The sequence below is a fragment of the Ursus americanus genome, chromosome 22 (assembly GCF_024610735.1).
Source record: "Ursus americanus isolate L20-20 chromosome 22, mUrsAme1.1.p, whole genome shotgun sequence".
NCBI lineage: Eukaryota > Metazoa > Chordata > Mammalia > Carnivora > Ursidae > Ursus > Ursus americanus.
Window position 1 is genome coordinate 50,212,117 of NC_142148.1, and position 203,031 is coordinate 50,415,147.

Consider the following 203,031-nt stretch of genomic DNA (forward strand, 5'->3'; position numbering starts at 1 on the left):
GTTTCGGCTCAGGTCGTGATCTCAGGGTCGTGGGATCGAGGCCCGAGTCGGGCTCCCTGCTCAGCGGAGAGTCTGCTTGTCCCTCTCCCTCCGCCCCGCCCCCGATCCGTGCTCTCTTGCGAGCTCTCTCTCTCTCAAACAAATTAATTAATTAATTAAATCTTTAAAAAACAAGTTCTCAAACCACAAGTTTAGATTATCTATGGTTAGAGACCACAGTGAGGGCTAGAGAAGACAAGACAGGCAGATGTCCTGAGGAGTGAGGACAACGTAGGCCAGGCGGGCGTGGCTGATGTCACGTCAGGGGCGGACTCTCCCCATCCTCTGTGGCTGTGTCCCAGCCCTCAGAACTCGTCACTGTGCTGCTGGGCTCACGGATTCTGGGGGCATGAGTTTGGACAGGGCTCAGGGGAACAGCTTGTCTCTGCTCCATGACACCCAGGGCCCCAGCTGTGACGGAGCTCATTCAGCAGCTGGAGGCTGCAGCCACCTGCAGGCTTCTTCACTCCCATGCCAGGGTGACGGGGCTCAGCTGGGACAGGCTGCGGGAGCCCGCCGTGCGGCCTCACCGTGGGGCCTTGCTTCCTCACCACGTGGCGGCCATGTCTGAGCATCCCAAGGGGAAACATCTGGAGACGAGTTGTCCGAGGAAACCAGACAGACGGTCCAAGGGCTTTCGTGACCCAGCCTCGGGAGGCCGTGCTGCGTGACCTCGGCTGCACAGTGCTAGAGCGCTCACCAAACCGGAGACTCGAGGGGCCAGGACACACAGCCCTGCTCTCAGCGGGATGAGTGCCCAAGATTTTGCAGTCATTGTTTTAAAAACCACCACACTGACAGTTACTGAGCACGTCCTCCGTGCTAGGTACCGTGTAAAGGCACGAACAGCCCAAACCATCTGAAGTTGTTGGCAGTGTGGGTGCCATTCTACAGAAGGGGAAACTGAGGCACAGACAGGGTAAGGAGAGCCTGGTGCAGAGCTAGTAAGTGGCAGAGGCCATGTCAGACCCACGTCCCTCCCCTGGTTGAAAACCACCTATTTCTGCCAAGTGCACTTAGAATAAACTCAGCCTCCCCACCCTGACTAGGAAGACCTTGGCTCATCTGGCCCTGCCTCGTTACTGCCTCCTCTCCTGTCCCATTCTTCCCGCTCAGCACACTCTCCAGCCACACCGGACATGACATGTGGGCCCGTTGGGGGCTCTGCCCCAGTCTGCCTCTCTCATCATTAGATTCCAGCTCCCTCGGTCTCTTCTCCCGCATCCTGGCTTCTGATACAGACTGAAAGGCTTTCATTGTTGTATTTGTTTTATGTCCCCCGCCTGCTGGAGTGTAAGATCCAAGAGAGGACACTATGCCCTTCTCGTGGGTGGTGGCACCTTCAGCCCCTGCCACGGCCTGGCACATAGTAGGCACTCAGCGGACACAGTGGGGGGTGGTTGGTGAGTGTGTGCGTGTCTGACCCGGCGCCTGCTTCTCCACCACTGTGTAATCGCGCACGGTTGTCCGGCACGCTCATTCACTGGTGCCTGCTGCGTGCACAGAGTGGAGGCGTATGTGATCATGGTAGACTCAGCGAGAGCCTGCTCCGTTGTGGGGGGCCTTTCAAGTCCGTGCTGCCCAGTTTTCTCTCTGGCCTGAACTGCTTCGAGCTGCATTTGACAGATGAAGAGATCAAGGCCTTGACCTGCCCAGGGCTGCGTAGCTGGCCAGCGGTGCCGGGATCCACACGGGGCCCTCGGGGTCATCCGGTTTCCACCTTCCTGGGGAGAAGCGCGGTTACTAGATGCAAGTGACTTGCCCAGGGTCACCTGGCTCCTACATGCAAAGCTGGGGCTGGAACCTGTCCCGTCTGTGGTTCCTGGGCCCTCCGAGGCCTCCCAGACTCACCTGCAGGACCCTCCAGCTGGCCTCCTCCCCTGCACTGAGGGCCACCCCCGTGGGATGTGCTGGTGAACAGGACCTGACTGACCTCAAGGAGCCGTCCTCCCCTAAGGAGACCAGAAAACCCTCTGAACGGATCTCCAGCCCCACACCAGCATTTCCTGTTTCCAGGAGAGCTGGCCCAGGGCTGTGTATGTGCCCTTCCGGAACAGCAACTGAGTGAGGTGCTCCCAGGGGACGGGCGGGCCGCAGACCTGTAGGTTCTGCACAAAGCAAGGAAGCATGATGTCACCAGAGGGAGGTAGACACAAGGACACTTCCTCTTTCACTTCCACAGGGCTCCTGCCTGATTCAGAAGGTTCTCGAACCACAGAAAAGTTTCCCTCCCAGCCTGGGCAGGGGCTCAGTGAGCTTCTCTGGGGCTGCCCCCTTTGTGGGACAGGGAGGGTTAGAAACAGACAAAGCAGGCAGAAGTCTTCGAGCGCACAGCACCAGAATCCCAGAGCCGGGAGGGGTTTCCATGGCTGACAGCAGCCCCACCCATCCCGCCCCCTTCAAGGGTGGGGAGACTCAGTCCCCAAGGGTTCAAGCCACCGCTGCACAGATGACTTATTACCGCCATGAACAGACAAGGCCTCAATCCTGTGGTTTGGGGCTCAGGATACTCGACTTACCCAAGTCGCTTTCTCACTGTGTGTCCAGAAGCCCACATCTCCGGCATCACGTGTTTACTCCCTGGGGTGTCTCGGCTGGAGCAGGAGGGACACCCCGATTAGGGGGACTTCAGTTCTGCCGTGGCAAGTCCTCTGTTCTCTCTGGTCTCAGTCTCCTCCCCGATATCAGGGGCCCTGGCAGCTGCCTCACAGAGCCACAGTGAGGACTACTGAGGCAGAGTGTGTGCAGATCTCAGCTTGGGGACCAGCCCAGAGTGGGTGCATGATGCTGCTTTCTGTACAACGGAGATCAGGATTATACCTTCTGTAGCCATTAAGACTAGGCAACAAGTGACAGAAAACCTCTAATAGTGGCAGTTTATGCAAGATAAAAGTTTGTTTTTTCTCATGTTAGAAAAATCTGGAACTACAGTCACCAGAGACCCAGGGGCCTCCGATCTTTCTGCACTGCCATCCTATCATCTTGTGGTACAAAATGGCTGCTAGAGATCCAGCCATCACATCCTACCTCTGGGGAACAGGAAGGAGGAATGAGGAAGAGGGTCATGCATTTAAACTTTCCTAGAAGCCTCACATAATGGCTCCTCACTCCTATTTTGAAGAAAGGATGGGAAATGTCATTTTTCAGTTGGGCACATTGCCATCCCCAGCAATATAAAAGTTCTGTTAGAAAGGGAGAAGGGGATAATGGATATTGGGAGACCAACAGTCTCCTACACACCCTCCTCAACCTCATGGTTAAGGAGCTCTATTAACTGTAATCGTTAATCAAATATAAGGAACTGAATGTCAGAAAAAAAAAGAACTAAAATAGATTTTTTTAAAATGACCCTCTTTTCACAAGGATGGCACCAAAAGCAAAGAAGGAAGGCCCTGGGGCCCCTGGGTGGCTCAGTTGGTTCAGTGACTGCCTTCAGCTCAGGTCATGATCCTGGAGTCCCGGGATCAAGTCCTACATCGGGCTTGCTCAGCAGGGAGTCTGCTTCTCCCTCTGACCCTGCCCCCGTTCATGCTCTCTCTCTCTCATTCTCTCTCTCAAATAATAAAATCTTTAAAAAAAATGAAAGAAAGAAAGAAAGAAAGAAAGAAAGAAAGAAAGAAAGAAAGAATAAAGAAAGAAAGAAAGAAAGAAAGAAAGAAAGAAAGAAAGAAAGAAAGAAAGAAAGCCCCTGCACACACTGGACCCTGAGCCAAAGCGAACATGGAGGAGGCCAGAAGGCAGTGCAGAGGGGACATGGGGAAGAGGAGGGGCTGCATGTCACCACCTTCGGCAGCCCAGATGCCCTGAGAGGGAGCCCCCAGGAGCAGCGAGCTAGAGCCCTACTCCCAGGCCACGGAGTGGGCCATGAAGAGAGAAGAGTACCCCATGTCCTTTCTGGGTGCTCGGGCTGGGAAGGCGCTCCGTGGCATCGTGTGGCCAAGGCCAGCTCCCTGTGGTCAGCTGGCTCCAGCCTGTGACGCTTTGGAGGTTCTGAGCCCAGAACGGCTCTCATCCCATGTCCTCCGTGACCTCTGCCCTGGCTGCTCGCCCCTGGCTGCTCGCCCCTCGCTCCCCTGCATCAGCTACCCTGGCTTTGCCACAATTTATCCCAGGCCACCCGCCGCACTTCCGGTAGGGCCTTTCTTCTTCATGGTGAAAAATAGATACGTGTAGAATTAACCAGCTGGATGCGGTTTCGATGACACCAATGTTGGGAACACTGGGAGTTCTGGGCCAGAGCGCTGCCTTAGGCTTCCCAGAGCAGCTCTGGCTGCTGTCCCGAGAGGGGAGGCAGGGCAAGGACAGGGTCCGATTAAGGGCTGCTTCTGTCAGGGGAGGGGCGGGGGCGAGGCAGGAGTGACCTGGGCTCAGTCCTTGATTTGCAAAGCAGCTTTAAAGAGAAGGGGAGGCCCCATACTCACTCGTTCATGTAAGACCACCACCCAGGCCCAAACCTGCTGTCTCACGTGACTCACACCGAAGCCCACCCAGTGGGGCTCTCACTGTCCGATGGGGCCCACGTGTACAGGGTCTGGGAGGGTGTGTAGAATTGGGTGGGGAGCACCCAGCTCTGAGCTCACTGGGAGTTTTCAGTGACCTGGTCAATAACAAGGGCCCATGGCAAGGTCCCCAGCCTGTTCGCCTGATGGTCCTGCCTCTGAGCCACGAAGGGGCCTCCACGAGGACCTTTTAGATGGAGGGGATCCTGGGGAGTGGGGCTGTCAGTGCAGGAACAGTCCTGGGTAAGCCAGGCGGCAGGCAGCCCAGCTTCTGCTCACATGCCCCCCCCACCCCGTCCACTCCAGGGGGCCCCTCCCTGCCTGGCAACACGCTGGCGACCTCACTTAGCATCTTGTTTTGGGTGAACTGCTTCTGCGTCCGTTTGCTGGGCCAGCAGTTAAGCTGTCTCCCCTTGGTGCCTCCGTGATCTGGCTCCGTCCGTGTCTGAGTGCCTGCCATCCCTAGACCCCGACTTAGCACCCTGTTCTCAGAGTCACTCCTTCTAATTACAAAGTGAGATAGGACACGGGCCGGGGTGCACCTGCTGGGTAAGCCAGGGCACTTCCAAGGAGGAGGCTTGCTGCCTGGGGACGTGGGGAAGGCAAAATGGCATGGACGGGTCTGGAAGGGCCTGGAGAATTAGACGCTGCCGAGCCTCTTCTAGTTGGGAGGCAGTTGGGTGTGTGGGGAGCAGGAGTTGAGACCGCACAGGCCAGCCTTGCATGGGCCACGCCGAGGGCTGCAGGTCATCTTGACGGCACCAGGGAGCCATGGAGCACCCTAGGCGGGGAGGTATAGGACAATCCGATCGTGGGCAGAGCAGCTGGACAGCCTTGCCAGACTCTGGGTGCCACCCCCCAGCCTTCTGCTCAGCTCGGCCTGCACCAAGGGCCACGTCCCATGGCAGGCAGCAGTGAGGACTGGACCCCTCTGCCAGCAAGCAGCTGTCCAGCAGGGCAACTGCTATTAGGGGGCCTGGCAGGCTCCCTATGGCCATAGCGTCCGCTGAGGAGGGCAGTCAAGGTCAAGCCAAGGCCCCAGCTGGGAGCAAAGGGGGCTCCACCAGGCCAGGCTGGGGACCTGAGTGCCAGGCTGGACAAGGAGGGCAGCCCTGTGGCCACCAGTAGCCCTGGCTAGGACGCAGGTGGGGGACGTGCCGGAAGTCCAGGATAACAAAGATGCCCTGAGTTAAGGTGCTGGTGCGTGATGGGGATCAGATTTGGTGGCAAAGGATCGATGCTCCACTCCGCTGTGCCCCGAGGGCTCACCGGGCCTCTGGGGATGGACAGACACGTGGGCCTGGCTCCCATCTCCAGAGCTGCCTCGGGACGCCTCCACGCCTGACTTTTCTGAAGTAGGTCTAACGGGAGTCCTGGCCCAGAGCGTGCTGTGGGGTGGGGGTCAGTGGGAGAGGCTTGACCAGAGACCCTCGAAGAGAGCAGGCATCCAGGAACCCTCGGCTCCAATAATCACCAGCTGTAAGACGCTGGGCAGCTCTAGCCCCCAACGTTCTGTGGTGTGAAATGGGATACTCGTTCTTATCTCAAGAAATGTGGTGAAGATCCGATAATAAAGTCCGTAGATAACGCTACGATTTGACAGATGGCACTATCGTCACCCTGCGGGTCTCTCTGCAAATGCCGAGATTTTAGGAAGAGCTCTGCTAAGGTTTGCAAGCGTAAAGGATCTGAGAGCGTCGCGGCACGTGTCTTTCATGTGTTTCTCTGGGTGGATTTTTTCCCACAGAATCATCAGCTGAGCATTCGTCCAACACGTCAAACACAGATAAACCAGGAAGTTAAGCCAGGGCGCCGATGCGGTGAGGGCAGGTGCTTAGCCTTCGTGCTACGCTGGCAAAACTCAGGGTGAGAACAAACTGCTTTCGGGAAGACTGGACCCCGGAGCCGGCTGCCGCCAGCACGGGGAAGTGGTGAGGCGGCCTCCTGACCCGTCTGGGGGTTGGGAAGACGGATGCAGAGATCAGGGCAGCACTTGGTCTGTTGGAGGAGAGGTTATTTTACATCGATGCACTTTTGACTAAAGAAAGGTTTCACAGTAAGGGAAAGAGCAGAATTACGGGTCGACTCAGCACTTCCATTTATGATTCTTTAAAAAGCATTTCATTAGAACCGGTTCCAAATGGCTGTAGGAAAACCCCCACAGTACCCACGAATCCAGAGTCCTCTTTCTGTTTGGGGCAGGGTGCCATGGCGTTGGGGAGGGTCGCCCCTTTGACTTAGATCCCTGCAGTGGCACGAGACGGTCACTCGGTCACTCAGCTGGGGAGCAGTGCAGGGGGGGGCCACGCCCTGCTGCTTCCAAGCTCTGTGCTTCTCTGTGCCTGGCACGGGCTGAATGGCTGTCTCTGAGAAGGAAGGACTGACACCAGGCTTAGCAAGCCTCCTAGCACCCCTGGGGGCAAGCATGCAGAGCAGGGGCCCTAGACCCGGGCCTGAGGCCTGCCTCCCCACCGCCTTGGAGCGTGGCCTGGAGCAGGGCCCTGGCACTGTGGGGAGGTCTGGGGGTGCGGGCACCTGCTGACTTGTCTCTGCATCCCTGACACACACAGTGGACGCTCAGTGAACACCATTGTAGGTGCATTGGGGAATCTGTCTCTAGATCCCCTTTCAGAGACTCATTAAATACGGGCCAACACTGTGCACGAAAAACAGAAGGGCAGCTGTCCTCAGGTCAGGTTTAGGGCCTGCCCTAATCCAGGATGACCTCGTCCGAACGTGCTTCACATCTGCAAAGATGCTATTTCCGAGTAAGGTCACGTTCCAAGACTCAGGGGATGTGGATTCCGAGGGACCCTTTTCCCTCCGGCCGAGGGTCTGATGGGCGCCCCTGCTTCTTCCCTGTATTATCGCACAGTTGTCCCCTGATACAGTCCCATGTGAGGTCTGCTTCTCAGGGGCACAGGGCTGGCGCACAGAGCTGTGGGGCGAGAGGCTGGGGCTTGTCCCGGGGTGGGGCGGGTGAGTGGCATCCAGAGTGGCTCCCACAGGCCCAAGACTGGCTGCCAGCTGGACAGGCGTCGGGGGGGGGGGGCTCTGTGGGGGCAGGTTTGGAGGAAGGAGAGACACCGGGTGGTACTGAGAATGCTCAAGGACAAGTCCTGGGGCCCAGAGGTCATTGCAGGAGGCTGGCCTGGCCCCTGACCTCCTCAGTCCCCAATCTGGTTGCTAGGGTGAGGGACACAGAGGGGCCCTGAGGGTGTGCCACGCCCCCACATGCAGGGGCTGCCTGGGAGGGCAGACCTGGTTCCGTTGTCCAGGGAACCCAGGTCATGGTGCTGACCTGAGGCTGGGCATTGAGGCCCAGGTCAGAACCAAGAATGGTCAGTCCAGGAGGGGATGCGGCTAGAGAGGAGTAGAGGAGGGGTGGGGGTCAGTGTGGGATGCTGCAGGTGAAGGCTGCGGGCAAGTTCTGGGTGGGGGGGCGAGGTGCAAGATGCCCCTAGGTTCCTGTGCCCCCTCTCCTGGGTTTCCAGTCCCTGATTGAAAGGGGAGCAGGTGGACACCATCCTGCCTGCAGCCCCCTGTCTGGCGGGGGAGGAGCTGTCTCCTTCTCCAGGGTCTGATCCCCAGTAGGAGCGGGAACGAGCTCTTAAACCCACTCGCAGGTCAAGGGCTGTGTTTCAGGTAATGAAAATGCCTGGGACCCAAAGCCTGTGTTGCTTTTAACAAAATGCACCTTGGCTGACTCTCCCGGCCAGGCCCTTCCAGACCATTTGATGTCAGCGTCCCCAGTCCTCCCATGCAGGGTGGGGTGTCTCTCCCATGGAGCCCCTGCTCAGTGCCTGCGGCCTCCACCCTCTTAGCAGGAATGTTCCTAGATGCGTGGGGGGAAGTGGAAGGGGCACCTTCCTTCCGTAAAGCCCCGAGCTGAGCTGAGCGTAGGCCTTGGAAGGGCTCCAGTGCTTGATAAGGACTAAGGACGTCTCTGGGTCGGGGTGAACGGAGGAGGGGGTGACCCGGGTCCCAGGGATAGCTGTCCACCAGCTAGCTCTTGGTCTCCCTCCTCCCAGGTGTGCACGTGCAGAGGCAAACACACAGGTGTAAGTACACACCTGGAAAGGAGGGTTGGGGCTAGGCAGCAGGGGGGCCTCCAGGCCTCTGCCCCTCCCTGACCCTGGGGTCAGCCTGGCTTTGGCTTTGGAGGTGAAGAGGGACAGAGATGGGACAAGAGAGCCCCACTGCCACTCTGACCTGAGCTGGCCCAAGGGACCCAGCTCCTGGCCGGGGCCCAGGCAAGCCCAGCACTTCCGAGCCTTCTCTGTGGGTGGGAGAAGGACCACCCTCCTGGGCTGGTGAGAGAGAGTGTGACCTGCATGGATTGGCCTCCACAGGCTCCCTCAAGAGCCCTGAGAGAATGAATCCCCTCTCTTTTGGGAAGGTGGTATTTCCAGTCTGGCCTTGGAGGCCCTGCTCTGGGTTCCTGAGGCCCTGTTCTGTCCTCTCTGAGCTTCGTTCAGGACCCAGCTGAAAACACTGCCCTGGGTCGTGGGGAGACAGGGAAGCCACCAGGCCACCCCAGTGTCTATGCCAACATGCACTGTGTGTGCGGAGACAGGTCCCAGTGGATTTACAGAGCACTGTGAGGTGATGGCCTTGAACTCTCACGGTCCTGGAGCTATAGATTTGATCGACTTTGGCCAAATGGTCTGAAAATCCCTACTAATACAGTATTCCAGTGAGGGAGCTATTGTTAACTGCCAAGCGAATGCTAGAACCCCCTGAAAAGGAGCCGAAGGGCCCACAGGGTGAGCCTGTCCAGCCGGGAAAGGCTCCAACCATGCACAGAGAAGCAGGTCGGCCTCAGGCAGGGGCCTGGGCTTTGGGGGCAGACTGACCCAGGTGCGTATCCTCACACTGACCACCGTACGTTCCTGGGTCAACAGCTGACCAGATGAGCCTCGGTCCTGATCTACCAGATGGGGTGGCACATTTTCGTCGCGTTGCAGGGACAATCGATAAGAGAAGGCCTGTGTATGCATCAGGCACTGAGCAGCGATTGGGCGAGCAGTCCGCAGACTTTGCCGTCATTACCATAGCCTGCCCCTCACCTCCGTCGAACCCGGACAGGCTGGGTAGCACTGCAGACGGTCCCAAGGAGGGGTGAGTCCAGGGCAGGGTGGAGCAGGAGTGTCTGACTTTTCCTGAGGGCCCACCTATCACTCATGCCAGCCTCGTGGGGTCTGCCTGGCTCTCCCCCCTTGCAGCTGGTGAAGGGTTGAGGGTGGGCTTGTAGGGGTCATTCTGCCTCTAATGCCCATGCTCTTTGCACCGGATGGGATGTAGGGCAGCACCCTGTCTTCTGAAAAGTGCCGTGTGAGAGGGGCTGAACCGAGGCTCCGGAGCCAGGAGCCAGTGAGGGGGAGGCTGGCCAGTAGGTCGGAAGCCCAGGGGCAGGCACAGAGGACATGAGCCTCATGGTCAGAGGGACGTGACGAGGGACTGAGGGGTGTGTTGGGGTGCAGAGGGTCGCCCTAACTTGGGAATCAGGGAGGCAGGTTCAGGGGGCTTCCTGGAGGAGGTGGTATCTGAACGAATGAAAGGTAGGTCAGAGTTATCAGGGAGGGAAGGGGAAAGAGCGTTCTAGGGCAACAGGAACAGCAGGTGCAGAGAAATTTACCTTGAGTCACCTTGGGCCTCTCTCAAGTGCAGGTTAGCGCCTGACTTCCTCTTTTCTCCCCATTTACTGTTAGCTGTCTATTTTTACTTGTCTTAATTCCTGGTCTGGATGGGTTAAGATAGTTCTCGCATCTGTCCCCTCCTCCCGCCTGAGCACCCGGCAGCAGCCGACCACAGTGGCAGCCAACGACCCGTTGGGCAGGGCTGGCTTCCCTGTTTCCTGTGGAAGTCACCTTTTGTCCCCATTCTCTCAGCCTGCCCGCTGTCTCGGGGCGTCTGGGACAGGTGCACGGTGTCTGAAGTGGGGAAGTACCCTCCATGCAACTGCATCGTTTCAAACACAATGGTGCTCCAGAAATAGACGAGACCGTTGGCTTTCTCTTCATATATACAAAGTATTTTTTATTTACAAAGAATATGTCTAATTGTCACTTTTCCAATGAAAACATACAAATGGCTAACAGACACATGAAAAAATGTTCAAAATCATTAGCCATCAAAGAAATTCAAATCAAAACCACACTGAGATACCACCTTGTGACAGTTAGAATGGCAAAAATTGACAAGGCAAGAGACAACAATTGTTGGAGAGGATGTGGAGAAAGGGGATCCCTCCTACATTGCTGGTGGGAATGCAAGTTGGTACAGCCACTCTGGAAAACAGTGTGGAGGTCCCTTAAAAAGTTAAAAATTGAGCAACCCTATGATCCAGCCATTGCACTACTGGGTGTTTACCCCAAAGATACAGACGTAGTGAAGAGAAGGGCCATATGCACCCCAATGTTCATAGCAGCATTGTCCACAATAGCTAAATCGTGGAAGGAACCGAGATGCCCTTCAACAGAGGATTGGATTAAGAAGTTGTGGTCCATATATACAATGGAATATTACTCAGCTATCAGAAAGAACGAATTCTCAACATTTGCTGCAACATGGACGGCACTGGAGGAGATAATGCTAAGTGAAATAAGTCAAGCAGCGAAAGACAACTATCATATGATTTCTCTCATCTATGGAACATAAGAACTAGGATGATCAGTAGGGGAAGAAAGGGATAAAGAAAGGGGGGTAATCAGAAGGGGGAATGAAACATGAGAGACTATGGACTATGAGAAACAAACTGAGGGCCTCAGAGGGGAGGGGGGTGGGGGAATGGGATAGACCGGTGATGGGTAGTAAGGAGGGCACGTATTGCATGGTGCACTGGGTGTTATACGCAACTAATGAATCATCGAGCCTTACATCGGAAACCGGGGATGTACTGTATGGTGACTAACATAATATAATAAAAAATCATTAAAAAAAAAAAGAATATGTCTAATTGTAACACGGGCACCGCTGGCCCACCCGCTGAACCCTCAGACGGCCACTGCGCCCGGCCCGCACTCAGCGTCAGCACCCCGCTCTGCCTCATACTCTTACCAAGGTGTGTCCTGTCCACGCTTGGACTTTGTTAAATGATGCCATAGCGGGGGTTCTCCTGTGACTTTATCCTTTTACTCAGTATTAGGCCGGGGAAAATCCCTGCTGAAGGGCAGGCACCCTGCAGCCCAGCTGGACCCTAACCAGTGGACAGGGGGACTTTGATCTTCTTTTCATCAAATACTCCTTGAACCCCTATTACTCTGTGCCCGACGCAGAGCCGGGACCCGGGAAGTAACGTGCCCGGAGCACAGAGAGCCTGCCTGGGGGCCCCTAGCCTGCTGGAGCCGGGCTGGGTCCATGTCGGGACAGGTCCGATTTCAACCCCACTACGCCCCAGAACAGCCAGGCACAATGGCGGCCCGCACACACTAGACACTCAATAAATGTTTGTTGTGCAGACCGAATGTTGCTCTTTAGGGGAGGGAAGTACTCTCACTTCATTTCACCACTGACGACATAGAGCATTGACCCTGTGCTCGTGAGGCCTGGCTGGACCCAGGCATGGCCTCGATCCCTGCAGGACGACAGGGCCCGGCCCGACACATGGCCCTCCACCGCTCGCGGGGGTGCCTGGCGGAGGGCTTGTTGGACCTGACGCCAGGGTGAAGGGCCGCCCTTTGGACCCGTGCAAACCCTGTGAGATGCTGAGCTCAGAGATTACGCAGTCTCCGAGTGAACCGGCGGTAAGCATTTACCAACACATGGCTTCCTCTCATTTACGAATATTTGAAAGAGAAAACTACTTTCGACAGCGGGGCTCTAGCTGCTTAGGGTGGGCTGTCTGGGCAGGTCGGAGGCATTTGGCAAGGCGGCCCCCCTGAGGCGTGGCGGCCCCGTGGCTTTGCTGCGACCCCATCTCTCCGGAGGGCGCTCGGGCTTCATCGGCTGTGCAGCCGTTCCGCGTCCCCTCTGCTGGAGCTGCGCCCTGGCTCTCTCGCAATCCCTGTCCTTCTGCACCGTGGGAGCGGACGAAAGAGGCCCAGCCCGAGGCACAGGAGTACACGAGTTGCTCACCACGCGTGCACACACATGCACACACACACCCAGCCCCCAGGATGCCCCATTTAGATGCTCACAAGTCCGTCAAGGTCATCAGTCCCTCTGAGGCTCCTCTGCCCCGCTCACCCGCCTGGTCCCGACAAGAGAGATCTTCCTGTGCGATCACTGTGCTGGGCTCCAAGGCATCTCAGCCACAGTCCCTGCCCTGGGAGCGGACGGACCAGCACGAGGGCAGAACATCAGGCCTCTAGAGGACGGTGTTGTCCACGCTGGGGAGGTGGCACGGGGGCCCGTCATCTGTGGGGCCACAGAGGAGAAGCCTGGACTCACACCTCCCCCCCAGCCCCGTCCCTGTCCTGCCATCCTGCCTCCCAAGGGTTCCTCACTCTGGGCCCTCCCCACTCTGCACCCACTGCTCACTCGGACCCCTCGCTCACCAGCCTGATGACTGTAGAGCTCAGATCCCACTTCCGGCCTCTGCCCTGCAGCCTGGGTCAGTCTCCTCAAATACCTCACTGGCTCCATGTCTTCCTGGGCCAAGTCCTCAGCCTCTTGCCACCATCCCCAGGACAGATGCCAGCCTCCCAAGCATGGCGCCTGAGCCTTCCCAACCTGGCCCCCGCCCCCTCTCCCGCTGTCTTCATCCCTCCCCAATGTGCGCTGGAGCCCATGCACTGGACCCTGTTCCGGGGCCAGGGCAGAGCCAACGGCAGGACAGACCTCCCCACCAGCTCCTCAGCTGCGGGACCCAAGGACTTGCTTGTGGGGCTCTGCACACGTCACACCGTCCCCACTGCCTTGCCTGCCGTGCTCTCCAGGCCTTTTCTCCCTGGAAAATGCCTCTTCACCTTCCTGGCTGGTCTCAGGGCTTTCTCCTCTTGCCCGAGCCCCCCGCCGGAGCCCTGCTCTGATTCCTTAGCGCCTCTGCCCCCCTCTCTTCCCTGGTATGCACTTGCTGCCCAGGGAGCTCCGGGGGGAGGGCCGGGGAGGGCTTGTATTTTATTCTTTGCGGGCCCAGCTATTATCACAGGACCAGACGTATAGTAGGTGCTCAGTAAACATCCCAATAGAACTGAGCACGCGAAGGCTCAGGAGGGGAAGCGGCTTCCCAGCGAGCGCCTTCGGACAGCTTGGGTCTGGGAGCGGTCACGTCTGACTTCTTCATAGCGAACATTTTCTCCTGATGTGCTGGTCCTCTCGTTCCCCGGAGAAAACTCTTTATTCAGACTCATGTTTTTCTTTGTTTATGGATATGTAAACTTTACCAAGAAAAGTCAAAGCCTGGCTTATATTTTCACGTGGAAAACCAGCTAGCCCTCAGCTCAGGACTTTTGTGAGGAATAAATAATTTAACTGTTTTAGCTGTAGTGCAGTTCCGTGTTGCTGGAGAAGGAAAGAAGTGCCCCGATCCTTCCAGAACACTTGTTCTCCTGGGCCCTGGGGGAGGAAAATGCTCTGGATCCCTGCAGGATTAATTTATTCCAAAGAAATAGAAGAATGCTCGATAGGCGAACATCGGATGAAGTGCCAAAGGCCAAGACAGCCTGTCCTCCGGAAGCTATGCCCTGGGAGCAGAAGGAGGTCACACAGAAAACCTCCGGGGAGGGCGGACCCAGCCTGGCCACGGGTGGAAAGAGGACACGCCCCTGGGGCATTTGGACCCTGGAGAAAGGACCAGAGGAGTAGCTGAGCCCGAAAGGCTTAGGGAAGAGAGAAGAAGAGTCAGAAACAAGTTTGTGTTGGTGCCTCGTAGGCCAAGACACTCCCTCAGCTGTCCTCACCGTGTGTGCTCTAGGCCTTGAGTTCCTGCTTTGCCTCATGTGAAAATCTGGCCCCTGATTTCTTTCTGTTAGCGTTTCTGGGGTACCCCTGACCTTTGTTTTACTTTTAATCATCTGGTGGAATTTCGTGTTAGGTCCTTTCCTTGTTACCAGCATCGCACTGGATTTTGTATTTTGACCTGTTCTCCAGGTCTGTTTTTCAACTGGAAGATTTCACACATCTGCGCGAAAGTATATTCATTCTAGACTGTAAAGCAAAACACAACAGATTACACAGCAGTCTGTTTAGTATCAGCTCACAAATGTAGGACTAAGTCCCAAACTGTGTGGGCGGAGCATGTGTGTGTATGGACGTACATCAAAAACTTAACTGCTTATCCTGGGTGGTGTGAGCTTTTTCTTTTTGCTTAAATGTATTTTCTCATGAACACGTGTCACACATACACAAAGGATTAAAGTTTCATAGGTTAAGAGTCAAATAATTTGCAACCAGGTTTAAGGGCAATGGGGCACCTCAACTCTTGATGGAAGAAACTCACATTACCTCTGGAGCTCTCGGCCAGAGGTGTAAAAAGGGCAATGATTTGAGGACAATAAACACCGGCTGGAACATGGTGACGAGCACCCGAACGCTGCAGTGGGCATTTCGGCTCTGTCGTGTGTGGACGCTTACGGTTATACATGTCAACATGACCCAGTGTCCACTTACCATTAAGTCAGAGGACTGGCCCTGTAGATGATTCCTATAAACCATGAGAGCAGAAGGTCATGCCGATCGCACCTGACCATCGACTGTGGTGTATGTGACGCTGGACCCTCAGAACAACCCTGCAAAGTAGGTAGTACTATTCCATCTTACAGACAAGAAACCGAGGCCCAGAGAGAGAAAGTCACTTGCCCAAGGTCAAAGACAGCACATATTGGAATCAGGATTTGCAGCAGGGGTATGAGAATGAGGAGGCCGGAACCCTGAGTTCAGGGTTGTAGCTTGGAGGGAAATAGCCCCTCCCACTGGGGGAGGAGGTAGGAGAACACAGGTGCAGCCCTCAGCCGAGGTGTGTTCTGGGCAGCCCTGCAGGGAGGCGGAAAGCACCATGCATTTGGTGGGGGGGCCCTGACCAAGTCTGGGTAGTGCAGGACAGGCTCAGGGAGGGGTGGGGCTGGCAACATGGGGGCCCAGACTTCGAAAGGCCCATATGCCTCCTGGGTCGGACTTGTAAATATTCAAATGTCCCCGCTCTCTACACGAGGCTCTTCCACAGTCACCGGTAGGTTCAGTTTTTCCAACAGCCGGTGAGGTGGGGGTCATCCCTGTTTTACAGATAAGGGAACAGGCAAATATTTGTCCCCTTCGGTGGATTGCCTTTTCATGCTCTTAATAGAATCCTTTGATGCACAAAAAGGTTTTAATTTTGATGAAGTCAGTTTCTCTCTCTTTCATTGGCTGTGTTTTTTCTGTCATATGCAAGAAATCATTGCCAAATCCAACGTCATGAAGCTTCCCTCTATTCCCTATATTTAAAAGAATTTTAACACCTAAACCACTGCTAAAACGCACAAGGCGTGCTGCTATATAGCACAGTTTGAGACCGGGTCCTCCTAAACTCCGTTAGAGGGATGCCTGGGTGGTGCAGTCGGTCGGCGTCAGACTCTTGGTTTTGGCTCAGGTGGGGGTCTTGGGGTTGTGCGATCCAGCCCTACCGGAAATCTGCTGGAGAGTCTCTCCTTCTTTTTGCCCCTCCCCCACACTGCACGCGCTAAGTAATAAACCTTTAAAAAAAAATAAACTCCATTAAAAAAAATTTATTGAGATGAAACTCCATAGCGTAAAAGTAACCTTTTCGAAGTCGACAGTTCGGTGTTGTTCAGCATTACTCACAACGGTGTGCCCATCCCCCTATTTTGCCTCTGTCCTTTACGGTTTACAAACAATTTTCATGTCTATTTTCTCCTTTGCTCTTCACAGTAATCCTGAGAGTGAGACAGAGCAGCAAGGCTGCTCCTCGGGATGGGGGTGCCCGCAGCAAGAGCCCCTGTAACAGCGAGCTCTGCAGCCAGTCCGACCTGTCCCTTCCCTGGCTCCAGCGTGGGGCGGTGTTACGCCCTTGCAGGTGGCCCCGTTAGCCAGGCTCTGCGTGCTCCCGCTTCTCCCTTGCCTGCATCGTCTGCCTCTAGATGGCCGTTATGTGGCTTTTCCACCTGTGCCTTTGGTGGCTGGTTATCTGCACTTCTGTGTCCAATCCCATCAGCACTCAAGGACAGGGCAGGCGTCTGCAGCACGAGCACTGGGGACTCACCGAAAAGCACAGGGTAAAGAAGGAGCCCTGTGGAGGACCTGTGGCCTTCTCGGGTGTTAAGGGTGAAGCCCAGAGAAGCAGAACCTCGCAGGCCCCGTGCACGGCGGGAGCCAGGCCCGGACCCGTTCCTACCCGGAGCTCCCTTCCTCAAACCCACCCTTGCACCTCTTGGAGGAAAAGGGACACTGCTCTCGCCCGAGCCTCACTTAGGTCTTCTTGACAGCCGCCAAGTGTTTACCTCCCCGAGTCCTGACCACACCCAGCAACATTTGAACAAACAGGAAGCCGCCGAGGCTTAGGGCCAGTGAAGAGCTTGGCTGTCCCACAGCTCGCACAAGAGCCAGGCTCCAGCCCAGGTCCCTAGAGCCCAGGGCTTTGCTGCCTTCCTGGAGTGGCTCATGCCTCCAAGCCGCATCAGTGAGCCTTTCCTGGGCACTGGGGGTTCATGGGTATCTCCACTCTGCCCTGTGCTGAGGCCACCAACAACGAAAACACCACGGAGAGAGCCAGACAAGTATGAGCAAAATCTGTCCTGCTTTGGAAGTCAGTGAGTGTAACTACTTGGCTCATTGGTAACTACCAATGAGATCGCGGATGCCAGACCTAAGTGAGAACCAGCAGTGACCCACAGCCAATAAATAGGTGACTTAGTGAGTGAAACTCAGAACCCATGAGTCAGGCTGCGGGCAGTGAGGGCCTCACCAGGCTGGGAAGGTTGGAGGAATACTGCACTCCCAGGTCCAGGCCCACCCATCCCCCTTGTGATTCTGACATTGCTTTGTTCCTTTTCATCTTAGGCTGATGACAGATGTTTGACATTATCATTAAACATTTGTGGTTTTTAAAAAATGAATCATGGATTATTAGAACTAGAAAAGTTCCTTTCATATCATTTCCCGCTTTTTCTTTTTTAAAGATTTTATTTATTTATGTATTTGAGAGAGCTAGAGTGAGAGAGCACAAGCAGGGGGAGCAGTAGAGGGAGAAGCAGGCTCACCTATGAGCAGAGCTCTCAATGTGGGGCTCAATCCCAGGACCCCAGGATCATGACCTGAGCCCAAGGCACACACTTAACCCACTGAGCCACCGAAGTGCCCTACCCGCTCGGTTTTATAGATGCTTATGCTGGCCTGCAGAGAGGGATAGGGATGTGCCAAGGTTGGCGGGCAGGCAGAGCTGGGACTGGGACCAGCCACGAAAGCCAGCCTCCTGGCCCCAGTCTGTGGCTGGGGGAGGCCCACGGTCCCTCCCCCCCCCCGGAACAGGCCAGTCTGGAGCTGGCCAGATAGGGGCCCTGTCTCCTCTCAGACCCTCCTCATCTCTGTGCTCCCAGGCTCCATCCATTCCAGCGGTGCCCACCCCGCGGGGTTTCCTGCCGAATGTTGCTCAACCTCTCACTAGACAGAGCCAGCAAGGTTAACCGGGTTAACCAGGAATGGATCTTTCTACCCCTTCCCCGTCAGCCTTTTCTGCGTCCACGCCCGACCAACTCCGCAGTCCAGGGCACAGGAGGGCTTCCAGGAGGCAGCGAGAGCCGGGATCACGCCCGGCCTAGGTCTCTCCTCGCCCTGTAGAGCCGACCCAGGGCTCGCCAGAGCAGGTGACTTTCATGCCCTCCGCCCCGGGGGCTGGGCGCCCTCGCCTGCCACCTGGGGACTCCGCCCACTTTCCTCCGTTCCCCGGGAAGGGGGCTGCCGGTGAGGCGGGGCCAATGGGAGGGAATGCGCGCGCACAGACACGGCGCACGCGCCAGGATCCGCGAGCCGGTAAGGAAATGACGACCTGGCGCGGGGCCCCGCGGCCGCGCCTGCCAGACCCCGCCCCTCTGGGGGCGCCGCCGCGGGGAGGCCCCGCCCCGCCAGGCCCAGTTAGGGCTCCGCCGGCCCCGCCCCCACAGAGGCCCCGCCCCCACCGGACCCCGCGCGCCGCAGCCGGCCACGTCACCATGGAGGCCCCGCCCCCAGGAGGCCCCTCCCCGGGGGAGGTACCGCTCCACAGACTGCTCATTGCGCGAACCCGGCGGCTGGCTGTGGGCCGCCTGGGTGCTGTGCAGGCGGCGCTGCGCGGGGCGCCAGGCTGGGGTCGGGGTCGGCGGCCCCAGGCGCCCGAGTGGGGTGCGCCCAGCGGGGCGCAGCCGCCAAGCAGCCATGGCGGAGGCCGCACCGCAGCACCTGACGCTGCCCTCAGGGCTGCTGGAGTCGTGCGCGCTGCTGGGGCCCTCCCGGGACAGCCCCCGCGGCCCCGAGCAGGTAGGGGCCGGTGGGGAAACGGAGGCGGGGCGCGGCCGGGCGGCGGCTACGATCGGAGCGCTGGTCTGGCCCCGGCATCCCGGGCGTCTGCGGGGTGGGGGCGGTGCTCGGGGCTCCGGCCAGACCCCCCCCTCCACCGCAGCCCGCCCGGTGCGGGGACCTTGGCTGTCCTGGCCGCGGAGGAGTCGCGGGGGTCTGCGGACTGGGGAGCCCTCGCCGGAGAGGAGCGCGGGCTCGGAGGACGCCCCTCCGGGTGCTCCGCCTTCGGCCGCTCGGTCTTCGGGAAGCACACGTGGGCAGGGTGAAGGCGGCTGATGGGGGGAGGCGGGGGTGCGCCGGGGCGCCTGGGGTTACGTGGCGGAAGAAAGGATTTCATTCGTTATCCCGGACTTACTGTCTCCTCGGTGGTGGGTGCTGTGCCAGGCACAGCATCGTGAGGTTTGGGGTTTTAGATGTAAGGGGCACTTTCAAATGTTCTGCATTTAGTCATTTTGCGATGAAACCTTCCTGTTTTTCTCGCTTGCAGAAAAGGCTGCCTACTCCCCCCCCCCCCCCCCCCCCGCCGCGGGGCCTTTTCTCTTTCTCTGTGTGCTAGCAGCCAGAGTGACAAACCCTTTTCCCGGAAAGCAGCAGTTTTGGACACTCTCATTCTCTGTGTTTCTTTACTGTGCCCCTGCTTTTTCTTGGTTGTGTAACCCAGGCTTTCTTTTGAATTGGTTTGTGGCCCTCTTTTTCTCTTGGTCCAGGATGTCCATATGACCCTATCTGTGGCATTTTTCTCTGGTTTGTGGTGATGCCCAGAGTACTCCGAGATTCCGGCTCTACCGCCCAGTTACCTGGGCAAGTCCTCATCTCATTCTGGACAACAGCAGTGAGAGGCACAGGAAGGCACCCGAGTATTTAGGGGTGCAGCGGAAAGGGTCGAGGTCATCAGGAGAAGCTAGATGTTGCTCAAATTAACTGGATAAATGTCTCTTAATGTCTTGGGAGTCTCCTTAGCTTTTTTTTTTTTTTTAAGATTTTATTCATTTGAGTGAGGGAGAGAGAGATAGAGCAGGAGAGGGGCTAGGGGCAGAGGGAGAAGGAGAAGCAGACTCCCCGCTGAGCAGGGACCCAGGACCCCGGGATCATGACCTGAGCAGAAGGCAGATGCTTAACTGACTGAGCCACCCAGGCGACCTGTCTCCCTTAATACAGAGCCAACTTCGATGGTTTCTGCATTTCCCTCCTCCTTTCTTACTCCCCAAATCCCGGTGATGTCTGCATCCCCTTTTGACCTCTGTCTCCTCTGACCCTCATTGACTGAGTTATCTCCCTGCCTCTAATTTGCCAATGGCATTGCCTCCTTTTTCTTCTGATAGGAAATGACCTGGTTTCAGTTGCTTCTTGGGTGATTTCGGCATGCATGTTGGTTGCCCCAGGGTGAGACGTGTCTCGAGAGCAGGGTGAATGGCACGGTGGTGCTTTCCTGCCCCAAACAGGCCACGGCTTTCCCAGGCAAGTGGCAGTTTGCTACTCTGCATTTTAGCTATTACCCTTTTTATCCTACACGCTGATTCTGTTAGGGGTTCAGCAAGAGGTGGAGCGCAAATATTTGGAGTAGGAAAAAGGCAGCCTTTCGGGACGGATCCAACTTCCTGGGCTGAGCCTCCTTTAAGGCCGATGTTGACGTTACAGTTACCTAAACATGTGACTTCACTTGGCCACTCTGCTGTTATAGCAGTTCTATTTCTAACGTCTGAGGCTTTTTTTATAACTCTGAAAATCACCATTTCTCTGTCGTTGACGCATTCCTGCTCGGTGACAGATGAAAACAAGCCTGGAGGTATGAGAAACATTCCACTTCCTGGTAGGGTAGTAAGGAGTCCTAACTTTCCATTTCATTTCTTAGATGGGTGGTGTTTTGTGAGGGTAGTGACAAAGACTTGGAGAATACGTCCACCCCATGGGAGGTTCTGGCTTGGTTACATCTCTCTCTACTCCGTGGTTGCCGTGGAGACGAGGCGTGGGGTGTGGAAGGATCCACCACTAACCCTCCGAGTGGGCCGAGAGCTCCGAGCCTCGAGTAGCTCACTGGCGTAATTCTTGGTGTGAAGGCAACATTGTAGTGGTTCTTGGTGGAGAGCGTCCCAGCTTTCGGTTTCTAGAGCAGCGCTGTCCACCAGAACTTTCTGAGTGATGACGCCAGTGTTCCTCATCTGTGCCATCCGTGTGTCGGCCACTAGCCACACATGGCTACCAGGTGCTTGAGGCATGGCTAGTGCCACTGAGGAACTGGATTTTACACTTCATTGAATTTTAATTTCAATTTCAATAGCCACGTGGCTATTAACGGTGGTGGACAGCAAGTTCTAGAGTGCTAAACAAATCTGTTTTCTGCTTTATTTCACAGATTATGGCCCATCCTGTGTGAAGATCAGTGCCGTTCTATAATCTAACAGAAATAAATCTGTGGGGGTGCCTGGGTGGCTCAGTCATTAAACGTGTGCCTTCGGCTCAGGGCGTGATCCCGGCGTTCTGGGATCGAGCCCCACATCAGGCTTCTCCGCTGGGAGCCTGCTTCTTCCTCTCCCAGTCCCCCTGCCTGTGTTCCCTCTCTCACGGGCTGTCTCTCTCTCTTTCAAATGAATAAATAAAATTAAAAAAAAAAGGAATAAGAAATAAATCTGTGATGCTATCAATTAGGGTGTGTGTGTCTCATTTTTTTTAATTAGCTCTGGTTTTTTGGACTGAAATGGTTGTTCCCGGGGAGGGGTTAGTAAATCAGTGTGGGCGAGAGAAGAGCAGGAGTGACTGTCCCCAGGCTGTGAGAACAGACCTTGTCTCGCCCGTAGGGGAGGGGCCGTTGCAATGCTCTGGGATCCAGGACTGTGCATTCAGGAACTTACTCTGATGACCCAGTCGGACACGTGCACATATGTATGGCAGACACTGTTCACCGCTGCCTTTGCTCAGGTTGTGCGTGTGACGAAGAAGAGAGCATGCCAGCTGTCCCTCGGTAGGGCTGTTACTGCGTCGTCCCCGTGTGGCACCATACAGCTGTGACAGGGAATCAGCCACCCCATATGCTGAAGTGGAGAAAAAAGCTAGTGGAACCAGTAAAAGGAGATGATTGTATGTAGGGGGACAAATCATATTGATATATACGCACATAAGAAACGGGAAGGCTGTAATCTCCGCTGTGCATAGTATTACCCACCCTTTCGTGGAATTAGGGGGAAGGCCTTTCCTTTCTGTTCTTATGTATTTTATTCTTCCTGTATTGTCGTTAGCTTTTAACATGAGACTGTATTGCTTATCCAACCAGAAAAGACGCAAGGACATACGTTCAGTGGAAAAACAGATGTGAGATGTATGGCCAAATGCCAAGTTGGCTGAATTTAGGCCATCTTACTTTAAGGGACTAGATAAATGGCGGGGCGAGAGGTAGTCTCCTGCCGTTAGCATGGTGACCGCATTCCCTTCAGCATCCGGACTGCTGCGCTCTAAGAGGTCGCGGAGCGCGAGGATGTGAATGGATGAGCAACCTCCGCTGAGAGCCGTCGGCTGGCTGAATGTGGGGACACAGAGAGACCACACAGTCCCCGGCCCAGCCCACCAACAGCTCTGAAGGTGATAGAGTACAACGTGGAGGGCATCAGTGCTCTAGGTGCTGAGCCAGGGCAGGGGGAGGCGGAAGGAGGTGCTCTAGGAGGTGAGGAGGGAGGAGGTGCAGGGGAGGTGGAAGGAGGTGCTGTAGGAGGTGAGGAGGGGAGGTGGAGGTGATGGAAGGAGGTGCTGTAGGAGGTGAGGAGGGAGGAGGTGCAGGGGAGGTGGAAGGAGGTGCTGAAGGAGGTGAGGAGGGGAGGTGGAGGTGGTGGAACGAGGTCCTGTAGGAGGTGAGGAGGGAGGAGGTGCAGGAGAGGTGGAAGGAGGTGCTGTAGGTGGTGAGGAGGGGAGGTGGAGGTGATGGAAGGAGGTGCTGTAGGAGGTGAGGAGGGGAGGTGGAGGTGATGGAAGGAGGTGCTGTAGGAGGTGAGGACGGGAGGTGAAGGTGATGGAAGGAGGTCCTGTAGGAGGTGAGGAGGGGAGGTGGAGGTGGTGGAAGAAGGTGAGGAGCCAGGGGCTTGATGGTCTAGAAGAGGCGCCTTGTCCTGGCTGCAGGTGAGGAAAGTCTCCCTCCAGTGGGGGTGGAGGGGGCATCCCTGGTGAAGAGGAGGAGCGGGGAGGGGGTGAGCACGAGTCCGGCGGAGTGGAGAGCAGGGAAAAAGCACAGCGTTGGACCATGGGCGCTTGTTTCTGGAGACCGAGAGGTTCAGCGGGGCACGGCTTTGGGGGCACCCTGGCTTTGGAAGCAGGCTGGCCTGCTGCTCAGGCGTACGATGCAGGTCGTCGTCCTGCCCTGTGATGTAGCACACATGTGCCACATACATGGAATACGTGGTAATAACGGTAATGTATGGAAACAGATTCCATTTTCATTCTGGTGGAGGGACAGAGATGGTGTGTGAGGCTGGTTTGGACCCATCGAAGGGTCTGCAGGGGTAAAAAGCTGGTGCCAGTGGCAGGAGCCACCGCCCGTTGGGGCAGGTGATGAGGTCACATGTGTTCTGCTTTTTAAGATTTTTATTTATTTATTTATTTATTTATTTATTTATTTATTTATTTATTTATTTGAGAGAGAGTGAACACAGCGGGGAGGGGAGAGGCACAGAGGGAGAGGGAGAAGCAGGCTCCCCGCTGAGCAGGGAGCCGGACCTGGGGCTCCATCCCAGGACCCTGAGATCATGACCTGAGCCGAAGGCAGACACTTCACCGACTGAGCCACCCAGGTGCCCCCCCTTTGTGAGAGTGGACAGTGCGGGTCGGGCGCCCTGGGCCGGGCGGGAGGAGGCAATGCCATTCTCATGGCAGAACCCTTGAAGGATTAGTTTGTGGAGTCTGTAGCTGCTCTAAGTCCCAGGGTTGGTGGCTGCTTGGTCTGCAGGTGCTCAGCTGGGCTGGCACTGGGGCTGCTTTCAGAGACCTTTCTGCGGTTGGTGGCTCCGAAGACCCGAGGGTCACTGTCTTTATCACAGGCAAGCATATGGGCGGAAGCTTGGGTTTTAGGGAAATCAGCAGGAGCTTAATTTTTGAAGCTGTGAGTTTAAGGGACCCGCCAGGTATGTCTGGAGGCAGCTGGGTGCGGTCTGGGACTGGCAAGAGGTCTGAGCTGGCAGTGGGACTCTGGGCGCCGTCCCTAGGTGAGGACACCATGTGAGTGTGGAGACTGCCAGCCAGGCGGGGCACTTGAGGAGGGGCAAGGAGTCAGCCCTGGGGGGGTCACAGCCTGGAAGGAGGGGTCTGCCGGGGCCCTACCCAGGAGTGTCAGGGCAGAGGGGAAGAGCAGAGGGGGGTTTGCAGGCAAGGGGCCGGCTCCACACTGTGCTCACCGATGTGATGTTTGACGTGAGGAAGGAGCGGACGTGCATACTTTCATAGTTAAGTAGGTCCGAACTGCTGGATGGTGATAAAGAAAGTTTTAGAAAGGTTTTATAGAACTCAAGACGTGGTTTCCTTTCATGCCTGATACACAAAGATGTAAAAATTATCCAGTACTATGGATTTCCCATGTTTGGTCTTTGTTCCCACTGGTACTAAACTTTTTTCCAAATATAAAGAAATTATTGCCTGAATTTAAATTATACAGAATAAAAATAAGCTTTTTGAGTTTAGAGAGTGTATTTACTGATGGGAGTTCCTTGTATGAATCCTCTCAAGGGTAAGAGTTCCCCTTTGGCTCCACGATTCTTACTGAAACGGTGATGCTGGCTGTCCCTTCCCTGCCGGTGACAATTCCATTTCTCCTGGTGACAACGATGTCCTTCCTGATGCCCTCTCTGAGTCCCTCAGAGATCCTTGATTCCGCGCAGCCCACCCCACCCCGGCGTCCTCCCACCTTCCCACATGCTTGCCACCCAGCAAATCCTGCCCCTGACTTCTGTTTCTCCACTAGCTTGGAGCTGACCTGCCCGTTTCTCTGTCACGGCCTGTTGACCTCTTCTGGGAGCTCGGGGAGCAGCCTGGCAACTGCCTCTGCGGAGTGGCCCGTCTCAGGCATCGTAGCTAGACAGAACGGAGGTCGGAGGCAGAGCCCGTGCTCTTCATATTATCTGGGGGAAGACAGAAAAGACAAAAGGTTTTGTAAAAATCGGGTACCAAGTTAAAGTTCGAAAGTGTTCAGGCTGAATGACCCTGTTGTGTAGACCTGGGGTGACCGTTTGGTTGCTGGAGGAAGGGTGTGTCTCTTCTCTCTGAGGCCGGCAGTCCTTCTTCTCACCCCTCGGTCCGTGTCCCCAGGTCAGTGGCAACAGGACCACTGGCATGGGGCATGACGCCGGCACCCCATCTGTACTGGGCTGGACAGTACGCGGCCCCCCTCAACCTGGGAGGGCACTGGGGCCTCTGGTGCGGGGGCTGGGGTTGAGCCTTTGACCTGCGACCTTGCCCCCTTGAGAGGGAAGCTCAGGGATGCGGCGTTCGCTGCTGCAGTCCAAGCAGAGCTGGATGTGAACTGAGGTCGGCCTGTCAGTCCTGGGCTGGCAACTGCCGGGCTGTGTGCCCAGGGGCAGCCGGAGAGCCAGACCCTGTGCTGTGGGTGACTTGCCTGAACGCATGGCCTGATGGGTCCCTAAAAGCAGCTTCTGTACGGTCCTTCCTGTCCTGGGCCACTGGTGGGTGAGGCCACACACACACGTGGGTGAGGAACCGGCACTCTGGCGGGTCGAAGGGGAACAGAGCGACAGTGGGTGCTTGGACAGAAGGTGCACAGCGGAGCAAGGGTGAGCGCTGTTGGCTTACTCGTATTACTCCCTTTAGGTGTCCCTGAAGCAGGGGGCCAGCAGCCCCTCTTCTCTCGATCTGGAGGTCCTGTCGGTTTTTGTGCCTCCTTTCGTCAGTAAGGATGACAGTCAGATGGCTGGCGCCCCCTCCGCGACTCTGAGCAAGACCAGAAGGCGCTCCTTCAGAAAGAAGAGGGACAAGCCCAAAACGGAGCCCTGGAAGGGCCTCCCTCCTGAAGACATTAGTGTCCCCAACGGTGTGGACCTGCTTGGCCTGCCTCAGCTCTGCTTCCCAGGTATCCCCCGCCCTGCTTTCCCAACTCCCCCACGGTGCTTTCTAGAAACCAAGTCAAGAAAGGGTGACAGACGGGGGACTGGTTACCCCTGGCAGCCCCGAGGCCAAACTGCAGGTCTCAGTTCTCTTAATCTTGGGGGTTTGGGAGCTGAAGGACGTGTAGCCCAATAGTGCAGCCCCCATGTTTTGGAGAGCGAATCCCAGACGAAGGGCTGTCGGGATCGCCAGCACGGTTGGTAGAGGTGCTTTCCAAGGATTTTCACTTCTGATTGACAGGCCCGTCTTCCAGAGGTCCGGCCGGTGGGTCAGGATGAGTCCAGTTAGCCTGCAGCATCTCCCCCCAGAGTACACTTCCGCCGGGCTCCCTGACCCCTGTTTTCTGGGGACCCTGGGGCCTGTAGCCCGGGCTCACATGCTTTCCCCACCTGGCCTGTTCCCGGCAGTGGGTGGCCCTCATGTTTTCCACTGGTCTTTGAGAAACGCTGAGTGGCTGGTGTAGAAGACTCAGACTAGGGACTTCCCGTCCGTCATTCCCTGTCTGGGATGTTCCATCGGGAATGGCTGCTGTCTCCCGGTCTCAGGGATTACAACCCGGGGACAGCTGGGACAACCCCTGCACCTGCCATGCTCAGAAATGGTCGCCTCCCCCAGGCACACCCCAGAGGGTTTGTCTGCGGTTGTTCTTATGTTCCTTCGCTAAATTCTGCAGAGCACAGAGGGTGGCTGAGAAATGGGCACCCACGGAGGGACGGAGGGGGCCACGGCTGGCTGGCGGCCCGACCCCCCAAGTGCCACAGCTGGCAGGGCGAGGACAGGTTCTGTAGGCCGCAAAGTGGGCTCACGGAGAGCCCAGCCTCGGAGGTGGATGCCACGGGGCCGTGCCGAGATTTCCTCTTCTTTCTCTACCCGCAGGGGGCGTGTACGTGGCCTCCGAACCGAAGGAGGACTGTGTCCACTTCCTGGTGCTGACCGATGTCTGTGGGAACAGAAGTATGCCGTGGTTGCCCAGTACTCCCGACCCCTGCACGTACGTGACTGCCGTGAATTCCCTCTGAAATCTGCTGGTGTTTATTTTTGCTGAAACACACTTCCCGCAATCACCACGATTGTAATCATTTTAGCGTGTGTGGGTCAGTGGCACTAAGTACACTCCCGCTGGCGGGCAGCCCCTGCCACGTCTGGTTGCAAAAGACATTCATCACCCCGGAAGTCCCGCCCCCGGCCCCCGGCCCCCGTTCTGCCCACATGGGTTTGCCTGCTTCGGACACCTGGTGTCAGTGGACTCAGGCTGCATGTGGCTTCTGTGTCTGGCTTCGTGCACTCAGTGAATGGGGTCAGAGTTCATCCACGTTGGGGCAGCAGCGCCTCTGTCTTACGGCCGAGTCCTACCGCCCAGTGTATGTGAGCCACAGCTTGTTTCCCACATGTCCGTGGAGGGACATTTGTGTTCTTGTATGCGGGGTGACGGCTTTGGGCCTCCAGAGCATGACTTGGCCCTCCCCCGCCCGGCAGGGCCACGAGTGCGAGCCAGCCGGCCCCTGGAGGTCGCAGGGGCCGCCGTGCACCTGAAGAGGCAGGGTGACCCACGGCCTGTGTCCAGAGGGTTTCCAGAAGCAGCAGTGCTTTACCCCGGGGAAGTCCAGGAATCCCACACCGAGGGGGCGGTGGCTGCCCGGTTGTTCCTCCCCACTCTGCCGTCAGAGGCTGGGCCAGGTGTGCTGGGAGAATTATCCCTAAGTGTCACGGCATAAGGCTCAACTCGATGGGCTCTGTCCCTTCACGCCTGTGGATGTGCCTCGGAAACCTGTGGGAGTCCAGCATTCTGCTGATGTCTGAGTGCGCAACCTCCGTGTCTGGACTAGGTGTCCCCTGGACCCCTGGACTAGGGTGGGCAGTGGGCAGCGCGGGGAGGCCACCCCTCATGGCCGTGTGTGCGGGCTGCTGGGCCTGCGGCGTTGGCGGCCTGCCTGCTTGCCTGGGTTAGGTAGGGGTGGGAGACGAGCCGGGGGCCGAGTTCCTGCCCCTCCCTGGCCAGCGCTTCCGGCAGAGACAGGATGGGAGGCTGGATTATTCAGGAAGGTGCTTGGGAGCCTGTCTGTGAAGTGATCGCTATGAGAAGTACATGTTATTTCTCTTATCCTTAAATACATTTTAAAAAGGTCACAGCCTCTGCTTTGCCTGTGACTCCCCCACTACACCTGGCTGCTGGGGTGTGCGTGACCCCTCGCCCATCCTCTCAGTGCCTGCGTGGTTTCGGGGTGACTCTGGGCCCTACATGCTGGCCTCCCCACCTCCCCTCGTGCCCAGTGACCAGCCACGCCCTGTCCTGCGCTCCTGTCTTTCCGTGGACTGCACGCGCAGCCCTGCCCGGAGTGCAGACGGCACTGTGGTCCTCATATGCCAGCTGCCCGTGTGCTCAGCCCGGTGCCGACGACCCTCCTGCACGGTCGTTCATTTAATCCACAGCGAACGGGGCTGGGAACTCTCAGCATCATCCCCGTTTTACCGCTGAGGGAGCAGGCAGTCGCACAGGGAGGTGAGGGGACTTGCCTGGGGGCCCAGCACACTGACTTGAGGGCCTTGGTTCAATGTTGGTGGGTAGACGAATGGCGTGCCCACTGCTTTCCGGGCTCTCCCCCTGTCTTGCAAGACCCTCGCGTTCACACCATCCCCAGGTGGAGCTGTTATCATGGTCCGCCGTCCCTACTGAAAAACCCCAAACAACCCTCCACGGGGGCCAGACTGTGGCCCTCAGTGATGCGCCACTCGTAAGCTCTGCAGTGGTCTGTGCCTTCTGGAATCTCGGTGCCGGTACTTTTCTCCAGCTGAGAACCCCCCTTCTCCCCCACCGACACACACACATATGGCCCAGTGCTGGAGCTTTTTTCCTGTGTAAACAGAGCCCATGGCCCCTTCTGTGTCTTCCTGTGTTCTCACTGTGTTCCCATCTGGGGTCGGGACGTGTCATTGTCTCTGCCACCTCAGCACATCACACACTGGGGGAGGGGGGCATCTGTGAGGACTGGGACTCCCAGTGACACAGGGGGGGCATCCACGCTGACTGGGACTTGCGGTGACACCGGAGGGGGCGCCAGCCAGGTGGCGGGGGAGCAGGATGCTGTCTGGGCCCCTGCCCTCTCGCTTCTGTCTGCAGAGGCCCACACTGCTGAGGATAGAAGCTGGGACCAGCTGGATCGGAGGGTGACACGGGCCTGTTGCTTTCTCTCCAGGACGAGTCGTGTTTCTACAATGGCAAGGCGCACTGGGAGCCATCCTGGCCGACCGCGGGCGTGGCTGGCTGCTTCGGACCGTTCTCGGTGTGCGTGGTCTCCAAGCTCCCCTACTACAACGCCCTCAAGGACTGCCTGTCCTGGTGAGCCCGTGCGGTGCCCGCGTGTCTGCGAGGCCACGCCTGGCGCTGGCGGTGGTGGGCGGGCTCTGGTTTGGTGACGGGAGCTCCCGTGAAGGCCCAGAGGCTTCCCGAGGCGGTAGCCTGTGGGGAAGGTCTGCCAGACAAGGGAAGATGAAACCAAACTGTGGGAAGTAAAATTAGTATGGAGGATTTTATGTTGTTTGGTTTTTTAAAAAAGACGTCCATCAGAAATAGCTCTTCTCCTGTTATCTGAGAAAATCAGGCTGCCGCTGCTGTCAGTCCTGTTAAGTTCATGACAGTTAACGAATTATCTTTTCTTGGGGTGGAATCTTGAAGTGCCTTAATGCTGATGATATTGAGTAGAAAGCCTGAGGACGTAGAGAAGTTTTGAAAACTCTAGAGAGAATCGCGTCGGGCGCACTTGCCGCCTGTCGTCGGGGGATGATTGTGGCGTGTGGACACGGTCCATCCCCCGGCCACACACGCCCTGGCCGCCTGGTTTTCGTTCTCACAAAGTTCTAGTCTTGGAATTCTCAGTGGTTTGGTTAACGACAGAGGCAGCCATTAAGGAGGTTTGCCTTAATGCTGTAATACCCACCCTCCACCCCTGGCAAGTTGCAGACTTCTGGAAAGACCATCATTTTGGTTCTCACACTGTGGTCAGAGGGATGAGCAGGAATCCTTCCTGACCAAACTCACCACCTTCGGAGCTCAAGTTCCAGCGCCTTAATGTTTTAGTTTTCAAAATGTGGCTGGTGTTTGCCCATAGTTTGGATCTAGCCCATGTTTTATTGCCCCCGACACAGAACAGAGCGCTCGCCGGGTCTCCCTCCGGGACTGCGTGCTCAGTAGGGCATGTCTGCCCGGGCGTGGGCAGTGATAGGATGATAAATTAGGACAGGGTCCCTTTTCGTTAATTAACTGGTAATCTTCAGCACCTGAGGGTAGGTGGCTTGTGCACCCATCTCGTTTCCTCTTCTGTGAATTGGGGGTGGTGTTGCCACCCTTTCTCGAACGGAACGGGTTCGGGCCTGCAGGGAGGACAGCACCTGCTTCACTTTCTCGGCCTTTGTACGCGTGATCATTCACGTGTGACTGGCAACAAATACCATCCTGCTAGACGTTAATGCAAAGGAACATTTAACTCGAAAAACGTGTTCAGTTTCCCTGCTCCTCGAGTTTTCTGTCTCCTGATGGTCGTTGCTAAATGACCCGAACTAGAAAACAGAAAAACAGATGACAGAAATGCAAAAGGCAGTTTATAAATACAGATTTATAGATTTTTAAAATCTGTTTTTCTGCTATAATGGTGGCGTGTAAACTAGGCCTCTGTGTGGACAGAAATTGGGAGAGAATGCTTAGTTGTATTTGGGGAATTAGATTATGGAGAGTCTGGGTTTTTTTTTTTTAACTCGATACTATTCTTTGACAATAATTAAAATATGGAAGAATATTGAATTATCTCCATTTCCTGACACTAACTTCAGGAAGAGCTATTATTATTTTTAAAGATTTATTCATTTATTATTTTTAGAGAGAGAGAGAGAGCAGGGAGGAGGGACAGAGGGAGAGAGAGAGAGAATCCCAAGCAGGATCCATGCTGAGTGCAGAGCCTGACACGGGCTTGATCTCATGACCCTAAGATCGTGACCTGAGCTCCAATCAAGAGTCAGATGCTTAACCGACTGCGCCACCTAGGCGCCCTGACTGACCCCAGGCGGACTTATGATTTGTTACTTAAAGTAACAGCGTAAGCGCTTGGCTTGCGGGACACGCGTGGGCCCTGCTGTGGCCCTGCTGTGGCGAGTGAGGCCGGGGACCGCCCCAGGGCACAGAGGTGGGGTTTCCAGGGCAGTTGGCTGAATTTTGCCTAATGTAGACACCATGTCACCACCACTGCCATTAAGACAGAGAACATTTTCACCACGCCCCAAAGTTCCCTTACACCCTGTGGTCGCTTCCCAGCCGCCTGCCCCCAGGCACCTGCTGGTCCGTCATGCGTTTCAGTCACTTGCCGCTGTGCCTTGAACAACGCGGTTTGAACTGTGCGCGTCCACGTACACCTGGATTTTTTTCAACAAATACAGTACAGTCCTGTATATGTATTTTCTCTTCCTCAGGATTTTCTTAAAAACATTTCCTCTTTTCTAGCTTACTTTATTCTAAGAATACAGGATATAATGCATATTACATGCAGAATACCTGTTAATCGATCGTTCGTGCCGTCGGTAAGGCTTTAGGTCAGCAGCGGGCTATCAGCAATTAAGTTTTTTGGGGGGTTGAGAAGTTCTATGCAGGTTTTCAACTGCGTGGGGGAGAGCACCTTTAACCCCTCACATTGTTCAAGGGCCAACCGTACTTCAAAAGTCAGAATGCATTTGGGAAACAAACGTGGCCAAGCACTTTCCTTTGAGATGTTTACTCGCTGCTGAAGTATGACCCAGACAGAAAATTGCATGAATTCCAGCTGTGTAACCAGCACCCACAGCAAGAAACAGAACATGACCAGCCCCCATCCCCCCACGCCCCACCTCTCCTGTGCCCCCTGCAGGCAGGTCCTGACCCTGGGCAGCCTCACCTTGCTGTCTGAGGCCTAGGGTTGTCGTCAGTGTCCTCCCGCCACCTCCCCCGCCCCCAGCCTGGAAGGCCCTGGGGCTGCCGGCACTGGCAGACAGGTCAGCGCTGATTAGAAATGCTAAGATGTCCTCCAGTCCCCTTCATGTCACTGCAATGTTGTGTAATCGTTCTTTCTGATGGCTGAGTAATATTCCATTGTGACGGGTAGTAAGGAGGGCACGTATTGCATGGAGCACTGGGTGTTACACGCAAGTAATGAATCATGGAACTTTACATCAAAAACTAAGGATATACTGTATGGTGACTAACATAATAAAAAATTATTATAAAAAAAGAAATGCTAAGATGACAATTGGATACTCATACTTATTTTGTGATTTGATTTTTTTTTATTTTAGTTTATTGACTCATCTGAAGCTCTGTAAAGATTTTGAAGTTGACAATCACATAAAAGATTTTGCTGCAAAACTGTCTTTGACACCTAGCCCGCCGCCTGGACCGCTTCATTTGGTCATTAAATCTGGAATTTTGTCTTTTCTTTATGAATAGTAAAAGTCCTATGTCGACGATGGTTTTAATGTTTTAAACTGTTTCTTACGTTCCAGGGTGTTTAAATTACGCTTCTCAGGTTCCTTACAGAATCATCTAATTACGCTGTTTCTAGAGATGCGTTTGCCGGGCGGCCCGTGATACGTGGTGTGGAGCTGGTGATGGGCCCCCTTAGTGCTTAATACACCGGCTCATTTGGTTTATTTGTCTGGAATATTGGGTATTGTATTAAACTGATTCATGTTTTCTCCTGTCCGGGGTGTTTAATGAAAAGTACCTGGCTTCCTATTTTTTGGTTTTTCCCAGTGCCACCGTGTTGTTGAATAAGTGGCCAAGCGTTTCCGTGGGTCTGGGTTCCCTGGCACGCTCGTCCTGAGATGTTGTTGGCTCTTTCACCACTTGAGGGTTTCGGGCTAAGGACAGTTGCAGAAAGGCAGCCCACGTTCCCCCTTTGCCGAGTAATGGGCCAAGACGGCTGAGCTGTGATGACACCTGTCTGGCCTGGCATCTTCCAGACTGACGCAACCACCGGGCATTTCCTCGTTCTCAAACAAGCACCTGCCAGATTAGTGTCTGGAAGAAAGTCATAGATGTCGACTCTGCTTCACTCAGTCCTTTCTGGAAGCTTAGACATAGAGATCTCGGTTCTCTACGTATTGATTATTATTCACAGTTGAAAAATTAATTTTATTTCGCAGGAGACATGTGATCATGAACTTAAAATGTATATTTTTAATATCACACTACAGTGTGTGGGATGGGGGAGGGAACCCTGCCAGATGCATTCCAGGCCCAGAGACAGAGCAAGTTGCCCCAGGACCTTGGTTCCGCTCCCAGAAACCTTTGTAGGGACGTTTATTGGGTTCTTGTTTTGTGCAAGGCTCTCATCTTTATTATGTGGATAATTGGTATTTTTTTATGGTTCAGTGAAGTCATCAAAGTTTCTGTTCTTGCTCTAATCACTCAACAAGTGTTCCCTGAGGACCGGCTAAGCAGTGAACAAAGCCGAGTTCAGGGCAGTTTGAGGGTTAACCGTATGTACTATGTTCCGCCTTTGAGCATGAGTAATGCACGAACCGCACCCATACCCATCTTCTGTACCTCGGAGTCTTGGATGAGCTCACATTTGGTTCTCCGACTTTTACCACCCCCGTGAGAAAGTTTCCTGGGGGTCATTCTTGATGCCTCTTCTCTTCACCCCTGCATTCCATCCATGGCTCATCCCTGACCGGCCAGCTCCCGGCGTTTGCCTCTAGTTGGCCACGGCCACCACCCCACGCAGGGCCACTGGGTCCCACCTGCGTGACTTGGGGAGCCATTGGTCTGGCCACGTCCATTCTTGACCCTTCATTCAGTTCATCCTTTGCATAGTGGCTGCAGGGACTGTTAACATCTATCCATTGGACTCTCCTCTTGTGCGTAAAAGCCCACAATGGCTTCTCGCTGCGTAGCTGCCGCAGTCCTGCATCCCTAGCCCCTGTATCAGTGTCCTGCTCTGTCTCATGTCCTCACTCCCTTGCTGACTGTTGTCCAGCCACACTGGATTTCCTTCAGTCCCTCGCAGGTGCTGCCCCCAGGCCCTTGCATATGCTGTTCCTGGAAGTCAGGTTCTTCGGGATGGCCTCTGTGTGACCTCCCACCCGTCTCTCTGTGCCCTGCTCCCTTCCTGCAGAGCCCAGCATGGTCTGCAGTTAGGGCCCGCACACGTGTGTGTTTTGTTCAATGTCCATCTTCTCCATCGGCCTCCAAGCTGCATGAGGAAAAGGCCCCGTTCAGAGCTGTGTTTGCGACGCTGTTACCATGCCTGCTGCTCCCACAGCTGTCGAGTGAATGAATGAACGGATGGGTCGTGTTTCGGCGTTAGCCTGTCCTGTTCACAGAGCAGGGCCTGCGTCTTGGTTCTTGCGCATTTGTCCAAATGAGCCGAGTCTGGCTCAGACTAGCCGCTGTGATCCCCCTCGTGCGGCCTCACCAGCTCTGGGGTCCTCATTGATACGTGGCCCTGACCCATCTTTGGGAGTGTTGAACCACTGTGGCTGTTCCTTGTTTTGGAAAAACGCAAGGCCAAGGTTCTTCTCTAACCCCGGAGCCGATTCAGCATGGAATTCCAGAACCCACTACAAGCAAACATTGATGGAGAGGCTGTGTAGCTAGTGGTCAGGAGCTGTGGTTCCCGTGAATCAAGCGTGTGGGCGCCGGGTGGGGCATCTCCTGTCTGCGTCAGGGGCGGTGGCGCCCAGCCTCCACCAGGCCTGGCTCGGTGCCCTTTCGCGGACGGCGCCTGGACCACCGGCCCGAGAGCAGCAGACACCCGCGTCCCTGGGCCCGCTCTGCCGCTTCTCTGCCCACCAGCGGGTCTGATTTTACGTGCTTTCAGAGCACGGCCAAGTCGCTGGGTGTGCACGTGAAATGCGCCTTTTCCGTCTCACTCTACCGGACTCACTTCCTGTGTTGCTTTGTGCGTGGATCCTATTGTCTGCGTGGGGCTACAGTCAAAGCTGAACTTTGGAAAGTGTTTCCCCGAAATCTCTCTCCCTCCTCAGTCTCTTCACCTGAGAGGTGGGGTGGACAGCAGAGCCCAGCTCAGAGGGTGTGGGTCTCACGCACGTGAGGTCGCTGGCATCCCGGGGGCCCAACAGCGTCCCTGGTAGAATGACTGGTGTTTGTATTAGTTTCTACCTGTAGTTGGGAAGCTGGTCAATACGTTTATTTTTTGAAATATTGAGGGGAATTTTTCATATAAACTTTACAATGATTCATAGTTCATCACCGCTGGGAGCATGTAACTCTGCTCTACCGTGTTTTGTTTTAAATAAAAAGGATGTTACTGTCCACACAGCGCGTCCGCCTTGATTCTGATGTGTCTTGCTTCTGTGGGCCAGTGGGTGACAAGACGGTGCCGTCGGGGGGCCCTTGCAGAAAGAAGGCTTCTCCTGCCCTCAGGTTCTTTGCACGAGCGTTCACGCAGAGCCGTGGTGATGCAGGTGTGAGCACGTGTGGAACGCGAACATTTGTTCTCCAGCCAGTGCTCCGCATCTCTCCGTGTGTCCTCCTTCCACACTTTTCCTGGCGGGAGCTTCTCTGTGCTCAGATTCGAATCTTCTCTGTGCTTGTGGCCCGGTGCTCCTCACACTTGGGTCACTCCGTTCTGCTGGTCCCCAGGGCTCCAGGGACGCTCCTGGGTGCCCCCCAAAAGGCTGACACCCACAGTCAGGAACGAACTTGCCAATGAGCTGGAAGGCTTCTCGGTGGAGGGGCCCCTACCGTCCCCCTCCGTCTACCGCGTCCTTTTACACAGAAGGGGCATTCTGCAGATACTGAATTTGAATCAAAGTGTAATTTTGAGATACCATCATTGAGAAAAATAAAGTCTTTCTCAGCGATTTCTTAAAGTGCATGTCTTTAAAGAGCTTTGACAATTACGTTGAAAATACTAAGAGAATTTGTAATATGCAGTAAGTGTTCTCAGAGTAACCCGATCATGTTTGACTTAGAACCTGTGCTAATCAGGACAGATGTCCAGGTGTCAGTTTATCTTTGCCGATGGGCAGTCTGCTAATGAAGTAAAGAGTTTAGGGAAGTTTGGCCGAAAAAGACATTCAGTACTTGATTCACGTCTGAGCCTTGCTCAGCAATTCTGTGTGTCTCTGGACTGTTTGGTTCTGTGACATATACGGGGATAGTGTGAGTCTTCAAACACGTATCCTAGGTCAGACACCCTCGGTGCCAGAACGGAGAGTCTCAGTGCATTTCGGCCTCTGCTGGGAGCGGCTCTCTGAACTAATTACGGAACTTGGTCGTCACAGATATTTAACATGAAGCCACTACAGATCGTGTTTCCCTCCCGCGTGGACCCTGAGAGCCCGGTCATCGACTTGGACCTTCACCTGCCCTTGCTGTGCTTCAGGCCCGAGAAAGTGCGGCAGGTAAGCGTCCCTCCGGACCTGGGGCATCCGTGCTGGTTGGCTTGGTGGGGCATCTAAGCTGTCATCGTCTGGAGGGTGATTCCAGGGCACGTGTCTTCCAGAACATTCCAGAATGTTCCGAATGTTCCACAACACACTGGGAATAGTTGCTTTTTGGCTTCAAGCAGACATTCAGGACTGTGCACACCATTTACAAGCAGTGCTTTTGGGGGTTAAAGGGGCTTTCGTTTTGGCAAACAGCAGGGAAACCGGGTGAGACCTAGGCTCCACGTGGTTTTGGTGGCGCATTCACACACATGTTCAGTGCATGGCGCGTGGTCAGAGGTGTGTACACGGTGTCGTTGATCTCCCCCAGATCCTAACGTGCCTCCTCATGGAGCAGCGGATGGTGTTCTTCTCCTCCAGCTGGGCGCTGCTACCGCTGGTCACCGAGTGCTTCCTGGCCTACCTGCACCCCCTGCAGTGGCAGCACACGTTCGTGCCCATCTTGTCGCGCCAGATGCTAGACTTCATCATGGCACCGACGTCCTTCCTCATGGGCTGCCACCTCGACTACTTTGAAGAAGTCAGCAAGGTTAGGCCTTGGCCATTTGCTGTAGAATGTCAGATCCTTGTGACCCCTGCGGGGACTGGCGGAGAGGGGCTTCCAAAGGGCCCTGCAGGGAGGGCCACGTGCCCTGGCCACAGGGAGAGGGTGGGCACTCCTGTCCCTGGGGCTCGTGCTCTGGGCTCCACGCACGCGGGGTGCTGTCGCGGGTCTGCACCATCCTCCTGCAGTCCTCCGGGTGTTTTCGAGGCTGGGGGGTTCTGGGCGCCGGGACCCCGTGTCACGTGCCAGTCCCCTTAAATTCCCGGGGCTCCAGCGAGGAGAGTGTGGGTGTCGGCACTGATGGAGCCTGCTAACCGGCCTGGCCGTGGCTGCTTTCTAGTTTTGTGGCCTTGAGTGAGGTGCCAGCCCTTACTGAGCCTCAGCCTCCTTGGCTCTAAAGTGGGCATGTCCTCCTGGGCCGGGCTCTGTGTGGGGACCACCCCGCACCCGCCAGCACAGGGGAAGGGCTTGGCAGACCCCAGCAGCCAGTGTCCCGGTCCAGATCTTGTGTTTCTCTGGTTAAGCTTCTGTTGTTCAGTAATGCTGTGGACCATCCTACTGGAAGACGCCCCGTCTATGGATTTCCCTCCTCCTCCTCCTTCCTCTCTCCCCGCTTTTGTTTTTGAGGCAATCCGCTGGCTCCCAAGAAAGCCAGCTGGCCTCCCCAAGCTCCCAACCTCCCTGTACGCTCCGGCCTCCAGCCCCTCCGTCTCTCCGAGACCCCCGATTCCACCAACCTCCCCATCTTTCACGAAGCCCCCCAGGCCTTCTCATGTCCCCCAAACCTCCCCGTTTACCCGAGCCCTCAGCCTCCCCTCGTCCCCTGACCTCCCCACAAGTCCGTCCTCCACCCATCCCCGTTCTCCCAGAACCCGCCCCCTCGTCCCCCTTCCCTGGCCTCTCGTGTCCCCCCGCCGGCCTCCCCACATCCCCGTCCTCCCAGAGACCGCCAGTCCGCCCCACATCTCCCGACCGGCCCGCGCCCCGGTCCTCCCCACAGCGCCGTCCTCCCCGGGCCCCTCCCTCGTCCTCCCCACTTCTCCGGCCTCCCCACATCCTCGGCCTCCCGAGCCCCGCGCGGGAGGGGCCCGTCTCCGCCACATCCGCCGCGCGGACCGGCTCGTTGGCCCCGCTCGGCCCTGCCAACCCCCAGCTCCAGGAGCCGGCCCGCCCGCCCGCGTCCCGGCCCCCTCCCCAGCCCCGCACTCACTCGGACCGCGCGGGGCGCCGGGAGGCGAGGGCAGACCACTGCGAGGCGGCGCCGCGAACCGACGGGCGGCCCTCCCTCCCACGCCTCACGCCGCAGGCGCACAGCCGTCCCGGCCCGGCGGCGGCAGCGGTGGCAGCGGGCTTGCACCCTCGGGGCCGTGCTGCGTCCGTCGGCGCGGGCCGCGCGTGCGCTGCGACCGGCTGAGCCGGGCTTCACCGCCAAGGCGCGCGCCGGGCCGAGTCCCCGCACCGATCTTTGCCCCCCCGCTGGGAGGACCGGGCATGCGCCCCGCGGCCCGCGCATGCCCTGCACGCCACGGGGCTCCGCTCCCGAGACCGCGCCGGACAGTCGCGCCGGGAATTCAGGACGGCAAGGGACTGAGCGCGCATGTGGTGGCCGGGTCTGGGGAAGCCTCGGCGGAGGCCGGGAGGGGCGGCCCGCCGAGCTGAGGTCCCTGGGGTCCCACTGGCGGCACTCTGCGCCGGCGGGGCTGGACCGACCTCGGGGAAGCCCTCCCACCCGCTGCCCTGCCCCCCACAGCCCGGACGCGGCCCCTTTGCAGGGCCTCCCTAGCCCGCCGCCCTGCAGCCCAGCCCCAGGGCCGGAACCCGCGCAGTCGAGCCCCGCAGTGGGCCGGGGCCTGGCCCGAGTCCTCGCGCGTGTCTTCGCCAGGCTTCCTGCCCACCCCGAGGAGTTAGGTGTCCCGGGCCCCTCTGCACACACGAGAGTGAGGCTCAGGGGTGTGTTCCGTGGCATCACAGCTCATGCTGGGCTGTACTTAGATTGAACCCTGGAAGACGGCCTGAAAGAGGCTGTGGGAGGCGGCTGGAGGTAGACAGATGTGGGGCCTGCGTGCTGGTCTCAGGGCTGGAGACAGAAGAGGAGGACCCCGGGGATCTGGGAGTCACCAGGCCTAGGGCAGCTGAGCAGACCCAGGACGCCGAGTGGAAGGGGCAAAAATGCACTCGTCCAGGGGCTTCTTCAGGCATCCTTAGGAGCCTGGCCTTTGTTCTTTAGGCCGCAGGCAGCCTGGGGAGGGTTTCAAGCAGGAAGTAATATCTGATTTGTGTTCTTTAAAAAAAAAAAAAATGACAACCTTGCGGTAGGAAATGAAACCAGAGGCAGGGCAACTTTCATCTTTATGGTGTCACTTTGATCCTCACCACAAGCCAGGAGGCAGGTTAGGGCCACACTCCTTTTCAAAGGTGAACTCCTGAAGCCCAAAAAGGTAACCCACCGTTCTGTCCTCAGAAGCTATCATTTGACTCTAGTTGTAACAGAAGCAGATAAAATAAAACAATTTTGCGTAGCAAGAGTTTTACTATATATGTTTTTGTTGTTCTTTAATGAAATGTGTTACGGTTATTTGTAGAATTTTTTTAACTCCATCCAAGTTTGCAAGGAAGCGTGTCTCTGAATGTGAGCCCCAGGGTCTTGGTCCCCAGAGTTTGCTCCACCTGGAACTCTCCTCCCTCTGGAGCGTGTCACTCCCTCATGTCTTTGAGGCTTATGTGTCACCTCATCAGATGCCAACTGACCACTCTGTGTATAATAGGAACCCCCACCCCCCACCCCCTGACTCTGCTCTTGTTCTGCAAAGCAGCTGTTGTCCTCCACAGCCCTACACTGTGTGCTTGTTTATTTCTTGGTTGTGTGTCCCTCTCCCAGAACGTTAGATTCATTCAAGCAGGGACTTTGTTCACTTCTGGGTCCCTGGCACATAATGAGATATTGTGGAGTAACTGAGTACAGCTTTGGGTGATGGGAAGTAAGAAACTGTTATTTAAAGTGTAAGAAGGGAGTGGGAGTCAGGGAAGGGAGTGGAGGGACAAAGGGGATTATAGTGAGGGGATCTTTGCAGGGCGGTGGGGGCGCTTTGGTAGACTAAAAATGGCCACCAACTTGTTGACGCTGCCCCCCACAGGAGATTGAATCCAGTCATTCACCCCTTGAATGCGGATGGCTCTTGTAACTTGCTTTGACCAGAAAAATGTGTCACAGGGGATGTGGTGTGACTTTTGAGCCGAAGCTGCAGGAGATGGTCTGGCTTTCTTGTCACCTGATTCTAAACAAGTCCAAGCAGGTCTGGTGAGGAGGCCGCGTAGAAGAGCGCAGATCCTCCTTGGCTGACAAGCTGCCACCTGCCAGACACGTGGGTGAGGCTGTGCTTGACCACCCAGCCCTAGCCAAGTAGTCAGCCAGCTGCGGCCACCAGAGACCCAGGCAGACCAGCACAACTGTGGAGATGCACTCAGCCCCAACCAGCCAACCAGAGAATCACGAGCAAATCAAATACTTGTGGTTTTAAGCCCCTAGATGTTAGCGTGGTGACACAGCCATGGATAACTGGTACATTTGATGACCTCAACCTTATCATGATGCATTCAAAACTGATGTTCTGGAGGCCGGCTTTGATTATTCCTCTGCCTAATAAAAGCAGAAAATCAGGAAAGGGCAAGACAAAAAGTGATGCAAACAGATACAAAGAGGACAAAAGGTAGACGGAGGAGATGAGCAGCAGGTTGTGCAGCAGAGACCCTCCTCATCCCCTGAGCATACTTTGTGGTGCCCAAGAGCTCAGGTTCAGGAGTCCATGGACAGTGAAGCAGACCCAGGCTCCAGTTCAACTGTTCCCCAGGGTCAGACACTGAGCAGGTGGCATAACGTCCTTGCTCATCTGTTAATAGAGGTTACAGAGAAGCTCCATAACCTTAGGTTGTTGTGGGGAGAAAATGAACTGTTCCTGTCAAACACTCGGCAGAGTGCTTGGCACAATATACCCTCCATAAGTATCATGGGTTAGCAATAGCATTCCTGTACAGGTTACTGTTCATCTTGATCATGGAGGGGCGATCATTCAAAGGACCGCCCAGAGTGCAGTGTTAATAAAAGCTGATTTTCCTCAGCTCTGTGGGTCAGATGCTGTGTCCACAGTCTCCAAACCTCATAGCAGCCCTGCAGCACGGGCATGTTAACATCATCTTCATTCTATTGTTGTGAAAACCGTGACAAAGGAAAAATGCAAGCGATGGAACAGGTGGCAGGGCTGGAGCTCAAAGCTGCAGTCTGTCCCACTGCAAAGCATGCACTCCTCCCTCTCCCTGTGCAGCCTCTGCTACGCTCAGACCCCACATAAAAAAACAAAACACGCAAGACCATGCGGCTTCTCCCCTTCCTGCACTGCGCCACACAGGCTGAGCTCTGACCTTTTGTGGGAAGCATTCAGGAAGGGCTTCCTGTGTATTGGCAAAGCAGCTGCATCCTGGGAGCACTTCCTCCTTGAAAAGCACCCTCCCACCTCCCTAGTCTGATGAGGGCTTGTCCCTAGGAGGGACTTGCTCATAGTGGAAACAGAAGCACACTTTAAGACTGGGGGTGGGTGCACAGTAAAGAGGGTGGGCGGTAAGAAGCTGGTGTCACCAAGGACACACCGAAGCCCACATTATTGCCCACATCAAGGCGCTGACCAGCCTGCAGATCCACACAGAGAAACTGGAATGAGAAAAAGTGGGATCCAGGAAACTGGTGCCCGGGGCACTCGAAGATCCAGTAAGATGGGCCACTGGGAGGTATGGGTGTGCCACCTGCCCTCCGGGGATGCTGGCCCTCAGGTGGTCAGAACCAGGAGACTGGTCAGGGAAGAGGGACACCCTGCAGAAGAACAGAGAGAGGAGTCCGACCAATCTGGTTCAAACCCCAGCTCCCCCATGTGACAGCCCAGTGGCCCTAAGGGGACTGCTCTACCTCTCTGAGTCTAAACTTCCTCATCAGTGAAATGGGGAGGGGGGAGGCTGCAAGAGCAGAAGGGAAGGGGCCAGGGGGCACCCCTAGGGAAGATGCTCAAAGGGGAAGCACAACAAAGGAGGGACAATTTGAGGGACCAGAAGCCAGATTCCCTCCTTCAACTCTGGCCAGCGTAAAAGCAAGATGGGCCACAACCACCATGTGCACCTTGCCCAGGAGGGAACATTCTGGACTTTCAGAACTAGGCTGCTGATGGACGTTTTACAATGTGTTTGAAATTTCACTTCCCACAGGAATTTAATGTAGGGATGTTGGAATGTGGGACTATTAACTCCTCTGGGTGGGGGGAAGGGTCATGCCCCCCAGTAGTGCCTGCAGTGGATGCAGCTCTTTTGAGGGGACATGTGAACGATTTGCCCCAGGTGTGGTTTCATCCTCAGCTGGAGCTAGGGGTGCCCCAGCCACTCCTGCTCACCTGCTCACACAGATCTCCCCACTCCTTGCCCCGCCATGGCGTTCCAGGTCCCTGGGATACAGGGCACACTAGCTGGACCTCTTCCAGGCCCTGTCCAGAGGCTCAGCCCTAGGGGCTAAGCCGCCTATAGCAGTGACCCCAGGACCTCACCCGTGGGGCTCTCCAGGGATACTGCTCTCAGGTCTGGGCCACACACCCACTTCCCATTACTCACAACCCGCCCCCCCCCCCAACACACAGAGGGGAAACCCTTTCCCTCTACAGCACTCAGCAGGTCCCGGACGGGGACAAACTCCCATCTTCCTGACCGGAAATGCCCGTTTGGCCTGGAAAACTTGCAGCTAGGGCTCAAGTTAGCCTCCATCCAGAGCACCCACATACCTGCACCAGCCTCTAGAGAAGAAAAGATGTACATTTTCTGGGAAATTCTGCCCCAAACCATTGGTTCTCTCATTTCATTGTCACAACTCATCAGATAAGTGCTATTAAATGCATTTTCCAGATGGGTAAACTGAGGCCAGAAGGTGATGACTACCCAGCTCAAGTCTACCCAGCAAGTAAATGGCAGAGAAAGGATTCATACCCAGCTCGTGTGGCTCCAAAGTTGTGCTCTCAGTTACTGAGCTCCTCAGCCTCCCAAAGCAGGGCGGGGGAGGGGAGGACCAGTTCTGAGTCCAGAGGAGGCTCCCTCACCTTCTCTCCAGGGTGAACAGGCAGTGCATCCTGGTTTAGCAAAGACAATGCAGTTGCAGGGGCTCCCCTGGACCTGTTTCTATCGTGGGCTGGACAAAAGTCATTATCAGTATTAAATCCCCACGAAAGCAGTGTTCTCTCTGCAGATTTTGTCGTGCTCAGCACAGAAGGCTGCCCGCTTTCCGGTGTCTGCAAGGTGAGCAGACTGCCCTTGGAGATTTCCCACTTCTCCCATCTTCTCAGCTTTGTTTTTTCTCTCCCAGCTTCCACTTTCCTCTCCCCATTCTATCTCTTTCTCTCTCAAATAAACAAATAAAAGCTTAAAAAAAAAAAAAGGACTAGACTCACTCACTCATCGAACTTCGGGTCAGGCTGGCTAAGGCCCATCTCTCGAGGCTGCTTCCCCACCTGAAGCTCTAGGGTCCAGTCTCACAGTTTCCCGCTTGTGACGGCAAAGTGGCCCCATCCCGTGCTGTCTGCTGATAGAAGTGTAAAACCACTTGGGAAAATAATTTGGCAGTTTTTTAAAAAGTTATGTGTTTCCCATTCGATCTAGGTATTCCATTCCCAGAGAAATGAAAGCGTATGTCCATACAAAGATGTGAACATGAATGCTCATAGCAGCTTAATGTAGAAAAGCAAACTGGACAAAACTGAAATTTTCATCAACCGGTGAATGGATAAACAAATTTTAGTATATCCATATAATGGAATATTCCTCAACAATGGAAAGTAACAAACTATTGGTGCACACAACAAAGGTGAATCTGAAAAGTATTAGGGTGAGTAAAACAAACCATACTGGACATACTGTCCGTCCTGTTTCCGTGTATATAAAATTCTAGGGGATGCAACATTAACCTAAAGTGACAGAAAGCAAGGGAAACAAGGGCAAAAATGAACTATTGGGACTTCATCAAGATGAAAAGCTTTTGCACAGCAAAGGAAACAGTCGACAAAACCAAGAGACAACCGATGGAGTGGGAGAAGAGATTTGCAAATGTCTTAATCAGATAAAGGGCTAATATCCAAAATCTATAAAGAACTTATCAAATTCAACACCCAAAGAATAAATAATCCAAGCAAGAAATGGGCAGAAGACGCGGATAGACATTCTCCAAAGAAAACATACAAATGGACAACAGACACATGAAAAAATGTTCCATATCACTTGGGAAATACAAATCAAAATCATAATGAGATACCACCTCATTAACAAGTCAGGAAATGACAGATGTTGGCAAGGATGAGGAGAAAGGGGAACCCTCTTGCCCTGTTGGCGGGAGTGGAAACTGGTACCTAATTCTGGAGAAGAATTTGGAGGTTCCTCAAAAAGTTAAAAACAGAACTTCCCTATGACCCAGCAATTGCACTACTAGGTATTTATCCCAAAGATACAAATATAGTGACCCGAAGGGGCACCTGCATCCCAATGTTTATAGCAGCAATGTCCACACCAGCCAAACTATGGAAAGAGCCCAGATGTCCATTGACAGATGAATGGATAAAGAAGATGTGGTATATATGGAATGGAATATATATATGTGGTGTGTATAATGGAATACTACTCAGCCATCAAAAAATGAAATCTTGCCATTTGCAATGATGTAGATGGAACTGGAGGGATTACGCTAAGCAAAATAAATTAATCAGAGAAAGACAATTATCATATGATCTCATGCATACGTGGAATTAAAGAAACAAAACAGAGGATCATGGGGAAGAGAGAAAAAATACAACAAGATGAGAGAGAGGGAGACAGGCCATAAGAGGCTCTTAATCATAGGAAACAAACTGAGGGTTGCTGGAGGGGAGGTGGTGGGGGATGGGGTAACCGGGTGCTGGGCATTAAGGAGGGCACGTGATGTAATGAGCACTGTGTATTATATGAGACTGATGAATCACTGGCCTCTACCTCTGAAACAAATAATACATTATATGTTAATTAATTGGATTTAAATAAAAAAATAAAGAGCACCCTTGCATAAAAATAAACCAACAAACAGACAGACAGACAGACAGAAAGTAGACCAGTGATTACCTGGTGACGGGATGGTTGGGGGAGGGAAGGATTGTAAGGGCATCAGGGAATTTTTTGAGAATGATGACTATGTTCATTATCATGGGTATATACATGTGTCAAAACTCATCAAATTGGGTTTGTTTAAAAAAGTCTTCCCCTATGGACTCTGGGAAACAAACTGAGGGTTTCAGAGGGGAGGGGGTGGGGGATTGGGCTAGGCCGGTGCTGGGTATTAAGGAGGGCACGTATTGCATGGAGCACTGGGTGTTATACGCAAACAATGAATCATGGAACACTACATCAAAAACTAATGATGTACTGTATGGGGAATAACAAAACATAATAAAAAAATTAAAAAAAAAATTCCCATTATCCTGGCAAGAGAGAACCCATCCCTGATCCTTCAGATGCCAGCCAGGGAACAGTAGCTATTGTGCATCTGACCCAGAGCCTGGGGCCTGGAGGGAACTGCTGCTTCAGAAGAACCGCATAAGGAGATGCACGAAGGCTGGAAATCTTGGCTCCTACGTCAGCATAGATGTTCATGGAACCAGGCTCAGATGTGCCCTTTAAGGTACCCCTCCCATATTCTCCCCACACACAAAACAAGGAGGAAAGGGAATCCAGAGATCATTGACAAGAATCCCAGAAAGATTCCAACTTGGTAAACGGCCAACGGGGAGACAGAGGCTGGAAAGTCCTGCCTGCCCTGAGTCCATCTGCAAATTATCTTCCTCTGCCTTTGTCCCCTTCACACGCAGGATTTGATCTCCTTCCGTGTTTTTCCCCACTAGGTGCTGATGCAGTTCCAGAGATTGAACTACAATACGACAAGTTCCAAAACCAAACACAAAACTAAAAAAGCATCTCAATGGAAGAAGCAGGACACAGTCTTCCTGGCCTTAGAGTAGAGAAAGGCAACCCCAGTCCTGGGGCAGGAAGGAGTTCTGGGGCGTACAAGTCTTAAAGACTCCCACTTTCAGTGGTTGTTGCTATTCCTGGGAAAGTCCCTGCAACCTCTAAATCTCAGGAGTTCTGAGGGGCTGTCTCTGCTGTTTGCCCAAATTCACTGACTGAAATGGACCCGTGCTCTGAGTAAGGGGGATTTTGGGGTGCCCTCCAGTGGCTAGGGAGAAGGGCTGGCACTTCTCCTTCCTCCCACATACAGTAGCTGATGACTCTGGAAGATTTCCTAGGTCAGGAACGAATATGAGAGTCTGTGCAAGTTTTCCATTACTGCAGGAAGTAAAAGACCCAAACCACACACATGGGCTCTAAAACAAAACAAGGGCTTTAATCTCCTAACATGCAAATCTATCACGGTACTATTTAAAACAACTAAATGGTGCCCCTACATAAGGAAATAGATGGGGGGAAGGGGTGTGGAGAAAATAGGGCGCAAGGATGCAGCTGCTGAGGAATCCCTGCAGGGCCACTGGACACTTGCTCAGCCCTGAGGTTGACTGCGGCCAGTTCTTCTCCTTCTTGAGTGCTGCTGACCAGCTAGGACCGGGGCTCCAGCTGGCAGGACAGGGTGTAGCTAAGGACAGAGGGACACCTGTGAGTTGCCCAGGAGCTTCCATTCAAGAGTCCCTGCCAGTGTTTGCCCACAGCTGGAGTCTGGCGCCCCGGCAACAAGGCCTGAGGCTGCCCAGGGAAGGAGGATCCCAGGAGTGGCCAGCAGAAAGAGTCCACCCCGAACCTCACCGACCCAGCTCCTGATGGGCCTCACCTCTCAGCCTCGCTGAGCGGCTCCATAGCCTGGAACCAGGCCCAAAAAGGATCCTCGGGCTCTAGGGTGTAATTCTCGGCAGCCACCTGGAGCAGCATGATGTCCGTCATGACTTGGTATTCCTGAGCAGAGAGAGAAGCACAGGATGCATAGGGAGCCTGGGGTGGGGGGGGGGGGAGCTGCAGGGCCTGGTGACAGTTGAGGAGCGGGACCGGGGACCTATCCCAGGTCCTGGCACACATGGCCACCCTCCTGCTTGCAGATTCATCTGGTCTCCACCTGTTCTCAGAGGTGAATATCAGTAGCCCCTCCTCCGGGAAGTTCTCCTGGATGCCATGCTCTGTCCCCATCTCCTAACGGGATGAGACTTGCACTGCTTTCTTCTCAAGGGATCCCAGGAAATGTGAGGTGGAGGGCATGGAGCCAAGCAATGTTCTTCCCAGGGACATCTCTGAGGCCCACTCCCTACCCTTCCCTGCGGGAAGCGCCACATATGCTCACCTTATTTCTTTTGTGGTGGTTGATCTCATTCCCCTGGAATGCAGACAAAGTCCATCAGAATGAGGCCCCTGGTTCTTAGGAGCACTTGATTCCCATCCCTTCTCATGCTGCACCATGGCCAGGACCCATGAGGGCGCCGTGCATACACAGATAGTGGGCCTGGGATCTAGGCCAGGCTCTGTGGTCCAGAGAAAGGAGGACATGGGGCAGATGGACTGGCTACAGGTCGGGACCCTGCAGCACCACCCTCTCGGAAGACAGTAGGGGAGGCCGAAGCCTCAGGCAGGAAGGGGCTGTTGCGGCTACGGAGGTGCTTGCTGACGTGGAGGGTCCTGACTTCATTCTCCCCCCACGGGCAAACTCACCGGGGGAGGCTGAGGTCCACTCAGACAGACCTCACGCAGCTTTGCCTTCAGGAAGCTCTGCTGCTTCACCAGTCTTCGGCACCGGGAGCCGTGGCCTAACTGCAGCCTCACCTCGCTCATCCCTGAGATGGGCAACAGCCCCCAGGCTCACAGGGTAGCCGTGAGGCTGTCATGAGGGGAGGTTTGCCGAGTCCTGAGAGCTCAGGGCTCAGTACAGGGGCGTTCTGCTCCCAAACCTCCGGATTCTGGTCCCTCCCCCACAATCCTCAGGCTCACCCACCTCCAGATAGTCCTCCATGGCGGTATCTAACATCACCAGCTCGGTGAGGAAAGTGCCAAGGAAAGGCACGACACCCTGTGTCATGAGGGGGAGGGTTGGGATGAGTCCCTGCTCGCTGGTGTCCACAGGGACCCTCCACTGAAAATGCTCCAGCCTCCTAGCCCACCCCAGGGGCTCACGTGGAGCAGCCTAGGACCCTTAGCAGCCTCCCCCCCACGGGTTCCCTTTCCCCTCCCCCCCAGAACATCAGACTCCTCCTCATCACCTTCAGGGCCTGCTTTTCAAAAATGCCAGGGAATGGAGCACTAGGCCGGTCCCTCTCCACCCGCAAAACCCATTCTCTATGGACCTTTCTGGACCCTCCTCCTGGTTCTTTTGAAATAAGAATTGTAGAAGCTGTGGCCCCAGGAGCCGCAGCTGGAGTGGGAAGGACGCCGCCCCCTTCCTGATCTTTCCTTTTTGGGAGGCTTCCAGCCCTCAGGGAGGAGCCCTCCTCCTCCTCTGACTTTGGAGGCCCTGGGCCTCAGGCACACTCACCTTCTTCTGCATCCTCTTCTGGGCTCCCCGGAGGGCCATCACCAGGGTGGCAAATCTATTGGACGGTCGTTCCTGCAGGGCCAAGGACAAGTTCCTTGAGACCATCATACCCTCAGGCCACTTGCCCCCACCATCTTGGACGTCAGAACCTAGACATCTGACCTAACTCATACTGATCCTGAGGCCCCATTATCCAGAAGCAGGCCGTGAGTGATTCCAGAACAATCTCATTCCAACATTCACTCCATGTGTGACCTTGAGCTTGCAGCCTGGCCTCCCCGAGCCTGTTTTCTCATCGGGAAACGTGACAACTCCACCTATCTCCCATGGTCTCCTGAGGACTCAGGGTCCTATTACTCTCATCATTGTTGTGGCCCTCAACCCAGCCCAACCCCATCACTGAGCACAGGTCTGTCCTCTGGGCTCTCCAGGTTTGTAGAGGCCCCCACCTGGACCAGCTGTCGACACAGAGAGAGAGGGTGTCTAGGCTAGGGAGTCTGCTTGGACACCACCTGCTCGCCCCCTCGCCGCCAACGGCATCCTCACCTAGGCTGTCGCCACATTCATGACAAAGGCTTCCCCTCCCCAAGGAATGCTTCAGACCATTCCTGACTTCATCCTCGCAGGACCCTGTTCCCTCCCACCCCTCCTCTCTTTCCAGACCTGCACCTTCCAGGCTACCTTGATGAGCAGGTTCCTGCCCTGTGCGGTGTCCTTGCTGCACAGCTTTTGAAAGATCCTCAATGGCTTCCTGAAGAGGGGCGAGGGAGGCACGATCAATGGACGAATAATGTGGCAGGGTTGAGTGCGAGTGCCTTTTCTTTCAGAACCCCAGAGTGTCAACCTGCCTGGTTGAGGGTTTCTTCTGGGATCCTCTGAGCACTAAGGTCTTTGTAGGACATGGTAGGGAGCTCTCATGTGGCTCGTCCTGGGCCTCCCTTCCCATATTCATTGAGAAACGCTGTTTGGGTCAATTTGGGGTTCAAATGGGCAGAGAGCTTAGTGGCTGTCAAGGAAACACGTGAAGAGATTTAATGCAGCTCAGCCCCGTGTGGGACATTTGGCAAAACTGATTTCTAAAGCGGGAGGCATGGTGGCCTCCTCACCAGGAAGGCTGAGAGACGCACCCACCAGCCCAGGTCCTGTGGTCGGGGTTTACCGCCTCCCAGAAGGTCCAAGCTGCCTGAGAGGGAAGAGGACAAGCCTCTGGGAGCTCCGTCGTCCATCCTGGTCCCTCCATGGAGAGAGGCCTACTCACCTGGAAACCTTCCCCCACGTGTTCTCGAGGCGGTGAATGGAGACACTCTGCAGAGCCGAGAGGATGGCATGTAAGGACGAGTAGTTCCTCAGGGCTTGACAGGCCTGGGGAGGGAAGAGAATGGGCTGTCACTTGGGGAGCCGGCACCTTATTGGCTCTCAAGCTTCAGTCCCCCTCAGGGGAAAGTGCTCCTGCTGGAGGAAGCCGCTGTCCAGGGACCTGCCGAAGGGCACACGTGAGGCCCAGAGGAGGAGGAAGATTTTACCTCACTCCAAGGAAGGAGCCAGGCAGAAACGGAGCATCCCAGCATGGGGCCATGCAAGGCGAGGTCAGCATGCCCCTGGACGGAAGAGCCTAGGGACTGCACAGTCCCTAGGGCAAAGACCAGGGCCTTCCACCCTGAGACCTGATCAAGGGAAGAGCAGTGCCCGAGACTCAGGAGAGCACCTCGGCTGGGCTTCCCGTTGCATACCTTGGCCACCTTGATCCAGTGCTCCACCACCATGGCCCTGTCCCGGGCTGTCATGCTTGGGTTGCCAAGGCAGGTGGTGATGACACACTTGGCCACACCGTTGAACTGGGCGACAGTGGCCCGGACTGTGGGTGCCAGGTGCTCATTGCCAGGCTTGTTGCGCTTGGACCAGACGGAGCCCAGGCACTGATGGGGCAGCAGCTTCTTGAACAGCTCCTAGAGAACAGGGGGACCTTGGTTCACCCAGCCATTTCCCATGCAAGACGCATGTCCTATGTAGGGGTCACAGGTCAGAGCTGGACCTCAGGGAGCTGAGAATCTGGCCTGAGCCTGGTTGGAGACCGTGGGTTTCATTCCATTGCTTTTCCCTGAGGGAACCCAGTACACAATGACCCAGGAGCAAACAGAGCAAGGGAAGGAAGGAGGGCATTGGCATCCTGATCATGCTCAGGAACTCCCAGCTCCAGGTGGCACTGCAAGGTGGTCCAACCCAAGGGGGCTTCTTCCCCTCCCCTCCAACTGGTCATCCCCCTGGTCCTTCCCCCCTTTCAGATGCACATTCTCACACGGGAGCTGCAACCACACGTTCTTCCGTCTGCCCTGTCCTCATGGACACATCAGATGCCTAATCAATGCTGAGGGTACTCATCCTCCAAGGCACATGAGTGGGTGACCCATGGACTTGACTGAACACAGGGAGCTGCCCTGCTCCACCCACGGGACCAGGGCCTGCCCATTGGTCTCTCCATTCTGGCTCATTTCTTCTCCCTAGTACCTCCATATCAGTGCATATCAGGGTCTCTCGCTACAGTCCGCAGCTGGATAGTGAAAGCTTGGGGCTAAGAGCCTTGATGGGTTGACAGGGTTGGGAAGTGGTGGAGCTGAGATTTGGTCCCAGACCATAGGAGTCCACATCAGGGAAAGGCAGGTGTGGGGCAGGTGAGAGCAGAAGGAAGGCCTGCCCCTGGCCCACCCTGAGAGCCCAGCTGCTCACCGCATCCATATACGTGAGCTGCTCTGCCACCAGCCTGGGAGGGAAGTCCAGGAGGTCGGGCTTCTCCTCACCCAGCTGGTTCTTTGGGGTGACACAGCGGTGGCAGGAAGCCTCTGAAGCCTCTGGGGCCGCGGTGGGCTCTGTGGCTGTTGCCTGAGTGAAACTTTCCAGCAAAAAGGGTGGTCCAGCTGACTGCTGCTCAGCACCCGGCACACATGCAGAAGATGGGAGCACGGGTTGCAGTTCTGGAACAGCTGACGGAGGGGAGGCTGGCTCTGACACCGCAGGTGACAGTTGACACAGAGCCGGGGTCGCCTCTAGCTCTATAGGAGGCCCTGTTCCTGGCTCTGCCGCTGGAAGGAGCCCTGGAGCTGGCACTGGGGCAGGAGACAGAGAAAGGTTCATCCACATCACTGACTTTCCGGATGCCTTTGCAAAACCAGGACAGACCCCATGGCCTTGAAAGGAATACCCAGCCCATGAACCGCATCCCAGTTAGCCTTCCCAGCTTGCCATCCCCCTTACCCTCCACCTCTGCCTCAGTGAGCGCCAGAAGTTCCCGCTGCATCAGGAGAAGGGGGACATGGTTTGTCAGGTCCCAGGCATGCCACTTCAGAACCATGGCCCCATGCACATAGGCCACCTTGATCTCGACACGGTCACGGCCCAGGGACTGATAGATAGCCTGCAAATTCTGGTCAGGCCAGGTACCCAAGAAGGGAGACAGGGTGCTGGGGAGAGTCATATGTGGAACAGAGTCAGAGGCCTGGCCTTGCATTGCATATGCTACTCCCACAGCACCGTTCTTTCTGTATGGGTCCCAGAGGATGGCCCCAGCCCACTTCCAACCCCTCTCTAGCTGCCCTCGTAGTGGAAGGCCTGGTCCTCCAGAAAACCTGAATGAGTCTGGTTTTTCCACTTCTCCTCTCCTCTACCTGGCCATGGGCCTGGTCTACTCTATCCTCCATGCACACCAGTATCAAGGCTCAGGTTGGAGGCAGATTTGTGAGTGGTCGGCTCAGCACACCCTCGGTTCTTGGCCCCGGTTGGGGTGGTCAGCAGGGAGGGGCAGGCAGAGCAAGTTGGGACCGTCAAAGGGATGGGTGTTTCAGGCACCCACTGAGCCCAGACTGTGCTCTGCCGCCCAGAGGGCCCGGGAGCCCCTCCACAGCCTTCTTTGACTCATTTGCTTCTTCACATGAAGCCCCCCAGATGAAGCCCACCCACTGGAAATCAAGAGATCGGTGAGATCCCTGGTTCGGCAAATCCCTCCCCAGCCACCACCCCTGTAGTCCCCCACCCTGCTCTGTGGAGGCAGCCAGCCCTGCTTCTGGACCCAAACCCCTGTCCCAGTTTTACTTGATCATTTCATCTGTCCTATGATCCAGCTCTCGGTGGATCCTTTCAAAGCTAGAGGAGGCTACGAAGATGTAACATCTAACAACCATTGGACATGCATGCTTAGGGTGTGCAGAGTGCCTATCTGACCCTCTGAATAGAACTGAGACCGAGACACTGTATCTCCTCTCTCCATTCACATTCCTAGGTGCTTAATATACATTCTTGAACGACTACTTCCCAGCCCGCACTTTCCAAATCCTTAGTGGCCCGTGGGATGGTCTGCCTGCTCCCAGTGTGCCCCTGAGCTGCTCACACAAAGGACAACTACCAGAACCATCTAGATGGAATCTCAGAAGTCCTTTGCACATAGAGAAACTGCCTGCTTTGCATTTCCTTTCGTCAACCCAGAAGGGCCACCGGCCTGTGAGGGTTGCACTTGAGAGCTTCTTGACCGGAGAGAGAGAACTATTAAGCAAGACGATGCCCAGCACGTCCAGGAGCCCTTTCTACAGAGCCAAGCACCAGAGTAGCCCGTGCCATATTTCCTCCCATGATTTCGTACAGTAACTGTATGAGGTTCATCCTCTTAACCACCCCAGTTTTCAGAAGAGGAAAGGGAAGGTCAGAGAGGGGTAGGGCCATTCCCGAGATGTACACCCAGTAGATGGGAGGCTCACCCTGTGCTGTGCATGGGGTGGGCACTCACCTATTGAACTGCTGGCCCAGGACCTGTGTGGCTGAAGTGAACATCTCGTACATGCAGAAGATCGTTGAGGTGGTTGAGATGCTCCCATCTGGGAAGGATGGCACCAGGGACTGTACGAGATGCTCCATTGTGCCTTCTCGGAGCCTCAGCATCGTCTGGGCCTCATCCAGGGACAGGGATGATTCCTTTTCCCACCAGGTAGAGAAGGGGGGTGTGGGGGGCAATGGAGTCAGCTTCAACACCACGAACCACCAGGATGATCAGGGTCTGGTGCTCAGACCAGAGAGTCCCATCCCTTCGGGAACTTGTGCAAGAAAAGGGACTTGAGGGGCGCCTGGGTGGCACAGCGGTTAAGCGTCTGCCTTCGGCTCAGGGCGTGATCCCGGCGTTATGGGATCGAGCCCCACATCAGGCTCCTCTGCTATGAGCCTGCTTCTTCCTCTCCCACTCCCCCTGCTTGTGTTCCCTCTCTCGCTGGCTGTCTCTGTCTCTGTCGAATAAATAAATAAAATCTTTAAAAAAAAAAAAAAAAAAAAAGAAAAGGGACTTGAGGGCCCACCCAGAAAAAGGCTCTAGGCTTGAAAGTACAATTGCCTTTAGGGGTGAAATGAGAAAGCATTGGTCACTTCAACACATCTTGTTAGCTGAGCCACCACAGCCTTTCTCTCTCTGAATAGGCTTTATTAAGAACTGTATGCCTTTGAGTCATCAGTCAACATCCCTACTGCAGACAGGAGAAAGCAGAGGCTTAGCATCTCCAACGCTGCTCGAGATCATAGACGTTGGGCCTGAGAACTGTCCAGAGCATGGAATGCATGGCATTTCCCTAGGCTGCTGCGGCCTGCTCTGTTCCTCAGGTGGGGAGAAATGTTCGGGGGAAATCCACCTTCCTCGGCAGGCCCCAGGGGAGCCGGTTGTTTCTAGTGTGGGTTCTGGCCTTGCCGTGATCATCTGTGGGTCCTGAGATTGGACATCAATCTGGACCTGTTCTCACCCCAGACCAGCATTGGATGCTGTTGTGGGCCGAGGCACCTGCTGCTTGTCAAGGGAGATGGAGTAGCTGAGCCTTTGGAGCAAGCAGCTCCTCAAAGATGGCCTGGATTGAACTCTGAAAAGACAGAGTCCACTACCTGGGCCAGGAGGCATCAGAGGCCTTGCACCCAATCCGTGCTTGAAAGGCTGATTCACGGCGGCAGACGACCTCCCATACGGAGGTCCAAAAAGACATATGAGGACACAGCTTGTGACCCGGGGGACATACAATGAGTCGATGTGTTCTGAGTGGTGATAAGTTACAGAGGAACATATAGAATGGCTTCATCCCACCGTTCCTTTTATGTTCAATCACCCTGTGTGGGGTGAGGATTCATAAGGCCTTGGACACGTTCTCCAAGGACAGTGGAGCTGGGTTCTACACAGGATGGCTGGGGTGAGTCAAGAAAATACTCAAAACAGTAGCAAAATGCAAAGACACTCATGGCTGCGGGAAAAGTCACACAAAACAGAATGAAACAGAATAACCCACGCCCCAAACTGCAAAAAACATGACCACTATTCTCTACCATTCCCACCTATGGGAAGAGTGTCTTCCTACCTTCTCCCACAGCTGGTGGTGGAGGTGTGGATACTGGGATGACTTTGTGGTTGGGCCTGCGGGGCACTCATGTGGAAACACCATGGGTGGGCCCCAGGTTTGTCCCCACATTTGTGTGGGGGCCCTGGGCGTGTGGAACCCTCTTCCCATTCTCACCTCAGAGCGACACTGATCCTGGGTGGCCTGGTGCACCTGCCACTTGTCTAGGGCGTTGTAGCTGAAGTCCCAGACCAGCTCTTCGATGACCTCCTGGGTGCAGCTCTGAAAATGCAGTGCCCCATAGACATGGGGTCAAGAGACATTAGTGTCCTCCCGGGACATTGCCACAAGGGGCCACCCGCATTAGAAATCCTGTTCTCCAGTTGAGGCAAAGAGGGGCAGCTGAAAAGACATCGAGCAAGGAGGTAGCCGGATGAAACTCTAGAGCTCGTGATTAACATCGAGGTAGTTGAACTTGGTCCCCAGTGCTCAGCTTCTCATCCTGCCTGCTATGACCTGGGGTGTGAACATGAAAGATGGGCCAGGCTTCCAACACCTGGCAGCTTCCTTCTGCCCAGGAAGGGTGTGTCCCACATCCTCTGTCCCCTTCTCTACACATAGACAACCAGCCCCCCACCCCAACACACACACAGGGACACACATAATGAGGGGCAAGAGGTGTGGGCCTGCTGAGGTGACATCACAGTTGTTGCCTGCTCTCCAGTGGGCTGCCCTGAGCTGCCTCGTGTTACCTGTTGGTGTCTCCTGCCACATGTCCAGAGGGCTCGGAAAAGCGGGCTGAGCCGACGTCTACAATTATTTGCAAGTCTCTCTCTCTGGGCTTGCCTGGGCCCAGAGACCCTGAAGGGAGGAAGGCAGCAAGAGAACATCCTGCTCTCTCGAACGTCTCCACTCAAGTGAGCTGGAGAGCAGGTTGTCTTTTGAATCTGGGTGCCCGGTTACCAGAGTTCTAAGTTCAGTTGGGGCCTATCACAGAGGAAGTGAGGTCACTCTTTCAAGATTCTAATCCCTGGGACCATGTGTTCAGTCAGACCTATCCAGAGCCCCTTCTTGGCAGTTGACTCCTTAGCTTTCTCCCCCATGTCATCTCCTGAACTGGACACAATGAGCCAAAAAGGCCATAGCCACCACTCTCTGGAAATGGAACTAGGGTCCGAAGCTTCAGGAGGCAGAGCTGAATTCAGACCTTACGTTCTGTGTTTCTTTGCGCACTTGTGTGTCCTATGTCATTGTGTCTCTCACGTAGTCCCCACTTTCCCAGCCTGCAGTGTGGGGATCAGGCTAGAATCTACTTCCTTGGCACATCCTCTGGTGTCTGTGGATAAGAGTATTTATTACATGTGTGGGGTGGTCCCCTATGTATCTGAGGCACAATTTTCAAGATGGAAGAATTACAAGAAGGGGTGGGACTTGGCATGGAGGGCCGCTCAGAAGAGGCCTGGGTTCCAGCCGTGTAATACTGCAACTGTCACTTTCCCTCTTGGCCTCATTTTAAGGTGGGCACCATGATGGCCTGGAAAAGCAAGAAGATGCAGGCATTGTCATCCTCTATAGTAAAACCATGCAATTGTTTCCCGTTATATGAAGAACGAGACCCCGTTACCTCGTTTGGGTCTATGAGAGGAGCGGCTTTCACCATGGCTCCTAGGGATCCTGACCTGTGGTATAGGCATCAGACTGTAACCGCGAAGTGGTCAGTGACTGGCTTTTGACCCACAGGACATATTCAACGTGATGAAGTACCATGCCTAGAGCTTCTCTACATGTCATGCAAAGAGTTTCTCACTCCCTAGTTACTTTCCATCATGTTCCACTACTCACTCCTTCCCTTTCCCTTCTTCTTCTCTCTCTGAACCAGAACCAAGCACCGATGTTTTGAGCTGCCATCTACAGAGGCTCACAGGACAGAGAACGGAGGCAGTGCCAAGGCCAAAAGACACACAGGAACTCAGGTTCTGAGTCCAGATGGCATCCCGAGTCACGTGAGCCAAGTTATGACAAAATCCTCTTCCAGTATGGCCCTGGTCACAGCCGCAGCCACTGACACACCTTGAGCCTGGGGAACCATGCTAATTTGGGCCCGCATTCTTCACCCACAAATACTGTTAGAAATTAAAGCGATGCACCTGCACATGCAGGGTATCAGGGCAATGTAGTCCCGGGGCAACTCTAGATAAGTAACAGTCTCCCAGGCCTCAGCATCTGTCCCTGCCTTCCTCCCTCCCCTCTGCTCTCCTCCTAGTGTCCCTGCAGCCACCCTGGCTGCCTTTTTCACTCCTCTGGCCAAACTGGCTTCTTTTATTGAGTGTCTGCAGCACAAGTCACTTCTTCCTGAAACGCTGCTCCCTGACGTGTGCAGGCCTAGCTCCCTTTGGTCAATCTGTTCTCAGCAACCTCAGCCTCAGTGAGGCCTTTCATATCTTTCCATGCAGTGACTCCCCAGCCTTCCTCCGTAGCACACTTCATTCCTACTACAGAGCGCTTGCTCTTTTCTTTCACGTGCGTTCTCTTTGGAGCTTTGGTCCATGTGTAGACTGGGAGCTCCTAAAGCAAAGGAGCCCTAGGTAATTTCAGCTCCGCGCACGGGCCCAGCAAGATACCTGGCATAGGGCAGTGCTCGGTGTGTAGTTACTGAATGAATAATTGAGAAGATCTTGGAGCCCACCTCCCCTCTTAAGCACCTAGACTGCAGAATGCTACTAAAACTTTCAAGCTGTTTCTGGGCAGGGGCGACAACCACAATGGCCTCTGCCTGACTCTTCCTGCTCCAGTTCCTCCAGCAGAACTCACCAGGTACCATGGACAAGGAAGCGCCCTGCATCCAGTTCTCCAGCTCTGGTGGCACAGCTCCACGCAGGCACACCAGCAAAAAAAGCCATGCCTTTTCTCGGGGGTCCTCAACACAGTGCCTTTGCAGAGTCACAGAGCAAAGGAGCAGGATCTCCAGGCTCCCTGGGCAGAGTAAAGGACCTCAGAACCCTCCCTTTCCTCCTTTTCTGTCCACTCCCATGGTGTCCTCTTTACGATTCCAGCACCCGCACCTCAGCCAGAAGAGTGCTGCTGCACCCACCCCTGTGTGTCTAAATGAGGAACTGAAGGTCTAATGCAGACTAGACTTGTCCCTGGGCCCCAGACACAGTGAACGCTCCTCAACATGACTAACCCACAGAAAAATGCAACCAAGAGCATCATGAGGCATCACATCACATCGTTGGGAATAGCGACCTTCCAAAAGTCGAGAGATAACAAATGCTGGTGAGGAGGTGGAGCAAAGGGAATCCTTGGGCACCATTGGTGGGAATGCACATTGGTACTGTCACTATGCAGAACACTGTGGACGTCCCTCCAAAAATTAAAAAGAGAACTACCGGATGATCCAGCAGTTCCACCTCTGGGAACATACCCATAGAAAATGAAGGAATATGTCCAAGCAACACCTGCACCTCCATGTTCAAGAAGCATTATTTTCAATAGCCAGGACACGGAAAACATCAGTGCCCTTTAGTGCTGAGTAGGGAAAAAAATGGTACCTAGAGAATAGCATAGGAATCAGCCAGAAGAAAAGGACATCCCGCTAAGTGTGCTAACAGTACCGGACTTTGAAAGCATGCTGCCAAGTGAAATAAGGGAGACAGGGCAAAGACTTTCTGTAGAGAAGCATAGAGAGAGAGAGAGAGATCGGTCCTGTCTAGAGAGAGAGACAGAGAGCTATTTTCCCCTTCTCTGTGGAATCTGAGACAAAGAAGAGAAAAGGAGGAAGACTAACTCAGAAAAAGAGATCAGATTGAAGTAACCAGAAGCAGAGGGCGGAGGGGGTGCGGGAATTGAGTGAATGGTGAAAAGGTACAAATTCCAGTTTCAGATCAATAAGGAATAGGGATTTACAGTACACCCCAGGACTACGGTTCATTACTGCTCTATGGTGTATTTGGGAGGTGTGAAAAGAGCAAGTTCTGAGAGTTCTCATCACAAAGAAAAACCTGTCTTTCTTTTCTTTTCTCTTTTCTTTTTTCTTTTCTTTTCTTTTCTTTTCTTTTCTTTTCTTTTCTTTTCTTTTCTTTTTTCTTTTTTCTCTTCACTTTAACCACAGCCAGAGGGTCAAAGGTAACACACTGTACATATTCACGGGGAGAAAGGAGTACATAGGGAAACCTTCATTCAGTCGTTCAACAAACAGTGGATTTAGCATGAGGTAATCTCCGTTCTTGGCTGGGTTCTGCCCAGAACTCCTGTGTCCCACACACCTCTGGTGCTGATTTGCTGATTCCCTGAGTGAGGCACTTCCTTGCCTCGGTTTCCCCCTTACGGTGACCACGCTGGCTGCCGACACTGTTAACAAGGATGCTGCGGGAAGGAGGAGGTGCCAGCCTCGGAGTGTGGGTTCCCGGGGGAGGGGGTGCAGGCCTTTCCCCTGTAATTTATTTCCAGCTCAGGTGCTTGTGAACTCCTCCCAATCCTCCTGCTGAAGTGTGTGCAATGTCTGTGGGTTGTCACACGCATTAATTATCTGCTGAAGGTTATAAAGTACCCCTCGCTTTGGCAAGATCACCCTAAAGAAAAGGGCTTTATCAACGTCGCCATTAAATGCAATCGCAGAGAGTGGAGAAGATGGAAAGGAAAATCGCTCAAGCCAAAGAATAAATGACATTTCAGAAAACGCAGAACAAGTGGATATGAAGATCAATTGGAACTTAAAGTGACGACATGTCCAATGACATAGTCGCGGATTCTGGGTTGCTTCGGGCAAGAAAGGGGGACGGTACACACGGAGCCAGACAAGAGGCCCTGAGGCAGGGAGCAAAAGGTTTGATCCTGGGCAGTGTCTTAACCTTTCTGTGCCTCCTTTTTCTCATTCATGAAATGGGACAATATTCACACTGAACCGGAAAGTGATAATAAGAGAATACAACTTCATACGCCTGGCATCTACCAGGTGCTCACAAATCACAGCTGTCCTCACGGAGAGTCAACGGCGGAGGAAGCGAGAGGTGGGCACGGAATTCGCAGGTGCTCAGAACGCATTTCATTTCGTTGGACTAAAATGAAGCTTTGTTTTAAATGTCCCTGTCTCATTGTTTCCAGAGTGTATGTCATCTCACCATGCAGCACATAGACCGTGCAATGCTGGTAAATATAACAGGCTCCCGCGGGGGGGGGGGTGTGTGTGTGCTGATTTGTGGCGTGTGCCAGTCTCCATGGGGTGCATATTCCCACCGTGGCTGTTTTCAAGCTCCCAGCCTGCCCTCACTGAACAGTCAGGAAGAGACGTCAGCGGCTCGTCATGTCATTTCCGTGGATTTCTGCTGTAAAGATACAACAGACGAGAGCATAGATGATGGCAGTATGTAGTAAAGCCATCAGGAAATGATGAGTTTGGGATATTCATTACCTTTGTTCTTTTAAAGATTTTATTTATTCATTTGAGAGAGAGAGAGAGCAGGGGGAGGGGCAGAGGGAGAGGGAGAAGCAGACTCCCCTCTGAGTAGGGAGACCAATGCATGGAACCATCCCAGGACCCTCCTGGCTTGTGGTGAGGATCAAAGTGACGCCATAAAGATGAAAGTAGCCCTGCCTCTGGTTTCATTTCCTATCGCAAGGTTTTCTTTTTCTTTTTAAGAACACAAATCAGATATTACTTCCTGCTTGAAACCCTCCCCAGGCTGCCTGCGGCCTAAAGAACAAACGCCAGGTTCCTAAGGATGCCTGAAGAAGCCCCTGGACAAGTGCATTTTTGCCCCTTCCACTTGGTGTCCTGGGTCTGCTCAGCTGCCCTAGGCCTGGTGACTCCCAGATCCCCGGGGTCCTCCTCTTCTTTCTGCAGCCCAGGGACCAGCACGCAGGCCCCACATCTGTCTACCTCCAGCCGCCTCCCACAGCCTCTTTCAGGCCGTCTTCCAGGATTCAATCTAAGTACAGCCCAGCATTAGCTGTGATGCCACGGAACACATCCCTGAGCCTCACTCTCCTGTGTGCAGAAGGGCCCGGGACACCTAACTCCTCGGGGTGGGCAGGAAGCCTGGCGAAGACACGCGCGAGGACTCGGGCCAGGCCCCGGCCCACTGCGGGCCGCGACCCTGCGGGTTCCGGCCCTGGGGCTGGGCTGTAGGGCGGCGGGCTAGGGCGGCCCTGCAAAGGACCCGCATCCGGGCTGTGGGGGGCAGGGCAGCGGGTGGGAGGGCTTCCCCGAGGTCGGTCCAGCCCCGCCGGCCCAGAGTGCCGCCAGTGGGACCTCCGGGACTCCCGGCCTCCGCCGAAGCTTCCCCAGACCCGGCCACCACAGGCGCGCTCAGTCCATTGCCGTCCTGAATACCCCGCGCGACTGTCCGGCGCGGTCTCGGGAGCGGAGCCCCGTGGCGTGCAGGGCATGCGCGGGCCGCCAGGCGCATGCCCGGTCCTCCGGGGGGGTGGGGGGGCGGTGGGGGGGTGGGGGGGCGGAAGCTCGGCGCGGGGACGCGGCCGGGCGCGCGCCGTGGCGGTGAAGCGCTCCTCAGCCGGTCGCCGCGCATGCGCGGCCGTCGCCTACGCAGCATATCCAGAGGGCGCGAGCCCGCCGCCGCCGCCGCCGCCGCCGCCGCCGCCGCCGCCGCCGCCGCCGCCGCCGCCGCCGCCGCCGCCGCCGCCGCCGCCGCCGCCGCCGCCGCCGCCGCCGCCGCCGCCGCCGCCGCCGCCGGGACCTATGTGCGCCTGCGGCGTGAGGCGTTGGAGGGAGCGCCGCCCGTCGGTTCGCGGCTCCGCCTCGCAGTGGTCTGCCCTCGCCTCCCGGCGCCCCGCGTGGTCCATGTGAGTGCGGGGAGGGGGCGGGGGCCGGGAAGCGGGCGCGTGGGCCGGCTCCTGGTGCTGGGGGTTGGCAGGGCCGCGGCCGGTGGGCGGAGGGCCGAACGGGGCTAACCAGCCGGTCCGCGGGGCGGATGCGGCGGAGACGGACGCCTCCCGCGCGCCGCTTGGGAGGCCGAGGATGTGGGGAGGCCGGAGAAGTGGGGAGGACGAGGGAGGGGCCCGGGGAGGACGGCGCTCTGGGGAGGATCGGGGCGCGGGCAGGTCGGGAGATGTGGGAAGGACTGGGGGTTGCCGGGAGACGGGGATGTGGGGAGGCCGGCGTGGGGACAGGAGAGGCCAGGGAAGGGGGACGAGGGGGCGGGTTCTGGGAGAAAGGCTGTGGGTGGAGGACGGACTTGTGGGGAGGTCGGCGGGCTCCGGCAGGCCAGGGGACGAGGGGAGGCCGGGGGCTCGGGTAAACGGGGAGGTTTGGGGGACATGAGAAGGCCTGGGGGTGTTCGTGAAAGATGGGGAGGTTGGTGGATTCGGGGGTCTAGGAGAATCAGAGGGGCTCGAGGCCGGAGCGCACAGGGAGGCCGGGGGCTTGGGGAGGCCAGCCGGCCTCGTTGGGAGCTGGCCAATTGCCTCAAAGACAAAAGGGGGGAGAGAGGAAGGAGAAGGAAGATGGAAATCCTTGGGGACCTGGAGGGGGGAGAAGAGCCCTGACCCGATATGGGGACTCACTGGCCCTCCGGCAGGGAAGGGCGAGCCTCGAACCCGGATCCGGGCCAGCTCCTTCCCCGCAGCTGGCGCTCAACTTGCTGTGGCCCTGTGGTTTTTGGGGCGAAAGCCCTGGAGACCTCGTTGATTCATTGTGCCTCCAAGTTTACCTCTTCCCAACGCAGCCCCCAGCTCTGCTTCTGGCTTAGGTGGAAGAAAGACTTGTTGTTTCTTTTTCTCTCCTTTCCTTTCTTTTCTCAGGAGGAGGAGGAGGGTGTGTGTGTGTGTGTGTGTGTGTGTGTGTGTGTGTGTTACTTGGTTTTATTTAATTGCAGGATTTAGCTTAATGCAGTAAGGGTAAAAAAATTGTTTTTTAGTCATTTCAACAGTGTCTCATTCTTGCATAGTTAGCCTGCAGCTGGGTTTTTGGCAGTGAGACTAAGATAATAGTAATGTAGTAATTGTGGGAACTGGTTGAAATACGTTCAAGCTGAAGGCGGTGTAAGGATTTGGGGATCTATACTTAAGACGACCAACGCTGGGATTCTTAGAATGTCAACATTTTCGTGGTTGGAAAAATAGGCCATTACTATTTGAAATGAAATACCAGAGTCTCACCCTTAATATTTTATTTGTAAAACGGATAATGGAAACAGTCTTCTCTTGGAAATGTGTGAACTCTGGTCAGTTGTCTCATCTCTGAAAACCTGAAAGGTGGATGAAGTGATGGAAAGATACATTGCAAATTAGCATTCACCTTATTTTTGTTGAGATCCAATGTAGGTAATTTTTTCATGCCATTGTACTTTGGAGATAATTTTTAACATCCTGCAATATTTAAACACATGAAACTTTTGAAGAAAGTTTGCGTTCCGGTGTCTTTATGAGTACGTTGTTTTCTCTTTGTGGCTGTCCTTGGAGGTGAAACACTGAATGAGCCTACCCCTCGTGTCTTGAATACGTTTGTGTGCTAAATGTTGTTGAAGCAGCAAGATCCCATGTTACACATTCTTTAAGTAATATCTTTCCGGTGATTATCATATACTCCGATTTAATAATGAAAACTGGGGAAAGATGGTTTAAAACCCATTGCTGTCTTTTAAAGGGTCCCACAATCAACCTAAGACTTGAGTATATACACTGAATAAAAGGACCTACGCATTGTTCAGAGGTCATGATGCATCAAGAAGCAAGTCCTTGGATAAATAAAGACATTGAATCCAAAACTTAGTGTTTAAGGTTTGGGGCCAAGAGTCCTGGGGCAGAGCCCTACAGGAGAGAGGACTTCAGCCTCTTTTCAGGCCGGCGGTCCGCTGAAGGTGAGTCGTGATTAGGAGTGAAGCTCCATGAGTGCGATGGGGTGGAAGTGTCTGGTGAAACCAGAAGTTAGGAGCCGCAGTGAGGATCATTAGAACAATCCTCAGTAACATCGTTTCTCTAGCACTCCATGCCCATTGTTGGAAATTAGAGAACTTGACATCCCAATTCTTAAAATTGGGTTCTTCAGCAAGTCACATAACTTTTCTCGCTGGGAAGTTTGAGAAATTGTCTAAATAACAATTGTATTGTTGAAGCTATCCCCTTAAAAAAATACTGATTAGTTCCCGCAGGAAAAATTATAGTGTCTTCTGTGTACTGTGTATGTTCTATCGTGTAGTAAAGAGTCATTTTGAACATGACTCTTCTTTTTTGGATGTTAGTTTTGAGTTGCTACTTCTCTATCTCTAAAGATTTTATGGAAACCTTTTTTCCTGTATTTTTAAGTGTCTTAATTTTGAGAAAATACTTGTCTCAAGGGTAACACAGGAAAGATGAGAGTCAAAGTCTTAATATGTAAGTCTTTAACTTTTGAAAGTAAACATTTTCAGTTTAGACAGTTTTCAGCTAAAATCTTGTTTTAAATTTCAATATAATTAAAAGTTCTATCATTTGTGAAATGAGGGGTTTTTTTTGGCTTGTAAACCAGTAAAGTTAGTTTCTGTAGTAGTTTATTTTGTCTTAAAGCTCGAGCTTAAGAACTTATTTCGTTACTGTATGTCCTTACTAAAATCCCTTAAATAATTAGCAAAATATTGCTGTGGGGGTCTTTGGGAATTTTTACTGATGCCTATAGAAATTATTTAAAATGCAAATTCTGAAAACTTGGGCAAAGTAAATGACCTTATTTGAGTGAATAGTAGTAAATTCCAGGAAGTTTGTGAGTGCAGTAAGCATTCAAATCTGAAGTCGCATCTCTGTCCTTAGACGGATCCTCGGTGGAAGAGGATGAGAGCGGTTCCAGCTCCTGTTTGGGTGTACCTGTGTTTCAGTGCCTCAGCCAGCTGCCTTAAGTAGTTGTTTTTTTATGTCTCTTCTGAAAACCATGTTTCGTAGTGGATTATTTGAACCGTTGATGGCTTTTTCTCTCTGCTAATATTTGTGCAAGGTTTTTTTTTTTCTTCTCTCTTCCATTTCATGACTACCAAAAGGCAACCTAGTGTAGGAGAAATGAAATTGCTGTCTACCACTTTGTGGCATTAATTTCTAGGAATGGTGCCAAATCTTACCATTCAGAACTACATAAATGTGTTTCTGATTATAAAGTACCAGAAGAACCCCCTCTCTTCCTGTCTGTAACAGTTGTATTGTTTTTTTTTGCTAGGCTCTATCATGGAAATAAAATTCAGATAGGCATATGTAATTCAACTTTCAGGATAGGTGAGATTTTTAGCAAATGCCGTTAATTATGGTCTGATTTGCATAAACACTAATGAAATGGTTTTTAGAGGAAAGTATGAAATAGATGTTTTTGGCTGGGTGGCACTATTGCCACTTTTTAGCAGTTGAAAGCCTCCGAGAAGGGAACAAGTAGCATCATCACAGAGTTTACTTATTTGTCAGGACATGAAGGTCTTTCCTTGCAAGCTTTGTATTGAAGGAAACGAATTCTGCCTAGATCTTATTGATATACATTGGCATTTACTGTAAACTCATTTTTCAGAACAAGAAAAATGACCAAAGTCATACATGTGAATGTTATCCACTGATAGGGGAGGAGATGTAATGTTACTGCTACGTGTGGGGTATTGTGTGTTGTTGGTAGGTGTCACTACCTTTTTACCGATGAATTAAATCTGGGAGATGACACGTGCCAGACCTGAGGTGATTGCTTTCATGCTTTTTCTCCTTTATTCCTCCTGAGAACCATTGATTGTGCTATTGCTATCCTCATTTTTGCAGAGGAGACACTGGAAGTTTGGAGTTTGAGGAGCTTGCCGTGGGCTTCTTGGCCCACAAGGGGTAGGTCCTTGTTGGCTGGGCCTGCTGAACTCTCTGTGCAGCTTCTAGGACCAGACAGGACTAGAGCAGCAGTAGTCTCACAGATCTGAACCCAGCCTTCCGAAGGGGGAGTGAGTAGCATGCAGGTGTAAGTACCGTGTCTGGGAGAGTTGAAATAATTATATTTTCTGTTTGAATCTGACGCTTTCATATCATGAAGCTGTGATCTGGCCAACATGGTGTAGGTAAACATTTTAATGAACATACCAAAATTGTTTATTTTAAGTTAATTTAAAATCAGTTAAATACAAATATATAATGCATAGTGCAGTGATTGACGCTTCTTATTTGTTCAAGGTTGTGCTTTAGTAACCTCTACATTGTTACAGAGTGTTTTCATTGGTGACTTTTTTTTGGGGGGGGGTGTCAGTGTTTATGATTATAGTTTTGTGGGAAGCAAGGTGTAATGTGAGGGAAAAGTAAATTGTAAATTTCTCATGCAGGTTTCATCCCCTTGTAGTAAATCCTAGAATTTATAATCTCTAACACATTGCTGCTCTATAAATGTTTCTGAAGTGAATGTGCTCATTCTCGCCGATTTAGAATTTTAGAATAGTGCTTTTAAGACTTGACGTACTCTGTCCTCCTTTATTTAGGGCCAGTGGACCAAAACCAAGGCTCAGAAGAACCTAAAAAGTTGTATCTATGGGCTGTCTGTGCCTAGGATCTCCTTTCTGCCTCCATTTTCTATCTTAAAAGTCCTGCCATCTGGTGCTTTGGATTGTGCTGTGAATGGTAGGTGTTTGTTGGGTCTACTTGTGACTAAAGCACCATGTGTTTGTCTTTGATGGACTGAAGAAAGAGCTGAAGTGGTTTTATACATTCCATATTTGTAGTGCATTGTGTGTCTTTTTATAGAATTTAAGCAACACGAGGGCAGAAACTTTGTTTTACACACTATGGCATCCCCAGTGTCTGACACAATATTTATTGAATGAAAGAACCCAGGCTCATTTGTTGTTGGAGAACTGTTCCTGCGTCAGTCAGCAGTCCACTGTTTTTTGTTTGCCTTGGTAGAGAACCTTACTTACAAACCAGGTAGGACTTGATACCAGGGAGAACTTGGATTATCTGTTTCTATCTTTGTCTGCTTTATTTTAGATTACAAATATCATGAAACTTGAGCTGCGGGAAAAAGGCATTTCTCTGTCCCTTTATGGTTTTCAAATGTTTTTTTCTAGAAATTAATTTTGTAGGAATTGGTCATGTGTTCGTTAGGACTCATTCTATATTCTGAAGACCTAGGAAGTTGGGATTTATAAAAGATCCTTGATGACTGGTCTAGAAGCTCTAATGTATCTTCTACTAATCAGTTGGATTCATCATGTACTTTACAAGGGTTTTACATTATGCCCTGAAACCATTTTTAAAAATGCATCTTCCCAGGAGCGCCTGGGTGGCTCAGTTGTGAAGCATCTGCCTTCGGCTCAGGGCATGATCCCAAGGTCCTGGGATCGAGCCCCACATTGGGCTCCCTGCTCTGCTGGCAGCCTGCTTCTTCCTCTCCCACTTCCCCTGCTTGTGTTACCTCTCTCGCTGGCTGTCTCTCTCTGTCAAATAAATAAATAAAATCTTAAAAAAAAAAAATCCATCTTCCTAACACTGTAATGCCAGTTCCATGACACACCGGCCTTCCGATGATCTGCTTAGAGAGTCTTTTACGTTGTTGTTCAGAGTAAACGTTTTGAGCAACAGGTCACTTACCTTCACTCAGGCAAGAAAAGTTAGTATTTGCGTAAAAAAAAGAGTTTGTTCTTCCTCAGCAAGTTCCCCTTGGTCTTGCTTATTGCGAAGGGAAACACGTGCGTGCGCACACCACAGTAAACCAGTAAACTGGTTGTTTGCAGTGGTTCTCAAAGTACAACTGCATCACCATCACTTGGCCGGGTTAGAAATGCCTGTGCTCGTGCCCCACCTCTGACCTCCTGAATCAGACTCGGGGGGTGGGGCCCGCAGTCTGTTTGAACATGCTGTCCAGGAGCTTTTGTTGCATGCTAATGTCTGTCAACCACTACTTGAGAGTGTTTTAAGAGAAATGCAAGTCGTAGCAGGCAAAAAATCAGTCGTAAATGGCAGAGGCATGTGTTTGGCTTCTGACCACTTAGATTTGCTAGTGAGATTGCCTTCACTTCAGGACTCTTTTTCAGTATGTTTTTCAGGTTTTCTAGAGTCTTGGGAAGACCTCACAACTAATTTTGTTTAGGGATTTTGAATGTTTTATGCTGAGGTCATTAAATTCTTTTGAATCTTGGTTTGGATTTTAAATAAATGATTTTGCATTGAAATAGCAATTTGTATGGCCCCTGGACTTGTGGTTTTTGGCAGATAGCAGGAAAGTGTGTATATGTGGGTGCTCAAGGCACGTGTTCCCTGGTGGTTTTGTTTTGGTGTTGAGAGATTGGCTTGCTTATACTAGAGTCAGGATGATTTCCAAGTCTTGGGGTGACTACTAAAACAGTATTGTGTGAATTGATTCTATGCCTAGCATTAAAGTCATACCTAAATTTAATATGTATTGTTTTGCCTTTGTCCTTTATTTTTTCCCTAAGATCAGAGCTAGATAAAAGTTAGTGTTCAAAGATGGAATTGGTGATATGCTTACTTTCTGCTATGTCTTATGCAGAGTTGGACGCACCTGAAGGCAAATAGAATATTGTGAGCTCAGGGACAGGGACTCTGTATTATCCTGTACGGATCTGTGGGTCCTTCACAGCTTCCTCCTCCTCCTATAGTGGGTTGGCCCTCAGTCATTGGTTTAATGATTGAAGAAGAGTCTGTGCTCCTGCTGAGGGGGCCTTGTGACCTTGAAGTACATGAAGTTGTTACTAAGGTAGAGAAGAGAATTAGGGACAGACGGGTGGACTTAGGTTACCATCATGTGGACGCGAAGTACAAAGGATGTTTCCACGTCCTCTTCTGGCCCCCATCAGACTGAGTCAGTGGTGCAGCCCTGTGATGGAGAAAATAAAAGGAATGAGCTGGTGGGAAAAAGTGATCTGAAACAGTTTCTTTCTCCTTACATTGGTCAAGTGAAGTTAAAGTTCTAGTTTATAGTCAGTTATAGACTGTGAGCCCACTAAATGTACATCAGAGCGCCTGGCCTGGAGCACCTCTCAGTGAGGGAGTCTCCTGTTGCTCCCCGCTGTGCTGGGAGGCTCCAGCCGCCCCCCAGTCTTCTCTCTCATGACTGCTTCAGCCCTGCTCTGGTCTTGTGTCAGTCGCCCCGCCCCGCCCCTTCTGGTGGTTTCTGCTGTGTTGCTGCCTTGTGGTTTTAAATAGCCTTTTCCTGGTTACAGTGAGGTTGCACACCTTTTTATACATTTACTGGCCATTCGGATTCACTGTTTTTCGAAGTGCCCATATTTTTCTATTAGGTTATTTTTAAATTGATTTGTAGACTATATATATTCAGAACACACATTCTTTGTTGGTTATGTATTTTGCTGCTGTCTCTTCCCACTTTGTCATATGCAGTTTCACTGACTCAGTGGTTTTTTTGTGTTTTTTTTTTTTTTTTTTATGAATAGAAGTTCTTAAGTTTAATTAGTGCCATTTGTCAGTCTTTTCCTTTGTAAGCTTTTTGTGTCTTTCCCTGCCCTGAGGTCATGAACTAGTTCCTCATTTATTCTCTAAATGCTTTTATACTTTTGCTTTTAACCTTTAACTTTGTAATTCTCTCAGAATTGGTTTTGGTGCATAATCTGAAGAAGGAATCCAGCTTCATTAACCTGTGGACAGGCTAGTTGTCTGAACACCGTTCATTGAAAAGAGCATCTTTCCCCCAGCGCTCTGCAGTGCCCCTTTTCTTGGAAATGAAAGGTCCGTGTGTATGTGCATCTGTTTTGGACTTTCTTGAATTCCACTGGTACTGCCCAGTTTAAGTTGCTTCAATTATTTTAGTTTTATAACAGGTCTTATTGTGGAACTCTTCCCACTTGGTTCCTTTTTAAGCATACCTTGGCCCTCCTTGACCCTTTGCAGATCTGTATCTGTTTTAGAATCCCTTGCTGACTTGCAAGGAATTTCTTCCTGCTGTTGCTTGGGATGACGTCGAACGTGATCAGTGTGTGGAGAGTCGTTTCTTGGTTTGAGTTATTACAAATAAAGCCTTTGAATAATTTTGCTCAAGTCTTCATGTGACCATCGGCTTTTGTTTTTCCTGGAAATGGTTGGGTCTAGCACTGTAATGGCTGGATCCTGTGGTAGGCCTATGTTGGCTTTTTGAGAAAGTGTCAAACTCTGTCCTGGAATGGCTGAACCATTTCACATTCCTCCCAGCCTTGTGTGAGAGTTCCAGTCACGCTGGATCGTTGGGGCAACATTTGGTATGGTTAGTCTTTTAGCTTTTCAGCCATTCCGATAGGTGTGTAATGGTTTTTCTTTGTGGTTTTGCCACCTGTGTATCTTTTGGTGTTCAAATCTTTTGCCTATTAAATTTTTTGTCTTATTGGTGGGTTCCTTATATATTCTGGATACAAGTCTTTGTCAGATGTGTGCTGTGCTTTTCTCTCATGCTATGGTTTGTTTTTGCATTCTCTCTCTCTCTTTTAAAGATTTTATTTATTTATTCGAGGTAGGGAGAGAGAGCGGGATGGGGGGAGGGGCCGAGGGAGAGGGAGCAGCGGACTCCCCGCTGAGCAGGGAGCCTGCTGCCTGCTGGACTCAATCCCAGCGCCCTGAGATCATGACCTGAGCCCAAGGCAGACACTTAACTGACTGAGTCTCCCAGGTACCCCTGGACTGTGGTTTTTCAGTGTCGTAGTTAAGAAGTTGTTGCCTAATCCTAGGTCACAAAGGTTTTCTCCTTTATTTCCCTCCATCCCCCTCTAGAAAAGTTTCAGGTTTACATTTAGGTCTGTGATTCATTTTTATTTATGGTGTAGAATATTATTTGTAGGATTCTTAACTTAGTTCTGATTATTTGTAGGAGTCCATTGAGGCATAGAATGAAGATATAGCTCCTTCTGAGAGCTTTTTTTTTTATTTATTTTCTTTTTTGCTTCAACCAGTTTAAAGCAGGTTTAAGGCTTGAGGTATTTTGGACCGCCCAGTGCTGTGATTTTACTGGAGAGGTGATTCACCTCTGGTTTCTTTTATCTTGAGCTCTGTAGTCTTTAGGGCCCTGCTTCTGGAGGGAGTGTTTTTGGTTAAACACCCTAAGGGACCCAGCTTTTGATTCTTACTCCTCTTTCCCTGCATGGTTGTAAAAATGAAAGTTGAAAATTTTCAGAATTGGCAAATGACTGCAGGGCAGAGGTGGTTTCTGTGCTTGTTCATCTCTTTGGGTTCCTGATTTCACTTTAATTTTGGCCTGTTCTTTCCTTATTGTCTTGTCAGTTTCTGGTTGATTTTAAGATTTTAAAGTATTCTGTCCATCTTTTTTAGTCTTTTTCAGGGGAATGATTGGGCCAGATAACATAGCCTGTAGTTAAGGATACAGGGAAAAGTGTGTTTTATTTCACTGCAGTGTTTGGAGTCTAGACTTGGATCTGTGTCTCCTGTAGTCGTTGCTAGCCATGTGTGGCTATTTAAATTAAAATTAAATAAAATGAAAAGTTCTGTTTGACAGTGACACTAGCCCCAGTTTGGGTGCTCAGTATGCAGGTGTGGCTAGTGGCTACCACCTCGGACAGTGCAGAGATGGGACATTTTCATCGTCATGGAGCGTTCTCTTACACAGTGCTGGCCGGACTCTTGACTTTTTCCAAAGTCCGCCTAGAGCAGGCACAGCTAGACAGAGGATTGAGCCTCTTTGACAGGCGTATCATGGAGCCTGTCTCTAAGGTGGTGTGGGTTCTCAGACCGGTATAGGTGGGATCATGGGAGGCTGTGGTGCACTGAGTAGAAAACCACTAAGTACTGATATTTAATTTACAAATACCTGCCTAGTGCTTCCTTAGGGTGTCTGTTTCTTTCTTTTTTCTTTAATTTACAAAAAGTAGCAGTAATTTGAAAATTATCAAAATTAAATAGCGAGTCAAAAATTAAATTTTACCCTTAGCTAAAGTCTCAGGTATTAGTAATCAAAGATGTCTAGGTATCGTAGTTTGTGTAGAGACGCAGGTCTTTTTAGTAGAAAGAGCATCTTAACTAGGAAACAGGAGGTTGAGGTACAAATACTGGTGCGTTGCCTTTAGTCACGTGACTTCTGATACTGTCTATATAAACTCTAGTATCTGTGATCTTTGAAGCTCTGCGTGCAGTTACTATGTGGGATGGTGTACACATGTAAAGTGCCAGGACAGTTGACCCCTGAACAGTGCGGGCCGCCGGACCCTTCCCCATAGTTGAGAATCGGCAGTTAGCACATATTTTGTATGTGTATCATATACTGTATTATAAAAAGGTAAGTTAGAGAAAAGAGGATGTTGAGAAAATTATGAGAAACTACATTTACTATGCGGCATGTATCAAAAAAAATCTGTGTATACGTGGACCCAGTTGTTCAGGAGTGAACAGTATTAAATACCTGTCTTGTGCCTGGTGTAGTGTCAGCCCCCGGGGGCACAGACAGGAGGGGAGTGAGGCAGTCAGCGTGCAGTGTGATGCCTACAGTGATAGTGCCAGAGCAGAGTGCTCTGAGGACCTGGAGGGCATGTCCCCGTCACGGTCACGCTCAGAGGTCAGCAAACTTTCTCTGTTAAAGGTCAGATAGTAAACATTTCAGGCTTTGTAGGCCACATAGGGCCTGTCACATAGCTGCCTTTTTTTTTTTTTAAACAACCTTTAAAAGGGTAAAAACATTGATTAGCCCAGAACCATACAGAAACTGGCTGTGGACCAGATGCCGTGACCTCTGCAGGTCTGGCTGTCTGCAGGGATCTGTAGAAAGAGAGTGGAAGGTGGGAAGCAGGCAGGGCCTCGTGGAGGACATGCCCGCTCTAAAGGTGCAGAGGCGGGAGAGGCTGGGGTCTGTGAGACTGGATGTTTTTACTAGTGTTTAGGAGTACAGAAAGGGTTGGGTCGAGAAGGAGGTAGGGTTGATACTATTGACAAGATCAGAGCAGCGTGTGGTTGATTCTGACGGGAGCAGATTCCTATGACAAGCGGGTGGTTAACTAGTACAAGGGTCCGTCAAGGAGGTGTTGCAGTCATGCGCTTCAGAAGGGAGAGGAGCCAAGCCTTTGTCATTAAGGGAATGGCTGCCCGGTGTCTGTCGCCCAGCTAGTAAAGTGATGGGCAAAGTTCAGATGGTCCAATCTAACAGCCTGTGTCCTTTTAATTCTACAATTACGTTGTACACACAAGTGAAGAAGGCCTTAATTAAGGGCGTGACTGAGGAACTGGAGAGAGGGTGATTTGAAGCCTGTTTCTCAGCCAGTCTCCAGGCTCTGACCTGGGAAATGAAGAGCCAGGGCTGAGAGAGGGGGTGTCCAGAGCAATTCCAGGATGGCTCCCAGATTTCTCCCTTGGTGAAAAGTCCATGAAGATCTTTTTGTTTTTAAGTGCTTACTGATCAGACTGTTTGTTGCTTAAGGAGGAAATGCTGTCTCCTAGGTCCATGAACCCCAGAAGCGGTACGCAGAATTGTGTGTATGCACATGAGCTGTTTTCCTGGGGTAGGATGCTTGGGCTTTCATCCCATTATCAAAAGTGAGCCCAGCCCAAGGCGGGGGCACTCCTTGTTATTGGACTGTGGATGTCTGACACTCTGCCCGGGTGTGAGGCTGTAAGGGAAAGCTAAGCATCCAAATCACAGGACTGTTACTTTAAGTGTCATACATCCCAGACCGCTACATAAAACACAGGCACATGAAGCTGTCACCTGAGCCCAACTGTACCAACCGAGGTCTACCAGCCAGCAGTGCAGATGTCTCCCCTGGCCTCCGAGAGACAAAACAAGGCCCGGTTTTTGTACATAGAAGGCCAGCCAGGAGAGTTTGGGACTCTCGTTGGCATGGATGTTTCAACATGCTGTTGTACATGAGATGAAGCTAAAGTTTATAAACTATTAGGAATATCTTAACAGTCCCATGGCTATGAGAGATGGACCAGTGTCACTTTTAGTTGGCTGTGTTAGTTCCAAAAAGGAGTGTAGTTTTTCTGTCCGCTCAGAAGTGCGTTGATAGTTAATAGTTGTAAGACAGTACCTAACTCGTCCTGTTACAGTTAGCTCTTCCGTGAACAGATGCAGGAGGAACTGGGCAGCTGGTGGTTTATGTTCGCACCAGGCAGATGAATGTGGTGTCCTGGAGTCTAAACTGGATTGGTTCGTGTTTGACATTAGCGTTATATGTAATTTAGGAATTACAGACTCTGGATTATAGCAGTCCGTGCAGAGATTTGCTGTTTTTGGTGATATATGGCTGCCCTATAGAAGTTGAGGCTTAGAGGGGAGCGTTTGGAAATGGGTTTATGTCTGAGAAAGTTTCCCTTTTCCTGTTGACAGGACTGTGACCTCCATTAAGGGCCAAGTGTCATGAATGGCAAAGATCTAAGAAATGATGGAATTCAGTGATGGTGTAGACGTTAGAAGTGAAAAACCCTGGGGCGCCTGGGTGGCACAGTCGTTAAGCGTCTGCCTTCGGCTCAGGGCGTGATCCCAGCGTTATGGGATCGAGCCCCACATCAGGCTCCTCCGCTGGGAGCCTGCTTCTTCCTCTCTCACTCCTCTGCTGTGTTCCCTCTCTCGCTGGCTCTCTCTCTGTCAAATAAATAAATAAATAATCTTTAAAAAAAAAAAAAAGAAAAACCCTAGGCTGTTTAAAATATCACCCTTAAGATTTCAGGCTGGGGATAATTGTGATTCCAGTGTAGGTAAAAAGTTTGGCGTCTCCTTGGCTGTGTCATGGCAAAAAAAAGCTTTGCTTTTTGCTTTGGGAAAAATACATTATTTGTGTCCTAAGGAATTGACTTGATAAAAGAGGTAGCAGGAGTAACTTAGTTTAAATGCAAGTTGTCTACATATGAATTAATTTTTGTCGGGTGACGGTTGATGATTTGGTTGGTGAAGAGTTGATGTTTGATTTTCGTCTTTGAGTCTGCCCTTTCAACTATTTCATTGGAAATTCTAAACTTTTCCACTGGGTGTTTGCCTCCTTTATTTTTATTGTTTTAGGTAGTCTAGGATTTTAGAGGTTGATCTAAATTTAGGGATCAGCTGGTCCGGGGCTCCCACTTTAGAGATGAAGAAATAACAGGGTAAGGCTCCTTGGGTAAATGGCTCCTTGATACTGACAGAGGAGAACTCTCAAGATTATCTCAGCTGTCTTGACCTTTAGCTCACGGGTGATCTTTTTAGTAGATGAGAAGGGTATGAAGACAGCTTCTAAAACTCAGGTTTCCTATTAACTGTCAGGAGATTGAAAAAAATGGATGTAATTGAAAAATGGGTGAGAAATGGACACCGTTGAATCCGTTGTTCACACTGTATCCAAGTAACTTGTGGTTTGCATTCAGTCATTTATTTCTACATTGTCTTGGATATTTGAGGAATGACAAAACAAATCTCACACGTGTATATAGTCTAAGTTTTAGAAGACTAATAATGCCAGTTGTTCTCACTTCTCTACCAGATTTAGAGCATTGTCCTGAGTCACTCTTGACTCTTGAGCATCTTGTCCTGATGGGGATTCATTAAAAAGAAGACAGTCCTGGGGTGCCTAGCTGGCCCAGTGGGTGGAGCATGTGGTTCTTAATCTTGGGGTTGTGAGTTTGAGCCCCACGTTGTGTGTAGAGATTATATAAGTGAGTAAGTAAGTAAGTAAATTAAAAAAAAAAAAAAGACGGTCACTGCCTCAGGAAGCTTTTGGGTACGTCAGTGGTCCTGAAAGTAGTGTATGTAAGAATCATCAAGGAGAGTATATGAGAGATGCAGGCAGGGGGGCCTGGTGCCTTAGTCAGTTAAGCGTCCTACTCTTGTTTTGGGCTTAGGTCATGATCTCAGGGTCATAAGATCCAGCCCTGTGTCAGGCTCTGTGCTCAGTGTGGAGTCTCCTTTCCTGCCCCACCGCCTCGTGATCTGGCTTTTTCTTTCTCAAAAAAAAATTTTTTTTAATGCAAATGCCTGGTATTATCCCACAGAGATGTTGGATGATCATTGCTGATGTGGAAGCCTGTCACCTGCATTTTATTTATTTTTTATTTTATTTTATTTTATTTGTTTTTTAAAGATTTTATTTATTTATTCGACAGAGACAGAGACAGCCAGTGAGAGAGGGAACACAAGCAGGGGGAGTGGGAGAGGAAGTAGCAGACTCCCAGCGGAGGAGCCTGATGTGGGGCTTGATCCCATAATGCCGGGATCACGCCCTGAGCAGAAGGCAGACGCTTAACCGCTGTGCCACCCAGGCGCCCCTGTCACCTGCATTTTAAACTAGCATCTCCTCGTGCTGAAAGAACACTGCTGTAGTGTTGCTGTAAGGACGTTGTAAATCATCAGGACCTAGAGTTTGGGAGGCCCCCAAGACTACCTGCAGGTTCCGTGGTTCACTAGAAGGACTTAGAGAACTGCGAGAAGCCATTATCCTCATGGTTATGGTTTATTACAGGGCAAGGATGCGGACAGAAGTCAGTGAAGGAAAGGCACACCGGGCAAAGTCCAGGGAAGACCAAGCATGAGCTTCTAGTTGTCCTCTCGCAGTGCAGGTGTGCTGACTTCTCCCAGCACCGATGCTGCCAACCAGGGAAGCTCACCTGAGCCTTGGTGTCCAGGATATGTATTGGGGGTTGTCCCATAGGCACTGCCTACATGGCTGAGTTTAGTCTCCAATCCCTCTGGAGATCAAACTGGTGTCGTGTGTGGCGCAAGGCTCCACCAGAAATCAAATTGTTAGCATGGACTGTCTGGTGTGGCCGAAGGCCCCCAGCTAAACAAAGACCGCCTTATCAGGCAGGGGATTCCAAAGGCTCAGAGGTGACTTCCCAGGAGTTGGGCAATGGCCAAATCTTCCCTGGGGCAAGCTTAATCCTTTCCTGCATACAGCCTAGAAAGTAAATTGTTATTCCTGTCATTACTAGGGAGTTCAAGAAATTACTGCTTTTGGGGCGCCTGGGTAGCGCAGTCCTTAAGCGTCTGCCTCCGGCTCAGGGTGTGATCCCGGCGTTCCGGGGTTGAGTCCCACATCGGGCTCCTCCGCTGGGAGCCTGCTTCTTCCTCTCCCACTCGCCTGCTGTGTTCTCTCTGTCACATAAATAAATAAAATCTTCCAAAAAAAAAGAAAAGAAATTACTGCTTGTAGGTAGAAGATACATTGCAACCACATGTAGTGTAATTTGCCACAAAACTAAAATACCAGAATTTCTGCACCCAAGTGAAGATGTCTCCAGAAGTGTGTCATACTTGACACCTGTCGTAATGTTTTCATCAAGAATTTGAGTAAAGATCAGGAGTTAATGCTGGGAGACCGTTCATTTTTAGAATCAGGATTTGAAAATACTTCGACAGGTTGTAATGAAGTGCTAAAATCAACAAGGTAAAATTTATAAGGAATAAAGGTAAAATGACAGACTTAAGTTAAAAAGAAAAAAACAGCTGAGAAGTTAAAGATATGTGGTATGTGCCTTAGCTGTACCTGGGTTCAGAAGATCTGGGGAAGATGACTGAAACGGATCGGCAGGCTTCTTTGTGAAGGGGCAGATGGTAGATATTTTAGGTTTTGCAGACTAAGAGGCAAAATGAAGGATATTATGTAAGTACTTACATAATAGTAGAGAACACTAATATCTATAAAATTTTTATTGACAGAATTTCAAATAATAATTGAGTATGTATATATATTATAATACAGGTCTAATAAGAATGGAATTTTTTTCGGGGGAGGGTTGGATAACATGTTTTGTAATTGGAGCTCACAGGTAGTGTTCCGTATCATCACAACCAATGACAGATGTTCAGTCTCGGGGCTGATCGTCACGGAAGGTTACAGATGTCATCTCTGACAGTGTCCGCATACTCGTAGGTGCTCTTGCACACTGATACCAGTTCGGAAGCATATCATTTCAGTTTAGTGTATTCATCGTTTGGCAGACATCGATAGAATTCCACTAGATTCTTTTTGATGTTTGCCTTTCCGCACGTCATTACAGCGCAGATTCCTCTCTCCGATGGATGGTCTGATGGAAGTGCCTCAGTTGCTCGGTGAAGTGGGTTTGAGATACGTGAATTTTCATTGTACTTGCATTGAGGTTTGAGAAATGCCGCTGGAACTGTAGTTTGAGCTCAAAACACATCTGCTACACGTTTGTGTGGGGACACAAATCCACTTCTCTCTTTAACTTTTAATTTTTTTCATTTTTAATTAGCCTCTATGCCCAGCGTGGGGCGTGAACTCCACCCTGAGGTCAGGAGTTGCACGCTCCTCCGAGTGAGTCAGCAGGCGCTGCTCTAACTTGTGGCGGCGGGGGAGCCGTGTGGCCGCGTCGGACGTTGCTTGTGAGTAAGATGCTTGCAGCCACTGAAATGCCGTCACTGCCCGAAGTCCCTCATATGAGCGCTGCTGTGCCTTGTCAATTTAGGCTGAGCTCATGAAGAAATGTTAACACGTAGGAGCAAAAGCAAATTTCCGAAGCAGTTGAGTGTTTGGTAATAGTGATGAGTAAAGGGGGGGGTCTTTTTCAAATAGATTTCAGTCTTGGCTCTGTGGTTGAAAAGTCACAACAGAGCCTTGCACAAACCATTGAACTGCAGTGTGGTAAGACAAGTCAGGCTATTTCATGAGTTTGCCGTTGGTGCTACTGGGTCAGTAACACATGATGGGTTCGAATACTTTCCACAAAGCTCCTGCTCATGAATGATAGACTGAATAACCATAGTTTAAATGCTTTAAGCAACTTATATTTTCATCATTGTATATTTTCCAGCTAACCCTTTTTCTGCTCTGCAGATATTTTTACTGTCATCAGTTATAATGTGTCTTAGCAGATTCTACTCCAGGTTGTATTAAATCAGGGTTTTCTTAATATCTTTAAAAGTGTTCTCACCAGCAGTTCCACACTGACTGCCCTCAGAGGCCCCTTCTTCAGTCCCATTGACCCCTTGAACAAACAGCCTAGCAGTGTGGGGAACACCTGTTGGCTCAGTCCTTCGCCTCGTTCCTTCACTGACTCTCTGTTGTCATCCATGTAAGATGAGGGACCATTTAGGGTTTGGAGCAGAGAAGCGATGCCGTCTGATCTAGGCTTGGAATCGGTCTGCCGTGGTGAGCGTGTGTGCTAGGGTGGCAGGGCTGGGAGCAGGGAGGCCTGTTCCGGAGTGCTGTAGTCATTTCGGTGAGGGATGGTGGCTCCGGTCACGATGGTGTTGGTGAGCATGATGGCGAGGGGACAGCGTCTGGGCTTCTTTTGTGGGAAGAACCAACATTACTTGCTGACAAGACTGGATGGGGAATGTGGGAGGATGACAGGCGGCAGGGGTGACGTCCGTTGTTTCTCGCCTCAGCAGCTGGAAGGCGGACGTTGTCGTGAACGGAGAAGGCTGTGTGTAGGAAGGTTTGTGGAGGGGGCGGGCCAGTCAGCACCTGGGCTTGGAGGTGTCGGACGTTTCACTGAGTTCTCTTCGGTGATGCTCCACTTCCCCAAGGGGCCTACAAGCAGGCCCGGCAGAGAGTACACCTGCCAGGGTTTGGTCAGGAAAACCCGGGCCATTCTCGACAATTAGTCGTACGGGGAATTAGAATCCATCCCTACCGCTGGGAGGGCTGGCAGAATTGAAGAGAATGATGTTTCTCTTCATTTTGCCCACGTTGCCTCTTATTAGCGTTCACTGCCCGCCGCCCTGAGCTGTAGCGGGAAGGGGTTTTGGGAGAAGTAGCTCTGCCGTCTCGGTGATGCGCAGGAGCAGGCCGCGGTGGGGCTGCGGTGCAGAGTGAACAGCGGTCAGTCCAGCGCAAGGCCAGGCAGTCGGGCTGAGCCGGAGGGACAAGTTTTAGCTTTGTTAGCATAGAAGCAGCATTTGAATGAGCTTGCCTGGGAGGTAAGCATAGCTGAGAGGAGAAAGGACAGAGCCCTGGGCGACTCTGGAAGGAGGGAGCCATCGGTGGGGTAAGAAGAAAATCACGAGAACATGAGTGGGAGATCAGCTCTTGTCAGTTGTCGAAAGGACGAGCCCTGGGCTCTAATGATTGGATTGAGCAGTGCAGAGGTCGTTGGTAGTCTTAGAGGGAGAAGTTCGTGGAGTGGTGGGGGCCAGAGCCAGTGGGTTTAAGAGAGAAAAGGAAAAGAAGAATTTGCGATATCGAGTATGTTGTGTGTATGCTTGTTTGTGGAATTATTTGTACAGTAGTTGTTTTAAAGTCCCTCTGGGCTGATTGTCATATTTGTTCCCTTCTTGATATTGGCTTGTGTTGATTTTCTCCTCCCACGGGAATTGACGCTTTTCTGGTTCTTCCTATGCTGAATAAGTTTGGGGTGTGCCCTCCCCATTTAGGATATCATGCAAGGAGACTTTCCATTGTATTGAAATCTGCTCATTTTGGTCGTGGTTTAAATCCAGTCTTGCTTCCTAATCCCCCTGCTCCAGTTTACTTTTCAGAGTGGTCAGAGAGCTTCTGCAGTTACTCTTTCCAGCCTTCCTAGTTGCTCTTTCTAGGAGAGGCAGGAGGGAATGTGCTTCGTCTTCTTTACCTAGATCTGGGACCCTTCGCTTTGCAAACTGCTTCCATTTGCCCAGGTAGTGATCTCCAGTTCCACCGAGGCCAGTGATGCCCGCACGACTGTGTCTCTTGATCACTTACCACTCCCAGGCCTTGCAGGAGATTTCCTGCTAAGTACTGCACGCATTTGGTTCATGGGTCCTTCCTTTGGTGCCTCTCTCAGGTAGACAGAATGACCCTTAGGTATACCTTAGTAGCCCATTCGTTCATTTGTGTACAATTGAAGCGTTGTCTTGTCTTGAATATGTTAACTGTGCCTATTAATTAATTTGAGTAGAATAGTGTTTCTTTCGTATTTTTAATGAGCTTTTGCGCAGTGGAATTTTCTATGGATATCATTTACAGTGTAGAACAGAATGGTGGTTAAGAGGATGGGTGTTGGATAGGTCTTGCTTTGAACCTCAGATTCGATTCTTATTCCCTGCATGTTGACCAGGTTCCTTAAGCTCTAAATCTGTTTTCTTATCTGTTAAGTGGAGATTATCATAACTCTTTGACAAATGTGACAGAACATAGTTCTTAGTACATGGCTAGTTAGGGAAGGATCAGCCTGAGGTTCAGCAAATACAGTTCCCAGTGATGTAGTTATTTCTGTTGTGGGGATTTAAAAGCTAATCTTATTCCCTGATGAGTTTGACCAGCGTATCTAAGAAGTGCAAGCAGTTGGTATTCACCGTGTACTCTGCATGTAGAACGGGCGATTTATTGTTGTTGTTGTTGTTCCTAATGCCGGTTTTTCAGCAATTAGTAATATTGCCTCTTCATTTCCCTAATGTATTCACATCATCAGTAGCTTACTACCGGTTGGACCGCAGACCCTGTACCATGTGCTGGCACACAGATGAATGGGATGCAGTGACCTATGACCTATGAGCTGCTCCACTGTCTAGTATTAGAATGTGTTTGACTAGAAAATTATTTTGAAGCGTAAAGAAGCTTTTGTTTGCCCAGATAACTTTCATAATCATGTTTGCATTCTTTATACATTTTTGGTTTTTCAGAAAGTTTCTTCTGACCTGTGTTCTTCAGAGTACAGGTTACTACGTCTTGCCTGAGTGCAGAAACCTTTGGTACACTGAGCTTAGAGGAAGGGACACCTGTGTGAAGTGGTTGTATATTTTGGACATTAGAGACCTTCACAGATAATTTAAATGGTTAGAATGTTGTGCATTGAGAAACAGTGGTTTTGGGCTTTATTTGGCAGTTAGCATCAAGCGGACCATTTCCTGCCAGGGGCTCAGCCTGCATGGTTAATTCAAGCCAGAGATCTTCTAATATGGCAGTGTGTCATGTTGACTGTTACTCAGCTTCAGAAAGAATCTTTCTGTCATGTTTGCTTTGGAAAGCCCAAATCATGTCCATTGTTTTAACAGTAATAATATCTGGTAACTTGGGAAGCCAGAATAGCATCATGATTCTAAGGTAAGCTGGTGTTTGAGTGCCTGATCTCTCTCTCCCTTGTCTGCTGTGTGACCTTGGAAAATGTCTTAAGTTTTTTTGGACTTTGTTTTCTCACATGCAAAATGGAACAAGAGTAGTAATCAGTTAGGGCTGTGAGGATTCCAGAGCTGGTGCTTGTAAAGCACTTGGGAGAGACTGCTATGACATCACACCCTCCGCAGATGGCAGGTTGTCACTGTTGTCCGGGTGAGTGAGAGGCAGGTGTCAGGGACTGTCCAGGTTGGACTGTGCACTGAAACGAGACCATTAGAAGCAAAGTGATCGTGTGGAGTATGTTACCTGTTCAGGAAGCATAGATTCAGAGTGTGTTGTGACTGGTGGGAAATTCTCATTTGCATGTTAGGGGGAAGAGAGTTCAGAGTAGCCTGAGGACCCCGTGTACGTATAAATGTCCCCACTTATGCCAGAAACGTAGAGAGTGTCCATCTTACAAATACCTTCAAGGAGCTGGCAATTTATTTCATTGTATAATGAGCCAAGTTTAATTTTTCTTTGTCTGGAGCAAAAGAATTTAAGCATTTTATTATAGGATTGGGGAAATACCTAGTTTTCTGCCCTAGTTGAACTAGTTCAAATTGTTATGCTTGTATTTTAGTAGTTCCATGCTGGACGTGGCCCTAAGCTGCCTGCAGTTCAAATGGCAGACATCCAGCAGGTCCAGTGTTTATAAATGCGGTGTTGCTATCTGCTTGAATTCTCCTTAAAATAGAAACTAGAGTGAGGAGCAATTATAAGGCCCTCAAAGCCAGTGTATACGCTCATTTATTCATCATTAGGTCATTCACGCATCAAGTGCATGTGTTCTGATCGTGTGTTTTAGGTGTTCGGTCCAGTGCGCGCTGTTGGTTATAGAGTGGCGAACAGAAACCAGACGTGGGGAGTAACTGGGCTGTCTTGTGTTTGCGGTTAGTGAGGAGAATAAAGCCAGTTCCAGCGGACTCGCAAGATTTCCCTGAATGACATTTTCAGGTTTATACTCCTAACAGACAAGAGGCAATAAACGAACAAACAAACAACGACAGTAGAAAAAGAGGGCTTTTAAAGAGCAAATGTTACCTGCTGCAGGCACTGGGGCTTTTTGACCTTCACTTTGGTTTTATTTAATAGTGCTTTAAATATTTGTCTGGGATGGCGGTGCTGAGGCTGCGGAACTTAGGCTGTCGTTGTCCCCAGAATCTTGCTGTTTGGGTGGAGGAAGACACTGACAGGCCCGATTTAACATCCGCTCTAGTTTGTTGTACAGGAAGCTGCACCACCGGAGAGTCCTGCGTCTCTCTCGTCTATTGCCTTGTGTCCTGGGGCCTGGGGCCGTGCATGGCATTTGTCAGCCACTCCACAGATACTGGTGTCATGTGAAGGCGTGCTGAGGGGGACAGGAGAGAGGTGTCTCACCTGGGGGAAGGGCACGGCTCCCACCGCACATGTGTCCAGGTCATCCCGGGGAAGAAGGTCCAGGTGGAGGAGGTGTCGAGGAGGGCACAGGTTGTTCTGTACACCGAAAATGGCTTAATGTTGCTGCTTTGTAGGATTCACGGGAGATAGCATGACAGTCAGACTGGGCTTGATCATTCAGGGACCGACAGGTCATATCAAGGAGTTGGGATTTCCTCTTCTTCAAAAGGAGTAATTCTAAAGTACTAGAAACCAGGTGTCCTGATACCCAAGCCGGCACTCTTTTCATATTACACAATGCGTACAATGTCAAGCAAGTGTCATCAGGTCTTGGGTTCCATATCCATTAGTGATAGCCGGACTATTAAAGTTCTGTAAGCCCCTGGTGAACTTTTCATCTTTTGGGGAGAGTGAGGATATAGGAGAAATATTTGTTTTCTCAGGTGTGAAAAAAAGTTGAAACTCTTTAAAGGCAAGCAAGGTCCATATGTCTTTGAATTCTAGTTCTCCGGAAGGATAGCAGGTATGTGTAGTAGATACTCAGTACCCGAATAAATGCAAAAAAATACAAAAACCCTTTGCTTTTGTGTATACTCTTGTAGCAGGCGTTGTACTGGACTCTGCAGGGTGATAACTGGATGAGAAATGATCCTCTCCAAAAGGTCTTTACAGCCGAGGAGGGGAGACAGAGAAGTCAGTCAGTGATGATGGTACAGTGGGTAAGTCCTGTGATAGAGGTGCGCCCAGGGCATTATGACAGGTACTCATCTTTCTTCAGTCCCCCACATTCTTTTTTTTTTTTTTTTTAAAGATTTTATTTATTTATTCGACAGAGATAGAGACAGCCAGCGAGAGAGGGAACACAAGCAGGGGGAGTGGGAGAGGAAGAAGCAGGCTCCCAGCAGAGGAGCCTGATGTGGGGCTCGATCCCATAATGCCGGGATCACGCCCTGAGCTGAAGGCAGACACTTAACCACTGTGCCACCCAGGTGCCCCATCAGTCCCCCACATTCTTAACCCTTTTTATACCTATTGTAATTTACCCCCTACCCCAGACCTATTTTCCCCATACCTTCCAGTAGCCTCTTAGTAATTTTTCTTCATGGTCATACAGACTCATCTCTTCTTCACATTTGATTTCTGGCAGACAGTTTCCTGGAGATCTCCGTTCTCTTCTTTTCTGAGCTGCTTGCTCCTTCGGTCTTTTATTGTGTTGTCCCTGGATGTTCCTTTGTTCTCATCGTTTGGCTTTTGTCCAGAGTTGGATTTTATGTTTGTGGCAACTCTTGTCTTTGTCTTTCTTCACTGACTTCTTCCTTTTGGTGGCGTTAATTACTTTAAAAAGATAGTACAGTGTTTTTGGACAAGTTGAAGACAGCCTTCAGCATTCCCTCCTCTTGAGCAACACTGCTCCGGCTTGGACTTGTTTCCCTCTCTCCTGGTGCACAGCCACCATTCTGGAATCTCCCTTCATCGTCGTCCTGGGGATTCCCTTATCCCTTCTAATGGAAGCTCATGCCTTGCTCATTTTTTGTTGATGCTCGTGTTTTGGTGGAAGACTTCCTCCAGGGGCTTTCTGACATAGGATGCTTAGGAGGCAAACCTTTTGGGACCATGCATGATTGAAACTTGATTGATGGTTTCGCTGGGTATAGAGTTCTGTATTGGAATTCATTTTTGTTCATAAATTCAAAGATTGCTCCATTGCCTTCTTGTTTTCATGTTACTGTTTTAGAATTCAGAAGCTATTCTCATTTTTCCTTCGTATGTAACTTTTCCCCCCTCCCATCTTTAGAAGCTTGTAGGAGTTTTACAATTTGTCCAAGTCTTTTGGAATATCGTGATGGTGTACCTTGTGTGGGTCGGTTTTCATCCACTGTGCTGCATATTCAGCGGGTCCCTTCATTCTGGTAACTGGGAGTTTTCAGTTCTGGGAATACTCTTTGGCATTACTGTGCTGAGGTTTTCGCCCTTGCTTTTCCTTATTTTGTTTTTCTGGAAGTCTTATTATCCGGAACTTGGCTGTCCTGGGCAAAGGTTGTAATTATCTTAATACCTTTTTCTTCTTCTTCTTCTTCCTTCCTTTGCTCCTCCTTTTCTGCCTTTTTTTTGGGGGGGTGCTTTTTTATTCTCTGTTCAGGGAGAACAGAGAGAAACTTTTCTTTAGTTTATTATTTCTGATTTCAGAAAGGTTCTTTAGATTTCCAAGAGCTCTTTTTCTATTTTTCTAGAAGAACATCCTGTTTTTCTTTATTGATTGCAGTGTTGTCTTACCTCTATATTATTGATAGTTTGTATAGTCTCTGTTTCTTTTAGGTTGTTTCCTTCCTTCTCCTGTCTGACGTGGTGGGGCCCTTTGACTTTTACATCAGGGTATTCTGGGTGGGCCATGTGTTGGGGGTCCCCAGGGTTAGTATCTTTAGATCTGTCTTTTGGAGCTGATCAGATTCCCCAGAAATATTCTCCAGTCCCTTTCCGGCACAATTCTGACTTCAGAATCTGGAAGCCAGCGGTGTGCGTGTGTGGTCTGTTGTAGGAGAGCTGGAGAATTCACTGTTCACTGTATATACGGTCATTAAGTCCAGGTCTGTTCAGTGCAGCTGGGCAGGGTGACTTCAGTCCATAGATGCCTCTACTTTTCTGGGGAATGCCCCCTCCCATCTTCTTTCAGAGTGAGGGGGTGTCACGTGCCTGGTGTTGAGGTTCTGGTTTCAGCTTCCATGGCCTTCCCCGGCTCCTCTGTATTTGGGGCTATGCCTTCTTTACTCCCGTTCTGTCTACACTGCTGCTGCCACTTCTGGTCTTCTAGGACACTGCTGTGCAAGTGGAAGTGGTTCCCGTGTGTTCCACTGCTGAATTGGGACCTGGCTTTCTTGGGCCTGCTGACTCATTTACTTCAGTCTGTTATAGTTTCTGTCTCCTCCAGGTTTCTTCTTTTTACTTTTTTGTTTGGGTCTCAATCTTCCATGTTAGAAGATTTCCTCAGTACTTCAAAAATCTTGGCTTTTTTCTCCTTTCAGTTCTCCCTGTGCTGTTTCAAACATTTTTAAAAAAGATTTTATTTATTTACTTATTTGAGGGAGTGAGTGTATGCACAGGAGAGAGAGCAGAGAGCACAAACGGGGAGGGGCAGAGGGAGAGGGAGAAGCAGACGCCCTGTTGAGCAGGGAGCCTGACCTGGGGCTCCATCCCTGGACCCTGGGATCATGACCTGAGCTGAAGGCAGATGCTTAACAGACTGAGCCACCCAGGCGCCCCTGTTTAGAACATTTTTAAAAAATATCTCTTTAGTATAGTTTTGATGGAAGGCAGTGGAATAGATGTCTATACTCTGTCATTGTATCGTGCACTTATTAGCCAACCACACCATTAATTTATGATTTTTGATATGTTTGAATAGTTTCCAGTTGCTTCACATGTATTTCTTTTCTTTTCTTTTTTTTTTTTTTTAAGATTTTATGTATTTATTTGACAGAGAGAGATACCAGTGAGAGAGGAGACACAGGCAGGGGGAGTGGGAGAGGAAAAAGCAGGCTCCCAGCGTAGGAGCCTGAGGTGGGGCTCGATCCCAGGACTCTGGGATCACGCCCTGAGCCGAAGGCACACGCTAACCGACTTAGCCACCCAGGCGCTCCTTCCTGTGTGTTTCTTAAGTAGAAATAGGTTTGAAGACAGGGACGTGGTGCCCTCTTCTCACCCCTCATCCCAGGCGTTGCCCAGTAGGCTTGCGTGGGAGGTGATGGAACTGGCTGAGGGGTGAGTTCAGTAGAGCTTCAAGAAGTGAAAGGAAGGGGGTTTTAATGCGCATGTTGTCTCTCCTTGTCAGGTTCTCTGAGGACTATGGAAAGAGGAAAGAGAAACCGGGAGCATTTCCTTTAAACCCACATTTGATTTCTTCACAGAGTTACCGTGGCCTTCAGAACTGTGAGTATAATTCTCTTGCTACATTTGTGTTTTGGTTTTTCCTTTTGTTTTCATTTTTCTTTCATCTGTCTTAAGGTTTCTTTGACGTATACTAGAAACAAATAAAAGCTAGTTGATTTGCAGAGTAGGTGAGGGAAGAAATATTAGTTGTTTAGTGCCTTTTATGTGTGGAGAGAGGCAGGCAGGATGACAGTCCTGTCCCTGATAGTTGTGACAGTAGCAGCATGTGCCCTAGAAGAGTGGCCCAACAGGGTCAGCACTGGGCCATCCAGCTCCTAGGTGAGTCTCTGGCAGTAATCCCCTGAATGAGGCTACCCTTTGCCCCTGTTTCACATTTGCATAACTGAAACAGAGGTTAAAGGTTACTAAGTTAGTAAAAAGCAAAGCTGGGATTCAGACTCTGTCTGGCTTTGGAGCCTGTGCTTTTTACTTCTGTTTTATTCTTATGGGCTCTGGATTCAGATGTTGGCTTGGCTGCTTACTTACTAACTTCACTAACTACCGAAACCTAGCTTTCTCTCCATGCGAACTCTTCACTGACTACTTAAACCTAGCTCTTTCCTCTGACAAAGGGTGCTCTCCCAGGGTTGTGGTGAAGATGCCATAAGAAATGTGAAATGTGCTCAGCATTCACAAATGTTAGCAATTGCTATTTGGTGGCAGTTCCCCCACTTTAACGAGAGGAAAACTAAGCCCCAGAGATTGGGTTATTTGTGATTTGTTAATTTGTAACCTTGGCACTTGTGCTGCACTCCACAGTTGGGAGGTTATAGAATTGAGATTCTATTCCAGTTTGTCTTATTTCCAAAGACTGCTCTTTCTGGTAGGCCTAGTGGTAAATCGAGGACAGATCGTTGATAGAAGATTCATCAATCTGTCTTGTGGTATTAGCATTGGTAAGATTTTAGCAATACATTGCTTTGGTGCAAAAGCCCCATAAACTTAGACTTCATGGATTCAGAATTCAGAATCATTTATAATTACGTTGAATTTGACTTTGGCAAGTGTGTTTGTCTTAGATGTCCAAGGGGCAGGACTCTGGATTGTTTTTCCATTTCCTTCTGGGGGTCAGTTCACTTTCCTCCTTTGTTCTCCTTTCTCCCCCAAACCCACTTTTGTTTCTGCCAGGATTAGGTATTAGGGAAGGGAAGAGAAAATTGTGTCCCGAAGTTTCAGTTTCCAAGTAAGGCCTGGAAGTCTTGCTCCTTTTCTCTGATTCCCTCTACCCTTTCTTGGCTATGAGAGGCACCTGTTCTGTGTGCTGTGCCAGGTGTGACTCTGCTGTCTTTTGGAGAAGGCCATGCCCAGCTGTTTACATCCCTTGTCTTCTCCCCACCCTCCCTGCACATTTCGATGTTTCTTCCTGTAACAGTGGGCTATATTTATTGGGTACAAGTCTGTTTCTGCATCTTTAAGGGCAAAGATTTTGTTATTTCGTTTCTGCATGTTTTCTGCTTGACCCATGGGTAGTTTTCACTAAATGCTGGATGAAGTAGTGTTTAATGCTTGCCACAAAATAAGTTCTCTTTTCTTAGTGGATCCAAACAAGAGGGAGAATATCAAGTATAACTTTTCATCAGCATTAGCTATTAAAAATCGTTCGTCATGGTAGAGCCCAAGACAGTTTCATATTTAGCAGAAGTTACACAAAATTTTTCTTCTTAATGGGATGTGCAGCGGAACGAAGGCCTGACAGGGAACTGAGAGCCCGTTCTTGGCTCACTGGAACTTTGAGCACCGGGATATAATCTGCTGCTTCTAGTTTGGCGCTCCCCTCCCCTCCACCCCTGTTTGAAAATATGTAAACCCAGGAAAATAACCTTATAACCAGTGTTTCTATAATTGTTTCCCCCAATTCTGGACAACTGGTGAGGCCACATGAGTAAGCCTGGCTTTGTACAGCATCGACTTAATGGTGTTCCTGTGAGATCCGGGGCCCTTGATGTACCTGAGGGCCCTGGTCCACTTGAGCCCCTGCAGGATGGATCAGGTTCTTGGTTCTTGATTTGTTTTGGGGTGTTGCATTCTTAAGGCAGAACTTGGGATGGAGGTGTTTTACAATCAGAATTCTAGGAAAGCAAAGCAAAGTTTTGGAGGAGTTGAATTGCTGAAATATGTATGGAGATTATTTTCAGGGTTAATGGGGTGTGGGGAGGCAGTAGACAGAAAGGAAGGTTGCCCGGAGACCCATCTGAAACCCCCCATTTGGTGAATAAAGATAGGTTATTTAGCGTCAGGGCAGCTGAGAACAATTGACATAGATTGAACTGTGAGGTTCTGGGGCTGTTTGTCCAAACAAAGAGTCGCTAGGGTAAGGCGGTGCTGGCTGTCGGCTCCGGAGGGCAGCTGTCCCTCCCTCAGTGTTGAGCCCTGAGATTCGGCTGAGGTTTGAAAGGCTAGTGTGTTGGGAATAGACACTGGTGGTGGGGGTTGGAGGGTGGGGGAGAGTAGAGGACAACCAGGAGATTGTCGGCACGCTGTTCAGGGAACCAGGTGAGCAGCAGCGGAGGCTGGGATTGGAGCAGGAAAACTGGAGGTGGTGAGAAGCAGTTGGGCCTTGGATGTATTTCAAAGGTAGAAGCAGTAGGATTTGCTGACAGATTGGATAAGGGGTGTGAGGACAAAGGGAGGAGTTGAGTTGACTAGAAAGCTCTTGGCCTGGGCAACTAGATGGGGGGAAGGCTGTGGGTGGAACTTGGTTTAGAGGGGCAGATGGGGAGCTCACTGTAGGCATTTTAAGTTTGTGATTCTGTTAGGGATCCAAGTAGAGATGTCATGTAGGCAGTTGTAAATAGGCATTTGGAGCTTGGAAGAGAAGTCTGAGCTGGAAGTGGCCATGAAAACGCAGTGACGGTCTGTGGTCACCGAGGGAGTGAGCACAGAGAAGACAAGCAAGCCTGAGCCTCGGGTCACTCTGCCATCGAGTGCTCAAGGACGAGCATGAGCAGTGTTTGGCACAGAGCAGGTGTGAAGAAGACCACAAGCACTGGCACCATGGGAAGAAGGGAAGAAGTGTCCAGGAGGAGGATGTGATCAACTCTCTGAAGTGTCAGGAAAGGTCATGATGAGGACTGAGGTTTGGCCTTCGGGTTTGGCGACTTGGAGGACACTCTGGCAAGTGCTCGGCGCCGTGTGGGGGCGTGGTCAGAATGAAAGCCCGCCTGGACGGTGGTGTGAAGGGGGAGAGGGTAGTGAGACAGATTGCATCTGGGTGACTTAGGTCCAGGGTGTACGGTCATCCTCACACTTACTCACCGTCTGGGTGCTGAGCAACGCAGCCGGGTCCCTGAGGTCCGTGGTGGTGTCTTCATGTCACGGGCGGGGAAAGGTCAGGTTCAGAGCTTACAGTAGCTTTCTCAAGAGTACGGAGCCGGCAGGCTGACGCCAGGTCTCAGGCCATGCACGCTGTCCTCAGCTGCCCTGTGTCCTGAGGGTGGAGAGACACTGTTGAAGGGGGAAAGGGGTAGCGTGGTTGAAAAGTTGTAGGAAAACGCTTATGTCCTGCTGGAAGTGCTTCTGTTAGAGATTCTGTTTCTTTTTCTTACTTAGAAATTTCACTTCTATCAGTGGGTGGTACGTGCATGTGTTCAAAAGTAAAACAGTGTTGAATGGTTCATGCAGAACCCAGCGGGCTCCTGTCCTGCCTCCACCATCCGCCTCCCAGAGCTGCCTGGAATCCTGCTTATCTGTTTCTTGTAGCATTTCTGTCCACGGTTCCCAGCAATATCTATGTAGAGGCAGGGCCATCGATGCGTCACTTTTAGAAAAAGTTACATTTTGAACTCCCATCTTCCCCCACATAGTTGTAGCACAATTTTTGTTTAGAGCCATAATTTGGCGAACTGTTTTGACTTTGTTAATGTTGCTCACTATTGAGCTGGTGAATGTAGCATGATTATATTCTCTTTTAGTTCAACTTTTTGTTTTCCTGTTTTCTTGAGCTTAACAGTTGCCACTTTTTTTTTTTTTTCTGTTTGCTTGATATTCTTAAGAGTTCTCACTCTCCCTGACAGTAAGGCCTCTTAATAAAATTTGCCATCTGCTCATGTGTATTCCTTCTGTCTTCACCCCCAGGGACATCTGTTTTCTTGCATGCTGGACAGGTTACTCTCCCATGGTAGCAGGGTTGAGGTGCGTAGGGCAGATCCTGCAGGAGCAGGCGAGACCGGGTAGAGAATCCTGATGGGGAAGACAGTGATGGGGAGCTCAGAGGGAGGGGGACGGTGTCCTCCTGAGGGAGCAGGTCCGGGCATGGTGAGTGGGGCTCGCGGTAGTTGGGGAAAGGCATTCCAGGTGGAGAAGGTGAGAAAAAGCAGAGCGGGAAGAGATCGGTTACTTTTTGTTAACCTACAAAGCCTGTATTGTGGCGCCTCGCTAGGTGGTACATGTTAACTTAGTTAGTGACTCTTCCTTTAAGACCTTTAAATAGATTTCCATGGAAAATGTGACATTCAGATCGTTAAAAATCTGTCATAAATTTTTTATTTTTTGAAAGATTTTATTTTTTAAGTAATCTGTACAGCCAGTGTGGGGCTCAAACTTACAACCCCGAGGTCAGGAGTCATACACTCTACTGACTGAGCCAGCCAGGGGCCCCCGTCATAAATTTTAATATTTTCTTAAAACCTGCGCATAGGATATATCAAGACACTTAAATCCAAGAGATCATCTTAAACTGTTGATTCCATGTATTCATGGAAAAATCTTTATGGACTATCCCGTCACTGAGGCGGCCCAGCCAGTCATCGTGCGGGCGTGACCAGTGCAGCCCCCCGCTGCGGTCGTCAGGCGGGAGCAGGATGAGCGACCACAGGATGTTTCAGAGGCTGCTCTGTGTCTAGCTGGATGCGCAGGATGGTGTGCAGGGAGGCCGCGGTGTTGCGGAGGCGGGCAAGCGCAGCCCTGTCTCCGTGGCCCAGTTAGGGAGGCCCGTCGCGAACTCGGGAACGAGTTGGTGCAGAACCAAGAGTGAGTGGATTGGCTTCTTTTGAAAAGAAGCATCGCGCAGTTTGAAATGCTGAGGCAGGATTATAGGAAATAAAGTCCGTAAGTGCCTTTCAGGACTGCCAACTCCAGGGCACCTTTTACGTAAATGTGCTGCACCTTTTATGTGGGTGCCTGGCTATTCTCATGGACGGTCAGGAGCCTGTGTTTAGTTCAGTGGGTCCGCCGTGTCCAAATGTTACCTGCTTCCTGAAGCTTCTGCTTTATGCTCCAGGCTTTGCGCAGGACACCCTTTATCTTGCCAATAGTAGTTACGTTTGTGATTCAGGAATTCTACGTGAGGGAAGTCGTCAGAATTGTGATACCTGCCGTTTATGTGTGTCATTCATCGTGTGTTTTGAGTTGTGTGTAGTGTTTATAATAACAAGGTAGTGATTACTGCCCCCACGCTGCAGAGGAGAGCCTGGAGCCAGATACCAGTCAGCCCGAGGCTCCACGTGGTGGTGGTAGGCTCTCCTGTTCCTTGACATGAAAGCTTAGCCCTTGCTCTGAAGTGCACGTGGTGCTCCTGTGTGCGGGCTCTGCCTGTGATAGAGAGGGGGAGGGCTGCCGCCCACCGAGCGGTCTGCAGACCCTCAGTATTGTCACGTGCCAGCCGTGCTTCCGCCACGTCGGGATGCGTTGTCACTAGTGTTGCCAACCATTGCACGTGGTTCCCCGTCATTGGTGTTTCTGCTCATACTGAAGAAAGATTATGGATTCATCCCATACTTGTAAAAATGGAAAAATAGGTCTGTTTCTGACCCTAGTAGTAGGCAGGCAGCTTTTCCTGTGATTCTTACACTCTGACTAAGGGGGAGAGAGGATGTTTCTTTCTTTCTACCTGCTTTGGCATATCGTTGCTATCTGCCAGGGGGGAGGGGCAAGTGGGGCGTTGGGAGTGGCGATGGCAAGGAAACATGTTAGATTTGTGTCTCCTGCTCATGAATTCTAAGTGCTTTAACAAAATAGACAAACTTTCCATCATTTCTTCTTTGATAAACTGTCTATTAAAAGGATAGGTGTCTCAGCAAAAAATTCAACTGGAAAAATGGTGAGAAGCTTTGAGTAGATACTTCATCCATTTCCTGTAGATAACAACATGCACACAAAAAGACTCTCCCCATCATCCCTCATTAGGGAAGTGCCCGTGACAGCCGCAGTGGGTAGCGCTGCAGTCCTGTGAGAATGCCTCCCATTCCCACAAAACAAGGCAGCAGAAGGGGACAGTGCCCAGGTGCAGGGCTGTGGGACAGCTAGAACTACAACGTGCTTTGCTGGTGGGGATGCAAAGGGTTATAACCACTTTGAAAAAGTAGTGTGGCAGTTTCTTATAAACTTGAATATATGCTTCTCATACGATCCAGCAGTCCTACATGAAGGCCTTTACCCAAGAGACATGCAAATTTATCTCTACACAAAGGCCTGCATATGATTGCTTATAGCAGCTTTATTCCTATTTACCGAAGATGGAGAACAACTCGGAGGTCCGTCAGGTGGGAAATGCGTGAACAGGTTGCGGTGCACCTGTGCGGTGGGGCAGTCCTTGTACAGCAACACAGAGGTACTGACTGCTGACATCCTCAGCAAAACAGGAGCGCGTCCAGAGCGTTCTGTTACGGGCAAACACAGAGCTCTGTACAACTGTGGTTCCCCCCTGATAACATTCGGATAAAGGCAAAACTATGGGAACAGATTGGATCAGTGGTTGCCGGGGGCTGAGGCTAGGGGAGGAGAGGACTGAGTACAGGAGGGCGTGAGGGTGCTTCGTGGGTGATGGAAGTAGGCCATGTCTGCCCTGTGATGGTGGTCATACACTGCCTGTGTCAGTCAGAACCCAGCGAACAGTGTTTTACTGTATGTAAATTTTACCTCAATAAGCCAAACCCAAAAAAAGGTGGATGACTTATGTATATACACACGTAGGTATTACACACACACACAGGCACACACATTTATACCCACGCTTGAGCTCCCTTTTTCTTTCCAGTGGATTAAATTTAATTTTTCTGGATTAGGTATCCTGAAAGTTTAAATGAAATAGATTGTAGCACAGACACTTTGTGAAAACAGAGGATCTTGGAGTCTTTGGTTGATTTTTACATTCTTATTCACGACCTGAAGGCTTTATAATGTGGTTTGTTTTTGTATAACATGGTTATGTAGTATGGATGTCACGTAATTAGCATAAATAAAAGATGTTTTATCAGTTAAATTATTTTAAGATTCCTTCCATGTTGTTCAGGCTCTTGTAGCTGTGGAGAAAAATAGTTTTACTAGCTTTAAAAATTAATAAAAAATGTTTTCTTTGATTCATGACAAACTTAATTATACAGTCTTCAGCTCTGTCTTTAATCAGCTGTAATTGTAGGGTATGATTATATTTCAAACCGCTAGACCTAAGAATGTACACAGAAAATAATACAAGTTAGCTTCACCAAACGTAAGGCTTCATTGTAGTTGCGAGTCATGTCTCTTCACAGTATGTAAGAGGGTCGCTTGTTATTAGTATGTGGTGCTTTGCGATGCCCTGCAGAGCAGTTGTTCAGCATTTTTTCCTAATAAACCCTTCTTAGCAAAGCCACAACAGTGGGCAGGGAGGGGGATTAGAGTGGAAAGTTGTGTATTTACTTTTCATTTAAAAATCAAAATCTGACTATAGACAATAAGAAGGCCATTCATTTAAATGATGAGGTCTTCGTTATTTTGCGATCAGAGGATATTGCCGTGTGTGGTTATAACGGAATCTGATACAGTAAGATGCAGTGTAAGAGGCCCTTCCTGAGCTGCTTTATGTTTGCTTATCCCGTGCGCCGCTCTGGGGGCTGGGGGCTGGCTTCACTGTCTCTGGTAACCTTGTCCTCTGAATGGTCATCACGTAGTCAATATGCACTAACGGCCTCCGTGACCGTTGTGTTTGGAACAGAAGGAGTAGGCTGCTCTGCCTTGCGTTTGTTCTCGTCTGACTGTCCCTGTGTTTTGCTGTGGGAATCTGTGCGCTGACTGGTTTTGAGGGTTTGGCCCCTGCTGGGATGCTTCTTACAACTGGCGACCTTTCCAGCTGCTGTCCGCCAGGTGGCTGTCCTGCTGCAGTTGTCACCGTGCCGCCGCAGGGGCGCTGTGTGGGTCCCAGTGTGAGTGGTGTGTGCCGCTGGACGGCCCGCCCACGTGGGGGGATGTCTGCGAACAGCTTACAGTGTGACTCGCTGTTCCACTGAGAAGTTGTATTTGTAGAATAGAAGAAAAACGGATGTGGAGCATGAAGTTTGAAAAGTGTTTAACCGTGTTTGTTTTCTCTTGTGGTTCAAAAGGGTACTTAACGGGTCATCTTAAACAAAATGTACTAAAAGATATTAAACTCCTTTGGGGTTTTTCTGGATGACTCAGGATCCTCAGTACGAACACCTGTCATTTTCAGCGTGTGGTGGCCCCGCTTCTGCTATTTTCCTCAATATGAGGCTGTGTGGCGGGCAGCCTCTGAACACCCTTCTACCACCCTTTCTAATTTGCTACTCCTTGTTTTTGTTGTTGTTGTTGTTTGTTTTGTTTTAAAATGAAGCCTTGTGTGTTTTTCTGGAAAAGTTGTAAGTAGTATAGGCAACTTCCAAATACCCTTTCACCTAGATTGACCAGTTGTTAACATTTTGTGACATTTGCCTGCATGGCCCCCTCCCCCCACCTCTGGATATAGAAGTACACGTGGCACATTTATTTTCACACACTGGAAGAGAGTAAGTTGCATACTTCATGCCCTTTACTCTTAGATACTTCAGGAAGTATTTACCAAGAACAAGGACTTTTGGGGCGCCTGGGTGGCTCAGCCATTAAGCGTCTGCCTTCGGCTCAGGTGATGATCCCAGGGTCTAGGGATCGAGCCCTGCATCGGGCTCTCTGCTCTGCTGGGAGCCTGCTTCTCCCCTCACACTCCCCCTGCTTGTGTTCTCTCTCTCGCTCTCTCTGTCAAATAAATAAATAAAATCTTAAAAAAAAAAGAACAAGGACTTTTTACATAGCCCAAAATAATCAGTATAGTTATCAAATTGGCAAATTTAACATGGGCCACTCTGTAGTTTACAGTCCATATTCACAGTTGCTCTGTTAATTACAGTAGTTTTCCCCCATACAGGACCCAGTCTAGAATTACATGTGGTATTTATTGATGTTTCTATGGTCTTTTTAGTCTGGATATGTTTCTCAGCCTTTCTCCATCATGGAGACTGTTCTAATTGTTTTGTAGGTCTTTCTTCCGTTTGGGTTCCTGTGATGTTTTCTCATGATTAAACTCAGATTACGCATTTTGGGGGCCAGGCTATCAGAGAAGTGGTGCTGTGCCTTTCTCAGGGCATCATATCATTTCTCATATCCATTATTCGTCTCAGGATGGCACATGATGCCGGCTTGTTCTGTTATTGGTGAGGTTAACATCTAGGAATTTGTGGGGCTGCAGATTCTTGGACCCTACTCCTGACCTGCTAAGTCAGAAACTTAGGGCTTGAGTCTATGTTTTTAACAAGCCCGAAAAATGATTTTGATGTATTCTAAAATTTGAGAATTACTGATCTCAGGTGATCAAGTTAGGGCGGCATCTGCCTAGTGTCTGCTCTCTAAAATTAGCGTTTATCCTTTGTAATGAATGAGGAAATCTGTAGGGAAATATTTGAGGCTCTGTGACCTTTTGAGCCTTTAAACTGATCGTTTGGCGCCCCCACGGATGATTCTTGCTTGAACTAGTTATTACTAGGTAGTCGTGCAGTGGGGACGCTGTTCTTCTCACCTGTCAGCTGGCATTCTCCCTTAAGGAGAGTTTCCCCTCCTTTGTTGACTCACTCAGTTGTTCACCCAGTAGTACTTCACGGATGCTTGTTTGATTCAGGGGCTTATAGTCCTTAACTCTCATTCATTTTGATGCTGGAATGCCCCCTGATTTGGTTTTCCAAATCATCTCCTGTGTTGTTTTGACACGTCCCCATTCTTTTCTGAGCACGACCTTCCTTTTGGCACAGTAAGATACTCCCAGCATTTCCTGTAGTTTCTCTGCCCCTGTGGTGCAATCAGCTATTTCTCCAAGATTCCCTGGTTCCTTTTGGTGGGAGATGGAATTTAGAGGCCGGGATCTGAGTGGGAGGTGTGCTCCTTTGCTGCCAGGTATTACTGCTTCCCAGCGCTTCCTGTGTGTGTGCACGTGCTTGTGCAGCTCTGCTCCAGATGCAAACATCTTGTTGTGTTCGTAGGAGCCGACGAGTCTCCGATCAGTTTCATTGGCTTCCAGTTGATGCATTTTTCTTCCCTTCTCTTCTCTTTCTTTCGCAGTCTCACATGCACCTTTCTACTTCGATGGTTAGTCAAAGGTTGGAGTAGAATGTATTCTCAGATTTGGGGGTTTATCTTGGGGTTCCCCTGCTTCCAGCATCCCTCCTTTACATATCAGTTGGTCCTCCAGCCCCCATTTCTTTCTTCTGAGACCTCACGCCAGTAAGACTTTTGCTTTCTGCCAGTAGAGCTCGCCCTGGGTTGGGAAGCACGTTTAGTCAGAGGAGCAGCAAACTGGCAGATGTCCTGGGGTAACTCCATTGTTCAGGGGAGAGCCTTCACCTCTGGTGTGTGCTTCTGGGCTTCCTGGGTTGTCCTGCCTATGCGCATTTCACTGTCTGCCAGGGATTTGGGCAGTGTATTTATATTCAGCCTTGGAGCTCAGCATTTTGCAGCCCTCTTGTTTCCAAAATTTCCCCCTTAAATTTATAGCCAGTGTGCTGCGCATTAAGGTGGTACGGTAGGGCTGCAGTCCTGCCCTCCCAGAGTTGGGGCTCACAGTATTGCCAGGCAGGAAAGTGACAAACACTCCCTGGTTTGTACCAGATGCAGGGACAGTTCTGACAGTAACTTCTTCTCAAGTGCTTGCCTGCCTTTGGTCATTTTCCAGTTCCTTCAGATGGTTGGTTTTAGTGATTTTGTCTGATTTTTATAATGATCTATGGAAGAAATTGCTCCATTGTCTTCATGTAACCATTACGGAAGGCTCACTCTCCCTTTTGTCTTATTCTTTTCCTCTGAAATCTAGCTTCATCTTTATTTTTGTACCCAACGTTTCATTATGGTAATTTTCAAACAAATGGCAAAGTTGTAAAAATTTATGGTTAACATCCATAGACTTCTCCACCCCCTGGATTTTACCTATCATGTGTTATTATTCTTGCTTTCTCACGTAAATAACCAATTATCCATTTCTCCATATAGTAATCCATTTTATTTTTTAGGCTGTATTTCAAAGTGCGGATATCAGTATACCTCACCCTATGTGTTTCAGCGTGCATATTGTTTACTAGATAGAGTTCATTGTTTGTTTAGCGTATTTTTCTTTCAGTGTAAAATTTCTATACCAGCTGCACATAACTCAAGTATACATTCACTGAACTGTGGCAAACGCATCCACCTTTGCAACCCAAACACTTATTGAGACATAGACCATTATCATTTCCCCCAAAGGTTCCTTCGTGTCCTTAGTATTCACAGTCCCTGCCGCAACCCCTGCTGCCATTCTCACCCTGACCCCTGACAACTGCTGCGTTCGCCCCCTCAGTTCAGTTCTGCCTGCCCAGGGGTTTCCTGTCAACAGAATCATACCGTGTACATGGTGTACGAGGCTTGTTTTAGCATAGTGTTGCTGAGCTTATCCATGTTGTTAGTGTATCTGTAATTCATTCCTTTTTAAATTATTATTTTTGGGGGGAGGGCAGAGGGAGAGAGAGAATTTTTTTTTTTAAAAGATTTTATTTGTCCATTTGACAGAGAGAGAGGAGAGGGAGTGCACAGGCAGGGGGAGCAGCAGAGGCAGAGAGAGAAGGCTCCCTGCTGAGCAGGGAGCCCAACTCAGGACTCGATCCCAGGACCCTGGGATCATGACCTGAGCTGAAGACAGACGCTTAACCGACTGAGCCACTCAGGGGCCCCGGAGAGAGAGAACCTTAAGCAGGCTCCACACTCAGTATGAGGCCGTGTGGGGTTCGATCCCATGACCCTGGGATCACAACCTGAGCCGAAACTAAGAGTCGGATGCTCAACCAACTGGGCCACCCAGGCTCCCCCTTGTCCTTTTAATCACAGAGTTGTGTTACGTTGTATGAGTCTGTCATATCTTGTTTATCCGTTCCTTTCTTGATAAACAGTTTTATTTTTGAAAGAAACCTTTGCTGGATGTGTAGAATTCTAGGTTGATGGTTTTTTTCTTTCAGCATGCTAAACATACTGTCATTATCTTCTCATCTTTGTGCAGATTTCTGAAACTCATTTTCTACAACTTTTCCATCTCTGATACTCTACCTTGCAAATTTGAGCCACTCAGCTTCCCAAAACTTGGGAGTTTTCTCACCTTAACTCCCTGAGGCTGCTGCGCTGGGCTTGGATTCCCTTCCTGTGCCCCGCGCCACGGTGGTTCCCAGCTGAACAGAGAGGGGATGGTGGGGCTCACAGGCCTGTGCCGCTCACTGTCTCCAGATCTGAAAAAAATAGTGTCATGGATTTTTACCGTTTTTCTATTTGTTTACCATGGCGGGGTGGGGGTGGGGGGCATCGTTTTCCGTACCAGTTACTCCTGCACGTCTGAAGTGGATGTCCCTAAGTCAATGCTTTTTAATGGAAAGCAGTTCGTATGCTCTATTTCTAAATTTTCTGGAAAATATTGTGAAAGAAATTTACTTGTTTTAATTTTTTTTTTTAAGATTTTATTTATTTATTTGACACAGAGAGAGACAGCCAATGAGAGAGGGAACACAAGCAGGGAGGGAGAGGAAGAAGCAGGTCCCCAGTGGAGCAGGGAGCCCAATGCGGGGCTCGATCCCAGGACCCTCAGATCAAGCCCTGGGCTGAAGGCAGACGCATAACGACTGAGCCACCCAGGTGCCCCTACTCGTTTTAATGTTAATTTAGCTACCGATTTTACGATCTAGAAAATCTCAGGTTGGTTTCCATTTTGACAGAGGGGAACCTGTATTTTGGGCAGACTTTCATTTTAGTTATTTTGTTATTAAACTGGCTTAGGGTAATTGGTTTATTCTGCATCGTATTTAATGGAAAGTAGCATTTCTTGCCTGCCTTAGCAAATGCTGTCCGGTTTGTCATGAACATAACAGTTAATCCCAACTCCAGGAAAAGCCTGTTTGTTCCGGTCTCTTGCCCACCCTGTTGGTGCAGTGTTAGTGTCTCTGAGCCGCAAGGATAGCTGGGCCTGGTAACACGTGAACATGAATAGGAGGAAACGTGCGAGGATCTAGTCACTCATTCTGCAAGTAGCTGAGCTCCTGCAGTGACCCAGGCCCCGTACAGAGGTACTGTTCCTTTTTTCCTCTGATCTTTCAGATGATTGGTTGGAGATTGGGAATTGTTTCTGGCTTTTCTCTTAGTTTTTGATATAAATTTTAGTACCTAAGTCTATGCCTTTAAAAAATACCTTTGTTAATTTGTGAAATTGAGATTATCATTAATAGTTAATGCTAAAACTGTGAGTATTAATCAAAATAATTTTTTATGATATAAATCTTTTATGAAACGACATACCATAAAATGAGTGTGTACGTACCTCGTCGTTTTTACCTACTAGCGATGGCTGCTTTGAAATAGAAAGCCCAGTAGAGTAATGGTGTTTGGGTGTGCGACATAAGTTAGGACCTACTCGAGAATGAGGGACTGACGGTGATTTCTGGGCCCCATGGCTAGACTAGTACTTGAAACTTAATGGGGAAGGATTTGGGCACCTGGAAATGATAATTTTGTTCTGGACCTGCAGTGTTGTTGGAGGCCTGCCTGTTGCATCTTTGTGGAAACTGTTGATCCTACATTTATCATCTTTTGGTGGACCTAGGGCAGATGAGACTTGGTCAGCCCTCAAGCTGAACTTTCTTTACCTGGGAAAACTTTAATCACTCTTGTGTGCACTTCATTTTGTCATAAATCCTGATAAAATTTCTTGAATGAAAAATTCTTCATTAGTGAGTATATAAGATTTTTAAAATTAATAACTATTGGTCCTCTTGAATTTGACTTTTAATCTTAAATATTTAGATTTATGAAAGATTAGAATATACTTATTAGGCAACGAAGGTCATTTTCTGTTATGGCGTAGACATCTGAAAGATCGTTCGGACAGTTGAAGAAAATATATCCTCCTTTCTGTTTGCCCTCACCCCCTACCTTTTTCCCCCACCTTACTTTTATTTAAGTAAGAAGATGTGAAAGGGAAAGATGGCAGTGTATACCTTTTTATGCAAAAAAAAAAAAAAAAAAAGGTGGAGCTAGTTGATGAGTGGATTTCATCAGGAGGGGAGGATAAAAAGCCTGGCCGGGTGTTTGCATGGCATTTACACAGTGATCCTGATGGCTGATTTCGTATTAGGACCTATTGTGGCTGCTGCCACGAATCAGCCCCCATGGGGCCGCAGACTTGTTTCCTTTGCTGCTGTTTGTGGGCTTGGTGACTGGTGCCTTCTGTCTGCAGCCTGTGACCTTGTGTAAGGGGGTGGGGATGGGGCTGCGATAGGTGCACACAAGGGAGAGAGCGTGCTGTCTTCTCCCAGAACTGTGAGCCTGAGCCTGGGCTCAGCTGGGCGGGAGGTTGTTAAGAATGAGAGTGTAGGGGCGCCTGTGTGGCTCAGTTGTTAAGCGTCTGCCTTCCGCTCAGGGCGTGATCCCGGGGTCCTGGGATCGAGCCCCACATCAGGCTCCTCCGCTGGGAGCCTGCTTCTTCCTCTCCCACTCCCCCTGCCTGTGTTCCCTCTCTCGGGGGCTGTCTCTCTCTCTGTCAAATAAATAAATAAAATCTCTAAAAAAAAAGAGAGAGAATGAGAGTGTACACAGTGTAGTTTTCCACTGTATAGAAAGATCTCGTTGTATGAGGTATGGATTGTAGCTTTGAGGTCATGTGCAAACAGCTGGCAATGTTCTGTGTAAGTTTCAGGCCTAGGAATATGTAGTTCTGTTTTACATTAAACCCTGCAGGTATTGATGCTGTGATTTTTGTGTTCTCTTACTCTTGTTAGATTAATTCACATTTCTGTTATTTACTTAAAGACGGTATTTGATTTCCATAGAAAGCTTGGGAAATATGCGTTAGGAAATTCCTATACTCAGAGGTGGTTCTTAGGGGGGAATTCAGGATGCCAATGAAAGGAGTATGCCTTAAGCCACCTGTGATTCTGTCCAGACTTTATATGTACTTAGAGCAAAAAACAAACGTACTTTCTCTCATAAATAATTTAAATGCACTTTATGTAGACAAAGTCATTCAAAGCTTTATTTTTAGCACAGTGAGGTGTAGAAATACTTAAAACCATAGCAGAACTAAATTATAGTTTCCCTGGGAAGTAAATATAAAAGCATGCAATCATGATTATAAGAAGGAAATTTAAATACTTTTAACATATTTTTCCAGTTCCTTGGTCCTTCTCTCCCCAGTCATTCAATGGGAAGTAACGTAGATTTTTTTTAAAATATTCAAATTATACATACATATATGTATATCTGTGTATACGTGTGTGTATTCAAATTAAACATACATATATGTATATATGTATACATATATGTATATGTGCATATGCATGTATTGTGTGTATATATGTACGTGTGTGTGTACACACACATGTTTTAAGTAACTCTTGTATTATAGGAGATCCACTGTTTCCCCTTAGGATCAGATTTTGAATGTGTTCAGTTGTTGCTGTTAATTATCTTTCCATTGTTTATGATGTTTAGTTTTCCTGCTTTTAGTGACCACTCTTATTATCTATAAGATGCATGGAAAGACTGCATCCCAGAAGAGCAGTAGTCAGTATTATAATGGTTTTATTTAATTAACTGAAAAAGGTTTTTTTCCTAAAATAATATCTTTCTAGGAAGTTAAAAAAATGTTCTCCAGAATACCTTCTATCTTAATGGATTGAAGGCTGCAGGTACAGGTAATTTTTTAGATTTCAACCTTTTATGGGGCTTAAGTTGAAAATGTTGTATAGTGTTTCAGCTTATAATTTTGCCTACTTTTCAAATGTAGTACACTAAAGGGCATGACTGTGGGACTGGTAAGTTTTGAGTTGCTTTTTTACATTTGCTCTTGGAAGTGTGCAGAGGCCTTATAAGGAGTTTCAGTTTGGGAATTAGGAACAGACAGACTGTCCTTGAGGTAGGTCAGGATCTGATCTTCTTCTCAGGTCAATTAAGGTCCCTCAGTGGGACAAGCGGAGGCAGGAAGGTGCCCACAGTTCGTGTCCCAGGTGAAATGGATTGCCAGCCGGTTGCTCCTTTTGTCTTGGTTGGGGTGTCTTTTCCAGCACGGCTCCCGACCCGCTCCCCAGTCTTACCTGTTAGCCACTTGTAGACTTTGTGATGCTCTGTGCATTTAGCTATAAATGTTGCTTCATCTGTACGTGTTTTTCTTCTGTTGACCTCCTCAGGGGTTTTAGATTTATAAAAAGTAAAATGCCCGTTGCGTCTTCTGGTTTGGCCACTGTTGATTGTATTAGTTAAAAAAAGATTTGAATTGAGAAAGGTTTGACCTACTCTGAGAGGATAAAGACATACTGAGAATTAAGATTACATAGATTGTCAGCACATTAAAAAAAAGTACTTCCCTTTTGTTGGTTTCAAATAACAGAGTGAATCTGAGATAGGGCTTCAGAAGCCGGTTTAGAACTGGATCTTGGCTTCAGATCCCTGAATCCCTCGTAGTCCGCCCAGGATGAGATAACCCTGTGTGAGCAGGGAGGTAACTTCCTTATGGGAGGACGTGTCCAGTCAGGGGTCCCTGCAGCCAGAGAGTCATGGATACATCCGAGTCTCCGTATTGTTTATACTGAGAATCCGTCAGGATAAGTTATGATGAGACCTACCTGCTCACCTCTGCACCAGGGGAGCTGCACCTTTGGTGAATTGTAATCTTGATTCTGGATCCCTTCTCAAGACATTCGTGTGAACATTTTTTCCCAGAGTAGCCTGTGCTATAATGTGTGTAATAGAGCAGTTTCCTGGAGCATTGCACGGGTGGGAAATGTTGCTTCTTTCTCCATTTTGGTTCTCTCAGTTGTGGATGGCTTGCCTGGCAGACATGCAGAAAACATCTGTATACTGCTGAAGTTGTTCTGCCCCCACACTTTCCTTTAAAACTCTCTGGATTCTGATTGGCTCTACACGTTAAACATACTGATTTCTGATTACGGGCTTAGGGTGTGTGTGACAACGTTGTATTTACAGTGCTGCTTCATCTTTAACTCAGTTGGGTGTTAGAAAAATAAATGTGTGTGGTAGGTGTTCCCTCAGTTCTTTTAAAAGACTTTTTGTGGAAATTTTGGAAAAATTGGATAATGAACCCTTTTTCAACCTTCTGCCCTTGTTTGTCCTATTTCTTCTCTCCCAGACTTTTGTTTCCTGGGGTATTTTATTACTTTAAAAATTTTTTTTATTTTTTAAAATATTTATTTATTTGAGAGAGAGAACACAAGTAGGGGGGAGTGGCAGGCAGAGGGAGAGGGAGAAGCAGGCTCCCCACAGAGCAGAGAGCCCCATGCGGGGCTGGATCCCAGGACCCTGGGATCATGACCTGAGCTGAAGGCAGACGTTGAACTGACTGAGCCACCCAGGCACCCCAGATTGACTCCTTTCAATATGATTTATTGCCCAGTTTGAGGTATACTATGTGTGTCAGAACATGCCATCTAAAACATACCTGTCTATATGCAAAGTCAAACATAATATAATCATTATGTAAGATAGTGTTGTTCCCCAAGTACTACCATTAATAACAAAGTTCTAGCATTTTTTTCAAATGTTTAAGAATTAAAATATACCAGGATAATTAAGAATAATGTTTGGCTCTTTATTTAATTCAGCCTGAGGATAAACCTGAAAGATTAGGGGCCTTAAGATATTTTTCTTTTTTTTCTTTTCTTTTTTTTTTTTTAAGGATTTTATTTATTTGTCAGAGAGAGTGTGTGCGTGCGTGCTTGAAGGGGGAGTGGCAGGCAGAGGGAGAGCAGGCTCTGTGATGAGCAAGGAGCCCAATGAGGGACTCGATCCCAGGACCCTGAGACCATGACCGGAGCCAAAGGCAGACACTTAACTGACTGAGCCACCCAGGTGCCCCTGTTTCACTGGAGTATTTTAGAGCTAATCCCAGACATTGTATAAAGTTTCACCCATGAAAGTTCATTGTATGTCCCTAACAGATAAAATATATAACCATAATACCTTTACCATGCCTCACATAGTTAAAAGTAATTTAAAATCTTTTCTCTCAGGGCACCTGGGTGGCTAAGTCGGTTGTGTGTCCAACTCTTGATCTCAGCTTAGCTCTTGATCTCAGGGTTGTGGGTTTGGGCCCTGTGATGGGCTCCACACTAGGTGTGGAGCCTACTTAAATTAAAAAAAGAAAGGAAGAAAGAAGGAAAGAAAAAAGTAATAAAATCTTTTCTCTAATAAAACTCGGTAATGTTTAATTTTCAAATTTCCCCATTTTTTAAAAAAGTCTTTGACCTATCAGTTGGCATATCTCTAACATTTCCCACTCCTGCCTTGCACCCTTTCTGTTTTATTTTTAAATAACAGCTTTTGTTGATGCTCTGGAAGAAACTGTCATTTATCCTATAGAATCTCCCACATTCTGAATTTGGCTGATTGTATTATGTGATGTCATTTAATTCATAAAGTTTAAAACTGGTTGCTAGAAGTCCAGCTAGAATGAGCTTCAACTCTGGGGGTAAGAATACTTGCTGTTGGCTTCACCTCTTAGGGACGGTGACATTAATCATTTGTTCAGATGGTGGTGTGATCCTTCCACCTTGTGGCTTTTGTGGGTGTTGATGGTGGCTGCCTGGGTACTTTGTATCAGAATTGCAGACACGGTGACGATCTGATTCTGCCTTCTGTATTTGTTTGCTGGAGCCCGTGCAGAAAAGGTGGGATAAATGGATAATTCTTGTATTTACTAGCTTCAGAATGAGTTTGTTCTCTACAAGTGAAAATTATTTTTAGTCTCATAAATGCATAGATGTTAAGATGACCTATATATGTGTATGTGTACACACATACGTAGATGTTAATTTACTGCATTCTTTCTGATGGTCAGATTGCCCTTCAGAGGTATCTTCTGTGTCATATGCAGACAATGAATCATTGCCACTAGATCAAAAACTAATGACGTACTGTATGGTGACTAACGTAACATAAAAAAAAAAAGATATCTTCTGTGTCCTTTGGAAATGGCTCCAGTAATGTTTTTATAGTTTTCTTGTTTATGGGCACTATAAAATAGTTTCAGACTCAGTTTGTACCCTTATTGCCGCAGACCTGAAACCAGCCATCTCTCTAAGGAGCCTTGATTCCTTGTCACGTTTTAGTGGGAAATGGTGTTCAGGGACTAGAATCTGGATACTGTGATAGGTAATGCTGGAATCTTATTTCTTCTGGGCTTTTTTAGGGTATAGAGATAGGAAGTGTGTATTTTTCAGAAAGAAAAAAAGTCATGAGTTTATCTCGATACTTCCAACTTAAATTTAAGATTACAGTGGGGCGCCTGGGTGGCTCAGTTAGTTGGGCACCTGCCTTCTGCTTGGGGTCATGGTCCCAGGGTCCTGGGATCTGCCCTGCGTCGGGCTCCCTGCTCAGCGGGGAGTCTGCTTCTCCCTCACCCTCTGCTGCTCCCCCTGCTCGTGCTCTCTCTCTCTCTCTCGCTCTCAAATAAATAAAATCTAAAGTAAAAAAATTATAAGGTTAAAATGGTTTACTTCTTTGATTTTATGTTTGTATGTCATTTCTCTTTTGCTTAAAATCTTGGTTCTTAACACTAACACGTTTGTGTCATTGCTTCATCATTCATGTCTGTGAAACTTGCGTGTCATTTCAGAATAACAGTGCCAGTGTTGTCACTAACGAGACCTCTGAACGTGTTTGAACGTGGTTTCTCTGTTTCATCTTGGTTTCAGTGATGCTATTACTAAAAGCAGTGTTAGACTTCATTATAGCTCTTGTACGCCATAGGGTGTAGCGCACTGGGATGTACGGTCAGATTACAGCTCCGCGCTGAAGTTACACCACGCTTTGAAAGTTAGGCTTATTTCTTTCGTTTTTGAAGGGTAAGGAGCAGTGGGAACTCTCAGACACAACTGATGGGAGTATCGTTTTGTACGTCCACTTTGGACAGTAGTTTGGTGGCACTTACTACAGTGGAACATGCACACTGGCCTCGTGGTTCCGTTCCAGGTGGACACACAGCAGAGATGCGTGCACGCGTGTACCAAGAAACGAGTGATTTGTACTAGTCCCAGACTGGAACGGAGAGAGAACTGGGGTACATTCATATGATGACGTGCTCTCCAGCAGTGACTGTGAAGCTCCAGGACACAGCGTGGGTGCTTTTCACAGCATACTTTGTAAAGAATGGCTAAGCCCCAAAGGATACATACTGTGTGATTTTCTTGTAAATTAAAAAAAAAAAGGATGTTTCTGAATCTCCATGTTCTAATGTACACGCGTGCATATTTCTCAGTGTAGCTCATCTTGACCGCTTTATTTCACGCTGCAGCCTGCATTCCCCTGCGCGCGCACTTCCTGTCCCTCCGACCCTGCTGAACTTAGTAATTTTTAAAATAACACCACTTGACAATATACCGTATAATTTAGTTATTTATGATTTCATTGTTGTCTGTCTCGCCTAATAGAATGTAAACTCCATGTGGGCAGAAAAAATGTGTGTGTGTGAGAGAGAGAGAGAGAGAGACAGAGAGAGCTACAGAGTCGGTGGTAGCTGGTTGACGCCATATTGGTAGCTTGAAACCGAACAGGGTGGGAGTATTTATACCACAGAAATCAGCACACACCACAGAGCGGGGCTGCCCCCACTGACTCCGCACAGAGCCAGTTGTTACACACTCACCAGGGCGTCCTGGTGCACATCTCTGTCTTTGCACACACACTGAGGTAGGGATTCATGGTATCGGAACAGTGCCCGGCATGCAGGAGGTGCTCACTAAATTCTGAGGTGAATTTTATTATTGAAGAAATGTTGAGGTGCAAATGGCAGAAACTTACACTAGCTAAAGTGAAAAAAGGGAATATATCATTTTATGTAACTTGGAGCGTATTTAACGAATAAGTTACCGGTTGGTATCTGGAAATAAGTCTCTAGAAAGTCAAATGAGAAAAAGAAGTACCAATAAATCCTAAAGGAACGGTAACTGCCGTGGAAAATAAATAAGTCTAATAGTTCTTTGATGTAGCCTTGTTTAAAATTACAAGAAGTTAAACATCAGCTCCCAGTCCGCCCAGCGCCGCCAGCCGCACACCCGCTGGTAGTTGCTGCGTCCGTCTTCCTCCCCAGCCCTCGGCAGCCGACCACTGAGCTCTCTGACCCACAGATGTGCCTGTTGTGCACATTTCATGTGATCGGAATCCCGCATCCCGTGCTCTTCCGTGTCCAGCATCTCACTTAGGCTTCCATCCACGTGGGAGCACGTGTGGGCACCGTCGCTTTTTGTCGTGAGTGACGTGCAGCCGTGAAGACGCTGCGTTTGCCTCTGGGTGTCCGGCCCGCCGGAGCGTGCGAGCTGCCCTGGCCTCTGGCGGCAGTCGTGTGCGCGGAGCCCGGGTTCCACTCGTTCCCCAAGTCGACAGATACGTGGCAGAGGTGGACGCAGCTGCGGAGGCCCAGCCCAGCTTCTCGGCTCTTCACCCTCTGAAGCTCTCGCGGCCTCTCTTGTCCCCACTGCCTCAGCGGCTCTCTGAACGGTGTATTTTATGTGCTTTTCACCGTTTTCTACTGCCAGCTGTTGCATCCGTCTTGGATTCAGAAATCTCACGTCTCTTTTTTTCATTTTACCTGTTAGAGACTAATTTTTTGATTTAAAAGAAGGAGGAAGGAGGAATGTTTTAATAAGTCAGCCATTTACAAATGTCCTTTTGTGTCAGTCTGGCCCTGATGAGGTTCAGCGTGGCTTGCGGAGTGGGGCATTGCTGCTGTCAGTCAGGCCCTTTGGACCGAAGTAAGAAGGAAAGAACTACGATTTCTGCCATGTCAGGGGACATGGGAATATCCACAATCAAGCATTGATTTTGCTAACAGATTTTTAGGACTTACCTCCTTTATTTAAATTCAGACATTTATAAGTCATCGAGTTTTCTGGTCTAATGTAAAAAATTCGTTATAACTGTTTCAAGTAAGATAAGGCTCTGACAGTTGAGTTACTGTAGTTCTGGTCCTTGAAAAAGAAACGTTAAGTACCTTTTTTGTCCTCAGAAGAGAACTTTAAAAATTGAGTGATTGTATTTAAGATGCATTGGGCAGAAATGTTTCTAGTTTTACAGACCCCTTAGGTGATAAGGCCTGGACGTGGGGAGCCTTGGAGTTGAGGTGGACGGAGCCACTGGGAGAGAGTGAAATATGGGGAGGACCAGGATTTTGGGGAGGCATTGGTGGAGCCAGTGAAAACCTCGGTAGTCAAGATAAGTAATAGCTTGATGCAGCGTTTACAAAAAAAACCTTAATGCAAAAAATCCATGCTGAACAAGATACTAAAATTTTAAATAAAGATAAGAGCAGTATTTTTCATTTTTCCTTTAGCCTTATGTGTTAGCTAATGTGCAGCATTGCTCCTTATTCTGTCTTTATTTCTACTTAGAGTTTAATTTGCTCTTATTTTTCTTACCTCTTTAGACAGTTGATGTTTTTACCTTTTAAATAGAAGCACTTGAAGTTTGAAATGTCCCTCTAAATACTCTCAGCTGTGTCCTAAAGATTTTGATGTTCTAGTTTTATTATCACTGTGTTCTGAACATTTTCTGATTTCTTTTTTGATTTGTTATTTGATGGGCGTGTTACTTAGAAAGGATTGCTTTCTTGGGAAATAGTGGGGACTTCACTAGGTACTGTATCTTTAAAATAGTTACTTTTTATGTTCACTTATTATTTTGAACAGAAATATAGATGGCACAAAATTCAAATGGGCAGGCAGGGAATCCTAAACCTCCCCCTCTTTAACCCGATTTCTGCTGAATTCTGTCTGGAAGAGTCACTGTTCATAATTGTGTAAATGTCTGTGGGTGATCTGTGCATATAACAGGAAGCACATATGTGCATGTATTTTTCCTTTACAATGAAATACCACAGTCTACATACTCTTCTATACCTTTTTTATTATTCGAAATATATATCTTGGGGTTCCTGGTGGCTCAGTCCTTTGAGCGTCTGACTCTAGATTTTGGCTCAGGTCATGATCTTAAGGTCGTGTGATCGAGCCTTGTGTAGGGCTGTGCTCTGGGCAAAGAGTGTGCTTGGGATTCTCTCTCTCCCTCTGCCCCCAACCCCTAGCTTGCATGTGCTCTCGCTTGCTCTCAAAAAATAGATAAGTAATAGCTTGTATATAGACAGGTATATATCTTGAAAATGTATGCATTTTAGGGCTGGGAGTTGCAGTTTTCTTTTATACTATGTGGACTTTTTTCATTGATGAGTGTTTTCCAGTGTCAGTGAAGAATTTTCAGTGAGTATCTTTTTCCAAACTTTATTTACTCATTTCTTTTCTATTGACATGTAGGCTGTTCCTAGTTTTTTAGTTTTGTGAATAAACCTATGATTCATTTAAGCCTCAAACTGCCTTAAACCTTAAAGGGGATTACTGGAGGTTTCTTAGACCAGTCTGACGGAAGCTGGATCTGTGGGTGCAGTGACTTAAGTGCTTGTCTTCTTGTGGGCTCTGAACTCCTTAGGGCCAGACCTCTGTCCATATTGTCTTCCAATCCCTGATGCTTAACTCATTGCACCAACATAGAAGGTGCGGAACAGTGCCCTAGGCACGCAGCACTCTCAAAGCCCTTGATGCTTGTAATACTTAATTCTCATAACAACTGTTTGTAACTTTATTTAACTGATGAGAAAACCAAGTTCTAGAGAACAGTTTTTTAAGAAAGTGCCCAGAGTCCTATATCTAGTATGTTGCCACGTGGGGATTCAGGGAGTACTTACCAATAAGCTGAATGGACAACACTGGACTTTCAGGTTGAAGGTGGTGGAAAGATGAATGAGTTTGAGCTTTGGGGTCGTTGATTTTACAAGGTCCGATCTTAACTCCAAGTCCTTTACCTCTGTCAGCCTCAGCTCCCTCTTTCTTGAAAATAATGTTGTTAACCTTGAAAATAAAACTGCCAGTCATTTTACCAGCGAAAATGGGTTTATTTGGGAACAGCAAAGAATTGCAAAGGCAGGCAAGCAAGCAGGGAGGCAGCACAAAGGAGAGGAGTGCTCTTTTATAGAGGAAAGGTGGGGAGTTGGGAGGGAGGAGGAACCTTCCTCCTGCTGGGTTAGTCAAGTGGTATCCGCCTGCAAGGTGCACCTCTCCTTGTTGGGCCTGCAGTGGGGGAGGAGTGGGGGGGTGAGAGCTACCCCTCCTGGCCTCCAGACTCCATCCTAAGTGGGGCCTCCTGTTATTAATCTTCACGACGTATTGGTAATGACCTCAGAGTTTATTAAGGAGTTAACTTTTCCTCGTAGTATTGGACTAGTGTCCTGTCTTTACTCAAGGACCGGTGGTTGTCATTCCCTTTTGCTGCTTCTTGCTCTTTGGGCACGTTCCTAGCGTCTCAAGGCTTTTTTCCCTCATCTACAAAAGTAGACATAATTATATTCGCCAGCTTGTTGTAAAATAAGCAAGAGACACTCCATTAAAGTGGTTTTAGCATTCTTTGAATTTTTATTGTGGTAAACAAAAAACAAACAACATAATTTATCCTCTTAACCATTTTTGTACAGTCGTGTTACATATATTTACATTGTTGGGAACCAGATGGCTGGCACTTTTTATCTTGCACACTGAAGCTCTGTCCCCATTGTTTTCTGAGGTGATAGCACCCTGGGTCACACCATTTTATATTCCCACCCATGGTGCACAAGGGTTCCGGCTTCTCAGTGTCCTGGCTAACGCTTGTTATTTCCTATTTCCCATTTAAAAAAAAAAAGAAGAAGTAATCATCCTGATAGGTGTGAGGTTATTTTTAACATTTTTTAATGATAAAAATTTTAGGGAGAATTGGAAAAATGACTTTAAATTTCTTGCTAAATCGGAATAGTATCTGTTGATACCAGTGTGAGAAAACCAAAAGCATAGAGGAGGGCCTTTGAGCAAGAGGACCCACGACTGTGTATCTGTGTTTGGGAAGAAAAGTCGCCTTCTTCAGGGCTCTCCTTAGGATACAGCTGGGGGAGGACTGGACCCCTACGATGCTGCTGATCCTTGCTGAAAATGGGCAGTGTAGGTGGTAGAAGGGACCTGCTCGCCAGCAGGGCCCCCTGCCACCCACGGGCCTTCCCGTGTGGCTGTGTGGGTGTCACTGCACAGCCGATATCCCGCAAGCCACCACTGTTTTCTCAGCCGCAGTCCCAACAGGGCACTCTGCTGTTTGCTCGGTCAGGTGAGCGATCACACTGGGGGTAAACTGGATTTACCGGGTAAAATAAGAATCTACGGCGACAAAATGATAAAGTAAGTTGGCTGTATATTGATGTTCACTAAAACAGGAGTTGCAAAGTTTATTCGAATGGTGTTAACATTCAAATAAATAATGGCTTGTTTTTCAGTATTTGTTACTTGGTCAGTATACGCCAAGAAACCCCACTCTGTTTTATAACACGTACAGTTAGGGTGACAGTTTTGGTCAGTTTCTGGCCCCGTGCTGTGTTATGCCTCTACTAGTATATTTGAAAAACTCAAGTGGCGTCTTCTTTGAGATTTCAGGAGCCTTTTTTGGTGGCAAATAACCTCCCAGCAGTTTCTAAACCTAGAATTAGCTTTCATCTCCTCTTTGGCAGAACACATGAGAAATGGCCATTAGTGTCTGTGAAAATACTCTAGTTGAGTATTGTCTAAATTGATAAGAAGTTGAGAATTTTCTGCCTCTTGCGGTTGCAGTTGCCCTTCTATTTTATGTATCTTATTTTGCTTAATTCATTGCTACGTGTATTTCCTGGTGATTGTGGTGCATCTCCCCGGTCCCCGCTCCATGTCCAGCATGTACTGTGTTGGCTTGTATCCGCAGTCGGGGGATCGCGGACTCGGGAGGACTGTCATGGGAGCCGCAGAATTTAGTGAGTTGGAGTGCTGCATGGGGATGAGAGCAGCCTGTCTGTCTCATATTCTTTCTGTGATTCAGTCATCCTTTGTAAGCCGAGGGAGGCCTGTTTCCTGGTTCTCTGGAAGCCTTTGCAGCCTCTGGAGGTGGTGTCGTTACCGGTGGTGGCTTGAGTGTGTGCTCTGGCAGGTGTCCCAGTGCTGGGGCCAGCTCTGCCGCCGACCAGTTAGCTGTGACGTCAGGCACGTTGCTTCATTTCTCGGTTCCTCGGTGTGTCCGCCTGTCAGGTGTGCCTTGTGAACTTGCTGGTTGTTGGAATTATTGATTGAGAAAATAGGTGAAGTCCTGCAGTGGGTTAGCGAAGGAGCACACGCTGGAGGCTGACTGCCCGAGCGCGATGTCCAGCTCAGCTCCGCAGGAGGTCTGTGACCTCACACAAGTTACCTAGCACCCCATGCTTCTGTTTGTCATCTCTTACACGGGGGTAGTAGAACCTACCTCATCAAGTTGGTTATTAATACCTGAGTCCATATGTTTAAAGCATCTAGGATAGGGCTTGGCACAGAGTAAGCATTAACTTGGCATCCCCCATTGTATCATTATCATTATCTTTTCTTTGTCATTAGTGTTGCTGTTATGCTATTTGCTGACTGCCACGTAGTCCCTACTCACGTGATAGGTATTGTCATTGTCCTTGTGGAAGTTCAGGATGGCGAAACGAGTCTTTCCTTGTCTCACAGATGGAACTGGGGTTCCTTTGTATCTTCCAGTTGCAAATTTAGTGCCTTCCTCAACTTCCCCAGAGTTCCTTCAGAGTAACAGAAGGGAGGAGGTATAGTAATTGTTAGAAACTCTGCAAGAACGGCGAATAACACCGTCACCTTTTGGAGTATGTTGTATTTTGATACCTATTATCTGTTTGTCTTCGGAATATGCTTATATCCATTCTTATGACTAAATTTCTTTAGTCCTTATCAAGTCTTAATTTTTGTTGATAGATTAAAATTTTCAGAAAAGTTACTTCTGTTTTGTGGTGGAAACAGGCACAAAGACATAGGAATGATAACTCTGTGAATCGTAATAGAATTAAGTTTAGGATAGCACACCCAGCTTTTGGAAGTCAGGGTGTGTTGTAGTGATCAGCTGCTAATTGGAGCTATCGTAGTCTAATAGTGTTGATTTTACTTAGATCTAGAACTCTTGATTAAAGCAAACATAAAAGAAGTAAGAGAGGTAAATTTTGAATTCTGTATGTGTAATATGAATTCCAGTTTTCTTCCACATTCCTCCTGTTAGCTGACTTGGAAGCATTGACTAGGGCTTTCCTCTTCCCAGAAGTACTGCCCTCAAGTATTAAGGCCAGCAAATAAAAGCATACAACTGTATGAGAAATGTGCGAGTCAGACTTGGATTTGTGTGATGTGCTTTTGGTGATATTTATAAGCAGCTTTTTTTTTTTTAAAAAAAAGATTTTATTTATTTGAGGGAGAGAGAGAAAGTAAGCACAAGTTGGGGGCAGGGGCAGAGGGAGAGGGAGAAGCAGGCCCCCCTGACATGGGACTCGATCCCAGGACCCTGAGATCATGACCTGAGCTGAAGGCAGATGCTTAACTGACTGAGCCACCTAGGCACCCCTCCCCCACCTTTTAAAAGATTTTATTTGCGCGAGAGAAGCAGCTTTTTCCTTAATCATTCTTTCCGGTGACTTTCTCACCTAAGACCAGGTTTCTGTAGGGAAGCTGTAGTGGACAGTACTGCACAGTGTATGAAGGGCTTTGGATTCCCTTTTCTCTCCCTCATCTTGCTCATCACCTTGTTTGCTGGCCTTCTAATGATTTCTGTCTAATCTTGCACAGTATTGTCATTTTTGTCATCCTGAAATTTGAAGTGGAGGTTCTCCTGGGAGTACCAGAATACTACAGTTGTGTGATTTATTTTTTATGTGGGATGGGGAGAGGTGGTCTGCATGGTCTTCCTAGATTTTGTGTCAGTTTTTCTTTTCCAATTTTTATATTCTTGAAAAAGCAACATTTTCAAATGGTTTACTTCTACTTATTCGGTGAATACTTACCAAGCACCTGAGCTGAGTGGGGTCTCGGAGGTAAAGCAGTGCCCAAGACTGAGGCAGGCCATGCTGCCACTGAGCTTAGTGCCAAGTCCTGACATCTAGAACGTCTAGATGCTTTTTTTGTGACCACGGCCTCTAAAAGAGAAGAGAAATTCCCTCTGTCCTCTCCTTGTTGCCTGTAGGTGACTGATGGATGTGTGGGATGTGGCCTGTATCTCTTCCTGGTCACTTCAGTAAGAAGGCCTGGAAGACAGTATGTGCAGAACAGATCAGATTCTTTCCTATCGTGGAGATGGGGTTGTAGTGGGGGCAGCTGGACAGCAAACGAACGTACTGTGTCAGTCAGTCCCGTGGTATTTGAGAAGGTGTAAGTGCCGTGGGAAATGAAGCAGGGTAAGGGCATGGGGCAGGCAGTATAAAGGTGGGCACGGGCCTGGTGTGGGCAGAGGACAGCAGGGAGGTCAGTGTGCAGTGTGTGGAAGGCCACGAAACAGGAGCCAGGCCGTGGCGAGACAGAGGGTGTAGGTGCGAGGGGAGCCACCTGTACAGGGCCTTGCGGACCATGCTGAGTATGTAGTTTGCACTGCTTCTGGCAGAATTGGGGAGCTGTCGGTGAGTTTTAGCGCAGTGAAATGGTGTGACGGGCATCACGCAGGGAACTGGTTGGGAACAGAGTATAGGGCCTGTAGCAGGCAGTGGTGGCACATGAGGCCTGTAGCCGCGGCCTGGTGGCACATGGCAACAGCTGGGCTGGTGGTGGCAGCGGACGTAGGGGCATGTGCACGGTCCAGATTGGGGTCCAAGCAAATCGTAGTCTCTTTCTTGTAAGTTTTAATGAGTTTACCTGTGAGGGAGGACTTCCCAGAGTTGCTTTTAACTATACTGATACGATAAAGAGTTTTTTAAAGAAACTAGAACTTTTTAAGGAATGACGGCCTTTATGTTAGTGCGTGAGTTTCTTATTCGGAGCGCATAAAGGGACTGCTCACCGTTTTCACTTAGGCCACCATTAATGTAGGCCTTTCCCGCTCTTTTCAAGACCTCACGGGCTCGAGAATCTAAGAGCCTCATTGGTCTTTCCTGTTTATCGAGAAGCAAACAGGAGTGGTGCCGTCCCAGAGTGACGTGTCCTCGTGTAATTTCTCAGCCCTTTGGCCGTAGGCCCGCGCCCCACTGCCTGAACCACACTCTCCTCTTCGCTGCACGCGGGGAACGAGCTGCTGTGTGTCGGGAGTGACGTGCGGCGGTTTTCTCTGTGACAGCGCCCAGCGCCCTAGCTTCTCCTCGGTGTGGCGGAGCCCCGTCCTCTCCTGCCCGCCCGCTCTTCTCAGTGGCCCAAGTGCTTCTCGGCTCTTCCGGGCTGCTGCTTCCGGCGGGGCTCTGCTTGGTGGCCTGGAGGGGTCTTGGCCTCTTTCGTCTTGTCATCTTTTGTATCCTCAGAACTCTGCACATTAGGAGGTGATATTTGGATATTGAGATAAATATAAATTAGCTCGAGGGGTGGGAGAGAAAGCTGCCGCCCACTGGTTACTTTGCAGTCAGAGAGTTGGCTTCTCCTCTCTGTCACCTAAAGAGCTCCCACGTCTGTCCTCTCGTCACCTCCTCTACTGCTGTGGAGGCTCCAGCCGCCGTGCCACTTGCTTGCACCAAGCCCTCTCTCTCCCGTGCAGGTGGTGCCGTGGCATTCATTCAGTCTGGCTCAGAAACCTTTTCTGGGTGTGTGCGTACAGGAAGACCTCTGGCTTCTTGGATGACAGGTGGGCTCTGCGAAGCCGTGTCTCTTCCTAGCTAAACGACTCCATCTTTAACTCCTCTTTCAAAGATGTGACAGCACTGGGGCGCCTTCGGCTCAGGGCGTGATCCTGGCGTTACGGGATCGAGCCCCACATCAGGCTCCTCTGCTATGAGCCTGCTTCTTCCTCTCCCACTCCCCCTGCTTGTGTTCCCCCTCTCGCTGGCTGTCTCTGTCTCTGTCAGATAAATAAATAAAATCTTAAAAAAAAAAAAAAAAAGATGTGCCAGCACCGATGTTCCTCAGAAGACATGAAAATTGGGTGTGTAAAATATCGTTGGCAACTAGTAAAGGTAGCTTTTGTTTTTTTAAGTCTAGAGTCGTAAGTTCCAAGAGAGACTCCGAGTTTGCCTTTGTGGTTGGCACGTCTGTTACTTGATGGTTCAGATTAAACCCGAAGCCATTCTCAGGGGCCTGGGTCAGATACCAGACTTGCTCCTGTGGCGTGCTTGGATTCCTCCTATGATGAGAGTAGGCCTTTGTGTCCCGAGTGTCCTCAGTAATGGTGATCTTTCTGCTTGTTTCTTCTGTTTCTTTCCTAGCTTGCTTGCCTGTGTTTTTCTGGAGCCCCTTTTCTTCCCAGTGTTGCCTGGGGTCAGAGTTCCTTCTGGTGAATGATATGTTTTCACTGGGGGCATCTAAGAGGTTATTTGAGCTCTGACTGCTATTAGGAGGCTGAATGTAACGCCTGGAGACAAAGCCATCATCGAGAGTAGTATGTCAGAAATGAAACTAGCTGTCCTGGGGCATCACTGGACACAGATAGGCCTCTTGTTCCCCTAGCCTTTTTCAGCTCTTGTTTTCACAAGTTAGTGAATTCATAAAACCCTGGTCGTGGTCACAGTTAAGCAGAGGACTCGATTTTTTCTTCGTTAATGGGATTTGCTACGGACAGAATTACCCGCGTAGTAGGAGAGCTGAACTGTCTATGTCTTGAATGTGTATCACGTGTGCTCAGACAACAGAGGCTGTAGGAGCCCAGTTTCTTACTGTCTCACTGCCAGAGTGGAGTGTGTTTAAATAGCTACATTTTAGAGATGACCCAGACTCTCAGTTTGAATGGAAAAAGTGTAAGTAGCTTTACATTTTTTTGAAAAAAACTTACTCGTACAGATTGTTAGAGTGTTTTTCTGTCTTCCTTCTTCAGTATGAGTTTAGTACTCACTCATGTTTTGAAATTAAGAAATTGGGCATCTTGAATTCCTCAATATTCCCTAAGCTAGTTTTAAAAGAATCTCGCAACTTCAAATTCTTGTTCTTGTGTGTTTTCTAAATACTTTTATAAATTTGCAGACTTAAAACTATCGATCTGAAAAAACCTTTACCTTGGAAATATCTGGGTTCCTATAGACATAGTTTCTACAGATTTGTTTTTAATGTTGATCAAGATGTTTTCCCCTGCATTATTCATTTTTCATCAAGACAATTACCTTAAGTCTTAAGGTCAGAATTAGGCTGGAAAAAGGCCAAAGGCATGGCTTTGAAAACAAAAATAGTCAGAGGAGCCATCTACAGACATGATCTGGGTCAGACTTGATTTGCAGCTTACTCAATTTTAGAATCGCCTGTTGGTTTTGTGAGCAGAGGTCTGCCAGATGAATTGAGCAGAAGGGTGGGATTAGCATATCAATCGGGTGCTGGCTACTGGCCTTCTTTTTCTCCTCCCTCTTTCCCCTCCCTCCCTCTCTCCTTCCCTGAATGAATCTAGGAACACAGGCCCCTGGGGTCACATTACTGGCTGGTTTCCTTCTGCTCTGGAGCTTAATCTAGCCAGGATGGTCTGTGTTTCAGATCGCAGAAGCAGAAGATTCTGTAACTGAGAGGCATTCTTCAGGCTGCCGGAAAATATTACAGAAGGAGCACCTCCCAAATTTTGCTTCAAGCTCTGAGAAAAGGAGCACACAGGGGAAGCTTAGTGTGGCTGTGGATGGAAGCGAACGCTGTGGGAGCGATGAAAGGGGACTTGGTGCGCGGACGCCTGGTCTGATCTTGAGGCCTGAGTTTATGTTGCTGGAACTGGCGGGCCAAGAGGCCCTGAGACCAGCAGGTGCCGTCTGTATGGGGAAGAGCGGCTGTAGTCCCATTTCCGATGTGTTGGGCTAAAGGTATAGGTAACTTAAAAATCTGTTTGGTTTAAATTTTATTCAGATTCATGCTTTTGCATTAAAAAGGTGGATAAGAGTTTTTCAGACCTTATTTCAAATAGATTTACAACGAAATTTAAGGAAAAATGGAAATCGATGTACTACAGGTTTGCAGCTCTTGGCATAAAACCAACTAGATAGCTTTTAGAAGTAAATAAAAATATTTTTATCAAAGTGCATTTTAAGTAAGTTATCTTTTCTATTCTGTGTCTCTTATAGTTTTATGTTTTATTTCGTGTGTTAATTAAGGCACCCATATCCGTTCTGTGATGTGGAAGTCGAGGCTAATTTTAACTTCAATAGGTTTGGAGGGAAAAAGTGATGTGGTTTTTCTTTTTTCAAAAGTTGGTTCTCTTTACTCACTGTAAAGATTTTGTATTTAATTTGAAATTCCATATTATCGTAAGGTGGTCTTATCACTAAGGGTTAGTAATACTTGGATAAACATTTTCCAGTTTAATGTTTTTAGGGTTTTTATTTGTATAAAAATATAAAATACAGCATTTTCATTGTAACATTCAAGACAGTATTTGGGAAGCATGTTTAGAAGTTAAAAATGCCGTGTAATCCATGTATGAATAAGACCAAATAATTTATCTGCTTCTCTTAAAGTATTAGTGAATATTATTCCCGGGGGATGAAGTCCGTAATAAAGAATTTAATACGGATACTGGTATTTTAAAGAGTATATTCAAGTATCACGTTAACCTACTCAGGAAAGACTTTTACAAGGAAGAAACCTGCGCTGGGTGAAGACCTGAAGTATTATAGCAGACCTTCAGGCTGATTCGGCTCAGTGTTTGGCTTGGAACTTTCAGAGCCGCCAGGATGTGGGGGTGCTCGCGCCCGCCAGACCACGGTTTAGATCGCTGTCAGATCGCGTCTCATTTACCAAGTTGTCGGCATCATCTAGTAATTCTTGTCTAGGCTTTTAAACATTTCCCCTTCCTTCCTTCCCTTCTCTTCCCTTCCCTTCCTTCCCTTTCTTTCCTTCTTTTCCTTCCTTTCTTTGCTTTCTTTCTTGCTTTTTAGGTAATCTCTACACCCATCGTGGGGCTTGAACTCACTAACCCCAAGATCAGGAGAGTCGCCGACTGAGCCAGCGCCACTTTTAAACATTTCTAAAACATGTGACGCCAGACCTCAGATGTCAGACCAAACAAAACGCCTGTCACTTTATTACCTAATTAGGTATTTAGAGTAAAGATTTTGCTGAGTTAAATTCAAATTGTTGAATTTTAAAGGGCTTTGGGTATGGAAACTTCTGAAAACTGTAACTTCTCACCTGAGGACTGCACAGTATAATTGAGCATGACCAGTAACGAGTGCTCAGAGGCAGAGAGCTCTTTACTATTCTTGTTGAAGATTTTGGTCTCTCCCAGACTTGTTGGGACCCGTATGCACAATGCTGCCTCCGTGGTGTGACAGTCCTCTGTTAGCCCTGATCCTTAGCAATAAGGCTCTGATTTCACTAAGTCTAGGCTAGATTCATGTCTATGAATCCAGTAGCAATGAATATTAAATAGTTGGCTACTGGGTTTTTAAGAAATTCAAGGTGACTTTAGAAATATGAGCTTCAGAAGGAAAGAGAGACTGAGGTGCTTTTGCTCATCCCAAAGCAATTGATAGAAGCAGCTTATTTCCCAGTATGTTTACTGACTGGCAGAGCTCGTGAGGAGAGGCGTTTTTCACTGAGACGTCATTTCGATAGCGGTCAGGGTTGGGTAGGAGAGCAGAACCACGTGTGTGGAAGAGGGGAAGAGGTAGGGACAGCATCAGGCTTAGATCATTGCATTTGCAGGCTGGAGCAGGCCGTCACCTCTGACGCATGGTCTTGTTTCTGGATTGTGCAAGAGGAGTTTTCTGACAACACTAAGGAGGTTGTCACCCTGTCCCCTTCTCAGGGCTGAGTACACCATCTCCCCAGGGGCACGCAGTGCTTATTGCTGTATTGGGATCAAGTGCCATTTAAAAAGTCCAGTCTCATTAAGTGTATGAGTTTCATGAGTCATTGAGTTTTATGGCTTCACAGGTAGGTGAAGCTGGTTACTCCCACCTAGTGAGATGGCCTTTGTCAGGAGCTAGGGAATTACAAAACAACTAATGTGTATATAATGCCGAAAGCACTCTGACAAGCTGATTTTGTCCCCATGGGAGTCCTACACTGTAGGAACCATTGATGGCCCTATTTCTGAGATTGAAATTGAGGCAGAGAGTGCTTAAAAAAAACTTGTCCAAGGCCCTATAGCTTCTAGACTTTAGCCAGGCAGTCTGCTCTGGACGTTTTTGCCCTCAACCTTTGCTATTGCCTTTCAGCTAAATAGGGAGAAATAATGGTCAACAAGAGGTTTTAGCTGGACAAAGGAGAGGGAGAGGGTAGCTTTTGGTGTGGTTTATAGATTATTTTCTGGATAAAATGTAAAAATAATAGGAACGGTTTATTGGCTCTTGGTGGTAAAGGAGAATGAGAAATTAAAGATTTCTTTAAAAATTCAGGAGTGGGGGAGCCTGGGTGACTAACTCTACTAAGCGTCTGCCTTGGATTCAGGTCATGACCTCAGGGTCCTGGGATCCAGCCCTGCATCAGGCTCCCTGCTCAGCGGGGAGCCTGGTACTCTCTCTCTCCCTGCTCCTCTCCCCCAGCTTGTGTTCTTTCTCTCTCTCAAGTAAATTAAAAAAAAAAAAAAAATTCAGGAATGACCCCAGCTCTGTAAAGGTATCTGCTGGTTGTTTCTCTGTGGTTAGTTTGAATGTACTTCTCTGGGGTTCGTGATGATAGTAAGGCAGTGTGCTGGTGTGTCTGTGCCCAATGCTGAAAATCACCACCCCAGAGGCAGTTTGAGGCCTGAGCTCGGTTGTTCAGCACTTGTCCCCCGTCTCTACTGCTCACCACGAGTGCTATTTGAGGGAACTGCAGTGAGCTCCTTCCCGGGGAAATTGGCAGTTTGACTTTCAGTGCCACTCACTCCCATCATTTCTCACCTGACTACTTAGCTTCCCACTCTTTTGCATTCCCAGGGTGATGCTTAGTTTTTTCTGGTTTTGATTTATTCGCCCTTGTCTCTGAGGCCTTTGTGTGGTTCAGATTTGAGTTGGGAGGCCAGATAGGAGTTCTGCCCACATCTCTGACTGACTGTGTTACCTTGGGCAGGTCACGGGAGATCTAGAACCCGTGGTTTCTTTATCTTCATTGCACCTGCGCCATGTACCTCACAGGGTTATGGGTGAGGGCCAAAAAAAAAAAAAAAGAAATTCCTGAAAGTGTCTTTTGAAGTATAAATGTATAGCATTATTAATGTTCCCAACCTCCCCAAGTTTCTTTGTCTACTCCCTGCTTTGATGCCATGCATAAGCTTTGGTCATGGTATCTTTTGCATTACTTGTTTACCTCTGTATCCTCAAAGGCCCTGTGTCTTACTGTCTTTGAATTTCCTAGCACTTGGCTCAAGACACGTTGGAATGGGTACTGGCTCAGTAATGTTCAAATGAATGAGTAAAGAATGTCTGTCTAAGGGATGTTTCTGGTCATAGTTGTTTTTGTCGTTGTTCATCGTTTTTTCTGAATGAAGACTTCCTCCTTGTCTCTATGCTTCTTGAAGTTAGCCTTGTTAAAAATCTGCCCTTTCTTACTTTCTTGTGTTTCCTTTTGCAGGATGTTAAATTCCAGTATCTGTGGCCTCCTTCTTCAAGGGCTAGGCTTACTTTTAAATATTCATCTGATGAGTCTTGCTTTTAAACAATCAGATAAACAATCAGATAAATCAGTTCTTCCAGCTATTGACTTAGAGATAGAAAATATTTAATATTTATTGTTTGTGTATTCATTTAACAAATACGCCTTGAGTACCTTTTGGGTACCAAGCTCTGTTCCTGGGGCTAGGAACAGAGCAGTGAACAAATTGGATGAGATTCCTGGCCTTATGCAGCCTCCGGTCTAGTGGCGTGTCACTCAGTGAAGAAGGAAATGAATACATAAGAGAATTTCAACGAATCTTAAGAGCTGTAGGAGGGAATCACGTGAAGAGGGCTTCTAGACCAGTGAGCAGTCGTCATATTTATAAATAAAACTGAATATGTTACCGATGTCGTGCTCTTAGTTTCCCTTTGTATCAGGTTACCTGAAAGGTATCTAATGGTGTTGATGGTGAGTACTTGAAGCTCTAGCCCATCCATGCCTCATCCACAAGAAAGATACAGAATGGCTGAGGAGGAAGGTGGCTATTCCCTGGACTTTTGGTTTCATGAGAGCACCTCAGTCTGTATGAGTGCTCCTCAACCTTGACTAGAACCCTCTTTGTTCAGGTAGCTCTTTTTGAGTATCTCTGATGGACCAAGGGGGACCCAGGAAGGATAAGGGAGTCATCGATCACCCAGTAACTTCGCTGTGCCATCTTGCTGTGTGTCAGTGCACCCACATCCTCAGTGCCAGGGAAACTGCTTGCTTATGGCATTGTGTGTCCACATTCGTTCTCCACATTGTTTACAATGTGCTCTGGATTATAAAGAAACAGTACAAATAAAATATGCCCAAGCCAACACCAGAGTATTTCATTAAGTACATAAGGACTTCCTAAAAAAATTTACTTTTACATGAGTAATTAAAGAGGAATAGACTTCTTCTGACAAAAAATTTTAACAGAAACTGGTAATAGTGACTTCCCCCCACCAAGAAAGAAACTAGGAGGGTAGGGCACAGAATTTGGGATCACAAATTAGCAAATGTTACAAATATAGCAAATAACAGGAAAATCATTCTCTTCCTGGACTAAGGCCTGTTAGGCCACCTCCTAAGTAAATATGTCTTTAATCTGTTCACTTTCTACTTAGTCCAGGTCACCTCTGCTGTCACCTGCATGGCCAGCATGCCTCCCTCTCCTCTTGATCCCCTTGTCTACTGTCCACGCAGCAACTAGGGTGATCTTTTAAAACACAACCATGCCACCAGCAGCCTCACATGCTTGAAATTCACACCTGGTGTCACCCTTTGCCTGTTTGCTAAGCTTCGGCCATACTGCCCTTCTTTAACTATCACTGTCCTGAGCACCCCACCCTCCTTCAAAGCTCAGGGCCTTTGCATATGCTGCCCCCTCCACCTAGGACGCTCTCTGCCTCACTGAAGCAGGCTTCTCCTTTAGATCTCAGCTGAAATGTTTCTTCCTTGGAGAGAACTTCCCTGATTCCTCAATCCAAGTCTATCTTTAATTAATTATTCTCTCTCGCAGAACTCTGTTGTTTTCCTTCATGGCATGTATTCCAATTTGGTGTATCTGTATTTATTATCTGTCTTCTGCATTAGATTGTGAGGGCTATGGGGGCAGACGTCTTTACTGTGTTGTTTACAGCTGAAATACCAGAGCCACTTATTAGCACGTAATCATTTAGTACATATTTGTTACATGAATTAATGAATGAGCAAACTGCTTGGGAACTTGAGTTCAGGACTTTATATCTGCCTTACGCATACTGTAAACATGCTATGTTTCCGTTCCTCACTCCATTGGTGAAGATTTTGCTGTATCTCTCCTTAAACGTCGCAGTTGGAAAATGCTCCCATTATTCATGTGCTCCACAGATCTTACCAGCATGTTACTGATTTCTATGCCCAAGTAACTGATAAAAACACTGTACCTAACAAAGCCAAAAATGAAACATCAGGTCACAGACGGATGTCTCTCTAGGTTGAGAGCTGAATATCTCACTTCTGATCCCGGAGTTGATACTCCTTTGTGTCTTACTCTTCGCCAAATCAAGAGAACCTATGAAGTTTGTCACACAGCCAAATTGTCCACTGTGCCACCACCACGCTTAGCTCTCGATGTTCTCTAAACCTAGAGCCCTCTCACACACCGCACTGTGGCCTTCTGTAGCACGGATTCTCGGGGAGCTCCACTCAGGCTGCTGGAAATCACTGCTGCTCCTGTTAAGTGTACACATCTCCTGTTATCCCTTTACTGCACTAAGGTAGCTAGTAGTGAAAATGAGCAGGGGAAACTATAGGTTTCACTTTGCTAGGATTTTTATTTGCTCCTGTCTCATCTCTTTTAGATTCACTCTAATATCTTGCAAGTCGTATCATTCAAATAAATATTTACTGAGCATCTGCTGTGGACCATGCACTATTTGAATCCCCATAGATTTAGGGCGATCAACACAAACCCCCTCAGTCCTGTATAGTTACAGTATGATCAGGCTCACAGAGAATTAAAAAAAAAAAATCATATCTAAAAACTGATGGAACATTATCTGATTTCAGTATCCTATTTCTTAAGTTGCTTTAAAATACCAATCTCATTAGGGTGCCTGGGTGGCTCAGTTGGCTGGGTGTCTGGTTCAGGTCATGATCTTGAGGTCCTGGGATTGAGCCCCATGTCAGATTCCCTGCTCAGCGGGGAGCCTACTTCTCCCTCTCCCTTTGCTCTTTCCCCCTGCTCGCGCTCTCTCTCTCTCAAGTAAATAAAAAATCTTAAAAAAAAAATCAATCTCATCAAAACTTACACATCAGACTGGTTTTGTTCATATAAAGCTTTCATCTCCTCCAAAACTTGCCTGAGTCCATCCTCCTAGAACATACAAAATGATATTGATACACGTCCATTAATTCCACCAAGTCTGTAGCAATGTCTGATCTACTCTATGTTTATCTTTGATTCATATATCTTATCAAAAAGCAGTACCTGTGGGAATGCCTAGAACAAGTGTTGATGAGGATGAGGAGAAAGTGGAACCCTCATACATTGTAGGGAGGAATATGAAATGGTGCAGCCCTATGAGAAACAGTCTGATGGTTCCTCAAAAAGTTTAACATAGAATTACCATATTATCCAGCAATCCCACTCGTAGGTATACTCAAAAGACTTGAAAACATATGTTCATTCAAAAACTGTGTATAAATGTTCAGAGCAGCATTCTTTATGGCAACCCCGAAGTAAAAACACCCGAACATCCATCAACTGATGAACTAATAAACCAAATATGGCATATCCGTTCAATGGAATATTATTGGGGCATAAAAAGGAATGTCGTCCTGCATGCGTCAACATGGATGACCTTTGGAAACATTATTCTAAGTGAAATAAGCCAGACACAAAAGGATAACTATTGTGTGATTCCACTTACCCGAAATATCTAAAATAGGCAAATTCGTGAAGACAGAAAGTAGATTAGATGTTACCAAGGGCGGGGGGAAGAGGGAAATGGGGAGCTATTGCTTAATGGTTACAGAGTTTCTGTTTCAGTTGATGAAAAAGTTTTGGACAGAGGAGTGATGGCCGCACAATGATGTGAATGTAATTGAGGGCACTGAAGTGCACACTTAAAATTGGCTAAAATGGCAGCTTTTATGTTATATTTTACCACAATAAAAAATAGAGGAAACAAGCAATAAAAGGAATGAATTACTGACAACGTAAGCAATCAACATACTGATGAAGGATATTCTCAAATACACTGTACTCAGCAAAAGAAGTCCGATACAAAGGAGTACATACTGTACGATCCCTACTGGCCCTTCCCAGAAAAAGTATGCAACTCCTGGCACGCTGAATCCAGACACCTCCCCGCAAAAAAAGACAACTATAATCTGTAGTCACGGAGAGTACATCAGGGCTTGCCTACGGCTTCAGAGAGTACGTAGCTACAAAAGGGAAAAAGGGAACCCTTGGGGTGACAGAATCCTTGACTGCGGCACTAGTTATAAGGATGTATAAATTCGTAAAAAACTAAAAAAGTCTGCTAAATTTGTATTTTGTTGTATATAAATTATATCTCAATAAAATTAACCAAAAAAACCCACCACTCTTTTAGAAGCAATAAGGCATGACAAAAGTATGTAAATAACTTTAATGAAAACAGATCTTAAAAAATTATTACAAGGGTAGTAGTGATACCTAGTCCTGGGATCAAGTCCCCCATCGGGCTTCTTGCTCAGCGGGTGTCTGTTTCCCCCTCTCCCCCTGCCCCTCCCCCTGCTTCTGTGTATGCTCTCTCTCTCAAATAAATAAATAAAATCTTTAAAAAAATCACTACAAAAAATGAACACTTTTGGTTTGCAACAACAGAAGGACCAAATGTGTTTCTCTACTATCCACCTTGGGGCAAATTTTTAAAAAAATTTCCTTTCGAAGGATAAAAATATTAAAATTCTGAAGTTCATAGATATTACACAGTAGGTCTGTCAGCAATCCAAAGATAAGTGACCCAACTACTTTTAGGGCCAACATACATGTAGCAAAAACATTTTGGCGCTATTGGTATAACTACAAAATCAAGAACTTAACCCTCTTCAAACATAAGAAAATACGTAATTCCCAATGAAAAACGTAAGCATGTTTTCTATCTTCCCTTTCATCAAGTAGTTAAACAGAGATCATGGAAAAGTCTGATTTATTAGAATTCAGTTAAATATTCCTATTATCAGCAAATAGTATTTTAAGGAATAGCTGAAACTCCTGTATGATTCATAGATCTGCAGGTATACAAAAGACGTGTGAAATAATTTTATAAAAATACACACATGGGGGCACCTGGGTGGCTCAGGCGGTGAAGCGTCTGCCTTCAGCTCAGGTCAATCCCGGAGTCCCAGGATTGAGTCCCACACTGGGCTCCCTGCTCAGTGGGGAGTCTGTTTCTCACTCACCCTCGGCCCCTCCTCCCTACTTGTGTTTTCTTTCTCAAATGAATAAAATCCTAAAAATAAAAAAACACACACACACACACATATGCTGGGGCCCCTGGGTGTCTCAGTTGGTTAAGTGTCTGCCTTTGGCTCAGGTCATGATATTAGGGTCCTGGGATCAAGCCCCATGTTGGGCTCCCAATTCAGTGGGAGTCTGCTTCTCTCTCTCCCTCTCCCTCTGCCCCTACCCTCTGCTCGTGTTCTCTATCAAATGAATAAAATCTTTAAAAAAAAATAAAAAAAAGAAAATACACACATGCTTTCAGATTTAGATTTATCTATAGTAAAAATTGTACTGTTTTGTGTTCCCACCTCAGGCTGGGAGCCCAAGATAATTTTTCTAAAACCTCACTTAAACTATTAGCAGTTCTACATATAGAAAGTGGACAATTATTTCAATTTGCTGAATACAGCACCTAACCTTGAGGTCGTGGAATGAACAAGGCAGAGTCCCCCCTCTAGACCCAGTGACTATCATCTTCCTGGGAACAATGATTCTTGAAAGGTCCTGTGGGTCATGGGCCTATCAGCCCTCACATCAATCAGATAGATTGGCCTGTCCCCGCTTGGCTGTGTCAGAGACTGGCCAACCTCCTCAGGCCGAGTCTTCCAGGCCGCTGAGTCACCTGAGCAGACGGGTTTGTTAGTGGAAGGTGCCTGTGCAGCAAAAAGCTGCAAAAGGTGCTCTGCCAAACTAAAACCTAGAAAAAGGAGTGATTTTATAACTTTTTTTTTTTTAAAGATTTTATTTATTAATTTGACAGAGATAGAGACAGCCAGCGAGAGAGGGAACACAAGCAGGGGGAGTGGGAGAGGAAGAAGCAGGCTCATAGCGGAGGAGCCTGATGTGGGGCCCGATCCCACAACACCGGGATCACGCCCTGAGCCGAAGGCAGACGCTTAACCGCTGTGCCACCCAGGCGCCCCTGATTTTATAACTTTTAAGTTTGCCTCTGAACCCCCCAAAAGTGGTAACTTAAGATTTGAGTGAAACAGAGAGCTGCATGGACTGAAGGTCTGAAGAGCCAGTCGTAAGGCCGGGGCGGCCAGCTCCTGCTGGACGAGTCTGTGTCTCTTTGGGCTTGTCTCCTCATGTGTTACATAACCTCCAAAGTGCCTGGTTGTCTGAGTGCAGCATGGGGTCGTATTTTAGAGCCTGCGTGCCTTGGCATTCTGGCATCTCTGCTGCCCGTCCCACCACTGTCTCCTAATTTTTAAATGAAGTAACTGTTCTGAAAGAACAACAGACAGGAAATCTAGGAAATCTGTGTTCAAGGTGAGGCTTTGCTCCAATATGCTGTAAGTTCAGACAAGTCCCTGAACTTGATCTATAATTTCTTTTGGCTCAGTCTCATTTGCAAAATGACCTAACTGTTCGACCAGGCACTCTCTAATGTTCAAAACAAAACTCACCTTTCCCCAAACACTCTTCCTCCTGATCTCTGATGCTGTATCTGAGAGAGAATCCCCTCAAGATCCTCTGTGATTCCTCCTTCATTCATTACCCATCCCATCTCCACCCCTGTTCTAACAGTTACACGTCCTGTTTGCCTCATCTCTGAAACCCAGACACTGATTTCTGGGCCCAGCGACCAGACACAGTTTGGACCATACGCAGCTCTCACAGTAGGTCTGTCAAAGAGCGATCATAAGCACCCCTGCCACTGTTCTTTCTTATCTCCAATCTATTCCATGTAGTGCTGCCATCACCACCCTCAAAACGTAAAAAACTGTCCTGTCACTTCCCTGTCTAAAATCCTTTACCAACTTCCAAATGCCTTATACATGAATACAGAACTCTCCTAGGCCTAGAACCCACCTTTATAGCCTCTGCACACACATCAGTCCCCCCTTCCTATGTGACCATGAGTCTCTGCACGGCTGTATCCTTCAGCTGCATTGCCTATCTTCCTTCTCAGAGTGGGGACCTCATCCTTCCAGGCGTGGCCCCAACGCCCCCTCCTCTACCCCAACTCCTACCAGCATTTCTCCTTATGCTCCTGTGTACACCTCTCTAGTGTCCTCACACTGCATTCTAATACTCACATTTCGTGCCCAGCAGAACATGCCCGGTATCCACGCAATGGCTGCCCTGTGTTAGGGAAAGTAGTCAAGGATGGAATTTAAAGTGCAAGTTTGAAACCAGACTGCCATGGTTTAAATCCTAGTTTCACTTCCCACTGGCTATGGCCAAGATACTTAATCTCCCCAAGCCTCTGGATACATGGCTGGAAGAAATGGTTTAAATCTCAAAGTGTTCTTATAAGAACAACGGGTAACATAGGCCACGTGCTTAGCACCCTTTTGAGGTAGTAAGAGAAAAATAAGAATAATGGTAATAAGTAGTAGTGAGTAAGGGACAGGCAGGGCTAGGTAGGGAGAGAGAGGTAGGGGGCTACGGGATCAAGCTCATACAAATCTCAAAAATTCAGAGATATAAGGAAACCAGAGCTAAGGGAACAAACCAGACCATCCTGTCCCAGGTGTGGGAGCTGGGGTCTTATTATGACAGCTACGTGTGACCAACAAAGAATTACAGGACGCTAAAAAGGAAGCAAGCCACTGACGATGTTATCACTAGTCCTTACTCAAGGGTGCTATCAACAGAGAAGTAAAAAAGATTTAAGTTCCCTGGTTAGCTTTCTATAAAAGACCAACCCTAAAAGCCCACAAGGGTAAACCTGTCAGGACCCCTCCCCCTCCCGAGAGCTTCCTCTGTTTCATCACTTACTGAACCTCTATCGGTTTACTCTCCTTTGTCTGAGAGATTCAGTCTTCGACTAGGTGAGACAAGAACCTCGCTGGTCTCCCACTTCAATAGCAGCGGCAGTGGCAGACAGAAAATTAATAGCGAAGACTGACGTCGCTGCTACTTGTATGTCAGGCATTGTCCAGAGAAGCTGACATATACATATACCACTCCTAGGGCCCTCGCGACAGGAAGAGTTGAGTACTATTATTATACTCTTTCCCATTTTTGCAGAAGAAACGGACAGCACAGAGAGTCTGAGTAACTGCCCCGAGGTCACAAGTAGGCTCCATGCCCAAAATGGGGCTTGAACTCAGGACCCTAAGATCAAGAGTTGCAGGTTCTGACCACTAAGCCAGTCAGGCACCCCAACCACTGAACAGACAACTTATCCAAGGTTACTCAGCTTCTAAAGTGGCAGACTTTATATGTAAGCTTTCAACGCCACAGAAGCTCCTTTGATTTTAGAAGAGTCGTTTTAAAACATTTGGAAAATAGCTCTAATGGTGAAGTCTACAAAGGGGGGAAAATACCCAGATTCACACGAATTCACACAGCCATAATTTACCTATATGATTATGGAAATTTTCATAACCATATAGAATCAAAGGTGGAAATTACTGCTATAGAAACAGTTTGTTTTACTTGGTTACCTTTTAAAAAGCAACATTTCTAAAAAGAAAATATGACTGCATTCTAGCTAACCCCAGAAACTATGTTCCTCTTTTGCAAATAAAGATACAATAGCTGTGTAATCTGAATTGAGTGACATTTCCTTTTCAGCTCTACAGTCAGGGATAATTTAGCTAAGTTTTATTAAATACACAGATCTATAGTGGACTGTGCTACAGAACTGTATTCCAAAAATCACCAGTATCCACAACCTTCCTCATATACCTTTTTAATTTCAGAATCTCGGCCTGAGCTTCTTTTCCTTACCTGTACAATGGGGCCAACAGTACACACTTCTAAGGGGCTGTGGTGATTGATTACTCTTTAAGCAAATATTCATGAAGTGCTCACTCTATGCTGCATATTGTTCTAGACACTGAAAATAAAGTAGTGAACAAAGTACTTGTTCTCAAGTCTACGTTCCAGCGTGGGATACAGATATACTGATGATAAATATATTAGCGAAAAGTGCTAAGGAGAATAAGCCAAGGCAGGTAAATAGAGTGATGATGAGAGGACCTGAGGGTTTTGTTGGTGTTCAGAGAAGGCACAGACCTGCAGTGTGGAGCGAGTAAGGCATGTGGAAACGGGGCCATAGGTTGGGTAGAGAATTACGGGCAGCAGGAATGTAAGTAAAAGGCCCCAAGGAGGGGAATGGGTGGCTCACACACGTGCCACCCACACCTCTCCTTGGGGTCCCCGCATCAGCAAGGAGGCAGTGACACTGGAGCAGAGTAAGGGAGGGAGACCCTGTGGCTGATATCAGAGTGAGGGCTGGAGGCCATGTCAGGTAGGACCCTTGTAGGCCCTCTCACAAGTTTTCTGTTTTATTTTCAGTGAGATGGGAAACCATACAGGTATTTTGAGCAAACAAGTGACAGGATTGGAGCTACGTCTTTAAAAAGAACTTTCCGACGGCTGAGTTAAGTAGACAAAAGTTGACAATGGTGGAGGCAGGAGACCACTTATGCTATTAAAATAATCCAGGTGAGAGAAGATGGCAGCTTGGGCCAGGGTGTGGCTGGAGGCGGTGGTGAGAAGTGGTTGTGTCCTGGATAGATTTTGAAAGGAGTGCTAATACAGACATAAGAAGAGAGGATTCAAGGATGATCCCAGAGTTTTGACCTACGGAAATGTAAATATAAGGTTGCCGTTCCTGAGGTGAGGAAGGTTACACGTGGAGTTGGGGGAGGGAAAAGAGTTGGGAGCTCAGTTTTGAACATAGGAACTTTAGGTGCCTACAGGATATTAGAGTGGATGAGTAGACCATTAGATAGAGGAGCCTGGGGTTCAAGGAAAGGGTATGGACTAGAGATACAAATGTGGGTGTCACCAGTGTAGCATAGTATTTAAAGACCATACAGAAAGTCAATGTGGAATATCAGGAGCAAGAATTTCCTGTCCCCTTCTAGGTCCGTCAAGCTGTACTAAGAATCAAATTGATATGAGACAGATTAACAGGAGAAAATCAAATTTAGTTTCCTACATACAGGGAATCCACACTGACATGGAAATTCCAAAGATAGGCAAAATAAGGTGTGTGTGTGTGTATCCATCCTGAACTAAAGAGAATCAGGTGGGGGTCTGGGACTTTGAAGGGAAAGAATGCAAGTCACAGGGCAAGAAGAGCGAATGTTTGGTAATTAGATGCTTGCCTTGCCATATAGATGGGTCACTTGGATAAGACTTATTTCTGGTAATAACCATTATTAAATTGGGGAAAGACCCCAATTTAGATTCTTGTATTAGTCAAGGAAGGGGCAAAAAGTTTCTTTCATAGGGAGGAAGTCCATAGGGTCTTGATTGCCTTTAGGTCAAAATAATCTTCAAGCCAAAGTGGCCCACCTTGGAGCAGCCTGGCCCTTGGCCCCTACAGGACCAAGAGTTGAGGACTGTACGGGTAAGGCCCAATGCCAGCCAGACTCAATAACCCTCACATTTCTCTCTTCTCAACAGCCCTCCCTTCCTTGCTTTTTTTTTTTTTTATTAAAGAGGATTTTGTAAGTGATAGGGTCAATTTTTTTTTTAACTTTGGTTTCTGGATTCCTAATCTCCAGTATGTGCATAACAGTTTAAAGAATTCACCATTTAAATTTTAAAATTGTATTTGAAGCTATCCACACAAATATGAATGCCAGTTGTGATATTTTTTATAACACTGTCAATGAAATTCTTTTGCAATTTAGAACTATCATTACAAAGCTAATAGAAGGAGCTATGAAATTTCTAAAGGCATTTCTAATTGATCTTAAATTTATCAATTGCCAATAGTTTTCAACTTACAGAAATGTTGAAATTTTGAATGTTGAAAGTTCACTTTGTGATAAGTAAGCCAATCTCTCGGTTGTAGATCCTTTCCAAGAAATATTAAAGAATGCCAAAGCTGTAACACTAAATTTGTGAAACAGCTCTTTTCTTTGTAAGATGAGTTGAATTAGTTCTTATCTTGGGTTCCACAAGTGTAAATTTATCTTTGAAACAGATTTTTTCCTTTTTTATTTTTTTTAAAGATTCTTCAGTGATCTGCACACCCGACCTAGGACTGGCACCTACAAAGCCAGATCAAGAGTCCTGTGCTCCACCAGCCAGGCGCACCTCCACCAGCGACTACTAACTGCTTTACACAACTCTAAAGTCATATACAGATTTTAAGAAGTAAGTTGTTTAATGAGTTCAGTTTTCATAAATTCAGCCCAATATTTTAAAATTAAATTATCTATATGCTTGTGTTAAAAAAAAAAAGTACCTGAGAGCGTATTTTTTAAATTAAAATCTTGTGGAAAATAGTTATGAATCATGAGAATGGTGATTTGTTACCGTTTGCTCTTTGTTTTCATAAGCCATTACAGAAACCTTTCCGAGGGGTTCATTCATACTGGCTTCCCAGCATTAGGGAAAATCACAATCTGGGGCGGGAGAGGTGGGAGCCCGCTTTCCTCTGCGGCTCGGGCTCGCTGGGTGCTTTCCGGCCGGCGTCCTCCCACGTTCGGCCACTGATTTGGGGCAGGACCGGCTGCGTTGGCTCCTGGCGCTGAGCACCCAGGCAAAGGCGGCCCTCTCACCCGCGGCGACCGAGCTCAGACCTCTCAAGGGCACCACCGGTCGCTCGCCCGAAAGCGACTGTGACTCCCCGCAAGGCTTCGCCCGCCCTTCTCCAAAATGGGGGCAGGTCGGCGCCGGGGACGCTGGGCGCGCTCCCGCGGAAGCATGGAGGGGGCGGGGCCGGTGGGAGCCCGGCGCTGATTGGCAGGCGCGGCCGACCTGATCCCAGGCGGGGGTCCCTAGAGTCGGGCGCTGAGGCCTGGGGCTGGGATGTGAGGGGCTGCGGGCTCCGGGCGGCAGCTGCTCCTGCGAGTCGCGGCGACTGCAGCGCGGGCGGGCGGGCGAGGTCAGCGGACGCCGTCGGCGGCTGGCCCTGTCGGCCGCGGGATGAGGAAGCGGACGGAGCCCGTCGCCTTGGAGCATGAGCGCTGCACCGCCTCGGGCTCGTCCTCGTCCGGCTCGGCCGCCGCGGCGCTGGACGCCGACTGCCGCCTGAAGCAGAACCTGCGGCTGGCGGGCAAGGGGCCGGCAGAGCCGCGCTGCGCCGCGGACGCGGGCATGAAGCGGGCGCTGGGCAGGGGAGGCAGGGCGCAGGGGCGGGGCCCCCTACCTGGCCCGCAGGCCGCTCTTAAGCCCCCCGCCCCTCCGTACGTTTCTTGCCTGCAGGAGCGCCCCACGTCTACCCTGCATTCTCACGTGTCCTCTTTCCCTCGCCTGGCCCGCCAGTGAGGCCCGCAGGCATCCTTTCCCCAGATAGCTGCTTGCCGGAGGGCCCCCGACTGTCCCCTTCCCTCCCCTGGTGCCCTTTTCTGGCCCTCCGCGGAGCCCAGCCCCGTGCCCTTACCCTCCCCAGGTGACCCAGTGGTACCCCGTCCTCGACCGGCTGGACCAGCGTCTTTCCCAGGGGCTGGGAGCAGGGGGCAATCACGACCCCACGTTGGAGAGTAGAGGAGGGCGTGGGGGGCGTCCCTTGTGAGGCTCCTGGACGCCTCTCACGTAAGAGGTGGGACGTGGAAAGACAGGCTCCAGAGCCAGAGAGCATTGGGATTCTTGGCCTCAGATCTACATAGAACTCAAAACTGAGCGCCCCTCTTGCTGGGCTGGCCTGTGCGGAAGCTTACCTTTTCACGGTTTCTCACTTTGGTAATTTTTTCTCGGGTAACTGGTTGTCAGAAGTGGCATTCTCTGCTGGACCTTTGGGGGAAGGTTCAGTGGTGTGATGTGGCCAGGGGTACACCGCATGGTCAGCTGTTGGAGGGAAACCTGTCGTTGCTTGTGCAGATGGCTAATGGTGCTTGAAATTGGATTACACTGAGTTGTCTCCTTAGGAATCTCTGTAGAATCTGGAAGTCTTAGTTTTTTTTGCGTTGTCTGAATAGGAGATGAATGCATCCAGGTAAAGCTGATTTCAGAATTAAGATAGTGTATTTCACAGGGACAGATCTCTCCATATGCTAGCTTTGTAATTAATCTGGCTGTTCACAGAACGTATCATTCATGGCAAGTTTGAAGTCTGGGTGTTTCACGGTTTTGAACAGGTTAGTATGTAATGTTCTCAGGTGTTGTTGCAGAGTCGTTTCTTTTGGGGTCAACTGGAACGCCCTTAATTGACACTGGCCACTTCAGTGTCAAATATTTATTAAAATAGCCTCTAAAAATATCAATATCATTGCCTAAAAGATCATGAAATTGAAATTGAAAATATTTGGATAAATAATATTTATCCAAATAAATAAATATTTATCCAAATAGGCACTTCAACATTTCAACCTCATTGCTTAAAAGGTTATGAAATTAAACTATAGTCTTCTCTAAGTCAGTGGTTCGCCTTCTTGCCAGAAGGGCAGGGACTGACAGTATTTTTTTTTTCTATAAAATTATCTAGTAACTGGTCAATATCTTTTGTGAAACTAATTCTAGCTTGAATGTACTTTTGTAAACAGGTTTGGCATTACACCTAGATAAGTTTGGGAATTCTTCCTTTGAAGAAATGAAATTATTAGGCACAATAGTGTTTGGGGAAACAGTGCTGGCCCGAAAGATGTATTGTATTTCAAAGATACGTTTATTTTCATTTTTGTATCAGGACAAAGAAAGACATTCAAGAGGTGCTCATATCCTTTGGAGGAACGAAAGACTGTTAGGGAATAAAAAGAGAAGCAGAGGGCAGGAAAGCCAAATGTATGTGTTACTCCGTGGTTTCCTTCCCTATTTCTTGGAATGTTCTCCTGGTCATTCTTCTCCTTTGTTTTCTTCTTCACCCAGGTCTCTGCCCAACTGTCACGTCCTCAGAGAGGCCCATCCAAAATAGACTTCTTGCCACTCCCAACACCCTTATTCTGTTTGCTTTTTTCATCACACTTATCTCCCTTGACCTTGCAATTGTCCGTGTACTTAATTGGCTTTATTGGTTCTCTCCTCCCCTACAATAATGGAACCCTATGAGAGCAGGGGCCTTGTTTCCTCCACTTTTCTGTCTCTAGTGTATGGCCATAGTAGGTGGCGGAAAATACTTATTGAATTAGTATCTCTAGAATAAATTCCTAAGAAGTGAAATTGCTGGGCCACAGAGTGTGTGTTTATAATTTTGAAAGGTGAGGCCAAGGAGTCCTCCAAAGTACTGATGGATACTTTTTCCCCGGCAGGTCAGTTACTTCCTTTCCCCCAAATACTGAATATCACCAAATATTTGGATCTTTTCTCTATTTGATTGATGAAAATGACATCTGATTTGTAGCTTTAATTTGCATTTCTAATTGTTAGGTGGCAATTTTTGTGTGTTTTTATAAGCCTATTGTGTACCTTTGAGTCTCTCAGTACGTGCCTTTGTTTGGGTCCTATTGTGCACATTTTCAAATACACAAAAGTAGGGAAGAGAATATAATGAACCTGGATGTATCCATCACGTCTTTTTAAACAGTTTGCCATGTGTTGCCAATCTTGAATCATTTGTCCCTCTTCCCTCCATTTCTTTGTAGGGTGGGGGACTAGAATGTTTTAAAACAAATGATTTTATTCGTAACTACTTCAGAGTATAACTTGGGAACTGGAACAAATAGAGACTTTTGAAATATATATAACCTCATTGCTATATTTATCAAAACTTTTTTATATTTATCAAAATTAACAATTTATTGCCTAGTACTAATTTAATGTAATATCCAATCTACATACACATTTCTCCAGTTGTCTCAGAAATGTCTTTAAAAGGTTTGTGTAAAAATCCTGTACATTTCTTAAATTTATTCCTAGTTGATCTTTTTTGTTGTTGAAAATAGGACCCTTTCTTGTATTACATATTTTTATTATTGTACTTTACTAATTTTTATTTTATTTATTTATTAGAGAGAGAGGAGCACAAGTAGAGGGAGTGGTAGGCAGAGGGGGAGGAAGAAGCAGGCTTCCTGCCGAGCAGGGAGCCCCATGCGATGTGGGGCTTGATCCTAGGATCCTGGGATCATGACCTAAGCCCAAGGCAGATGCTTAGCCGACTGAGCCACCCAGGTGCCCCTGTACTTACTGATTTTTCAAGCAGTAACTTATGTCATCATATTGTTTCTAGTAGTTTTTGCAGTTGGTTCTCTTGGATTTTCAGGTATAATATCATATCAGTTACAAATAATAAGAATTTCATTCCATGTTTTTTACTTTTTATGTCTCTTGTTTCTCTTTTTGGTTCCTTTGTATTTCCAGGACGAGATCAAATACTAAGTGAGAATGATAGTGGGTACGTTGTCTTGTTCCTTACTTCACTGAGAATGCTTTTAGTGTTTCTGCCACACTAGTTATTTTACTAAGGGCTGTGTTGTTGCTCTTTGTTTTTTTAATCAAAAATGGTTGTTGAATTTTATTAAATACTGTTTTAGCATCTGTGAAATTATACAGATGTTCTTCCTTGACCTGTTCATATGAATAATAGTAACAGATTTTATGTTATTGAATCATGGTCATATTATTGAATCATCAGTGAAAACTCTGTTAGTGTGTAGCCAGATTCTAGTAATATTTTACTGAGTCATTTTACATTGTGATTTGTGAAACCAGTTTGTAATTTTGTTTTTAATGTAATCTTTATCAAGTTGTTTTAGTGCTTTCCTTAGCTTTATTAAAAGCTTTCTCTGCTTTAGCCAGTTTAAATACTCTTGAAATGATCTGTTTCCTTAAATTTGGTGGAATTCCCCAGTAAAACTACCTAAGCTTGGTGCTTTTGGGGCGCCTGGGTGGCTCAGTTCTTAAACCTCTGCCTTCGGCTCAGGGCGTGATCCCAGCGTTCTGGGATCAAGCCCCACATCAGGCTTCTCCGCTAGGAGCCTGCTTCTTCCTCTCCCACTCCCCCTGCTTGTGTTCCCTCTCTTGCTGGCTGTCTCTCTATGTCAAATTAATAAATAAAATCTTTAAAAAAAAAAAAAGCTTAGTGCTTTTTTAGATTTGCTATCATTTTCTGGTTTAGTTTTGGTGATTTATACATTCATAGAAAATCATCTGTTTTATCCAGCTTTTTCCTCTGTATCTGGGGCTGTTATCCCTGTCCTGTTCCCTGATTTTGTGTGCTTACGTTTTTTTCCTTTTTCCCCCTTTCATTTATTTATTTATTTATTTTTTAATAAAGAATTTTCTTTTTTTCTTTTTTTTTCTTTTCTATTATATTATGTTAGTCACCATACAGTACATCCCTGGTTTCTGACGTAAAGTTTGATGATTCATTAGTTGCGTATAACACCCAGTGCACCATGCAATACGTGCCCTCCTTACTACCCATCACCAGTCTATCCCATTCCCCCAACCCCCTCCCCTCTGAAGCCCTCATTTGTTTCTCAGAGTCCATAGTCTCTCATGCTTCATTCCCCCTTCTGATTACCCCCCCCTTTCTTTATCCCTTTCTTCCCCTACCGATCTTCCTAGTTCTTATGTTCCATAGATGAGAGAAATCATATGATAGTTGTCTTTCTCTGCTTGACTTATTTCACTTAGCATTATCTCCTCCAGTGCCGTCCATGTTGCAGCAAACGTTGAGAATTCATTCTTTCTGATAGCTGAGTAATATTCCATTGTATATATGGACCACAACTTCTTAATCCAGTCATCTGTTGAAGGGCATCTCGGCTCCTTCCACAATTTAGCTATTGTGGACAATGCTGCTATGAACATTGGGGTGCATATGGCCCTTCTCTTCACTACGTCTGTATCTTTGGGGTAAATACCCAGTAGTGCAATGGCTAGATCATAGGGTTGCTCAATTTTTAACTTTTTAAGGGACCTTCACACTGTTTTCCAGAGTGGCTATACCAACTGCATTCCCACCAACAATGTAGGAGGGAACCCCTTTCTCTACATCCTCTTCAACCTTTGGTGTTTCTTTCCTTGTCCGTTTTTGCCATTCTAACTGGCACAAGGTGGTATCTCAGTGTGGTTTTGATTGGAATTTCCGTGATGGCTAATGATTTTGAACATTTTTTCATGTGTCTGTTAGCCATTTGTATGTCTTCATTGGAAAAGTGTTCATATCTTCTGCCCATTTTAGGATTTGTTTATTTTTTTCTCGTGTATTGAGTTTGAGAAGTTCTTTGTAGATTTTGGATACTAGTCTTTTATCTGTAGTGTCATTTGCAAATATCTTCTCCCGTTCCGTGGGCTGCCTCTTAGTTTTTTTGACTGTTTCCTTGGCTGTGCAGAAGGTTTTGATGTTGATGAAGTCCCACAAGTTCATTTTATCTTTTGTTTCTCTTGCCTTTGGAGATGTGTCATGAAAAAAGTTGCTGTGGCCGATGTCGTAGAGGTTGCTGCCTGTGCTCTCCTCTAGGATTTTGATGGATTCCTGTCTCACATCGAGGTCTTTTATCCATTTGGAGTTTATCTTTGTGTATGGTGTGAGAGAGTGGTCAAGGTTCATTCTTCTGCATGTAGCTGTCCAATTTTTCCCAGCACCATTTATTGAAGAGACTGTCTTTTTTTCCACTGGATGTTTTTTCCTGCTTTGTCAAAGATTTTTTGCCCAAAGAGCCGAGGGTCCATTTCTGGGTTCTCATTCTGTTCCATTGGTCTATGTGTCTTTTTTTGTGCCAATACCATGCTGTCTTTGTGATCACAGCTTTGTAGTACAGCTTGAAATCAGGCAACGTGATGCCCCCAGCTTTGTTTTCCTTTTCAAGAATTCCTTGGCGATTCGGGGCCTTTTCTGGTTCCATACAAATTTAAGGGCTGTTTGTTCCAGTTCTTTGAAAAATGTCATTGGTATTTTGATTGGGATAGCATGGAATGTGTAGATTGCTCTAGGTAGCGTAGATATTTTAACGATGTTAATTCTTCCGTTCCATGAGCATGGAATATTTTTCCATCTTTTTGTGTCTTCTTCAATGTCTTTCAAGAGCGATTTGTAGTTTCTAGAATATAGATCCTTTACATCTCTGGTTCAGTTAATTCCGAGATAATGTATGATTTTTCATGCTATTGTAAATGGAATGGATTCCCTAATTTCTCTTTCTTCAGTCTCATTGTTCTTGTATAGAAATGCAACTGATTTCTGAGCATTGATTTTGTATCCCGCCACATTACTGAATTGCTCTATAAGTTCTAGTAGTTTGGGGGTGGAGTCTTTTGGGTTTTCCATATAGAGTATCATGTCATCTGCGAAGAGAGACAGTTTGACATCTTCTTTGCCGATTTGGAGACCTTTTATCCCTTTTTGTTGTCTGATTGCTGCTGCAAGGACTTTTAGTACTAAGTTGAAGAATAATAGTGAGAGTGGGCATCCTTGTCGTGTTCCTGACCTAAGGGAAAGGCTTCCAGCTTTTCCCCATTGAGAATGATATTCACTGTAGGCTTTTCATAGAATATGAAATTGAGGAATGTACCCTCTATTCCTACAGTCCGAAGGGTTTTAATCAGGAAAGGATGTTGTATTTTGTCAAATGCTTTTTCTGCATCAGTTGAGAGGCTCATATGGTTCTTGACTCTTTTCTTGCTGATATGATCTATCACACTGATCGATTTGCGAATGTTGAACCACGCTTGCATCCCAGGGATGAATCCCACTTGGTCTTGATGGATAATCCTTTTAATGAACTGTTGCATCCTATTAGCTAGGTAGGATCTTGTTGAGAATTTTGGCGTCCAAATTCATCAGGGATATCGGTCTGTAATTCTCCTTTTTGATGGGGTCTTTGCCTGGTTGGGGGATCAAGGTAATTCTGGCCTCATAGAATGACTTTGGTAGTTTTCCTTCTATTTCTATATTTTGAAACAGCTTCAGGAGAATAGGTATTATTTCTTATTTGAATGTTTGGTAGAATTCCCTGGGGATCCGTCAGGCCCTGGACTCATGTTTTTGGGGAGGTTTTTGATCACTGCCTCAATCTCTTCATAATTAATCGGTCTGTTTAAGTAACCAATTTCTTCCTGTTTCAGTCTTGGTCGTTTATAGGTTTCCAGGAAGGCATCCATTTCTCCCAGGTTGTTTAATTTATTGGCATAAAGCTGTTGATAAAAAGTTTCTAATGATCCTTCCTATTTCATTGGTGTAGGTTGTGATCTCTCCCTTTTCATTCATAATTTTATTAATTTGGGTCCTTTCTCTATTCTTTTGAATAAGTCTGGCCAGCGGCTTGTCGATCTTGTTGATTCAAAGAACCAGCTTCTAGTTCTGTTGATCTGCTCTGCTGTGCTCCTGGTTTCTAATTCATTGATCTCTGCTCTAATCTTGATCACCTGCCTTCTTGTGCGTGGGTTAGACCTGTTCCAGTTCCAGCTTCTTGAGGTGTGAATATAAAAACTGCATTTTAGATTTTTCTATTCTTTTGAGTGAGGCTTGGATGGCTGTGTATTTCCCCCTTAGGACCACCTTTGCAGTGTCCCATAGGTTTTGGACCGATATGTTTTCATTGTCGTTGGTCTCCATAAATTGCTTAAATTGATTTTTAATTTCCTGGTTTACCCAATCATTCCTGAGCAGGATGCTTCTTAGTTTCCAAGTGTTTGAGTTTCTTCCAAATTTTTCCTTGTGATTGAGTTCCATTCTCAAAGCATTGCGGTGTGAGAATATGCAGGGAATAATCTCAGTCTTTTGGTATTGGTTGAGACCTGTTTTGTGACCCAGTATGTGATCTATTCTGGAGAACGTTCCCTGTGCATTCGAAAAGAATGAGTATTCTGTTGTTCTGGGGTGTAGTGTTCTGTATATATCTATGAGGTCCATCTGGTCCATCTGGTCCGTTCAAAGTTCTTGGTTCTTTGTTGATTTTCTGCTTAGGTGATCTGTCTATTGCTGAGAGAGGAGTGTTGAGGTTCCCTACTATTAACGTATTATTATCTATATCTTCCCTACTATTAACGTATTATTATCTATATGTCTCTTTATTCTGGTTAAGAGTTGGCTTGTGTATCTAGCTGCTTCCCTGTTGGGAGCATAGATATTTATAATTGTCATATCCACTTGTTGGATACATCCTTTAAGAATAATATAGTGTCCTTCTGTATCTCTACCTACCTCTTTAGTTTAAAATCTAATCTGTCAAGGTACAACACCCAGTGATGACAAAAATACTCAACAAAGTAAGATTAGAGGGAACGTACCCCAAAATAATAACAGTAACCATATATCTAAAACACACAGCTAACGTCATACTCAATGGTGAAAAACCAAAAGTTTTGCTTCTAAGATCAGAAAGAAGACAAGGATGTGCACTCCCAGCACTTTTGTTTAATATAGTACTGCAAGTCCTGACCTCAGCAGTCAGACCAGGAAAAGACAGAAAAGGCATCTAAATTGGTAAGGGAGAAGTAAAACTGTCACTATTCGTGTATAGCACGATAGCACGATACTATATCTAGAAAACTCTAAGGACCCTACCAAAAAAAAAAAGTCACTAGAACTCATAAGTTCAGTAAAATTACAAGATGCAAAGTTAATACACAGATCTGTTCCATCTCTATGCACTACGAATGAAATAGCAGAAAGAGAAATTGAGAAAGAAATCCCATTTACAACTGCACCAACGATTAAACACACACACACACACACACACACACACACACACTTGGGAATAAATTTAATGAAAGAGGCTTTAAGACCGGGACTCTGAAAACTATAAATACACTGATTTAAAGTCATGACACACACACAGAAAGTAAAGACATTCGATGTTTGTCGATTGGAAGAATTAATATTCTTAAAATGTCCATACTATCTAATCCACAGATTTAAGGCAATCCCTATCAAACACCAACAGCATTTTCCACCGAACCAGAACAGACCTAGAATCTGTATGGAATCGCAAAAAATCCTAAATATCCTGGAACATGGCTGGAAGTATCACAATTCCAAACTTTAATTTACGGTACAAACATGTCGTAATCAAAACAGTATGGTACTGGCACAAAAATAGACACACAGAGCGATAGGACAGAATAGGAAGCTCAGAAATAATTCCACAACTATATGGTCAATTAATCTTCAACAAAGGCCACAAAAGTATACAGTGGGGAAAATAAAGCCGCTTCAGCAGATGATCTTGGGGAAACTGGACAGCAACGTGCAGAAGAATGAAACTGGACCAGTTTTTTTCCACCATAGACAAAAATTAACTCAAAAAGCTTAAGGACCTAAATATGAGACCTGAAACCATAAAAACTTTAGAAGATAGCACAGATAATTTCTCTGACATCAGCTGTAACAACACTTTTCTAGATATGTGTATATGATCCTTTTAGTGTATTACTGAATTTGGTTTGCTAATATTTTGTTGAGGATTTTTGTAAGTGTATATTAGGAATATTGGCCTGTAATGTTTTTCTTGCAGAATCCTTGTCTGGATCAGGTATCAGAAGAATTCCAGTTTTATAAAATGAGTTTGGAAGAATTCCCTCCTCCTTTATTTTTTGGAAGAATTTGAGTATTAATTCCTTTTTGAATATTTTGTAGAATTCACCTGTGAAACCATCTAGTCCTGGAGTTTTGTTTTTTGGAGGTTTTCAATTACTGATTCAACCTGCTTACTAATAATCTGTTCAGATTTTCCATTTCATCAGGATTCAGTCTTAGCAAGTTGTATGTTTCTGGGAGTTTTATCAATTTCCCTTAGGTTGTCCAATTTTTTGTATATAATTGTTCAGAGTAGTTTCTTATGATCTTTGGCATTTCTCTGGTATCACTCTTTCATTTTTTATATGAGTTCTGTCTCTCCCTCTCTCTCTCTCCTTGTTTTTGGGGGTGGGGGAAATCTAGGTAAAGGCTTGTCAATTTTATTTTCAGAGAATCAGTTCTTAGTTTCGTTGGTATACTCCATTATCCTTTTAGTCCCGCTTCATTTTTCCCTGCTCTAATCTTTGTTATTTCTTTCCTTCTAATAACTTTGGCCTGATGTGTTCTCTTTCCAGTGCCTTAAGGGGTAAAGTTAGGTTGTTTGTTTGAGACTCATCTAGTTTCTTGAGGTTTCATTTATTACTAGGCATATGTGGTGTTTTAAATCCATTTATGAAACAGAAATGAACACTACATTCAGTCATAAATTAAAACAAAACCTAAATATCTTTTGGGGCGCCTGGGTGGCACAGCGGTTAAGCATCTGCCTTCGGCTCAGGGCGTGATCCCGGCGTTATGGGATCGAGCCCCACATCAGGCTCTTCTGCTATGAGCCTGCTTCTTTCTCTCCCACTCCCCCTGCTTGTGTTCCCTCTCTCGCTGGCTGTCTCTATCTCTGTCGAATAAATAAAATAAAATCTTTAAAAAAAAAACAAACCTAAATATCTTTAGAGTTCAGTAATTCATCTGTTGTGTATAACACTCAGTGCTCATCACAAAACCCAAATATATCATGAGGTTTCATGTGTCCTCACACTTTTCTTTAAGCTTCTAAAGCATATTGTAGAATTTTTTATAAATTGTAAATTTTCCGTATGAGATATGTGAGTTTGCCTGTATTTTTTTAATCCGTTGCTTTTATTGAGTTTATGGAGATGACTATGACTAATTATCCACCCTTGTCTTTGTGCAAACAATGAAAACAATTAAAGCAGTGTTTCTCAAACTTTGGTGTGCATTAGAATTGCCTGGAAGACTTGTTGATGCCAAAGGTAAATCCCACTGGATTCTGATTCAATAGTTCTCTCGAGGGCTAGAGTATTTGCATTTCTGACAAATGTGTAGGTAATGCTGCTGGCCTTGGGGCCATATTTTTGAGAACTGTGGAATTTGTCGAGCCTCTGGGACCTTAACTATCATCTAATAATTTTTTTTATTTTTCATACACATCATAAATATACTTTAAACTATATTATAGGCAGCTTGTGTTGAAGACATAGTGCGTTAGTACTGTTAGAATCAGAAAGGCAGTTTCTATCTAACTGAATTCTGACTACGACAAGTAAAGGGTATGGAGTCACAGGGTCAGAAGAGTTAGTGAATAAAGGATATTTGGCTGTGTTCCTGGAATATAGGTGCTCCTTCCAAGTGTTCTGTATTATGGCAGCAATTGAAAACAGCAACGTGGGAGCTCTGTGACCTTGGGCTCAAACCGTTCGGATTAAGCTTGGGATTCCTAATATTTCAATGAGGTTGAACTAGATGACAGCAACTTTCAGCTACAACATGCAGCAGTGTTAACTACAGTGATTGTGTAGCGCCTGACATTCTCAGGACTTACAGCTGTGGGTTGTACCTTTGATCCCCTTCATTCAGTTTTCCCTCCCGTCACCCCGTGCCTCTGGTAACCATAAATCTGATCTCTTTTTCTATTTGTTTTTCTATTTGTTTTATGTTTTAGGGTCCACATATAAGTGAGATCATCTAGTATTTGTCTTTCTCTGCTGACTTATTTAGTATAATGTCCTCAAGGACCATCCGTGCGGTCTCAAATGACAGGATTTCATTATTTTTATGGCTGAATAGTATTCCATTGGATATACAGACTACATTTTCTTTATCCATTACTCTGTTGATAGATACAGGTTGTTTCCATATCTTGGCTATTGTAAATAATGCTGCTATGAACATGGGGTGGCAATACCTCTTCAACAGGCTAACTTCTTTTTTTTCAACATGTTAATCTCATTTTGTTCAGCTATGTAACCAGAAGTGGAATTGCGGAATCCTTTGGTTATTTTATTTTTAATATTTGAAGAAAGTTCATAGGTTTTTCCATACTGGCTATGCCAATTTACATTCCCACCAACAGTGCACAGGAGTTCCCTTTTTTCTACATCTTCATCAACATTTGTTATCTTTTGTCATTTTGATAATAATTATTCTAACAAGAATGATATCTCGTTGTGGTTTTTGTGGTTTTGATTTGTATCTTCGTAAAGATTAGATGTTGAACACCTTTTTTTTTTTTTTTTAAGATTTTATTTATTTATCTGACAGAGATACAGACAGCCAGCGAGAGAGGGAACACAAGCAGGGGGAGTGGGAGAGGAAGAAGCAAGCTCATAGCAGAGGAGCCTGATGTGGGGCTCGATCCCATAACGCCGGGATCACGCCCTGAGCCGAAGGCAGACGCTTAACCACTGTGCCACCCAGGCGCCCCTGAACACCTTTTTTATGTGCTGGTTGTCCATTTGTCTTCTCTGGAGAAATGTCTATTTAGGTCCTTGGTCCTTTCTTTAGTTGGTTTCTTTTTTCTTTTCTTTATTTTTTTACTTTCTTTCTTTCTTTCTTTTTTTTACATACAACTGAGTTGTATGAGTTATGTATATATTTTAGGTATTAATTTCTCTTCAGATACATGATTTGCAAATATTTTCCCATTCCATATGTTGCATTTTCATTTTGTTGATTATTTCTTTCACTGTGAGGCTCTTGAGTGTAGTACCACTTTTTTTTTTTTTATTTTGTTGCTCGTGCTTTTGGTGTTATTTTTAAAATATACTTACCAAGACCAATGTCAAGTAGTTTATTCTCTATGTTTTCTTGTAGGAATTTTATGATTTCAGGTCTTCCCTGTAAGTCTTTTATCTATTTTGAGTAAATTTTTGTGGATGATGTAAGATAGGGGTCCAGTTTTGTTCTTTGACATGTGAATATCCACTTCTCCCAGCATCATTTACTGAAGAAGCTGTTTTATTTTTCTCCATTGAGAATGCCTCCCTTCTCAAAAACCGTATGTGTCTGGGTTTATTTCTGGGCTCTCTCTTGTGTTCATTAGTCTATGTGTTTGTTTTTATGCCACTACCATAAGATTTTGATTTACTATAGCTTTATAATACAGTTGAAATCAGGCAGTGTGATGCCTCCAGCTTTATTCTTCTTTCTAGAGATTGTTTCGGTTATCCAAAGTCTTTCATTGTTTCATTCAAATTTTAGGATTTTTTTTTCTTACTGCAAAAAAAGTCATTGGAATCTTGATAGGAAATTCATTGAGTCTATTGGTGGCTTGGGTAATTAACATTATTTCTTGCAATTCATAAACATGCAATACCATTCAATTCATTGGTGGGTTTCTTTTTTTGTATCTGTCATCAATGTCTTGTTTTCCGTGAAGAGACCTTTCACCTCCATGCTCAAGTTTATTTCTAAGTATTTTGTTGTTTTTCTCCCTAACATAAATGTTCTTTGTATCTTTTCCCTTATATCTTTTTCAGATAGTTTGTTGTTGGTGTATAGGAATGCTACTGCTAGGTGTACATTTATTTTCTATCCTACAACTTTACTGAATTCATTGATTAGACCTAACAGGGTTGTTTTTATAGTCTTTAGGATTTCTATATGTCACCTGCAAATAGAGACAGTTTTAACTTCTCCCTTCCCAATTTTTATGCCTATGATTTCTTTGTCTTGTCTGATGGTTCTGCTAGGACTTCGAGTACTGTATTGAATAGGAGTGTTGAGAGTGGGCACCCTTGTCTTGTTCCCCATCTTACATGACAAATTTTCAGTCTTTCACCAATGAGTGTGATGTTTGCCGTAGCTGTGGGTTTGCCGTATGTGGCCTTTATTGTGTTGAGGTACGTTTCTTCACGATCCAGTTTGTTGAGGGTTTTTATCATGAATGCATGTTGTACTTTGTCAAATGCATGTCAAATGCTTTTTCTGTATCTATTGAGATATTCATATGATTTTTATCTTTCATTCTGTTAATGTGATGTGTCACACAGTGATTGATTTGCATATGTTGAACCATCCTTGCACCCCCTGGACAAATCCCAGTTGATCGTGGTATATGGTCCTTTAAGATGCTGCTGAATTCAGTCTGTTAATACTTAAAGAGAATTTTTTCATCTATATTCATCGGGGACACCAGTATATAATTTTCTTTTCTTGTAGTCTTTTTATTTGGTTTTGGTATCATGGTGATACTGGCCTCTTAAAATGTGTTTGTGTGTATTCCTCTTATGTTGATATTTTTGGAAGAGTTTAAGTAGTATAGGTGTTAATTCTTCCCTTACGGCAGGTCTAGTAGTGAGGAACTCATTTAGCTTTTCTTTGTTTGGAAAAGTCTTTATCTCTCCTTTATTTCTGAAGGACAGCTTTTCCAAATAAAGCATTCTTGGCTGACAGGTTTTTTTCCAAGTGGAGATGTTTTGACCTGGAAGTTTCATTGAAGAAAGGTGACCGTGATCTTGCTGCCCTAGGCCAGAGTTTTCTGCACAGCCGTATTTCCTCTGCCCCTCTAAGGAGGCATGGAAATCTGCCAGGGAACAAAGCCACACAGACAACCTCCTCACGTTAAACCCAACCCCCTGACAAGGGGTGGTGAAAGGCCAACCAGGCAGAGCAGCCTGAACAGCCAAGCAGCAGGCCCCTCCCCCAGAAGACAGACCGGAAGAACAGGTAAGTGACACGCTTATTTCCTACAGGACTGCAAAACTCCACAACATGGGTGAACTTTTACATTAAGTGCATTCATAAAAATGCAAGCTTTGACTCCACTTTTGGGACCTACCCAAAGTAGATTCATAAAGACAGAAAGTAGAATGGTGTTGCCAAGGGCTGGAATGAGGCAGTAATGGTAAGTTTCTGATTCATGGTGTAGAGTTTTAGTTTCACAAGATGAAATGAGATGTGAAGTTGGGTTAGACGGAGGTTGTAGAAAGGGTATTAATGCATTTAATACATTTAAAATGTATTCCATGAACTTAATGTACTTAATGAAATATAAACCTATAAATGGTAGATTTGTAGACGGTAGATGGTAGATTTTTGATTATGTGTATTGTATGTCAATAAAAATATTTTTTCTTTAAAAACTGCAAATACAGAGAAATGAACACAGGACAATTTAGTCTTGCCATTTTGGTGCTGCTATTTTGTCTCACCCATTTTCCTGGAGACAACTTTGATCCAACAAAATGTTCTCATTCTGTGCCCACTTAAAAGCTTAAAATCAGAATTTTCCAAAACATGAAAATTTTTTCAAAACGGTATTTTCAGAGTTAATTTAATAAGACATTTTATTCCTTGATCAATTTTTAAAAATGTAGCACAATTTAAAATTCTATTTTATCTACTTTAACTTTAATTCACTGATTTTAAAAATCAGAATCAATTTTTTATGCAAATGGCTTGGATTTTTTATCCATATCATAGTCTACTGACTGTGGGTTCTGCTGTTTTACATTTTGCTTATGTGTCATTATTTTTACCAAGTCAACTTTCCTGATGCCCATTATGAATATTAAAATATTTTTTGCCCAGTTTTATTGATATAATTGATCACTGTATATAATTGACACACTGTGTATGTGTAAGCTATTATGTGATAAGAACTCTCAGAATTTACTCTCTTAACACCTCTCAAACCATAGAGCGGTATCAACTGCAGTCATCATGTTGTACTGTAAATCCCTGTTATTTATCTTAAAACTGGAAGTTTGTACCTTTTCACCATTCACTCAATCCCTGCCCCCACCCTCCCCTCTGTTTCTTGTTACTTTAATCTGATCTGTTCTTCTGAATTAGTTTTCCGCCTTTTCTTTTCTTTGTTTTAGATTCCACATAAAAGGGGAAAATGTCTATGTATCTATCATCTATATAGTATCTATCTCCCTATATATATCTATACCTACACATATATAGTGTTTGCCTTTCTCTGTCTCACTTGTTTCACTTGGCATAATGCCTCTAAGTCCAAAACTGTTATCACACTTAGCAGGATTTCCTTTTCTTATGGCTGATTAATATTCCATTATGTAGGTAACACTTCTTTATCCATTCACCACTAATGGGCACTGATGTTTTCCTTGTCTCAGCTATGGTAAATAAAGCTTCTTGCACATGGAAGTGCAGGTATTTCTTAGACATATTCCTTTGTTTTCTATGGAATGTTCCCAGACGTGGAGCTGCTGCACATACCGTGGTTCTGTGTTCAGTGTGTTGAGGACGCTCCATACTGTTTTGCACAGTGCCGGCGCCAGTGCGCATAGGCTCCTTTGCTCCACATCCTCACCAGCATTTGTTGTCTCTTGTCGTTGTTATGACAGCTGCTCCAATTGATGTGATAGGTCATTGCGCTTTGGGCTTGCGCATACCTGCTTATCATTTGTTTATGTTCTCTGGGAAAGTGCCAGAGCACTGAACACTGTCTCTGGGGTCCAGGGGCAAGACCAGTCTCCATTAGACCTTCAGGGTCCTCATTTGGACATACAAGGGTGGGTGCAGAATCACTCTTCTGGCTGAGGTGAGGGTGCTGGAATAGTAAAGAGGACACCATGGGAGTGGACAGAAAAAGGAGAAAAGGGAGGTTTCTGTGGTCCCTTATTCTGCTCTTGGAGCCTGGAGATCCTGCTCCTTTGCCACTCTGACTCTGGAAAGCCACTGCCTTGAGGACACCCAGATAAAAGCACCCCTTTCTTTGGTGGTGTGCCTGCCTGGGGCTGTACCACTAGAGACAGAGAACGTGATGCAGGGTGCTTCCTTGTCCATGGTGCCTCATCAGTTCTGCTGGAGATACTGGAGAAGGAAGAGTCAGGCAGAGGCCATTGTGGTTGTCCCCTTGCCCAGAAACAGCTCGAAACTTTTAGTTGCGCTTCTCCCTACAGTCTAGCTTGTTAAAAGGGGAGGTGGGCTCCAAGATCTTCTCAGTTATTCATTCAGTAACTATACCCTAAGCACTCCCCTATGCCAGGTACCTTGGTGGACCCATGAGGAGAGCTGAAAATACCAAGAGCTCCCTGCTTTTAGGGGCTCACAGTCTAGAGATGGACAAAGCACAAACCAAAGACGTGAAAGAAAAGAGCAAGTGCTATATACGACGACTGAAGTGTGTAATGAAGGAAGGCTGGGGAGTCATTGGATAGGAAAATATGAAAGGCCTCACTGAGGGTGACATTGCTGAAAACAGATTGACAAAAGGGAGCTAGACCTGCACACGTCTGTGTGCGGTGTGTCAGAAAGAAGGGAGCGCTGTTGCAGACACTCACTAACAGAGCTGGTTTGGCCAGAGGAGTGAAAAAGGCAGCCCCCGTGGCTGGAGGGACACTAGGAGGAGAGCAGAGGGGAGGGAGGAAGGCAGGGAGAGGTGCTGAGGCCTGGGAGACTGTTACTTATCTATTGTTCCTATGTTACTGCCTTGCCCCAGTAGCCTGAATCTTAAAATGTATATATTTAATTTCTCACAGTTTTTGTGGGTGAGGAGTCCAGGCACAAATAAGCATAGTTCCCCAGGCTCAAGGTGTGGCAGAGGCTGCAGCAGTGACTGAGGCTAGACTGGCAGAGGATTTTCTCCCAAGTTGGCTCACATGATTCGGGAAGCTGTTTGGACTCAGAATCTGAGTTCCTGTGTGTCTTCTGGCCTTGGCACAGGCCAAGTTCTCTGCCATGTGTGCTTCTACACATGGCAGCTCAAAATATCTGTGCTCGATTTTTGGTTCAGAGATGAAGAAGAAAAAGGGAAAGGGAGTGAGACGCAGAACACAAGAAAAGTAACTAGGAAGTTAGAAACTCTTTGCAATTGAAACTTAGACATCACATTTCATCGCATTGGCTGCATCCTATTGGTCAGAAGCCAGTAACTAACCACCTAATGGGTAGAGAGTGATGCCTATACCACAAGTCTGGATCGGTGGGAGCCACTGTGAAGGCTGTTCCGCTCATAGACAAAAATGAGGCAACTGGGGCACCTGGGTAGCGCAGTCCTTAAGCGTCTGTCTTCGGCTCAGGGCGTGATCCTGGCGTTATGGGATCGAGCCCCACATCAGGCTCCTCCGCTAAGAGCCTGCTTCTTCCTCTCCCACTCCCCCTGCTTGTGTTCCCTCTCTCGCTGGCCGTCTCTCTCTGTCAAATAAATAAATAAAATCTTTTTTAAAAATTTTAAAAAAATGAGGAACTGGGTCTCATTCTAAATATAATGGGAAACAATTGAACAGTTTAACTACAGAGGACAGCAATATCTGCTTCTTCGTTCATTTCCACCCCATCATAGTGCCCACATTTACACAAGGCCAAGTGGGAAAGTGTTCCAATATTACATTGTTGGAACCCAGGCCTCTGTTGAGCGGCCCTCCATGCCAAGTCCCACCCCTTCTTGTAATTCTTCCATCCTGAAAATTGTGCTTCAGATACACAGGGGACCACCCCACCCATGTTACATTATCCACATACACCTGATGATGTCCCAAGAAGTGGATTCTAGCCTGATCCCCACTAAGCAGCTTGGGAAAGTGGGGAATATGTGAGAGACACAATGATTTAGGACTCAGAACTGGGAAAACAAAGAAAAAAGGTCTGAATTCAGTTCTGTCTCCTGAAACCTCAGACCCTGGTTACATTTCCAGAGAGTGGTGGCTATGGCATTTTTGGCTCATAGTGTACAGTTAAGGAGATGACATGGGGGAGAAAAGTAAACAGTTCGTTGCCAAGAGACGGCAGAGGCCAAGGTACTGGAATCTTGAAGAAGCGACCTCACTTCCTTGGTGATAGGCCCCAATTGAACTTAGAACTCTGGTAACCAGGCACATCCATTCAAAGAAAGCCTGCTTTCCAGCTCACTTGACTCGAGACGTTCAAGAGAACAAGATGTTCTGTTGCTGTATTCCTACTTTCAGGGGCTTTGGCCCAGAAAGTCCAGAGAGAAAGACTTTCACATCATTGTAGTCGTCGTCTCAGCCCGCTTTTCCGAGCCCTCTGGACATGTGGCAGGAGACACCAACAGGTAACACAGGGCAGCTCAGAGCAGCCCACTGGAGAGCAGGCAACAACAGTGATCCTACTTCAGCAGGCCCACACCTCTTGCCCCTCACTAAGTGTGTGTGTGTATGTGTATGTGTGTGTAGAGGAGGGGGCAGAGGAAGGATGCCCTTCCTGGGCAGAAGCAAGCTGCCAGGTGTTGGAACCTGGCCCATCTTTCATGTTCACACCCCAGGTCATAGCAGGCAGGATGAGAAGCTGAGTGCTGGGGACCAAGCTCAACCACCTATATGTTAATCATGAGCCCTAGGGTTTCATCTGGCTTCCTCTTTGTTGGATGTCTTTTCTGCTGCTTCTCTTAGCCTTAACTGGAGAACACGATTTCTAATGGGGGTGGCCCCTTGTGGCAATGTCCCGTGAGGCCACTAATGTCTCTTGGCCCCATATATATGGGGCACTGCATTTTCGGAGCTGCACCCAGGAGATCATTGATGAGCTGGTCTGTGACTTTAACTATTCCAACTCCCTAGACAAGTGTCAGGTGCACCAGACCACCCAGGATCAGTGCTGCCTGAGGTGAGAATGGGAAGAGGGTTCTCCACACCCAGGGCCCCCACACAAATATGGGGACAGACCTAGGGCCCTCCTATAGTGTTTCCACATGAGTGTCCCTCAGGCCCAACCACAAAGTAATCCCAACATCTACACCTCCACCACCAGCTATGGGATAAGGTAGGAAGACTCTTCACATATATGGGAATGGTAGAGAATATAATTAATGTTTTTTTGCAGTTTAGGGGCGTAGGTTATTTTGTTTTGTTGTGTTTTATCTTACTTTTCCCGAAGCCATGAGTGTCTTTGTACTGTTTTTATTATTTTCCCTACTCACCCAGGTATCCTGTGTAGAACCCAGCTCCACTGTCCTTGGAGAACTTGTCTAAGGCCTTATAAATCCTCACACTAAATAGGGTGATTGAACATAAAAGGAATGGTGGGATGAAGTCATTCTATATGTTTCTCTATAACGCGTCATTTCTCAGAGTACATCAAATCATTGTAGGTCCACCAGGTCACAAGCTGTGTCCTTATATGTCTTTTTGGACCTCCGTAAAGGAGGTCGTCAGCCACAGTAATTCAGCCTTTCAAGGCTGGTGGAACTTGACATGATTCAATTCTGTTGCCATTTCAGCAATGCTGCAAGGAACACTTAAGTGTCTTAACAAACTTTTTTTAGCTGCTAGATCTGCCAGAACATAGAACCACAGATTGGGTGGAAGGCCTCTGATGCCTCCTGGCCCAGGTAGCTGGCTCTATCTTTTCAGAGTTCCACCCAGGACATCTTTGATGAGCTGCTCCAAGGGTTCAGCTACTTCATCTCCTTTGACAAGCAGCAGGTGCATCAGGCCACCAACAACATCCAGTGCTGGTCTGGGGTGAGAATGGGTCCAAATTCATGTCCTATCTCAGGACCCACAGATGATCAGGGCAAGGCCAGAACCCACACTAGAAACAATTGGCTCCCCTGTGGCCTGCCAAGGAGGGTGGTTTCCCCTGAACCTTTCTCTCCATGTCAGGAACAGACCAGGCCTCATCAGCATGGGAGGAATGCCATGCATTCCATGCTCTGGACAGTTCTCAGGCCCAACGTCTATGATCTCAAGCAGCGTTGGAGATGCTAAGCTTCTGCTTTCTCCTGTCTGCAGTAGGGATGTTTACCGATGACTTAAAGGCATAGAGTTCTTAATAAAGGCTATTAAAAGAGAGAAATGCTATTGTTGCTCAACTAACAAAATGGGTTAAAGGGAACAATGGTTTATCATTTCACCCCTAAAGCCAATTGCACCTTTAAGCCTAGAGCCCTTTTCTGGGCGGGCCTTCAAGTCCCTTTTCTTGCACAAGTTCCCGAAGCGTTGGGAGTCTCTGGTCTGAACGCCAGACCCTGATCTTCCTGGTGGTTCATGGAGTTGAAGCTGAGTACACTGCGCTCCCCCCCCCCTGTCTTTCTGGTGGGGAAAAAGAATTAATCCTGTCCCTGGACGAGGCCTGCACGATGCTGATGCTCAGAGAAGGCACAGTGGAGCATTTCGTACGCTCCCTGGTACCATTCTTCCCAGATATAAACATATCAAATATCACAATTTTCTGCATAATACCATGTGTTCACTTCACCCCAACAGGTCCTGGGCCAGCAGTTCAACAGGTGAATGCCCACCCCAGGCACAGCACAGGAGTGAGACTCCCACCTACTAGCTGTATGTCTTGGGAATGTCACTGTACCTCTCTGAGCTTCACTTTCCTCTTCTGAAAAATGGGGTGGTAAGAGGCTGAATCTCATAGGGTTACTGTAGGAAATCATGGGAGAAAACACGGCACGGGCTTATCTGGGGCCTGGCTCTGTAGAAAAGGCTGCTGAACATGCTGGGCATCTTCATGTTTAGTAGTTCTCGCTCTCCAGTGAAGAAGCTCTCAACCTCAACCCTCACAGGCCTGTGGCCCTTCTGGGTTTACAAAAGCAAATGGAAAGCTCATAGTTTTCCTGTTTGCAAAGGACTTCTGAGATTCCATCTAGTTGGTCCTGGCACTGGTCCTTTATGTGACCAGATTAGGGAGTCACTGGGGGCAGGCAGAGCCGCCCAAGGTCCACTCAGTATTTGGAAAGTACTGGTTAGGAGTCATTCATTCAATAATATGTATTAGGCATGTAGTAATGCAGGCACTTTCCAGTCACTAAGATAACTCAGTCGACAAAGTAGATACAATGTCTGGGTCTCAATTTTAGTCAGAGGGTCAGATAGTCACTCTACACATCATAAGCACCCATGTCCATAGTTCATTAGATGTGACATCTTCATGGCCTACTCTAGGTGTGAATAGATCCACCCGTGTTTGTACCATTATGATGGACTATAACAAGTAAAAACACGGTCTTTGGGTCCAGAAGGAAAGACTGCTGCCTCCACAGAGCAGGGTGGGAGATACAGGGGTTGTGGCTGGGGAGGGACTTTCAGAGCCATAGATCTCACAGATCTCTTGGTTTCCATGGGAGGGCTGAATTTGGGGGGCTTCCTGAAGAAGCAAATGAGTCAAAAAGAGCTATGGATGGGCCTTCAAGCCCTCTGGGAAGCAGAGCACAATCTGGGCTGAGCTGGTGCCTAAAACATCCACCCCTTTGATGGTCTCATCTTGCTCTGCCTGCCCCTTTCCGTATCCACCTCTGCTGACCACAACTGGGGCCAATAATAGAAGCTGTGGTGAGCAGACCACTCACAAATCTGCCTCAAACTTAAGCCCTGATACTGGTCTGCATGGAAGACGGAGTAGACTAGACCTATGGCCGTGAAGAGTGTAAGTGGAAAAACCACTCATTCAGGTTTTCTGGATGAGCAAACCACTGCAAAGACAGCTACAGAGGGGTTGGAAGTGGCCTGGGGCCATCTTCTGGGACCCACACAGAAAGAACGGTGCTGTGGGAGTAGCATGTGGAATGAAAGGCCAGGCCTCTGACTGTGCTCCACATATGACTTGAGGTAAAGCGGTGGGGGGGGGGGGCTCTGTACATCTGAAGTGCCATGACTGGGACCTGAAAAACCATGCCCCCATTCTCCTGCTGCAGCGGGAACTTCTGGAGCCTGTAGAGGCAGAGGGTAAGGGAGATTGCAGTTTGGGAAGGCTATCTGGAATGGGGCTCATGGATTGGAAATTCATTGGATATATTTTTTTAATATTTTCTTATTATGTTATGTTAGTCGCCATACAGTACATCCCAAGTTTTTGATGTAAAGTTCCATGATTCATTACTTGCGTATAACACCCAGTGCACCATGCAATACGTGCCCTCCTTAAGGCCATGGTATATGTCCTGTTTTTGGAAAGGCACATGGAAAGTCAGTTATGTGGATGAACCTTTCTCTTTAACCTGCTCCAGTGCCAGCTCCAGGGCTCCTTCCAGTTGCAGAGCCAGAAAAAGGGCCTTCTATGGAGCTAGAGGCAACCCCAGCTCTGCATCGACCATCACCTGCAGTGTCAGAGCCAGCCTCCCCTCCATCAGCTGTTGCAGAACTGGAACACATGCTCCCATCATCTCCATGTGTGCCGGGTGCTGAGCTGCAGTCAGCTGGACCATCAGCTTTCCCAGGAATTTTCACTCCAGCTCTGACAATAGACATAGAGCCCACTGTGACCCCAGATGGTTCCTGCTGTGTCACCCCAAAGAACCAGCTGGGTGAGGAGAAGCCTGACCTCCTGGACTTCCCTTCCAGGCTTGTGACAGAGCAACTCACATATATGGATACGGTGAGCAGTTAGGCTCTCAGGGTGGGGCAGGGACAAGCGTTTCTTCTGCTGTAGGCTGCCTCACACCTGCCTTTCCCTGATGTGGACTCCTATGGTCTGGGACCAAATCTCAGCTCCACCACTTCCCAACCCTGTCAACCCATGAAGGTGCTTAGCCCCAAGCTTTCACTGTCCAGCTGCGGACTGTAGCGAGAGACCCTGATAAGCACTGATACGGAGGTACTAGGGAGAAGAAATGAGCCAGAATGGAGAGACCAATGGGCAGGCCCTGGTCCCATGGGTGGAGGAGGGCAGCTCTCTGTGTTCAGTCAAGTCCATGGGTCGCCCACCCACTTGTTTTGGAGGCTGAGTACCCTCATCAATTACTAGGTATCTGATGTGTACTTAAGTGCAGGGCAGATAGATAAACCTGTGGTTGTAGCTATCATGTGAGAATGTGTATCTGAGAGGGGAGTAGAACCAGAGGGATGAATAGTTGGAGGGGAAGAGTCCCCCTTGGGAGGAGCCACCTTGAACAGCAGCGTGGAGCTTGGAGTTTGTGAGGATGATCAGGATGCAAATGCCCTCCTTCCTTCCCTCGTCTCTATTTGCTCCTGGGCCATCCTGTCCTGGGCCCCTCAGTGAAAAAGAATGGAGTGACATCCAGGGACTCCAACCAGGCTCAGGCCACATTCTCAGCTTTCTGAGCTCTAGCTCTGACCTGTGACCCCTATCTAGGACACTACTCTTGCATGTGAAATAGCTGGGTGAACAAACCTCCCCCTGTTCTCTAGGAGCTGTTCAAGAAGCTGCTGCCCCATCAGTGCCTGGGCTCCGTCTGGTCCAAGCGCAATAAGCCTGGCAGTGAGCACCTGGCACCCACAGTCCGGGCCACTGTCGCCCAGTTCAACGGTGTGGCCAAGTGTGTCATCACTACCTGCCTTGGCAACCCAAGCATGACAGCCCGGGACAGGGCCATGGTGGTGGAGCACTGGATCAAGGTGGCCAAGGTATGCAACGGGAAGCCCAGCTGAGGTGATCTCCTGCGTCTCGGGCACTGCTCTTCCCTTGATCAGGTCTCAGGGTGGAAGGCCCTGGTCTTTGCCCTAGGGACTGTGCAGTCCCTAGGCTCTTCCTTCCAGAGGCTGACTGTGACTTGCATGGCCCAATGTTGGGATGCTCTGTTCCTCCTTGACTTCTTCCTTGGAGTGAGGTAAAATCCTTTGTCTCTCAGCATTGGGACTCTTTGGGCCTTATATGTGCCCTTCGGCAGGTCCCTGGACATCTGCTTCATCCAGGAGGAGTGATTTAAACTGAGGGTGACTGAAGCTCTAGAGAAAATCAGCCTCCACTACCCACGTGACAGCTCATTCTCTTCCCTCCCCAGGCCTGTCAAATCCTGCAGAACTACTACTCCCTGAATGCCATCGTCTCGGCTCTGCAGACTGTCTCAATATACCACCCCAAGAAGACATGGGAGAACATTTCCAGGTGAGACGGTCTCTCTGCATGGACGGACCAGGATGGATGAGGGATCTCCCAGAGGCCTGTCCTCTTCCCCCTCAGCCAGCTTGGACCTCCTGGGAAGCAGCAATCCCTGACTACAGGACCTGGGCTGGCAGGCGGGTCTCTCAGCCTCCCTGGAGAATAGGCCACCATGTCTCCTGCTTTAGAAATCAGTTTTCCTAAATGTTCCCCCACAAGGCTGAGCTGAATAAATATTTTCATGTGTTTACAACCACTAAACTCTGCCCAATTGAAACCAAAATTGACCAAAACAGAGCTGCTCAATTAATATGGGAATGGAGTCATAGGATGACCTACATCAGAGCTCTGTCCCATGTCCTACAAAGACCTTAGTGCTCAGAGGAACCCAGAGAAAACTGTTATCCAGGCAATTTGACACTTTGGGGTTCTCAAATAAAAGGGACTTGCACTCAATCCTGCCACATTAGTCCTCCAATCGTCCTGCCTCCTTTCCCTCTATTCAGGAAGTGCTTTCAAAACTTTAAAAAGCTGGGCACTGAAGACAACCCACAGAGCAGGAAACTAGTCATCAAGGTAGCATGGAAGGTGCAGGTCTGGAAAGAGAAGAAGGGTGTGAGGGAACAGGGTCCTGCATGGATGAAATAGGGAATGGCCTGAAGCATTCCTTGGAGAGGGGAAGCCTTTGGCATGAATGTGGTGACAGGTTGGGGTGAAGATTCCATTGGGGGTGGAACAACCAGGTGCTGCTCAACCAGATTCGCTAGCCTAGACACCCTGTCTCTCTGTGTCAACAGCTAGTCCAGATGGACACCTGTACAAACCTTGAAAGCCCAGAGGACAGGGCTCTGCTCAGTGAAGGGGTTGGGATGGGTTGAGGGCCACAACAATAATGATAGTAATATGATACTGAGTCCTCAGGAGACGATGGGAGGTAGGTAGATTTCTCACTTTTCCTGATGAGAAAACAGGCTCAGGGAGGCCAGGCTGCAAGCTCAGGGTCACACATGGAGAATGTTGGAGCTGAGATTTTTCTAGAATCACTCATGGCATGCTTAAGGATAATGTTTATCAGTTATCAGCTGACTTAAGTCAGACATCTAGGGTCTGAATTAAAAGATGGTGGGGGCAAGTGGACTGAGGGTATTACGGTCTCAAGGATCTTGTCCTTGGCCCTGCAGGAGCAACCATCTAATAAATCTGCCACCCTGGAGATGGCCCTCCAGAGAGCCCAGAAGAAGAGGCTGCAGAAGAAGGTGAGTGTGCCTGAGGCCCAGGGCCTCCAAAGTCAGAGGAGAGGGGCTTCTCCCTGAGGGCTGGAAGCCTCCAAATCAGTACAGGTGGGACTTCAACTCCAGCTCCACTTCCTGTTGCTTCTTAAATTCTTGTTTCAAAGTGACCAGCAGGAGGGTCTAGAAAGCTGGATCCAGAATGTGTTTCGGGATGGGGAGGAGCCCAGGACTATATACCCTGTGATTTTCTAAAAGCAGGCCCTGGAGGTGATTAGAAAGAGTATGATGTACTTGGAGGGTGAGGGGAAAGGGAATTGAGGGGAGACTGCTAAGGGTCCTAGGCTGCTCCATGTGGGAAACTGGGGTGGGCCAGGAGGCTGCAGCATTTTCAGGGGAGGGTCCCCATGGGCATCAGAGAGCAGGGACTCATCCCAACCCTACCGCTCATGACACAGGGTGTTGTCCCCTAACTTGGCACTTTCCTCACTGAATTGGTGATGCTGGATATTGCAATGGAGGACTATCTGGAGGTGGGTGAGCCTGAGGATTGTGGGGGAGGGACCAGAATCCGGAGGTTTGGGAGCAGAGCGCCCCTGTACTGAGCCCTGAGCTCTCAGGACTCGGCAAACCTCCCCTCATGACAGCCTCACAGTTGCCCTTGTGAGCTGGGGTCTCTTGCCCATCTCAGTGATAAGTGAAGGGACGCTGCACTTAGGACACGGCTCCCGGTGCCGAAGACTGGTGAAGCAGCAGAGCTTCCTGAAGGCAAAGCTGCGTGAAGTCTGTCTGACTGGACCTCAGCCTCCCCTGGTGAGGTTGCCCGTGGGGGGAGAATGAAGTCAGGACCCTCCACATCAGCAAGCACCTCAGTAGCCGCAGCAGCCCCTTCCTGCCTGAGGCTTCGGCCTCCCCTACTGTCTTCCGAGAGGGTAGTGCTACAGGGTCCCGATCTGTAGCCAGTCCATCTGCCCCGTGTCCTTTCTCTGGACCCCAGAGCCTTGCCTAGATCCCAGTCCCATTATCAGTGTTTGCAGAGCCCACAAATGTGTCTTGGCCTTAGCGCAGCATTAGAAGGTGTGGGTGTAAGGTGCTAGTAATAACCAGGGGGCTCCTTCTGATGGACTTTGGCTCTCTGCTTTCCAAAGATGTGAGATCAACCACCAGAAAAAGAATAAGGTTGTGTGTCACTTCCTGTAGGAAAGGGTAGGGAGTGGGCCTCAGAGATGTCCCTGGGAAGAACATTGCTTGGCTCCATCCCCTCCGTCTCACGTTTACTGGGATAGTTTGATAATAAAGAAGTGGAAGACCCATCTAGTTAGTAAGTGGGGATAGAGGAATGCCATCAAGGATAGCTTCCCGTAGGAAGGGCTATTTATACTCACCTCTGAGAACAGGTTGGGATTGGATGAATCTGCAGGCAGGAGGGTGGCCATGTGTGCCAGGACCCGGGACAGTTCCCCTCTCCCATTGCTCAACCCTCACCAGGCCCTGCAGCTACCCCCCCCCCCCCCCGCCCCAGGCTCCCTATACATCCTGTGCTTCTCTCTCTGCTCAGGAATACCAAGTCATGACGGACATCATGCTGCTCCAGGTGGCTGCCGAGAATTACACCCTAGAGCCCGAGGATCCTTTTTGGGCCTGGTTCCAGGCTATGGAGTCTCTCAGTGAGGTGAGAGGTGAGGCCCATCAGGAGCTGGGTCGGTGAGGTTCGGGGTGGACTCTTTCTGCTGGCCACTCCTGGGATCCTCCTTCCCTGGGCAGCCTCAGGCCTTGTTGCCGGGGCGCCTGACTCCAGCTGTGGGCAAGCACTGGCAGGGACTCTTAAATGGAAGCTCCTGGGCAACTCACAGGTGTCCCTCTGTCCTTAGCTACACCCTGTCCTGCCAGCTGGTGTCCCGGTCCTAGCTGGTCAGTAGCACTCAAGAAGGAGAAGAACTGGCCGCAGTCAACCTCAGGGCTGAGCAAGTGTCCAGTGGCCCTGCAGGGATTCCTCAGCAGCTGGGGATTTGCGGTGCATCCGCCCCATGTGCTCCACATCCCTTCCTCCCATCTATTTAGTTATTTGATGGGGGGCAATATTTATTCTCTTAAATAGTAAGTGGTAAATTCAAATATTATTATATTAAAGCCCTTTTTTCTTTTAGAGCCCGAGAGTGTGGTTTGTTCTTTTACTTCCTACAGTAACGTAGAAGATATAGACTCTCATATTCATTCCTGAACTAAGGAATCTTAAAGCGTCATCAGCTATTGTATGTGGGAGGAAGGAGAAGAGCCAGTCCTCCTCCCTAGCTACTGGAGGGTACCCCCAAATCCCCTTTACTCAGAGGACAGGTTCATTTCAGTACAATAAATTTGGGCAAACAGCAAAGGCAGCCCCTCAGAACTCCTGAGATTTAGAGGTTGAAGGTACTTCCACAGAAATAGCAACAACCACTGAAAGTGGGAGTCTTTAAGAGTCACACTCCCCAGAACTGCTTCCTGTCCAGGACAGGAGCCGCTTTTTTCCACTATAAAGGAAGGTGGACTATTTCCTGCTTCCTTTGTTGACGTGGTGTTCTTGTTTTGTTTTTGTTTTGACCCAGTATCGAGAACTTGTAGTTTTCTAGTTCAATCTCTGGAATTGCACCAGCACTAAGTGGGGAAAAACATGTAAAGAGATCAAATCCTGCATGTGGAAGGGACAAAGCCAGAGGAAGGTAATTTGCAAATAGTCTGAGGGCAGGCAGGACTTGCCATCCTCAGTCTCCCTCTAAGGGCTCCAGGTTCACCATTTACTGAGACTGGAATCCTTCTGGGATCCTTGTCAATGATCTCTGGATTCCTATTCCTGCTTGTTTTGTGTATGGGAAAAAGACGGGAGGTGTACTTTAAGGCCACAGCTAAGCCTGGTTTATTCACATCTATGCTGACCTATGAGCTAGGATTTTCAGCATTCCTGCATTTCCTTACGCAGTTCTTTTTAAGGCAGAAATTCCCTCAAGGCCCCCGCATCTTGGTCAGATACATGGTAGCCACTTTTCCCTGGCTCGGACCTGATGGATCAGGGACTGGTTCTCTTGTGACAGGATAATTGTCCATATCCTTGACCAGAAAAACCCCTCTCTCCTTGCAGGTCAAGGTGATTTTAAGTCCATGTTGTTCTGAAGTCCATGGTCTCAAACATTCACCAGTTTACACATCCGGTCTCAGTTCACACGCTTACACTGGCTTGTCCGAAATTGCTAACTGAGGTTGACTCCTTAGATCCTGGAGACCCTGAGATAGCTCTGCTCTTTTCAGCAGTCTTGTGCTTAGATTATGTCATGGGGTGTATGAACTTCTCCAGTCAGGAGCTTTGAAAGATGATGAATGAGAGGGGAGGATTCAGGGGGTTTCATCAAGGAAATGCCACCAAAGAGATGACCAGAGTAATCAAATGGCAATAAATACAGTCTTATCAATAATTACTTTTTTTAATGTTTTTTTTTTTTTTTATGTTAGTCACCATACAGTACATCCCTGGTTTCTGATGTAAAGTCTGATGACTCATTAGTTGCGTATAACACCCAGTGCACCATGCAATACGTGCCCTCCTTTTACCCATCACCGGTCTATCCCATTCCCCCAACCCCCTCCCCTCTGAAGCCCTCAACTTGTTTCTCAGAGTCCATAGTCTCTCATGCTTCATTCCCCCTTCTGTTTACCCCCTTTCTTTATCCCTTTCTTCTCCTACCAATCTTCCTAGTTCTTATGTTCCATAGATGAGAGAAACCATATGATAATTGTCTTTCTCTGCTTGACTTATTTCCCTTAGCATTATCTCCTTCAGTGCTGTCCATGTTGCAGCAAATGTTGAGAAATCATTCTTTTTGATAGCTGAGTAGTATTCCATTGTATATATGGACATCTGCTTAATCCAGTCATCTGTTGAAGGGCATCTCGGCTCCTTCCACGATTTAGCTATTGTGGACATTGCTGCTATGAACATTGGGGTGCATGTGGCCCTTCTCTTCATTATGTCTGTATCTTTGAGTGTTTACCCTGTTTAGATGGATTATTTCACATAAATTAGATTCCACTTAGCTAGAAAGCCAAAAGCTCTGTTTTTCACTCCCTTCCTGCTCCTCTCTTTTGCCTTCATTCATACACCAAGGAGGATGGGACATCAGCAGCTCACCTTGCCTCTTAATCACATCCATACCCTCTTGCCCCATGTCCACATCAATCAGAGCTCCCTGAGTAATTTCTGAGCAGCACCATCGGTGTCCTGACAGTTACTCCATGTCCCCCAGACCCCCTGGAGTGCCCATTGGAGGACCTTTCCAGTGACAAGGCAGAGAAAGGGGTCCCATCTCTCCCCCAGGTAAGCTTGACTTCGTCCAAAATAGAAACCTTGCTTCATTTCTTTGTTTTGGGGCCCCTGACTCAACCACTGGTTCCCATCAGGTTTCTTAGAGAGAACAAAAGACTTGTACCAGCAGTGTTTAGGATGATGCCATCCTCATAGTGTTTTGCATTTTTTTAATTGCAGATGAATTCAACAGGAAATAAAAGCATTCCATTTTTTTATAATCACTCATTGAGAAATAATCTACGTGATGAAAAAGGTGGGGCTTTCTTGTCTGCTTTGGTCTGGAGAGCCACCCTGATTCTGGGTTCTTGCTAGGAATGAAGGTTGAGTGTGTAGTGGGAGAAACCAACTGTCCAGTAAAGAACTATGACCATGTTCTACAGGCCCCAGAACAACTAGGTCATTTAGGTTGTGTGGTTTATGTGTGAGGGCTAAGGGGTGTCTATGTGGTGTCAATGTAAATGTGATTGTATTGAGTATGTGTGTGTTTCCTCAGGAGGTATTTCCCATTTACACAGAACAATGCAATGTCAACTTTGCAAAATAATCTCCTCACCACTGAACACTTCACATACAATCCCGAATTCCTCCATCACCACAACTGTGCCTGGAAGTTTGTTGAATGTTCCCTTCCTCAGATGGAGATAGAGCAGAAAAGACTGTCCCAGGTCTTGACCTCCTAAGGAGGAAAGTCAAAGTGTGGACCTAGGCCTGTATCCCCGTTGCTGATGCTCTGTGCTACTGATCTGCACTTATCACTCAGCTACGGGATCGTTAGTCACAGAGCAGGGGGGTTTCAGCATCCGTGTACACTCCCAAAGTACTGAAGTGTACACATGTCCCAAACACTGACCACGTTATAAGGTGGCCTCAATGGTCACATAACCCAGAACAACTATAGATGGATTTAACAGCCAGCTCTGGCATAGTCATTAGAGTGAAACTCACATAGAAAGTCCACATGCTCCTGGTCAGTCCACTGATTCTGAGAGCTAAGAGGCCCCATGTAGGACAGTGCAGGCCAACAGCTGTCATAGCTGAGGTCATTGCTTGTACATGGCCCAGAGCAGTTAAGAATCAGGACGATAATTTAATGTAATTTATGACATCACCATACCATGAGAAATGCTCAAATCCTGTAAGTCCATACCCAAGGTACAGTGGCAAATAGGAATTTAAAGTAAAACTTGGCTTTTAGCTTGGTGCCCATCACCCTTGTTGCAAATCTCCTAAACAGCTGGGTTAGGGAGTGTCAGTGTTCACTCCATGCCTCCTTTACTTTCCCCATTGTGCAATCTTGGCACCCTTGTCACAGATCATTTATCTATGTACGTGTGAGTTTATTTGGGGGCTCTCTGCTCTGTTCCACTGGTCTATTGGCCTGTTTTTATACTAGTACCATTCTGTTTGATTACCGTAGCTTTGTAATATGCTTTAAAGTCAGGAAGTGTGGGGACTCCATCTTTGTTCTTCATTCTCAAGATTGTTTTGGTTATTAGGGGTCCTTTGTGGTTCCATAAATATTTTAGGGTTTGTTTGTTTGTTTCTATGCAGTGACATTGGGATTTCTGTAAGTCGCTTCCTCTAGGACCTGGTGGTTGACCTTACTGTTTAGTGTCCCAGAGTCTTAAGTTGTGCCTGTCATGTGTGCATGAGCCCAGAAATGCCTATACATGAATGATCAGATCAGGCCAGCAAACTACAACCAAGAAACAACCAGCGGAGGGCAAGTGACCTCTTTTTCATCTTTGGATTCTAGAACTGTGCTCTCCAGGGTGCTAGCCTCTAGCCACATGTGTCTGCTTATAATTAATTTTACACCAACATTCAGCGAATTAAAATAACACCACATTGCTCACTCACACTAGCTACATTTCAAATGTGCGCATACTAATTTGAATCTCAGGTGGTAAGTTTGGAGGTAAGAGCTGCAATGTGCCTGTAGAACTGAGAGTGTGAAAGCTGATTCATTCAGCATCTCTGTCTCATTCGAAGGTTTGTAACTGTGATCAATTCTTGTTGAAGGGCTCTGACTCCACCAAGTATAGAGAACTTCTGAGAACCCACAGGAAATATCAGGTTGATGCCGTATGACCCACACAGCCTCAACTAGAGGAGGAGGAAAGGGTGAGCCCCTCTAATTGATGTGTTTCTATATATCATATTTGGGTGTCTATAGATTTTCTTGTGGAGAGCATTCAAGATTCCAGTAGTGAGGAGGATGACTCTCCAGGTAGGGAACAACACTCAGGTAGGAAGCAATGCAAGAGGGTTCCGGGTACAGTTGGGTTGCACCTGCTGCTCTGGAGACTGAGGAAGGTGGATAGGAAAGCAGAAGGGGTAGGGAAATATATGTACAAGTCTAATTTGTTCATTTCATATTTTAATGACATATTAGTAAGAGGAATGGAGTCCATAGGCATCAGGTGTGCTGTGTTTGCAATCATTTTTGCTTTCCTATTTAAAAATTCATTCCCATGGGGGCGCCTGGGTGGCACAGCGGTTAAGCGTCTGCCTTCGGCTCAGGGCGTGATCCCGGCGTTATGGGATCGAGCCCCACATCAGGCTGCTCTGCTATGAGCCTGCTTCTTCCTCTCCCACTCCCCCTGCTTGTGTTCCCTCTCTCGCTGGCTGTCTCTATCTCTGTCGAATAAATAAATAAAATCTTTAAAAAAAAAAAATTCTTTCCCCTGAAACCTGTACTTCCTTCTCTTTCCCACTGCCAGATGTCAAAGCTTAGGTTCTGTTTCATTAGCACCTCTTGGGATTTTGGTATCTTTCTTGTTATTAACCTTGATGGATGTAATCCTGTGCGACCCAACAGACACTTGAATCTGGATACAAAGTTCTAGCATGAGCCAGGAGGTAGATGAGAGGTCAACTCTCTCCCTTTTAACGTACAGGACTAGTAACATTATGTTCCTGTCCTGTTTGCTCCTCCTTAAAGGCCACTTCCATAGCTAGGTGAGTTGAAGAACCTTTCCTCTGGAATTATGCATATGCTCCAATGTCCTTTAGCTCATCCCAGCCTCCATACCTCACCCAAGTCTGAACTGTGAATGTGCTTCCATCTGAAAGAGGCCCATGTGCAGCTGCCCTGGAGACCCTCCATGGCCGGCAGGGATTCTAGAGGACTGTATGAGGAGCTGCTGGGCCTATTTCACACACCAGCTTTTACAGCCCTGCTGACCTGGTCACCTGGCATTGACCACAGGACACAACCTCTCTCTGGGCAGCAGGGCAGGGAGTCAGTGCTCCTCTCAGAACCCACTGCCTCAGCCACACATTGGCCCTGCCCCCCACACCTTGGTCATGCCTACCCCAGGCCTGCCCAAAGCCCACCCTCCCAGTCCTTCCAAGGTTCAGGGCAAACTCTGGCAGGTAGTGTGTGTTTATGTGATCGCATCAGCTGTAGAGCCCCTGTTGCCCCACGTATAGACTAAGGGAATTTAGACAAGTTAGCTTACTTCTGATTTCATGTTCATGCTCTCTAGGGGGCTAGGAAACCTATGGGATTTTTTGAGAACGATCTTCAAGTAACTGCAATTACCCCAGGCACAGGACAGGTAGTATGTGGAACTCATTGCCATTCTCTCCCATAGGGCCCAACAAAACCCCAGTCCCATTACAGGTGCCCCCTGGGTTTGGATGGATTGGTTAATTGATCAATTGATTGATGAGGGAGGGTGGCAGTATACCCATGATCATTCCTCCGGTGTCCCCATATTTTAAAATAACATGGCTGGTAGAGGCTGACACGGAGAAGGACGATGAACACTAAATAGTGGAGAGAAGTGGAAGGGGAGTACTGAGTCATGAGTACCGAGGAAGGCAACATCACACACAGAAATGCATGCAGACAGTGACTGCCTTCTTGTAAGGACAAGATGACACAGGAGTTCATTCATGGTCACAGTTATGAAATTTGAAGGCTGGAAAAATATGTTGCAGATCACAGAGACCCATTCCCTCATTGCAGAGGGGAAGACAGAGTCATCCCCAGGTCGGCCTTTATCCTGCCAGGAGCAGTGGGTCCAAGTTCTCACCCCAACCCTGACTGTCCCCGTCCTTTCCCAAGGCTTCCTCCTCCCCACTCCTACAATTATCCATGCACAGGATCACATGCAGGGAGCAAAACTGTGCATGCAATTTATTTCCTCTTTCCTCTCTTTTCACTTTGTTTTTGCTATCTATAAGCTCCTCTTTGTAGCTCTTCCCCCATTCCCTCTTTATAATTCTCATCCTGTAGTATGTGGTCTCATACAGGCACTTAAGGTCCTTGGATCAATGTCTATAAAACCTCCTGCAGCCTACCTCATTCACATTCTTAGTGTTGCTCTGGCCCCTTACGCTGGGTCTGTACCACGGACTCCTGCTGAGCAGCCCTGAATGGCCCCAGCCAGGAGCTGGGCTGGGAGTCGGAAGGGTCCCTGCTGGAGGGGCCCCGGGAATTCTGGATCTGCTCTCAGCATCCTCCACTTAATGGTTACCTGCCCTGGGCGGCTCTGGTTATGCCTGATTCTTGTCTTCCTTTCAGCTGTTAACAAATTTTTTTGTAATGGACTCAAAAGAAGGAAAAGACAAAGCAAATTGGGGCAAAGAAGAACAGGAAGAGGAAATGTGAGTGCAGGGCACTTGGGATGAAAATGGTAAAGCAAACGAGTGCACATGTTCTCCGTTGCTTCCCTAACTTCCTTGTTGGCACCGCAGGAAAACCAACCAAACACTGGGGTGACCGCTGATGCATGCGGCCACAAAAGCGGAGACAGGGTGGTGGTACTAGTACATACAGGCAACATAACTACCTTCCAAGGACGCTGCCACACTCTTTCTGAGCTAATTATGTGTAATCGTCGTGCCTAGACTATACATGGAGTAGATGATTTTATTCATGTAACCTAATAAGTTAGATATTATTCTTAAGTCCTTCTATAGGAGGCTGCCAGGGTCCTGGAGATGCTCTGTGTGTCAAATTGGTGTTGGCAACAGATGCATTTATATTACAGGAAACCATAAAGCTAGACATTTAAGATTCGGGGACTTTACAATATGTAAAGTAAACATCAATTAAAAAACAAACGTAAAACTATTTTTTTCTACAAAACAAACTCAGGCACAGATCGTTTCCTCTGATTTCTACAAAGTGTTTTAGAAGTGATGCCACTCTCCGACATCCTCTTCCAGAGAACATATGCAGAGGGAACACACCTACACTGCTTTCATCAGATCAGGAGAATTTGGATGCCACCTAGCAATAGACATCACAGTAAAGGGAAATCACAGGTTAACTCTTCTGAATGTAGATGTCAAGATCCAAAACCAAACATCAGCGGTCTATAAATCCACAGAGTTTTTATAAAGGAATGAAACTGGGATTTCATGGAGTGATTTCCATTGGTTGATGTGAACAGGATTACTGGGTGTTTGGGTGCTGCCTGGGACAGTGGTGAGAAGGGACAATGCCATTGGGTTGGTGGAATGAACATTTGGTGGCAGAGGGAAGAAACTCTCTCCCTGCAACTGCAAGGTCTAGAGAAGGGTGAGGAGTCTACAGAGACTTCAGAGTTTGGGGAGCGGGAAGTGCACACTCAGAGTGTAGGCTCTGCCTGCTCAGGCTATTGCTCAGATCAGTGGTCAGAAGAGAGTGGAGGACATGTCAGCTTCATCTATTAAACCAGCAAAGCACCAGTCCATCAGGTCACTTTCCTCATTAGCTAGTGGTTCATCCAGGGTTGGTTCTTGAAGGCCAAGCTGATTCATTAGAGAGGAGTTATATGTGCAAGTTGGCTTGGAAAATCCTGGGCTCTGGGCCACATAGGAGTCAAGCAGAGCACTGGTCACACCGTCGGTCTGCCTTGAGGCAGCTGATGTGTGATGATGTGGGAGGAGGAGGGATTTTCCCCCTGACCTGTTAAAGGGACTTCCTTTCAGGAAAATATCATAGCTTTTGGGTCAGAGATTGAAATGTTTGGGTGGAGGCATGTGCCCTTCTCTTGGCTCCAGCACCTTCTATGTCCTGGCAGCAACTTTGGGGCAGGAAAATTTGGGGAATGGAGGGAGGGTAGCCCTTGGTTCAGAAGTCCAGCACATGATCTGGAGGACTCAGGGAAGGCGGTGGGGGTTGTTCAGGGATCTCTGTCCCCAAGGAAACAACTACTTTCCTATCTCAGATCTGTCATCAGCCTTGTGACTCCAGGCGTCATTTAAAATCTCTACAATTTAGAGCCATGAATCACAAAACAGGGGTCACAGCACCTACCCTGCATAACCCATGAGGATGATGGGGGATGACAGGAAATGATGACAGATACTCTCCATGAGCTGTAAAGCATCATGCCCATGTGAGGGCTGAAATGTCACCTTGCACCCTCCCCTGCCCTGTATCCGTTCGAGTTTCCTCTCCGGAGGCAGCCACTCCTGTATTCCTTGCTTATTCTTGCAGACAGTTAATGCTGGAACACTTACACAGCACTTACGCAGCACCGGTCATTTTCTCCAGGTGATGTCTGGACTGTCTTATATTAAGCTTCGTAAGGGAATACTAGTAAATAGGCCTCATGCCGCAGAACAGGGAACCAGGGACAAAGGGGTTAAGTAACTTTCCCAGGTACATGTGTCTTCTAGCATGAGTTGATACCAGCCACCAGACACCAGCTCTCATGCTCTCTCTCTCTCTCCGTCCCTGTGCTGTGCTGCCTTTCTACATTGTCTCATCCTCATGAAATCACAGCCCCATCACAGATCATAATACCCCTCTTTGCTCATAGAACAGAAGTGCAGCATAGGAATGAATGAATGTGCTCCCAGGGTCTTCTCTCAGCTGCATATCAACAGTTCTATTTTCAGTATGTTTTCTAGGATTGTGGCTCAGGTTATAAAAAGAAAAATCATAAGGGATTCAAACACGGGATTCACAATATAACTATTTGTGTTTAAGAAGATCTGCTGGCTGTCCACTGTTCTGCTGGCTGTGCCCACAGTGGTTCAGCCACATTGAAATGGGCATCTGACCAAACAACATGGTAGGGCCACAAATATCACCCCCACTAACTACTCCATTGAAGGTGGCATGGGAGTAAAATCAGTAATTAGATTCAAGAAGAAGGACTGTAGTTTGTACAAAAGACACTGGATGTTGGAAAGGAAGGAGTGAGCAGGGAAGGTGCATACTCAAGGGCCAGTGTGGCTACTTCCTGCTCTCAGCCATGCCTTCCGTAGTGGCTGCTCTGAGGGTGGGTCAGATAGTCAGGGAGACACTGGAGGTGTGTAGATTTCATCCACTAAGCCACAAAAGTCCAGCCTGGCAGACCCCTCTCCTAGTTAATGAACTGCTCATCATCCAAGTTTGGTCAGTTGAAGACGAAGCTAGTTCTTTGGGCAACTGTCACGTGGGCAGTTGGTTTAGAATGTCCTGGGTTCTGAGCCAGTTGGGAGGCAAGCAGACTACTGGTCATTCAGGGTGATCACCTGACCACCAGGGAGTCTCACTGAAAGGCAGCAGATAGAATCAAGTGCTGGGGGCAAGTGAGGGGAGATGGAGACATGCTCAGATCCCCCCACTCCATCAGGGGTTGTTCTTCATTTGGAGGAAAGACAATGTATTTTGAGTCAGGGATTGAAACACAGAGCCAGGAGTTGGGTCAGGATTTGAGCCATCCTCTTGGTGCAGGCACCTCCTTGACATACCAGGTGTCTGCCTGCAGAAACCTTGGGGCAAGAGGATATGAGCAAGGGAGTGAGGAAAGGGCTCAATTCAGGTGTCCAGGACCTGATCTCGTATTCAGGTGATCAGGGATCTCTATGTCCAGGGAACCGTCTGTATCCCCTGACTCAGAACCATCATTCAGTTGCAGTTGAGCTGCAACTCTGAGAAAGTCACTTAATCTCTAAATTTCAGTACCTGCACCATGAAATATGGATCTCAGCCCCTACTCCTCCCACCCTGTGAGCATCACAAGAAATGACTTTTCATTATTGGAAGTTGAATATTGAAGTCTCCAATTGTTGAGGGGTCTGTTTCTCTTCATTTTTGTCAGTTTGTTTTATATATTTTGGAGTTCTCTTGTAAAACGTTCATAATCTTGAAGGATGGGCCCTTTTGTCATTATAAAATGTCCTTTTTTTTTCTAGAAGAAAAATGTCATAAAAGTTTGTCTTATATTATCAAAGCCAGTCTCGTTCTCTTTTGGTTACTACTTGCTTAGCATTTCTTTTCCTTTTATTTTCAACCTCTCTGTCTTAGACTTAAAGCGTGACTCCCTCATAGGCAGCAAATGGAGATTATAGGGTTTTTTTAAATCCATTCTGCCAATATCTGCCTCTGAATTGGAGTATATAATCCATGAATATTTAATTACTAATCAGCTAGCATTGGTATCTGTTTTTTGTTTTGGTTTGGTTTTTTGGCTGTATATGTCATCTCTTTTCTAATAGTCCTCCATTACCGGTTTTTTATGTTATGTTCTAGCGTACCGAATACATTTCCATGGTGCTTCTTTTGCTATATATTCTGGGTTATGTTCTTAGTAGCTTCCCTCAGATTATAATTAACACCTTAAATTATAACATTCTAATTGGATTAATACCAGATTAATTTCCATGGCATATAGAAACTACCTCCATGTAGATTCAATGCACACCCTCCCCTTATTGCCATGGTCATACAAATTATATCTTTATACACTGTGTGCTCGTCAGCATGTTTATAATATTGACTTCAGGTGGTGCCTTTTAAATCAGGAGAAAATAATACATTGTTTACAATTATACACATCTTACATACTTTTATATTTTTTATTTAAATTCATTAGCCAACATATACATACTTATATATTTACACTTTCTTGTATATTAACCTATGCAACTCTTTATTTCTTCATGTAGATTTAAGTTACTCTGTTGTCTTTTCATTTCAGCTTGAAGGGCCCTTAGTATTTCTTTGTAGGCCTTGTGAAAGCAGTGGGTTCTCTCAAATGTTATCTGGGAATGTCTCAATGTCTCCTTTATTACTGAAAGACATCTGCTAGATACAGAGCTCTTGGTTGACAGTTTCTGTCTTTTGGCACTTTTCATGTCATCCCACTGCCTTCTGGCCTCTGGTGTCTGATGAAAATTAGCCATAAAATTGAGGAGCCTTTGTAAATGATTAGTTGCTTTCATGATTTTCTCTTTGTCTTTGGCCTTGAACAATTTTATTATGAGGTGGGTTTATCCTGCTTGGACTTTTTTGAACTTCTTGAATATTTTTATTAATGTTTCTCATGAAATTTGGTGAGATTTTGGCTATTGTTACTTCACATATCTTCACTGTCCCTCTCTTTTATTTATTTTATCTTTTACTTATTTTATATTTCATTCCCTGTCTTTTATTTTTCTGGGGACTTTTCTTTGTGCATATGTTGGCATGCTTATTGTATTATACAGGTCCGCGAGGCTCTGCTATTTTTTTCTCCCATCCATATTTTTTAACTCACTGTTCATCAGACTGGATCTCTATTAATCTATCTTCAAATTTTTGTCTTTTTCCTGCTCAAATCTGTTGTTCAGCTTTGTTGTGGCTTTGTGTCTCCCCAAATTATACATTAAAGTTTTACCCCACAGTACCTGTGAAAGTATCCTTATTTGGAAATAAGGTCTTTGCAGATATAATCAAGATAAGGTTACACTGGGGGCGCCTGGGTGGCACAGCGGTTAAAGCGTCTGCTTTCGGCTCAGGGCGTGATCCCGGCGTTACGGGATCGAGCCCCACATCGGGCTCCTCCGCTATGAGCTTGCTTCTTCCTCTCCCACTCCCCCTGCTTGTGTTCCCTCTCTCGCTGGCTGTCTCTATCTCTGTCAAATAAATAAATAAAATCTTTAAAAAAAAAAAAAAAAGATAAGGTTACACTGGATTAGAGTGTGCCCTGATTGAATGGCTGCTGTCCTTATAAGAGCAGGGAGGTTTGGACACACAGACACAGAGGGGAGAAAGCCACCATGTGATGACAGAGGCAGGGTTTAGAGTGATGCAGATGCAATCCAAGGAAAGCCATGAATTTCCAGAAACTACCAAAAGATAGCAAGGGGCAAGGAAAGATAGTTCTCTAGCTCTTTCAATAGGAAACAGAGCCTAAGTTATAGCTTGACTTCAGATTTCCAGCCTTCAGATGTGTGAAAGAGTAAATTTCTATTGTTTTAGCCCATGTAGAGTGTAGTAATTTCTTACAGCGGTCCTAGGAAGTGAATACAAGCCCCTTTAGTGACATTTTCAGTTGTTACTATACTTTTCAACTCCAGAATATCTGTTTCTCTTTTATAATTCACATCTTTTTTATTGTTATTCTCTACTTGGAGAGATATAAGTCTCATACTATGTTTTAGTTCTTTAAATATCATTTCCCTTAATTCTTTACATATACTTAAAAGAGCTGATACAAAGTATCTGTCTCGTAAGTCCAGTGTCTGGACTTTGCTTAGGGACAGTGTGTATTCATTGCTTTTTTCTCCTTGTATATCAGCTTATGTGTGGGGGACAGCCCAAGAGCACCTCCAACATCCGTCCCTCTAGAAAGACTAACTGAACTCAGTATATAGCCATCCTGATAGTTGTGATTTATTACAGTGAAAGCACACTAAGCAAAATAAGCAAAGGGAAAGGTGCATGGGAGGTTCAGAGAAAACCAGCCACAAGCTTTCAAGAGAACTGCTCCAGTGGCATCACAAAGGTACACTTCATTCCTCCAGCAATAAAGTGTGAAACATCTTCCAGGAAAGCTCATTAGAGACTTTGTACTCAGAGGTTTTTAGTGGGAACTGGTCATTTAGGCACCCTCTGCCTCGCACATACCTGAATTTCAGAGTTCTATCAGCAAAGATATGTTCTGCATAAACCACAGGGTTTGCACCAACAGTCTAGGCACAGCAAGCCACACTTACCAGAGAATGGTGGGGACCCTCTTGATTCCAAGTTCCCAGACTTCAGACAGGGTCAGTCTGACAAGCAGGCCTGTCATAGGAAAGCACACTTGGCCCTGGTATGCCAACTTTTTTCTGCACAGTCAGACTTCTGGTTTCCCTGCAGGTATCTTGTTACTGGGGAGGGGGACTGTAAATTGGTTATTTAAAATAATATCATATGACAACTCTAGAAATCGGATTCTCACTCTTCCCTAGGATTTGTTGGCTTTGCTATTTTTTGTCATTGCTTTCTCATTAGTGACTTTAATGAACTAATTCTCCAAAGTCTGTATTCTTTGTCACGTGTGACCACTGTAGTCCCTGCTCAGCTCTATGGCGGTCAGCTATTGGCCGGAGAGAGATCTCACGAACAGCCTAGAACTAAGTCATTCAGTCTTTGTCGAAGGGCTTCGTGAGCATGTTGAATCGTATCTTCAAAATTCAGCTGGTAGCTGAAAACCTTCATTGTTGCTTGTGCAGAACATCCAGGTCAGGCAGGGGGAGAGCTAAGGGCCTTCTAGGGTCTCTCCTGGGTATGCTTACAGTGTTCTAGATTCGTAAGAATAAGTCAGAACTTTTCAGATCCCCTCATGGAAATCTCATTTTTTGGTGGTCCTTGTAAGCTTTCTATTACTCTATTGTTTGCTCCAACTAATATCTATCACTTTAACCAACCAACCACAAGTTAAGCAACTGCCTATAATTTCTTTTTTGACAATTATGCTGGGAAAAGGCTTTTTGTTCTGGGCAAGCTCCAAGTGAGATTAAACACAAACAGTCAAACAAGTAGGGTCTTGCAGACATCCCTCAGACCCATTAGTGGTAATTCTCTAGAAATGAGGTTTTGAGGGAGCTCCGGACCCATTCTGTTCTCTCCAGTGGCTGCCGCATTGCTGTCTTTCACTGTGAACATGGGCTTTAGTTTTCTGAACTACTCTGGAGCCACAGGGCAGGGGATGGGACTAGGCCATGTTAAAACAGCACAAAACTCATGGTTCTGACTGAGACTCACCTGTTTTTTTTCCTCCCTCTTCCACCAGTATCAACATTCCCTCTACTGCTGCAAGTTTGAGTTTATTTCCAGAGTTCTTAAGATGTTGGTGGCAATTTTTGCCAGTTTCCTCATTGATTTTTTTTTGAGGAGAGAATTTTTGGAGGTCTTTAAGCTGCCATTTGCACTAAAGCCACTCACCACATCATACTCATACTCAAGCCACAGTCCATGACTGATTATCCTCAGGTGTTTGCAGGAATCACAGTTCAACGTAAACTGTGTCTCAGAGAGACTCCTCATGCAGTTGTGTGCACACTGTTAGGTCACAGACATGAAACTCAGCTTCAAAATAGAGTGTCACTTTAAAAGGAATTAAATTTTAAAAAAATAAAAGAATTTTCTTAAAATCGTATACTGAATAATATGACGTGGCACCTCTGGATAATAGTGACCAACCAGATCCTCAGGTTGAATTTAGGTCATTAAACAGGGCTTTGTTGTTATATTCTTCCTCCAACTTAAAAAAAACTAAAGCTTATCATATGCACAATTTTGTAATGGTAGAGTTTGGATATTTAATATATGTATGATTTCTTGAACTTGTAAATTTACTTAATTCATCTTCACAGTCATAGAGAAAGTTATTTGGGAATAAAATCAATTATCTTTGGTCATGTATATTTTACTTATCTTGATAAGGCTTGTACTATATAGAAAGAAAACATGAAGATATACAGAGATTCCAAGATATGGTGTAAAACTGCCTATCATTCTAAATCCACACTGTATCTTTAAAATATATGTACAGGCACCGGGGGGGCTCAGTCGTTAAGCGTCTGCCTTCGGCTCAGGTCATTATCCCAGGGGCCTGGGATCGAGCCCCGCATCGGGCTCCCTGCTTGGCGGGAGGCCTGCTTCTTCCTCTCCCACTCCTCCTGCTTGTGTTCCCTCTCTCGCTGTCTCTCTGTCAAATAAATAAAATCCTTAAAAAAAAATTAAAAAAATACATGTAAAATTGCTCCAAATTGCCCAAGGCCTCGCTAGAGCAGTCAAGAGGAAGTAGCTGATTTTCATCATCCTGTTTGCCTGGAGACCACTCCAGACACGTACATCACACTGACGTGTGTGCAGCAGACGGGTTGGGAAGGACTCGGCTTCTCGCTGGGCCTCATGTCACAGTGGAAGTCTGAGCCTCACGACAGCATTACTGTGGCTTTGAGTTGACCGCACTGAGCTGTGTCTAGGCAGCATGCGGTTTGCTTGGTTGGTTACGAGTTGTCTGTTGACTGCGAAGCAGCTCCAGTCACATTGACCTCCCATCGCCTCGTCCTCAAACTTTCCTCATCGCCTCCTGATTCCATCCATACGATGTTCTTTCTGCAGGCATCACCTCCTCCTCCACTGCCCACTCCAGCCACTACCCAGGCTGCACCCCAAGTTACCCTGAATGCATTCCTTAGATAGGGGTTCAGTCAGCCCCTCTTCCAGAGAACCTCTCAAAATCTCCCTGACTAGAGCTGTGCCCAGGTCATCTTTTTCAGGGATCTCCTATTAGTTGACCTTTTTATTGTGTGGTTATTTTATGTATATCTTCCCAAGAATAATTAGGATCCATGGAGGGAGAGAATGTGAAGTTCTTACCAGTAATCCTGCACTTACCTCCTTGCACCTGGTGAACGGGACAGAGATTCTCCAGAGACAGTGCAGTGAGGACAACACGTTGCAGTGGGGAGGGTGCAGGATCTGAATCTGCATGGTCTGCACCATGCCTCGCTCTGCCATTCACACCACATGACACACAGCAGGATCAAAAAACATTTCTAGGAGATGTCTCCTCATGTCGAAAACAGGACTAACAGTCATTCCTCAAGGGGGCATTTGTGAGGAGAGAGAAAAGTTGTATTCATGTAAGATCTTGGGATGTATCTGTCATGCTACCCTTCACTAAATGTTGGTTGGTGGCCTACTGACAGCCTAGTCTCACATTACTGGGTCATGTCCTCTGAGCAAATCATGATCACTCAGAGAGGCATGCGCCTCTCTGCAGCTCTGAGATCCTTGTCTTGTCACAGCTGTCTCTCTCCATTGTCACAGTCAACCCCAGTCATCCTATGTTATGGGCATTATTTTCTCAGTTCTTTCTTTTGTGTCTGACATTTTGTCTTTTTCCCTGCCACTTTTTCTTAAAACATGGGTGGCTACAGCTGGATGTCTCTCCTGGAGTCTAGAGGATGTAGGATACATAGTAGCACTGTGGTGTCACTGCCCTCCCGGCCAGGTTGACCACGGTCTCTCAGGGTTTTTCCAAAGACCCACCCTCAGGGGTCTTCCACATGTCCTAAGCAGTCAATGCATTTGTTCATTTAGTCCAAACTTGTAAAATAAGTTTGGTCACCTCTGCATGCAGCCTACCTGCAAAGGAGTTAAGTGACGTGTCCAAATTGAGGCAAAAAAGCATGGTTAATCCTATAGTCACGGAAGACATGGGATGAGTCATCAAGACAATTTCCTAGAGAAAAGAACTCACACATGAATCCTTAGAGGTCACTTCTTACATCGATCTATTCAATGAACACATCATTCTAAATATACTCAGTTTTCCGTTGAATAGGACTTTTCACAACTAACTGAAGCAGCATGCATCACCAGAATACCAGAGGGAGCTAAGTGCGGGGGCTTCAGAGGGTCACAGTTTTGAGGACAGCATTCATCCTGTGCCAAAGTCCAATGACGCACTGCGAGCCCAGTGCGAGACACAGCACCTCTCTGTCCAGGAGACCCCGACACTGAGATTCCCGAGACGGTGTAGACTGTGCCCAGGGCCCTGAAATGGAAAGAGACACAGGGATGGTGAGTCTGAGGTCATATGATGTCTATAAGAAGGAAGTGGCAGGGCCTCCCCTGATCCACTGTCAACAAATCACCTGAGCAGAGAGTGAGAGGAGTGGGGAGGAAAGAGGACGAGGCTGTGATGGAAAGACCCTTCGAGTTCTGCTTCCCGCGGGGCCCAAAGTTGATTTTACCTACTGGCCCCACTCAAAGGGAGGACAGGGAAGTCATGCAGATCCTTCCCCTCCCCTTGATGGCCTCCCACAGCTGATGTACCCCAGGGGTTTGTGGCAAGGCAGGCCCACAACTCCTCCTGCTGTGTTAGGGCCAGATGTACATACAGAAGGGGACCTTGGAGAGAGAGTTGCATGCCCATCCACCTGTCCACTATCCCCTCCTCCCAGAGTGGGGTCTCTTCACTGCCCAGGAGCCTCCTCTTAAGACTGCAGCCTCTTCCACAGCCTTGCACTCAGTGAAGTGACCTCCACAGCTTCTTCCTCCATTGTAGATCACTGTAGAGGGGGATCCAGAGGGAACCCAACCTCAGAGAGAACTTGTTCCAGATTCAGAACAGCAGAAGGGGCCCCTGGGTAGCGCAGTCGTTAAGCGTCTGCCTTCGGCTCAGGGCGTGATCCCGGCGTTCCGGGATCGAGTCCCACATTGGGCTCCTCTGCTGGGAGCCTGCTTCTTCCTCTCCCACTCCCCCTGCTTGTGTTCCCTCTCTCACTGCCTATCTCTCTGTCAAATAAATAAATAAAATCTTAAAAAAAAAAAAAAAAAAAAAAGAACAGCAGAAGGACCAAAGACCATGACAGATCAGCCAAGACCAACCCACTTTCCACTGTGGCAGTCAGGGGGATCCCCTTCACCTCATCCTGTGTTGCTCTCTCTCCATCATTCCTGATTGGGGGACAAAATAGGGAAGGCCTCAAGGAGAGGGAGAGAGCGCTAAGCACATCTTGTGGGTGCTCCACTCTGAGGAATGGGAGGGACCACCCAGCCCTCTTTGGCACACGCCAGTTAACCTCTGCCTGATACTGGACCCAAGGGTTGATTGGGTCTGTTGTTTGGGTGTACACATATGGTATCAGGAAATTGGAGGGAAGCAGAACTTTCAAGGGAAGAAGAGGGACTCTGCATTTTTTTCCCAGAGCAAAGCTGGTTCCAGTCACTAACATAATAATCCACACCAATACTTCCAGTGCAGGACTGAGTGATCTGACCAAAAGCTCCAGAAATTGTGGACAGCTGGGTCAGCAAACCATACCCAGGATCTTAGAAATGGGGGTGCATCAACCACACAGTATCAGAGAACCAGAGGAGAAAGGACGGCCCCCATTACACTACTCCAGAACTCAGCAGCAGCCACTTGGCCACAAAATGACAGCAATAACTCTGGACAGTGAGAAGGTACAGACAGCCAACAGGTTTTTATCTCACTTCCCTGTGGGCCTTGAGGACAATGTAGGCATCAAGCTGCTGTCCCACACTAAGCAGTAATAATCAGCCTCTTTTCCAGGCTGAAGCCCAGAGATCAAGAAGCCTGGCTGCCTGACCTGGAGCCCAGGAAGCTCTTCTGAGAGGCAATTGCAAATCTGGGGGTCAGGAGTTTGGCAACAAAGCCCAGGTGTTGCTGAAGCTGAGCTGCTCCCCTAGTGCACGTGTTGGTGGCCATCTCTCCTTGGCCCTTGGACACTGAGGGTGGCTGAGTCAACCCCACCTGGACCACAGACCCTGGCATGGGGGAGGGACAAGTAGAACAGTGAGTTGGGTGAATGAGGGAGTGGACCAGAGCTGAATGAGGGGCCCCCCACAAATCTTCCACCCAGAAAAGTTCAGCTCTCATCTGTGCAGAAAGTGAGGAGCACAATGAGAGGGGCACAGGTCGTGTATAGATGCTCAAGAGCTCTGCTCCCTGAGATTCCAGAAAGGGGCAACCCTAAGTCCCTCTTATTCTCTCCCTAGGCACCATGGGGAGATGGGCTCCTGCATTCATATATGTCCCTGCTCCTTGACACTCAGCCCTGGGTACCATCTCTAGCAGAATCATGCCCCCCACAAATGTCCATGTTCTAATCCTTGGAATCTGCCCACGTGTTGCCTTACATGGGGAAGGGGAATTAAAGTTGCAGATGGAATTAGGTTGCCAATCAGCTCACATTAAAATCAGGAGATGATCCTGGATTATCCAAGTGGTCACAAGGTCATTAAAAGTGGAAGTGCAGCAGAAGAGTCCACTAGGATGTGGGGCAGTCAGTCAGCTATTGCTGGCATTAGAGGTGGAAGGGGCAACTAAGCAGGGAGTGTAGACAACCTCTAGAAGCTAGAAAAAGCCAGGAACCAGATTCTCTCCCAGCGCCTCCAAAAAGGAACACCCTACAGACGTATTTATTTTAGTCCAGTGAGGCCCATATGAGACTCTAACCTGCAGAAGTGTAAGACACTATATTTATGAGGTTTGAAGGCAATACATTTGTGGTAATTGGTTACAGCAATGGGAAACTGATACAGTAATTCCCAAGTCAATGGACTGAAGAAGAAGAATCTTGATCATTTCAGCAGATACAGAAAAAGCACTTAGGACAATTCAACATACATTCAAGATTTTAAAAACTCTCAGCAAAATAAGAATTAAGAAAGACTTTGTCAACTTGATGAAGGACACTTACAGTTTATAGTTAACATAATAGTGATGGAAGATAAAATTATTTCCTCTGAATTCAACATGACACAGGAGTTGGTGACTATCATAACAAATACTAGGGTCATCTACTGATTTCATTTCCTTTGGATGTATCCCTAGATATGTGATTACTGGATCATATGGTGGTTCTATTTGCAATTATCTGAGGAAACTCAGTACTGTTTTCCATAATGGCTGTACCATTTTACATTCTCACTAACAGTATATGAATGTTCAAATTTCCATTTTCTTACCAACATATATATAAACCATCCTAACAGGTGACATGATATTGTCCTTTGATTTGGATTTCTCTGATGATTAATGATGCTGAGCTGCTTTTCATATGTCTGTCAGCCATTTGTATTTCTTCATTGGAAAAATGTCTATTGAAATATTTAGCCCATTTTTATGTTGGGTGAAACACTTTCTTAAAAGATTCATTTATTTTGAGAGAGAGAGAGAGAAAGCACAAGAGGAGGGAGGGTCAGAGGGAGAAGCAGACTCTGCTGAGCAGGGAGCCTGATGTGGGACTTGATTCCAAGACTCCGGGATCATCACCTGAGCAGAAAGCAGATGCTTAACCAACTGAGTTATTCAGGCGCCCCTGGATTAAACACTTTTATTTTAATGATTAGTAGCAGTTTCTTATATATTTTGGATATTAGCCTCTTTTTTATTTTTTAAAGATTTTATTTTTTAGCGAGAGAGTGAGCAAGTAGTAGGTGGGGCAGAGGACAAGGTAGAGAATCTCAAGCAGAATCCAAAATGAGTATGGAGCCCAAAGCAGGGCTTGAACTCATAACCCTGAGATCATGCCCTAAGCTGAAATCAAGAGTTGGATGCTTAATCAGCTGAGCCACCCAGGGCCCCTAGTCTCTTTTCTGATACAAGGTTTGCAATTGGATTCTCCCATTCTATAGACTGCCTTTTCATTCTGTTGATTGTTAAAGAGACTATCCTTTCCTCATTGTGTACTCTTGGCACCCTCATCAAAGATCATTTATCCATGTATGTGTGAATTTATTTGGGGGCTCTCTCTTCTGTTCCATTGCTCTATCTACCTGCTTTTTTTTAAAAAAAATTAATGTACAGTATATGTTTCAGAGGTGAAGTTTAGTGATTCATCAGTTGCATATAATACCCAGTGCTCATTACATCACGTGCCCTCCTTAATGCCCATCACCCAGTTACCCCATCCGCCCATCCAACTCCCCTTCCGCAACCCTCAGGTTGTTTCCCAGAGTCAAGAGTCTCATAAGGTTTGTCTTTCTCTGATTTCTTACCCTTCAGTTTGCAAAGAGCAATGGACAGATGATCTAAGCAGAAGATCAACAATCAACAAGATCTCACTCTTTGCATCAAAAAACAAGGGCTTTGGATGACACACTGGACCAGATGGACTTTAGAGATATATTCAGAGCACTTCATCCTAAAGGAGCAGAATGCACATTCTTCTCAAGTGCACATGGAACATTCTCCAGAATAGATCACATACTGGGTCACAAATCAGGTCTCAACAGGTACCAAAAGACTGGGATGGTTCCCTACATATTTTCAGACCACAATAATGTAAAACTTTTTTTTTTTTTAAGATTTTATTTATTTATTCGACAGAGACAGAGACAGCCAGCGAGAGAGGGAACACAAGCAGGGGGAGTGGGAGAGGAAGAAGCAGGCTCATAGTGGAGGAGCCTGATGTGGGGCTCGATCCCATAACGCCGGGATCACGTCCTGAGCCGAAGGCAGACGCTTAACAGCTGTGCCACCCAGGTGTCCCCACAATGCTGTAAAACTTAAAGTCAACCATAAGAAAAAATTTGGAAGACCACAAATACATGGAGCTTAAAGAACATCTTTTCTTTTTTAAGATTTTATTTATTTATTCGACAGAGACAGAGACAGCCAGCGAGAGAGGGAACACAACCTGGGGGAGTGGGAGAGGAAGAAGCAGGCTCATAGCGGAGGAGCCTGATGTGGGGCTCGATCCCATAACGCCGGGATCACGCCCTGAGCCGAAGGCAGATGCTTAACCGCTGTGCCACCCAGGCGCCCCAGCTTAAAGAACATCTTACTGAAGAATGAAGGCGCCAAGCAGAAAATTAAAGAATTAAAAAAAAAAATGGAAGCAAATGAAAATGAAAACACGACAGTTCAGAACCTTTGGAATGCAGCAAAGGTAGTCCTAAGAGGGAAGTATATAGCAATACCAATCTTTCTCAAGAAACAAGAAAATTCTCAAATACACATCCTAACCTTACTCCTAAAGGAGATGGGGAAAAAACCCAGCAAATAAAGCCTAAAGCCAGCAGGAGAAGAGAAATAACAAAGATTAGAACAGAAATCAATGATATAGAAATCAAAAGAACAGTAGAACAGATCAACAAAACTAGGAGCTCATGCTTTGAAAGAATAAGATTGATAAACCCTAGCCAGACTTATCCAAAAGAAAAGAGAAAGGACTCAAAATCACAAACGAAAGAGGAGAGATCACAACCAACACTGAAGAAATACAAACAATTATAAGAACATATTATGAGCAATTATGTGCCAACAAACTTGGCAATCTGGAAGAAATGGATGCATTCCCAGAAACATATAAACTACCAAAACTGAAACAGGAAGAACTAGAAAACCTGAACAGACCCATAATCAGCAAAGAAATTGAAGCAGTAATTAAGAATCTCCCAACAAACAAGAGTCCAGGACCAGATGGCCTACCAGCGGAAACCAAACATATAAAGAAGCATTAATAACTTATTCTCCTGAAGCTGTTTCAAAAAATAGAAATGGAAGGAAAACTTCCAAACTCTTTCTATGAGGCCAGCACTACATTGATCCCCAAACCAAAGACCCCACCAAAAAGGAGAATTACAGACCAATATTCCTGATGAACATCGATGCAAAAATTCTCACCAAGATACTAGCTAATAGGATCCAACAGTACATTGAAAGGATAATTCACCGTGACCATTTAGGATTTGTTCCTGGGCTGCAAGGATGGTTCAACATCTGCAAATCAATCAATGTGATACACCACATTAATAAAAGAAAGGTCAAGAACCATACGATCCTCTCAATTGATGCAGAAAAAGCATTTAAGAAAATACAAAATCTTTTCTTGATAAAAACTCTCTGCTGTGTAGGGATAGAGGGAACATGCCTCAGCATCATAAAAGCCACATATGAAAAACCCATGGCAAATATCATCCTCAATGGTGAAAACCTGAGAGCTTTTCCCGTAAGGTCAGGAACATGACAAGGCTGTCCACTCTCACTGCTGTTGTTCCACATAGTACTGGAAGTCCTCGCCTCAGCAATCAGACAACAGAAAGAAAAGACATCCAAACTGGCAAAGAAGAAGTCAAACAAGGTACTCTATGGAGAAAGTCCCAAAGACTCCACCCAAAAATTGCTAGGACTCATACAGGAATTCAGCAAAGTGGCAGGATATGAAATCAGTGCACAGAAGTCAGTTGCATTTTGATACACTAAGAATGAGGCAGATGAAAGAGAAGGCATCGATCCCATTTACAGTTGCCCAAAAAACCCATTAAATTACCTAGGAATAAACAGAACCAAAGAGGTAAATGGTCTGTACTCTGAAAATTATAGAACCTTATGAAAGAAATCGAGGAAGACACAAAGAAATGGAAAAACATTCCATGCTCATGGATTGGAAGAACAAATATTGTTAAAATGTCTATGTTACCCAAAGCAATCTACACATTCAACACAATCCCTATCAAAATACCATCAGCATTTTCCATAGACCCAGAGCAAACAATCCTAAAACTTGTATGGAACCAGAAAAGACCCCAAATAGCAAAAGTAATATTGCAAAAGAAATCCAAAGCTGGAGGCATCATGATTCCAGACTTCAAGCTATATTACAAAGCTGTAATCATCAAGACAGTATGGTACCGGCACAAAAACAGACACATAGATCAATGGAACAGAACAGAGAATCCAGAAGTGGACCCTCGACTCTATGGTCAATTTATCTTCCACAAAGCAGGACTGAATACCCAATGGAAAAAAGACGCTCTCTTCAACAAATGGTGTTGGGAAAATTGGACAGCTACAAGCAAAAGAATGAAACTTGACCACTCTCTCACACCATACACAAAGATAAACTCCAAATGGATGAAAGACCTAAGTGTGAGACAGGAATCCATCAGAATCCTAGAGGAGAGCATAGGCAGCAACCTCTAGGACAGCAACCTTTTTCATGACACATCTCCAAAGGCAAGGGAAACAAAAGAAAAAATGAACTTGTGGGACTTCATCAAGATAAAAAGCTTCTGCACAGCCAAGGAAACAGTCAAAAAAACTAAGAGGCAGCCCACGGAATGGGAGAAGATATCTGCAAATGTCTTAATCAGATAAAGGGCTAATATCCAAAATCTACAAAGAACTTATCAAAGTCAACACCCAAAGAATAAATAATCCAAGCAAGAAATGGGCAGAAGACACGAATAGACATTCTCCAAAGAAAACATACAAATGGACAACAGACACATGAAAAAATGTTCCATATCACTTGGGAAATACAAATCAAAATCATAATGAGATACCACCTCATTAACAAGTCAGGAAATGACAGATGTTGGCAAGGATGAGGAGAAAGGGGAACCCTCTTGCCCTGTTGGCGGGAGTGGAAACTGGTACCTAATTCTGGAGAAGAATTTGGAGGTTCCTCAAAAAGTTAAAAACAGAACTTCCCTATGACCCAGCAATTGCACTACTAGGTATTTATCCCAAAGATACAAATATAGTGACCCGAAGGGGCACCTGCATCCCAATGTTTATAGCAGCAATGTCCACACCAGCCAAACTATGGAAAGAGCCCAGATGTCCATTGACAGATGAATGGATAAAGAAGATGTGGTATATATGGAATGGAATGTATATACGTGGTATGTATAATGGAATACTACTCAGCCATCAAAACAATGAAATCTTGCCATTTGCAATGATGTAGATGGAACTGGTGGGATTACGCTAAGCAAAATAAATCAGAGAAAGACAATTATCATATGATCTCATGCATACATGGAATTAAAGAAACAAAATAGAGGATCATGGGGAAGAGAGGAAAAATACAACAAGATGAGAGAGAGGGAGACAGGCCATAAGAGGCTCTTAATCATAGGAAACAAACTGAGGGTTGCTGGAGGGGAGGTGGTGGGGGATGGGGTAACTGGGTGCTGGGCATTAAGGAGGGCACGTGATGTAATGAGCACTGTGTATTATATGAGACTGATGAATCACTGGCCTCTACCTCTGAAACAAATAATACATTATATGTTAATTAATTGGATTTAAATAAAAAAATAAAGAGCACCCTTGCATAAAAATAGACAGAAAGTAGACCAGTGATTACCTGGTGACGGGACGGTTGGGGAAGGGAAGGATTGTAAGGGCATCAGGGAATTTTTTGAGAATGATGACTCTGTTCATTATCATGGGTATATACATGTGTCAAAACTCATCAAATTGTGTTTGTTTAAAAACGTCTTCCCCTATGGACTCTGGGAAACAAACTGAGGGTTTCAGAGGGGAGGGAGTGGGGGATTGGGCTAGGCCGGGGCTGGGTATTAAGGAGGGCACGTATTGCATGGAGCACTGGGTGTTATAGGCAAACAATGAATCATGGAACACTACATCAAAAACTAATGATGTACTGTATGGGGAATAACATAACATAATAAAAAAATTTAAAAAAATTTTCCCCTAGAGCTGATAAGGGGGTGTGGTACCTGGCCCATTTGGTACTCCTATTCTGGAAAATTCTACTCCTTAACTGGCATTCTTAGAGAGGTATTCCACCAAGGCTTCCAAATTGTCTTTCTGTAAAAATATTTTTTCATTATTTATTGATTTAAGAGAGAGAGCGCGAGCACAAGCAGGGCCAGAGGGAGAGGGAAAAGCAGACTCTGCTGAGCAGGGAGCCTGACGTGCAACTTGACTCCAGGCACCTGGGATCATGATCTGAGCTGAAGGCAGACGCTTAACTGACTGAGCCACCCAGGGGCCCCCAAATTATCTTTTGTAAACAGAATGGAATGGAGTAAGTATGTACTTTGATCTGCCTTCTGCTGTAGGCCTGCCAACTCCGGAACCTAGAGTCAACCTCTGTCCCCAGCAGACGAGGAAAATGAAAGGCAATGGGCTGCTCCAAGGTCACTTTCAGGTCATGGCCAACCCAGTGGTTTGTCCTCCCACATGCCAACTGTGGGCCTGTGCTCAGGTCACTGGGACACCTGGCTTCCTAAACCCTTCATAGATGTCCATTGTTTTTCTGGTACGTGTTTTCCCTGTGAGGCTGGATTGAGACCATTTTCTCTGTCGTTCAGAGTTTATAAGGACGCTCTTGGAAACCGGTCTCAGTTTCAGGGCAATGGTATTCCATCCTTCCATTGTATCCCCAGGTCACAACTCTTTCGTCCTCCTGAGCCGCTTTGGTCATTGGTGCCTTTATCCCAACTCTTTACGTGGCCAGCCTCACCCCTCTGGAGACCTCATGAACCCAGACTCTCCACAGGCAGTCTGAGGATCAGGCTGACATACCTGTGCTTGGCCGGGGTAATAAATGCCTTCATTATCCCGGACCACCCAGCTAATATTTTATCTTCAATATGAATGCCTCACTCCACAAAGGCCCTGTTGTTCTCACCCTTAGGCTGTGGCAAAGCCTGACCATAATCTCCCTGTTCCTAAAGGACTCACAGGGCTCAGGTTCAAACTTTTGTGAGCACTTGCAAAATCCTTTGGGAAATCAGTGTAGTTTATAGCAGTGTCTTATGCCACACCTCTCAGGCTCATCTGCCCCACTTAGCGGATTTCCAAGTGAGCCCGTGCACCACACACAGAGTGGCCCCTAGCGCCTGCCTCTGCCCACGTGTCAGGGCTGACTCAGGAGCTCAGGCTCCCACCTTACCCCTTTCAGCCTCGGCCACCCCTCTTGAAAGGACTATGTGCTCTGCACACATCGCAGAGATACGGGAGGGCACAGGAAGGAAACCCACTGAACTAAAGAAGCTCATAAACTATTGACCTCCTTCCATCCTGCCTCCATATACCCCGGAAGAGAAGAGCAGGAGAGGCCTGCCGATGTGGACAAAGACCTGCCCTGGCTGTTTATCTTCCTGACAATAAAAAGGCCTCCTCATTGTAGCCAAACTGTTGCTGAAAATTCTGTTTTCACTGGTGAAACAGATAACTTTTGTCGAATGGCCCGCTGGCTCCTTGTTCTCAGTGTGGTCCGTGGACAAGCAGCCTCGGCATCTGCTGGGAGTATGTTGGAAATGCAGAGTCTCAGGTCCCTCCCAGTGTTACTGAATCAGAATCTGTATTTTCATGAGATCCTCAGGGGATCCGGGCCTAAGATGATGTCTCAAAAAACCACTGTTGAATGTTCCCCAAAGAGAAAGCTAATCAGCACCTTGGTATACCAAATGGGGAAGGCATGGTTGTTTCCTGGGCCTTTTTGGCAGTTTCTAGCATTCTAGAATTCCATAAAGGGTTGATTCTCCAGTGGCCCTGATGGGAATTTTTCTGGAAGAAGGGAAAGAACACCATCCTTGCCAGGAAATTGAGCAAGGACAGAAGCTATGCATGGGCCCAACAGCAAGAGCTCCAACGCGCCAAGGCTGATCCCCTGCTCTAGAGCTCTCTGCTGTTCTTATGCTAGATCCCTTTGTGTCAGGTGATGGGATGGGAGATTGTTCTTGCTTCTGTATTGCTGTAACCCGTCCTCTAAGATTCACTTTTGTTGTATCCCAAAGTTTTGGGACCCATGTCTTATCGTTGTTCTTTACTTCCATTTAATTTTTACTTCATCTTAGAATTCCTGCTTGAATCACTAATCGTTTGGGAGAATGTTCTTTGACCTCCATGTATTCATGGTCTTCCCTGGTGTTTTCTTGTGGTTGATTTCTAGTCCATAGCATTGTGGTCAGAAAAGATGCATGCTATGATTTCCATCTTTTTAATTAGTGGAGACTTGTTCTGTGGCCTAATAGTGATCTGTTCTGGAGGACGTTTCATGTGCACGCAAACGGAATGAGTGTTCTGCTGTTTTAGGACGGGATGCTCTGCATGCGTCTGTTAAAAGCAGTGCATCACCCAAAGCCACTGTTTCCTTGTTGATTTTCATTTTGGATCAAGTCCACATTAATAGAAGTGGGGTGTTAGAACCCCTACTGTATTGCATTACAGTCAATTAGTTGCCTGCTGTTTTTTATTAACTATTTTTTTTTTTTTTTAGATTTTATTTATTCGACAGAGATAGAGACAGCCAGTGAGAGAGGGAACACAAGCAGGGGGAGTGGGAAGGAAGAAGCAGGCTCATAGCGGAAGAGCCTGATGTGGGGCTCGATCCCATAACGGCGGGATCACGCCCTGAGCCGAAGGCAGACGCTTAACCGCTGTGGCACCCAGGCACCGCTTATTAACTATTTTATAAAAGTATTTGAGTCCTCCTATGATGGGTGTCTAAATATTTAAAATTGTTCTATCTTCTTGTTGCATTGTCTCCATGATTATGACACAGTGTCCTTCTTTGTGTCTTACTACTCTTTTTTTTTTTTCATTCTGTTTTGTCTGATAGAAGTATTCCTACCTCTGCTTTGTTTTGGCAACCACGTGCATGCTAGATGCTTCTCATCTCCTCACTTTCAATGTGCAGGGGACTCAGTAGGTCTGGGGGCTCAAGCTGAGTACCCAATTTTGGACAAATTGGTGTAAGAGTGGAAACTGAGACTAAGTGTGTAAACTAGAGAATGTTTGAGACATGGACTTCAGAACAACATGGACCTAAAAGTCCCCTTGACCACCAAGGAGAGGGTGGGTTTCTCTGGTCAAGGATATGGGCCATGGGGCACCATCGTGGCTCTGCCTTTAAGTTTCTGCCTTCGACTCAGGTCATGATCACAGGGTCCTGGAATGCAGGACTGCATCAGACTCCCTGCTCCAACAGAAACCTGCTTCTCCCTCTCACACTCCCCTGCTTCTGTTCAATCTCTTACTATCGCTCTCTGTCCAATAAGTTTTAAAAAACTTAAAAAAAAAAACGATATGACCCATTATCCTGGCAAGAGAGAACCCATCCCTAATCCACCACATGCCAGCCAGGGAACAGTGGCTACCATGGATCGGACACAGAGCCTGGGGCCTGGAGGGAACTGCTGCTTCAGAAGAACTGCATAAGGAGATGCACGAAGGCTGGAAATCCTGGCTCCTAGGTCAGCATAGATGTTCATGGAACCAGGCTCAGGTGTGCCCTTTAAGGTACCCCTCCCATCTTTTCCCAACACACAAAACAAGCAGGAAAGGGAATCCAGAGATCACTGACAAGAATCCCAGAAAGATTACAAACTTGGTAAACGGCCAACGGGGAGACTGAGGCTGGAAAGTCGTGCCTGCCCTGAGTCCATCTGCAAATTATCTTCCTCTGGCTTTGTCCCCTTCACACGCAGGATTTGATCTCCTTCCGTGTTTTTCCCCACTAGGTGCTGATGCAGTTCCAGAGATTGAACTACAATACGACAAGTTCCAAATACGGGGGCAATACAAAACCAAACACAAAACCAAAAAAGCATCTCAATGGAAGAAGCAGGACACAGTCTTCCTGGCCTTAGAGCGGAGAAAGGCAACCCCAGTCCTGGGGCAGGAAGGAGTTCTGGGGCGTACAAGTCTTAAGGACTCCCACTTTCAGTGGTTGTTGCTATTCCTGGGAAAGTCCCTGCAACCTCTAAATCTCAGGAGTTCTGAGGGGCCGTCTCTGCTGTTTGCCCAAATTCATTGACTGAAATGGACCCGTGCTCTGAGTAAGGGGGATTTGGGGGTGCCCTCCAGTGGCTAGGGAGAAGGGCTGGCACTTCTCCTTTCTCCCACGTACAGTAGCTGATGACTCTGGGGGATTTCCTAGGTCAGGAACGAATATGAGAGTCTGTGCAAGTTTTCCATTACTGCAGGAAGTAAAAGAGCCAAACCACACACATGGGCTCTAAAACAAAACAAGGGCTTTAATCTCCTAACATGCAAATCTATCACGGTACTATTTAAAACAACTAAATGGTGCCCCCTACCTAAGGAAATAGATGGGGGGAAGGGGTGTGGAGACAATGGGCACAAGGATGCAGCTGCTGAGGAATCCCAGCAGGGCCACTGGACACTTGCTCAGTCCTGAGGTTGACTGCGGCCAGTTCTTCTCCTTCTTGAGTGCTGCTGACCAGCTAGGACCGGGGCTCCAGCTGGCAGGACAGGGTGTAGCTAAGGACAGAGGGACACCTGTGAGTTGCCCAGGAGCTTCCATTCAAGAGTCCCTGCCAGTGTTTGCCCACAGCTGGAGTCTGGCGCCCCGGCAACAAGGCCTGAGGCTGCCCAGGGAAGGAGGATCCCAGGAGTGGCCAGCAGAAAGAGTCCACCCTGAACCTCACCGACCCAGCTCCTGATGGGCCTCACCTCTCAGCCTCGCTGAGCGGCTCCATAGCCTGGAACCAGGCCCAAAAAGGATCCTCGGGCTCTAGGGTGTAATTCTCGGCAGCCACCTGGAGCAGCATGATGTCCGTCATGACTTGATATTCCTGAGCAGAGAGAGAAGCACAGGATGTATAGGGAGCCTGGGGGGGGGGGGGCGGGGAGCTGCAGGGTCTGGTGAGGGTTGAGCACCGGGACCGGGCACCCATCCCAGGTCCTGGCACACATGGCCATCCTCCTCCCTGCAGATTCATCCGGTCTCCACCTGTTCTCAGAGATGAGTATCAGTAGCCCCTCCTCCGGGAAGTCCTCCTGGATGCCATGCTCTGTCCCCATCTCCTAACGGGATGGGACTTGCACTGCTTTCTTCTCAAGGGATCCCAGGAAATGTGAGGTGGAGGGGATGGAGCCAAGCAATGTTCTTCCCAGGGACATCTCTGAGGCCCACTCCCTACCCTTCCCTGCGGGAAGCGCCACATATGCTCACCTTATTTCTTTTTTGGTGGTTGATCTCATTCCCCTGGAATGCAGACAAAGTCCATCAGAATGAGGCCCCTGGTTCTTAGGAGCACTTGATTCCCATCCCTTCTCATGCTGCACCATGGCCAGGACCCATGAGGGGGCCGTGCATACACAGATAGTGGGCCTGGGATCTAGGCCAGGCTCTGGGGTCCAGAGAAAGGAGGACATGGGGCAGATGGACTGGCTACAGGTCGGGACCCTGCAGCACCACCCTCTCGGAAGACAGTAGGGGAGGCCGAAGCCTCAGGCAGGAAGGGGCTGCTGCGGCTACTGAGGTGCTTGCTGACGTGGAGGGTCCTGACTTCATTCTCCCCCCACGGGCAAACTCACCGGGGGAGGCTGAGGTCCACTCAGACAGACCTCACGCAGCTTTGCCTTCAGGAAGCTCTGCTGCTTCACCAGTCTTCGGCACCGGGAGCCGTGGCCTAACTGCAGCCTCACCTCGCTCATCCCTGAGATGGGCAACAGCCCCCAGGCTCACAGGGTAGCCGTGAGGCTGTCATGACGGGAGGTTTGCCGAGTCCTGAGAGCTCAGGGCTCAGTACAGGGGCGCTCTGCTCCCAAACCTCCGGATTCTGGTCCCTCCCCCACAATCCTCAGGCTCACCCACCTCCAGATAGTCCTCCATGGCGGTATCTAACATCACCAGCTCGGTGAGGAAAGTGCCAAGGAAAGGCACGACACCCTGTGTCATGAGGGGGAGGGTTGGGATGAGTCCCTGCTCGCTGGTGTCCACAGGGACCCTCCACTGAAAATGCTCCAGCCTCCTAGCCCACCCCAGGGGCTCACGTGGAGCAGCCTAGGACCCTTAGCAGCCTCCCCCCACGGGTTCCCTTTCCCCTCCCCCCCCAGAACATCAGACTCCTCCTCATCACCTTCAGGGCCTGCTTTTCAAAAATGCCAGGGAATGGAGCACTAGGTCGGTCCCTCCCCACCCGCAAAACCCATTCTCTATGGACCACTCTGGACCCTCCTCCTGGTCCTTTTGAAATAAGAATTGTAGAAGCTGTGGCCCCAGAAGCCGCAGCTGGAGTGGGAAGGCCCCCCCCTTCCTGATCTTTCCTTTTTGGGAGGCTTCCAGCCCTCAGGGAGGAGCCCTCCTCCTCCTCTGACTTTGGAGGCCCTGGGCCTCAGGCACACTCACCTTCTTCTGCATCCTCTTCTGGGCTCCCCGGAGGGCCATCACCATGGTGGCAAATCTATTGGATGGTCGCTCCTGCAGGGCCAAGGACAAGTTCCTTGAGACCATCATACCCTCAGGCCACTTGCCCCCACCATCTTGGACTTCACAACCTAGACATCTGACCTAACTCATACTGATCCTGAGGCCCCATTATCCAGGAGCAGGCCGTGAGTGATTCCAGAACAATCTCACTCCAACGTTCACTCCATGTGTGACCTTGAGCTTGCAGCCTGGCCTCCCCGAGCCTGTTTTCTCATCGGGAAACGTGACAACTCCACCTATCTCCCATGGTCTCCTGAGGACTCAGGGTCCTATTACTCTCATCATTGTTGTGGCCCTCAACCCAGCCCAACCCCAGCACTGAGCACAGGTCTGTCCTCTGGGCTCTCCAGGTTTGTAAAGGCCCCCACCTGGACCAGCTGTCGACACAGAGAGAGAGGGTGTCTAGGCTAGGGAGTCTGCTTGGACACCACCTGCTTGCCCCCTCGCCGCCAACGGCATCCTCACCTAGGCTGTCGCCACATTCATGACAAAGGCTTCCCCTCCCCAAGGAATGCTTCAGACCATTCCCGACTTCATCCACTCAGGACCCTGTTCCCTCCCACCCCTCCTCTCTTTCCAGACCTGCACCTTCCAGGCTACCTTGATGAGCAGGTTCCTGCCCTGTGCGGTGTCCTTGCTGCACAGCTTTTGAAAGATCCTCAATGGCTTCCTGAAGAGAGGCAAGGGAGGCACGATCAATGGACGAATAATGTGGCAGGGTTGAGTGCGAGTGCCTTTTCTTTGAGAACCCCAGAGTGTCAACCTGCCTGGTTGAGGGTTTCTTCTGGGATCCTCTGAGCACTAAGGTCTTTGTAGGACATGGGAGGGAGCTCTCATGTGGCTCGTCCTGGGCCTCCCTTCCCATATTCATTGAGAAACACTGTTTGGGTCAATTTGGGGTTCAAATGGGCAGAGAACTTAGTGGCTGTCAAGGAAACACGTGAAGAGATTTAATGCAGCTCAGCCCCGTGTGGGACATTTGGTAAAATTGATTTCTAAAGCGGGAGGCATGGTGACCTCCTCACCAGGGAGACTGAGAGACGCACCCACCAGCCCAGGTCCTGTGGTCGGGGTTTGCCGCCTCCCAGAAGGTCCAAGCTGCCTGAGGGGGAAGAGGACAAGCCTCTGGGAGCTCCCTCGTCCATCCTGGTCCCTCCATGGAGAGAGGCCTACTCACCTGGAAACCTTCCCCCACGTGTTCTCGAGGCGGTGAATGGAGACACTCTGCAGAGCCGAGAGGATGGCACGTAAGGACGAGTAGTTCCTCAGGGTTTGACAGGCCTGGGGAGGGAAGAGAATGGGCTGTCACTTGGGGAGCCGGCACCTGATTGGCTCTCAAGCTTCAGTCCCCCTCAGGGGAAAGTGCTCCTGCTGGAGGAAGCCGCTGTCCAGGGACCTGCCGAAGGGCACACGTGAGGCCCAGAGGAGGAGGAAGATTTTACCTCACTCCAAGGAAGGAGCCAGGCAGAAACGGAGCATCCCAGCATGGGGCCATGCAAGGCGAGGTCAGCATGCCCCTGGACGGAAGAGCCTAGGGACTGCACAGTCCCTAGGGCAAAGACCAGGGCCTTCCACCCTGAGACCTGATCAAGGGAAGAGCAGTGCCCGAGACTCAGGAGAGCACCTCGGCTGGGCTTCCCGTTGCATACCTTGGCCACCTTGATCCAGTGCTCCACCACCATGGCCCTGTCCCGGGCTGTCATGCTTGGGTTGCCAAGGCAGGTGGTGATGACACACTTGGCCACACCGTTGAACTGGGCGACAGTGGCCCGGACTGTGGGTGCCAGGTGCTCATTGCCAGGCTTGTTGCGCTTGGACCAGACGGAGCCCAGGCACTGATGGGGCAGCAGCTTCTTGAACAGCTCCTAGAGAACAGGCGGACCTTGGTTCACCCAGCCATTTCCCATGCAAGACTCATGTCCTACGTAGGGGTCACAGGTCAGAGCTGGACCTCAGGGAGCTGAGAATCTGGCCTGAGCCTGGTTGGAGACCGTGGATTTCATTCCACTGTTTTTCCCTGAGGGAACCCAGTACACAATGACCCAGGAGCAAACAGAGCAAGGGAAGGAAGGAGGGCATTGGCACCCTGATCATGCTCAGGAACTCCCAGCTCCAGGTGGCACTGCAAGGTGGTCCAACCCAAGGGGGCTTCTTCCCCTCCCCTCCAACTGGTCATCCCCCTGGTCCTTCCCCCCTTTCAGATGCACATTCTCACACGGGAGCTGCAACCACACGTTTTTCAGTCTGCCCTGTCTTCATGGACACATCAGATGCCTAATCAACGCTGAGGGTACTCATCCTCCAAGGCACATGAGTGGGTGACCCATGGACTTGACTGAACACAGGGAGCTGCCCTCCTCCACCCACGGGACCAGGGCCTGCCCATTGGTCTCTCCATTCTGGCTCATTTCTTCTCCCTAGTACCTCCGTATCAGTGCTTATCAGGGTCTCTCGCTACAGTCCGCAGCTGGACAGTGAAAGCTTGGGGCTAAGCACCTTGATGGGTTGACAGGGTTGGGAAGTGGTGGAGCTGAGATTTGGTCCCAGACCATAGGAGTCCACATCAGGGAAAGGCAGGAGTGGGGCAGGTGAGAGCAGAAGGAAGGCCTGCCCCTGGCCCACCCTGAGAGCCCAGCTGCTCACCGCATCCATATACGTGAGCTGCTCTGCCACCAGCCTGGGAGGGAAGTCCAGGAGGTCGGGCTTCTCCTCACCCAGCTGGTTCTTTGGGGTGACACAGCGGTGGCAGGAAGCCTCTGGGGCCGCGGTGGGCTCTGTGGCTGTTGCCTGAGTGAAACTTTCTAGCAAAAAGGGTGGTCCAGCTGACTGCTGCTCAGCACCCGGCACACATGCAGAAGATGGGAGCACGGGTTGCAGTTCTGGAACAGCTGACGGAGGGGAGGCTGGCTCTGACACCGCAGGTGACAGTTGACACAGAGCCGGGGTCGCCTCTAGCTCTATAGGAGGCCCTGTTCCTGGCTCTGCCGCTGGAAGGAGCCCTGGAGCTGGCACTGGGGCAGGAGACAGAGAAAGGTTCATCCACATCACTGACTTTCCGGATGCCTTTGCAAAACCAGGACAGACCCCATGGCCTTGAAAGGAATACCCAGCCCATGAACCGCATCCCAGTTAGCCTTCCCAGCTTGCCATCCCCCTTACCCTCCACCTCTGCCTCAGTGAGCGCCAGAAGTTCCCGCTGCATCAGGAGAAGGGGGACATGGTTTGTCAGGTCCCAGGCATGCCACTTCAGAACCATGGCCCCATGCACATAGGCCACCTTGATCTCGACACGGTCACAGCCCAGGGACTGATAGATAGCCTGCAAATTCTGGTCAGGCCAGGTACCCAAGATGGGAGACAGGGTGCTGGGGAGAGTCATATGTGGAGCAGAGTCAGAGGCCTGGCCTTGCATTGCACATGCTACTCCCACAGCACCGTTCTTTCTGTATGGGTCCCAGAGGATGGCCCCAGCCCCCTTCCAACCCCTCTCTAGCTGCCCTCGTAGTGGGAGGCCTGGTCCTCCTGAAAACCTGAATGAGTCTGGTTTTTCCACTTCTCCTCTCCTCTACCTGGCCATGGGCCTGGTCTATTCTATCCTCCATGCACACCAGTATCAAGGCTCAGGTTGGAGGCAGATTTGTGAGTGGTCGGCTCAGCACACCCTCGGTTCTTGGCCCCGGTTGGGGTGGTCAGCAGGGAGGGGCAGGCAGAGCAAGTTGGGGCCGTCAAAGGGATGGGTGTTTCAGGCACCCACTGAGCCCAGACTGTGCTCTGCCGCCCAGAGGGCCCGGGACCCCCTCCACAGCCTTCTTTGACTCATCTGCTTCTTCACATGAAGCCCCCCAGATGAAGCCCACCCACTGGAAATCAAGAGATCGGTGAGATCCCTGGTTCGGCAAATCCCTCCCCAGCCACCACCCCTGTAGTCCCCCACCCTGCTCTGTGGAGGCAGCCAGCCCTGCTTCTGGACCCAAACCCCTGTCCCAGTTTTACTTGATCATTTCATCTGTCCTATGATCCAGCTCTTGGTGGATCCTTTCAAAGCTAGAGGAGGCTACGAAGATATCACATCTAACAACCATTGGACATGCATGCTTAGGGTGTGCAGAGTGCCTATCTGACCCTCTGACTAGAACTGAGACCCAGACACTGTATCTCCTCTGTCCATTCACATTCCTAGGTGCTTAATATACATTCTTGAATGACTACTTCCCAGCCCGCACTTTCCAAATCCTGAGTGGCCCGTGGGCTGGTCTGCCTGCTCCCAGTGTGCCCCTGAGCTGCTCACACAAAGGACAACTACCAGAACCATCTAGATGGAATCTCAGAAGTCCTTTGCACATGGGGAAACTGCCTGCTTTGCATTTCCTTTCGTCAACCCAGAAGGGCCACCGGCCTGTGAGGGTTGCACTTGAGAGCTTCTTGACCGGAGAGAGAGAACTATTAAGCAAGAAGATGCCCAGCACGTCCAGGAGCCCTTTCTACAGAGCCAAGCACCAGAGTAGCCCGTGCCATGTTTCCTCCCATGATTTCCTACAGTAACTGTATGAGGTTCATCCTCTTAACCACCCCACTTTTCAGAAGAGGAAAGGGAAGGTCAGAGAGGGGTAGGGCCATTCCCGAGATGTACACCCAGTAGATGGGAGGCTCACCCTGTGCTGTGCATGGGGTGGGCACTCACCGATTGAACTGCTGGCCCAGGACCTGTGTGGCTGAAGTGAACATCTCGTACATGCAGAAGATCGTTGAGGTGGTTGAGATGCTCCCATCTGGGAAGGATGGCACCAGGGACTGTACGAAACGCTCCATTGTGCCTTCTCGGAGCCTCAGCATCGTCTGGGCCTCATCCAGGGACAGGGATGATTCCTTTTCCCACCAGGTAGAGAAGGGGGGTGTGGGGGGCAATGGAGTCAGCTTCAACACCACGAACCACCAGGATGATCAGGGTCTGGTGCTCAGACCAGAGAGTCCCATCCCTTCGGGAACTTGTGCAAGAAAAGGGACTTGAGGGCCCACCCAGAAAAAGGCTCTAGGCTTGAAAGTACAATTGCCTTTAGGGGTGAAATGAGAAAGCATTGGTCACTTCAACACATCTTGTTAGCTGAGCCACCACAGCCTTTCTCTCTCTGAATAGGCTTTATTAAGAACTGTATGCCTTTGAGTCATCAGTCAACATCCCTACTGCAGACAGGAGAAAGCACAGGCTTAGCATCTCCAACGCTGCTCGAGATCATAGACGTTGGGCCTGAGAACTGTCCAGAGCATGGAATGCATGGCATTTCCCTAGGCTGCTGCGGCCTGGTCTGTTCCTCAGGTGGGGAGAAAGGTTCAGGGGAAATCCACCTTCCTCGGCAGGCCCCAGGGGAGCCGGTTGTTTCTAGTGTGGGTTCTGGCCTTGCCGTGATCATCTGTGGGTCCTGAGATTGGACATCAATCTGGACCTGTTCTCACCCCAGACCAGCATTGGATGCTGTTGTGGGCCGAGGCACCTGCTGCTTGTCAAGGGAGATGGAGTAGCTGAGCCCTTGGAGCAAGCAGCTCCTCAAAGATGGCCTGGATTGAACTCTGAAAAGACAGAGTCCACTACCTGGGCCAGGAGGCATCAGAGGCCTTGCACCCAATCCGTGCTTGAAAGGCTGAATCACGGTGGCAGACAACCTCCCATACGGAGGTCCAAAAAGACATATGAGGACACAGCTTGTGACCCGGGGGACATACAATGAGTCGATGTGTTCTGAGAGGTGATACGTTACAGAGGAACATATAGAATGGCTTCATCCCACCGTTCCTTTTATGTTCAATCACCCTGTGTGGGGTGAGGATTCATAAGGCCTTGGACACGTTCTCCAAGGACAGTGGAGCTGGGTTCTACACAGGATGGCTGGGGTGAGTCAAGAAAATACTCAAAACAGTAGCAAAATGCAAAGACACTCATGGCTGTGGGAAAAGTCACACAAAACAGAATGAAACAGAATAACCCACGCCCCAAACTGCAAAAAACATGAACACTATTCTCTACCATTCCCACCTATGTGAAGAGTGTCTTCCTACCTTCTCCCACAGCTGGTGGTGGAGGTGTGGATACTGGGATGACTTTGTGGTTGGGCCTGTGGGGCACTCATGTGGAAACACCATGGGAGGGCCCCAGGTTTGTCCCCATATTTGTGTGGGGGCCCTGGGTGCGTGGAACCCTCTTCCCATTCTCACCTCAGAGCGGCACTGATCCTGGGTGGCCTGGTGCACCTGCCACTTGTCTAGGGCGTTGTAGTTGAAGTCCCAGACCAGCTCTTCGATGACCTCCTGGGTGCAGCTCTGAAAATGCAGTGCCCCATAGACATGGGGTCAAGAGACATTAGTGTCCTCCCGGGACATTGCCACAAGGGGCCACCCGCATTAGAAATCCTGCTCTCCAGTTGAGGCAAAGAGGGGCAGCTGAAAAGACATCGAGCAAGGACGTAGCCGGATGAAACTCTAGAGCTCGTGATTAACATCGAGGTAGTTGAGCTTGGTCCCCAGTGCTCAGCTTCTCATCCCGCCTGCTATGACCTGGGGTGTGAACATGAAAGATGGGCCAGGCTTCCAACACCTGGCAGCTTCCTTCTGCCCAGGAAGGGTGTGTCCCACATCCTCTGTCCCCTTCTCTACACATAGACAACCAGCCCCCCACCCCAACACACACACAGGGACACACATAATGAGGGGCAAGAGGTGTGGGCCTGCTGAGGTGACATCACAGTTGTTGCCTGCTCTCCAGTGGGCTGCCCTGAGCTGCCTCGTGTTACCTGTTGGTGTCTCCTGCCACATGTCCAGAGGGCTCGGAAAAGCGGGCTGAGCCGACGTCTACAATTATTTGCAAGTCTCTCTCTCTGGGCTTGCCTGGGCCCAGAGACCCTGAAGGGAGGAAGGCAGCAAGAGAACATCCTGTTCTCTCGAACGTCTCCACTCAAGTGAGCTGGAGAGCAGGTTGTCTTTTGAATCTGGGTGCCCGGTTACCAGAGTTCTAAGTTCAGTTGGGGCCTATCACAGAGGAAGTGAGGTCACTCTTTCAAGATTCTAATCCCTGGGACCATGTGTTCAGTCAGACCTATCCAGAGCCCCTTCTTGGCAGTTGACTCCTTAGCTTTCTCCCCCATGTCATCTCCTGAACTGGACACAATGAGCCAAAAAGGCCATAGCCACCACTCTCTGGAAATGGAACTAGGGTCCGAAGCTTCAGGAGGCAGAGCTGAATTCAGACCTTACGTTCTGTGTTTCTTTGTGCCCTTGTGTGTCCTATGTCATTGCGTCTCTCACGTAGTCCCCACTTTCCCAGCCTGCAGTGTGGGGATCAGGCTAGAATCTACTTCCTTGGGACATCCTCTGGTGTCTGTGGATAAGAGTATTTATTACATGTGTGGGGTGGTCCCCTGTGTATCTGAGGCACAATTTTCAAGATGGAAGAATTACAAGAAGGGGTGGGACTTGGCATGGAGGGCCGCTCAGAAGAGGCCTGGGTTCCAGCCCTGTAATACTGCAACTGTCACTTTCCCTCTTGGCCTCATTTTAAGGTGGGCACCATGATGGCCTGGAAAAGCAAGAAGATGCAGGCATTGTCATCCTCTGTAGTAAAACCATGCAATTGTTTCCCGTTATATGAAGAACGAGACCCCGTTACCTCGTTTGGGTCTATGAGGGGAGTGGCTTTCACCATGGCTCCCAGGGATCCTGACCTGTGGTATAGGCATCAGACTGTAACTGCTAAGTGGTCAGTGACTGGCTTTTGACCCACAGGACATATTCAACGTGATCAAGTACCATGCCTAGAGCTTCTCTACATGTCATGCAAAGAGTTTCTCACTCCCTAGTTACTTTCCATCATGTTCCACTACTCACTCCTTCCCTTTCCCTTCTTCTTCTCTCTCTCTGAACCAGAACCAAGCACCGATGTTTTGAGCTGCCATCTACAGAGGCTCACAGGATAGAGAACGGAGGCAGTGCCAAGGCCAAAAGACACACAGGAACTCAGCTTCTGAGTCCAGATGGCATCCCGAGTCACGTGAGCCAACTTATGACAAAATCCTCTTCCAGTATGGCCCTGGTCACAGCCGCAGCCACTGACACACCTTGAGCCTGGGGAACCATGCTAATTTGGGCCCGCATTCTTCACCCACAAATACTGTTAGAAATTAAAGCGATGCACCTGCACATGCAGGGTATCAGGGCAATGCAGTCCCGGGGCAACTCTAGATAAGTAACAGTCTCCCAGGCCTCAGCATCTGTCCCTGCCTTCCTCCCTCCCCTCTGCTCTCCTGCTAGTGTCCCTGCAGCCACCCTGGCTGCCTTTTTCACTCCTCTGGCCAAACTGGCTTCTGTTATTGAGTGTCTGCAGCACAAGTCACTTCTTCCTGAAACGCTGCTCCCTGACGTGTGCAGGCCTAGCTCCCTTTGGTCAATCTGTTCTCAGCAACCTCAGCTTCAGTGAGGCCTTTCATATCTTTCCATGCAATGACTCCCCAGCCTTCCTCCATAGTACACTTCATTCCTACTACAGAGCGCTTGCTCTTTTCTTTCACGTGCGTTCTCTTTGGAGCTTTGGTCCATGTGTAGACTGGGAGCTCCTAAAGCAAAGGAGCCCTAGGTAATTTCAGCTCCGCGCACGGGCCCAGCAAG

At 48.2% G+C, this 203,031-nt stretch overlaps 1 protein-coding gene and 3 long non-coding RNA genes across 30 annotated transcripts; 3 read left to right on the forward strand and 1 right to left on the reverse strand.

Annotated features, from left to right (window-relative positions):
* Window positions 1-18,424: 18,424 nt before the first annotated feature.
* LOC148108122 (uncharacterized) lies at window positions 18,425-21,607 on the forward strand. 3 transcript variants are annotated; one of them, XR_015721044.1, is made up of 3 exons: window positions 18,425-18,443; window positions 20,288-20,423; window positions 21,319-21,607. It is a non-coding gene; the product is annotated as an uncharacterized LOC148108122 (long non-coding RNA). The 3 variants fall into 3 exon arrangements; XR_015721043.1 differs by lacking the exon at window positions 18,425-18,443 and adding an exon at window positions 18,651-18,926; XR_015721042.1 differs by lacking the exon at window positions 18,425-18,443 and having other exon boundaries at window positions 18,945-20,423.
* A 1,918-nt stretch (window positions 21,608-23,525) lies between these two features.
* LOC148108123 (uncharacterized) lies at window positions 23,526-38,474 on the reverse strand. The gene is made up of 3 exons (XR_015721045.1): window positions 38,246-38,474; window positions 24,913-25,057; window positions 23,526-24,404 (listed from the first exon to the last, which is right to left on the reverse strand). It is a non-coding gene; the product is annotated as an uncharacterized LOC148108123 (long non-coding RNA).
* On the forward strand, window positions 25,973-37,979 carry LOC148108124 (DENN domain-containing protein 3-like). Its single transcript, XM_087853831.1, has 6 exons — window positions 25,973-26,022; window positions 26,934-27,048; window positions 29,252-29,394; window positions 32,370-32,481; window positions 36,327-36,446; window positions 36,802-37,979. The coding sequence occupies exons 5-6, from the start codon at window positions 36,336-36,338 to the stop codon at window positions 37,291-37,293; spliced, it is 603 nt and encodes a 200-aa protein (XP_087709957.1). The 5' UTR covers window positions 25,973-26,022; window positions 26,934-27,048; window positions 29,252-29,394; window positions 32,370-32,481; window positions 36,327-36,335; the 3' UTR covers window positions 37,294-37,979.
* A 23,142-nt stretch (window positions 38,475-61,616) lies between the features above and the next one.
* LOC148108125 (uncharacterized) lies at window positions 61,617-184,554 on the forward strand. 25 transcript variants are annotated; one of them, XR_015721066.1, is made up of 10 exons: window positions 62,693-66,489; window positions 77,998-78,127; window positions 87,025-87,122; window positions 133,805-133,949; window positions 148,825-158,672; window positions 159,050-162,055; window positions 164,651-164,721; window positions 164,890-164,965; window positions 166,735-174,367; window positions 174,589-179,064. It is a non-coding gene; the product is annotated as an uncharacterized LOC148108125 (long non-coding RNA). The 25 variants fall into 25 exon arrangements; XR_015721073.1 differs by having other exon boundaries at window positions 62,671-66,489; window positions 148,825-149,097; window positions 155,568-158,672; window positions 164,651-174,367; XR_015721075.1 differs by having other exon boundaries at window positions 62,674-66,489; window positions 148,825-155,642; window positions 157,316-158,672; window positions 164,651-174,367.
* Window positions 184,555-203,031: the final 18,477 nt, after the last annotated feature.

What these genes read in the sequence shown, in the direction of transcription:
- LOC148108124 (XM_087853831.1), top strand. Translation starts at nt 36,336, where the DNA reads ATGAAGCCACTACAGATCGTGTTTCCCTCCCGCGTGGACCCTGAGAGC. An exon ending in GGCCCGAGAAAGTGCGGCAG is followed by an intron (nt 36,447 to 36,801) that starts GTAAGCGTCCCT and finishes GATCTCCCCCAG; the next exon opens with ATCCTAACGTGCCTCCTCAT.